Below are 288358 nucleotides of genomic sequence, written 5' to 3' on the forward strand. Positions count from 1 at the left end.
CAGATTTCGGTCACCAGTTTCTCTGCAGCCCCTTTGGCTTCTTCCCTTTGGTAAATCTCCGGCAATTCTCCCGCAACATCCTCGCTCCTCCTTAAAATGGGAGAAGGGAGGCTCCCACCCTCAGCCTAGACAGGGGCCCAAATCATTTGCCCGGGTCCCCGCCATCTCCTTGCGTCCCCGCAATTTGCTTTCCCCACCCCGCGGCATCCTGCCCCCGCCCGCCCTCCCCCAACCCCCAACCTCCGCCCTCAGCGCCGAGCTCGGAGGCTCCGGAGTAGGTGCTTGAGGGCATCCATCAGGGTGCCCCGTCCCTCGCCACCCGTTCGCCCACAGCACTTCGCCAGGGTCCCCCTCCCCAGATCAAACGCCCCCAGGTGCCCGAGGCTGAAGCCGACTCTTCTTGTTTGGCCTGGGATGCCTACCACCGGGGAGGGCCGTTGCCGCTGAGTCCGGAGCCCGGCTGCATCCACGTGTCCCAGAACGGGGCGCCGGGCCAGTGAAAACCTCTTCAAGGCCAGCAACTCCTCATCTCGGAAGCTCATTGCACACGAGACCCGCACCGGCCCGGGAGCGGCGCGCGAATCACGAGCAGCACGTGCGGGTCCTCGGCGCCTCTCCGCAGGGTGCGGGTGCCCGCAGAGCCAGCGAGCGAGCGAGAGCGGGAGGGCAGACAGGGTGGACGCTCGGGCTGCTGGGAGGAGGACACCCAGGGGGAGCAAGAGCCAGGTGGCGGTGCAAGCGGCGGGACTGCAGTGCCACCTCTCCGGAGAAAGCCCACAAGCGCACACGCCCACGCGCGCAAGCACGTGCACATCGTGGGCTGCGAGAACCCGAGCCAGCAAGAGCCTTTTGAGTGCCGTACGCGTTTCAGCGATGGCTTCTGCCCTGAACAGCAAAATTCACGCTCCCGGGAATTGCCCGGGCTCCAAAGCCGATGCCCGCGGTGGCGCCGGCTGGAGAATGGACTGTGATCCTGAGATGCACGTGAAAATGTGCAAGAAGATCGCCCAGCTCACCAAGGTAAGGTGAGGCGCTGCGGGCTGGCGAGATATGCGCCCGGGGCAGGGAAGGGAGTGCGGACGCACCCAAGGGAGGCCCAGGCAAAATCGCAGCTGAAACTTTGTCTCGGAGGCCCAGCGGAAGGGAAGCGGCCTTAAATCTTGGTGACCTTCTGGAGGCACCGTCCTAGAGCAGTTGAAAGGATCCTTGCCAAAAAAACTCCTACAGCTTGCACGCCGAGCAGGTGGTCAGTGCTCCCAGGGTGGGAATGTGAATAGAGTTGAATCAGTGCTGGGGTGTATATGTGTGTTTCTTTGCAGGCTCTGCTCAAATGATCGTGTCTGTAATGTTGTGATTTCATTCATCACAGTACTTTACCGGCGGGGAGGAGGTCATGTGGGCTACTTAAATATTTGATTCATTTATTCCTTCATTCAGCAAATATTCGAGTCATTTGTTGAGTGCCAGCAGCTTGCGTGGCACCGTGCTAAACCTGGAAGGCTGCCCAGGGGACTTACTATCAAACTGGCTGCAGACGTGTGCAGAGCGTAAATGGGGAAGTGAACGATTCACCATTTAATTATGGGATTACAAAAGACCTTGGGAGGTCAGCCAGCCCATTCTCCTACCTCATCCCAAGGCCCTGATTGAACCTCTAGGGACCGTGCTGCCTTCCTTATAAAGACCAGCAAAAGATGTCACCCTGTCCTTTGTTAGCTCCCTGCAGCTTCGCAATTAGGAGTTCCTTGTGACAGGCACCCCTCCTGTGCCTGGCGTGTAGATGGAAAACATCCCTCTCTGTCTTTTATACAAGGTCCCCCAGTGCCTGAATTTAGCTGTTTGCCTTGGAGTTTCCTTTTGATCTCATAATTATTCCTGATAACATGCTTGCTAGTAGAACATCTGGTCCAGGTTCTGTGTATGGGACGTGCTTTCTTCCCCAACTGTCTCCCTCCCGCTTCCAACACCCACTTTTTTTGTGGGATCACAGGCATTTTCCTCCCTATCTCACCAGAAGAAAGAGAGCACAGAGATCTGAAATTGGGCACTAGCTGCCTTCTTAGGCCCTTCCCTTAACTTCTCCACATTTTTTGCAAATGAGCCTATATCCAAACAGTGATCTCTTGAGTCAAGGGTGGAAAAGGGGAAATGGAGATACTCCTCGGAGGCCTTGGGACATGCTGCTTGGCACCGCTGGTCTAATTGGCAGTCTCCCAAATAGTAACGTCGACCCAAAAAGTATTGATTTGAGGTGTTAGGCACAGAATAAGGCATCTGTCTTCAAAGAAACTAAAATATTTTTGGAGAAACAATTTTGGAGAGAAAACGAAAAGACACTACACTGTAATCAGTTGCTAAATTGGATATTTCAAGTTGTGAGTGCTCTAGAGGTAGAAACAAAGGTTAAGTCATTCTAGGCAAGAACAGTTAGAAGTTTTATGGAAGAGATGAACCTTGAACTCAGTTTGAATTTATGGGGTGCCTACTGAGTTGGACCATCAAGAAGGCTGAGCACTGAAAAATTGATGCTTTTGAATTGTGGTGCTGGAGAAGATTCTTCAGAGTCCCTTGGACAGCAAGGAGATCAAACCAGTCAATCCTAAAGGAAATCAGCCCTGAATATTCATTGGAAGGACTGATGCTGAAACTCAAAAACTCAAATACGGCCACCTGATGTGAAGGGCCTATTAACTGGAAAAGACCCTGATGCTGGGAAAAATTGAGGGCAAAAGAAGGGGGCAGCAGAGGATGAGATAGATAGCATCACTGACTCAGTGGACATGAATTTGAGCAAGTCCAGGAGATAGTGGAGGCCAGAGAAGCCTGATGTGCTGCAGAATGTGACGTGTCCAAAGAGTTGGACACGGCTTAGTGACTGAGCAACGACTATGTGCCAGGCACTGTGTTCAGTATTAATGGCATACAACTGAAAAAAGATAGGGCCCCTGCCCTTGTGGTGTGACAAATGTATAAACAGATCGTTTGAATATAATGTGGTAATAGTAGTCACTCCACCCATTAATATTTTGGCATGATTATTATTTGCCCAGCACTGTGAAGAAAGCAGTGAAGAAAGCATCCACGATCCTTACGGCATAGTAGGCAGTGTTTCTCAAAGTATATTCTGCATTAGAAATCACAGTTGATTTTTATTATGGTGTGCCCTCTTTATCATTTTCCATGCTAGTTGTTTAAATTAGACCCTTTTAATATTGATATGCTACCTTTCTTTTGGTTGTTTGTATATAGTATTTTCCATCTCTTTATATTTAATGTTTCTATAACTTTTACTTTGTTGTATCTCTGATAGGTGAATTTAATCCATATGCATTTACTGTGATTACTAATATATTGGGGCTTATTCTTCCATCATATTTTGTGCTTTTCATTTACCATCCTTTTTCTCCATCTCTGCTTTCTATGGGATTAGTTAAATGATTTATATTCCCTCATTTTGCACTGTTGGTTTGAGGGCTTTAGGCATTATTCCTATACTTATCAACATTTAGTTTTTCACATGCATATTTAACTATAGTTTTTCTAATATGACCAACCTAGACAGCATATTAAAAAGCAGAGACATTACTTTGCCAACAAAGGTCCATCTAGTCAAGGCTATGGTTTTTCCAGTAGTCATGTATGGATATGAGAGATGGACTGTAAAGAAAGCTGAGCGCCAAAGAACTAATGCTTTTGAACTGAACTATGGTGTTGGAGATGACTCTTGAGAGTCCCTTGGGCTGCAAGGAGATCCAACCAGCCCATCATAAAGGAGATCAGTCCTAAGTGTTCATTGGATGGACTGATGTTGAAGCTGAAACTCCAATACTTTGGCTGCCTCATTCAAATAGCTGACTCATTTGGAAAGACCCTGATGCTGGGAAAGATTGAAGGCAGGAGGAGAAAGAAGTGGACGACAGAGGATGAGATGGTTGAATGGCATCACCGACTCAATAGACATGAGTTTGGGTAAACTCCAGAAGTTAGTGATGGACGGGGAGGCCTGGTGTGCTGCAGTCCATGGGGTCTCAAATAGTCGGACACGACTGAGCAACTAAACTGAACTGAATAAAATTATCATGTAATTCTTTCTTCTTGAAAAAGAGCTTTGCTTACCTCACTCATTTAATAGCCCTTCCCTTTCCCATCTTGTCATTGTTGTCTAGAATTTTTTACCTTTTAAATTTTAAATCATTTTTATAGTTAATTAAATTTACAGATATTTTGCTGATTCTTTTATGCTTTTTTTTTTCTCTTGAATCCATGGCCTTCTTTTTTGGTTCAGTTTTCTTCTATCTGAAGTTCATCTGTTAATGTTCTTTCTATAGGGGTCCTGATGGGCGAAGAAATCCTTTGTGCATTTGAAAATGTCTTTATTTTGTCCTCACTGTTGTTAATTTGCCCATAAAATTCTTCTGAATAGTTATTTTTCCAAGGCACAGTGTTGGTAGTGTTCTATTACTGTCAGGTACTAATTGCTGCTTGTAAAAATCCTACTGCCCATCAAATTTTCACTTATTTGTAGATAATCTGCCTTTTCTCTTGGTGGTATTTGCATGTGTTTATTTTGATGTTTGGCAGTTTCATTGTAACTCTCTAGTTGGTATTGAGTATACTTTCTATTGAAGACTCATATGCTCTCTTTAATTCTGGAAAATTATCAATGATTTTCTGTTCAAATATTGTTTTTCTGCCATTACCTCCTTTCACTTTTCTGGAACTGCTATTAGGTGAATTAAGGAAGCCTCTCCATGTTCTGAAATGTTATTAACATTTTTTTATCTCTGTATCCTGGTGAATTCCTTAATCATGTTTTCTTGTTTGCCAATCCACTAAACAGTTTGTCCAATTCAGAGTTTTTCCCATCTATTAAGTTGTGTAATTATATTTTCATTTCTAAGATTGCTGTTCTTGCTTCCTTTCTGTCTGATTTTGTTAACTTCTTAATTTGTATAGCTTTATTGAAGTATAATTTACATATCATAAAATTCATCTAAGCATACAATTCAACATATTTTAGTAAACTTACAGAGTTGTTGCACCGTAACCATAATCTAGTTTTATGACATTTCTGTCATTGTCCTTTGTATCCATTTGTAGTCAATCCCTGTTCCCACCCCCATGCCAAGCAACCATTAATCTCCTTTCTGTCTCTATAAATTTGTCTTTGTCAGACTTTTCATGTTAGTGAAACAATGCAACATGTATTTCCATCTGGTTTTTTCACTTAGATGCTAAATCTTAGCATCATGTTTTGAGGTTCATCAATTGTTGTAGCATATGTCATTCATTTATTCCCTTTTATTACGCACTAGTATACCATTGTATGGGTACTAGTGATCATATTCACCAATTAATAGGCATTTGGATTGTTTCCACTCTGGGTCTACTATGAATAATACTTCTACAAACATTACATTCCTACACACACATCTTTGTTATTTTATAAATAAGATAGAGAATATAGCAAGAGAACAAATAATAAAACAAATGGGACAAATGGTTAAGAATAAGAGAATCTGAGTAAAAGGTGGGTGTGAAGTTCTTTGTACTGTTCTTTTTTCTGGCAGTTTTCCCCTAATTTTGAAATTCTTTCTAAATAAAAGTTTAAAACAAACAAAAAGCATACAGGATCCCAGACCCCATCTTAGAAAGTAAGATGAGGTGGCAGGCATTGCTGTTCTCTAAAGCCCCTCAAGACCTATAACATTCACACGGGGTTGAGAATCACTGGTTCAGAATAGCCAAAGGTTTAAATAGTAGAGCGGACACAGAGGAGTTAATTGGGAGAGCCGGAGGTTTCATGTCTATTTCCCATAATAGCCTGTGGGATACTTTGGTCTTGAAAGCATCAGGCAGGTTTGCCTAGCCCTGTCCATTCAGCCAGTCTCTACTTTTCACCCGCTCAGAAATCTGCAGCTGATTTTTCCTTTTGTAACTTTCTCCACATCCTCTTACCCAGAAGTGTTGGCATCCTTCATACCCAGAGATTTCCCAATTCCCCCTTTCAAGGTGGGACGGAGTGTCTTGCCCCCAAAACAAGTTTAACAAAGATTGTTTTGTATTAGAACACAAAAATGAGTGGGAAAGCACATGCTTCCTCTCCATCAATCATCCCTCGAACTGAAGGCTGAATCTTAGGAACCCAGCCCATCCCTCATTGAGACAGTCATATTGGATGTTGGGGGAAAATAGTGGATTGTTTAGGGATGGGGTCGGGAGATATTTTTATGGAGAGTAGTTCCTGAGTAAAAAGTCAGAAATATTAAGGAAAAAGAATTATAATTTCTACTCCAGGTTATCTTTTAAATGAATTTAATTGGATTTATTTCTAGATGGGTGCTTCTTACTCTTATTTATATAATAAATATAAATAAAAATTAAATGTGAATAAAAATGAGGACACCCAGAGAGCTAACAATTTGGGGTTTACTCTTAGAATGATCCTTCTGTGGCTGTTACCAGCTAAAATGCTATCTCTTCAGAGATACCTTTTCTGACTTTCCCATCCAAAGGGGCCAACCTATCTGTAAATGAGAAAAGTAGTCCTTTCTTCCTTGGTGACTTGTGAGAGTTCACTAACTTAAGGAATGTAAGGAGAGCATCTCACCCCGGGAGCGGGACTATTATAAGCCTGATGGATGTTGGTTTCCCTTCCCTTCCTGAGCTAGAAGAATTGGCAGAGGGACAGGACCACTGCTCAGTTGTCAAGACCAGCAACTAGGAACAAAGCCAGCCCTTTCCTGGGCTGAGAGGCCACGGCAGTGGCCCCGGCAGTAGGAGCGCTGCCTGCTGCCCCATGAGTCCTCGGAAACAGGTTGCCACTTGAGCCGTGGGTTTCTGTGGCTTGAAGCTGTGGAAGTTTTATTGCACTGCTGACTCCCTTAGCTTCTCTCCAAATACCCTCCTGCCTGCAGGAGCTTGTGTGGGGACAGATGTTTAAACAGTTCCATACCAGTTTGCTTTAGGATTCTAGATTTGAAAACTGCAGATCTGTATTAACAAGCCCTCTCTGTTGGAATCTTTTAATTTAATGAAGTGATTTGTGGTGTACAGATAGCTATCTCACAGAAACCTCTTTGCCAGAAAATAGGATGAAGGGCACTTTAAATTGGGTCTCTTTGAACCCTACTAAGATGCCTCCACTTTTGCATAACATTCGGATCTCTGCACTTCCCACCCCAAACCTTGCTCCAATTCTTTCTCTGCACAGCAGCCAGAGTGATGCTAAAACTGAATAACACCCTCCTACATTGCTGTAGAATGTTGCAGCTGCTTTGGAAAACAGTCTGTCAGTTCCTCAAATAGTTAAGAGATTTATCATAATGAACCAGTAATTCTACACCTATGGATATATCCAAGAGAAACTAACTTGTACATAATATTCAGAGCAACATTATTTGTAGTAGCCAAAGACAGAAATAAACTAAATGTCTATCAACTGGAAAATGGTATGAATAAAATATGGTACAAAGTACAATCAGAGGCAGTGACTGAGGGCTGCAAGGTTTCATTTTGGTGCAATGAGAATATCCTTAGGTTGACTGTAATGATAGTTGTACAATTCTGCACATGTGCCGAAAGCCATTAAATTACACAGTTTAAATGGGTGGATTGTGTGGTCTCAATAATTATATCTCAGTTAACCTGGGAACATTAAAACCAACAAAGAAAAACTGAATTTTCTCCCATTTGAATCCAGTTCTGAAGCAAGTCCTGATGACTTTACCCCATAAATGTAAAAGATCAGTTCTGCATTTTTGCTTCCACCCTAGTCTGAGCCACCTTCACCTCCTTCCCTCAACCCTTCTGGGGCTCCTCATGGTCTACCCTCACCCCCCTCACAGTGGCAATAATCCTACAGTATAAACCAGAGTATGACATTCTTCCATTTAGAACCCATGAATGGCTTCTCATTTCTCTTGGAATAAACTTTCTTCACCTAAATGAATTCTTCAGCATGGTCACCTGAAGTGTCTGCTTTCCACTTCTCAGCGTCATCTCCTCCATCACACTGGCCTTCTTTCAAAGCCTTCAGACGCTAGTGCCACTTGGAGCCTTTGTCCTTGTGGCTTCACTTCTTATGCCTGCTCCTGGCTTGGCTATATGTCTCTTAAGGGACGGCCTCCCTGCTCACCTATACCATGAAATTCCCTCAGCTCCATCTGCTGTTTCCATTTTTCCTGTCCATCTGTTCATCTGTTCATTACCTTCTCTTCCCTGCCAAGGAAGTCATCCCTTGAAGGCAGGAATTTTGGTCTATCCTGTTCTCTCCTATACACCCCAGTGCCTGGAACAGCACCTGATTAGTGATTGGTGCCCATCAAGGGTTTGTTGGTGGGCTAAATGAACAAAACTCTTCATGGACCTCCCATAGCTCTTAGGAAAAAATATCACATTTCAACCATAGCCTACATACAGCCATCTCATGGGACAATGGGGAGATTTCTTTTTCAAGGACAGAACTCAGGAGGTACTAGCATCTAATTTCAAGTTTCCTAAAGGCAATGGAAAACTGGCATATCTGACAAATAAATGGACTTTCCCCATCCCCTCCCAGGTCAATTTCACTCCTAGCCCCTGACCATAGACACAGAATCAGACCAAGCTCTCCATTTGGTCAAGATTACCAGGAGAAATATCAGTAACCTCAGATATACAGACAACACCACCCTTATGACAGAAAGTGAAGAGGAACTAAAAAAACCTCTTGATGAAAGTGAAGGAGGAGAGTGAAAAAGTTGGCTTAAAGCTCAACATTCAGAAAACTAAGATCATGGCATCTGGTCCCATCACTTCATGGGAAATAGATGGGGAAACAGCGGAAACAGTGTCAGACTTTATTTTTGGGGGCTCCAAAATCACTGCAGATGGTGATTGCAGCCATGAAATTAAAAGACGCTTACTCCTTGGAAGGAAAGTTAAAGCCAACCTAGATAGCATATTTAAAAGCAGAGATATTACTTTGCCAATAAAGGTCTGTCTAGTCAAGGCTATGGTTTTTCCAGTAGTCATGTATAGATGTGAGAGTTGGACGGTGAAGAATGCTGAGTGCCAAAGAATTGATGCTTTTGAACTGTGGTGTTGGAGAGGACTCTTGAGAGTCCCTTGGACTGCAAGGAGATCCAACCAGTCCATCCTAAAAGAGATCAGTCCTGAGTGTTCATTGGACGGACTGATGTTGAAGCTGAAACTCCAATACTTTGGCCACCTCATGCGAAGAGCTGACTGTTTTGAAAAGACCCTAATGCTGGGAAGGATTGGGCGTAGGAAGGGAAGGATTGGGGGTAGGAGGAGAAGGGGACAATAGAGGATGAGATGGCTGGATGGCATCACCAACTCGATGGACATGGGTTTGGGTAGACTCCAGGAGTTGGTGATGGACAGGGAGGCCTGGCGTGCTGTGATTCATAGGGTTGCAAAGAGTGGGACATGACTGAGCAACTGAACTGAACTGAACTGATATTCCTTCAGGACACCAGAATTATGGGGCAAAATAAAAAAAGAAATCTCAGTGATCAATCACACATAGAATATCCATTTGAGAAAAATTAAAATTACAGAGAAACAAGAAGAAAAAGATTTTAAAGTATCCCCAAGCTACAGTAACTGCAGTGATACAATAACTAATACCATTTTGTATACCCTATTCTATGATTTCCCATACATATATAGACATGTAATTTTAAAAAACAGAGCTATATCATTCATAATTATTGTGTTACCTGGGGTTTTTCCCTCTTTAGAAGTAAATCTAGAACTGTCCAACATAATTTTAATGGTTGTGTTAAAAATATTCCATTGTATAAATGTTGTATAATTTAACTTCTTTCATTTGAGACACTTTTACTGAGTGTTTTTAAAAGTGCCAGGTAAAATCCCTTATCTCATGGAACTTACAAGCAAGAGAAGTAGAAAGAAACCCTCAAATACAATAGAAGCCCTCATATTCAATGTCATATGAACATTTTGAATAAATCAAAATGAAAACTCTAAAAGAAAAGACTAGCACATACATAACATTTTTTTAAACTTAAAACAGGGGTCAGCAAACTATGTTGCAGGCCAGATCAGCCTGCTGCCCATTTTTGTATGGCTTGTGAGTCAAGGATAGTTTTTACATTTTTAAAAACTTGGAAAAAATACAAAATAAGAACAATATTTGGTGACACATAAAAAGTATATGAAATTCAAATTTAAATGTCCAAAACAAAGTTTTATTGGAACATAGTGATGCACATTCATTTAGAGATGGTCTAGGGTAGCTTTTGTGCTGAAATGGTATATTCGAATCATTGGGACAGAGACTTGCTAAAGCCTAAATAATTACTACCTGGTCCTTTACAGAAAAAAGTTTGAGGACCCCTAATTTAAAACACATAGATGGATACTCATTCACTAATTCTTTCATGTGAGACTCAGTTTCAGTTCTTTGGGATGGCCTGCTGTCTGGCATTTCACCTTACTTGTCTTGTATAAACTATACCCATAGTTTACCATAGTTAGAGTGACATTTTAATTTGTCATACAAACTGGGACACTTCTGAGAATGAAAGGGCCACTAAATCAGATAGGGCACTAAAATTAAAGGTATAAACAGGGACTGTCCTGACCTGACCATAATGCATCAGTATTTTTTTTTTTTTTTATCATTTTGGCATCTTTAAGGTAGAGAAGGAGAATCTAAAACACTTGTGAAACAATATGGATTCAGAATCCTTTTAAACCTTTAAAACTTTTCACTTCTTCATCATACCTAATTGAATACCATTTTTTTCTCTAGCAACTCTCCTTTATCAATAAATGCTTTATCTTTTCAAATTATTCAGCCCAGTTTTCATCAGAACAACAACTTTCTCTTCATATTTAACTGGCTCAGTGTGGTGTTAAATCACGTAATTACAATAGCAAATACAACTGACATAAACAAGTGACTGTGAGAGCAGAAGTCTGGTGGCTTTCCAGAGGAAGAATGAAGAGTATTAAGTTATCCACATGTTGATTGAATGGAGACTGGTTAAAACAGCTTCTTCTGTTTTTATTAAAAAATTGAAATACGGTTTTGATATGCTACCAAGCAAGAAGTATGAAAACACTGAACAATCTGAGGGATCAAGAAAAGTTTCCTGAGGTACATAGGGACTATGATTCATGGATATTTTGGTTGATCCTGGTTTCTCATTGTTAAAATCATTGTGATGTGATTTGTTGTTAAAATATTGTGATGGATATTCTTGAGATTTGATCCCTGCACTTTTACTAGATTATTTCCTTGAGATAGATTTCCATGAGCAGAACTCATGCTTGTTACAGGTAGATTCCTGTAAAAAATATTAGGAAAATTGGAAGAAAGAGACCTGGAGAATATTTATCAATTAGTTAAAAACAACCTAATAAAAAAGATAGATGGAGGTCCTAACTTGTTAACTACAAAGCTTGCCATTTAAAAAGGCATTTACTACAACTGTCTTCTATAATCTGAACACTGGAACAGTTTCAAGTGAGCAACTCTCATAGTTGCAGAGACAATGGCGTAATTACTTTCAAACCATAGTGGCATAATAACAGGCCCAAGCTGTCAGCTCACATTATAACTTTAATGGACCTATTTGAAGTTACTCACTATATTCTGAGCCTCCAGGGTAACAGGATACACCTGGAAAAGGCTCCCAGGTTCCTTGAGGCATTAGAGAAACAAGCAGCTCTCTCACAGCTCATAGGCCAGTAGCACCAATAAGCACGCCAGCAGTTCTCGCTGGTCTGTCCCTGATCTCACTGGAAGCCTTTCTCTTAGTTGTGGAACCTTCAGAACATGAAGCAGAAAGACCTTCTTGTGAGTTTTTGATGTACTCATCAGGAATAATGTTGTTCCAAGTCTTGGCAGGCAGGGTGGCAGAGAAAAATTTCCTGAAAAGCTGCTGAATCCCAACCAGGTAGCACTATAGCTTTACTCCTTAAACTTTATGCTCTTGTTTTGTTAAAAATGCAAGTCCAAGAGATTATTCAGTCTTTTACAGCTTTGTATACTTGTACACTTGGCAGTTGCTGTCTTCTCTTTATAAAAGCCATGGTAGACTAAAAAGAGCCTTCCAATAGGTGTCAGATCTCTGGAACCTGTGATGCTATAATACTTTATTTGGAAAAAAGATCTCTGCAGATTAAGTATATTGAGATGAGATCATCTTAGATTTTCTGGATGGTCCCTAAATCCAATGACAAGTGTCCCTTGGCGAGAAAGGCAGAGCGGGGTTTGAGACAGAAGAGAAGAAGATGCAGAAGAGAGGAAGGTCACGTGAAGATGAAGGAAGGGCTTGGGGTTATGCAGCCACAGGCCAAGAAACACCTGGAGCCACAAAAAGCTAGAAGTGACAGGAGGGAGTATGGCCTTGCAGTTACCTTGATTTTGACTTCTGACCTACTGTGAAAGAAAAAGCTCTGTTTACTTTTTTTAAAATAGATTTCAGATGTACAGCATTATAATTCAACATCTGTGTACACTACCATGTGATCACACCACAAGTAGTTGCCATCTATCACCATACATTTGATGTGTGGTAATAGACGGCGTTCACCCATCTCACTCACCCTCTCCAACCCCTTTCCCCCCGGTAACTACTAATCCATCCTCTGTGCCTATGAGTTTGGTTTGGTTTTATTTTGTTTGTTCATTTGTTTTGTTTTAGATTCCACATGTGAGTGAAATCGTACAGTATTTGTCTTTCTCCATCTTATTTCATCTAGCATAATACCTTCAAGGTCCATTTGTTCTTATTGTTCAGTCACTCAGTCGTGTCTGACTCTTTGCAACCCAGTGGACTGCAGCACACCTTTACCATCTCCTGGAGTTTGCTCAAACTCATGTCCATTGAGTCGGTGATGCCATCCAACCATCTCATCCTCTGTCGCCCCTTCTCTTCCTGCCTTCAATCTTTCCCAGCATCAGGGTCTTTTCTAACGAGTTATCTGTTCGCATGAGGTGGCCAAAGTATTGGAACTTCAGCTTCAGCATCAGTCCTTCCAGTGAATATTCAGGACTGATTTCCTTTAGGATGGACTGGTTTGATCTCCTTGCAGTCCAAGGGCCTCTCAAGAGTCTTCTCCGACACCACAGTTCAAAATCATCAATTCTTTGGTGCTCAGCCTTCTTTATAGTCCAACTCTCATCCATACATGACTAGTGGAAAAACCATAGCTTTGACTCTATGGCCCTTTGTCAGCAAAGTAATGTCTCTGCTAAGGTCTGTTTATGTTGTTCCAGATGGAAGGATTTCATTCTTTCTCATTGGGAAGTAGTATTCCACTCTGTGCATCTTTATTCATTCATTTATGGACACTTAGACTGCTTCTATATCTTGGCTATTGTAAACAATGCTGCAGTGAACATAGGGATGCATATGTCTTTTCAGATTAATGATTTCATATTCTTCAGATAAAAACCCAGAAGTGAAATATCTGAGTCATATGGTAGTTCTATTGTCAATTTTTTGTGGCATCTCATACAGTTTTATGCAGCAGCTATACCAGTTTACAGTTCTACCAACAGTGGGTTCCCTTTTCTCCACATCCTCAACAGTATTTATTTCTTGCCTTTTTAGTAATATCCATTCTAATAGGTGTGAGATGATATCTCATTGTGATTTTTATTTGTATTTCCCTAGTAATTAGTGATGTTGAACATCCTATGTACCTATTGGCCACCTGTATATCTTCTTTGGAAAAACATCTATTCAGTGCCTCTGCTCAATTTTTATATCAGATTGTTTGTCTTTTTGTTGTTGAGTTGTGTGAGATGTTACATATTTTGTATATTAATCCCTTATCAGATGTATGATTTGAAATTATCTTCTCCCATTCATTAGGTTGCCTTTCCACTTTGATGATGGTTCCTTTGCTGGACAGAGTCTTTTAAGTTTGGTGTAGTTCCATTTGCTTATTTTTGCTTCTGTTTCCCTTGCCTTTAGAGTCACATCCACAAAAATATCACTAAGGTCCATGTCACTGAGGTTACCACCCATGTTTTCTTCTAGGAATTTTATGATTTCTGGCCCTACATTCATGACTTTAATCTATTTTGACTTAATTTTTGTGTCTGTTATAAGATAGTGTCTAATTTCAATCTTCTGCATGTGGCTGTCCAGTTTTACCACCACCATTTATTAAAGAAACTGTCATTTGTCAACTATGTCTCAGGACTTCACTTAATCATTTCCAGTGATAAAGACACCACACTCCTAATGCAGGGGGTACAGGTTTGATCTTTGGTCAGGAAACTAGGATCCAGCATGCTGCACAGTGCAGCCATATAAATAAATTTTTTAAAACAAATAAAACTGTGTTCCTTGCTCCTTTGTCATGAATGAATTGTCCATTTATGTGCAGGTTTATTTATGGGCTCTCAATTCTGTTCCAATGATTTGTGCCAGTACCATATCTTTTGATTACTATAGCTTTGAGTATAGTTTGAAATCAGGGAGTGTGATACCTCCAGCTGTGTTCTTATTTCTCAAGGTTGTTTTTCTCTTTGGAATCTTTTGTGTTTCCTACAATTTCTAGAATTATTTTTTATAGTTCTGTGCAATATGTCATTGGAATTTTGACAGGGATTGTGTTGACTCTATAGTTTATTTTGGATACTGTGGACATTTTAACAATGTTAATTCTTCCAAAACATGAACATGCAATATTTTTCCATTTATGTGTTCTTAAGTATCTTTCATCAGTGTCTTACAGTTTTCAGTGTACAAATCTTTCACCTCCATGGATAAATTTATCCTTAGGTACTTTGTTCTTTTTGATGCAATTGTGAATGGGATTGTTTTCTTTATTTCTCTTTTTGTTAGTTCATTATTAGTGTACAGAAAGGCCACAGATTTCTGTATATTGTTTTTGCATCCTCTGATTATACTGAATTCATTTATTAGTCCTAATGGGTTTTGGTGGAGTCTTTAGGCTTTTCTCCATGTAGTATCATGTCATCTGCAAATAATGATAGTTTCCTTTGTGATTTGCCTAATTGCTGATGAGTAGGACTTCCAATATTGTGTTGAATAAAAGTGGCAAGAGTGGGCCTCCTTGTCTTGTTCCTGATCACAGGCAAAAAGCTAAAAGCTTTTCACCATTGATAAAGTTCTGTTGTTTTAAGCTATAAGTTTGTAGTAATTTGTTATAGCTGCCATGAGAGGTGAGGCCCCTGGCTAACTTTCACAATATCCTCTTCATCATCAAAGGCTTCTTCCTTCTCAGACCCCTAATGAGGTTCTTGCCTCTGATAATTGTCAGACTCAACCAGGCAGCATTTTTAACAAAAAATTAGACCAATGAATTAAAACTTTTGGGTGAGGTTCAGGCAATTATGCCTTTTGAAAACTGCCCTGGTGACTATGACTTTAATCTGACTCTGATATCACCACAGTAGGCCTTTGGCCTTTGGTCTATATAGTAGGTCCGTGTCCATTGCCTGGTCCTGGACTTGCTCTGTCTGGTAGCAGAAGATTGAATGAGAGATTCTTATTTCTTTTACTTCTCTAGGAGGTCTTTAGGCCAGTACTGTTCAAATGTTAGTATTAAACGCAAATGGCTAGGCCTACCTACAGCACATCTCGTTCAGATGATCATGACTGAGGCCCAAGAATTTGCAATTTTAACCAAGTTCAGGTGATGCTGCAGACTCCAGTTTGAGATAGCCTTTAGGATTCTCAGGGCTCTCTCTTTTACCTTCCCTCCATTTGAACTTCTAGCATAGTGCAGCTTCTAGCATAGTGCCCTGCTCTCAATATTAATAATATGAATTGAGTTACTTTGAACTGTTAAACCCTTGATGACAAGGACCTCCCCTTATACCTTTTAAATATATCTTTAGCACCTCCATTAATGCCAAGACAGAGGGGGTACCAGTTGGAGACATATTAAAGGCTGGGTGTGCCAGCAAAACTTTCATCCATAAGTGATACAAATGCATCACTGGGTGCCAGCACATCACAGGAAGTGCAGAAGGATGCCAAAATGGTAGAACACCATCACCCCCACCCTTAAGGGTGGTATTGCACAATCCTTACTGGCTGTTTCCAGTTGCAGGTGTGACTTGGAAGGGGTTGTGAAATAGTGAATGAACAATAAACTGCTTTGTGAAGGAGAGCACCGCTGGTTAATGTCAAGGCTTTGGTTTTGCTGAGCAAATACGCAGGTTTAGGGCCAGAGCTGAATTGCTCCAGACAGTAAAAGAAAGATTAATCTTCCCTCAGCAGTTCTGGTCCATCTTTCTCCTCATGTTGCATTCAGTCTCTTAAATAGGCATTGACCAATTACAGGTTTGAAGGAGTAACAGATGTTAACCTGCTAAGTTATCCATGTGTCTTGGTCTAGCTTTGTGGTCTGCTGATGATTTTGTTATGATTAGAATTACAGAAGCATTGGTGGGTAGAGTAAGGATTTATACAAATAGGATATGGGGGGTGGGTAGCATAAGGAGTGATAGCTTTATATTTTGAAGACAAAGTTTATTTAAATCATAGTTTTGGGTAAGTCAAACCAGTTTCAAGGACATGAAAAAGAACCTGTTACTAGTTTTTGTCCATTTTCTTTCCAGGGTGGTCTGCCCTTGAAGCATACCCCTCCCCACCCCCAAACATCTGCTTTTCCCTGCACTTGCAGGCTCATTAATGGGCATTTCCCAGAGAGAGATCCAGAAATAGCAAATTCCATTAAAAGGCTTATCATTAAGTACAATACAGCTCTTTATGTGGGGGAAGGATGGCCTCTGAATAGGAGTCCATCAGGGCTGTGGGCTGGAAAAAATGGGTCAGTTTTCTTTTAAGGGAGAAATTAATACAGCAAGCAAGAGCCAGCAATACTGTGACATTCATCCTGCACAGCTTTTCCTCTTCACACTGCCAAGTGAGTCTGTCCAGACTTGCTATTCCTGTCCTCAGGCCCCTGGGGCAGGGCCCATTTGTCCTGAAGAAGCCTATCAAATTATCTGGCGACAGCCTAAATAAACATGAGCAAGGAGATTAGAACTGAGCAGAGGGTGTGTGTCTGTGTGTGTGTGTGTGTGTGTGTGTGTGCGCGCGCGCGTGTGCACGCATCCTGAATATAATCTAAACCAGGAAAACAAAAGTTAATCAGTAACTCTTTCACTGACCTCTTTCCCCTTTGTTGGGTCCTAATGTCAGTTCCATGGGGGGTAGCTTCTAGCCAAGTCCATGTGGTGCTGTCCCCAAGGAAGAGCTAATAAAAGAATCTTGCTTCAGAAAGTATGAGGGTGAGTGCTTTAAAGGACATCCAGTGTCCAGTCTCCTGGCAAACTGATGCACAGGGCTGGTGGGCTCTTGGTAGCTGAGGCTGACGAGCACTGAGCAAGTGGGAGTTGGGAAATAAGCATCCTATTGAGGATATCTGGGGACACAAAGTCCAGAAAGCTTAGAAAACATAGGTGTGAATCGGTCTCATGTCTGCAGTGGGAGAGCTGGTCAGCTGTGTGGGCCAGGGCAGTGAGGGGTTCCAGAAGGTGAATGGTTCAGAATTCAGGAGAACTGTCAGAAAGAATTGTATGTTCTGCCCAAATTCAGCAGGATGCCCAGCTAGTTGGTGATAGACATGAGGACTTAATTCTCTAGAAGGAAGAAATTGTCAGGGGGCTAGATTCTTGGCAAAAGACAGAGAATTTAAGGAGCTTGTAAGACATTCAAGGTGGAGAGGTCTTGCCCTACAATTGATGTCTAGTTGTGCTGGATTGGATTTTGCATTATTGTTCAGTGAATATTCACTTATCTCTAATGTCTTCCTGTACCCTATAAGCAGAGATTCTGTCCTCTTCCCATTGATGATGCGCTTCTTAGATTTTCTTTGGTCTGTGGAATGTTAGCGGAGAAGGAAACAGCAACCCACTCCGGCATTCTTGCCTGGAGAATTCCATGGACAGGGGAGCCTGGCAGGCTACAGCCCATGGGGTCACAAAGAGTCGAACATGACTGAACGACTAACACACATACACTCACATGGAATGTTAAAGTGTACACACAGGCAGAGGCTTTAAATGTGTTTGTGCATTTAGGTGATCACCTTGAGAAAAGCATGGGCTGACTGGCCTCTGCCCCTACAGCCTAGTGCTAATGAGCAGACCTTAATCCAGCTCCCAACTCAAGCCAAGCCCAGACCATACAGGACCTGAAACGCAGGGTAGATGCACTCAGCCATGCCTGACCACAGTTACCCTACATGAGAACGAATGCTTCTTGGTGTAAGTCATTGAGTTTGCATGGTAGTTTGTTATGCAGTATTATTGTGGGCAGTCCCTGACTGAGACTGTAGGGCTGGAATTCAGAAAAGATATCTCGACTAGAGATTCAGTTTTAGAAATGATCAACTCTTAGAGGATAGTCTGTTTATTTGTTTATTTACTATTTACTCATTCATTCAACAAATATTTAGTAAAGGTTGACTCTAGACTGGGTACTTATTCGTTGGTATGGAGGAGACTGTCCAAGATCCTCATGGAAATAGGTCTCTTGGCAACTTTCCCAGGGAGAATTTGCAGAGCAAGAAAGTGCTGTCAAAAACAGAGCCTTAGGGATTGCTAGCCCATAAAAGAGAGTCTGAGAAATCCTTCTGAGTGTACCAGGAGACACAAGTGAAGGTGGTGTTTCATCTGGGAGAAGAGGCCTTCAAATGGGAATGTTAACTGGTGGTTGGTACAAAGATGGAAGGTGGGTTGTGCTCTAAAAAAGTCATTATAAGTGCTCTTTGATGGCCTGAGGGTCATTAGAATGATGGGCCAGGGTTGGGTTCTGACAGTCATGTGTTGACTTCTGTATTAGTCAACTTGGGCTGACATAACCAAATGCCACAGACGCTGTGGCTTGAACATCAGAAATTTATCTTCTCATAGTTCTGGAGGCTCAGAGTTCAAGATCATGGTGCTGTTAGTGTGGGTTTTTTATGAGGGATCTCTTCCTAGCTTGTCAACAGCACCATCTTATTCTGTCCCCACATGGACTTTCTTCTGCACACACATGGAAAGAAAGACATCTCTGATGTCTCTTCCTGTTTGAGTAAGACACAAGTCCTGTCAGATTAGGACACCACCCAAATGACCTAATTTAACCTTAATTACTCCTAAATGGCCCTCTTTCCAAACATAGTCACACTGGGGGTTCGGGCTTCAACACAGGAATTTTGAAGGGAACCTAATTCAGTCTGTAACAGTGTCAGGAAACTCTGTTCTGGTTCCATCCTTACCACTGCTTAGACCACCGCCTTGAGCTTTCCCCAGGACTCCCTATCCTGATCTAAAAGGCACAGTGCCCACCTCATCTACCTGCCTCAGGATTGCTGCAAGGAGAAAGTAAAATAGAAGGAGATACAATTCCTTGTATCTCTGGGGCACATCAGGGGTACAGTCAAGGTTTCCTTAGTTGTGAAAGGGATCCTGGATAACTACCATTACCAAATTCTGCCCTCTCTTTCCCTGTGGGTCCTAGATGGGCATCTGTTTTCGTGTTGACTTTTCATGCCTCTTCCCTGCTGTTTCTGGTTGCCTTCTCCATGTGTCCTCCTTGGGGAGAGGGGCACCTTAGAATTTTATGTGGATTCTTTATAAACCATGCCTGTCATGATATCTGAGATGTTTACAGGTCAGTGTGATATAGGGAAAGAGCCCTAACTATGCAGTCAGCTAGGCCTGGATTCATATCATGGGTCAACCACAGACTGTCTAGAACCTTAGAAAGTTACCTCACAAATTACTTTATTCCTTACCTGACAAATATTGAAAGCAGTACCACCTAGGTGTGTGGAAAGTGAAGTGAAAGTATTAATCACTCAGTTGTGTCTGACTGTTTGTGACCCCATGGACTTCAGCCCACCAGGCTCCTCTGTCCATGGAGTTCTTCAGGCAAGAATGCTGGAGTGGGTAGCCAATCCTTTCTCCAGGGGATCTTCCCGACCCAGGAACATAACCTAGGTCTCCCGCATTGCGGGAAGGTTCTTTACTGTTCCAGCCACCAGGGAAGCCCAGCCGTGTAGAGATGGCAACTAAAAGACATAGCAAATGGATATAAAACACAACAGTGAATGGCTGAAAATTTCCTTGACTTAACTTTAAGAACCTAGATGCCTGGTATCCATCTTTGAGCTACTTGCTGAGCTGTGATGTTCTGCAGTGTGACACCCCTCCCAACACTGCAGCTGGTCTGCTGCCCCAGCCCCTGTAGAGATGGTCTTCGGGAAAGTAAAGGTGATCTGGCATTGTTCACCACTTAGCAGTGTCTCCAGAGGCAGGAAAGCACATCAGGGCCTTGAGCAGATTCCTTAAGGGAATGAGTCCAGTGGAAGCAGGGATGTGGAGCTCGCGGGGTCTAGGAGAACAGAAGCCAGCCCAAGGTGGATGATGCTGGGATTCCCACTGTATGTTTACTGGAGGTTCAAGTGTCATTTCCTTTGAATCTCAGGGACAGGATAGGATGGAAGCAACCTAAGTGTCTATCAACAGATGAATGGATAAAGAGGTATGTATGTATGTGTGTATATATATAAGTATATATACATACACACACAATGGGAATTTTACTCAACCATAAAAAGAATGAAATTCTGCCATTTGCAACAATATAGATGGACCTAGATGGTATTAAGCTTAGTGAAATAAGACAGAGAGAGAAAAAGGCTTTATATTAATACATATGTGAAATCTGAAAAATAAATAAATGAATATAACAAAACAGAATCTGACTCACAGATATAGAGAACAAACTAGTAGTGCCAGTGGGGAGAGAAAGGGGAGGAGGGGCAAGATAGGGATAGGAGACTGAGAGACAGAGACTACTATATATAAAATAAATAAACTACAAGAATATATTGTGGAGCACAGGGAATATAGTCAATGTCTTATAATAACTTTAAATGGAGTATAATCTATTACAATATACTATTTGTAAACATGAAACTAATGTAATATTGTAAATCAACTATACTTCAATAAAAAAAGGATAGGATAGGATGCCCAAGCTGATAGTGCCCGGGCTTATATTGCCTCTGAGGAAAGATAAACTGAGTTTAGTCACAGCTTCCGAAGTTTGCTCTGTAAATCAGCTGCAGATCTGTGGTGGTTGTGGTATGTACAGTTCATACTGCTGCAGAAGCTTTGTGTCATCTGCACCTTTAAAGTATATTCACCCCAGAAGGCACTAGAATTCAGCAAAATCCATTAATTGCTTCCCATATTCCCAATGTGTCTAAAAATCTCCTCTGTATACTACAGAACAGCATTGACCAGTTTCATGGCAGCATTTTTGAAAACAGAGCTTGGTGTGGAATCTTGGCAGTTTCATGAAATATTTCACATGTAAAAAATTACATTGTACCTATATGCAAAGTACAAAAAATAAGGATAAAATGAGCACATGTATTTACTATTCAGCTAAAACATCAAGACATTATTAATAACTGTGTGTCCCTCCCTAATTGTATTTCTTCCCCTCCTCTCCAGGAGTAACCTCTGATCAAAATTTTTCATTTGCCATTTTCTTTCTTCTCTTTGGGGTTTGCTACATTTCTCTACATGGTAATAAACAATATTTGTTTTTTTAATTTTTATATAAATGGTATGTTCTTCTCAGACTTGTATTACTACTTAATATTGAGAGTTTCATTTTTAAACGTAAAAGTAAAGCGAAGTCGCTCAGTCGTGTCCGACTCTTTGCAACCCCACAGACTCCTACAGTCCGTGGATGGCGCCTCCATCCATGGGATTTTCAAGGCAAGAGTACTGGAGTGGGTTGCCATTTCCTTCTCCAGAGGATCTTCCCGACCCAGGGATTGAACCCAGGTCTCCCACGTTGTAGGCAGACGCTTTACTGTCTGAGCCACTGAATTTAGGGCTTCCCTGGAGTCTCAGTGGTAAAGAATCCACCTGCCAATGCAGGAGATGCAGGTTCAATCCATGGGTCGGGAAGATCCCCTGGGGAAGGAAATGACAACCCACTCCAGTGTTCTTGCCTGGGAAAGCCCATGGATAGAGAAACTTGGCAGGCTACAGTCCATGGGGGTCACAAAAGAGTCGAACACTACTTAGCTACACAATAACAACAAAGCTGAGTTTAAAATGCATTATTGTTACACCTCGGAGAAGGCAATGGCACCCCACTCCAGTACTCTTGCCTGGAAAATCCCATGGACAGAGGAGCCTCGTAGGCTGTAGTCCATGGGGTCCCGAAGAGTTGGACATGACTGAGCGACTTCACTTTCACTTTTCACTTTCATGCATTGGAGAAGGAAATAGCAACCCACTCCAGTGTTCTTGCCTGGAGAATCCCAGGGACAGGAGCCTGGTGGGCTGCCGTCTATGAGGTTGCACAAAGTCAGACACGACTGAAGTGGCTTAGCAGCAGTAGCATTGTTACACCTGGGAGTAGTTCTGAACTGACCAGAAGAGGCTGAACCACTTTTTCTCCACATTTTTCAAATTATCTTTTATTCCTATTTGTATTAAGCTTGCTCGACATTTTGCTCCCTTAAATCAGGCAAGTCATTCCAGTGGAGAGAAAATGAAGTCCAGCAGCAGCACCAGCGTGTAGCGTAGGGAGCCACAGGAAGAGAAGCAAGCTGTTATGATCCCTGCACCATTCGCAGCTGTCACTCAGGCCTCGTCCCACCAAGTGCCGTTTAACAGCCTCCAAGAATCTTATTTATCACCCCCTTCACTTCACTGTGGGAGCACCCTCACTTATGCAATAAAAATGACAACTCACCCTCCTGCAGATGCTTCAACAGGCACCAGAGGTCAAAGCCATCTCTTCCTCTTGCCTTGGAAAAAATTGCACCTGTCACATTTCTGAAACAGATACAAAAAAAAGAAAGAAAAAAAGAAACCCAGCCATCAAAATTATCTTTGCAACAACAGACAACTCCTTAGCTACAGAGAGGCAGCTTTCTGGCTGGGCTGGTTCTAGGACGCATGCACCCATACTGAAAGCAATTATGGGCTGTTTGAAATTTCAGCTAAATATACTGCAGTCACTGATATTGAGCAAATGATTACTGATGGCTAAATTGATGCTAAATTTATCATGAGATAGTGCTGCTTCTAAAAACATATAGGCTAAGTCCCTTTTAAGATGACTTGTTATTTAAATATAGCATAGAGTTAAATTAGTACTGTCTAAAGGGGGTAGGTTTTAGTCCCCTCCATTCCCGGAGCTGTTGATGACCTGAAGATGATTTCGTTGATTTTCCCAGTTCACACACTGGAGAGTTGGGAAACTAAGGGGCTTCTCTGAGGTCACACAGCTAGTAAGTAGCAGGAGAGGGTTAATCTTTAGCTTTGGTTTTGGTGTAGAGTTGGAGGTCCTGTGAGACATCCAAGTCAGGTGTCAAGGAGGCAGTTGAATATTTTTTATGATCCTATAGGAGAGAGGTCAGGGTTTGAGTTACAGATTTGAGGGTGAACAGTGTTGAACATTTCACTCCCACATATTTCAAGCCTGATTCTGCCAAGTGCTGCAGAGGCTGAAAAGCTTAAAGTTATATTTCTCAGGATCCCTTACAGATGGATTTCTTGATGTGATTCTGGTGATACCAATCATGTGCTCCCCAACAAGACATTTATTGTCATTTTTATATAACTTCTACCATGAAAGTTTCAAGTATATTTACAACATTTCAGTACACTGTTTCCCTGTTGCTCAGCTTTAACAATGATTATTAACTTATGCTGTTTGCTTTATTTGAACCCATATCTACTCCCTGCTTCTATATTATTTTAAAGCAATCTGAGAAGTATTTCATCCATTAAAAATTTAGGTATGTATCTTTGGAAGATAAGTATCCCTTTTTGTAGCATATCCTTAATATTCAATACCATTATCACACTGAAAAAATTAAGAGTAAATCCTTCTTGTAGTAGTTGTATTGTTTCATAGTGTTTTCTCATAAAATTCTTACCATTTTCTTTTCAAATCAGGATTCAAATGAGGACTTATATATTGCAACTCAGTTGATAAGTCTTTTAGGTTTCTCTTAATCAATAGTTTCTCTCTCTCTCTCTCTCACACACACACACACACACACAGAAACGTATTCCCCTCCTTTACTTGTAAAAAAACTGGGTTATTCTAGAGTTTCTAAAAGTTTGGATTTTGCCAGTTGCACCCTTGATGCCTTTTCACATGTTTTTACAGAATGTCACTGACATTTCCTTTAAAGTGGTGGTTCCATTTACAAGACTGATTAGATTCAGGTTCAATTTTTTTGGTAAGAAAACTTCATAGAGAGTGCTGTGAAATTCCCAGAAATCCTTTAAAGGGAGGCAGAAGGGTCAGAGGCATGGTAGGAGATGTGGTTATGGAAGTAGAGATTGAGGGGACTTGAGGAAGCAGCTACATACTACAGAAACTTCATAGTGGCCTCTAGAAGCTGGAAAAGGCAAAGAAACAGATTCTTTTCTGGAGCCTCTGGAAGGAAGCAATGCAGTTCTGCTGACACCTTGATTTTAAGTCTTCTGAATCCCAGAGTGTGAGATAATAAATTTGTGTTGTTTTAAGCCACTAAACTTGTGGTAATTTATTACAGCAGCAATAGGAAACTAATAGAGTAGGTAAATAACAGCTTAGCCACTCAGTCGTGTCCAACTCTTTGCAACCCCATAGACTGTAGCCCGCCAGGCTCCTCTATACATGAGATTCTCCAGGCAAGAATACTGGAGTGGATTGCCATGCCCTCCTCCAGGGGATCTTCCCAACCCAGGGATTGAACCCAGGTCTCTTATGTCTCCTGCATTTGCAGGCAGGTTATTTACAGTTAGCACCACCTGGGAAGCCCAGAAAGGCTTTTACCCATCTCCAAAATTATAAATTAATATAATATATGAAATAATTATAACTAAATTAATCCATGGTTTCTTCTAATATTTTTATGGTTTTATTTTTATTTTAAATTGTTACTCTATCTGGGTTTAGTTTTGATATGAAGAGTGAAGTGGGGATCCAGTTTCTTTCTTTCCAAATGGTTAGCCAATTGCTCTGTACATTTATTGAGTAATTCTGCCATTCCCCATGGACTTGAAATGCCATCTTTACCATTAACTTAGCAATCAAGACTCTCCTCTGTTCTAATCATCTGTCTATTTCATAGTTAGGGCTAATCTATTTAATTATTATAATTTTATAATAAGCTTTGGGCTATACTAGAAAAGCTACTCATAGGGCTAGTCCACTCTTGCTACACTTACTTTACAAAATAGTTCCTGGATTTTCACTTTTTAAATTTTTGATGTGGATATTAGAGTGTCTGGCTCTACCCAAAATCCTGTTGATATTTGTGTAGGATTGCTTGTGTAGGACTGCATATGCATTAGAGAGAATTTACATATTATAGGATTAAGTGTTCCTATTCAAAAGCACAGTAGGTCTTCTCATTTACTCTTATGTCTCACAGCTTTCAAGTTTTCTAGATCTAAATTCTATGCATTTCTTCAATTTGTTCCCCTGTGTGTTGTGTATATTTGCTGCTATTGTAAATAGAATTATTTCCTTCCTTAACCTTTCTCAGCTGGCTATTTTTTATAATTGGGAAAACAATTGAATCATATATTTTCATCCTAGTCAATTTTTAAAGGCCTCCAGGGAGTGACAGCCAAAAACTCTTTAGGCAACCAATCCCAGCATTTAATAACCTCTGAATTACATGATCGTAGAAATTATTGACAACAGGAGAGGAGATTTTAGTCAGTGGGAAAATTGCCTTATTTAAAAAATAATGCTGTGTTCCATTTAAATACATTTTAGACATTTTATTTGAATAAAATATACATACAGAGCAGTTTTAAAAGCCTGTTTTAATAAAACTTGGTCTTGAAAAATTCAAGCTGATTCATTTATTCTTAAGACTTTTGTGCTAGGTTAGGAATAACCTGAAAGTGAAAGTTGGTCAGCTGTTTCTGACTCTTTGCGACCCGATGGACTTTATAGTTCATGGAATTCTCCAGGCCAAAATACTGGAGTGGATAGCTTTTCCCTTCTCCAGTGGATCTTCCCGACTCAGGAATCGAATCGGGGTCTCCTGCATTGCAGGCGGATTCTTTACCTGAAGGAACCCCTGATAACAACGAGGAGACAGATTCTAATGAGTGCGGCATAACGGGGGAGGCATTGGAGGCCTGCAAGGGGTGCAGTGGAACCCACAGGAGGGACCTCGGGGGTAGGGGGCACGAAACATCAGGCTAGGAGTCAAACAGATGTGAGAGGGAACTGCACCAAAGCCCAGCTACCAACGTTGAAAGAACATCTTGGTTTTACTAACTGAAGTATGAACAACCAAATTAAAAAAGCCTGCAAGCAAATTACTAGTAGCTGCTCCTTTTAAGGGCAAATCGCTGAGGTTAAGAGAGGAACTCAAGAGTCAGTCACACTGCCTGCCAGTGAAAAAGACGTGCCTTGCTTTCATCTTCACTGTTCTTTTAATTTTAACAAGTGCAGCTATCTCGAATTCAGGATAGGCCAAAGCTTATTTGCAGTGATATTAGATTTATGATTATAGCCCTATATCAGCCTGAAAATTCATTTGCAATTCTCATTTACATGCCTGACTTGTAGAAAGTGTCTTTATTTCTCTTTATTTTTATAACATTTGCAAGTTTTAAATAGTAGACAGTTGGGATAACCTGTCTACACAATGGGCTTCCCTGGTGGCTCAGATGGTAAAGAATCTACCTGCAGTGCAGGAGACCTGGGTTCGATCGCTGGGTCAGGAAGATTCCCTGAAGATGGCTACCCACCCCAGTATTCTTGCCTGGAGATTCCACGGACAGAGGAGCTTGGCAGGCTGTGGTTCATGGTGTCACAAAGAGTCGGACACAACTGAGGGACTAACACTTTCACTTTTTCACTTATGAAGTGGAGCCACACTTAAAATGGGAATGTGGCCTCCTGAGATCCCCAGAAGTTCCTTCCCACCTGAAGAAGGTGGCTGTCTGTGAGCAAAACAAAACCCAAGAGAGTCCTTATTATTTATTTATTCATTGATCTAGTTACCGACTGCCCCTCCATTCACCCGTCCCATTCACTCACTCACGCCACCTCCCATCCATCCTCTTCATCACTTCTTCACCCATGCAGCTTCTGACCAGCCCCTCCTCCACCCACCTGCCCTGCCCCCCACCTTCCTATCCATTTACTCAACCATCCACCCATGTCAGACATGGGTTTGAAATCCCTCTTGAAACTCCAGTTCCCAAACCCTTGTTCTTTCTCTTGTATTATGGTACTCTCCTCCCAGCAGGGTACAGTGGCACTAGTTCCCAGAGGCCCTGCCTCTCCTAGCTCCCTGCAGTTACTGGTACTGGACACCTCCAGGCTCGGTCCTGCCCAATCTGACCCAGTGAACACAGAGCCAGTCACTATGTATCAAGAACTTCCGTTACTTTTTATGGTGGCCTTGGAAGTCATCTGCTTCTCTGAGTTTCTGACTCCCCCAAGGAACAGCTTCTATCCCACTATTCCTCTACCGTTCTGGACCTGCTTCTCTGGATCTGGAGGGTCTGAATCAGCTCTCCAGACTCCCTGATTTCATACATCTCTTCGGGACTGTGTTTGGGGCTCCTGGAAAGCCAGTTGGATGCAATTGTGGAAGACACTACAGTCTTCAACATCTAAAGGCGTGTTATTTCACATAACAAGAAGTCAGGGGGTAGAGCCTCTCTGTAGCTGGTAATTCAGTGTCTCAAGGATGTCACCACAGGTCATGTGCTTGCCATCGTCATCTTATGCATGTCAATGCTTTCTTCCTGCAGAGCTCCACAGTGGCTGTTCCAGGCAACATACAGAGACATGACATCTCCTGAAGAAGGACATTTTCTCCTTTGTGCTTCTTTTTATTTGTAAGGAAATCTTTCCCAGAAGCCCTTCAGATGTCTCCTTGGGTCCTCTTGGCCAGGACCGAGTTCCATGCCCAAACCAAAATGAGTCATTGATAAATGAGACAAAACTGTAAGGCCTGACTTAGACCAGGCATAATTTGCCATAATTCACCCCCTGAATCCATGGGAGGGGACAGCTGAATGAAATTGGGTTTTTGTCAACAAGGAAGGAGGCAGAAAAGGATGTCGTATAGGCATTATCGAAACTTGGACTTACAACTCTGTGTTTTTCATTAGTCAGGGGCTATTTTTTTCCCAGGGGACACTGGGTTCTCAGAGGCCACTCCCTATCCTTTCGGGGCTGCTGGGTGGCGGGGTGGGGAACACTTGGTGATGTCTGAAGCCACTTTTGGTTCTCACAGTAGAGTAGAGAGGAGCTATTGGCATTTGGGATGCTACAGTGTCAAAGTGCCAAGACTGAGAAATCTTCCATCGAAAATATGAGAAGGAAGCATGATGAACTGAAAGAATAAAACTGCTTTTATGAAGGTTAAAATTATTTTTACACATTTTTTTATACATCTGTGATACTTATTTGTAATGTCTTAGTGGCATCTCTGTGAATCAAGGGCCATGGGATTAAAAGACAACCATGGGAAGTAAATCAGCAATTTTTGCCAACAGACTTATAAAGCTAAAGAACAGGAAACACAGTGGTGAAGGTGTGGTGATGGAGACATTTGTTTAGGCTGGTAACAGTGTGAAATGTTCTCACTGTTCTCAAAAGAAGTTTGACAGTGTGTTAATAACTCTTAAAAACTTTCTTATTCTTTCATCCTCAAATTCTTCTTCTGAGAATTCATCCTGAGGGGAAAATCCAAAGTGTGAAAAAAAGCTTTAATGCAATTCTGTATTCTAAGCACCATTATTTATAATGAAACATTGAAAATGACTTTAATTTCCAACAATAGGTGTATATAGCAGTAAAATATGATAGAGGTACATGGTGGAATGTTATGTCTACATTAAGCATGATGTATATGAACAAAAAATCACTCATAATGGTAAATGCAAAAGTGAGGAAATGAAATTGATTGCACACCATGATCATAGTTATGAAAATAAATATCTTAAAACATATACGTATAAAAGCAACCTTAGGACTGCCCTGGCAGTCCGGTGTCTTAGACTCCATGTTCTCCATGTTCAGTCCCTAGTCAGGGAACTAGACCCACAGCTGCAACTAAAGATCCCACATGCTGCAACTAAGACTTGGCACAGGCAAATACATAAAATATTTTTTAAAAAGGCAACCTGACAGGAAGCACATCCAATTGTTAGCCAGGCTATTTCTTTGTACCAGTGAGGATACAGGTGATTTTTATTCTTTGTCTTTCTTGAGGTAATACAACTATGTTTATTAAACTTATTTTGTTCAAGGCAACAAATATTAAATGTATAGATTGTACAACAATTCCATATTTAGATCTGTTTCTGTTCTTTTTTTTTTTTTTTCTGATACCTTCTGTCTTCCTTTTCTCTCATTTCAAAAGTTTTCCTGAACGAGTTACATTGGCAGTAAGAAATTTATAGATGTATTTCAGAGCACCCTTAATCCTCTAAAATTGTAAGATACATGTACTCTTTTTTTTTTGAAAAGTCTTTTAATTAGGAGTAATTTTTTAAAATAATGGTTCTTTTGATTTATTTTTACCTTGATCCTATACTGTTTTGATAACAAGAAAGAAAATCATGAAAAAATTTTTTACAGGGGATTGAAGCGCAAGGGGCTAAGCCATATGTCAAATTCAAGGACAACTATGGATCAGCGTTAGGGACTCTCAGTGGACCAGAGGATCTTGATCCTCACTTCTGAAGTGGGATCAAGGGGCTCAAATGCCCTCACTGATAGACGGGTCCTTTGTATCTGCCTAACCTTCAGAGACAATGGGGGTTCCGGAACCAATTAGATGCTCATTCCTGGGGCTGTGAGAAGCCTCAGAATACAGCATGCACCTCAGGGAGCCAGAGAAGAGATCCCGAGGCATCACAGAGAGTTTCCAATCTAGTGCCATTCTAAATTCAGGCCCCTGTTATGCCACCAAAGAAAAAACAAGTAGCATTTACTACTTCTGACTCTCAACTTTCTGTTGACCTTGTGTTTTCTCAAGATAAGAGGGCTGGTCCCTAAACTTCTGTAGTGATGTTCTCTGTCGATATTGCAGCTATTGAAAGTGAAGTCCAAGGTGGTAACTGAGATAATTCCTTCCCTTGGTCTTCTCTTCCATTGCCAATCAACTCCAGGACTCCTCAGTTTCCCAGTCTAATGTGATCTACATATACTGGGAGTGTCTTCACCATGTTACTGGCTGGGGGACAAATTCCTTCTTATTTTTTATGGCCCACTGCAGGAAATCACCACTTTTGAGAAATCATCATGGCCCACCCTGGCCCCCACCATGCATGCAGAGTTAATGACTCTGTATAGCCTCTCACAGTACACTATAGGTTCTCAGTAAATAATCATTGTAAAATTTAAGAAAGAATGTAGATTTTATTCATCATGAGTTCTCATTTCTCAGTTACTCTGTGAACTAACAGCATCAGTCATAAGGGAGTTTAATGAAAAAGTGATTCCCAGGGTCTCCTACCCTTCTCTTGAGTGAAGCTGTCTTTGGGTTGGGTCCAGGAAGCTGCCTTTTATAAGATACCCCCAGGGGACTTTTCTGCACACTGAAGTATAAGAACCATTGGCTAAGGTAAAATGATGCTTCAGGCCAATTTTCAGGCAGTCTCTGAAATATTTATAGCCATCTGAAACTTTGCTCAGAATTATTTACTTTTCGTGATATTACCAAAAGGCAGGGGGTGGGTAAAAATCAAAAGAAGCAATGAACGTAGGCCTAATAGTTGTGCATTAGAGATGTAAATGCTCAGCCATTTTTCTCTTCTCTCATGAAACAGCTATAAGCTTGTAGAATCCCCCAAACAGAGTTTTAGAGCTGGAAAAAATCCAGTCCACTTCCCTTGATGTTATATTGGGTCCAGTCCAGAAATCCAGTCCAATTCCCTTGATGTTACATTGGATCTTCCAAAAAATGAACACCAAGACAAATTTCGACGTGGAGGAGATTTATTGGGAGAAGTGCCTAAAGTATGGGAGAGGGAACAGGACTAGACAGGGAGAACCTACTGACTGTGCTGCAGGTCTGACACCTGTAAGAGGCAAGAGGGAAGGAAGAATGGGGTAGAAAAATCCACAGACTGCAGTCCAGCTAAGGAAGGGTCTTGGCCAGGCTGATGAGGGGCTCCTGAGCAGACAGGGCACATTAGAGGAGTCTTGTGTTGGTTAGAAATAGCCCAGTCTTGTTCCTCCCTCTGGGCTTGGTTGTTGGTTAGAAGCAGCTTTATGGGGGTGTGGAGTGGGAAGGAATCATTGCCTTGGTGGGACTGTCACAGTGAATCTAAAGGTACCAATTGACTATACTCCACACGTCAAGTTCTTGGAATGAGAGAACTGGACAGTGGACCCCTGCCACATGCTCCGTATCACAGTTAGAAATTCCAGGAGTTGGTGATGGACAGGGAGGCCTGGAGTGCTGCGGTCCATGGGGTCGCAAAGAGTTAGACATGACTGAGCAACTGAACTGAACTGAAGGACTAAACTTTAGTGCAGAATTCTTTTATTCCTCAAAGCATTATTACTTTAATGTCTAACCACATCCCATACCCCCAACTGTCATAGGCTTGAATTGATGTTTTTTTAATTTATTATTTTTTAAAAAAATATTTGTTTGTGTTTATTTATTCGGCTGCTCCAGATCTTAGTTGTGGCACTTAGGATGTTCAGTCTTTAGTTGTGGCATGTGGAATCTAGTTCCCTGACCAGGGATTGAACCTGGACCCACTGCATTGGAAGGAAGCACAGAGTCTTAACCACTGGACCACCAGGGAAGTCCCATGTAGGTTTGAACTTAATCTTGTGGATTCTAGAGCTAGGTCTCATGAGAGGTAATGAAGGCGAGGCTGGCCAAGTACAAAAAGGAAAAGGAGGGATGCAGAGGGTATGGAAGGTCTTTGGGGGAAAGAGTGAGACAGCTGACTAGGGTCACAGCTGGTCTGTTTGTCTTTACAGCAAGCTTTGCATTTCCCTCGTCTGGAGAACCCCTCCCACTCTCCACATGGTTCTCAGAGGGCTCTCAGTCTTGGTGCTCTACTTCCCATCCCAGCCAGGAGCACACGACCTAGGCGGCTGGAATCCTTAGGACTGGTATTCAAACTTTGGGAGAAAGAAATTCTGTTTCTGCTGGAATAACAAAACTCTGATTGCAGGTAATAGGGCAATTGATGATGGTCTTTCTTGTTCTTTGCGGAGAGGAACTCTGGAGAATGGAGACAGGCAGAAGTGAGCAGAGATGAGAGGTGAGTAGAAAGAGAATGTATGTGAGTCATGAGCACATTGAGGTCTTGCCTGGCTTCTGTCCCTCTCCCCTCTATTCTGGGAGGTCCTTCCCAGACATGTGGGTCAGTGTGCTCCCTTTTACCTGACTATACTAGGCAGATTCTAACATGGCCCCAAATTCTCAGCCCCTGGTATATACCCATCTTGTTTTAGTCAATCAAACACCAATCTAGGTTTCTCTGGAAGGGATTTTGCAGTTGTAACTAAGGTTTCAAGTAAATTGACCTTAAGATAGAAAGAGTAGGTGAATCTGACCTAATCACTTGAACCCTGAAAGCCCAGTCTAGAGATTGCAGTTGGAGAAAGCAGAGAGATTTGAAGTATGAGAAAAACTCAGTGAGGGAGATGTACTAAAGAATGCAGGCAGCCTCTTGGAGCTGAGAGCAATCCCAGATAATGGTCGTATAGCCATAAGGAGGTGAATTATGCCAGCAGCCTGAATTAGATGAGAGACGAATTTCTCCCCAGAGCCTCCAGATGAGAATTCAGCAGGCCACACCTCAGTTTCATTCAGCCCTTGAGCAAGAACCTGGCCACATCATACTTGTCAGTTTGTGGTCATTTCTTTGTCAGCAGTAGAAAATGACCACACTTGGATTCACTTTGCTTACAACTGAGGAAGTCCCGACTGAAGAGTGGGGAGAGCATAGACCCCCTTCACTCCATGAGCCCTCTACAAACTGTTGTTCTTCACTCTGCTTTTCTTGGGTGTGAGTCTGCTCAATAATGGCAGCTGCTGTTGACTAGAGTGATGGAAGAATCCAAAAATACATTTTGATAGGGACAAAGGGAACACAAAATGGTCCTGAAGTGGGCTAGGGAGGATTACCGAGGGAATGAAGATGGGGGAAAAGACGGGTGGGACCTGGAAGAGACATGTCTCCTAATGAATCTCCCTGCTTCCACCATTCTCAACAGCAGCCAGAGTGATCTTTATAAAATGTGGATCAGATCACACTCTGAGCTCTCCAAGGCTTCCCATCTCACATGGGGTAAAGCCCAGAGTTCTTCGAGAAGCCATGGGACCTCCACAGCTCAGCCCTTACCTCTCCTGCCTGCCCTTTGCCCTCACTGCTCACTCTGCCCCGGCCACACTGGCCTCCTTGCTACTGCATCAGCCTGACGCACACCCTTGTGCCTCTGAGTCTCTGCCGTTAAACCTCTGCCGGCTGTGCTCTTCCCCAACACCCTTCATTCTTTACTTTTTGTGTCATCTGCTCTCTACTCAAATGTTACTTCCTCAGTAAAGCCTTCCTTCTCTGCTCTGTGTAAAATTTTAACTCCACCCCTCAAGTGTTCCTTCCTTGCTTTATACCTTTCCTTTGCATTTATTATTTCCTACCAGATTGTTTATTCCACGTATTTCACATGTTTGTTGTCTGACTCTCTTACTTGAATGTCAGCTTCAAGCACCCAAGGATTTAGATTTGCTTTGAGCATGCTGTATCCCCCATAATGAAAACTATGACCAAAAAGGGGATGTGTGCATAATGAGAGATATGTTTGGCTTTCTAAGGGTGATTTCTTTCTCTTTAAAAGAAACTGGTGGTAGGTAACGCGATCCAGCAATCCCACACCTAGACATGTATCCAGAAAAGACAAAAACTCTAACTCAAATAGATACATGCATTCCAGTGTTCATAGCAGTACTATTTACAGTAGCCAAGACATGGAAGGAACCTAAATGTCCATCAACAGAGGAATAGATAAAGATGTGGTACATATACCCAGACATAAAAAAGAATGAAATAATGCCATTTGCAGCAACACAGATGGACCTAGAGATGAAGGTGAAGTCAGAAAGAGAAAAAACACCATGTGATATCACTTATATGATATCGTAAGTGATACCCATATGATATGTGAAATCTAAAATATAGATGGACTTACAAAACAAAAACAGAGTCATAGACATAGAAAGCAAACTTATGGTTACTGAAGGGGATAATTTGGAAGTATGAGATTAACAGATGCATACTACTGTAAATAACCAACGAGGACTTACTGTATAGCACAGTGAGTTATATTGAATATCTTGTAATAAAACCGTGAAAGTGAAAGTTGCTCAGTCGTGCCCGACTCTTTGCAACCCCATGGACTGCACAGTCCATGGAATTTTCCAGGCCAGAATACTGAAGTGGGTAAAGCCTTTCCCTTCTCCAGGGTATCTTCCCAACCCAGGGATTAAACCCAGGTCTCCCTCATTGTGGGCGGATTCTTTATCAGCTGAGCCACAAGGGAAGCCCAAGAATACTGGAGTGGGTAGCCTGTCCCTTCTGCAGTGGATCTTCCTGACCCAGGAATTGAACCGGGGTTTCCTGCATTGCAGGCAGATTCTTTACCAACTGAGCTATGAGGGAAGCCCAATAAAACTGTAATGAAAAATAATTTTTAAAAGAATATGGATATATAACCAAATCATTTTACTATATACCTTAAACTAACACAATGTTATAAATCAACTATATTTCAATTTTAAAAATATGAAGAAATTTGTGGAGGATATATTGTTTAAGAAAAATTGTGAGCTGGCCATTTGTTCCCTTTAGCTACAAAAATCCAGGACAATGGACCATATGGCTTTGCAGTTTACTTTGCATGCAGAGCCAACAGTGAAGACAGCTGTGATGGAAAAAGAAATACATGATATAAAACATAAACCCCCCATGAGGCTTTATGATACAAAGCACCTGGGAGCCTGGAGGTTGGCTCCTGGTGACAATTATCATTTATAAATATTAAATAAATATAATCATGAAAACACTCATTGCTCCCAGCCAACTTCTAGCTGGGCAGCTGCCACTATTCCTTGTCTGTTTATTATCACCTGAGTGATGAGGCCAACCTGACATCAGGACTCTCCCAAAAGCAAAATTGTTTGTGTTATTTCAAGAAGTAAGGGGTGTAAACAACAGCCCAACTGGGTCTTAAAAGTTACAGTGGAAAATCCCTAGCTACTCCCAAAATATGCCCTGAACTATAAATAGCTACATATGTTTTATGTATGTATGCATGTTTCTTTTTTTATTGTGTTTGTGATGTGAGCCATTTAATACAAACCCATTTGTTTATGACTTATCAGCCCTTTCTCATGGACACAGACTTTGTGCAAGACACAATGCAAGGTACAGGAAATACAAAAGTGAGCAAGATAAATGGGTTATTTATTAGCTAATTTATTTATTTGGCTACGTCGGGTCTTAGCTGTGGCATGTGGGATCCTCATTGCCTTAAGAAGGATCTTTCGTTGCAGCCAACAGTCTCTAGTTGTGACTTGTGGGAGACAGACTTTTAATTAGTTAGGATTAGGTTCAGTTACATATATAACAGAAAAATCCAAACAAATGAGGAGTTTTCCCTCCCTTACATAAAAGAGAACCAGAGGTACAAAATTACAGGTTGGGATGGAAGAGTCATGCTGTCGCAAGTCAGGTTTTTTTTTTTTCCATTTATTTTTATTAGTTGGAGGCTAATTACTTTACAATATTGTAGTGGTTTTTGCCATACATTGACATGAATCAGCCATGGATTTACATGTGTTCCCCCATCCTGAACCCCTCTCCCACCTCCATCCTTCTGAGTCTTCCCAGTGCACCAGCCCTGAGCACTTGTCTCATGCATCCAACCTGGACTGGCGATCTGTTTCACACTTGGTAATATACATGTTTCAATGCTATTCTCTCAGATCATCCCACCCTTGCTTTCTCCCATAGAGTCCAAAAGTCTGTTCTATATATCTGTGTCGATAACCCTATATGCAAGACAGGCTTTTTAATCTTTCCACTCTGCCTTGCCAGCCACAAAGTTTCTTCCTCAACATCAATTTCTGGTCCAAGATGATTGCTGGAGCTCCAGGCATGACAATCCTTTTCCATGCTGCTGGGAGGAGAAGGACAAAGATATGCACAGCCCCTCACATGTAAGGAGGCTTTCTGGAAAGCTACATAATACTATTTCTAACTTTTCATTAAGTAGCACTTAGCCATGTGGCCACAAACAACTGCACAAGGGTGTGAAAAATAGAGTAAATTAGCAGGATATCAGCTAAAAATTGAGATTCTTGGGATCAACAAATTGTCAAGCAGGATACCACGCACTGGTTATCAATGCTCAGGGAGGACCCTGATTATTACTCCATGGAGGAATAGCAAAGATCATCCCGTGCCAACCACCAGGAGTAGAAGTCCAAATGCTTCTTTCCATAGCATCTTGGTGTCTGAGTTGCCAAGGAAAACACAACATTGTTAAGCGTTGAATGAATCAACCCTTTACTGACAATGAGAAGAAAGAGAAAGATCAGCGCCAGTGGTGCATGCTCATCCCTCTGCTAGCAGATGCCTGTGTGCCGACACAGGGCGATTGTGCTGTAGCAGAAGGACCCCTCCTACCCACTTCAGGAGTCTGAAATACTGAAATCTGAGCACATGCCTCAGGGCCATTGACCTACATGCTTCAGCAGAACAAAGGAGTACACGCTGAGCCTGAGACAGGGCAAGATATTCCTGCACAAGCTGGTAAGCCCATGCAGGCTGTGTGGATTCTTTATCTCTAGGTAAGGAAGGAGTCCAGGCCAAGAGGCCCATTCTTATGTGGCCGAGCAGGGCCTGAAAGACTGCATACAGGAGACTGCCTTTCCCAGCACAAATAGTGGTCTCTGATGCAGAACGTAGTGTGGAGCGCTAAGGTTTAGTCCCCAAAGTCACACAGCTTTTAGGTAGTGGATCCAGGCAATGAACTTGGGTAGTTTGGCCCTGGTGTCCACATACTTAACTCCTGAGCTCTATAAGAAAGGGCTCGATGCTAAGGGATTCCCCAGCCACATGGACAGATCCTATGGGGGAATAGAGAAGGAAGGAAAAAAAGGAATGTAAATTTTAAAATCTATGTCTCTCTTCACTCTTCATACCAGAAGAGAACTATTAGGCGAGGATAACTCACAGCATCATTTTAGTGCCTCGGGACTCAGTACATATTTCTTGAATGAGTGAAGTCCCCACGGTGGCCCTGGAGGAGCTCTTGGAAGGCAGATGATATTGGATCTAGAGCTTCGTGTTGAGGAGAATTTCACCAGGGAGAGCGTGGCAGGAAAGGCATGCCAGATAGATGGAGGAGCTTGAGCAAAACCAGAAAGTTTTGCAAATGTGTGGCTTGTGCAGGAAACAGTGTGTAACCCAGTTGTCACTGGAACTTGTGGTCCTCAGAGGTGGTGGTAGGATTTGATACTGGATTGTTCCGAGCCTTGAATGTCATGCCAAGGAGCATCATTTTATCCAGGGGGCTGTGAGGAGCCCCATCAGGTAGTGTGGGGAGAAGCTGTGTTCAGTTTATTGACTCCTGGAGAGCAGGGAGCTGGGCAGCAGGGAGACAAGGCTGGAATAGTGAGGACCTGGCGGGTGAGAGTAGGAGGAAGCCCAGCACGAAGAGGGATGGACATGAAGACTTCCTGGTGGTCAGGCTGTGCAGTCTTCATGTCCTGGGGGGAAGAGAAAAGGGCCAGAGAGGACTCCTGGGTTCCCACCAGGAGGGGACTGCATTGTGGCATCCAAGGACAGGTCTGGATGGGAGGTAGCAAGGGGAAGGGGATGAGTTCGCTATGAGACACACCAGGTTGAGATGCCTGCATTACCTTCCCCGAGATTATTACCTCCGAATTGTCTCCCTGCTGTCCCCCTGGTCCCCCCATAGTTTATTCACAACCCAGAAGCCAGAATGATCCTCTTTAAGTCAGGCTTCTTTCCTGTTCACACCTACCAGTGGCTCTCATCCCTGGGTAAAAGCCAAAGTCCTTGACTCCACAACCCAGCCTCCCCATGACCTCCCCAGACTAACTTCTGTTACTGTCCCTTGCTCACTCCACTCAACCCTGCTGTCCTCAGGACCCTCGCTGTGGTATAGAACCCTTCACCCAGATGTCTGCCTGGCTAACCTCCCACCTCTTTTTCGTCTTTGCCCAGATGTCACCTTCTCAATGAGGCCAACCTGAACTGTCCTATTTCAAATAATGGTGCCCTCTCTCCCCATACTCCTCATCTTCCTTTTCTGGTCTGCTTTTTCATTTTCCATTGTACTTACAACCTTCTAACTAACCGTGATGAACTCATTTATTATATCTATTGTTTATTGTCAATCTCTCTGCTCCCTCCTCCCTCACCCTGCCACTAAAATCCAACTCATGAAGGCAGCAATCTCTATATGTCGTGTCCCCTGATACATCCCAAGAACCTTGCACATAATGAGATCTCAGTAAGGACAACGTCAGATTTATGAACACTGTGGAAATGTGTTGGTGTCAGAAATGGTGGTTTTCTACTCTAAACAGAGGTGCAGACTGTGGAGACAGAATCTGATATTCACCATGGGGTGCTGGTGGAGAGGCCTTGAGATTTCTCTGTCTGGAAGGAGGACTTCCACTTAAGGTGTCAAGGAAGGGATGTCAATTTGGGGATAGACCCACCAGGAGTCAAGAAGCCATCCCCAGAGTCAGTCCAGCCTGGAGACCAAATGGTGTGAGTACTTGACTATTAGTTCTGCACGGGAAATTCAGGCTCCCTGCCTTCATTCAGAGCACAGTGCTTTTCAGGCTCAGAGCTATATGTTGCTGTGGAAAGAACTAGGATTGAGTCAAACAAATTTGAGTTCATGGCCCACTAGCTGTGGGACAAATTATTTCACCTCTTTGTTTCTCAGTTAACTTTTCTGTAAAAGCGGAATAATAATGCCTTTATAGCCTTATTAATGTTACTATTATTATCATTATTCAAAGAGGTTATCAAGTGCCCACATTTTATATAGGCACCATTCCTGGCATCAAGTAAGCCCTTAAAATGTTAACTCTAAGGATGTTGATGATGATGATTACAATACAAGGACCTAGATATTTGCTGTTGCTAGATGGGTACATTTAACTCTTTCTCCTACTCATATCTCTGCATTTGTCTCTGTGTCTGAATCATTCTTTTCCAGTACTTAACTGGCTTTTTCCATGTGATGGAAAACAAGGGTGTAGGTCACTCAATCAATATCCTTCCAACCCTCAGACCCACAGGCAAGAGAGATTCTCTCCTACCCCAATTGAATAAAACCCTCGGAAGGACCCTGGTTGGCCTGGCTTGGATCCTGTGACCAGCCTGTCCTAATCACTTGGTCAGAAGAATGGGATTCTATCAGTAGCCAGCCAAGGATACCTACTCAGCACTTTGGGTCAGGGGTGAAAGTCTCTCACAGATTGTAGGTCAGATATTACATTTTTCTGGAAACTAAAGTAGTCATATCCTGTCATCATGTCATTTTTCATCACTTCCTGGTTGTTTTTTTATGTACTTGTTGCTAAATTGTGAGTTTCCTGGGGCAGGGACCGTGACTTCAGTATGGTCGCTCTGCTCCTTCATGATGCCTGATGAAGGGAAGGGCTTCTGTAAATGGAAGTTGTTGAATTGAAACTGAAAGTGAGCTATATCAGAGAGTAATAGAGTCTGTAGATAATGCCTGAGCAGACAGAGGTAGAGTTTTCTGGGAGTCTCATGGGTTCCAACTTTAGGGTCTTCTGAGACCCATTATCTTTCTCATGAGGGACTTTGAGATTCAGTGAAAAGAACATTGAAAATCAAGAGATTAAAGCCCACCTGTGACTCTTCTATACAAGCTGTATGACCATGTAGAAATCAGCAGACTCCTGGGGCCAACGTTGTCTTATTTATAAAATGAGAAAGATGGTCTTGGTGGTATCTTGTTTACAGTCTTAAAATTCTGTGAATATACTCATCTTGCTTTTTGACATTTTATTGATTCCTTTGAATCTCTGTTCAACATTTGAGTAGTGTCACCGTCTGGTATCATTTTTAAAGGTCATTGTATTTATCTTGCACCACTTAAAAATTCAACAGTAACCTTTTCAATTTAAACTGAAGGAAGACTCAATTTAGAGAAAAGAAGATTGGACTGAAAATCAGGACACAAGCTCTAGTTTCCCTTCTGCCCTAATGGGATGAAGGATATTGGCAAAACTCCTTAAAGTCTTTGAGCCTTGGCCTCCTCATTTGTATGTAACACAGCCGGTGTAGATTTGGTAAAAGGCAAGGTTGGACTTTTAACTTTCTAAGGTGCTGGCACAGGGGAAACAGCCTGTCTCTCTTTTTTCCTGTTAGTAAGACAACCATCTATGCTTTAGCTAAGCACATGTCAGCCCATCCAGAGACTGCATGTCCCCTCCTTCCTTGTGGCTCTGAGATAAAGAGTAGGCCTATGGGTGCTGAGAAAGGTGGTATATACATCTTCCAGTTTATCCCCAACCTAAGCACAGTTTGCTCACCATGGACCTCTTCTATCTGGGCCCAAAATTGAGCCCAGATAATGGAAGCTGCAGGTTGATGCAGGTGGAGGATGGAAGAGCTGAGAGGTAATAAACCAGACCCTTCCCCCCAGTTCTGACCACCACTGACCTAGGGACTGCTTTGAGAAAGAGAAAAGTAAATTTCTACTTTTATTTAATCCTCTGTATTTTGGGGAGTCTTTTATAATAACTTAGCCTGCACCCTATCAATCACAGAACTATGATTCCCTTTTACTTAGTTGGCACTCTGATTTTCTTTAAATGGCTTACACAGTGGTTGAGAACATAGGCTCTAGAATAAGAATGGAATAGAATCAATCTTGGTTTGGTTGCTCTTCAACCCCAGAACCTCAAGTGTGTTACCTAATATTCCTTGCCTTCGTTTGACAATCCGTATAATCAGGCAACATTGAAACTTACCTGCTGGGATTATTTTGAGGATCAGATGAGAGAAGGTATAGAGAGCTGTGACCTCAGTATTGGCATCTTGTACACCTTTAAAAAATATTCGTTCCTATTAAAATTATCAGTATTATCTGGATCATCCTTACTGTTATCACCATCATCATGTATTTATACGCTTTTAAAACTGGCTCTCTGAACATCCTAGACTTTGGAAACCCAGTAAGAACAGTCACCCAACCTGAACTGAGCACTCTATGACTCTGTATATCTGTTTGACACAGGGTGAATTTAGTACCATGCATGAGTGTGTGTCCTAAAGACACCTGCTGCCTTTGCACTTAGTCTGCTTGTAGTGTCAACTGCAGGGTGAGCGTGGTGTTTGCTGCACCCGTGGTTTTGCACATTCAGCATCCTCTCAGGAGCCAGAGCACCTGAAGTGAGATAAATGAGAGGTTGAGTAGAGGGTGGTTTCTTTTATTTGTCATCCTTACGTGTGTTTTTTGGATTATTAAAAAATGCCAATGACGAGAATCTAAGGAAGAAGCTTTAAACATTACCGTTCATGTGAAAATCTTTTCTTCCTAATCAAATATGATATTGGATGTAGAAAAGCCACGTGGTTAACTGCTTCATATAGTTTGGGGATTTTAAAAAATATTTTAAAATTTTCCTTTTCACTTCAGTTCAGTCACTCAGTCATATCTGACCCTTTGCAACCCCATGGACTGCAGCACACCAGGCTTCCCTGTCCGTCACCATCCCAGAGCTTACTCAAACTCATGTCCATAGAGTCGGTGATGCCATCCAACCATCTCATCCTCTGTTGTCCCCTTCTCCTCCTGCCTTCAATCTCTCCCAGCATCAGGGTCTTTTCCAATGAGTCAGTTCTTCACATCAGGTGGCCAAAGTATTGGAGCTTCAGCTTCAGCATCAGTCTTTCCAATGGACATTCAGGACTGATTTCCTGGGATTGACTTATTTGATCTCTTTGCTGTCCAAGGAAATGTCAAGAGTCTTCTCCAACACCACAGTTCAATAGCATCAATTCTTTGGTGCTCCTTTTCTTTAATCATTTTAATTAACCAAATAAAACAAACTTTGTAGGAAATTAGGAAATGAACTGTGAACTTCCAGATGTTCAGGCTGGTTTTAGAAAAGGCAGAGGAACCAAAGATCAAGTTGCCAACATCCATTGGATCATCGAAAAAGCAAGAGAGTTCCAGAAAAACATCTATTTCTGCTTTATTAACTATGCCAAAGCCTTTGACTGTGTGGATCACAATAAACTGTGGAAAATTCTGAAAGAGATAGGAATACCAGACCACCTGACCTGCCTCTTGAGAAACCTGTATGCAGGTCAGGAAGCAACAGTTAGAACTGGACATGGAACAACAGACTGGTTACAAATAGAAAAAGGAATACGTGAAGGCTGTATATTGTCACCCTGCTTATTTAACTTATATGCAGAGTACATCATGAGAAATGCTGGGCTAGAGGAAGCACAAACTGGAATGAAGATTGGTGGGAGAAATGTCAATAACCTCAGATATGCAGATGACACCACCCTTATGGCAGAAAGTGAAGAACTAAAGAGCCTCTTGATGAAAGTGAAAGAGGAGAGTGAAAAAGTTGGCTTAAAGCTCAACATTCAGAAAACTAAGATCATGGCATCTGGTCCCATCACTTCATGACAAATAGTTGGGGAAACAGTGGAAACAGTGTGTCAGACTTTTATTTTTTGGGGCTCCAAAATCACTGCAAATGGTGATTGCAGCCATGAATTAAAAGAAGCTTACTCCTTGGAAGGAAAGCTAAGACCAACCTAGACAGCATATTAAAAAGTAGAGATATTACTTTGCCAATAAAGGTCCATCTCGTCAAGGCTATGGTTTTTCCAGTAGTCATGTATGGATGTGGGAGTTGGACGGTGAAGAAAGCTGAGTGCCGAAGAATTGATGCTTTTGAACTGTGGTGTTGAAGACTCTTCAGAGTTCCTTGGACTGCAAGGAGATCCAACCAGTCCATCCTAAAGGAGATCAGTCCTGGGTGTTCATTGGAAGGACTGATGCTGAAGTTGAAAGTCCAGTACTTTGGCCACCTGATGCAAAGAACTGACTGTTTTGAAAAGACCCTGATGCTGGGAAAGATTGAGGGCAAGAGAAGAAGGGGACGACAGAAGATGAGATGGTTGGATGGCATCACTGACTCAATGGACGTGAGTTTGGGTAGGCTCCAGGAGTTGGTGATGGACAGGGAGGCCTGGCATGCTGTGGTTCATAGGGTCACAAAGAGTTGGAGATGACTGAGCAACCTAACTGAACTGAGGAAATGAAAATAAGCAAAATTTTTAATAATTAAAATCCCCTATAGTTCTACCACCTAAAAATAACTATACTAGAATGCTGAGATGCCTTCTAGTCATAAATCAGCATTTCCCCCCAGCTATCCAGGACAGCATTCGCCTCCCATGCCTACACATCTGGCCCAAACTCTCTCCCCAGAGTTCTTCCTCACTCTGTCACCATCCCCTGTCCTCCTACCCAGCAAAACCTGTGTGCCCTGACTGTGAGATAAAAGGAGCTCCAAGCCCTGAGCCCTCCAAGCATTTCTTCTCCTGTACTTTTGACACTGAACTCATAGTGTCAAAACCTAAAGAATTCTTGGCCCAGGGACTTCACTGGTAGCCCAGTGGTTGAGAATCCACCTGTCAGGGAATATGGGTTCCATCTCTGGTCTGGGAAGATCCCACCTGCTGCAGGGCAACTGAGCCCATGTGCTGCAACTACTGAGACCGCCCCCCACAACAAAGATTCTGAGTGCCACAGCTAAGACTCAGTGCAGCCAATAATTTATTTATTTATATTTATAAGTAAATTTTTTTAAAGAACCTCCTGGTCCAGCATGTCCCAAAATATATAATGAGGGACATCAACTGGAATTATAATTTTAAAAAAACTTGATGACCAACTTCTGGGGTAAAGACAGGCTAAACATATACCAGAGCTGCACACACTTCAGGCTTATTCAACCTTGGAATCCCTTGTTCACATCCATTCCCTTTAGGAAATATCTGTTTAGTTTGTCTATTTCATTTACTAGGAGAAGAAACAGTTTTCTCAGAGAGATTAAAGGACTTGCCTAATGTTACACTGCTTGAAAGGAACAGAACTCGGCCTTGGAACTCAGATCTATTGGCAGAAGGCCCTGTGCTTCCTCCAAGGTCCCACAGAGTCTTTGTTCTGCACCATCTTTCCATCCAGATGTTTTGCATACACTGGTGTGTGTGTACCTGCCTCTTGTTTCCTCTGTGAGATTAGGGACCAAGTCCTAATGTTTTGTTCTTTCTTCTCCAGTTCTGAAGTTGATGCTCAGTCCATATTGAGTTTCCTTGGAAGAGTCAGAAATATCAGCTATAGTGGATATCTGGTCTTGCTGACACATCATCCATTCTTTTTGGTAACATATTTCCATTTTCCTTGAGATGCTGACCATGTACCCTACTTCAGTCCTCCATCCTTGTGGTTGAGGCAGATAAGCACCATTCTCTGGATCCCATATGACCTGAAATTAGTCAGTTAGTGTATTCTGTTCCTTTGCCCACAGGAATTAGTTTTAGACCCATGACCCTGCCCAGGTGAATAGAGTCAACTTGAGACTCTTGTTGGAACTGTTGACAAAGAGGACTCTCTTTCTGGGAGTGTCCTAAGCAGGCAAAATGTAATCTTGATGCTACCTGTAACTACTTTGCAAAGAACCTGCCAAAGAATAAAGCCAACTCAGAGAAAAGCAAAACTGGGAGATGGAAAAAGATAGCCTCGATGACATTGTTTAAGAGCCTGGAGCTAGCTGTACCTGAAGCTAGCACTAGCTCTGGGTTTTTTCAGATACCTGAGCCAATAAATTGCCTTTTTCCCAGTCTAATGGATCTGGGTTTCTGTTTTTGTATCTAGAAGAGTCCTTATTAGTAAATCAGGACATTTCTATAATTTGGTTGCTAAAACATAAAGATTTTAAAGGGAATTTCACATGTTTTTACTGGACAAGAAGCATCACGCTAGGACATACTGAAGGGGATTATTCCATAACCTCTGGACCTTTCTTTCCTTTTTAAAAGCAAAGGAGTGTTCAGGAGTATGTGTTACATAGAATTTCTACCCCCTAGAACTGGCAGGCTTTATAAGACTGGCTAAGGGAATTCAGCTAAGAGAAACAAGACTGTCACCATTAGTGAAAACAGAGATGATTATATATTTAATTTTATTACCACAACCCAACCTGGCAAATTCTTAGATACCTCCAGAATATGCTAGTAGGAGCTTGTATAACTGCACAGACAGCTATTGGATTTGAACTTAGTGAAAAGAACTCTGGATTCACGGTCTGACACATATTGGGTGCTCACTAAATATGTATTATTTTGCTATTTTCTGACTTTATCACTTAGGGGCAGTAAAAATCACAGAATTGCCTTTTTTGTCAGTTACATGGGAATATTAATTGCTTGCTTTCTTCCAAGACAGCCCTGTTTTAATTTCCGGAGCACATAACACATCTGAATGGTGTACCCACTTTATTGTATGGACTTTTTCATTCATTTTTCCCATCAATTATTCATTCATTTACCCTCTGTTGAACTCTAGACCAGAGATTCAGCAAGGTGGTGAGGATACAATGGTGTATAACAGTCCCTGTTAGTTTATTTCAACAATCTTTCACAGAGGACCCACTGTGTGCCTGCTGGTTGCCTGGTCCAGTGTTTGGCATCTGGACACAAAGATGAGAGTAAGTCATGACTCTGTCCCTACAAAGCCAGCAGGCTCCACAGTGGAGAGTCCCCCACAGCACATGTCCTCCCCTCAAAACAGTGGGGCAGGAAAAGGATGAGAGCTACTGTGGTAGGTGATGAGGAGACCCTGGGGAGTATTAAGCAGGAATGTAGCTAGTTCTTGGACTGGGAAAGAACACTTTAGTGAGGCAAGGGATGAAGGGCCCTAAAGTAGAGTAATCGCGTGAAGGTGATTTGGAGGAAATGCTTCTAGAAGTTTTTAGGCAGTATGGAGAGCAGGCGTGCCTTCAGCTTGACAAAAGGCAAATGCTCTTACTATTGTTGTCACGTGTTTATTTCCAGGAGAGGTTTATTCAAGGCTGAGTTCAAGAGCTCATTTCTGAAAGCAGAGTGGCTGTGCCCAGCATGGCCTGCGGCCTGTCTCCCAGATCGAAGCCTCAGGCAGCACTGGGCTCACTTCATTACACCCACAGCAGCAACAAGACTGACTTAAACTTCCCCCTCACAAAACCAAGGTCCTTAATGGAAAAGACAACACATTTATCACAGCCAAGCTGCTCAGATCAAAATACACCAGCCAGGAGGAGGCAGCGCCACCAAAACTCAGATCCCCAGGAGGGAGGCCTCAGCACTTCCACTTCCTTGTTAGAACGTTTCTCCTCCCAGGGCTGTGTCTCAGTTTTAGACACATGTGGATTAACTAATGAGGAACAGTTTGATGGAATAGCCCTATCCTCCAAAAAAAAAAAAGAGAAAAAGAGTTTTTTCTGATTATGTTAATAATTGAAGTGCACACTCATATAGAAAATTGGGGAATACACAAACCTGAAACTATCACAACATTGTCAATCGGCTATATCCCAATATAAAATAAAAAGTTTTTTAAAAAGTCACTCAAACTACCACAAGGGCACAACTCTTTCTGTCTCAGTCTACCTGTGTGTCTATCCACACACACTGTACTCGTTTCCTTCTAATAAACACTTTACTTGTTTCACTAAAAAAAAGTTTAAAAAAAGGAGAAAGATGGATACCCTTCACTATTACCATTCAGAAATAACCTTGGTCATGTTTTTAATACATTCTTGACGTTCTTCTTTGTTGATGTGTGTGTTTGATTTTGGAACCATGTTGCATCCTCCCTTTTACATCCTTTTAATTTTAATTTAGAGTAATCTACTCCTGACATTGGGGGGCGGGGGGGGGCGGGGGAGGCTGGCAAGGGCTCTGTTCTCCTGTAAATACTCTCCATAGTACAAATCAGAGACAAAAGATGCTCTGGTCTATGAACTTGACCCAAGGTGGCCCTTCCATTTCTGGTGTGCAGTTTAAATATGCAGCATGCACCCATAACGCATAAATTGAGAATAAAACTCCTCATCGTTGTACTCAAAGCCATGTGCTGCTAGAACACAGAAACTCAGCCATGACTACAAGGACAATTTGCAAAGCTGACCCACATGTAATAAATGAATCTGTGGGTTTTAGTATGATATTTGGATAAGACTATGTCACTTGAAACATATTGTTTGTCTGAGGATTATGTAGATGGTACAATAAATGGATTGGGAAATGTTTAAAGAGATTATCCCACACACAAACACAGAGAACAGCAGAGAAAATAAGAATCCCTTTAGAATGCACATTCAATATATTTATCTTTCATTCTGTGGGATTTACCTTGTAAAGATGCTTTGTGAACTGTAAAGTGCTGTGCAAAATAACATTAGCACTCAGTGTGGTATCGTTTGTATGAATCAAATGGAGATGTGTGTCCATATGGATGTGCACAGAAAACCTGCTTTTAGAGTTTATAAATTATTACAATAATTCATAAAGTATTATAAATTTACATTTATAATATGTAATCTAAGGCAGACCAACTTGAAGAGCTGCTTTTTTCTGCTATAAAGTTCACACGATTTTGTTTCTGTGGCTACAGATTTTGATGCTCCTAGTTGCAGTACCTCTCTGTTAAAATATTTCCTGTGAGAGGTATTAAGATTACTTTGCATTGATTTTTAAATATTTTTTGTATTCATTTTGTTCACAGAAGAAGTATTATGACACATATGCACAACTATTGACTAGGTTGACTAACCAAGGGCACTAACCCTAGTCTTTGCCTTCTAAGAAACTGTAAACAAGTCGTTCAAGCTTCAAAAGACGGTCCCTTTCCAGGTCCCTCATCTTTTTGTTTGTTTGTTTGTTTTAAGCTTTTCTTTTAAAAAAATTTTTATTGGAGTATAGTTGATTCACAGTATTGTATTAGTTTCAGGAACACAGCAAAGTGAATTGGTTATACACATATCCACTCTTTTTTTATTCTTTTCCTATGCAGGTCCCTCATCTTATGCAGGTGTTGAAACTCCCTGGAAGGCAGATGGGCCTGTATCTGTGAGTGTTGGCCTCTGTCAATAAGAGCAGGGGCTCTCATTAGGTGAGGGTCTCTCAGTAAGAGCATCCTGGAGAGACTGCCCTTACCTTTCAGCTAAGTCTCAGTCTAAATTAGCTTGGGAGACAGTTTAGCTTCCTTTATTCAGAAGCTTATGCCTCACAGCTCAATGCCATGTGCAGCCAGTTGCCTGCAGCTCTCTGATCGGTAATGTTGAGATTTTAATCAGTGTTTTGGACTCCATCTAGAAATGCATTCCAAGTCCTCCATTTGTCTGTAGGAGCCCAGCCTTGTTTAGGACCTGTTTTAATCCATTTCCATAAAGGAAGAAACATCAACCACTTGACCTCTGCTCCTCTCAGGAGTTTCAACACCCACATGCAAGACTTCCTTCTTAATATTTAGCTAGTCCTCTTCCTGACTTGGTGTCAGGGAAGTTGGTGCTCCTTTGTCTGCAAGGACATGAGTCAAGAGCAATGACCTTGGCCTATCCATATTCTGGCATCCAAGGATGCTGTGCTTCTGAGGTGGGGTGGCGTGGACACACCCCCAGTCATGCCAGCTAGAGAATCCTTTGACTCTTTCCTCTCTCCCATCCCACACCTAGTGAGTCAATGGACCTGCCACTGTTCCTCATTATCAGCTCTTAATCCACATGCCTTTCCCCTGCTCTAATTCCAGCCTTTACCCAACTCATTCCCCTGTTCTCCCTGCCCCCAATCACATCTGGACTCCAAACTGAAGCCAAGGCAGTGGTCCCCAAACATATGAAATAGGGAATGTGTTAGTCAAGCTTCTCCAGAGGGACAAGACCAATGGGATATATACAGAGAAAGAGACTTCTTATGAGAAATTGTCTCATATGATTGTGGAAACTGAAAAGTCCCAAATATACCATCTGCAAGTTGGAGATCCTTGGGCACTTGTGGTGCAAATTCCAGTCTGAATCTAAAGGCCTGAGAACCAGGAAAACCAATGGTGTAAATCCTAATCTGAGGTCAAGAGAAGGCTTGCATTCCATCTCAAGCTGTCAGAGAGTGAATTTTCCCTAACCCAGGCTTTGTTCTATCCAGACCTCCACTGGATATTGAATAAGGCCCACCCACACTGGGGAGGGCAGTCTGCCTTACTCAGTCGACAGATTCAAATGTTAACCTCATCTAGAAACACAGACACACCCAGAATAATATTTAACCAGATATCTCAGCCCCTCATGGCCCAGTCAGGCTGACATGTAAAATTAACCATTACAGAGAGTTTTATTCCCTGTAGTTTCAGAGAGGCAGAATCTTGTAAGAAAAGCTTCCTACATGGCACAGAAGCCACAGTTCCTTCAAATATGCACCCATTTGCTTTTAGAGCCCAAGGCCCTGAGCAACCAGATGTTAAAAATGCAGGTCCTGGCTTCTCCCTGCCCGAGACCTGCCACATCTCTGGGCAAGGTATGGGAGTCTGCATGACCACATGCAGACTACATGCTATGTATTCTATGTACCACATGCTGCATGCTATGTAAACAGGATAAAGTCCAAACTCCTTCACATGGATGGTGGCCTCTTGAGTGTCTGACCTTTGTCCACCTGTCTAGCACTGGGTCATGGTGTTCCCCCTTTCCTGCCAGTGTCCCTCACCAGGCTCTGGCCAGGAGGACTCCCATTGCGTACCTCCTCCCAGTACCCCCTATTTCATGTCTCTGTGGGGGTCCTGACACTTCCCCCACCTGTATGTTCTTCCTCTTTCTCTTCACTTGGCTGATACTTGCTCATATTTTCAAACCCAACTCAAGAATCCTCTGCATCTGATACCTCTGTGCTAGGATAAAGAAATATTTCATTCATTCAACAAAGAGTTACAAAGGCCTTTCCACATGTCAGGCACTATTCTGGGATCTAGTAGTGGACACAACAGACAAAGGAACATACCTGCATGTAACACATATTCTCCAGAGGAAGACCAATAAGAAAATTTTAAAAAATCATGTAAAATATATGATATGTCAGATAAAAGTGACATGAAGAAAAATAAAGCAGGATGAGGTATGGGGAGAGCATCAATTTGGGGAGTAATCAAGGCAGATCTCACTGATGATGTGGCAAATGAGCAGAAACCTAAAGAATGGTTGTCCCAGAAAAAGCAACAATATCCACAGGGATGCAGTGAGTGAGTGTGATTGCATGATTGAGGCAGGGCAAGGATGTCCATGTGGTTGCAGTGAAAGGAATGAGAAAGAGAAGAGGATGACGTGAGCTCAGAAAGGTCATGAGAAGCCAGAACATGTAACCTTCCTTTTGGCTGTTGTAGGCTCTGACTTGTCCTGTGTGGTTAATCATCAGAAGGTTTGGAGCAGTGGGGAAACACGATTTGACTGACTTTTGACAGACCTTAGATGGCAAAGTAGAAACAAGGGTAGATGTCTTTGTAATGGTTCAAGTGAGAGGTATTCGTGACTTAGATTAAGGGTAGGATGGGATGGTAAGAAATAGCAAGATTCAGGATTAGATGTTAGAACGTCAGGGACATATTTGAGACAGATAGCTGTAAACTTTTTTTTATTCTGGTAAAATATAAATAACATAGAATTTACCATTTTTAAGTGTAAAGTTCAGTGATGTTAAATACATTCATATTGTTGTGCAGCCATCACCACCACCTGTCTTGAGAACTTTTTCATCTTCCCAAATGAAAACTCTGCACTCATTAAACACTCTCTCCCTAGTACCCCCTTCTTGCAGCCCCTGGCAAACAGCATTCTACTTTCTATCTCTGTGAATTTTACTACTCTAGGTACCTCCTATAATTGGAATCATATGCCATATTTGTCCATTTGTGACTGGCTTATTTCACTTAGCTTAATGTCTTCAAGGTTCATCCCTGTGGTTGCATGTGTCAGAATATTTTTCTTTTTAAAGCTGAGTAATGACGCTTTAACCTCTGAGGCACCCGGAAAGCCCCAATATATCATTGCAGGTATATATCACATTTTGTTTATCCATTTACCTATCAAAGGACACTTGGGTTGTTTCTGCCTTTTGGCTAGTGTTAGTAATGCTGTGAACGTGGGTGTACAAGTATCTATTCAAGTTTCTGTTTTCAATTATTTTGAAATTGAAATTCCAAAATGGAATAGCTGGATCACATGGTAATTCTGTGTTTAATTTTTTGAGGAACCACCACACCATTTTCCATAGCAGTTGCACCATTTTATGTTCCCACTAGCAATACAGTTGCAATTTTTCCACATCCTCTTCACTTATTTTTTTGTTTTTTGATGATGATCATCCTAATGAGCATGAAGTGGTATTTCATTGCAGTTTTGATTTGTATTTTCCAAATAATTAGTAATGTTCAGCTTCCTTTCATGTGTTTATTAATAGACTCCAAAGTTTGACCTAAGCAACTGAAAGAAGGGAGTTGCCAGATGAATAAGATGAGCAAGATGGGTAATAATGTACAAAGAGCAGGTTTTGAAGGAAAAATCTGCAGAATTAAATTTGAGGTACATATTAGATAATAGGGATATTGATAAGCAACAGGACATGAATCTGACATTCAGGTGACAGGTCCAGCCTAGACATATAAATTTGACAGTCACTAACCAAAAGAGTGTAGATAAAATCATGAGATTGAATGAGATCTCAAGAAAATGTTTGTAGAAAAGAGAAAGTCTGAGGCCTAAGCTCTAGGGCCCTTTTATTTGAAGGGTGGGAGATAAGGAAGAACTTGCCAATCAGATGAGGAGCACCATGCTGAGCATATAATAAATGCTGTAAAAATACTTAATGAAAGAATATCACCAGTTTTTTTCTAAACAAGCTTATTGTTCTGTTTCTTTTAATTTGGGGATCCAAACGGATTTGGGTTTCAATCCTAACATCTGCATTTTTAAGCATTATTTTATTTAATTATTTATTTTTAGCATTGTCTTGGCAACAATAATGGGCTTCCCCAGTGGCTTCAGAGAGTAAAGAATCTGCCTGCAGTGTAGGAGACCTGGGTTTGATCCCTGGGTTGGGAAGATCCTCTGGAGAAGGGAATGACTCCACTCCAGTAGTCTTGCCTAGAGAATTTCAAGGACAGAGGCACTTGGCGGGCTACAGTTCATGGGGTTGCAAAGAGTCAGACATGACTGAGCGAGTACACTTCGCAATAATAGTGAAAAGAATGACAGAATTTCTTGATGTTTACTTTGTGCTAGGAATGCGACTAAGGGTATTAGGTTTGGTGTGTCATTGTAATCTCCAAATAAATCTATGAAATAGGCATTTCTCTCCCCTGTGCTAGATGAAGTGACAGAGAATCAGAGAAGTTCAATAATACCCTCAAGGCCACAGAGAGAGGTAGAGCTACAGGCCCAGCAGAATCCAAAGCCTCCTTTTAAGCACCATGCTTTATAACTGCTAGATGTTAAATTAACCCCACCCAATGTGTTTCTTCACCTATAAAATAAGAAGTATGAGAATGTCCACTTTGTAAAACTGTTAAGTTTATTGACAAATAATGTATCTATTAGCTGACCCAGAGAAGGTTATATTCTGGGGGCATTCGGTAAGTATTATTTCCTGTTTTCCTTTTCCATTTCACTTCTGACTCCTGCTGCCAGACTCAATGGAAACTCTCCTTAGGATCTGATGCTCAGAATTCATTAATTATAGCTTTATTAAACCTACAGTGCATGTGGGCTCAGTCGCTCAGTTATGTCAGACTCTTTGTGACCCCATGAACTGTAACCCACCAGGCTTCTCTGTCCATGGAATTTTCAACCTTTAAGACCTTAACAGGTCCACTGCGGACATTGTCTCTGAAATCAAACCATTAGCAGTGGATTTCTAAAACCCTTGGGAAGACTTTGCAACTTGCTCAATATTGCTCTTGACTGCTGAATTATTCATGTCCCTTGATGGCTTGTGAAGTTGACTTCCTCCTGAGAAGGATTCACAAATGAGACTTGGGCCAGCCACTTGAAGTTTCAGTTGAGTAAGAAGGTGGTGAGTGAAAGAAAGCGAGCAGGTAGCAGAGAAAGTGTTGTCAAGTGGCCTGTGAGGCACCAGGAGAAGAAGGGTGGGTATATTCAAAATCTACTCAATACTTTTAAGTGCTGACAGTGGGGTGGGGTGGAGGGTGGACCAGATTATATTTCCAAAAACAAAGGATGTTTCTTTTTGAGGACATAGTGTGAAAAAAAAGAAGAGAAAAAAAAAAAACAATAAGTACCTATTTTGTGCCAACACATATTTAGATGTAATACTACTTGATCCTCAAAAAAAAAAAAAAAAACCACAAAACTGGGTCTGGGTTGTCTCTGTCTTACAGGTAAGAAACTGAGGCGTCAAGAAGTGAAATAACATAAGCAATTTTAAAAAGAGTTGAGAAATATGTCTACCAAATAGAATTAGTTTGTGAACGACAGAAAATCCAGTGCAATCTGTGTGGAATCACTGCAGGGCTGGCATGGCTTTCCACTGTGTTAGAGACCCTGGCTCCTCTTATTGTCTTGCCAACCTTAGCCTGTGGTGTCCCCTTCAGCATCCAAAATGAACTGCTGGAGATTCACCCCAGAAGAAATAATGACACCTCTGCTTATATTCAACTAGGCAAGGCTTGGTCCCTTAGCTGCTCCAAGTTAGAAGGGAGGCTAAGAAATGTGGCAGTGTGCCATAGGAAAGGTAAGGGTTCTATTTCTAAGTATGAAGGAGAAAAACAGATACAGGATCCACCAGTAATCTGTGCTCCTAGGTAGTTAAATCTAGGTCTCTTTCACGCCAGAGGACCCCCACTCCACCAGTTCTACTATACTGCCTTCCTTAAGAGAAGTGCCATTGCCACAGAGTTTCCATCAGGCTAAAAGTGTCCTGTGGGCAATCGTAATAGGAACAGCCAGGTTGCATAGGTTCTTGTGAGCCAGGCACTATGCAATGTGCAGGGTAGCACTGCCTCATTTAATCCTTCAGTAACCTCAGTAAGGGGTTTCCCAGGTGGTGCAGTGGTAGTGAACCCGCCTGCCAGTGCAGGAGATGCAGGAGACACGGGTTTGATCCCTGGGTCGGGAAGATCCCCTAGAGCAGGACATAGCAACCCACTCCAGTATTCTTGCCTGGGAAAGTCCATGAACAGAGGAGCTTGGCGGGCTACAGTCCATGGTGTCACAAAAAGTCGGACATGACTGAGTGGCTGAGCGACCGACCGACCGACTGAAACTCATAAAACAGGAACTTCATTCTCCCCATTGTACGAATGAGGAAACGGAAGCCAGCGAGATTATATAGCATACCCAAGCTCACACAGAGGGCAGACAGCTTCTGGATCCACACGTTGTATGGCATCCACACAATGGCAAATAGGATCTACATTCAGGCAGCATAGACTCCACAGCCTAGTCTTTTACTTGTGCTTGTCTGTTTCATGTGTATTACCATTCAGCGTGTCTGCTTCTGCAAGTCTCTCTTTGGATTCCTATTCCTCAGTGTAGTCACAATGCCAGATTTCATGGAATAACCTTTTCAGGGATGCTTTGTTCTTCACATGAGAAAACCCCATTTATGTTAAGATTTGACCTGGCACAGCTTGACTCCATTGAAGAGAAAAATCAGTCTTTTTTTTTTAATCAGTTGGAGTATCAAGTGTGCAGAAAAGTTAACATAGCGCATCTGAGACTGCTCCTTAGCTGGCCTGTTTGCAGCCTGTTCTTGGCTGCCATCTGGGAACTTGGATTTCCAGAGGGTTTCCACCACCGACACCAATAAGAATATCTCAGCAGGCCTTAACTTCTGCAAACAATATAACTTCTGTGAGCGCTTACTTTCCTTCTGGGAGTCTGGAATTTTGGTAATGCCCAGGAGAAGTTGTCTACCTGACTGTGCTGTGCTTGGTCGCTCAGCTGTGTCCAGCTCTGTGACCCCATGGATTGTAGCCCGCCAGTCTCCTCTGTCCATGGGATTCTTCAGGCAAAAATACTGGAGTGGGTTGCCATGCCCTCCTCCAGGGGATCTCCCTAACCCAGGGATCGAACCCATATCTCCCACATTGCAGGCAGATTCTTACCGTCTGAGCCACACAGGGAAGCCCATGAATACTGGAGTGGGTAGCCTATCCCTTCTCCAGTGGATCTTCCCCACCCAGGAATCGAACTGGGGTCTCCTGCGTTGCAGGCAGATTCTTTACCAGTTGAGCTACCAGAGAAGCTTGTCTACCTGACTAGCCCTGAATAAAAACCTTGCTAAGTCTTCAGTAAGCTTCTTGGCAGGCAGTATTTCACATGTGTTGTCACAACTCCTTGCCAGGGAAATCCTGTGTGACTCCATTTGGGAGGGATTCTTACACTTTCATCTTGTTTTTCTCCAGACTCCCCACCACCCCCACCACTGCCAAGCTTGTTTTCTACTTGCTGATTTTGCTTTGTATCCTTTCTCTATAATTAATCATAGCCATAAGTATGATTATATGCTGAGTCCTATGAGTTCTCCCACAGTGATCATAGCTGTTGTAACAAATAAATGTCAAGGCTTTAGAGGCTCAACACAGTAGTTTATTTCTTGTTAGTGCAGAAATCAAGACCAGCGCTCCTGGTGAGCCGGTAGCCTTCTGCTCAGTCACCGAGGACCCAGGCACTTTCCATCTTGCACTCCGCATTAAGTTGGCAGATAGAAAGAAAGACTGTGGAAAGGACATGCCTTCTGCTTAACCCTCCTCTTAACCTTAACCCCAACATTGGACCTGAGATGACATCCATCCACCTCAGGCCACATTCCACTTGTAATCACTAGTCATGTGGTCCCATATAGATGCGCAGGGACTAGGAAATGGATCTTGGCTTGGTGGCTGTTTCTCTGCATCAACTCTGTGGAAAGCAAGCGTGAATCTTTGATGACCAGCAACAGTACCATAATAGATACTTATTATGAACCTACCCCGTGCTCAACTTCATACCAAATGCTCTGAGACAACATGAAGAAGTCAATTGTTCATGCCTATACAGACCTTGACATGTTAATGGGAACTGGTCAACCCCAAGGATGAGGAGGGAAGGTTCCCCTTTTCTGGGAAGTCTTTGACTACACCATTCCTCTGTGCTTCCCTAGTAACTGGTGCTGATCACTTTCATAGCACTTAGTGCACTAAAACCAACCATAATCTTATCTGACTCTCCCACTGAATTATATTTTTGAGATCACAACTTCAGTTGCCTTATTCATCAACACGTATTTCTAGTACTCAGCACAGAACATGGCACATCTGAGATATTGAGTAAATGCGTAAATGAATGAAAACTTAAGTAGAATAGTGAAATGCAGTGCAGTACCGTACTGTGAGCACGAGTTAGTCAGATCTTCTTATCCCTTGTGACCTTGCAAAAGTTGCTTAATTTCTCTGAACCTCAGTGGTTCATTCTTAGAATGGAGACAAAGATACAAACTTTCAGGGTTGCCATGAGGATTTTCTGAGATCCTAAATGTGTATTCAGCACCTAGCCCTGTCTCTGTCTTGTTTCTGAAGTTACAGAGAACAGTTTTTCACCAGGGAGTATGATGTTGGCTGTGGGTTTTTCACAGATGCCCTTTATTGGGTTGAGGGAGTTCCCTTCTCTTGTTTGGTCAGTGTTTTTGTCAAGAGGAGGTATTGGATTTTGTCAAATGGTTTTCTTCTGTCTGTTGAGACAATCTTATGGGTTTTACCCTTTATGCTATTCATGTGATATCTCACATTAACTGATTTTCAGATGTTAAATCAATTTTGCACTTCTGGGATAAATCCCACTTGGTCATGGTATATAATCCTTTTTATACATTGCTGAATTCTGTTTTCTAGTGTTTTGTTGTATTTTGTTTTGGTTTGGTTTTCAGGGGTGCTTTCTGTGTCCCAAAGTGTTTCAGACCCTTTGCTTGATTCCCATGTCACTCCCCAGAGGCACCTAGGGAACTCCTTATTGGTTTATCCTGGGGACAATTTCTAATAAATCACTTCCAGTCAAATCCTGTTCTCAGGTGCAGCTCGTGGGGATCAGCCTGAGTCACTGCCCGGGTCAAGGCCCTCTCTGGTCACTGTGGCCCTTCACACACACCCACACCCACATCCCTCGGGCTAACCCAGCTCTGTGACTTTTCCCGCAGGTGATCTACGCCCTGAACACCCGCCAGGACGAGACCGAAGCGGGCATGGAGGCGCTGCGCGAGGCCCACCAGGAGGAGCTGCAGCAGGCGGTGGCGGAGACCGAGGCCAGGCTCCTGCAGGCGCAGGGCCGCGCGGGCGAGGAGGAGGCCCTGCGGCAGCGCATCCAGGCCCTGGAGAGCGCCCTGGAGCTGCAGAAGCGGCTGACAGAGGAGGCGCTGGCCCAGTCGGCCTCGTGCAGGCTGGAGACCCAGGAGAGGGAGCTGAGGGTGGAGGCCGAGCACGCCGAGCGAGTGCTCACCCTCTCCAAGGAGATGCTGGAGCTCAAGGCCAGCTATGAGAAGAGGCTCCGGCACCTGAGTGGCCACGAGGCGCCCCGGTGGGGCCGGCTCGACCAGGAGAGTCCCGAGCCCAAGGCCGAGCCGGGCTGCGGCCCCGAGATGCGGGAGGTCCTGCTGGAAGTGGAGCGGCTGCGAGCGGAGAACCAGCAGCTGAGCAAGGACTACGCACGGAAGGCCGAGGAGCTGCAGGCCACGTACGAGCGGGAGAACGAGGCGGTCCGGCAGGCGATGCAGCAGTCGGTGAGCGAGGCCCTGTGGCAGTGGCAGGAGAAGGAGACCGACCTCCGGAAGAACTTCCAGGCCCAGGAGGCAGCCCTCCAGGCCCAGGTCCGGAAGCTGGAAGGGGATCTGGAGCACAGAGGCCGCAAGATTAGTGACCTGAAAAAGTACGCCCAAAAGCTGAAGGACCGCATTCAGGTAAAGCAGGGGCTCTTCCTACCTCCCAAGCGTGAGTAATGACCGGTAGTAGGGCCGCAGTGTGGCCGCAGTAGGAACACCTACCACGCATCAGGCACTGTGACTTCTGCCAAAGTGAGCATTATTACCTTCATTGAGTTCAACCACATTCATTAAGGAAATATTTATTGAACACTACTATGTGCCAGGCCAGGGCTGTATTCAGGAGACACATGGTAAGCTAGACTTGATCCCTGTCCTTTGAGAGCTGAGAGACTTACAATTTACAGATAAGAAGATAAAACTGAAATTGAGAAGCTTAAGGAGGGGCTAGCTAGGCACACAGCTGAAAAGTGTTTGAACTCAGTTCAGCCTAATTCTAAAGCACTTGCTATCTTCATAACAACTTGCCTGTCCTAACGTCCTTGAGGCTTTATATTTGTGGAAAACTAGACCAGTGACAAGTTAGCTATGTGAGGCCCACAGTCTCACAGAGCCCCATCTCTAAAAGTAACACCAGCTAGTATCTTTCATACTTCCTGAGCATTGTTTTCTGTCCCAATTTATCTCATTTAATCCTCACTACAGAAAGGTTGAGGTTTCCCAGGTGGCACTAGTGGTAAAGAACCCACCTGCTGATGTAGCAGATATAAGAGATAGGAGTTCAATCCCTGGGTCCAGAAGATCCCCTAGAGGCGAGCATGGCAACTCACCCCAGTATTCTTGCCCAGAGAATCCCAAAGACAGAAGAGTCTGGCGGGCTACAATCTATAGGGTGACAAAGAGTCAGACATGACTGAAACAACTTAGCACAGCACAGAAAGATTAAATAATTTGCCGAAGGTCACATAGCCAATCAGAGGATGAATCAGGATTTGATGAACACTGAGCAATTGAATTCCAGAGATTAATGGCACATGCTGTGCATTTACCGCTTTTCAGAGCTGATGTACATAGGCTGTGTCTGCACAGAACTAGAGAAGTGACACCCTGTCTCTCTGTTTAGGACCTGGATGTGCAACTCAAGGAGGCTCGACAGGAGAATTCAGAGTTGAAAAGCACGGCAAAAAAACTTGGGGAGAAGCTGGCCATTGCCAAAGATAAGCTGATGTTGCAGGAGTGTCATGTGACACAGAAAACCGGTGAGATGCCCCAGTTGATTTCCTTACAGAGCAAAGGTTGGCCACCAGGTTGGCTTAGCGCTGCTTGCAGCCTTGAGACTGTTAAGGGAGCAGAATGGAGGGCAGGGCTGTTTGATCTGACCTGCCTGGTGGTGAGTCCCATCATGCAAGACACAAGCAAGCCAATACCCAGAGCTGCCACAGGTCAGGCATGATGCAGAAGGATCTCTGGCTCCCAGATAGTTCTCCATCCAGTCTACCATAGTGCCTGAACTTCTCAGTTCTGGCTTTTCCCTAGACTTAGACAACACTTTATACTCTTAACAGCTTTCACACAGTAATGTTATTGGATGTTCCCAGTAGTTCTGTGAGTTAGGTATTGTCAGTATCCCATGTCACAGATGAAGAAATGAACCAGAGAAAAGTTATGTGGCTAGCTTAAGGCCATCCAGCTGGCTGGTGATAGAGTAAGATACATAGGTTATCTGACTCCAAAGTGCTTTCTTTGAGATAAGGTTAGATAACATCACTGACTCAGTGGACATGAACTTGAGCAAACTCAGGGAGATAGTGGAGGACAGGGAAGCCTGGTGTGCTGCAGTCCGTGGAGTCACAAAGAGTTGAACATGGCTTAGTGACTGAACAACAACAAAAAAGTGCTTTCCACTGAGCTCCCTCATCAGAAAGTTCTTGAATATGTATAGTGTGATCAGCTTGACACTGGGATATATAACAAGGTCACAAAACATAGGCTCTGCCTCCAGGGAGATTATGGGATTGTTACTTTACAGCCCACAGCATGCTTTCATATCATGAGTGCATCCCAGGCAGCAGAGGAACAAGGTGTCTGGGAAAGAAGAAATCACTTTGGGCTGAAAAGCATGAGTTGGAACCAGAGGGTATGGTGGCCTCAGAAGTAAGGCATGAGTACCTTGGGGAATATGGGAAGAAACCGAGCAATCTAATCGTATTTAATTTTTGTCTTATACTTGAAATCTCTTTAAATTTAGATCCTTTGAATGTACATATGTTCAGGAACATCCTCAATTTTTTAACCTATGTAAAAGATGACTAGTTTAAGAAGGGAGAGCAGGGCAACTATGTGAACTCAAGATGCTACTTAGGCAAAGATGACAATCACCATCTTGACCATACTTGAGGCCAGAAGGCCGTGGAGCGGGGATTACGTAGGGGAGTTGAATAGCAGAATGGTAACCTGCAGAGGCCTCAGGCACAAGGCCCAGGCCAAGGGCATTCCCAAAGATGTTGGAACTTGTGCTTGCAGATGACATGAAGACAGAGAGAGTTTCAGAGAATGAAGTCCTAGGGAAAGAGAATGATTTGGAAACCTGCAGTCTCCATCCTCAGCAGGACCAGAACTTTGCCAAGGAGTGTCCCTGCACAAAAGGAGGCACAGATACACAGGTAGTGTATGACCCAGCCCTGGGGATGGAGCAGTCACGGGGGGCTCTGCTAGAACAAGCTTCAGAGGGAGGCCAGCCCCAAACCATGAAACAGGTCCCATAGTGTCAGGGGTGAATGTGTAGGTGTGAAGTTCCAGCCGATGTCCTGCCAACTGCATGTCATTTGAAACTAGGAGACTGAGAATGTAGCGGAATTCTTCCAACTCCTTATCACCAGCTCCTGGGAAACTGGAAACTTGCTTAAGATTCCTGCTATATGTTCACAGTCAAAACAAAGCATTTTTTTGTTTTTGTTTTTTTTTTTTAGAAAGCATTATAGTGTGGGCTGGAATACCTGATCCTATGACAATAGATGCATTACTCCAGAAAGTCCTTTTCTGATGGTGGATAAAGTGAAGTTTCCTACAAATATCAAACACGTCATCTTATAAATTTTACTGTACCTTGTGATACATGCTTTGAAATCAGTAATCAACATTGTAGAAGTTGCGCAAAAGAGAAATGGTCATTTCCTGTTCCCTCCATCCTGGCAGTTTTACAAGCCCTTTTTCTTTTCATAGACCAAGAAAGAAGCATGCATTGAGACAGAATTTATGAAGCAAAAATATGAAGAAGACCTTCGCAAAATCAAACATCAGACAGAAGAGGAGAAGAAACATCTCAAAGACCAGCTAATGAAGCGCCTAGAAGACTTGGTGAAGAAGCACACGGTGGAAATCAAGTCAGTTCGCTCATCGGTGGAAGCTGAAAGGAAGAGACTGCAGAAGGTGAGACTCCATTCCAGAGCTACCATTCCTTTTGTTCTTCCTTGCCTCTACCTTCTTCCTTTCCTGTTTGTTTCTTTTTTCCTTCCTCAAACATTTATTGAGCTCCTGTTGTGTACAGATCTCAGCTAGTTCTCTGACCAAAGGAAGTTCAGTGTCTTCTGGAGGAGACAGGGCATCCCAAGACCATGAGACAGTAGGGCCTAGAGTCATTAGCATGGGGTGGAATTGTGTCACATGAGTGTTTAACTTAGGGAAATTCAAATCCTCTATTCTGCAAAAGCAGAGAGAAATAAAATGAAGCGAACACGTGGACCTGGCAGACTGCCTGGATTCAAATCCCAGCTCTGCCAGCCTCCAGCTGTGGACAGTTGGGTCCCTCATAGAAAATCTCGGTGGGCCCCAGGATCCTCATTTATAAAACAGATGTTGATAATAGCACCTAACAGAGTAGCTGGAAGGAGTACATGAAGTAATCCATGTGAAAAAACAAAGCAGATCGTAGTGCCTGGGGTGTAATAGACACTAGGTGAATGCAGGTAATTGATTAATCAGTGGGTCGGCAGTGGGAGAGAAGTTTCTCAGCCTCTGAGTACTGCTCCAAATTCCCACAAAAGGAGGTGCTTTCTGCTCAGAAGGAACACAAAGCCTCATCCCTCGTGTTTGCTGAGGAAAGAAAATAACATATGTTTTTGACTGTTTTAGGAAAAGAGTGAAGTAAATCAGCATTATTGTAAGCATAGGTGGTGCTTTAATTATTATAAGAAGGCTTCTTTCTAATCTAAGAACTTGCATTATCAGCTCTGAGTTTTCATTGAAAGAGAATCATATATCACTGAGGAATGCAGTGTGTGGTAGTGAAAAGCAGTAGATACTCAATAAATATGTGTTGGATAAATAAATGATCTCATGAAAGACTAGTATTGGGTCCAAGTCCTGACTCTGATTGGCTTTATGACCATGGTCATTTAACCTTTCCAAAAATAAAGATAATTACTTTGGGGGCTTGTTACGTGCATTAAATATGGTTTTGTATATAAACTTTTAGCTCAGTGCATAAACATGTACTCAAAGTTTGATAAACAGTGGTTGTGATTAGTTACCATGTGCATTAGATGATGTCATGTGTGATAATATTATTTAGTGACCACTGTACATTATAAAGTGACTTCCCTGGTGGCTCAGATGGTAAAGCATCTGCCTACTATGTGGGAGACCTGGGTTCGATCCCTGGGTTGAGAAGATCCCCTGGAGAAGGAAACGGCAACCCACTCCAGTACTCTTGCCTGGAAGATCCTATGGACGGAGGAGCCTGGTAGGCTACCGTCCATAGGGTCGCAAAGAGTCAGACACGACTGAGCGACTTCACTTTCATACTTTATAAAGCACTTACTCTTATGAAAACATTTAATCCGCCCAACAGGGATACAAAATGAATGTTCGTATTGCCATTTCAGAGGTGAGAAAACTGAGGCTCAATGATGTTATATAACTGCTCACATGGACAGTGAGTGGTGTAGACACTATTAAAACCCAACAGCCTGACTCCAGAGCCCATAATTTCCCATCCCTGCACAGGGTGGGAAGCAGGTGTATTGAAAGCACTTTCTTCCCGATGAGCAGTAACTGGTTGCACAAATCCAGCGCTCATGTAGCTGAACCCTCTTTCTATCCTGAGCCACAGTCAGTGGGAGGGATGGTTACTCTCCTGGAGCTACAGGTTGCCCTGGTAACCTGTCAGCCAAGCCTGACTCTGAGTGTAGAAATTCCATTTCAGCTCTAATCAGGGGCATGGATCCATTTGGGAAATGAATCATGTAGAAATAAATTGCATTTCCTCCTGCTTTTTTTTTTAAAATTATGATCATTTCTACAAACTGAGGACATAAATTACATAAATTAGGCCATGTAGACTAGAGGAAGGTAAAACCTTGAAGAGGCCCCAAATCAGGTATTCATAGACTAAAAATAGGTACCTGTTTCCCCTGTAGAGTTAAGAGGGCGCTGTTTCTTTGGGCCCTTGAGTATAAGTGTGTTATGTATCCTGAATGCTACCTTAACCTGAAAAAGATGCTACAGGAGAAGGGCTGGAGTTGACCCAGAGGGCCTATCTGCCTTCCCTGTCATGGGATTAGAGGATATTATTACTTAATCTTCAGACAGAGCAGAGTCATGTCCTATAATTAGCATTTGCCCACACATTCTTAGAAGACCGTGGAAAGGTTTATTGAGTCCCTACTGAGCTGTGTTAGGCACTGCTGCATTCTACACCTCATTTGTGTCACTTACGATTCTGGGTGTCAGGCATCACAAACCCACCCTGGGCGCTTTAGGCAAGAAAGGAATATAGTAAAGGGCAATGAGAAGCTTTCTGGAAAACCAGGGAACCGGGCTTGGCAGCTACTCAATAAGTGATGAGGACAGCCTGCCACCACCTCTGAGGCCAGACATGCCATGTACACAGCTGACAACTACCAACAATGGGCCCTGGATGTTGCCTGCAGAACTGCGCTGTCTAATTGGCAGCCTCTTGTAAATTAATCACAACTAAATAATATTTTAAATTCAGTTCCCCAGGTGAGCTAGCCATATTTCAAGTGCTTAATTGCCATATGTGGCTAATGGCTCCGGGAGTGGATAGCACAGTGCTGAAGAACTTCTACACATAAGCCTTAGAATATTTCCATCATCCCGGAAATGTCTGTCAGTCGGAGCTGCTCTAGAATGGGTGGCCCTGATGCCCCTGGGAAATGCAGTTGCCAGATCCTTTTTGTTTCAGTGACTCCAGCTTGTACATATCAATGGCTTCCAATTTGAAATCTGGGGTGAGTGTGTCTGATGGTCACATGCCCTCAGTCCTCTTTGGAAGGGGGTCTGGGAAGGTAAGTCTGACATTTTCTGGTTCTGTGGCGGGAGGATGGCTCTGATGTATCGGATGGAGATACAGATGGAGAATTTCTCAAACATTCCGAGAAGGATCAGATGCTGTGCAGCTAAAAGGAATGACAGCTCTCCAGTCCATGATTTATTTCTTACCTCAGCCCTGTAGCCCTGTAGGCTTTCCCCTTTCACAGATGAATCATGGCTGCATAACCTTTACTCTCTGTCTATGTAGTAAGGAAGAATAAACATTGCCCTGGGTCTTGGAGTGCAGCCTTTAGGTCTTCACCCTGCCAGCATCCCTTTATGGTTTATTTATCATTCATTGAATGCATACTTGGTGTTTTGGATATAGGAATCAGCCATGCCTTCAAAGAGCTCACTGTCTAGTAGGAGAAACAAGACATGCACTCAAACATCAGTCAAGTCAGTGTGTAAGAAGTGCTGTGCCTGGGGAAAGAGCCTCATTGTCAAATCTTGAATAAGTTAACCCAAAACATTCTAGGCCTCTGCTTTCTAATTTCAATAATAAATATGAATGTGAATGATTTTCTCAAATTTTTTTCAACTTTTTATTTCTAACAACTCCCAAAATACTCTTTGTTATTTAAAAATAGGTTACTTAATTTCCAAATATTTAGAACCATACCAGATATCTCCCTCTACATGAATCAGCCATAGGTATACATTTATCTCCTCCCTTTTGAACCTCCCTCCCATCTCCTTCCCCCTCCTACACCTCTAGGTTGACACAGAGCCCCTGTTTGAGTTTCCTGAGCCATACAGCAAATTCCCGTTGGCTATCTGTTGTACTTATGGTAATGTAAGTTTCCATGTTACTCTTTCCATACATCTCACCCTCTCCTCCCCTCTGCCCATGTCCATAAGTCTGTTCTCTATTTCTGTTTCTCCATTGCTGCCCTGTAAATAAATTTTTCAGTACCATTTTTCTAGATTCCGTATATATGTATTAGAATACGATATTTCTCTTTCTCTTTCTGACTTAGTTCTCTGGTGTCTAGGGTCTTGGAGACTGTGCTCCCACTCCAAAGGCTCAGGGCTTGATCTCTGGTTGGAAACAAAGATTCCACAAATGGTTTGTTATGGCATTAAGTGAGATTAAAACAAATACCCAAAAACGAGAAACCAAAGACGAACCCCAGACAAATGGCAGTTACAAAATCAGGCAAATGATAATTAAAATAATGGAATACACACACACACACACACACACACATATATATACACACTGATGAGCAAAGTCAACACAGTCCAACAAATATAAAGTACAGTAGATTGACCCAGCAAACAAAGGAAATAAAATATTTACCAGTTAAGGGCAAAATTAACTAAAACACAAACTGGAAAACAAAACTAAAGCAAGGTGCCAAGTGGGGAATGAAGCAGTGAAAACAAAACTAACAAATATATAGAGAGGAAAGGAAAGAAAGAAAGAATAGATATGCAAAGTTAAATAGAAGTAGATGAAGAAGATTTGTATACCTTAAAGATTAACTGCAAGGGGAAAAGAACAGTTGGAGAGGCAAACAAAGGAATAAATGTAGAAAAAATATAATAGGTTTAAAAAATTAAAAATTAAAATTATAAAAAAGAGAGAGGAACAAAAGGGGGGGATAACTGCAAAAGCCCAAAGTAGAGGCAGAGGTTTATAACAACAATAAATAATGTGATTGAGAAAAAAAAAAGCTCAAAAGCTTAATTAGATTTCATAGTGAAAAAAAAATCGACACCTAAAACAGAGGGGGGATAAAAGAAAAAAAAAATCCAAAAGAATCTATAGAACAAGTCAAAACATAAGAATAACAAATGTTTTTCTGGAGTCACTGCTGTCAGAGTCCTTTCCCTCGCTGGGGTCACAGTCCACCCCCACTCCCTAGGACGCCCTCCAACACTGTGCTGGTCGCTGGACCTGCTGTGGGGGCAGCTCAGATTCTAATCTGGTCCTGCTCCTGTGTGTTCTTGCCCTCAGTGTCCACAGCTATCAGAACTAGTGCGTTTTCTTTCGTGGGAGCTCTCAGGGACCTTTTATGTATTCCATAGACACAGAGTCTGCCTAGTTGATCGTGTGGATTTAATCTGAAGCTTGTACAGCTGGTAGGAAGGTTTTGGGTCTTCCTGCCCTTGGGTTTCAATTGTGGTTTTCTTTCCACCTCTACATATGGATCATCACTGGGGTTTGCTTGGTTTGCCCCTGTGAGGCAGGGGTGTGGAGGTGGGCAGCTGCTTGGGTTTCAGGGGTTCGGGCATCACCAGGTACACAGGGGAGTTGGCAGCTAGGGCAGCAGGAAGTATAGTGCTCCAGAAGGGTATGGCAACAAGTATTGGTCAATACACTTCCATATTCTGCCTGGAAAACCCCCCTCACTGACAGAGAAGCCTGGCAGGCCACAGTCTACAGGGTTGCAAAGAGTCTGGACACAACTGACCCTGTGCACACAGACACAAGACTTCTTTGCCTGTGGCAGCTCTGCCCAGTGAGAGTTGTGCGTGAAGGTGGCACAGTTGCTTGGCTTGCAGGGACCCTGGTGGTGCCGAGGGTGCAGGGACACGGACTGCCTCTGCTGTAGGAGTTAGGGCCCTATCAGAGGCTTTTTTGAGCATCTTGTAGCTGGTGATCAGAGGCCTGTCTGGCCAGTCTTTCTCCGTAGCTCCGCCCATTCAGGCACTTAGAGCGATGCCTTGCCTGGGGTCCTTCTCTGTTCCGTGTGTCAGGCACATGGAGGGGCTCCCCTGGCTGGGGTCCTACTGTATAGATCAGCGCAGTGCCTCAGGCACTTGAAGGGGTCCTACTCTGAGGTTCAGTGTATCAGGTGTTTGATGGGCCAGCCTCTCTATTGTTCAGATACCAATGCTGGCTTGTGGGGAGAGAGGGGCTGTGGTGATGGCTCCACCCCCTACGCGCGACTCAGCAGTATCGCCTTGCTGCCATGGCTGCCCAGCTTTCCTCCACAGGCGTTTCACACCACAGTCTCCTCCCTCACATCCCCTGATCTGTCTCTCCTCAGTCAACAGCAGCCCTTGCCTTGAGATAGCTCCACAATCCCCAAACTCCAGCTCCAAGCTGCTGCACCTTCCGGGGGACCTGCGTCCCTGTCCAGGGTATGTATGGCTGTGGCAAGGACTGTCTGATTCTCACTGCATTTAGGCGGCCACAGATCAGCTGTTTCATTCTCAGCCTTAAATGGTTCTCCTCTGACTCAGACAGTTGCCCCAGTGTGGGGATCAGACCCCACTTCAGTTCCCCCACCCACCGAGGGCAGGTCCAGTCCTACTAACACTCCTGTTTTTCCCCCTATTTCCTTCATCCTACTGAGTTTTGTGTGGTTCTATATATTCTTTTCTGCTGGTCAGGTAGTCCTGTCTGCTCTCAGCTGTTGTTCTGCATGCATTTCTGTGCTGAAGGTGTATTCCTGATGTATCCATAAAGAGAGATGTACTCCACCTCCACCTACTCCTCCACCATCTTATTCTCCTGACTTCACTTTTGAAGGTTATTTTGCTAGATATAGAATTCTAGGTTAACAGTTTTGTTCTTTGAGCACTTTAAAGATGCTGTTCAATTTTGGGGTGGTTTTTTTTTTTTTTTTTTTGGTTTGTATTTTCGTCAAATGAAAAGTTGGTAGCCACTCTCACCTGTTCTCCCCAGTGCATAGTGTGTCTTTTGTTTTGTGACCACTTAGAGGATTTTTTTTCTCTATCATTGGTTTCTACAATTTGATTATAGTATGTCATGGTATGATATACTTTGTGTTTTTCTGTTTGAGGTTCATTGGTATCTTGAATCTATGGGTTATAGTTTCTTCTGTATTCATATTTTTAATTGAAGTATAGTTTATTACAATATTGTCCTGTGGGTTATAGTTTTTATACAGTTTGGAAATTATAAGATCATCATCTCTTCTGCTTCCCCACTCTGAGTGACATTTCAAGCTTTGTACTGGTTTACTCTTTCAGCTGAACTTTACTATAAATACATACCAAACAGTAATTTTTCTTCTTGAAAAAAGTTAACATGTTTTCCTTTAAAATGTGAACTGAAATATCTGCTTAGTGATTTTCTGTGGTTGCATATTTGTTGTTCCCATCACAGTGGCTCCTTTATGTGTCTTTTCTTAAATTGCTAGTAATTGTGGACAATGTAGACAAGAAAGCAGAAGAACATGGAAGTCCTGCTTTTGCCTCCTTTCAGCCACTGGATTTGCTCTGTGTGAAATGGATGCAATAAAGCCATTTTCCATGAGTATTTTGAGAGTTAAATGAGAATAGAACTTATGAACTACTCTGTGAATCCTGTGAGTTAATAGCTCATGGAGTCTTCTTGCTGGGTTGGGATGCAACAATTTATATGTTTGAAATAAACTGTCTCCTTTTCCCTCATGTTCTTGTCTTTGTAGCTGTTTTTTCTCTTTACTTGAGTTAGGAAGAGACTGTTAATGATTCCTGTTAAAGTCCTTAAGGTCACTTTGGAATGAGCTGGACATGGTCATGCTTCCTTTTAATCTGTGTTTTCCATGTGACCAAGAACTCTTTGTTTACTGACAATAAACCACATACTATTCTGCACCTAAAATGTGGCTTACTAATGTCAAAAGTTACTGCAGAAATGAGTTATTTCCATCTGTGGAGAAATTTTTTTCCCTTAGGTCCGTTTGTCAAGGCAACAGCTGAAGCTGTGGTTGATTACATGTACCCCAGAAAATTAAGCTGTATAAAATTAGAAATAGCCACTGCTTTATGCTAAGAGTCTTTCTCTCAGGGGCTTTCACTGTTCTGTTACTGCAGACATGCTTTGGCAGAGTTAGCAAGTGTCTGCACCAATAAACACATTAAATAAAATTTTGTTCAATAAAAGATTCTGTGAATGAGGGCTAAATAATGAAGTAAAAAATCTGAAATTTTGCTGAGAGAATGGCCTTATTTCTGATGGTTGTTTAAGTTATCTCAACTTGTTTCAAACAAAAAGATAATTTATCTATTGTCTTTAGAAAATGAACTTTCTGAAACAGCAAGCCCTGCAAAAGGAGATGATGGGTTTACTGAAGACCCTGTACATGATCTAAATGTCCACATCATGTGACCCTTATAATCTAGTCACATCCCTTTTTTTCTCTCTTATATGACTGACCCCAAGGACAATGCTAAGTGCCACACCAGGGTCACTAGACTGGCCTGTGATTGGTCCCATAGGAAATGTAAATATGTCATGTAGATGATCAGTAGCAGCATCTTTTTTGATGCTCAGGTTAGAAATCCAGGAGTCAGAAATTTAGAAATCCATGACTTCTGTTTCATTATTCATGCTCAACCAGCCATAATGTCCATCCACTCTGTACTTGATCCTTGAAGAATGTGAGAGTAAATCCAAATATGATTTATAGTAGGTTGTTTGTGTCTCCAGTTCCTCCACATCCTCTGACCACAGACTATATAGTGCTGTAGTATTTACTATTGAAAAATGTCCACATATAACTGGACCCACACAGGTAGGGAAGAAGCAAGCCAAGCAATCATCTTTTCCTGAGTTCAGATCTTGACTCTTCCACATACTGGCTGCATGACCCTGGGCAAGTTGTTTTAACTTCTGCAAGCTTTATTTCTTTATTTGTATAATGAGCTTTAACAATACTACCTAGCTCATACGATTTCATAAGGATCAATGAGATGATCTGTGAAAAGCACTCAGAAAATGGTGCACACTCAGTAGATGTCAGTTGCTAATATGTCCGTCTACTCACAATTAGAGCATAAAGGTCTATAATCAGTTGTCACCATCCAACGTGACATCTACTGCATTATAGCTGTTGACTTTGCTGCCTGTCTTTTCCACACAATTGTGAGCTCCTAGTGAGTAGGCATAGTGTCATTTTATCCCCAGCTTCTGAAACAGTGCCAAACACATGGTAGGGTAACAGAATTGAAAGAGACAAGTGTACCCCAGTGTTTATTGCAGCACTGTTTACAATAGCCAGGACATGGAAGCAACCTAGATGTCCATCGGCAGATGAATGGATAAGAAAGCTGTGGTGCATATACACAATGGAATATTACTCAGCTATTAAAAAGAATGCATTTGAATCAGTTCTAATGAGGTGGATGAAACTGGAGCCTATTATACAGAGCAAAGTAAGTCAGAAAGAAAAATACCAATACAGTATATTAACACATATATATGGAATTTAGAAAGATGGTAACAATGACCCTATATGTGAGACAGCAAAAGAGACACAGATGTAAAGAACAGATTGTTAGACTCTGTGGGAGAAGGCGAGGGTGGGATGATTTGAGAGAATAGCATTGAAACATGTATATTAACATACGTGAAATAGATTGCCAGTCCAGGTTCGATACATGAGGCAGGGTGCTCAGGGCTGTTGCACTGGGATGACCCTGAGAGATGGGATGGGGAGGGAGGTAGGAGGGAGGGTCAGGATGGGGAACACATGTACACCCATGGCTGATTCATGTGAATGTATGGCAAAACCACTACAATATTGTAAAGTAATTAGCCTCCAATAAAAATAAATAAGTAAAATTTAAAAATAAATAAATAAATAAATAAAGATGAGTAAGACAATATCCATGTCTCGAGAAATTCATAGTCCAAGACATCAGGAAAACATCATATTATCATTGTAATAAAATTAGTTTTTTAACCTAAGTAAAAAATAAAGAAATATTTGGTGAATGAATAAATGACTTACTGTCTACCTAAAGTTCAGTTGTCTGGCTCTAGGTAAGTGATCGCACCATCATGCTTATCTGAGTCATTAAGATCTTTTTGTATAGTTTTTCCGTGTATCACTCACCTAGAGCCAGACATCCTAGAATGTGAAGTCAAGTGGGCCTTAGGAAGCATCACTGCAAACAAAGCTAGTAGAGGTGATGGAATTCCAGTTGAGCTATTTCAAATCCTAAAAGATGATGCTGTTAAGGTGTTACGCTCAATATGCCAGCAAATTTGGAAAACCCAACAATGGTCACAGGATGGGAAAACATCAGTTTTCATTCCAATCCCAAAGAAAGGCAATGCCAAATAATGTTCAAACTACTGCACAATTGCACTCATCTCACACACTAGCAGAGTAATGCTCAAAATTGTCCAAGTTAGGCTTCAACAGTACATGAATCAAGAAGTTCCAGATGTTCAAGCTGGTTTTAGAAAAGGCAGAGGAACCAGAGATCAAATTGCCAACATCCATTAGATCATAGAAAAAGCAAGAGAGTTCCAGAAAAACATCTACTTCTGCTTTATTGACTACACCAAAGCCTTTGACTGTGTGGATCACAACAAACTGTGGAAAGGTCTTCAAGAGATGGGAATACCAGACCACCTTACCTGCCCCCTGAGAAGTCTGTATGCAGGTCAAGAAGCAACAGTTAGAACTGGACATGGAACAATGGACTGGTTCCAAATTGGTAAAGGAGTATGTCAAGGCTGTATGTTGTCAACCTGCTTATTTAACTTACATAAGAGTATATCATGTGAATGCCAGACTGAATGAAGCTCAAGCTTGAAATCAAGATTGCTGGGAGAAATATCATTAGCCTCAGATATGCAGATAATTCCACCCTTATGGCAGAAAGCAAAGAGGAACTAAAAAGCCTTTTGATGAAAGTGAAAGAGGAGAGTGAAAAAGTTGGCTTAAAGCTCAACATTCAGAAAACTAAGATCATGGCATCCAGTCCCATCACTTCATGACAAATAGATGGGGAAACAATGGAAACAGTGACAGACTTTATTTTCTTGGGCTCCAAAATCACTGCAGATGGTGACTGCAGCCATGAAATTAAAAGACACGTGCTCCTTGGAAGAAAAGCTATGACCAACCTAGACAGCATATTAAAAAGCAGAGACATTACTTTGCTGACAAAGGTCCATCTAGTCAAGGCTATGGTTTTTCCAGTAGTCATGTATGAATGTGAGAATTGGACTATAAAGAAAGCTGAGCACCGAAGAATTGATGCTTTTGAACTGTGGTGTTGGAGAAGACTCCTGAGAGTCCCTTGGGCTGCAAGGAGACCAAGCCAGTCAATCCTAAATGAAATCAGTCCTGAATATTCATTGGAAGGACTGATGCTAAAGCTGAAGCTCAAATACTTTGGCCACCTGATGCAAAGAGCCGACTCATTAGAAGAAACCCTGGTGCTGGGAAAGATTGAAGGCAGGAGGAGAGGGGATGACAGATGATGAGATGGTTGGATGGCATCACCAATTCAATATTCATGAGTTTGAGCAGGCTCCAGTAGTTGGTGATGGACAGGGAAGCCTGGCATGCTGCAGTCCATGGGGTTGCAAAGAGTAGGACACAACTGAGCAACTGAACTGACTGAACTGAAAGTTCAGCTAAGAGGAAAAGAATATTTCATCCACTGCTCTAGACACTTGCAAAATTTCCCCAGATATAAAGCTAGATCAAAAAGGGTAGGAATCTATAAGAATTGCCCTACTTTTAATTCATTTATCTCTTGCTATTAATATGTACCTAGAACTATGCTAAACTTGTATTAATAAGTAATGCATTGAGTCACAGAGAGGTTAGGAAATTTGCTCAAGGTCACAGAGCTGAAATGCAGCTGCACCACTCACATGAGCTCCAGAATGTTCTTTTATCTGGATCTGCTTTCCACTAAGACTATGAGGCTGTGGGGATGGACTGTGGAAACAGTACTCTGTGAATCCCATCGTTTTGACTAAAGTAAGGTTGCTATTGAGAAGACCGAAGAGGAAATTTAATTCTGCTTTTGATATTTCCTTGCATCTGAGGGTGTATTTGGCTTTTTGATTCATGGAACTATGAGAATTTTGCCAATAATGAGCATTCTCTTTTCTTACTTGACACTACAATACTTAAAGCCAGGGGTTTACCATGCTCTCCCCCAATATATGTTAGTCTTTGTGGTGTGAATTTAGCACCTGTTTTGTTTTGTTTTTTTTAACTTTCTCATATATTTCTAATTTATAGTTTTTTATGGAGTTTATGACTCTTGTGCGCTTCTTTGAACCCCTTTGGGAATAAGGCAGGGTGTGTCCTGTTCATGTTTTTATGGCTTGTGTGGTTAACTCTTCTGTTTATCATTTAGGAAGTAGAAGCACAATTGGAAGAAGTGAAGAAGAAATCAGAAAATGAAATAAAGCAGCTGGAAGAAGAGAAAGCGGCCCTAAGTGTGAAGCTCCAGAATTCACTGCTTGAGGTAAGTCCTGAATAAACACTGTGCTTGGGAGTGATGATTCTGGACTCTAGGAGTTTTTTTTTTTTTTTTCTCATTTATTTTTATTATTTGATTAACTAACGTGCCAGGAATCTCAGGAAGTCACCCTGACTTTCTTACATTTAGCATCCTTGCGAGGAAGAAAAAGACTTTAGCCTGACAGGAAGATGATCTCAGGGGCATAAATTCAGCTGCAAGTAACAGAGAGCCTGATTTATAGAGGCTTAACAAAGAGGCACTTAATGTTATACATAAAAGAAGGAGGCAGGAGGCTGCAGGCGTTGATTCTGTGGCTAAATAATATCAGGTCTGGAAAATCTGCAAGCCTCTTGGTCCCGCCATCTCCCCACCTCCTGGCAGTTTTCTGGGCATTAGATACTTCTGCCTTTGTGGACTCTCTTCTTCATCAAAAAGAATTAAAAATTTTAATTTGTAACTGCATTGCCATAAAGGTGAATACAGCAAGGCTGCGTTTTTTCCTTCAAATTTTGAATGAAAACATTTTCATGGTCCCTAAATGTATCACAGGTCCCTGACACTGCATGTGGGAGAAGTTGGCTCAGAGTCCCCTTGGTTGTGAGAATGACTGTCACTGACCAGTTGTCATGTCCAAATTTAAAACAGGAAACGAGTAGGGGCAGGGGTGACCAAGCCTGCCCACTTCTTTAGAAAAACAGAAGAGTGTACTGAAGCCCCTAGCTGACTCCTGCTCCCATTGGTAACATCTGTGCCACGTGGCTAGCCTGGGAAACCAAGGATTTAGCCATCAGGCCTCCATGCTGGAGGCCAGCCAGAAGAGTGGGATATGAAATGGGTGTAAGCCAGCTGAACTGTGGGGTTTTCTTCCTGGGCCCATCTGTCCAAACCACCCAGGGACAAGTTCAAAGTTTAAAAGCACTGTGGACAGTATTACTGGGGAGAAAAACTTGCCACTGGACTCTCTTCATCCTTTAGTGCTATTAACACTGTGCCAGCACTCCTGGGCAGTTTTTTGCTGAAAGTTCTCTGCAGTAGTACCTACCTCATAGTGATTGTTAGGAGAATTAAGACTTAATACTGTAAAATGCTTAGGTCTGTGCCTGACACAGAGCAAGCATGTCATTAATGATGCTCTTTTTATATTTTACATATGTCTACTGAATGTTGTTGTGATTGTAAGTGTGCATCTGTCTCCTCCATTAGATGACAGCTCCTTGAAGGCAGGAACAATATTTTACGTTACCATCTTGCTCTCAGGCTGTTTCTTCTCCTCCCCACCTTATGCCTAGCTTGGTACCTGAGAGCATTAGTTTCAGCAACATCTGAGTTTCCTTTATGGTTATTAGTTCTTCTCAAAGTGTAGAGCTGGGAAACCAATCTGTTTAATTCACACTCTACATTTAGTTGGTTAATAATAATCATCATAATTAAGGCCTTATAATGTAGTAGCATCCTGCAGCCACCCTTCTCTCATATTATCTGTATAATTCTTAAACATTGTTCCTTTTCTTTACCAACTAACTTTGTAAAAATGAAATAGGGTGGCCTTCCAGGAGTGGTTTGAAAACCAGTGGAAACCATGCTACAGCTTTGGTATAGTTATATGGACATGAATAATTTAAAGGGAAGTGTTGGATATTGTAAACATGCCAGGCTCATTGTCTTCTGAAGAAATAAGCAACTAGCTAACTAGATATGGCCCCTCAAGATGCGTGTCTGGGATTTGCCTAGTGAGACCCTGTCCCCAGAAGTGATTGACTCAAAGGAACAGGCTCCCAGATTAATGACCACAGCCAGGTGGTAGAACTTTGCTTCATCGCTGAATATTTCTATTCTTCTATTTTAGGTTTTAAGGCTGGAAGAATTTATCCAACAGAATAAGGCATGTCCCCCAAGAGGCAATGAAAGGCCCCAGGAATTGGACTGCCAGCACTACAACATTTTAGAGACCCAGGTAACCTCTAGCTTTTTCTGCTTTAATTAAGGATATTTTTCTTCTCCTTTTCAGCACTTTGGTGTCCCCAGTGACACATGCTGGCATTAATGGGCCCTTTTATTTCCCCTCTCGGAGCTGCCAAAATGCCTGGGGAAAAAAATCATTATAAAATCAATTTGCAACAACCATGAAGAAAATAGAGTTCTGAGTAATTATCTGCATGGTTTGAAAAAGAACAAGGCTTGTCAGATAAATCTTCCCTCCCTCTCTGAGAGCAACCTGGCTGGCAGACAAAGGGGCACTGGACTAGAGTGGGGTCTTTGGTTCTGCCTGGAGCATGAAGCCTAACAGTAATCACAATGCCCCCTTGCATCCCTCCGCATCCACATCCATATCCGTGATATCTGTTACTCTCACGGTAGCCCTCCCACGTGATGCTGCCCCTTTTTAAGGGATGGTGCTTCAGGATTGAATCTAGTTTCTGTTTGTCTCTGTCAGGCTCATGCTAGGCTGTGTTCTTTCCTAGGGTTGCCACAATGAATTACCAACCCTTGGGGCTTAAACCACAAAAATGTATTGTCTCACAGTTTTGAAGACTGAAAGTCCAAAATCACAGTGTGAGCAGGGTTGGCTCCTTCAGGTGGCTCTGGGTAGAGTCTGTTCCAGCTTCTGGGGGTTGGTGGCACTCCTTGGCATTCCTTGGCTTGTCACCACATCATTAACTTTCTTATAGGGACACTAGTCATTGGATTTAGGGCTCACCCTAATCCAGTATGACCTTATTTTAACTAATTACATCCTCAAGAGCCCAGGTTGCAAGTAAAGTCACTTCTTTAGGTGCTGGAGTTAAGACTTCAATGTCTCTTCTTGGGGGCACAATTTAACCTAAAATATAGGCACTCAGTTAACATTCCTTGCATAATGTCAGAAACATAAATTCTTCCTGTAAGTTCATGTTTGAGTACCCTGGCCTGAAGGACCCTCTTGGTTCCTATTTCAGCTTACCTCTTAATCTTTACAGCTGGCACCATCAAAAATCCATTGCCTAAATTTCGTATATTTTACTGCTGCCTCAAATTTTCAGTCTACTTCAGATTTCAGGTGGGAAAACACTATGTAGGTGAGTCTGAATCTCACTGCTTTGTCCTCTTCCATTAATCCACCCATTTCCCTGTGCCTGTGTGTCTTCAGAAACTATAAGTTTTCCTTGTTGATTCCAGTCCCATTTTGCAAACAGCCCTACTGGGATAACCCATACTTAACCTTAACCACATATTCACCAGGATCGAAATGAGTCAAAAATCTAGTGGCTATGGATTTTAATAACAATATTGGTCAGTTATACAGCACTGTCTCCATTCATGACCTCATTGGAATTTGTGTAACCCTGTAATGTAACCATTTTACAAAAGAGGAAAGTGAAAGACAGAGAAGTTAGATGACTCGCTCATGGTCACAGGCAGATAAGCAGTCGAGATGGGATGGAGCTAGGTCTCTGGCTCTGATCCCCCACTCTTCCTATAAGAGTATCAACACATGTCTAGGATGCCTTCCAGATAAAATAGGCTATAGTTGTATGTCTTGGGATTAAGGAGAGTGGCCAGGACTCCCCACATTTCCTCCTTTGACACCCAGATGTGGGGGAAATTCTTGAGCAGCCCCCATTGCCCCTGCATAAGCTTGGAGGAGAAATAAAGGAGCACAGGTACATTTATCAGCAGGGCTGGCCCTTCCTGACTGAGGCCATCCCATACTTTCTGAAAATGTCTGCTTGTAGAACATTCTCTGTGAGTTTCTCAAGAAATAGCCTCATGAGCTATCATTCAACAAGAACTCCTGGCCCTAGGGACAGCTGAACTTTTCACCAGTACCCTGTGGGACTTCCCAGAAAGGTTCTTCCTCACATATTGGAGAATTTCTCAGGGCCTCAAAGTGACTGTGGTAGGGAGATGGGACAGAGTTGGCTGGGATCTTAAGTGATGAGATTCAAATTAAAGGAAGGTTGATAAGCTAGAAATAAATAATAATGAAGCTCCAGAAGATTACACAGCAGGCTGTATTTTCAGGAGGGAACACACACATACACACAAGTTCTAGGTATGTTCCAGGACTGATGTACAAGGGCCAGAGCTTTCATTGCAGCTCAAGGTCTCTCAGCCTTGGCACTTGACTTTTGGACTGGGTTAAGTTTTGTTGTGGGACTGCCCTGTGCCTTGTAGGATGTTTTGTAGCATCCTTGGCCTCTACTCACCGAAGGCCAGTAGCACTCCCTCTGCAATCAGAATGTCTCAACCAAAAACTTCTCCAGACATTGACAAATGTTTCCTTGGGCCCATAACCATCCAACTGAGAACCACTGCTGTAGCTAAAACGGCAAGTCCTAGAGAAGTTTAAGGGCTACAGTCCATGGGGTCGCAAAGAATCAGACATGACTGAGCAACTATACACAAAGAAGTTTAAATACAAGTGCACATTGAAAACCTTGGGTTGGTTCATCATGAAACTGGGCTCTCATCTGACCCTTATGGGTCTAGACAACGATCCCTCCAAGAGCTCAGTTCTAGACAGAAGTAAAGAAGGAAGAACCTTCATGAGTATCAGTTCTGCTTGATTCAACTCAACGTGTATGCTATTCATTCATTGCACAGTCATCTGTGAAACAATGACAGAAACAGTACATGTAAATGTTTAGTAGGGGCTAACTCTTAGCACTGTAGGATTTGCTAGGTCCAGTGGTATGAGAAGCTTGAACTTGGATAGATTTGCTGCGTTGCACTCCATCAAGGTTGTCAGCAGCAGGCGCAAGTGTCTGTTTCCCCACAACCTTACCAACACAACGGGTTACACAACTTTCTGAACTTGGTCAAGCTATATCAAAGAAAGTTTATAATTTAGTTCAGATATTTTTTTCCAGCAAAATCTATGCCAACCAAGCGAGTCAAAGCTTTGCCGAGGCCCTAGAGGTACAAAGTCCAGGCCTGTGTGGATGGTGCATGAGCAGTGCATTACAGCGCAGTGAACCCAGCCCCCACACGGGACACAACGACGGTTGCTCTTAGCTGTTCTGCCAAACCATTTCAGTGAGTCAAGAGAGATATAAATAATAAGGCCGAGACTTTTCACTCCATTCCCAGAATACACAGAGGGAGGGCTGCCAACCCTGGGTGTGGCTCTGTCCGCACTGTAGACAGCTGAGACTCCATTGAGTCTTTCATCCTGGCCTCTCATGTCTGGTCTCCTTGATTCTCTTAGGTTCACAGTGGTCTTCATTAGTTTTCAGAAAGTCATGTGAGTCTTGGTAATTTTCACAGAAACTTTTCTTGTGGAAGATTCTGGTGTCTGGGTCTCAGTGAGCTGGGGACAGGGAAGGGATGAAGTTTTCATAGATCCTTGCCTGAACCTTCTCCAGAACAAAAAGAAAAGTCATTTGTGGTCATTATTATTCAACTCATTTTGCCTCAACAAGTATTTATGAGTGCTGTCATTAAGAGAGGCCCAGGGCTGGATGAGTGAGGGTGGTCCTCAGAGAGCTCCATTTCAAATGCAGGAAGTAAATATTATATAATTACCTCTCTGGCATCAGTTTCCTCACTGTTCATCATGGCAAACAGATCAAGTACCAAGAACATAGTGTGTACACAGTCCCACACCACAACCCTATGAGGCAAGTGTTATTATCCTCGCTTTACAGATAGGGAAACTGAGGCCCAAACTGAGGAACACTGAGGCACACCAGTGTCCAAATTACAGTTCTGTACTGCTTTTCATTAGTAAAGTGGCAGACATGACTCCTCTCCTCCACCCCAGAGACTTGTAATAAACGGAAGAAAGCACATGAAGTCACTTTTCGAAACTGTTAAAAGAGTCTATAATGTAAGGTGACTTTGGAGTATCTATTACAGTCCCCTGTAATCATTTCAGCAAAACCCCACTGCATTAGGTGTTCTATTTTTAAGATGTACATAATGCTGCCTTTGAAAGATTGTCAAATGAACTTGAGAAAGACTTTCAATATTTCCTTCCTGGAGATTTCCTGGGCGTGGGTGTTCCTTTAAAATAGAAACAACCCAGATGAGGTTCACTGCCTAGAAGATGAAAGATAAAGGCCTAATGTGACTGTGGGTTTAAAATAACCAGCCATTTGCTTGGGAGGAGTTGGGAGGAGGCTTTTGCAGTGGATGGTTAAGGGAGAAGCAGAGCTATTTATTTTCTGTGCATACTTTAGTGATGGAGAGAGTCCTGGACAGAACCTGAGAAATGCCTGATGGGGAGTGCAAAAGTGTGAATTAGGAGCGATTAACTCAGGATACACCCAAAGTGGCTCACTGTTGGTCCTGGGAGGCACTCACTGGGATCCCAAGCCGACAACCACAAAAGGGATGCTGGAGAGTCCGCCCCATTTGACATTCAGAGAAATGAGTATTGGTGAGCTTGAAAGTGCTCCTTCAGCCTACTGTTCATTTCCAAGATCAGATTCCTTTGAGAAATATTCAGATGGCACCCCAGTTCCTTCGGAATGATACACTTTGACCCAAAATACCAGGTACAGAAGGTAGGGTGGTGAAGGTGAATGCTTTCCATTTATATGGTCTGTTGGTCCCCTCTGCTGAACCATTAGTTTGTTGAAATCAAGAATTATTTCTCTTATTAATCTCTGTCCCTCCAGCACCTAACATACCCACATATGGCAGATGTTTGTATCTCCTTGTATATTAACTGATCCATGACATGACAACTGAATGAATGGAGCTGAGAGTACTGTCTCAAGCTAGATTAGGAACACCTTCAAAAATTAGCCTTGGCTAGAGGATGATTTAAAGGAACACTGGGTCCTTTAATTATTTGCAGGGAGGGGGAGGACTCATCTCCTTTTTGTGGGAAGGATATCCTTCTCTTTGGTTTCCAGGGAGCTGGAAGCAAGTGAACAGAAGTAGAAAAGATTGCTGAGTTTATCTCCCTGTTGATTTGGGAAGCAGCCTTCATCTATCAGGTTGATTTTAAGTGTCTGATTTGCAGATACGTTTCAGCAGTACATTCGTATCACAGTTTGAATTCATCCAGTTAGGCCCTGATACTGGCAGCTGGTGATCATGCTCACACAACAGAGGGCCAGTGCAGTCACATGGAATTCTGGACTTCTCCGACCTTAGGTCCACCCCTGCAACACAAGGACGGGGTTGTCTTTCCTGCCCACCTCCCTGAGTTGCAGGCGTCCCTGAGTTACTGCATGGAAATAGATGGACGCTATGCTGTGGGGAGCTGTCGCAGTCATCTGAGTGCATCGTCAGCCTTTTTAAGCATTTTCTATCCTCTCCTATTTCTGGACTCCTGCCCAGGATGCCTTTAAATATATCAGTGGTCGATAAGGTAGCCCAGAAATTACATCCTGCACATTCTCTTTCACAGTCTTCACAGTGACTCAGAGTGCATTTGAAATTCTTTTTCATCTTCATAACTGTCATGAGATCTTTGTCCATTATTCATGTTGCTTTAAGTTCCTTCTCCCTTTTTCCTTGATCAGTCTTAGCAGTAGTTTGATGTGTCTTTTCAAAAAGCTGGCTTTCAGATGTGCTGGTCAGATCTGCCTTTTTCTATGCCATTAATTTTGTCTTTCATACTTCTTTCCTTCTACTTACTTTGGGTTTATTATGTTATCCTTTTTCTAACTTCTTAAATGTTCTATAATAAATACACTTAAGGCTATAAATTTCCCTCTCAGCCTATGCCTTTAGCTGTATCCCAGAGTTTTGAAGTTTATCTCACTTTTTAAACCTACTTTCTTACTGTTTTCTAAATTTTTTGCATTGTCATTAGATAATGTGGTCTATAAAATGTCAACACTCTAGCTATGCTGAAATTTGCTCTGTAGCCTGCTGTGGAGTCAGTTTTTTAAAAATGTTTTCTATGTGATAGCCAAAACGTATACATTCTGTTTGGTTGTTAAAGGTTTGTTGTTGTAATTCAGTCACTAAGTCGTGTGTGACTGTTTGTGACCCCCATGGTTAAAGCTTATATATTTAAACTCTAGTTCTGGTGTTTACTGTATGACCTTGGGCAAGGTTCATCACCTTTAAAATGGTATGATTATCGCCTCATAGAGTTGAGGGTGCACACTAAGCATTATATAAACATTAACAGTGATTATTGTTCTTTTTTAGCTACTAGTTTCAGCTTATTAATCTTGTTCAAATCTTCCATTTCCTAGCTTATTTTGTGTACCTGATATATGAGTCTCTGAGAAGTGTGTATTAAAATCTCCCATTATAAATTTGCCTGTTCCTCCCTATATTTCTGAACATTTGCCTTCTGTTTTCAGGCTCTGTTGCTAGGTCCCTACAAGTTCATTTTTAGAGCCTTGTAGTGATGATTTATTTTACTAGGCTTCCCTGATAGCTCAGTTGGTAAAGAATCAGCCTGCATGCAGGAGACCCGGGTTCGATTCCTGGGTCGGGAAGATCCACTGGAGAAGGGATAGGCTATCCACTCCAGAATTCTTGGGTTTCCCTTGTGGCTCAGCTGGTAAAGAATCTGCCTGCCCAGACATTTGGACTCTATGGGAGAAGGCAAGGGTGGGGTGATCTGAGAGAATAGCATTGAAACATGTATATTATCAAGTATGAAACAGATCACCAGTCCAGGCTGGATGCTTGAGACAAGTGCTTAGGGCTTGTGCACTGGGATGACCCAGAGGGATGGGTTGGGGAGGGAGGTGGGAGGGGGGTTCAGGATGGGGAACACATGTAAATCCATGGCTGATTCATGTCAATGTATGGCAAAAACCACTACAATATTGTAAAGTAATTAGCCTCCAACTAATAAAAATAAAGGAAAAAAAAAACTCAACCTTCAAAAATCTAAGGGGAAAAAAAAAAAGAATCTGCCTGCCATGTGGGAGACTGGGTTCAATTCCTGGGTTGGGAAGATCCCCTGAAGAAGGGAAAGGCTACCCACTCCAGTATTCTGGCCTGGAGAATTCCATCAACTGTATAGAACATGGGGTCACAAAGATTCATTTTACTAGGGTAGAGATACTCATGTTGAACTGAGTCAGTTCTTATTTATTGTGATTACTGGTACCATTAGAATTGATACATCATAAATAAGAAGAAATTGGATTTAAACATAGGCAGTTTTCTGCCAGAGCCCAAGTTTTAAACAAGGGAGGGTCTCTTGGTTGTGATGAGTGAAGTGAGGAAGCTTGACATGTAAATATCATAGGGTAGAGCATTGCAGGCAGCAAGAACAACCAGTGCAAAGGCCCTGAGGAAAGTAGATGCTTGTTGTTTGGAGGAGGTAAGACCAAGTGTTCAGTTCTGGACATGTTACAGTTTGAGAAGCTTATTAAGCATCTGAATGATGTCTGGAGGGCAATTGGATATACAAGTCCAGGGTTTAGGGGGAAACTTGGAAATGGAGGTAAACTGTTTGTCATTAGTATCCATGGACCTAGATGAGACACTAGGGAGTAAGACAGAAAAGAGAAGTCCAAGGACTGAGGTTTAGGGCAGGAACGGAGGAGGCTTTAGCAGAGGAGACAGAGGAGTAGCTGAGAGAGAGGAGGAAACCCAGGAAAGGGGGCTGCGTGGAGGAGGAAGGAACAGATATTCCAGTTCTGCAGAAAAGTTCAATTAGCCGAAGCCCAAGGAGTGACCATTGGATTTGGCAACATGGAGGTCCTCATTGGCCTTGACATTGGTGGCCTTTCATAAACATTAGAGTACATAGAAGGCAACCAGAGCCGTTTTATTCTGTGTCAGGGAGGGAGGGGAGCCCAAGGCCCCATCTTCCAGTCTCAGCTTTGCCTCTGTTATCACCAAGGGCATCTCTCATGGTCCCTGGAGCATGGTTTGAAAACCAGAGATGTAACCAACCACTTTGTTTTACAGCTGATGAAGCTCAGGGCCAGAAAAACACAAGACTGACAGAGACACATAATTAGCAGAAAGCCCAGGTAGCAATTTATTACTATTTAATGAGATTTCTCAACAAAGAGGTCTATCCTAGCCTGCTTACACTGTTTTCTGCGGACAGTGGTTATTGTAACAAGTAGAAGAATCAAAATAAGAAAGTCTTCTTCACCTTTCTTCTCTGCTGAAAGAGGAAATAATAAAATGAACAAATTCTATTGATAGAAAATTCTGAAGCCTCCTTATTAACTCATGGTTTCCATATTGTCCTCCCACCATACCCCACTTCTCAAGGCTTCTGATAAAGTTCCATGTTTTCTGATCCTGTATTATAGGATGTAGCAGACTGCCACCTGTAATATGAGTATAATAATAATACCAGTTGCTCACCCTTATAGACCAGTGGCTGTTGCTGGCACTGTTCTCTGATTCCCACAACAGCCCCAGGGTTGCATTTCATTTCCATTCCTCTCTGATAGGAACCCTGGACAAGCTGCGTGCTTTAGTTTCTCTGTCTGTACTTTAGTTTCATCAGCTGCGTGACATGCTTGCTAGGCTGAAAAGCAGGATACAGGGATCAGGGCTGACACTGCTCCTGAGCCAGGCAGTGGGCTCAGCACTGAATCATCACAGGCCTGAGAGCTGTGAGGATTGCTGGAGGCTCTTTCTCCTCTGCTCTCTGGTTTGGTAAACCACAGGTTGGCTCCAGGAACTTTACTTTAGTCTCATCTTTCAACTGTTTTTCCCTTAGGATCCATGCTTGAGACCGAATGAACCTTCTCAGACTCTGCCCAGAGGAGAGAAATATCAAGATAAGTTAGCAGCTGAAGAAGGAACCAGCAGCGAAGAGGAGGAAAGGTACAGGAGGACAGGCAGGCTTCCGAGGGCTCCAGTGAATGAGGACTCACACTTGAAGGATTCATTCATTCATTCATTCATTCATTCTGTACCTCATATATTTATCACTGCCCCATGCATGAAGCTTAGGGAGGGAACAGAAATGTCTTGTGTGCCTTCAGCACATCTAAGGACTTTACCTGAATTATTTGTCACACCAACTCAGAGAGACCATTTTATAGATTAAGAACCTAACACTCAAAAAGGTTAATAAACTGCCCCCAAATCAGACAGATCTAGACTGGCCCAAACCTCTGCCTCCTGTTCTTCCAAGTGACAAAAACTAATACCCTGAGCAGAAGGTAATATGCTCTCCACAGGTCTTAGTTAGTTTGGGCTGCTATAACAAATTAGCATACAACAGAAGGTTATTCTCACAGTTCTGGATGCTGGGGATCAAGGTGCTGGCCCATTCAGTTCCTGGTGAGGACTCTTTTTGGTTTGCACATGGCCGTCTTCTTGTGTCCTCTCATGGAGAAGAGAGAGGCAGCAGACAGTGTGGGAGGAGGTCTCTCTTGTGTCTTTTCTTACAAAGGCACTCATCTCATCATGAGGGCTACTTTCTCATGACCTAATTACCTCCAGTGGCCTCACTTCCAAATACCATCATATTGGTGATTGAGGTTTCAACATATGAATTTGGGGAGACACAATTCAATCCACAGCATCACACAAGGCAGTTGGTATTTGCTGAGCAATAAAGATCTGTCACACTACCCCACAAGTTTCTGATACAGTAGGTCTGGGTACATCACAACCCTGTGTCTCTTGAGAAAGCTTCCCAGGTGATTCTGAGGCTCCCACGGTTATACGTCACTTCCCCACACTAATGACCAGCTGTGGGGGGTCCTGACAGATGACATGGAGTCCATGCTCCCATCTGATAGCTCTTCAGATAGTCCTGGTGAGGGCTCTCTTCCTGGTTTGCACATGGCCATCTTCTCATGTCCTCTCATGGAGAAGAGAGAGGCAGCAGACAGTGTGGGAGGAGGTCTCTCTGTGTCTCTTCTTATAAAGATACTAATCTCACCATGAGGGAGATTAGTTGTCATAGTCAATTTGGACTGCTTAGCAAAATCCCATAGATGGGGTGCCTTATGAACAACAGAAATTTATTTCTCACAGTTATGGAGGCTATAAGGTCCAAGGTCAAGGTGATGGCAGTTTCTGTGTCTGATGAGGACTCACTTTCTGGCTTATAGAAGGCATCTTTTCATTCTGTCTTCACAAGATGGAAGGGCAAGGGCCTCTTTTATAAAGGCACTAATCCCATTCATGAGGGTCTCACCTTCATGACCTAATCACCTTCCAAAGGCCTCATTTCTTATTGCCATTAGATTGGACAGTAGGCTTCAAAACATGAATTTTGAGGGGACAGAAACATTTATAAGCTAGCATTGAGGAAGCAAAGCCTACACCCCTAAATCATATCGATGGCAGTGTCAGGTACCCTATAGTCCTGTGAATTCTCTAGCTAATAATACTTGTCCAGCTCCCTCCAGATTCTGTCTTGGGATCTATGAGATGTATAACCATAGCGGTTAAAGAGTACAGACTCTGGAGTTGGGCCTCCAGACTAAATGCTGGTGCTGTCACTTACCCCTGGAAGCTACAAATCTTATTCCATTCAAAACTAACAAAGGGAAAGAAATAGTCTTTACTGTGGAAATACTGTCAGGGATTTCAAGAGGTTCCTAAGGGGCCCAGATTGGGTCATTTGTCCATCCCTGAGCCAGTCATTCTGGCCAAGGAGATATCTGGCCAGATATCTGGAGATATCTGGAGATATCTGGCTCTGTGTCAGCCCTTCCCATGGGCCAATTAAGGATGAGGGCAGAGCTAGCTGCATCTGAACCTTGTGGACTAAACAGGATCATTATGGAAAGAGAAAAGGCTTCCCTAAGGAGAAGATGCTGGGCAGACCAACAGTAGGTGGTGATCACAGCAACCTTGTCTTTTCTCCTGTGTAGCTTTGTTGTTAAGGGGGTTACTCAACCCCAAAAGAAAATGAGGAGGTGTGGGGTCTGTAGGCTTCTTTCATGGGGGTTTTAGTGAGAGTGTAAGAACTGAGAAGTAATGAGAAAGGAATAGAAAGATCTATGGTCAGAGGCTGCAGAACAGAACAGACACATTGGTTCTTTAGGGGTGAGGTTGCATATTCAGTAGTTAACCCCTTGAAGGTTGCTTGTCAGAGAACTTTTGGCATGGTGGGTTTTCCGTTGGCTGTTGATTTAAGGTGGGGGTAGCAGGTCAGGTGGGTTTCCCTGATGGCTCAGGGAAAGAATCGGCCTGCAGTGCAGGAGACCTGGGTTCAATCCCTGGGTCAGGAAAACCCTGGAGGAGGGCATGGCAACCCACTCTAGTACTCCTGCTGAGAGAATCCCATGGACAGAGGAGCCTGGCAGGCTACATTCCACAGGGTCACACAGAGTTGGACACGACTGAAGTGATTAAATAGGAGCAACAGCAGCAGGTCAGAATCAACTTCAGTGGGAGCAGGGGGAGTCAGAAGAGTCTACTGTAGCTTGCTTGTGAGAGATGGCAGGATTGGATCTGCTTTTTAGGATATGAGGATACGAGGGAATTTGACACAAGAGAATAGAGTAAGAGAGGGAAATTCTCATTCATGGTGTTCCCAGAAATGATGATGATGATGAATGTAATAATAGTAAATATTTACTGAATGCTGGATTAACCCATTTAATTTTCATTAGATACCGTTGTTGAAGCACTTCATTTTAAAGATGAGGGAAACTGAAGAACAGAGGTTAAGTGACTTCCCTTTCTACTTATTCTGCCAGTAGATGGTAGGATCCAGATGATAGCCTCTCTGGCTCCAGAACTAATGTTCTTAACTACATCTCAACAGATGTTCTTATGCCATATGAAGTTCCACAGTTTTTCTGTTTTTCTAAGGTCACTCTTTACTTTAATACTCAGTAAAATGACTGAACTTGTACTTCTAGCTGTGGCAGGGTAACTGGTACTAGACTTGCCCTCTTTCTGTAGACAACTTTAAAAGTGAGCAAAATAAATGACAACTCTTTTAGTAACAGGACACTATGCAGAGAAGGACCATGTTCTTTAGAAGAGAAACATGAATGAATCCCATAATCTCTCCACATTTTCTCCTGCCTCTCTGTCTGGGGACAGGGCCAACCACAGTGCAGAGAAGTGGAGGTAAGTTGAGCTGAGGAAGCAGACATCAGGGCTCAGGGCTGCTAGAGCAGCTGGCATTTGTAAGGTATGGTGCCAGAAGAGAAGATACTAAGTGGGGACATAAGGGGCAGAAATCTATAAAAATTTTCCATAGGTCCTTGCCGGGAGCTTGAGTTGAGACTCATGAGGCCTAGAGTATGGTGCTGCCATGGTGCTGAGAAAAACGAAGGTACTAGAGATGAGATGCTAGGAGACATTGGATTCCAAGATCAGCCACAATATAAAAAAAAAAAGCCTTTCTGAGGTCCATGAGCATTGAGTTGAGACCTCAGAAACATAACACTTTAGGAGTAAGAAACATGCCCTGTAGGATAAGGGCCACACCCTAGAACAAAGGACAGTGTTGAAATATACATGCTTTAACAAAAGACAAATCCAGGCATAAAAAGATCAGAAAGAGCCTTCAGTAATTTAACTGGCTCTCATAACAAAACTAAACACTTTTGAAAGGATTGAATAATACAGACTCCCAGTATTGTATTATCCACAGTATTGAGCATTTGATGAAAACATTATAAGACATGCAAGGAAGCAGAACAGTATGACTTATAATCAAGAAAAAAATCAGCTAATAAAGCCTAAAATGACCTAGATATTGGAATTAGCAGACAAAGACTTGAAAGCAATTATATGAGCTATGTTCAGGGAAAGGATTGTTATAATGAATGAACAAATAGGGAATTTCTGCAGAGAAATGAAAACCTTGGAGCAAATGGAAATTCTAAAGCTGTAAAGTACAATATCCACAATGAAAACCTCATTAGATGTACTTAACAGCAAATTAAAATCATAGAAGAAAAGTTCGTCGCTTGAAGATAGATCAGTAGAAACTGTACTATCCAAAGAATGAGGGGGGAAATTTTTTTTAAATGAGGAGATTCTTAGTGACTTGTGGGACAATATCAAATAGTCTAACATGCATGTATTTGGAGCCCACATGTAAAAAGGCAAAGAAAATGGAGCAGGAAAAAATATTTGGGAAAAATGACCAAAAATTCCCCCAATTTGATGTGGGACACCAATTTACATATTCAAGAAGTTAGGTGAACTCCCCACAGAATAAATCTGAAGATAACAATGCCTAGACACATCATAGAAAATCTGCTGAAAACAAAATATATCCCCCCAAATCTTACAAGCAGTCAGGTTTTTAAAAAGACAAATTATATACAGGAGACAGTTGGCTTTTCATGAATACTAATGACAACTGAGTTCTCATCAACCTTCTAGGCTCATTTTCTGATGAAAGCCAGAAAACTATGAAGCATTATCATTAAGGTTATAAATGGAAAAGAAAAAAAAACCCTGTAAAATCCTAATTTTAAATCGAGTGAAAATATCCTTCAAAAATGAGAGTGAAATAGAACATTTTCAGGTATATAAAAGCTAAGAGGACTTTTCACCATTTAAGCTGCAGTATGATTAACAGCAATGGAATTTATTGAAGCTGAAAGGAAATTACAGCAAATTTAAAGTTGGATCTACAGGAGAAAACGAAGAACCTCAGAAATGGTAAATGTATGCTGCTGCTGCTGCTGCTAAGTCGCTTCAGTTGTGTCTGACTCCGTGCAACGCCATAGACGGCAGCCCACTAGGCTCTGCCATCCCTGGGATTCTCCAGGCAAGAACACTGGAGTGGGCTGCCATTTCCTTCTCCAATGAAGGAAGGTAAAAACTGAAAGTGAAGTCGCTCAGTCATGTCCAACTCTTCTCGACCCCATGGACTGCAGCCTACCAGGCTCCTCCGTCCACGGGATTTTTCAGGCAAGAGTACTGGAGTGGGGTGCCATTGCCTTCTCCAGGTAAATGTATAGGTAAATATAAAAAACTACAGCTTTTCTTTCTCTTCAGTTTCTTTAAAAGACATATAACTGCTTAATAATTAAGCAGTATATTATGAAGTTCACAATACATATAGTTGAATAATATATGACCACTAGCACAAAGAATAGCAATTAGTGAAATTATAGTATTGTAAGGGACTTATATTTTATATGAAGAGGTACAATGTTAACTCTAAGAAGGTTGTGATAGGTTAAGGATACAAGTTTTAATCCATAGAGCAACATTAAACATTAATACAAAGAAAAGCTTAAAAAATCCAATAAAAGAACTAAAATGGAATCATAAAAAATGTCAGGTAGGAAGATAGAAAAAGAACAGAACAATAAGAAAAGGATTGGGCAGTTAGAAAACAAATAAGATGTGGATTTAAACCCAGTCATTTCAATACTGATATTGTAAATGAAACAGAGACATCATTTAAAAGAAAGAGATTGCCAGAGAGGATAAAAAGGCAGGACATTTACTACATGCTATCTACCAGAGAGAGATTTAAGTATAAAGACACTGTTATGGGCTGAATTGTGCTGCCCCGTGCCCCCCTCAAATTCATATGTTAAGGCCCTAATCCCCAATATGAATGCATTCAGAGATAAAGCTTTAAATAGATGATTGATTTAAATGGGGTTATTAGGGTGGCCCCCACCCAATATTTCCTTGTAAGAAGAGATCAGTGCACTGGTAAAGCAGCCAAAGGGACAATCGTGGGGACAGAGGGTGATGGAAGTTGGCTATCTGCAAGCTTCAGAAGAGAAGCCTTAGAAGAAACCAAACCTGCTGACTCCATGATCGTGGACTTCTAGCTTTCAGAATTATGAGAAAATTAATTTCTGCTTTTTAAGCCCTTCAGTTGGTGGTATTTTGTATAACACATTTTATACAGGCACAGATAGGTTGGGAGGTAAAATGATATAAATAGATATTCCATGCAAATACAAAATGTAAGGAAGCTAATGTGGCTATATTCATATCAATGTAGACTTCAGAACAAGAAGTATTACCAGTGATTAAAAAGGGATGTTTCACAACAGTAAAGTGGTCAATTCATCTGGAAGACATCACAATCCTAAATGTGTATTACCTAATAACAGAGCTTTAAATAATGAAGCAAATACTATGTGAACTAAAGGAAGAAATTTACAATCACAACTGAGATTCTGAGACCCTTTTTTGAATATTTGATTGAATGACTAGACTAATATCAGTAAGGATATAGAAGATTTGGACTACACTATTAACTAAGTCTATTTTATATCTGTAGATAATATGCTAAAAAACTACAAAATAAATTTTTTCAAGGCACTTAAAACATTCATCAATATAGACAAACTAATATTCTTCGTGAATGCAAAATCCTCAACAAAATGTTTGAAAATAAAATCAAGCAGTATATAAAAAGAATAATATATCATGACCAAGTAGAGTTTATCCCAGGAATGTGTGGTTGATTGAACATTTGAATGGCAGTCATGTAATTCATCATATTAAAATATAAAGGGAAAAAATAAATAATCATATCAATAGATGCACAAAAGCATTAGACAAAAGTTAACATTCTTTCATGATAAAACCTCTTCAATCCATGAATAGAATTTCTTCAACCTGAAAAAGATCTTGTATGATAAACATGCTTAATGGTAAAATATTGGACACATTCCTCCAAAAACTCAGAACAAAGCAATAATGCTGCTCTCACTACCTATCATTGTCCTGAAGGTCCTTCCCAGTCCTATAAAGCAAGAAAAAGAGCTACAAATTAAAAAGAAATAGTTAAAGTGTATTTATTTACAGACAGAATGATCATAATTGAAGTACAGCTTTAGATTCAGTTCAATCCCATGTAAAATCCCAGTAGCCCTATTTGTAGGAATAAATAAGCTGTTCTAAATTTGGTTATATTTAGCATAGCTTCCAGAAGTTTGAAAATAACCTAAGAGAATTAGGATGCAAACCTAATGCAAACCTAAAAAGAAACCTTTTTACTTTATTAAACACTTGACTAATTTTTTTATTTGTATATTACAATGTGCCACAGAGTTAAGCATTTTTTAAGATATATACTCTATTAATCTTTAGAACAATCCGTGTGAAAGGTACTGTTATTAACCCCATGTTTTAGAAGAGGGAACAGCTTAAAGAGTTCAGACAAGGTAACATAACCAGTTACCAGTAGTAGAGCTAGAATTTGAATCTGGGCAATCTGGCTCTAGTGTCCATGATCTTAACAACTTTGCTACACTGCTTTTAACATCCTGCCCTTCCTTTCAGGGGTCTCCTCTGTCTATGTTGCTGGGCCTTTTCACCTCTGCCAAGTCAGAGTCCTTATCATGGTCTTTCTTCACAGTCCAGGGCCCTAACTCCCTAACCTCTGGTCCTCTGGCCTGATGTGTTTGCCAGAGAAACAAAATGTCATTGACCTCCCAGCAATCTCTGCAGAGATGCCCACGGTGTGTCATCCTTTTACACTGTTAAACAGGATAAATACTTAACTTTACAATCTCAACCCATCACATTTGAATTTATCAGCTGGTTTACAGGCTCGAAACTGAGTATAGAAAAGTCTCCTCCAAAAATATTTGTCAGCATCTCTTCTAGAATGCAGAAACTACTGCAGCTTTAAACCAGCACTGTCTTGTCCCTGCTATATACACAGAAAGGCTATTTATAATCCTCCTGTGTATACCTGGGAACAGCCAGTTAAAACAATGTGTGCTTTGAAAAGTGTAAATTACTGTATTCAAGTAGAACATAATTTTTTGTTATTTTTTTCTACATTCATGAAAAGTTGTTAAATTAGACTGCAGAGACCCCTTCTTTTGAAGCTACTAGGGACCCCATATAAGTAATCTCTCAGTCATTCTGATAACTGATCATCATTTATTAAGTACCACTGAAACAGATATCCAGTGATTCCAGCTGAATATTGACAGTCTCCCAAGTGCAACAGCAGTTAGAATTGTATGTCAAATGACTTTTTCAAATCCAAGAGAGATGTCTGTCATTCCATTAGTGCCATCGGCGCTCCCTCCTCCCAGCCCATACCCAAGTGGCTGGGATGTTAGCAGGGTGACCATGTCATTTCCAAGCTGGGATCTTCTGTGATTTTAGCCTCTGTATCTTCAAAGGATCGAAGTGCCCATCAAGGAGGGAGGTGACCTGCAGCCTCCATTGGGCTCTTTGCCAAAGGAGAAGGCACCAGAAATCCAGCGTCTGCAGGAGGAGTGGCAGAGCCAGAAGGCCAGATTGCAAGCCCAGGTAGAAGGATGACCTTGGTGGGGATGCACCCTCATGCTGAGTGAGACCCTGCCTCTCCCTTATTCTTGCAGACAGCCTTGGAAATGCATGTGGGGCCCAATTCTTGTCCAAGCTGGGGAGGGCAGTCCAGGTCCAGGGCAAGGTGGGCTTCTTGGTTCTGTTCATGTATTCATTTAACACCTGCTGTGGCTCATGAGACCTGCTATGAGCCAGGAACTCTTCTAGGTGCTTGTATATTATCAGTGAACAAACCAGACAAAGGTCCTGCATTACAGGGCTTGTATTTTAGCAGAGGAGGTGGACACTGACAATAAACACTAGACATAAAAAATAAGCACTTATAATATTAGAAGATGTTAAGGGCGTTAGTAAAACGAAAAGACTGAGCAGGATAAAGAAGATTGAGTGGCTGTCTGGTGATGAGGGGTGGGTATAATACCAATTAGGACTGTCAGGGAAAGCTTCCATAAGAAAGGGAGATTTGGGCATGTGGGGCACGCAAGGGAGGCTGCTGTATAGATCTCTGGAGGGTTTTCTGGTCCCCTCTTGATTTCTCTTGGATGGCACACATCCCAGCCGTCTCTCCGTTCCCTGGTATCCATGGCTCTAGCTGAGGAGCCCCTGGGAGGGCCAGCTGTTCCCAGGTCCTTCAAGCTTGCATCTTCTACCCGCCTCAGCATTCCCGTGCGTAGAGGAGGCTCAGGTGGGCTGAGGAGACATCAGAAAGCTTTGATGTTTAAAGAAAACCCCAGGGAGGGCGAGGGTCCCAGCCTGAGGTTGGATGCCCTGGTGGGCAGGTCTCGCAGATGCAGCAGGCCTTGGAGCAGTGCGCCACAAGCTACAGGGAGGACCTGCAGGAGCTCAAGCAGCTTTCGGACCACGAGCGGGAGCAGCTGCGGCATGAGCTCCAGGAGACCGTCCAGCAGAGTCAGGCAGCCAAAGCCCAGCTTGAGGCTGCCCACAAGCGAGCTCTCTGCATGCTTGAGAAGGCTAAAGACCAGGAAGTCAAGGTAAAGGTGTTAACGATGACGTCCACTAACTACTACTGAGCTCTTGTGTGCGAGCTGCTCAGCACTTTGGGGGGAGCCTGTTGTACAATATCTCCAGTCCCCATATTCATCCTACAAGGTCATTATTATCATATTCCCTTTTTCTGGATGAGGAAAGAGGCTCAGAGAGGTTTGGCATCCTGCTCAGGGTCACGTAGCTAGTAAGAGGCAAGACAAGGATTCAGACAGACTCAGGTCTGTTGAACTTCTGGGCATTTGCACATGACTTTTATATCATAAGACCAACTTCTCTCTCATGACTTGGGCAATATCCTGCAAAAGAAATTCTAAGGGAATTCTGAGAGAAATTCTAAGGGAATTCAAAAGAAATTCTAAGGGGAAAATTGAGACCAGACTCAAAGTACTTGAATTCAAATGTCATCAAACATCTCAGCAGCAACAGGGAAGCTAGAAGATAATGAGGCAATTCTGAGAAATTCGATTAAAACCATTAATAAGGGTGAGAACTGAATAAAAATATCAGACACATGAAATAATAGGAAAATTACCTCTGTTATCAGTTTATGCCTCTCAGTTCTCGGTTTACCCTTCAATACCTGCTTGTGATAATGATCTGTATTCTCTAGGCATTTCTCCTCCTTTGCGAGCACAGTGTTAAGCTTTGTCAGTAGAGGGCGCTGGAGGCACCTTGCAGGAGGAAGGAGGCTTCCCTTCCTGGTTCTGGAAGCTGCATGTTTGCTCTATTTCTGGCTTCCACTGCACACCTGGACAGTGTCCTGGGTGTGTGAGGACGCTGAATGAGTCTCTGCCCCAGTGACCTCACAGTAATCTCACAGCTCTGGTCCAGACCCAGTTGTGATGTGGACACAGACTCCATCCTTGCACTTGCTGACCCTGCCTCTCTCTGAGTTCCTATCCATTGACTGCTGTTGCCTGTACCCCAGAGGTTTGTTTCTTGCAAGCCTCACAGTGCAAACACTCTCTGCTCGGGCAGCCCTCACAGCTGCCCTGACGCCCCATTCCCTCTGGGCCCCTGCCCACCTTGGTTCACCTGCACAGGTGGAGGGTTGCTCCTGCTTGACTCTGGCCTGGGCAATCCAGCCATCGCCATCAGTGAACTACCACCAACCTTCTCCAACACGGTCTGGATCCCAGGCTGGGGAAGGGCTCCCCATTCCAAGCTCTCCCTTTCTCGGACGGTCTCACTCAGCCTCAGAATACCCTTCAGAGTTCTTTTTGCATCTTCCATACACTTTTCCTCAGGAAGTTCCTTGAGGAATATCCCACCAAAACAAAGGAACAAACCAAAAAAAAGAGGGAATAAAAGAGATCTAGCATACAGGGAATCTAGCACAGGAGAAAGGTTTCCGGAGCCGCTGTGCCACTAACAGAGCCTAGACTGGAGTCTAGACTGGAGCACGAGGATGGAGGGCTCCAGAAGAGATGCCTCCGTGGAAAAATAGGCTTGATGGCTTCTCTGATCCATTTGGCCATGTGCAAAATTGTAGTGAATGTATTTTACAAAGCTTTTAGAGATTGTAGGAAGACTTGGCCAAAAAAATCCAAAAAATAATAATAAAATACAGTAGTTATTAATGCAAGGAGAAACAAAACTTTGGATAAGGTAGCTTATTTATTTACGGCTGTGCTGGGTCTTGGTTGGTGCATGTGGGCCTTCTCTAGTTGCAGTGGGGGCTACTCTCTAGTTGTGGTGCACAGACTTCTCATTGCAGTTACTTCTCTTGTTGCCAAGCACAGGCTCTAGAGTACACAGCCTTCAGTAGTTGTGGCACAAGTGATTAGTTGCCCTGAGGGATGTGGAATCCCTTCCCGGACCAGGGATTGAGCCCAGATCCCCTGCATTGGCAGGTAGATTCCCAACCACTGGACCACCAGGGAAATCCAAGGTAGATTTTAATATTTATAATTTATTTAGCTCAGCAGTAAATGGCATTTACTCACAAGAAGGAAATATTGAATATACTTCACTGTATTTAAAAATATATATAACAATATTTAAGGAATGGAAGAGAAAGAATGTATGAGACAAAATCCTCATCTACCATAATAGAAAGAAAATTCATTTCTCAAATAATCAAGTTAAAGCAGAATGGAGATACTGTCTTATTATTGGTGGTAAATATGGGAAGAAAGAACTAAAAAAGTTCCAATGGCTGCCTCCAGTAGATAGGATGCAGAGAGAAGAAGAAAGAGGTGGGAGGCACTAGTTTTCATTTTTAAAAAGAAGTATTTGGCTCTTTATACTGTGTTCATGCATTGCCCAGATAAAAATACAAAATAAGCTTTTAGAAAAAAGTGAAAAGAAATGAAATCATACATGTGGACTGCTTGACACTTAGTAGGTGTCCAGAATTTGTGAATTCCTTTTCTTCTTTTATTCTCTTAAATCTTTTACCAGCTTTGCTTTCAGTCTACAAGAGTTAAGACTGCCAAGTTCCCCAGGTTATTCACTGCTGGGTCATGCTGGCCTTTGTGTTGGCTTGAGCTTTACCCCTCCAGGCTATAGGCCTCAATCCCTTGCAGGAGGTAGAGGAAGCATAGAGGCGGGTGATGGGAGAGGGGGAGTGTGCTTTGCTCATTGGGATGACCTACAGTTCTAAGCCCCAGTCCCTAGCAGCCATGGAACCAGATTCATGGGGTCTTCATTACTGGCTTCTGTCTACTTGGGGTGGTTCCAGAATGAGACCAAAGTGTCTGCAATTCTCATTGGAGATGGTAGAAATATGATCATTCCTAATACAGGACAGTGATTGAGAGTGAGATGCCTGGGTTCAAATCCTAGGTCTGCCACCTACAAGGAAAGGGAGCTTAGGCTTCCTTGTGCCTCATGTTCCCCATTCACAAAGTGAGGCTAGTCATATGTACTGTACAGAACCACTGAGCGCATCAAAAGAGAGAATCCATGAGAAGTGCTTAAATCAATACATGACTAACAGATTGTCTTAGTCCAGTCAGGCTTCTTTAACAGAGTAACATAGGCTGAGTGACTTATTAACAACAGAAATTTATTTCCCACAGTTCTAGAGGCTGGAAGTCCACGTCTAAGACTTGGACAGATTTGGGGTCTGTTGAGGCCACTTCCTGGCTCATAGATGGCCATCTTCTCACTCTAACCTTACATGGCAGAAGAGGAAGGGAGCTCTTTCTGGAGTCTCTTGTATAAGGGCACTAATCCCATTCATGAGGACTCCACCATCACAACTTCAGTGCCTCCCAGGGGCCCCACCTCCTAATTCCATCATATTGGGGAACATGAATTTTGAGAGTGGAGGGATACAAACATTCTGTCCATAGAAGAGCTCAGTTTTAAGAAGACCCACTCTTATCACTCACTCATTGATTCTGCAGGTATTTATTGAGCATTTATCTTGAGCTACCATCGTGCTGAGCTTTGGAGATTCCAAGATGATTAGCACAGTCTACCTTCATGGAGCTCACCTCTAGGGGGAAAGACAGCCACTTGAACAGGTTGCTCTAATTCAGTAAGTTGGAGCCATGAGATAATCACCCACAGTATTTTGGGAGCACAGAGAAAGAAGACTCTATATAGGATGGAGCATGGAGACTTGGGAGGGTGAAGCTGGGTCCCTTAGGAGGCCCCAAACCAGTCACAAGAGCGAGGCAAACAAGAAAAAATGAATGTCTTAGTCACTCAGTCATGTCTGACTCTGCAACCCCATAGACTGTAGCCCACCAGGTTCCTCTGTCCATGGGATTCTCCAGGCAAGAATACTGAAATGGGTAGCCATTCCCTTCTCCAGGGGGTCTTCCTGACACAGGGATTGAACCTGGGTCTCCTGCATTGCAGGCAGATTCTTTACTGTCTGAACCACCAGAGAAGCCCCAAGGCAAACAAAAAGCTAGAGCAATTTGCCAGGGATGAGCGTCTGGCTTGATATAAAATTTGGCCACTAAACCTTGGTGGTCCTCACTGCCAAGGACTTCTGAGCCAGAAGGCAGGCAAGGCTGACCTAAAAAGAGATTGACTCCATCTTTTGCAAACCTTTACTTCAATCTCTCCATTCACATTTCCTTGGGATTAAAATGTCACCAGTTGGAATGCTCTGAGACTTGCAGCAAGTGCAAGAAGAAAGTATCAGAGAGTTTGAAAAGTACAGGACTTTTCCGTCTAGATAAACTCACCAGGGGATGACTGAGTTTCCCATGAGAGCAATAAGACTGTTTCTCCCCATTTGCTGGGGAGTAGCAAAGCAAAGAAGCTGCTGCCTTCTGGTAGCTGCCTCGTCTGCTCTTTCCTAAGGGGAGCCTCATGCATTTGATGCAGTCCAATTTCTCATTGTTCCTGGAGGTTGCTTGAGGGAGTGGGAAGGGCTTGGGCCCTGGATACCATCACCCATGGGTTACAATCCTGCACCCACCATTACTGGTTTTCAGTTAGGGCACTTTACTTTTCTGAGCTTGTTTCCTCCTAGTCCTGTATCTTTTCTGTGTGACCTTGGGAAAGCTAATTCACCTCTCTCAGCCTCAGTTTGCTCACCTGAAATGTGGGATGTGTTAACTGGAACTCTTTGTTGTAAAAGTAATGTAAACTGTTAGTTTCTTATTGCTGTTGTAGCAAAATTACCATAAACTTGGTGGCTGAGCACAACACAGATTTATTATCTGACAGTGCTGGAAGTCAGAAGTCCTAAAATCAAGGTGTTGACAGGTGTCCCTTCTAAAGGCCCTAGAGAAGAACCTGTTTTCTTGCTTTTCCTAGTTAGTGTCTGTCTCTTTCTGCTCTCTCCCCCACCTCCTAACACCAAATTCCCAATGATTGCTCCAGTTTGGAACAGCTTTCCACTCTGGTCCAGTCAGCTGTGAACCAGTTAGGTTCACACAGCACAAAGTGGCTGCTGTTGCCAGGTCATTACTGTCCTTCCAGATGAGTATGGGAACATTCACAGTAGCCTGATAAGCCCTCCACTGGGGGGTGGCAAGTGCTCAGGGAGCCCCCAACAATGAGGAAGAGCTAGGCAAAAGGGACAGTTCTCCCCTCTGTGCCTGCTTTCATGCCTCCTTCCTCCCACTTGTGCCCACAGGCCACAGAAGAACGCTTGAAGAAGGAATCCAGCCACAGCCTCCAGATCCAGCACCAGACGCACCGGCTAGAGATGCAGGCCTTGGAGGAAAAGGCCCGGCAAGAGCTCCAAGGGGAGTTAGAGAGGATGCAGGCTCAGCAGGCACTGCTCTTAGGTATGCAGTCAGCTCTGCACCCATCAGGGCTTGGGGCAGCGGGGTGGGGGGTGGTAAGGACCAGGGCGACTCTCCTGGCTCTGCCACCAACCAGCTGCAAGATGTGCATCAGGTCGCACGCAGCCTCATTTTCCTTTTCTATGAAGTGAAGTTGCACTTGTCTCTCCGTCATAGAAGCGTTGTATGGATTTGATGAGATATTAAATATAAAATGCTTAGCATATAAATGCGCCCAGCTAGTGCAGATAATATTGTCATCATTATTTTCGTCATCATTACTGAGCATTAGCCAGATCTCAGCCTTCGTGAGAGTTTCATGAGATGGCCTCAAACTCATTTCTAAAGATTTCTGTAAATGTGGGGACTTAAGCCCCCAGGATTCTGGCTGTGCCTCTGCTTCTTCCCCTGCCTTCACATTCTCAGCGGGAAGCTCATTTCCTCTTCAGTTTTCACAGAAAAAAAAAGCACAAAGTCACACAAAGCATTCTGGAAGTTTCCAAAGGCAATAAAGATCTCCAAAATCAAATTGCCTGGGCATGAGGCCCAACTCCATTCAATGTGCACTAGCTGTGTGACCTCAGGCGAGTTGCTTGACTGCTCTGTGACTCATTTGCTCATCTGTAAAATAATAATAGTATCCCCTTCATTAGGCTGTTATTACAATTACATGAGTCTATACATGGGACGTGCTTAGCATAGCACCTGGTAAATGCTGTGTAAATGTTCACTGTCATTACTGCTGAATATTCCACCTTTGCATGGCTGACTCTGTCTGTTTTGGTAGATCATCTCTCTCCCTCATTTTCTCCTTTACTCTCATCTTCTTTCTCACTCTTAAGAGCAAGACAAATGCCCTCCTTATTTCATGTCTAGCATTAAAGACCATATAGACCTTTTAAAATATTTCTTCAAACCCAGACAGTGCCCTCCTTAAGAGAATTTTCAGAAGAATATTTTCTTTACCTCCATAAGTGAATAAGATCTACTTGCTGTTTGATTTCATTAGACAGTATGACCTGCTCACTGCATGTCAGCACATCAGCCCTGCATGTTTCCAGATGAAGGAGAGAAACAGTCCCACAGATTTCCCAGTTAGCAGCTACCCTGGAATGGGGGTGGCCACGTGGGAAATGCCAAAGTTTCGGCATCTTAAGAAGACACATTATACAAGTTAAAACCCAGGTTGTACCACACTTCCCAGAAACCAGACTCCCCAGACTGAGATCAGGCTGGACACCCCTGATGAGTCTAAAACCCCACAGCAACCATCCTTGCTGCCCTGTCCCTGACTTCTCTGACCCCACAGCAGCCTGGCCCTTACTTGGATGAAAGATTCCAGAGAGACCCTGAGGATAGACTGGCATGCTCAGCACAAGTCCCAGGAAGAAGGGGTTTTGTGGACTCTGTAATGATGATAGCAAATCATGGGCTTTGTGGGTGGCATTGGGTGGGTGGGAGCACAGACCACCACAGTGTGATCCTAGGACTTCCTGGTCCAAGTTACTCCTTTTCCATCATCTGTGTGAGACAGACCTGACATGCAGCATAGGTCACTGTGTGAGGAGCAGGAAGGGTGAGTGTCCACTAGATTACCTGACATACTGGGGTGGGTACCTGGACATGCTGGATGAATAGGTGGATGGGCAGGTGGATGGATGGGGGTGTGGATGGGTAAATGAATGGATGGTGAGAAAATATGAGGAGAAGAGGGGCAGGTAATGAATGAACTCTCTGTAGTTCATGCTTTGCTAGAGGGTTTTATTATACATATTTTTGTGATAAAGAATTTAAAAAATTGGATTGTGTTTAAGCTATAAAAATCACTCTATTAAAATCCTAGAGGAGATGGAAGATGATGATGAGATAAATTTTTCAACATAATAGCATCAGAATAATTAAACTTTTATATGTGTTTAAATACTGTCCTTTCAGGGAAGCATAGTAAACTTGTGGGAAATCTTTTACAACTGGGACACTTTCACAATATCACTAATTTTCACACTGAACATCTTTCATTTATTTTACAAATATATGTTGAGCACTTGCTCTATACTAAGTCCTGTACTATGTATCTTATGGCCTCTGGGATTATCGGAGCAATGTTTCAAAAGTAATTTGCAATAACTAAAGTATAAAGTCTCAAACGTCCATAAAGGAAAATAAAGTATCAAATTTACTAGCACTTGAAAATCATATTCTCTTTAAAAATTAATAGCTCACTGAATACTGTCTACTCTATCAGAAAATGTTCTTTTTGAAAGGATTATTTTATTTGCCTTTTGATCATGCTGGGAAGTGTCACACTATCAGAAATCACCCACAATCCTCAGAGGAGAAATTATACTTCCTGGTTGTACTGGTCCCTGAGTTAAGGAGGGCATGTACATTTCTCCTGGATGATTCTGGTTTTCACAATGACTCTGTTGGGATGATATGCCATCCCCTCCCTGCTGTCCACAATCCAGCTAGGAACTTATATCCATGAGGAGTAGAACCTGATTGTCTGTCTCCTTGAGAATTAGCATAAATGTATGTCACCATTTCCAATTTGAGACCTGTACTTCAAGAAGAGGCCACTGGGGTCATGTGCTAATTCTCTGTTCTTAATTTTCTGTCTTGTTGCTGAGGCCAAGTGTTGCCTCAGGGTTCAGCTCTGGATTCAGGCTGTCCCACCCCCTATCCTAACCAACCAGCAATGGTTAAGCAGATGATTCTGAGGGAAGAAGAACCATGGAAAGTGTTGAATCCTGACACTATGACTTATTAGCAGAATAGCTCTGGGCTGCCGAGCCTCTCTGAGGCTCTATTCCTTCGTCATAAAGTGGGAGGGATAATACTGGATAGGATGGTTGTAGGGTTTCACTGAAAACACTTTTTAAGGGCTTAACATATTTAGTACTCAATAAATGGTATTATTGTTGCTGTGTTCTCTTGAAATAGGTAAGTTTGGGGAACTTGAACCAACACCTACAGCTGCTCGCCACTCTAGCCCACCCCAGACTTTGGCCTCAGCACGCCCCTGACCTGCCTCTGCTCTTCCTTTTGCAGAGTCCCTGAGGCAGGAGCTGGCAGAGCAGCGAGCTGCCTGCTCTGAGCACCAGAAGGACTTGGAGGTTCTGCAGACCGAGCTGAGGGCCCTGGAGAGCATGGGCAGACGGCAGGCCATCACCCAGTGTCCAGGGGACAGCGAGGACCGTGCTGGGACTTCAGAGGTCAGCACCCCTGCCCTGCCCACACCCTTCTTGGAGCAGCATCAGGGAGAGGTTCCAAGTGCTCTTTTACCCCCAGGCCTGTGGAAGGACAGGATACTTGATGAGCCTGCAGACTCCATCTCTGTAAAGCAAAAGCAAGTTTTAAGTACAGCCTGTTATTTTAAATTCAGATGAAATAGCATCTCAGAGTGTTGGTGACAGACAGGCCCTAGAGACAGCCCATCTGAGTCACTCCATGGACCTGCACAGAATTTCTCAGAACACCTCCCCAAACAGACTCCTGCCTCGATGGCCCTGTTCCCATGAGTGGAGGCTGCCTTCCTGTCACCGAAGCTCTGAACTTTCTGGTCAGACTTGGCCCATCATTTTCCTCCTTGCCCATCCATAATTCCTACCTTGCTGGGTAGCACAGGGACCCCCTCACAAGCCAGACATCTCTCCCCAGCCCACCACAGTGGACCTCAGGTGTCCATCTAAGGCACCTCTGTGTAAAGCCTTCAGGCTCCCTGCTGCTATCAGAATAAGCTCCCAGCGCCCATTCTGGTGTTGAAAAGCCTTCACCCACTGGCTGTGTTTCCCTCTCTGCTCTAAACGTGGCCTCTGCCTCCTGCCTCAGGGCCTCTGCATGTGCCCTGCCCCCTACCTGGGACCCCTCCTCCCTTTTCAGTGCCCAGCTGATCCTTCCAGGCTGGGGGTCTCCCATCCAAACCCATGACTTCTCCGCACCCTCTGAGCGCCTGGAGCACTTCCAGGCTACAGCTCAGCTGGCACCCGCATCTACTGCCTGTCCTGTTAGGGACCCATCACTACATGGATATCCTTGTTTCCTCGACCAGATTACAAGTCCTTTAAGAACAAGCCATGTCTGCTCCATCTCAGTCCACCCAGCCCCAGCACTTGGCACACAGTTCTGCACATAGTAGAGTCTCCACCAGGGTACGCAAATGGCCATAATTAGTTGGTGTCCAAGCCCTGCTGAAGATCGGAGGAACGTGGGGATCATTCATTCCAGATGTTGCTGGTAGTGAGAACCTGTACACAATTTCTGTGTTGAATGAGAATTATCAACAACTGATATATCACAGAGAGTTCAGCTCAGTTGGTAAAGTCTAGCAGAGGGAAAACAACATGATCCGTTAAATGTTCTAGATTGGTGGGAGTCACCTGGACCTATGGTAGGGGACACGGGAAGTGTAGGATGGTGACAGCTGGTGGCTGGAGGGTTCAGTGACAGGCCCACTGCAGTGAATGACAGGCTTTCCTGAGGGCTATGGATAGAGACTCAGGCTGGGTAGATGAGACAGTAGCTGGTCATCAGTGTGCCGGCCTCACCTACATCTCACTGGAGGGAAGCCCTGAACCCTCAGGGAGAAACAGCAGACCCTGGGTGATCTCCCACACAGAGAAGAAGTGTATTCCTAAGAAGGGACAACTTCAGGCAGCAGGAATGAAGGGGCGGCAGTTGGGGGGGCAGGCAGAATATAAGGATGCAGTCTCAAGGTGGCTGCCACTGCAAGTAAGTGGTGTTCCATCCACTGGGGTCTTCTGAGAGCCCAATGAAATAATTCTCAAATCTGTCCCAGCCAAGGACAGAGAGGGATGGACTTACCCGTCAACTTCTCTCTCCCTCTAGTCAAGGGTGGCCCCACAGAACCTTAACTGAGCCCTTCTGGGTCATGCAGATGTGAGTGCCAGGTAGTGCCAATGAGTGTCCCACACCATGTGCACCCCAGGGCTGGAAGCAAGAAGTATGAGGCCTGGGCCACACATACCCCCTCTGCAATGCTGTTCGGTCTTTGTGTGGCAGGAACAGGGGCGCAAACCTTCAGGCATGTTTGCGTGGCCTTGAAAACTGCTACATTCACCAATTGGAGATTAACTGTGCCCCCATTTAATGTTGGACATAGATCCTTATATTTCTGTCTGAACCTTGGCATTTCAAGCATCATTTCACAACAGGGATTCTTTAGGCACCTACTGAATCCCAGATTCTGTGCTAGGTGGTATAGAATTGGGAAGATTGAAGTGGAGATGGCTCCTTCCTTTTCTCCACCTGCTGGTCTGATAGAGAAAAACAGCACTTCAGCAAATCACTGCACTTCTATGTAACCTCTACACAGATGGGATCTGGCTCTCAGAGAAAAGAAAGCATGTTGCCTCTCCCCCAAGGAGATGAGAAGGTATCACCAAGGCAGGAATGATTGGGTGTGGAGGGCACCCTAGGTAAAGAGACGGGCGAGGGCAAGTGTGGGGCAGTGGATTGTAACTGTGGTGGCCTCAGAATCACCTGGGAAGCTTTCTCAGAAGACACAAGGCTGAGATGTATAGACTCACTGTTCCAGAATCTTGGGAGGAGGTGTGATAGATCGTTATTGTTCAGCAAATATTCACTCTCCCCTTCCTCCGCCCTCTGTGGTCTTGCCCAAATTTACATGTTGAAGCCCTAATCACCAGTATGATGGAATTTGGAAATGAAACCTTCGGGGGATAATTAGTGAATTCGTGTCCTTACAAGAAGAGACAGGAGACATCCCCCCCGTGCCCCCCCTCCAACACATAGACGCCATAGAGGTGGAGTGTTGGGCTTGTTTTGATTTAAGCCACATTCTTGGCTCACCAGCATCATTCGACTTTTCGAGAGCCAAATTTGGCCAGCTCTCAAAGCTGAAAACTTCAAGAGGTAAGACATGAGCTCCTGAATCAAGTGCGGAATTTGGGCTCCAGGCTGGGTCTTTGCCGCGGTACATCTGTGGCCCTTGTCTGCCATTGAGCCTCCTGCAATCGGTTCTTCTGGCTGCTTTCTCCCCAGGAGGAGGGCGGCCCGGGCCAGGCGGGCTCCCCCAAAGGCAAGAGCGCAGTGGAGCTGCAGCCCAGCGAGGGATGCGGCCTCCGGGAGGAGAACTCGCAGCTCAAGGAGGCAGTGAGGCGGCTGCAGGCCGAGGTGGAACAGCACCAGCAGGAGGCGCTGCAGCTCCGCGACCAGCGCAGGTCGGTCTGAGGCTCCCCGCTTCCCTCCCTCCCTCTCTCCCTCTGCCCCTTCGCGAGCCTCTGGGATGTGAGATTAGGTTCCGCCTTCGGCATCTTCCCAACGAAAAGACTCCCTAGTACGCCGGGACTTCACTGGTGTTACTCCTTTGACCCCTGGAAGGTATCTGTGGTCTAGGAATTCTAGATCTCAAAACTGCAGAGGATAAGCCCTAAAGTAGACGGAGGGGTCGATGCTGGATTTACCCTATTTCCCTACAAATCAGGAAATTTATGGAGTCAAACTTAATAATACCAAAAATATCCTTAAAACCAGCCTTAGGGAAACGGTGCAGTAGCATAGTTTAAAAGACAGTGCTGTGGTCCTATTAATAGCTGTGTGACCTGGGCAAGTCTGCTAACCTCTCCTACCTGTAAGCTGTAGGACACACTACCTCTCTTGGGCTATTGTAGATGCAGTGAAACATATAGGAAGGTGCTTACCATGGACTGACCCTGGTACTTGGTAAATTGTAGTGATAACTATGATTTTCTTATCTAGGTTGGATAGTCCTTTTTCCATCCTGAATTCACAGCCTTTTTTCACCTTGATGGAGAGTTTATAACTACAACTTTAATTTTGTTAATGGATATGGGACTTTTCAGGTTATCCATTTCTTCCTGAGCAAGCTTTGGTAATTTGTATCTTTGAAGGCACTTATCCATTTCATCCCAGTGTTTGAATGTCCCAGTTCCCAGCATAAAGTGCAAGTGAAAGTAGGCCTGAGCTCGTCTGAGGAACAGCCATGAACCCACCTGGCCAAGGTGGAGCAACTTAAACTCAGTTAGGGACTCACCATGTAACACTGGGATAAGGACCCTGGACCAGAGTAGGGGGTCCTAATCATTTCCGGTTACAGCTTCCTCCAGGTGAGGAAAGCAACAGTCCCTCTCCTGGAGAAGGGTATCATCACACAAAAATATGCATGTACTCTTGGAGGGTGTCAGGCCCTTCAGTCTGGTCTGCGGATCCCTTCATGCCCCATCCCAAGGTTAAGAAAAGTGAAGAAAAGCTGATGGTCGAATATATACTTTGTGCCACGGGCTGTCCTGGACATGGATTAACATGGTTCATCCTTGCAATAGCCCTACAAGGTAGCCCCTATTGTCAATCACGTGGGGAAACTGAGCCAAGCCTAGCTTGCCCAAGGTCACACAACTCGGAAGTGATGGGGGAGGTCATGGATGGACACTGGTAGCCTAAATGCTGTCCTCCTAGCCCCTCTCACACCCTGCCTTTCCAGACTGGACTGCAGGTCTTCCAGCTCTCAGAGTCCCAGCAGTCGACAATTCTGATAAAGAATCTCAGCCTCCAGGCCTCCCCACCTGCTTCAAGTGAAAGGAGTATTTTCTGGGACTCCTTTCCTGAGCTGTCCTCCCACCTTTCCCCTTGAAGGCTGCCCTTTGTGCTCAGGTCCTTCATGGAATGCTGGGGTGGAGGATGCTGAGAAGGTGTCCCATGAGATGGGTTTATCCTGGTCCCAAAACTCAGAGAACCCAGGTCTCCTTCCCACCATGTCCTGACCTCAGATTCTGCAGGCCACCCAGCAGAGTGGGGAGAAACTCCAGTCCCCTAGAAGTTCAGTTGCTAGAGCCTGGGCAAGCCCAGCTGTGCTTCTCCTCCCGCCACCCCCCACCTCTATCCCTCCAGGCTTTTGGAGGAGGATCAGCAAGCCCAGCGGGCCCGGGAGGTGGAGATGCTGCGCCAGGAACACCGGAAGGAGATGCAGGCCATGGTGGCTGATTTCAGCAGTGCTCAAGCCCGGCTCCAGGCCCGGCTGGCTGCCCTGGAAACTGAGTAAGTGAGGCTTTGGCCCCAGGCTGGGAGGGACTTGTAGATGTACCATTTTGTTAGGGGGACCAACTCATCCCAGTGTCCGTGGGACTCTCCTAGTTTTAAAACTAGAAGTCCTGAGTTCCAGAAGCTCCTCAGTTCCAGGCAAACTGGGAAGGTTGGTCACCCATCCTTTTAGGAGAGACAACATTCCTATCTCATGCAGGGCACCATTAATCTGTGAGGAATGAGCACAGTTTAACCCTCACACTTGGAAGAAATCAGAAGGATCAAGGCTGCTTTTTTTATGAGCATTTCCCCCTCTAATATGCATCATCTCATTTAATCCTCACAGAAGTTCTTTTTTTAAATTTATTCATTTATTTTAATTGGAGGCTAATTACTTTACAATATTGTATTGGTTTTGCCACACATTGACATGAATCAGCCATGGGTGTACATGTGTTCCCCATCCTGAACCCCCCTCCCACCTCCCTCCCCATCCCATCCCTCAGGGTCATCCCAGTGCACCAGCCCTGAGCACCCTGTCTCATGCATTGAACCTGGGCTAGTGATCTATTTCACATATGATATATACATGTTTCAATGCTATTCTCTCAAATCATCCCACCCTTGCCTTCTCCCACAGAGTCCAAAAGTCTGTTCTTTACATCTGTGTCTCTTTTGCTGTCACAGCAGTTCTTAAAGGTAGAAGCTTATTCCCATGGACAGATTAAGAAACCAGGAGCCCTTCTTGCAAACATTCATTTATTCATTCAACAAATATTTGTTAAGAGCCTTCTGTGTGCCTTGCACTGTTTTAGGTTCTGGGGTTACAGTGGGAATAAAACAAAAACTGTGCTCTCATAGCACTCGCAAATTCTAGATGGAGATTCTGACAAAGAGTAAGCACACAAATGTTAAACTTCATAACAGATAGTGAAGATGCTATAAGGAAAACAGGATCAATATCTGGAGTGCCAAGGGTGGGCATGGAGGTGACATTTAAGCATAAGGAGGCATGGAAATGAGAGCAACATTTGGACAAAGAGCTTTCCAATCAGACAGAACAGCAAGTGCAAAGGCCCTGGGGCCTGCCTCCCAAGACCAAACAGCCAGAAGGCTTAAGTGGAATGAATGAGAGAGCGATGGTAGGAACTGAGCTTGGCAGAATAGCTGGGAGGGCTAGAGAAGATGCCTCACTGAGAAGGGGTTTGCGTGTATTTGTGTGGAGTGAATGGGGAAGCCCTTGCTTCAGAAGCAAGGGCTTCTGATTCACCTTATAACAGGGTCATTTCTGACTGCTGAGAGGAGAAGAGACTGGGGGATCAGGGTTAGTGACAAAGTGACCAGGTCAAGCAGCACTAAGTAACTTTACATGTCACCTGTCTTACCCTTAACTTGTACTTTTAAAAACTGTCCCCAACTGTCTCCAATATAAAGCAAATCATCCAAAATCTGAAGTAGGTTTTACCGTCTACCATCTAGTGGGTTCTTACCATGTGCCAGGGACATTATCTCATTGAATTCTTACAACCATCCAGTTTCATGCCCATTTTAAAGAAGGAACTGAGGGTTATGGGCAAAATACCCATTACACAGCTAGAAAAAAGCAGAGCTGGGTTAAGAGTCCAGGTCCTCTCACCCCAAAACCCTGGCCTCTTATCAACTAATCAGTGGACCACCTGCAGCCCCCCTCCCTCCACCACCATCCAGAGGTTATGTCTCTCCAGCTTCACATTGAAAGGGCTGTGGGTACCTGCTGCCCCCCATTTTGCAGAACTAGCTCATGCCATGCTCTCTGGCCGCCAGGAGATGGCAATGGAACCACATCTGTATTAGCACAACCTGCTGTCCTTGCTAGCAGTGGGGACATTTGCCAGCCAAGGCCACTTTCCCTAAACTTCCCTGGTTCTTGAAGCCCCAGTGAATGTGGCATCTATGTGCACAGAACTTTGATTCCTGGAATGACACATGTCAGACTGGGAGTGGGGTCCTGAGCTCCATCCACCCAGAGCTCTGCAACCAGTTCACTGGCTGACCCTGGGCCTGTTCCCCCTTTGGTGAACAGAGCGTGGCCAGCCAGGCCAAGCACATGGCATCACCCCATCATGTCCACATCTGCTCCTCGCGGTTCAGTCATTGCAGCACAGGGGCTAACTGCATGCCTGCTTGAAACAGACTGAAAGATTCCGGAGAGAAGCCAGGGAAGGGGGCGTCCAGGCCAGAGGACATTCAGCTCATAGGCCGTCTGCAGACCCGCTTGAAGGAGAGGGAGGAGATCATCAAGCAGCTCACGGTGAGGCTTCAGGGGCGTTTGCTCTAGCCTGGCACTTCCCTGGGGGCCTAAAACTGTATTCCTGATAACCTGAAAACCACCTTACAAAAGGTCCTTGGATATTGTTTCCCTGTTGTATAAAATAATACATGCTCACTAGAAAAAATTAACACAGGAAAGTAGAAGGCAAAAAATAATCACTCCGCTCCCAAGTCCTACACCATCTGCCTGATGTTGGTATTGGTTTGTGTTTTGCTAACCTATAGAATTTGGGAAAATCTAGAATGACCTGGCAGAGAAGGCAATGGCACCCCACGCCAGTACTCTTGCCTGGAAAATCCCATGGACGGAGGAGCCTGGTAGGCTGCAGTCCATGGGGTTGCGAAGAGTCGGACACGACTGAGCGACACTTTCACTTTTCACCTTCATGCACTGGAGAAGGAAATGGCAGCCCACTCCAGTGTTCTTGCCTGGAGAATCCCAGGGACGGGGGAGCCTGGTGGGCCGCCATCTATGGGGTCACGCAGAGTCAGACACGACTGAAGTGACTTAGCATCAGCAGCAGCAGCAGAATGACTTGGGCCTCACATCTGTGCCTCCTCACACTTTGACCATTGCTTTAGGCTTTTGTCCAGGCTTCCTGTGCTCCACACTTTGGTTGAAAGTTCTCTATAAGCCAGCTCCCAGTGGTTTACATTCAGCTCTGGAGACGTTGGGTGATACACACTTCTATCAGCGTGGCCCGTATGGGTCAGCTAGTTAGCCATATGAGAAGTCCAGCCACTTCCCTGGGTCTCTCCCTTCACCACCTTGGTCCAGGCCCCACTGCCTCTTAGGAATGGTGGAGAGTCCTTTGGTCTCCCCACTCACTCCAGCCTCACCATACTCTGTTGACCTCACAGCAACCAGGGTAATCTTATTCAAATGTAAGACAGATCACAGCACAGCTCTATTCAGTACTACCTATGGCTCCCTGTTCTTCTCAGAGTAAAATCCATGGTCTTATAGTGGCTTACACAGCTACACATCCTCCCACAACACACACATACACTTGTATCTCAAATTCATCCTCGCACCCTCTTGCTCCCCAGGCACACTGCTTCATGTCAAGATAATGAGGAAAACTTAACCACTAACTGAAAATTAGATGATACTAATAAGGAATTGGAGAAGGAAATGGTGACCCCCTCCAGTATTCTTGCCTGGAGAATTCCAGGGACAATAGAGCCTGGCAGGCTACAGTCCATGGGGTCGCAAAGAGCCGGACTTGACTAAGTGACTAACACACAATAAGGAATTGCTTGTTTGTTAAGTGTGACAACAGTATTGTGGTTTTGTTTTGTAAAGAGTCCTTATCTCTTAGAAATACTTATCAATGTTTTTATAGATGAAATTATACACCTGGAACTTATTTTAAAAACAAGACATCTGGGAAGAAAAAAAGTGGAAAATAACACAGATAAAGAAGATTGACCATATAGTGATTGCGTTTTTGTTTAGTCACTAAGTCATGTCCAACTCTTTTGGACTGTCCAACCCCATGGACTATAGCTCACCAGGTTCCTCTGTCCGTGGAATTTCCCAGGCAAGAATAATGGAGTTGGTTGCATTTCCTTCTCAGATCTTCCTGACTCAGGGATTGAATCCACATCTTTGGCATTGGTAGGCAGATTCTTTACCACTGAGCCACCAAGAAAACCCATATAGCAATTGTACCTGGGTGTTTTTTATTTTGCCTTAGCTAATAACTTTTTGCAGTAGACTTTTCCCAGATGCTAAGACTACCTGGATCTCTGATTTCCCTAAGGCATGCCAAATAAGCTTGTCCTTTCCTTTACAAGAGGGGCTGGGGACACAAAGGCCCCAGAAATAAAGGTGCTTCCTCAAAGCCTCAGTGGATTGTAATTTGATTCCCACTGACTTCCCCTCTTTTCCCTGGTTTTTCCTCGTCTCTGTAATCTGCCCTCACACAGCCATCTTCCTTCAAATCAAACTCAATGTGCTGTGTAGTTAGTCTCATTTAGACTCAGTCGTATTTTTTCCAGGAGGAGAGAAGATTTCACTATGCAGCGTTCCCCAGCGCAATGTCCCATCGGAATAGATCCTTCTCTTTCAATCCTCACCCAGGGTATTTGACCCCTTCCATGAAGGTAAATTGGTACTACTGGTTTCAATGCATTACATAATTCTGCTGGCTTTATTTTCCCCAAAGATAATGGTAGCTTATTTATCAACAATCTGGCATTCATTTAGATAAATATTCATTGAAAATAAGGCCCCCAGGAAATAGTCCAAATTACTAGCAAATTGTTTATATCTGACTAGGCAGATTTTATATATATTTTTTATTTTTATGAGTTTTTTTAACTTTCCAAACTTTTTATATATGTGTCACTACTGATAGTGGCTATATCTTGGTGATAGGAAGGAGGAGAAGGGCAAGAACCCTTCACTTCACCTTTTTTCTCCTTTTATATTTTTGGAATGTATTACAGTGAAAATATTCACATCCAAATTTCTCATCTGCTGTCACAAAATCCTAAAGCACTAAAAAGTTTATATTTTTTTGGTAATTCATTAACTCCAGCTGAATTCATGTGAGCTCATTTATAATTTTTATATATCCCTCTTCATGTGACAAAATGTAAGTTTCATTCCAGAAATATTAATGTATTGAGGACAGTGTGGGCCAGCTTCTGCTGAGGGTGCCTTTTAAAATCTAAAAACTTTAAATTAAAAAATATATTTGCTGCCAGAAGTTTTGGATAGAGATTGTGAGCCTGTTTTAAAGCACAACTAAATGCTTTAAAAAAGAACATGTAATAGATAAGTAAAAGTATTGTCTCTTGCTCACGTAATTCTGGCATGGCAGGCTCACCTACTTTTACAGTAACGCTGCTTTTAGGTGGCACTAACAGGCCTTTCCTTTAATCCCAACAGAAGAAGAAGGTGGAGGAAGTGCCCAGCCGAGTGGTCAGTGTGCCTAACCTCGCTTCCTACGCCAAGAACTTTCTGAGTGGTGACCTGAGCTCCAGGATCAGTGCCCCTCCGATAACTAAGTCACCCAGCTTGGACCCAGGTCCCAGCTGTGGCCGGCCCTACAAACCCACCCCATCTCTAGATGTGAAAACTGCCACAAGGTAGGGGGCCAAAGCTGGGCTTCCCAGGTGGCGCTAGTGGTAAAGAACCTTCCTGCCAATGCAGGAGATAGAAGAGAGGTGGGGTTGATCCCTGGGTTGGGGAAGATCTGGAGAAGGGCATGGCAACCCACTCCAGCATTCTTGCCTGGAGAATCCAATGGACAGAGGAAGCTGGCGGACTATGATACATAGGGTTGCAAAGAGTCAGACACTACTGAAGCGACTCAGCGTGCATGCAGAGGGCCAAAGCTATGATTCCATTTTTCTGTAGCCAGGAGGGAAATTAGAATTCCTTTCTGGCACCTGTTAAATACCCAGCATTTGGGCCGATACAAAGAATAACAAAACAAGCCTTGCCTTGGACAAACTGCAGCTCAGCCAAAAAGTTTATCTATGAGAAAGGAAATAGGTCATTCTTTAGAAGAGATACTATTCCTGATAAAAAATTCCAGAAAGCCTCTTTTTTTTTTTACTTTTCCATGGATGAGTAGACAGGGGACACTGAATCACTTAGCCGATCACTTCAGAGTGGTTCACGCAAACAATGGGCTGTTGTCATCTGGCCTTGAGTCTGGATTCAAATTCTGGTCCTGCTCATTCTTAGCTTGTGTGGCTTTGGGCAGCTCACTTGACATCTCTGTTTCCTTACCTCTAAAATGAAGATAATATACCACCTACCTCTTCAGACTCATGTGAAACTAAAGGAATTAATCCATAGGACATGCTTAGCACAAGACCTGGCATAGAAGCATTCAGCAATTTTCCACTATTATTAAAAGGTTATTTCTCGATTCATTATATAATCTTGTAATTTTAATCTTAATCTGTGGGTTTGGTTGATCTCATATGGTGCTCTCTGATACTGCTTTGTTTTCCAGAAACTCTTGCAGCATGCTTCTCTTCCAGAAATATGATTTCCCCTGTTGCTGATTTTCCTTCTTGGCCAATTTTTGTTCAGAGCTAAATCTTTAATTATGGACTTTGGAGTTTGATTTTCAGAAGAGGCCTCTTCTGAAATGTTCCTTTTCCAAAGGCCCTGTCTGCCCAAGGCTATTTGGACAAAAATGAATGTGGAGCTGGAAGGACCCCCTGCCAATCATTGAGCAAGTCCAGCCCTTTGTTTCGCAGCTGAGGATACTGAGGCCTAGAATCCCAAGCACATGGTCTATTAACTGCCAGAGCCAGAGCTGGCCTGATCCTGGCCACTGTTCATAACTCATTATCACACACCTTTTTAAAGCTGTGTTCCCACTGTTTTATAAGAAGCTTCACAAGTACAGATAGAGACTGTTCAGATAGGTAAACACTGTACTTACTTATCATCTCTCTTTTTCAGTTTATTAGACTAATTTTACAGCCTCATTTAAAGGCCAGAGCACATTAGGTAACTTTTGAAGAGGCCATAAAGTGTAATTTTATATTCATTAACCATTTCTTCTTTTACTTTTTTTTGAAGGGGGTTTATTGTTTAATTTGTCCCTGAAATAAATATTAAGTGTTGCGGACTTCTCTGGGAGCCAGAGGTTGAGTCCACCTATCAGTGCAGGAGATATGGGTTCAGTTTCTGGTCTGGGAAGATTCCACATGCCATGGGGCAACAAAGCCCGTGCACCACAGCAAGAGAAGCCACTGCAATGAGAAGCCTGCACACTGCAACTAGAGAGTAGCCCCTGCTTGCCACAACTAAAGAAGGCCCCCATTCAGCAAGACCCAGCTCAGCTATATATACATACATATATATATATATATATATATATTTTTTTTTTTTTTTTAAGGACATATATATAGCTTTAGGACATATATATCTCAGCTATATATATATATTTTTTTTCTTTTAAATAGTGAATGTTGCAAACTATGCCTCATTCCTTTTAAGTGAAATAATAGAGAGCACTGTTTCCATTAACAGAATTAGATGCTCTCTCTTCATCCTCATCCTTCACAACTTTTTCTAGCTACTGATCTTTTGAAGAGTAAAGCAGTAGTTATCTTTCACTGAAAAGACGATGGCATATTAAGTTGTTTACTGAATAATTTTCAAAACCATTTAAGAAAACTTGTTTGTTTTTAGGACACAAGATGATGATACAGCCCAACCCAAAGAAGTCCAACAGAAGCAAGGTTCAGCTCACCAGGAATGGTTTACCAAATATTTTTCTTTCTAAACTGATCCTTGGGAAAGCATAAAGAGGATATTTGAAAAACATTTCTTTTGAAACACCTGATTGAAGGAATGAACTAAAGAGTCAACCAATCAAATAACTTGCTTGCAATATGATTTACATATATAGCTAAAACAAATTCTTACATTAACATTTCATACTGTTTCATTGTGATGTTAAGATGAAACAAGCCAGTGTTTTCAGAAAGCACCCATAGGGAAATATTAATGTTACTGATGACCTATACATATTTCTAGTGTCCATAAGATTGCACACCACCTTGTGGAATATCAGACTTTGTGCTTTCCACGGTCTACTTTGAAAGTGGTTTCATTTTTCCTAGGATGCTGATCATCTTTACTTTAAACTGTTTCTATGTAAATAATTTCAAAATGCACACGTAACCTCAATAGGAAGGGAAATAAAGCAAAGCTCAGAATAACCAGGAAAGTCATTTTTAAAAACCAAACCAAACTACTATGAATGGACTATAGCAGAAATTGGCATAGTTGGATCAAATATTTTGACTTCCTAGGTCCAGGACATGAAGATTACAGAGGATGTAACACCTACCTCAAAGGGGCTTTTTGAGGTTTAAATAAAATATGGGTAATAATTCTAATCATGAACTGGAATTAAGCCTTGCCAGGATTTTTCTGTGAATAATGGAGCCTCACCCTGTCATACATCTCGACCTCAATGACTGTAGTATCAGTTTGTTTGTTTGTGATGGTTTCTAGACTATCTGTTCTTTGAAGTCAAAGACCTACTGAACCTCTAGTCTTGCCTCGTGGTGCGTTGCTTCCCCACTGCATGGATGCTCAGTAGATTAAAGGGAAATGGGAATGGCTGTTCAGTGCTGACCTTGCTGTCAGTCCATGATGAGTTGTCTGATCCTCTGATGGAGCACTGCAATTTAACAAACTCAATACAGCTTTCGGTGGGAAAAATATATTCTCAATCCTTTGGTGCTGGCCCAGCAGGTGGCCTATAAACAGTTGTCTATTCCATGCACTGTCAAATCTTTGCTCTCTGAATAAAACTTTAAACAATTGGGCAATAAAAATGGTGTGACTTGTATTGATTTTTCAGAGGTGAAATTATACAAAGGCTGAACTTGGAAACAGGGACTTCACATTAACCTCAGTCAGATCATCTTCAATAAAATGGAGCTACTCATGCACTTGGATCATTTTGAGAGAAATGCAATTACAACTCAGACTCACAATTTGAAAGTAAATTTACTACCTAATTAAAACATGTAGCCCAATAACATACTTTTTTAAAATGCAAATACTTACTACCATCTGTGTAACATGCCCTGTTACTTTTCAGTATCAAGTATTTTTAAATTTTATTTCCTGCTTAAGGTAACATTATAGGATAGTGTTCTGTGTTTTTAAAAATACATACAGGTAGTACATACAGTAGTTCATTTTTTGTTGAAATATTTTCCCACCACTGTGCAACTCCTGATGACTAACAAAGGAGGCTGTTTAACTCGGCATAACACATGCTACAGAGATAGAATTTTATTGAGACCCCACATCAGTTTTAACTCCTTGTTGCATGTGACTAAAAGATCATGCTAAATTTCAAGGTTATACACAAATAATTATCTTTGCTAAATACATCTTGGCATGCATCTATCATTTTTTCTTTAGGACATATTCCTTGAGTATTGAAATAAAGCATCAAAGGATATGCCTAGGCTTTTTGTGTAATACTACCAAATTACCAAAAAGTTTCTAGCAATTTACACCTTCACCAACAGGGAATGAAATTCTCCCTCTCTGTACCCTAAATGATAATGATAAGGAAATTTGAGAGAGAAAACATTCTTGTTTTCTTTTGCATAATCTGGTTCCATTCATCTCTCAAGAGCAGAGTGGTCTAGAGATGATGGGGATGGCTTGGAGGTTAACAGCAGACATTAAGAGAAATGAACTGATTCAGAATTGATTTAGGAGGAAAACAGGGTATCTCTTTAGGCTATATTATAACAGAGAGGAGGAATTAACATATTCCTGGAACAAAACTGGAAAGGAACATTTTCCAGTTGCCAACTGTTTCTTCACTGGGGGAGAAAAGAATGAAGTCGTCCAATTAGCAGTTGCACACTACATACCTGAGCCCTTATTACTGCTCCAGTGTCATTGCAACAGCAGGTGCAACTGAGGCTGTTTGCTATATAATCGGTCTCCAGCCTCTACCTGGACTCTATATGGTCTAGTCTGGGAAAGTAAACGGAGCTATGATTGGGACGAGTTTCCTAGCATCCTTCAGGTTTCTAAGAAAAGCACTGATCTCCACCATCCCCCAGGTGCAGCACTGGTTTTGATCTGCTGCCTCCTACTAGCTTCTCAGCTGTCTGTTCTCCCCCTGCAGGGGATAACCAAAGATGCCCCAGGAACTCAGAGGCCTTTGAGCATTAAAGCTACTCTGTCATTGTCCCCTTTGCTGCGAGTCGAGACAGTGGAGTGTTAACCAGTCAATTCCACCGTTCTTATACGCAACACTGAATCTGTGCATTGACAAAAGTTCCCTTCCACTGGGACACTTGCCCAGGGCAGCACTGGTAAAATCAATAATGAGGCCACCCTCTTGTGCTGGTGACTGGACCTCACATCCCACTCAGGATGTATCTTCCTGCCAGTTGAACAGTGAGTGAGTCAGTCTCCAACCTCACCGTCCTGTCGATTCTCTCAGACCGTGCTCACAGCAGCATGTCAGTCACGCCCTCCATGAGGTATACACTGAGACAGCTGAAGGAGCAAAGACCACCAGACACCTAGCTACAGGTGAATGAGTTGCGTTTATTATTTGTTGGAACAGAGGAAGAATGTCCATCATGAAGAATCCTGGGGCTTTTCAGAGTGTTTTAGAAAGATCCTATTTTAAGATTTTGGCATTGGATACTTTCAAGGAGGTTCTAAAAGAGCAGGGCTTCACTCCAAACTGGATGCTGTCAGAAAGGAGAGGAAACTCTATGGCTGGATCTTATCTTACTCCAGTAGTCATATACAGATGTGAGAGCTGGACCATAAAGAAGGCTGAGTGCCAAAGAATTGATGCTTTCAAATTTTGGTGCTGGAGAAGACTTTTGAGAGTCCCCTTGACAGTAAAGAGATCAAACCAATCAATCCTAAAGGAAATCAACCCTGAATATTCATTGGAAAGACTGACGCTGAAGTTGGAACTCCAATACTTTGGCCCACGTGATGTGAAGACCTGACTCATTGGAAAAGACCCTGATGCTGGGAAAGATTGAAGTCGGGAGAAGGGGATGACAGAGGATGAGATGGTTGGATGGCATCACCAACTCAATGGATAGGAGTTTGAGCAAACTCTGGGAGATAGTGAAGAACAGGCAAGCCTGGTATGCTGCAGTCCATGGGGTCGCAAAGAGTTGGACATGACTGAGCGACTGAACAACAACAACAGAGAGAGCAGACTAGAGAGAAAGCTACAAATGGTTAAAAAAAAGTTGCAGTCACTTATTTTTTAGCCAGGACAATGTCTGGTATTTGAGGGGTGGCAGTGTGACCTTTATTTTTTCCTGTGCTTATACAGTTGTGGTTTGTTTTGCTCTATCATGGTCTCAGAGTAGCTTTGTCTAGGAGGCTGGTATCCTTAGACTGCTTCTGTCTCACAGGAGAATAACACAGCCCAGCAGTGCTGAATCAGTGTCTGATGTCAGGGGCAGGTTTCCCCCCTTCTCAGGAGAAACACTTGTGTTGAATTAAGAGGAGGAGGCAGGAAGAGCCTTCATATTTTGAAACATAGTTGACACCTGTAGCGAGAGCCAAGGAAGATTTGGGCAAGAACCTTAGATAGCAGCAGAGTTAGGAGAAAAAGCCTTGGTCAGGCTGAGGAGCTTCAGAGGAAGGACTGACTGCCCATTAAAGAAGTCCGTGTTGGGCAGAAATAACGCGGCCCCACTAGCCCCACCGTGCCTGTCATATCCAGGAAGGGCAGGGCCTTTGAGAAAACTGAGCAGGGCTCCTTCATGGCCTCCAGAGGCCCGAGGAATGTCAACACTGAGGAATGTCAACATTTATAGGCTGGGCAGAAGACCAAAGAGGAAAGTTAAGATGTGTTAAAGACAATGAGTTCAAAAAAAGATGATAAAATGTCATAGTGAAGCAGGTGAGAGCATGTGGAGGAGTTGGAGACTGAATGAGGGGCCAGGCAACGGAGTGGCGCTCAGGTATCACAACGGGAATGCTGAAGACGGGAGGCCAAGGACACTGAGCTGCAAAGAGTGACCTGCAGACGTGTCCCCAGCGGGTTAAACCCAGCAGAAGGCGACTGGCCTGGCCTCACGTCACTGGAGGAAAGGCTTGTCTTACACAGTGTAATGGATGGAACAGGAAGGGGGGATAAAGATGCGCTCAAAATGTGGGTGGGTCTGTTATCCCTTGAGATAAGGTGAGAGAAATCCCAGCGGATACCTCGTTATTTTCTCGGATACCTCGTTATTTTCTCCTCGAAGGAGGTGGCATCCTAGAGGGTTTTCTGTGTTTATTGACCAGCAAAATACATCACGAAAAATGAAAAAGATATTTAGTGAAATGTTATTTGACAGAGAACTTTTGAATTTAGTAAAGAAATGGTAATAACTGGTACACCATTAATTCAAAATATTTTTAGTAAGCACCAAATAGAACAGTCTCTGAACTTTTCACTAAGAACCTCTTCATTCATACAATGTCTAAAATGTTATCTTATCGGTTGGGTTTTTAATCAAGAAATCTAAAGCTGCCAATCAGTTTCTGATTGGCATAAGATGACCAGGTTAACAACCTTGAAATCAGATAATGTGATTAAAAACAACCTTTAAAAGCTTTATCTATATACTCTGACTGAAGGAATTCATTGGCCTCAGGCTATGTACCATACATGTTAAGCACACAAAAACAAGTACTATGTATAAAAAATAACATATGGTCCCTCTGTATTCAGAGGGGAATAATGCCTACTCTTCATGAGAACAAAGAGACAGATCACTAACCCAGAGGGAGAACCAAGCAACTTCTTCTGCCAAGCTGGCAGAAGGAACAAGAGGTCCTGTGTCCTGGGGATGTGATGGAGGGCCTTCAGAGGCTGTGGAGACCAGGTGACATCCAGGCCAGACGGAAACTTGAGGATGTCAAGGTGGGTGGGGCAGGGCCTTCAAGACCAGAGAAAGCAAAGTCAGCCAAGACCTGAGTCACAGAAGCACTGCCTGTTCAGAAGTGCTGCACTGGTTGAGAGTGATGGGGTGTAATCTAATGAGGAACTGTAAACAGAGAAAGGAAAGCCTTATCTAAGGAGACAGGGCACAATGCTGGTTTATATTTCTCAACAATAGTTCAACAGAGAAACTGAGATGGCCTTTGTGGCCAACAGAGGGTAAGATATCTTCCCCACACCGTCTCTCATGTACCCTGCAGCCCGCCTCCCACTTCAAGGTCCCAGTCCCTTGGAATCAACACCATTAGAAAGAACCTTTGTTACCAGAAAAATCTGCTCCAAAAGAGCAGAACAAACACACAAAACTTAAAACTCAAGAGATGATCACAGCAAGTTCATATTCACCAATGCCTCTGTTGAGAGCAGGGTCCACTGTGTTAAGCTGATTCATTATTGTAGAAGTGAACAACATTAGCATTATCACTGCTCCCACCACTGCACCCCAAAAGTAAATAAACACTACACAAAAGATAAACTTACCCCAAATAAAAGTCAACATTAATTTAAGGATACTACTGGATTTCTAAAGCACTAGGTTACTGAAGTACAGTAACAGTCATTACACTAACCTAGGATATTATAATCCTCTTCCTCTTCCAATCTATTTATAAAATATTCTTACTGTGAGCCTCTGAAAGTTTTACACTGTGCACTAGACTCCTCTTCTTGAGGTAGTTCAAAGTCTTGAAAAACAGAAAAGTTGCATATTTTTATACACTGCCATTGAACAGTAAATTATCATGAAAGCCTACAACCAAAATCCTCATCCTCTGATATGCAGCTCCATCATATAAGCTTTCCCCCTCATGTCATACAAACTAATCTAAAACTGAAAACACAGAGAGATTGAGTCATACAAAAATAAAAACAATATAAAAGCAAGCATAAAAAAAAACATAAAAGGAATCTGTAAATAGCATCACACTACCAGTCTTAAACTTTGCTCAAGACTATACTTGGTTTACCACAGCAGTAAGCATTTTATAAAGTACTCAAGAAATAACACTTACAAAAATAGGGGGAAATTTTTAGATGAGAGCACAAAACTAAAATCATCTCATTCTCTGGCAAAGAGTTCTCCCAAAATGTCAAGTCTACAAGAAGTGATGTTTAGCGAAACAGTGTTCGGGCTGACTCAGGCACCAGCCAGTGTTCGGGTGGCTGTTCCTCAGGTTTGCTTCATCGGTGCAGGGATATTTGCAGACGCCTGCTCAAGGTAGGCCAGGGAGCCCTGAGGGATGTCGGCTGGCTTTTTGTGCTGCATGTTGATGTCCTCCAGCACCTGCTGCCAATGTCTTAGTTTTGTCAAGTGCTTCTGGACCAGAGCATCCTTTCGCTGTAATTCATTCCTCAGTTCTGAGACATCCTACAAATGAAACCAATCAAAGCAATGAAGTCAGAGCAAACTCATGAAAAATGAACATAATTCCTGATTAGTTAAGAGCACTAAGAAGTAAATTCAAAACAGAATCAATTAAGCCATACTAGGCCGATTACTCTGCTTAGCTGCATAATTTGAATAACCCAAAGCAACTCTTTCCATAAAAGATGCCTGCTTAACACTGAGTTATTTTTAATTCATGTCCTTTTGTAAGTAATACAACAAGTCACAAAATTCCAAAGTACCAAAGGGCAGCCAAAAAGAAATCAGTCTCTTTTTTATCCTGGCCTCTGGGCACCCAGCATTTCTATATCCAAAGCCTACTGTGAGAAGAATCTAAACACTTGAGAATCTGAAACACATATTAACTGTTTTAAAAGAATCCACAGCTACCATTCTATCATTTCAGATTATGAAGCAGTAAACCCTCATTTTTAAGTTTTTTTTTTAATGAATGACAGTATTAAAATTCTGCATTAAGACCTGGCCTTGAACATACCTAGACTATCACTCAGGTATTCAAATCAGGAAATGATTTGATATGGTGAATAATAAGAATATCATCTTCTTACCATTCACCTTCTTAATAGCTGGTATCAAAGAATAAAAACATTTTAACTGATTGCTCAGCTGTGGGAGAAGTTACTTTAAAAATTATTTTAAAATATTCCAATTTGGTTTTTCCCATTGAAGGAATTGCTGTGTTTTGGGCAGGAAGATTCTTCTCTCTTCCATATTGCAGGGAGCAGACCCTGGCCCAACCCACAAAATGCCATTAATGACAACCTCAGAATCAGAATGCAGTTTAAGACAACTAGGTTGAGTAGAAGGCATTGGAGAATGCATTAACTTGCTGGAAATAATTGTGATATATGAAGTTCCCAATTGATGGAATTATTTAATAAGACGAAGAAATTTCTTTAAAATCATAAAGCAGTTTAAAAATAAATTGGTAAAAATAACTGTACTATCTAATAGAGAATTATTCAACCAAGAGATGAGTCAAGTGACTGTTATTTGTTTATGGGTTAGTAACAGTTTATTTGTAACCTTGATTATATTGAAAGATAACTTACTGTTAGTATATTCTGTATTAATAAAAATGAAAAAAATTTTTAAAAAAATGACAACCTCAATATATTTCCAAGACTCTGATTTCAAATAACTGAGATAAATGAAATCTTGAGTTTCAAGGAACCTGGAACAGAACACTAACTTTTTGATTCCTTGAAAAAACTGCATAGAATTCTTCCTGTGTGTAAGGCACCAGGGACACACAGGCTAGTTTCTATCCAAAATGAGTTTATCATCTACATTAATAGCTTTTCAATATTTTCAAGCAGTAGAACTTTTTTTTAAAAAAGAAAAATCTTCCACAGAAACTAATGTATGAAACAAGTAAAGGCTGCTCTGTTTGAAGCCCTGCTTTCCACCCCTACTCCTAAGGTGCAGGTTGTCATGAACACTGACAGCCAACACTTTACACTCAAGCTATGAAGCCCCACTATAACTAGTGGGCAAATGGAGCACCTCGGTTAAAGTGTAAATGGTATTTTGACGACATTTGTTCTTGCTTAAACTCGGGAAGAAAGCTGAGCTTGTACCTCTTTGATAACTTGCTCTGGTTTCTGTACAGATAACTGCAATCTTTTTTGTAGGAAAAAACATTCTGTCTGTCTTGCAATATCCAGGAATTTCTGGATACACTGGTCAACACCTTTAAAAAAAAAAAAAAGACCAAAATATTAAATTAAGAAAAACACTAGACACACATATCTCTCTCATAAATGAACAGTCGGAATATCAGATGGGATCAGGCGTTTTAATCCTGCCCACAGCAATAATATTGACCCCTGACCTCCTATGTATTAACCAACATTAAATAGCAGATAATCCATGCATTTATAAAGTGAATAAGAGGCCTACTGACAGTGCAAAGTTCTTCCAAAGAAAGACAATGCAGAGATCCAGCAATTAACAACCCATTGACCAGGGACATATACATGCTTCCGTTACCCAAACATTATTGACCAGAGATGTTTCAGTATTCACTTACATAACAAAATACCAGCCATAGGCATTCATTTCTGTGAAAATCCCCTGGTCAGTAATGTGTTAACATCACGATTTCCAGGTGAAATTAAACATTTAAAACACAGTACAAAGAAATCACAAGTACCTGTCTGGGGACAGAACTTGGATGAGAAGGGAAAAGCACAAAACTTCATTCTTTAAAAAGCAGTACACCCTATTGGCCTTCTCTGTCTTGGTACCAACATGAAAAGCTCATTCATTTTAAGTGGTTCATTATGAGCGACATGAAATGTCAATCAACTGGACAAAAACCAGAGGTATATAGATTGACTACACAAATCTTACTCCTGGAAAAGTTCTCTCAGGATACAGCAGGACTGAAACATACCAAATGTAAAATCAGCAATGACAGAATTCTTACCAGTTCGAATTTCTTCCTGATCTGTACCATTGACATAATCTTGACTCACCAGAGAAGCAAAGCAAGCCTGTGTGATCAAAATATCACAGAAGAAAAAAATGTCATTCACACATCAAGAATCTTAGAGTAAGAAATGACTTCTCCTGATGTCATTCAATTAGTTAACAGCTTCTGGGTTTGCATACCAAATGACAAGACACTGGTAAACTGAGCCCATTAGGCCCACATAGGAAGCTGGTATTTGCAGGCACCCCATCTGGTCTCTCTCCCACTGCTGCTCCTTTTCCAGCTGTCTCATTCCACACAAGGGCCTGGATCCCTATTCCAGTCCCATCTGTAGCCCCTTCCTCTGATGCTTACATGACACGTATCATCACACATTCAGGAATCAGGTCAACTGTCACCTACTCAGAGGCTACCCCTGTCTATTCTTTCAAAATGGTGTCCCTCAGGTTCATGCTCCAACCTCAAGCCCTGCATTATTGTTTTTAACTTGGTTAACTGATCTTGTGCCATTCTCTCAGTTCATTATTAGCTGTGCCTTACTAGCAGCTGGGAATTTTGCCTGTCTTACTGTCTGGCACAATGTGGATGCTCAATAAATACATGTTACTGACTGACTGGACAACCTAAGAGAAAGTGGTGTCATATGAACAAGCAAGTCCCAATGAAGGATTCTCTATAAAGGAACATGGATCTAGAGGCACAGGAGTTCTGTGCAAGGGTAACTCTCAGGAAATGGAGGAAGAAGGGCGATTGCAGAACAGAAAGGCCAAAAAGAGAACCAGATGGGACCCAGGGTGGGGGGGGGGGGGGGGGGGAGGGTGAGGAAGGAAAATCTCAAACCTCAGGAAAGCACTGACCTAGTTTGCTAGTAAGCAAACTACATTAGGTGTGAGGCAGGCAAGTCTAGGTTCAACTTTAGGCCATCAACCAGATGTGAGAGCCTTTCTCCTGCCTGCAGTTACCCTTCAGAAAAATCAAAGATTTCTCCAGGGAAAATCCTGTAACAATTAAGAAATTGGAAAAACAGACTGCCCATTCTGTGTATTACTTTGAAAGGTGACCCTTGCTGGATTTGGGATGTAGGGGGTGTGCACCTGCTTTGTGAAACCTGTGGCTAATGGAAAACATCTCATCCAGGAAGTGAGCCAGTCACAAGCTGGCAAAGAAAGCTGGGGCTGCTCCTTCACCAGCAGAGCCACCAGAGAGGATGGGAGGAAAACTCATCTCAGGAATTTTAGTTTCCTCTTTTCCCTTAAAAAAAATACAAATAAATAAACAGATAAATAATATACAATATACATATGAATATTTAGCTGACGAAAATAAAAACACTTAACTCAAAAAGGTACCTGTACCCCATGTTCATTACAGTATTTATTCACAATAGCCGAGATATATGGAAACAACGTGAGTGTCCACCAATGGATGAATGAGTAAAGAAGTTATGGCATACTCACATACACAACGAAATATTATTCAGTCATAAAAAAGAACAAAAGCTTGCCATTTGTGACATGGATGGACCTTGAGGGTGTAAGTCAGCCAGAGAAAAACAAATACTATATGATCTCACTTATATATGGACCTTAAAAACCCCACCACCACCAATGAAACCAAGTTCACAGATACACAGAACAGATTGGTGCTTGCCAGAGACAGGTGATGAGATGAGTGAAGTGGGTGAAAGCTAAAAGGCAGGAACTTCCAGTTATAAATATAAGTCATGGGAATTTCCCTCCTGGCTCAGTGGTAAAGAATTCACCTGCCAATCTGGGGGACATGGGTCTGAGCTCTGGTCTGGGAAGGTCCCACATGCCATGGAACAACTAAGCCTGTGCACCACAGCTACTGAACCCATGCACCCCAACTACTCAAGCCTGCAGGCCTAGAACTGGTGCTCCACAGTAAGAGAAACCACTTCAATGAGAAGCCTGCACAGCCCAACTCGAGAGCAGCCCCTGCTCCCCACAACTGGAAAAGGCCCGTGCGAAGCAATGAAGACCTGAGGAGACCCTGTGAAGTCATAAACAAACAAATAAATCTTTAAAAATAGATAAACAAGTCATGGGTATGGAATGCACAGAGTAATTAAAAATATTTTTTTGTAACTATGTATGGTGACAGATATTAACTAGACTTATTGTGGTGATCACTGCAATACATACAAATTATCAAATTGTGTTGTACACCTGAAACTAGTATATATCGATTACACTTCAATTTAAAAAAAGAAAAAGAATAATCTCCCAGACTGCTGAGGCACTGATGACCCCAATTATATCCAAGTTGTAGTTGTATATGGATGTGGAAGGGAGGAAATATTACATATTTATATAATTACCATTTGGGGCAATATTTGGATGACACACCATCTATTACTATTCTGACTTAAAACTTGTCATATGCAACCAAAGTGAAATTGAGTTTCAGCAAAACTCAAGGTCTGGGTCACCTCTGCCTCTCTCTTTACCCCCCAGCTTTCCTCCTCCTCCCTCAGTCTTAGTACCAACTTCCCCTACAGTAACTTTTAAATAACTCCATTTCAGCTCCAAGAGACCCACTACGTCAGGACCCTTTAAGGGTGGAGCACAATGGAAAGGATGCAGGACATAATGATGGACACTGCAGTCTAGAGAGGATGAGCACGTAACACGCAGAAACGCAGGAAAGCATACTCAAGGACGGGACCAAGGATGGAGTGAGACAGGAGCAACCTATTGAGAACCAAGAAGGGTCCCCCCATTGAATACGGACAAACTTCCAGTGTGCGTGCCTCCAGAAACGTCAAGGTGACGCATATTCGCCAGCCTGTGCTTGCGTGCTAAGTCGCTTCAGTATTGTCCGACTCTGTGCGACCTATGGACTAGTAACCTGCCAGGTTCCTCTGTCCATGGGATTCTCCAGGCAGCCTACTAGCGGAGAATTTCGGCCACGACTCGATGTGGCGACTAAAGCAAGTGACTTACGCTCTCTGAACCCAGTTTGTAAGCGGGTGGAGATATCGCTGAAAGAGATAACCTGCGCACGCGCAGCATGCCTGGGGTGGGGTGGGGGGGCTGGGAACACAAACGCCCACGTCTCATCTTACCTCGAAAGATGACTCCAACTCGTCCACCAAGGTACTGTTAGAAGTTCTCGGAACGCCTGGCGTGGCCTGAAGAAGCGAAGCTTGGCCCAGGAGCCCCGGCGGAGGTTGAGGAGGTCCAGGTGGCTGTCCAGAGAACATGCCTCCCAGCGGGGCCGCCATTTTGAAAATGGCGGGTGCCTGGAGCTAGGGCCCGCGGGTCACGTGACGTAACCGGTCATGTGACAGCGTCCGGGGCGAGTTGGCGTCTGTTGGATGCCCGGGAAACCGTTCGTTTGGTGCTTTATTTCCAGACTCACAGGCAACGAGGCTTTTACTTTTTTTTTTTTAAACCTTGAGAATTGAAGGCTAGGATTTAACACGGTTGTGTGGAGAGGAGAATGAGTAAGTACAGTGGAGCGAGTCCTCCTGCGGAGTCAGGTATTCCTGTACCAGTCCCGCCTTCGCTCTCAACTCCTGAAATTGCTTTGGACCTGGCGCTCTCTCTGGGCCCAGTTTTACGCTCTGGTAGAAGGGAGGTGCGCGTTCATCCCGCAGACATTTATTGAGAGTTTCACTGTGTGCCACTTATTAATCTAGTCACTGGGGATCTAGCGGAAATAAACTGGGAAAGTGTCCCCCGAATTCCTTCTGGGGAGATCCAGGTAACAAAAACGACTTAATATTGTTGAGACCCCCTGTCTGTGTGCTGGGCGCTATTTGCTTTAGATATTTATGGTTCCGTTAAATAAAGCCACTATGCTAGTTTTTTTATTTGCTTATTCATCTTTTCAGAAGCTAAATACTTTTTCACTATATTTAACTTTATAGTTATCCAGTTCATTTGTTAACTCATCTGTGTCCCAGGTTCTATTTAATGATCTGGGGGTTACAGTAATCACCACAAGTTTCTGCCTTCGGAGAGTTGACCGTTGTTTTGTGGAAGAGACGGATAAGCATGTACATATATAGAGTGATATCATGTAGAGATAACTGTCAAGAAGAAAACTAAAGCCCAGTAAGGGGATGACACCCTGGAGGAGGCATGGCAACCCATTCCAGTATTATTGCCTGGAGAATCCCCATGGATAGACACGCCTGGGGGGCTACAGTCCATGGGGTCGCAAAGAGTCGGACACGACCAAAGCAGCTTGGCATGGCAAGGCACACTCCTAAAACACTTTTGAGGACTCCAGATGTTTATGTGAGGTATGTTGGGCAATATTTACCTATTAAAAAGGTAAGCATTAAAATTGAAACTTTAAAAATATATATTGGAAAAATAAGCCTATTATATGATAACAAATGTTTTAATTAAAAATCTAAATTCTATAAAACCAAAAATACAGTGGAAACATTTTGCATTTTACTCTTGGGTTTCCAATGGCCATAGGGCTACTTGAAGTCTAGATTTCTTAACTTCAGTGATCTGTTAACACTATTGTGTTCTAAACCACTACTCTCTTGGATTTGCTATCTGAAGCCATGCCTTGTCCTTAGTGATTCAGATGCAAATTACACCACCTGTCTCTGGAAGTTTTAAGGATCTGCCAAGGTTTTCTGAATACTTGGTAGCCAGATGCACCAGCACTGAGAACTAAATTTCATTTCAGCCAGATTAGGTAAGCACAGGAATCCGGTCCTTCTGTTTGTATCCCACACACTAGTAAACACAGAGTTTTATTTTTATTTATAAGAAGTTTTATTAACAAAAATTCTATTTTTTTATTTATATTCTTTTATTTATAAAAAGCCTTTTATAGGCTTCTATCAAATCCCAACTTGGCCTTCTGAATCACATAGAAGAAATCTAAATGTTTTTCTTTTCACAAGCCAGTAGTTCCCCCTCATCATTTCAATGTTTCCTGCTGAAGTAGCTTCTGGACATGAATGCCCAGAGAAACCTGTTAACACACTATTCCTAATTTTAATCAAATTTAAATTCATGTTATTTATTAACATGGATATGATATGCATATCCCTTTCTATAAGCCAGTTTAGACACATTATACCCATTTACATAATATAAAGAAGGCAGAGCATTGAAGCATTGGTGCATTTGAACTGTGGTGCTCCCTTGGAGAGCAAGATCAAACCAGTCAATCCTAAAGGAAATTATCCCTGAATATTCACTGGAAGGACTGATGCTGAAGCTCCAATACTTGGCCACCTGATGCGAAGAGCGAACTCATTAGAAGAGACCCTGATGCTGGGGAAGATTGAGGGCAGATGAGGCGTAAAAGAGGATGAGATGGTTGGATGGCATCACTGACTCAACAGACATGAATTTGAGCAAATTCTGACTGAATAACAACTACCACCCATTAACATATTAGGTTTTTAAAATACTCAAAATGACTCTAATTAAAAAATATCTCATTTTCAAAGTCAAAATAAAAAAAGATACTATTTTTGGATAACTTGATTCACTCAATACAAATGTAGAAAAGAGAGCTTTCTTCTAAATCTGCACAAATGGAATTTTGATTGGTTGAAGTTCCAGATGGTGGAAGTAGTTTACCCACTGACAGTCTCTCTTATGGCCCTCTTATTTCAGTTATTTCAAATAAATTCCACATCCATTCAAGTCCCAGAAGTGAAAACAAGCATTACAGTGAAACAATTAAGAATGCCAGCTCTGGAGGCAGACTGGGCTTAAATTTCTGCTGTCCCACTTACTAGCTTGGTGACATCACTGGCATGTTACTAACCCTCTCTTGTGTCTCATTTTCCTCATCTGTAATGTGGGGATAATGGTACCTGCCTCACAAATTCATCACTAAGTGCCCCAAAGTTATTAACATTGAGAAAATACATTTTTCACCATATCCCAGTATAATTACTTAGTTCATGTAACACAGCCGGAAGAGATAAATTATATTAATAGCATCACTGGGTTTTATAGTAGTAAAACTGAATGAGAGCCACACCAGAGAGCACCAAAAGTTGGATTTATTGTTTCTGACAACTGACAATTCCACAGCAACTTTTAGTTTGTTCATATTCTTAGCATCATAAATCCGAAATACAATTTTGCTTCTCAGTTAAAAACATATACTCTGAAAAGTGATTAGATAGCTTTTAAAAATCATTTTATAGAATATCTTAAAAATCTTTGCCAAGTAAGATACTAGCTTTATCTTTATAAATCTCTGCATAAAATGAAAAATCAAGGCATACAAATTTCATTTCGTTCTGTTTTTAATACCATCTTTTGTTTCCCTTAAAAGATTTTTGTCTATTCATTCAAAAGTATTCTGAAGTTCCACTGCCCATTTAAGACAGAATGAAGGCATTTTAGAGCATCTGAACTAAGCACTGTCTTGACTGAACCGAAACAGGAATTCGATCAGGGTCCTCGTGGGCCTCCCAGCCATGCCTTTTCGAAGATAAGGAACCTCATCTTTGTTGGTCATCACACCTGCTATGTCTAAATGTGCCCACTTAGGATGAGTCACAAATTCTTTCAGGAATGCTGCAGCTGTACATGCTCCTGCAGATCTGAAAAGAAAGAAAAAATCAACATTAACCCCATTAAATGTACACTGAATGTTCTATTAAGATCCTCCATTCTTGCTAAGTGGCTTCTATGACTAGAGAGCAAAGTCAAGCCAATGAGACCTTTAAAGAAGTTAACCCAGAAATCGATACCTATCTTTAGACACAGCTTTAAGCATAAATTCTTTTTCCTGTGGTAATGACCATATTGTCCATCTCCTTCCCTTACCATTTGCTTAAAATGACCTTTAGATTTGAAAATGCAAAAACTGAGAACCAGTTGGGAAACACCTTGAAAATAAAAGACGGAAATTAGTGCTTATGAGCACTACACTGAAAAGAAACTGGATACCTAAACGTTTGTGAAGGAGATTAAAACTGAAATGTTCATTTTGGCAAACAATAATTGTAAAAATGTACTTTTACAGCTTATTTTACATACCTATATTTTCCAATGTTATTAACATCAGCAAGTTGGCAATCTATAACCTGTCTTGTGTAATGTTCAAAGAGAGGCATCCTCCAGACACGGTCTCCCGTTTCAATGCTGGCCTAGAGAACAAATAGGTATGATAGTTGGCAGAATAGATGAAGCAGGTTCTGACCTGTTACTCTAAAACATGACAAATACAACAGATTCCAGAATTATTTTAATTAATTAAAAAGCTTAAGAATTATAAAAGAAGCCAAGGAATGCTGTAAAACAGTCCTACAAATTTGTAGGGCATTTGCTGAAATTATCAAACTAATATTATGGGTCTCAGTTTAAATGAATAAACTGATATCCTGTCGTGCAGACAGGCTTTGCTGGATTGATTAGGGTGAACTAGTCTTCATGATGTTTGTGACCTTGGTGTGCCTGGAACTAAACTACTGAAGGCCAGATACTAAGATAAGGTGACCTCATTAACTCATGTCATGATTTACACACTCATTCACCCATCCATCATCTACTGAACTGCTAAATACCAACAGGGGTTGGGGATCTAAAGATACTTAATATCTGAGTCATCAAAGGGCCCACAGGCTAGTAGGAGAAATGGGTAAAGGTTGTTTTGATACACTGTGGTCAAAGGTAAGAACCAAAAGTGAAAAGTCAGGAAGCAGCAATGTAAGCTGCTACTTTAAGACTCCAGAAGAATAACTAACAGAAGAATCCATCAAGGGTTGAAATTGACTACCTCCAGGAAGAGAGGGTGTAGGCTGTATAAATAGTTGACTGTTATTTCTTTGTTCATGATAGATAGGGACAGTTGTGTGCCTGGTACAGAGGAGGGGAGAAGCCCCACATACTACCTGGAAGGAGACAACAGGGCTGAGTTTCTCCCAGAGGCTGGAGACGGTAGAGAGGAGCTTCACAAATGGCGAGGTGACAGAAGTGAAAGGGAAGCAGTTTAGAGTGGAAGAGAAGTTTAGGACCTTAAACCACATCAAGAATGTATTCAGGAACATTTTGTATTTGTCCCTGCTGGTACACGGTAAGCTCCCATTAATTACTTGTTGAAAGAATGAAGTGCCAGATGGAGCTGTTTCATAGCCAAGTGGATGGGCAGGGTCTGGGGCTCAGGATAGACAGAAGCCAGAGAGGTGCCACCTGAAGGCATGGGAATAGATAGACGGGATTCCCAGTGAACACTGTGCAGAATAAGAGCATGAGGTCCAGGACTCAAGTCAACCAAAGGGGGAGACAAAGGAAAAAGCTGGCCAAGGAGGCTGAAACAGAAGCCATCAAGAAAGGAAACCAGAAGAGAAGACTACTGTGGAAGCCAAGAGCAGGGTGTCACCGAGAGGCCCGAGGTCCACGCTGCCTCTGGACAAGCTACGGGAGGCTAACAGTGGCGTCACTGGGGAAACCTGATGGCAGTGAGAGCGTGGGGGCGGTGCTGAAGGGAAACCGCTGTTTGGAAGAGGTGCTGTGACAGGGCTGGGAGGAGGTGCAGGGCACAGCAGTAGAAACTGTCCCCTCACTGTCCGCTAAGGAGCCCGAGCAAGCCCCATTTACATACTCTGCTATTTGACTCATGACGTGTTCATTTAAAGGCCATTCCTTCTTTTACAAAGCTGTCCTCACACCCTTTTCTACATCAGGGATATTTTAAAGTCATTTTCACTTTATTCTGAGAAGGAATGTGGCATCATTTAAAAATTTATCATTTTTAAATATTTATAGAAAAGCACACTGAATCGAGTTTATGGAATCATTTCAAAGACAAGTCTACAACATAAAAGACCCTGTAACTCAGGGTTGAAGAAATACAGCATTCTAAGCCTAAAGGAATGAAATCACCTCCATAATTTAGGTGTTTCTGTGTTATTCTTACCTCAAACAGTTTGTTCCACAGCCAAGAAGAGTTAGTAAAGACCCCAGTGGCTCCAGATCCCAAAGCTATGTCCATAGCACCTGCAAGACAGAGGTGAACCCTTCAGGCCAGCATCCAGTCTCTTCTGGCGAGATGGGCTTCTCCACCTGTGCAGGCCAAAACTTTAGCCTTTAACCCTACTTTAATGTCTCCCTCACTTTCAAAAAAGATGATGTTGGGAAATCCTTACCATATATATTTAATAGCTTTTTAGTTTCTCAAGTTAGAATTCACCCTCAATTATTAAGGAAAATGCAAAAAAGCAAACATCAAATATCACCAATGATCTCATCCCAGGGATAACCATTATATATTTTTATATTTCTTTCCAAATTTTCTAAACTAAAAAGAAAACAAAAAACAAAACCCATAACTAAGACCACATTGGACATGTTCAAGTACATGTTCTTCCTCTTATGCTTTAAATGTTTATTCTTCTTTTATAAACAAATTCATTAGAAGTATTCTTAATGATTTTATAAGTCTACTGGGTAGAGGTACTGGCCACCACCTCATTTTATTACACTTTGTTTTACTGCAATTTGAAGATACTGCATTTTTCACACATTGAAGGTTTGTGGCAATCCTATGTCAAGCCTTTCAGAGCCATTTTCCTAAAGCATTTGTTCACTTTGTGTCTCTGTCACATTTTGGTGATTCTTGCAATATTTGGAACCTTTTCATTTATTTGTTACTGTGATCTGTGATCAGTGTTCTTTGATGTTACCACTGTGACTCACAGAAGGTTTAAAAGATGGTTAATTAGCATTTTTCAGCAATAAAGTATTTTTGAATTAAGATATGTACATTGTATTTTCAGACATAATACAAACGGGTCACTGCAAACGTAACAGTGACCCGTATGTAAAAGCCCGTGATTCTGCATGACATTTGGGCGGCTCTGTTCAGGCCATTTGTTCCTTGGGCTTTTGTTACTCTGCCTCCCGATAATCTCTCACACCTATCCATTTCCCTTCACCATGGCCACCACCATCATCTACCACTGGACTATGGTAACAGTTTAAAAAAAAAACGTAGTCAAAAACTTCAAACATACACAAAGCAAAGGGAATAACATAATGGACATACAAGCACCCATTAAACATCATCAATGATTATCAAGTCGTGGGCAAACTTGTTTCACCTTGCACGCCTAGACCCAACAGATAATACTGAAGTCAAACACACTCACTCTTAACACACACACTTACACATCTAGAGTCAATAACCACACACCGCTCACCAGCCCACCTGGCCTGCTAACCTCTCCTTGGTCCCTCTCCCTTGTGGCTGGCACACTGTTGGCCAAGGACCCTTTCGCAACACCAGCTATCTCACACTCTCCACTTATCGCCTCCTGCTGCACTTGGCTCCTGACTAAATCCTGCAACACGCCAAGGCCAGCGGGGACTGGTGCCTACCAGCACGTGGGTCCCGAGTGTCTTGACCCCACCACACTCTGTTCCTCTGTCCTGTTCATCACTGCCCCACACTCCAACCTTGAGGGGTGCCTTCTGAGGGATGCTCTTCCTTCCTTGCTCCACCCGGTGATGCCTCCTCCTTCAGATTCCAGCTCAAGCAGCACTTCTCACAGTGCCTGACTTCCCGTACCAGTCAAATTGCCAGATACACAGGCTCTCATGAATTCCTTTTAACTAGGTTCCTCTGTGCTGGTCAGTGTGATGACCCACTGACTGCCACTGCCCAAGGGATGCGGGCCTCACCTCTCTGTCCCACCTCCATATTCCCAGCCATTCACAGGAATTAAATAGGGGCCAACTGAGTCAACAACTATTCATTACACCTACTATATCCCAGATACTATGGCGGGTGCTGGTTACTCACTGCCTATAGTCTGTCTATACGGCTGGGTGGGATACATCTTCAGCTACATATACATACTCACGAATGCTTTACTTTTCAAGTTAGTGGCCTCTTCCATATTTATTCACTTGTCCTTAAAACATTCCTGTCAACCACACAAGTACCTTGCATCAGTGTTTGAATTTCTCAGAGAGAAGATAAGCACTGGCCACAAACAAGAATGTGATGTGACATCCTCTCTTAAAGGAAGAGAAAATGGGAGACATAAATATTTAATGTGATCCAACAGGGATCATGGCTCTAGAGATGATTTCATTACATATTTCAGAAAATAATTATTTTCTACACAATTACAGAACTAGTACCACACCAATTTCAGAAGTACCATTATTGGGGGCATACTTCAAAAGTGGGGGCATACTTCAAAAGTGTCTATTGAAGCTGTATTAAACGCTAACTCATCCATGTTACCAGAATTTCTCAGAGTATGGAAGAAACATCAAAGCTGAAGTTACCACTCTCATTCCATCCTAAGCACAGACATTAAGAAAATGAGCGGTATCATGACTGAAAGGCACCCATTGAGCAGTCACTGCTCCTATAGTCTGCTACAGGCCTGCTTTTTAAAGGTCAATAACATCAGTCCAGTGTGTGCCAAGCCAGGCACAACCACCTGTATCATCTCATTTAATTTTCACAGGCAACCGCCCCTGCCCCTGCCAAAGAGGTGCTATTATACCACTTTTACAGATGAGACCACTTAGACACTATCAAAGTCACATGCTCTTAAGAGGCAGCACAAATTTTAAAATGAGGTCTTCTCCCTCTAAAAACTTATATGTTCTTTTTCCTGCTAGGAACTCTGGTTGGAAACGTTCTCATCCTCCCCTTTGAATCCCAGCTCCTGGAACTCAAAAGGGGCTCAGTCAGTATTTAGGGAACTAAAGCAAATCATCAAGAGCCTTCAGTAAGGACAACGGCTGGGGTGACCTGAAGACTCACCTATCAGGCTGCCCTTAGTTAGCTAGATCCAACTTTCAAACCCTCTCATACCTCCAAGTTTGGGGGAAAAAAAAAAAAAAAAAGGATGGGGGTGGTGGGGAGGCACTGTCTCCCCTCATCTACAGAAAGGGAGTCCTACCACCCACCTCAGCATTGCACCTCAAACACCAGCCCTAGAACCTCCGTTGTTCAGCTTAAAGTGTTTGCTAAACTGAACAGAGACAAAAGACCATAAAAATACTATAACACCAGCTTAGAAAAAAGGAGTCTAGCAGATGAATCTATGGACTATTGTTAGAATCACATAAAAAAGAAACATGAACTGATTTTCTGTTAAAGGCTCACATGACCAGAAGAATTAAGAGGAAAATGATCTGAATTTTAATCTTAAAAGAGCTAGAGACACAATGAATCCCTAAAGTGAACTGTTGGATAAAAGATTATGAACATTGAGCTTTTGCAATAAGGTAATGACCACTGTCATCCCTTTAAGCATTTATTACTACCCCACAGAGCCGGTGGTCTAGCCTGTTGCATGCCAGCACTGTATTAAAAGAGGCTTTTCAGAAACTCCTCCCAATCTTCAAAACTCTGCGAGGTAAACAGACTTGTCCCGAGGTAAACAGAGGTACTGATGTTTGAAGGTGTCAGGGAACCAGCCCAAGGCTGGTAGACTAGGAAGTAGCACATCTGGGAGCCACCCCCGTGTTGGCCTTAAGTCAACATTCTCCACACAACAAACCCATTTACACGGCTCCATCTCTGAGACATGACCCTGCCACTCCCAGCCCTCACCCCAGTGTTTTTATTTCTGTAAAAACTCAAATACAAAAGTTCAGAAAATACTCAGGGGGATCAGATACATCTTCTACACCTCATGGCCTGTAGCCTGCCAGGTTCTTTGGTCCATGGCATTTCCCAGGCAAGAATACTAGAGTGGGTTACCATTTCCTTCTCCAGTGGATCTTCCTGACCCAGGGACAGAACCTGAGTCTCCTGCTTTGGCAGGTGATTCTTTACCACTGAGTTACTTGGGTAGCCCATCATGATTAATAAAAGCAACTGCTGATTTGGGAATTTATCACTACTCTTTTCTGAGCAGTATCAAATGGCAACCATAACAGAAAACATTGCTTTGCATCATTTTTAGCTGTCACTGTGGATGGGCTGACTTGATCCACTTGTTATTTCTTTTTTTTGAAGTATAGCCTGGGATGTTTCGAAACCACAAACCTAAGATTCAAAGCAGTTTACAACTGCAGTATAATTCTTTCGGTGAAAGATCTTTAAACACAAATGGAGCTCGCCAGATTTCAGCAAAATAATGCCCTGAGTACAATGTGTGCACTCGATGGCAACAAATGAGACTTTCTTCAAACAAAAGCAGGAAAAGCACACTGTCTGACCTGTCAGGGTGGCGGCATTAATGATGAGCTTTGGGTTAAAAGTGTGAGCGTAGCAGAGCGCATCGGCCAGGATGAGTCTCCCCTCGGCATCAGTGTTATCCACCTGCAAAGAGGAAGGTCAAAAGACTAAAAGGATAAGATGATACAAACAATGAATACAAAATCTAGACACTCAGAGCAGTGTTCAATTTAAAAGTACAAAAAGGCTGCTGTGATGTGTCATCAATTATAAAAAATATACTACCATTAAAATAGGAATATATTTACTCTGAAGAGCAAATATAATTTAATAATCCCTGTATCAGAGCTGATGACCAAATGCTGATGACTTTGGAGGCTGAAATAAAGAGAAGTGTCTAGGTCACATTACCATTAAGTTTATAACAGGAGTGGGGAAAATGTCAAGATTTTCAAAAACAAAAGTGTGAAAGAGTTGAAGAAAGATACACTAAAGCAGCAGCCTGGATCTCCAGACCGGAGAACTCTTGCAACTGCAGCAACTTCAGCTATGTTAGATATAATATATTTCTTCTTTTAAATAGGCTTAGTCCTTATGTGCAGTGTATGTAGGCATGTGCCCAGCGGAGGACTTGCTGCCACATCCCCAGATGCAGCGCCCATGATGCAGGACCTGTTTTCCTCTCAAACACTTTGCTAAATGGAAAAGTTGCCACATCAGAGGTGTATCCAGAAAACAGCCTGTACTTTTCCTGCTTTGCCCTCCTCTACAGGGCTGGCTGCAAAGTCATAAGCTGTGTGTATAGCATACAGAAAGTAGGAGGAACAGTAAGGTAGGGAAAACAATCTTAAAATTCCGATAAAGAAATACCTTTGACTGCACGAAAAGCTACTCATAATAAAGGTACTTCCCTTCCCTAAGCGGGGCCCGCACTCTGCACCCATTCAAGGCAAGGAATAGAAGAACTCAGAGGCTGTGTCTTCCACCTACAAACCTGTATGGTCTTCCCGTTCCTGGCTCTAACAACATCCCCAGGCTTGTTGGCCTTCCCACTGGGCATATTTTCACAAAGAGGAGCCAAACCTGTTTTTTTTTTTAAAAAAAAAAAAAAAAGAATACATGAATGAACATGGAGTGTGCTATGTCCAAATATGCCACCCATGGGACTGAGGTCACAGCGGACCCTCAACAGATGTCAGTCACAGACATCACCTTGACCAAGTATTTGAGTTTAGCATCACCAGTGAACCAAGTGGCATTATATGAACCAGTGACAGGAAGCACACATCACTCTTTCCAAAGAAGTCTAATTCTATCATGAAGAAATAAGCAAAGAAATCCGAATCACGGAACATCACAAGATAAGCTTGAACCTTTAAAAACTTCCAAGAAAGGGCAAAAAAGGGGGTGGGGTGGGAAAAGGTTCTGGAGTAAAGAAAATTAAACGGACATGACGACTGCAAGGGGTGATCCTTGAGTGGCTCCAAAATTTCAAAACCAAATACAAAGAAATAAATGCTTGTGTATATAGACACACACATAAAACTAACATTTTGTGGACAACTGCGCAGTTTGAATTTGGTTACTGTATCAATCCCTGGGAATGACAATGGTATTATCATTACCTAGAATGTCTCTGTTCTTAGGAAATACAAGCAGAAGTATGCAGGGGTGACGCATCCTCATGTCTGTGACTCACTTGTCAGACAGACCTGGACCACAGTCCTACTTACTCGTGCAATGGAGGTGACACTGGGCAAGCCAATTCAATCTTACTCCCAACCTCCAGGTCCCCCTGTGACACATGACAAACCTCCAGCATTGTGTCTGGCATCCTGCACTACAAAAATCGCTGCTGCAAACGGAGGATTTTTTCTGTCCCAAGCGCTTTTTCTGCATGTCAAGGCGTTTATAATCAGCTGCAACTGCATGAGATAATCACTACCCTACTTATCAGGCATTTTCCGTTGGAGTAAACTGCACACTTGACATTATGTGCCCCTGACTGCTAACCACATTTTGCAGAAGTAAAACAATCAATTCTAGTTACTGCCCATAATGCAGAATACATTTAACTCTGCCAGTTAAGACAACACTTAGCTAAACAAAGAGCTTCTGCTTGATGAAAACCACTTGAAAATCATTTCTTGATCTTTTCAGATTAAAGGAAATCTTGTTTGTTGTCTCCATTCTACCACTTGACTGGATTCTAGAAGCTCTCCAAGACAGCCGCCCACACACCTACGATGTTGATGGGCAGGTCGAGCTTGGCAGCAGACACGATGGCTGAACAGATAGTGGCAGCTCCTCCCATGTCGGCTCTCATGAGGTCCATGTTTGCAGCCGCCTTGATGGAGATGCCACCACTGGGGGGAAAGGACAATGTACCATGTTAAGAGCTAGAGGGGGCTAGAAGCACTCTCTTAAAAAGTGTGGGGTGAACTACCACATACAAGCACTAAGAAATTCCAAATTGAGAATCTGAATGTTTTCACCATTTAAAAAGATAATATTGTGGTTGTTATAAAAGACACAAAATAATTCCAGAAGTGCGGGGGGGTGGGGGGTATCTTGGTTCATTTTATTTCTGTCTGAATGAAATGTTAGCATTGCCACTAGAAACATTACTACATCATATAGTCAACGCTGGTTAAATCCCGTCTGAGCTCTGAACACTCATGTAGATTTGTCTTTTCAGCAAATTTTATGAATTGATCAACTTATTGAACCTGAAGGTCACAAGCTGTTGGGGAAAATAGACCAGTTCACAGAAGACTGGGAGGATCCCCTTTCAACTCCTAGGAAGACAGGGGAAAACTCGTTCTGACAGTCCCAAGGTACACCAGATCTTGCAGATAGCAAAATACAACCCACAGGCACAAGGAAGACACTAGCCCAAAGCCTTGAGACAGTGCCCAAACACAAGGGCAGGGAAAGGTTTCAATCCACAAGAAACCCAGGCCACTGCCCCAGCAGACTTCTGGAACTAACAAGTGACTTCTCTGCTCCCGGTTTATAAGAACTTAGTGCGACTTGCTTCATAGGCTAGGCAAGGAGGCAGGGGCTCCAACTTTGAGCTCTAAGTGGATTCTGCTGCTGACTTGCCCTGGTGAGAGAGAATCAACTCCTTGCTCTGACATCAGCTCACCTTAGAAATCAGGCCCTAATTCTCACTTACCTCCAAAGCACTTGCTAGTGAGATGGTTGTCATTTATACACCTAGAATTAAAGATTATCCATTGGCTCAGAATAAGAAAAGGACATTCCTGGTCCAAGAAGTCCAGAGATAACCCCATGGGGGCAAGGGGAGCACACTTGGTCCTTCTATCTATTTTTAGGCTGCTTCCACTCAAGGGGTGCCACTCTTACATAGAGGACTATCGTTTCAAATAACCACCAGTTATCTTTGCTTACTTTTTAGATTCCCCTCCAATCCATCCATTTATTTTCTCCTACATCCATCCTAGCTGAGGCTATCACCATCGATCATTCAGATGTTTGCCTAGCTCCTATATATCCAGATGTCCTATAGCAGTCTTACGCCTTCACTTTGTTACCCATACAACTATGAAATGTTTACAGATAGATGGAAAAAAAAAAGATAAGCAGAAGAACCTCAAATGCTTTTTAGAAGTATATACAAAAATTCAAGATAGATCACAGCCTAAAACCTAAAACCTTAGAACACAAAGACTTGGCAAAGGTAATTTCTTAAACAAGGCAGAAAAAAGGATAAACTATAAAATTAAAAACTGCTAACTATATCTCACTGCAAATAAAAACTGGTCTTAAAAAGACACCATTTTAAAGGATATATATCTGGAATATATTTTTAAAAAACATGTAACTCAGTAAGACAAACACTCCTAGAAGTGTTTTGCCAAGGGCAAAAGGCTTGAAGAGATACTTCACTAAAGAAGATGTACCAATGCCTAATAAGCACATGTTAAAAATGCTAAACATCACTAGTTAGAGAAATGGAAAATAAACCTCAAAGAAATACTACTACGCATTCCCTGAGTGACTAGAACTAGAAAGACAGACACTATGAAGTACTGGGGAGAATGGGGAGCAACTAGAACCCTGTACACTGGTGGTGGGAATGCAAAATGGTATAACCACCTTGGAAAAGTTTGGCAGTTTCTTGTCAAGTTAAATGTGTAGTTATTATACAACTCAGCCCTCCTCTCCTAGGTATTTAACTAAGAGGAAGATAAACATATATCCACACAAAGGCATACAGATGATGCTGGCTTCTATAATTAATAACTCAAAACTGGGACAACCCAAATTTCCCTCAGCAACGATTAGATAAACAAATGCTGGTATTTCCCTACAATGGAATATGACCAACAACATGGTTAAATCTCAAAGATAATACGCTGAGAAAGAGGCTAGACTTTTTATTAAAAGAGTCCATGTAAATGAATTTCTGGAAGAGGCAAAAGTAATCTACAATAACAGAAAGATGACCAGCCATCTGAGGTGGGGATGAAAAAGGGGATGAGTGCAAAAGAGCACTCTCCAAAATTCCCAAGGGAGTTTTTGGGACATTGAGGAAGTTTTATTTTCATGATAGAGGTGGTTGTTGCAGGAGCGTGCACATTTGTTAAGCTCACTGTATTGAACACTAATGTCATTCTTTCCCTCCACTAGACACCCTTCACTTACTTCCAACTGTTCAAAGCCCAAAATCTAATGAGGTCCAGAACAACCCAGTTTCTGCCAACCTCTCCAGCTGTGCCTTGACCCCTGCCCCAGTCATGCACTGTCGTGGCCGCTCTGGCCATTTTTTCAGAACTAGGAATTTCCCCTCTTTCTTCCCATCTACAGCCTTCACCTGGCTCTGTTCCTGACCTACTCCCCACAGAATTAACTCCCTTATCCTTCACATCTTAAGCTAAAAGTGTCACTGCTTCTAGGAAGCTTCCCTAAACCAAAAAGACTAGGTCAAGCGTCCTTGCTAAATATCCCCATAACAAAAGCTGAAATACAGATTTAAACAAACAACTTCACCCTGAGCATAAAAGTTTTGCACTGACACATTACCCCATGATAGTATAAAACCGTCACAATTAGCAAGACATTTAAGAACAACTTTCACTCTCTTGATTTTTATTTACTGTAATGTTTTATTTATTTTTATTTTTGGCTGTGCCATGGGGCTTGTGGGATCTTAGTTCCCTGACCAGGGGCTAAACCTGGGTCCCAGCAGTGAAAGCACTGAGTTCTAACCACTGGACCACCAAGGAATTCTCTGCTGTAGTGTTTTACAAAACACATTTCAATACAACAGTATATGCATATGATATAAATAAATATGCATATTTTTCAATGGTATGACCTCAAATCTTTTACTGATGGGCCACATAATGAAGATCATTTGGAGACCAATGCTTTTTTTTTTTTTTTAATGCTTTAAATAAGAGAAAGTGAACCACTGAAAGGAAAACACAGGAGGCACCGCAGTCTGCTGGTGTGAAGAAGACCACTCTGGCAGTCAGATCCGCCCAGGACAGAGGCATCACAGTACCTAGGAACACTCTTGCAAGGGCGGGATTCATTCACATTTCAGATGGAGTTCTTGAAAGGGTTCAAAAACATACTAGGGGACATCAAAATTTCATAGATCTCTAGCAGCATTTTCCAAAGCAGTTTCTATGGACCATGATTTGCTGAGATACAAGTGCTCTTCAAAAGGAAATTTAGATGTTAATTATATTTCAATTAAAAAGAAAAGAGATTTAGAAAATGCTGTATTCTGTACCTCCAAGAAGTACTATAGTTAAAACAAAATAAAAAACTTAATTCGTTTTATCTAACCTGGACTTTTAATCAAGTAATCTTTTTCAAGATTACTTTCTCACATTTAATTAGCATCCCAGAAACCAGTATTCAGTAGCAAATGCTTTCCATGGGAAATACTGACTCAGACCATCTTTTCCAACTCAGTTTCTCCCTGGTTGAAATAGCCAGAGTGAGCTTCCATTTCTAAGGAACACTTATGGCTTAAGGGAGGGATCCCCAACCTCAGCTGAGGTGGAGCTGGTATAATAATAAAATACTCAATAAATGTAATGCGCTTGAATTATCCCAAAACCATCCCCTACCCTCCAGCCCCCTAATCCGTCTCTTCCATGAAACCAGTCCCTGGTGCTAAAAAGGTTGGGGACCACTGGTTTAAGGAGATTAATGAAAGCTAGACTGGTTAGCAAAAAATGTGAGCTGAAGTAAGCAAAGGGAAGATAGCATAATCCACATAGCTGCCTCAGTTTATCCAGCTGGAAATCTTAACATCCCCATAGGAGAATCAAAGTGTATGGTGGAAATATTTGAAGGCATTTTAAACACACTGCTAAGTTTGATTTCTGACTCTATTAGTTATGGAGCTTTCAAAAAAATTACTTAACCTGAGTCATGACTGCCTCACCTGCAGAACATCCACAACGCCTAGCTCCTAGGGATAAGATCAGGGCTAATATATATAAAATGCCCTAATACAGCCTCTGATACACAGTAGGCATTTTATAAGTGGTGACCTAATACATTTAAAGTAACACATAAGATATGACCAAACAGCATACTTCTGAAGCAAATTACACACCAAATAATATACCTGCATGCAAAGCATTCACCAAAATACAAAGCACAGATACAACAAGTACGTACCTGTCAAAGGTAATCCCCTTCCCAACAAACACCAAGGGAGGTTCACTTGCATTGGGACTGCCTTTGTAGTGAATTTCCAGGAAGACTGGAGGCTCTTCGGACCCTTTGGCCACACTTAGAAATGATCCCATTTCCTGTTCCTCAATCCAAGACTTGGGTCTATACGGCAGGAAAGGGAAAATATAAATACACATTGTTCTATTTCAATAACAGAATAAAGTCATCTGTGTGTAAAAAACAGTATAACATACAAGCTTTTAAAATATATACATGTTATGTTCTGAAAATATATACATGTTAATGCTTTAATTATCACCTATCTGCTTTGTGTATATTCCTGAGTCAGTCACTTGACTCTGAATCTGTTTCCTCGTCTACAAAATAAGATTAACAACACCTCCTTCAAAAGATTAGCTGTAGAATTATAAAAGAATTCATGTACAGTATGTAATATGATGTCAGGTAACCGTGCATAGTCGAAGGCTAGGGGCACAAAAGAGCTTTGCATTGATTTCTGGCCACAGTAAATAAGCCAAGGGAAGGCTTCTACCCTCCTACAGACAGACCAGAAACAACATCATTCAAGGAATGCTCCTCTGGCACCTGCCTAGCCAGAGGAGCTAAGCAGGTGAATGAAATTTGTTGAAACTATTAAACTAGGACTTCATCATAGAGAGATGGCCACCCAACTTCAGAGGGAGAAGAATACAAAAAAGGAAGATATGACAATTCAAAGAAACTCACTTCAAAAGAAGCAAGGCTGTATAATGTGGGCATTTTTAATCACAAACCTAGTACTTGATGTTTTATTAAAGTCTTGCCCTTCTGGAAGTACAGTCTGTACTTCTTTGATTTACACCCACCTAACGCTAGAGTGCAGAGAAGGCAATGGCAACCCACTCCAGTACTCTTGCCTGGAAAATCCCATGGACGGAGGAGCCTGGTAGGCTGCAGTCCATGGGGTCCCGAAGAGTCGGACACGACTGAGTGACTTCCCTTTCACTTTCATGCATTGGAGAAGGAAATGGCAACCCACTCCAGTGTTCTTGCCTGGAGAATCCCAGGGACGGCAGAGCCTGGTGGGCTGCTGTCTATGGGGTCACACAGGGTTGGACATGTCCGAAGCAATTTAGCAGCAGCAGCGCCAGAGTGAGTTTGATGCAGCTGCCTCAACTGAATAGGTCACCTTCCGCCCACCTGACCTGCCCCATCTCTGGCTGAGTTCCCTTTGCTCCACCTCAAGCCTTGTGGTTTCCCAAGGCCACTGCATACATGCTTCCGCCCTGCTCTCTCGTCTGTTCACCTCCCGGACTGCTTAGGCACCCTTTTTGTTGGCAAACCTTTTCAATTCTCCCACAATTCTCCCCAGCTCTCTGCTCTTGCAGCACCCCCATACCATTTCCCTTCCTATTCCTTCCTGCAAAGCCCTCAGTTGTCTGAGAACAAGAACCACCACCACCCATCTTTGTTTGCCAAGGTCCAGGCATACAGGAGGTGCCGTTACTAAGACATGTGGCTACACGGCCACGATCTGCTGACAAAATGTAGCTCTGGTGTCTCCTTAAATAAAACAAGGAACAGTCTTCATCAAGACACCTTTTTAGAGACTAAACATTGCCACAGAATACACAGCAACCATCCCACAAATTTTATCAAGCTCCAATACTGCATTTTCTATAGACGGCACATTTTCTCTATCTAGATCACAGGAGTTTCCCTGAAAAAATGTGAATTCTAATCACAATTAAATAATGAAGAATCCTTTTAAATGGAAGCACCCTTGATTAGCAACTTTGATAGTAAAGGATTCTTTAGGTGAAGCAAATATCTGTCGAGTTACTTTCATCATAAATCCCCAAATACTCAAGACTTGGTTTGCTTAAGATTAGGGGGAGTTCCCAAGGAGGGCAGAAAGCCTAGAGGTGCAGCCTTTTAGGTTCAACAGGACAACAAACCTCAGGACAGCCAGGGAACACCAGCTCTGTTATCTGATCTGGCTAAGAGAATCTACTAGGAGATTCTCATTCCATGCCAAGGAGGGTATGCTATGTTATTCACTTATGTCAAAAAAGAGAAAAGACAGAAAGAATTCACCAAAACAAAACACAATATGTACACTCCTCAAAAAGGTAATAGAGTTACCATTCAATCCAATAATTCAATTCCTAGGTACATGGCCAATAGATACGAAAACACTTGTCCACACAAAACCTTGTACACAAATGCTCACAGCAGCATTATTTGCAGTCCAAAAGTATGTGCTGTGCTTAATCACTCAACTCTTTTGCAACCCCATGGACTGTAGCCTGCCAGGCTCCTCTGTCCATGGGGATTCTCCAGGCAAAAATACTGGAGTGGGTTGCCAGGCCCTCAGGGGATCTTCCCAACTCAGGGATCAAACCCAGGTCTCCCGCGTTGCAGGCAGATTCTTTACTGCCTGGGCCACCAGGGAAGTCCATCCAAAAAGTATAAACAACCCAAATGTCTATGAACTGACGACTGGGGAAAAGGGAAATGAGGAGTGGGTATAAGATTCCTTTTACAGGGTAATGAAAATGTTCTAAAATTGATTGTGGTGACAGCAGCACAACTCTGTAAATATACTAGAAATTACTGAATTGTATATTTTACATGAGTGAATTGCATGTTATATGAATTATATTTCAATAAAGCTGCTACAAAACACATACAAAATGCAGTGTGAAGTCACAACACTGTCAAAAGCAAGGCGAGATATGACAGAAATAAATCTCAAACTGAACCCTTACCCTTAGTTGTGTGTGGATGCCAGAGAGTCACTTTACCTCTCTAGTCTCAAGTTAATTCTCTGAATGGTGAGAGAGCTGGATTTTAGGATCTCTGAAGCTGGCTCTAGCATCATATGAGTCTATGGTATAATCCTGAATTACCTGATGAGGACGTCTGTTTTACTACTAGCACTTTTGAGATTCTCCCCAACAATTTCAGCAAATTTGGTTGGCGTCATCTCGTTGGCAGGTGTCTCCATCAAGCGGCGCGCCAGGTTCTGCCCAGAAGCAAAGAGGACGCCCCTCTGCCAGGCCTCCTGGTCCTCGCTGGCAGAAGAAAGAACAAGGTCACCATCAGACAGCCTCTCCAGACCACTGACCACAGCCCGGCAAGGCGGGCTCTTACTGAAGACAAGTGAAAAGTGATGGACAGAGGGACCCAAATTTATTCTTTGTAATCTGAACCAGGGAGGCAGCTGTTATGGTTTACAAAGAGCTAGAGAGACTTCCCTGGTGGGTCCAGAGGTTGAGACTATGAGTCTCCACTGCAGGGGGTGCAGGTTTGATCCCTGGTCAGGGAACTAAGACGCTGCCTGCTTCGTGGCATGGCCAAAAACAAAAATAAAAGCCAGAAAACATGACCCCCATTGAGCGAAGCAAGAGAAGACCTAGAATCCTCTTCTGTATGAAAAAGGGGTTGGCCTGACGGACCTCTGAAGCCCTGTATCTGGCCCCCAATCTGACAGATGTGCTCGCAGAAAGGCCTGAGCAGCTGCAGAACAGGCTTCCCCTCCCCAGTCCTGCTAGAGAATTGCCAGCTTCCTGCCTTCTCCCTGCCTGGCTCAGGACCCTGAACTCCGACCTGCCAGAAATCAGGGTTGGCTTCAGAAAACAAAGGACTTGGGCCAACTTTCCAGGACCCTGGCTCTTCTTGTGCACCACAGGAATTAACACATGTGGTATGGGGACGGACGAAAAAACACTCATTGTTTACAGAGCTCACCGTGTGCCATACACTTGATGGGTTTTGCCTTTTGATCATAAAAGTCCCATGAGATCTGATTCACAACTCTACTCAACCGAAGAGGAAGATGATTTCTGTTACTTCATTGAGGTCACCCAACCAGAAAGTGAGAGCCAGCTTCAGAGCCAGGCTGATGGGTCACATGGCCCTCATTTTCACCCACTACATCACAGGTGCCAACAAGACCCCCGCTGTCCCCCACGTCTCCTGAGGGTCTCACACTGTCTGCTCCTGAACCCAGCACAGGGCTGGAGTATAAGTGGTGCTCCGAAAATGTGCCCAAAGCTGGTTCTCCCCACCAGACTAGGAGGGTAGGGACCGGATCCCTGCATCTGCTTATCTCTGGTCTTGAGCACAGAGCCCGCAGCTGCTAGGTAGATGGAAATGATCTGCATCAAAACCTTCTGGGACCCTTCTGTCGTCTTGTTCTATCCCTCCTCAGGGGGCCAACCAGGAACAGTTTCCTAGGAACCAGCAAGCAGTGAGAAGGGATCTAGAGAGTCAGAGGGAAACACACACAGGAGCAGCCAGGAGCAGAACAGAGGCAGAGTCATCATACTCCTAACCCGACTCGGGCCAGGAGAGAGCCACAGACAAGCCATGAGGCAGTGCCGGACACTGAAAGGCAGGCAGCTCGTGTCCAGGAGGCCGTGCCATCAGCACACAGGGAGTGGACCTGGTCCTCGTTTCGTGCCATCACCTTCCATGGAGCTTGGCCGACACCACCACCTTCCTTTTCTGCTTTAGATCATCATACTCATAGAGCCCGAGCACCGCTCCTTCCGCAGCCGCCTGGGCATCTCCGCAGGGGTCCACCTCCACGGACGGGATCTCCAGGTCCTGAATCTGTCTGCACCCAGCTTCACAGGGCAGAGGAACCAGAAAACCAGAGTCAGTCAGGGACCCCTCAGAGGGCAGAAGGCAGAGACTTAGGGTGGGGGCCTGAGAAAACATCAAGATTGGGTTCAAATCCCAGCCCTGACATTGGTCTTTCTGAGCTTTCACATCTTCCCTTTCTGTACAGTGAGGACATGCACACGCCTCACATGGTAGTAGGAGGACAGAATGATGGGTAAAATCATTGGTCTCACTCACAAGGAAATGACTGCTATTACTAGTACCACTTCTGAAACACTAGGGTTCCCTGAGGAAATGTCCCAGTCACTAGAGGCTTGCCAGATTAAAAATGAAAGAGCAGTGATGACTCTGAAATTATACCCAAGGAACTGAGCAAAGTCCATTATTAACACAGCGTTTATTAAGATCAGGTCAGCAAAATCTCTCAGATAAAAGTTATGAAATAATCACCGACCATGAACTTTGAAAGTCAATTTAACAAGCACATGTGATATATGTGGGGTCACACCACAATCCAGCTAACAATCCCCGCCTCAGCGATGGTGTTCAAAGCATCTTTAACCACAGTCTCCTCGATGAAGGCCTCATCCTGCCACTCAGCCCTGACAGGACCCAAAGGCACCTACTCCAACTTTTCAAACTGCCCATGTGACAAACTGGGACAGGCACACAGCTCTGGTAACTAGTGATAAATAAGCACCTTGTACTTTGCATCCATTTCTCTGACGTGTAAATAGTTATGACTCCATGTGATTTAAAACTGGGGTAACACCACGGATACATTACAAAAAAAGAAAAAAACAATCTACCCACCAGGACTTTCTGGCAAAAAAGAGTTCGAGGGTCAATTCTGCAAGAGGGAACAAATGGTACTAAAACCCCAGAAACAAGCTGCTGCCACTGCTGCTAAGTTGCTTCCGTCGTGTCCGACTCTGTGTGACCCCACAGACAGCAGCCCGCCAGGCTCTGCTGTCCCTGGGATTCTCCAGGCAAGAACAGTGGAGTGGGTTGCCATTTCCTTCTCCAACAGACACGAGCTAAAGAAATATAAGAAAGAAATTCCATAACCTAACCTTCTATATCTAAAGTAAGGCCAAGCATGCTGGGTAAGGAAAACTGAGTATTTGTTGAGGGTTATTTGTATGAATGTGGGAAGGATAATGATGGTAAGAGGACAAAAAGAGCTAAGATTGATAATCTTGCAGAGTGACCCTTAGGAATCTTTATCAACAGTAAACTTCAAAAGTTAAAGAACCTGCAACAGCGACTCTGATGTTTTCTTTGCCTTCATGCCAGTTCTCCTGTTCATCAACTCCAGCTGTCTTTTTGCCGAGGCCCACCACCACCACACTGGGGAAGTCCTGTTCCAAAAAAATTCAAAAAGTCAGCCACTTTAAAGCATCCATTTCTAGCAGGAAATGGTATATGACCTTTCACACAACCACCTTAACCTCCACACAGGACAAAACTCACCAAGAAATTTGGTTGTTTTAATTTTTTTAAGCCCTGACATCTTGGTAAAATTTTATAACTGTGTGTTGGAAAGGCTGAGTGAGTACAATCCTGCAAATGTCTGTTTCTGTAAGACAGGGCTACTGAACCAAGAAAGCCTGTAGATTGAGGAATATGAGATGCAATACTTTTTGACAGTAATTTGCCTCTTTACAATTTAACTAATGCTTGTGGCTTAATACTGGGATAAAACTAATTCATAATCCCACACACAATTTTCTGTATAATGGTACAGCCAAAGTACTTGGCACATATAGGTGCTCACTGAGGGTTTGCCAAATAAACCTTATCTTCATCTCATACCTCATGCAGACCATAAAAGGTTCGGGTTTTGCCTGCCTTCAGGGGTGGTCCAGATCTGAAACAAAAAGAAATCGTTGTGTTAAAAATTATAGTTTGCTCTGTTCTCTTTAGAGAAGTGACATAAACCAACTGTATTATTACGGTGGTCTGATGCTTCTGCAAATTTGCTACTTGTATTATCAAAAGCAGAACTCTCTCAGAACTCTCTCAGATTTCTCAGATGCAGTACTTCTAATTCTAGCTCAAAAACTCCCAGATTAGATTTAATACACTTGTTTTAAAACAATGATAGAAAGCAGTGCCATGGGTGGGTAATGCAGAGAAGACTGAGCACTGGATGGAGGCTGACCTCAATCTTAAATCTAATAAAAGATGTAAAGACACCAACCTAAGTGGCTGACTTGACTGCTCTGTGTTTAGCTTGGAGGATGTTTGTGATTTAACTACTGATGGGATACGAGACAACTTCCAAACAAAGCAGCTGGCAACACACAATTACAGCCTGAGAACTGGATGCCCTGGTACCATGCAGTCAGGAAGGCCAGGCTGTTCTGTATTCGTACAGGTTAGCTTTGGATTAATGAATTAATCAAAGCACTTCAGGGAGTTGTCGAAGGGTAAAGGACTGGTAATTGACAGGGGATGCAAATTCTGTCATCCAATAGTTAGACAATTACTCTAATTATTAGGCTACATCTATCAGGTACTAATAGGTTATCTGTAATTCAAATAATATGCAGTTGCAGTGGGCTATGTTGACAACTGTTTTTGTTAAATTGCGGCCCATAGCAGAGAAGGACTTGAAATGCAAATCTTTTCCTACCTTTCCCATTCCCTGACTAATCCAAGACTGGTTAGAATCTCAGGCCCCCACTAGATTTACTGAACTGGAATGTGCATTCTAACTACACCCCCAGGCGACTCACATGTCCTTTAAGATCTGAGAAGCCCTTGAAATTCAAAGCTTTTGATGCAGCCTCCTGAGGCTATCTGAACAGACTGTTCCCCCCAAGTGAAGAGGAGTTAAAGAGGCAGAGAGATTGATAGGAAGCAGGTGGGAGGTGGGGTGGGGAGAAATGAACTGAAGCCAGGAGGGCAGTCTGAGGAAATCTGGTACTTTGCAGATCCTTCTGGGTTAGCCTCTCGCAATACCCTGGTGATCTGGTTGAAGCAGCCTGATTTCCCAGAACTGTGACCTCACCCAACAATGGGCTATGCAATCCACAGACACTTACTTTCACTTCCACCAAGAACATCCTGGCCAGTGTATTTCTGTGCATTTTCCTCCCCCAGCACAGAAAAGACTTTCTCTTTCACGCATTTGAAAAACTGAAATCCAAAGATGAATACGTACATGTTCAAAATTTCTCTCAGCTTCCCAGACACCAATTTATTAAAATTCTCTCCTGCACTTGTAAACTGAGGCTCATTTTCTTCTTTTTCTTTGCTATAGATTCCTAAAACAAGGCCCTGAGAAAAAGAAAAAAGGTGTATATGAGTAGAGTAGATCCCAGAGAGGGACTCAAGGGATCCCAAATTCAGAAAAAGCTAATCATTTCAACCGAACAGTGTCCTCCTCAAGGACAAAAGAACAAGGCCAAAAAAACAGCAGGTGCTGGGCAGTCAACTATACTCATATCCTGCCTATATGTTACAAACTCCTGCCAATACAAGAGCCAAATTACTGCCTGTCCTGGTCTTAATGGTCCCTCTCAAGAGCTTTCGCAACACAGAGGGCTTTTCCTTCACTTTCCAATAAAGAAGAGTAGAAAGGTACTTTAAGAAAACAATTCCCTTTTGTAACCAAGTCAGAACTGGAAGGGATTCAGAACATGCCACCCTAAAATATGCCAGTCTGGCATACTGATTACTTGAGGTGCAGGCAGCTAAGAAACAGCAGATGCAGGAACAGCTCTCTGATCTCTCCCCCTTTCTAAACAAAAGCTGGTCATAAAATTTCCCATGAGAAAGTTTCTTTCCTTGTACCAGCAAGAGAACGTCCTTATCATCAGAGACTGACAATAAGATTTGGGAGTCAGTACCAAAATGGACCTGTACAAACAAACCTACTAAAATAACCCTCATCCTCCCTTAGTTTCCCCCACATATTTCCTAGTCCCTGTTTCTCAACTGACTGCCCCTAGGCTCCTTTGCCTTATCATCCCCACAATTTCTCATTCTCTGTTTCAAAAGGTATATAAGCTTTGGGGCCTTATAGGCTTCTTCGGGTCTTCTCCCTTTAGAACACAGGACACATAAAGATATGAAGTATAAACTGTATGCCTTTCTCTTGTTAATATAATCTGATTTATGTCCATTTCATTCTTAGGCTCAGCCCTAGAATCTAGGTGAGTAGAAGCATTCCCTCCCTTACAACCTTCAAATGCAAAAATATGCAATATTCTGGATACCATCTCGATAAAGCCAAGGGCTGCACTTGCTGATACTAACAAGTTCTCTGGCCAACTCATAGTCTGGAAGAGAGGAAAAGGATGCACCTTCCCTGGGAGGGACAGGGACACAGCATTCTGTCAGCACTTAAAAGTGGCTTATCCTTTCATCTCCTTGAGCCCCGGGCTCCAAACACCTGAAACAAGGAAGTAAACCTAGGAATCCCTGCTTACGTCTACATAGCAATTTATGACTTTAAAAATGTGCTCTGACTTAAGGTACTTCTGTAAGGTGGAAAGAACAGTAAGGAAACCGAAACCTGGTCTGACATACTAGCCTGGGGGTAACAGAACTGGGCAAGAATCCAGATGCCTTCCCTCAATGACCTCTGTGCTTTCTACAAAATCACACTGGTACTTACACAAAATCATGTCTTGTCTTTTCTACTTAAAAAAAAAAAAAAAAAAAAGGCTTCCTCTGCATTGGTAACCTGCCCAGATTCTAAGTTTCCTAAGGTTGCCCACTGCCTGGGGTTCCAGTGAACCAAGTAGGGAACTGATCAGAAAGAACACAGATGTTACCTGAGCAGGATGTATTTCCAAAGTACTGGAAAGAACAAGGGACAGACCTCTGGTCCCTCGGCCCCCCTGAGCTCAAGCCCCATCCAGAATACTCCTAGCCAGGGACAGTCCTGCTGACCCTCAAGCCTGACTCCCACGCGTGTGCTCCCCGCACCGAGCCGTTTCTCCTTTCCAGATCCCCCCACGACCAAATTTTAGTGACCTTCACAATGTTTTGGAGCTCAATTACGTGGAAGAGGGGTTTCTTCTACAGGACACTTCTTTTAATCTCACGAACAGATGGCTCTCCCTGTAAAGCCCTTTTCCCTAGGGAGACATTATTTTTCTCTAGAAACCCTTCCAGGTAGTTTACTCCCGGAGGACCTGTGTTTTCCTGGCCTTCAACTTCAGCAGAGGAGGGAGGTCCTGGTATGGAACCCGGGGCCAGTGACTATCCGACTCTAGGACATTCCACCTCACCGATACTTGGGCATCCTCCTAGCTAAGGTGGGAACAATCCTGGGGCCGTCGTTCCCCGGGTTACTGGGAGAACTGAACAAAATAGCAAAATAGGGCACGGTGCAGAGCTGGAGCTCAGGTAACGGTAGTTATCTATCTATGGCGATCAATCTCTCGCGCTCAGAGTTCGGATCCTAGCACTTTCAAGCAAGAGAAGGAAGACAGCATCCTCCACACGAGCCTAGGAGAATACTAGGGGGCGGGGGGGAGGTGGTCTGCAACTCCGCGCAGTCTGCTGCCAAAGCCGAGCTCGGCAAAAGCAAGGTACTTTTCTCTTTAGCCGATGTCGCGACTTGGCTCAGAGGCCTGGGACACCGCGGCCTCGCCCCGCCCCGAAGTCCCCGTCGCCCGTGGGCAGGACTCTCGCGGCGGCCCCGGGGCGAGCCGCGGCCTCTCACCTTCGTCATGTCTGCGGCGGCTGGACCGGGTGCCCACAAACGCTTCACGCTCAGATGCCGGACGGCGACTCGCGCGGCAGCAGGAAGAGGCAGCAAGAACATCTTTTCGGCTCGGCCCCCCGTACCGCCCTCCACCGAGCACGTGGCGCCGGGAAGGCGGGCGCGCGGCTAGAAGCCGGACTTTGGGGGACGGCCTGCGCGCGCCTAGGGGTGGGGCAGGTGCCAAGGGGCGTGGCGTGCGGAAGCCAGGGGCGCGGCGGGAGGGCGTCAGTGGGCGGGGCTGTCGGGTGACGACCAACGCGCTAGCGGACGGACTCGGACCTGGACGAGTGCGCATGCGCCCAAGGGGCGGGGCGGGCCGGGTCGACTGGGTGGTGCTGAGATAGAAGCGAGACGGTAGCGGGCGCCGCGGGCCAGCCCTTGCGGACTGAGGCGAAGAGGCGGCGCTTTTGGCGGAGCGCGCAAGAGAGGGGCGGAGTCGCGGTTGTGCTGTACCGCAGCAGGCGGGGATGGAGGCGGGGCAGCGACGAGAAAGGTTACACGTAGCTTTAGATCAGAATCTAAACTGCTTAGTGAGGGCCTTCCTGCTGAGTTATTTTTATTATTTTGATTTTTTGAACTTTTTTTTTCTAAACTTCCATCTGGTCCAAGGGTTCAACATTGTAAGGCAGTTAGCCCAAATACTGTTTTTTGAAAAAAGAAGCTTTGCGAAAAGCGCTCAGTATTTTAATATATGTTTTTCAAAGAAGTCTTACATTTTTTATTGTATGAATAAAATATGGTTGAATGGAACTAGGAGAACACGACGATGCACAAAGAGGGATACAAAAAAATATCCTTACTGTTACACCAGTTTCTGAACCCAATTTTAGCTGGATCTTTTTACCTCTGGCGCAAGGTGGGCGGGGTCCACGAACTAGACAGGAGTAAAGTCCTGGCCTCAGTGCCGGGACGAGAAAATGTCTATTTTACTGTACAAAGGCCGGACACAACAGAGATTTGACTGTTTTTGAAAAGGTTGGACAAGTTGGGCATAGTAGGTCCTCTTTGACTTTCGCTTCGTTTAGATAGTTAAAGAGTTGCATCACAAACTCAGAAAATTCACCTATGTCCATTTAAATGAGAAATTTTGTATTCACCTTATAGCTGTTTTCTTGTTCCAGTGAACTCAAGCTGCAGTTTCCATAGCCAGAAATTTGCTAAGACCTGCTCCTCAGCTTTGTGTGTGAGTGGAGAGGAGGGTTCTGTGAGCTTCAGAGGTTATGGTGCTGCAGAGCCGTAAGCTACATTTGTGTCTATCCCCTTTCAGCAAATTCCGTCCCTTCGTTTTGTTTGCTGTTCCTCCCAGAGAGAATTTGTTTCCTGGCATAGCCTCACTTACTTTCTTTTTTGCTTGGTCTTTACCATACTGTTTGCGTTTTCGCCTGCCTGATAGAATGAGGGAAAACAAATGTCACAGGCCTCAAATAATTTTTGTCGTTACTGAATAGTATTATTGGACACTTTGGGATGCAACTGGACATGGAACAACAGACTGGTTCCAAATAGGAAAAGGAGTACATCAAGGCTGTATACTGTCACCCTGCTTATTTAACTTATATGCAGAGTACATCATGAGAAACGCTGGGCTGGAAGAAGCACAAACTGGAATCAAGATTGCCGGGAAAAATATCAATAACCTGAGATATGCAGATGACACCACCCTTATGGCAGAAAGTGAAGAGGAACTAAAAAGCCTCTTGATGAAAATGAAAGAGGAGAGTGAAAAAGTTGGCTTAAAGCTTAACATTCAGAAAACTAAGATCATGGCATCTGGTCCCATCACTTCATAGGAAATATATGGGGAGACAGTGGAAACAGTGTCAGACTTTAATTTTGGGGGCTCCAAAATCATTGCAGATGGTGACTGCATGCATGAAATTAGAAGACGCTTACTCCTTGGAAGGAAACTTATGACCAACCTAGATAGCATATTAAAAAGCAGAGACATTACTTTGCCAACAAAGGTTCGTCTGGTCAAGGCTATGGTTTTTCCAGTGGTCATGTATGGATGTGAGAGTTGGACGGTGAAGAAAGCTGAGCGCCAAAGAATTGATGCTTTTAAACTGTGGTGTTGGAGAAGACTCCTGAGAGTCCCTTGGACTGCAAGGAGATCCAACCAGTCCATCCTAAAGGAGATCAGTCCTGGGCGTTAATTGGAAGGACTGATGGTGAAGCTGAAACTCCAGTACTTTGGCCACCTCATGTGAAGAGTTGACTCATTGGAAAAGACCCTGATGCTGGGAGGGATTGGGGGCAGGAGGAGAAGGGGATGACAGAGGATGAGATGGTTGGATGGCATCACCCATCCAACCCAAACCCAATCCAAACCCATCGATGGACATGGGTTTGAGTAAACTCTGGGATCTGGTGATGGACAGGGAGGCCTGGCGTGCTACGATTCATGGGGTTGCAAAGAGTCGGACACGACTGAGCGACTGAACTGAACTGAACTGGGATGCAAGATTTAGTCATCCATCAAACCCTAAGTTCACAAGGTGTTTACTGTGTTTTTCTTTTAGAAACCACGGGGTACAACAGAATGTGAAAGAGTCCCTAGCCTGAAGGACTTTATTACCTAGTAGAGGCAAGATATATCATGACCATAAAGAGATACAAATAGACACTGTTCCATACAGTTTATAAGCATATATACTTCTTTCTGTCCTTTTCTTTGCTTGACCAAGACATTGGTTTGGTGCCATGACTTCCAGTAAACCTTCACTGACGTTCCACACTTGGAACGTCATGTGCTCTCCCTCTGCTTCCAAACGGCCTGTCTCAAAGTATTGATCACCTGTATTCTCCTTGTCTGTTTCCCCTAGGCACCTTGGGAGCCATGGCTTTCACCTGTGAACTTCAAGTGCCTAGATCTAGAATTCAGACTGTGGTTGCCACATATATAAGGTGTTCATAAAATGTTTGAGTGAATGTGTGATCAAGGTCTACTGCGTGCAGCATTGTTTATTAAAGAACAGAACAAGTCCCATTTATGGCCTTCAAATAATAAATGCAAAAACAGAAAATGATTGAAAGGAGCCAGTAGAATGGGAAGGATATAGATGATTGAGGAGGACATTAGGATATGAAGGAGTGTGTGGGAGGTCATTGGCTTGGCTTGGGGTGTAGGGATCAAGCTTGCCTAGAATAAAAGATTATAAAAGAGAGTGATGCTGGATTAAAGAGGATCTTAAAAGGCTAGAAGAGTTTATTATTGATGTGGGAGTCAACATGGACTCAACAAAGTTCTTTGCAGAAGCTGGGGCAGGGGGAAGTTATGAATTAGTACAGTTGATAGAAATTAGAGTCAAGAGTAGAGAAAGAGCAAGTGGTGTAGAAATTGTGCTTTGGTGAAAAACTATGTACTGTCCAGTGAGATTTGAGAAGATTCCTGTGGATTATCTGATTAAGATTCTGCAAAGTTCTTTCACAGCTCTGTAAATTGTTATGCATTGCAATATGAGCCTTGTCTGTAGGTATGGAGATTATGTCCTGTCTAGTAGAAGTTGGGGGAGGGCCTTGGGGGGACGAGTGGTGTGGAAACCAGTCTTGTCTCCATTTGCACATTCATTTCAATATTCCTGATCCATAAATGTTTCTGTCCTCAGAATTTTCACTTGAACCAATTATACCAATTGTTTCCTCCATGAATTAAAGAAAATCTTCAACATGTATTCATTTTTATATCTGTATAAGTCACTATTTTAACTTTTTTGGAAAATTATCTTTTAACAGCAGGTAAATTGGCCAGAGGCATGAATTTTTGATGGAACTTGCCAGATAATTCCGTTTGAAAATGGATCACAGAATCAGCTAGATACAGCTTGTGAAAGTGGCAGAATATACACCACTAGCCTGTTTGGGGCCCCTACACTTCCCACTTGCTTAGGAAGAAAGAGGCTGTGAAAGTGATGGGGAGTTTAATTATAAATGCTGACTCTCAAGTAACAATGGGACAGTGGAGAAGAAAGTAGATGGAAGAAAGTCCAGTGGGATCTTGAGATGACAATGCAGACTCCCACAGCTGAACAGCAGGAGTCTGGAGGTTTCCCTAAAGAAGCTATCACAGAGGGAAACAAGCAGAGGACGACAGAACCTGTGGAAGACATCATCCGTCAGGAGATGCAAGAACCCTAGACAGAGGAAAAGGTAGGAAGTGTTTAGGGAGAGGCAAGAAGAGATTCATCGTATCAACATTCATGAGTAACAGTCATTCAGCACCTCCCCTTCCAGAGTGGAGTCTGAAATACTGAAAGCAGGAAACATGCCTGAGGACCACTGATACACATGCTTCAGCAAAACGAAGGAGCACATACTGAGCCTTTCCACATATGGTAAGAAGTTCAGCACAGACCCGAGTGGAATCTTTTGTCTCTGTAGGAAGGTGTTCTAAGCACATGACCCATTCTTATGAGGTGAAGCTTGGAAAAACTGCATGCTCAAGATTGCGTTTTGCAACATTTAGTGCAGAGTTTTCACCCTCGGGGTCATCTGCTGCTGAAATGTCAGCTATCACCCCTCCCTTCCAGTTAAAAGGAAGGGTAAAGACAAAGGGCAAACCACCCACTTCCAGCTGAGGCATTCTGTTTAAAGAATGCTTGGGAAGCTCCACTCAACAAGTTTTGCTTAATTCCAGTGACCATGCCTATCTATAAGAAGGGCTGCTACCTAGGATAAGATCTGAGTTCTAAAACTAAAAAGGGAGCCTGGACATTGTTTACATAACATCTGCCCACGTAGTAATTGCTGTCCCTCAGATCCCAGTTCAGACTTTCATTTCTCGAGAAGACATTCTTTCTTTCTTTCTTTCTTTATTTTGGGTGAGGCATATAGGATCTTAGTTCCCTGACCAGGAATGGAATCCATGCCCCCTGCAGTGGAAGCATGGAGTCCTAACCACTGGACCATCAACCAAGTCCCAAAAGACAGTCTTTCTTGATGCCCCTACTTAGATCAGGTTCCCTTGGCCTGTGCTCTTTAACACTGTAGAGAAGATACATTTTTTCCTCTATTTTTTAAGGATCTATGTGCTGCTGTTCCGTCACTAAGTCATGTCCAACTCTTTGGGACCCCATGGACTGTGGCACACTAGTCTCCATGGGGTTTTTCAGGCAAGAATACTGGAGTGGGTTGCCGTTGCCTTGTTTAGGGGATCTTCCTAGACCAGGGATTGAACCCACATACCCTGCAAGGCAGGTAGATTCTTTACCACTACACCACAAGGGAAACCATTAGAGTCTCTGGCTAAAGACCTAAAACTTAAGCTGACATGACTAACAGGAGGAAAGCATACAAATTTTATTTTGTCGTTATTTATGTGTGATGGAGCCTTCACAAGAAAAATGAAGAACCAAAGAAGTAATTAGGGCTGAGAGCTTATATACTTGTTTATGTTGTTGAAATCAATGCAATTGCATTGTGTATTATATGTGTTGAGTAAATTCATTGTCATGTACAACTCTAAGTTAAGTGCCCTAAAATCATATATGTGGAATTTATGTTTTAATAAAATAGTCCTACAAGACACATTTCAGTTGGAAGGAATCTCAGGGAAAAATCACTGACAAAGTTATTTTCTGAATAAGATGGTAATAGCTACTACATATTAAGAATCTTCTATGAGCAGAGAGGCTGAATCTATGCTTAATATAGATTTTTTTAACACTGATCTTATTTCCCATCTCCTTGTCTTTTTGTTCTATGAATTTCTTCTTTCAAATATTTTAATATTTGATTTTAAATATTCAAGAGCTCTATCATTTCTCACTCTTGCAGTATTTACTAATATTTTCTTTAAACATTAGCTACACTTTATCTGAGGGCTTCCCTGATAGCTCAATTGGTAAAAAATCCGCCTACAATGCAGAAGACCCTGGTTCAATTCCTGAGTCAGGATGATCCCCGGAGAAGGGATAGGCTACTCACTCCAGTTTTCTTGGGCTTCCCTTGTGGCTCAGCTGGTAAAGAATCTGCCTGCAATGCAGGAGACCTGGGTTCAATCATTTGCTTCTGTTCTCTCAATTGTCTCTATTTCCTCTGAGTTCCTATTTCTTCTTTGTTTTGGTCTTTGACTTTAATGTTGGTGGACTTCCTCAAGAGCATGGTGATCTTTAGCTATCTAATAATACTTGAAACAGAAAACTGAAAGTCTAAATGCAACTTCATGCGAAGACCTTGGCAATTTGCAGCCATCACTTTAGGGTGATTAGGTACCACCCTGTCATTTCATTGTGACATCCCCAAATGTCAAAATCTGTAAGCTTTTCCCCTTGGATCTTTTCTCCCCAAAAAGAATTACTGAATTTTTACATGTGATGGAAGCCTTCACAGGAAAAATGAAGACCCAAAGAAGTAGTTAGGGCTGAAATCTTATATACTTGTTAATGATGTTGAAATCAATGCAATTGCATTGTTTGTCCTTCAATAGCCTGACTGCTAGTCTTTTGGAAGCAAGTCAGAAAGGAATGTCTTGACAAATATAATTCAATTCACAGATTTTGACTGCGTTTATTTTTATTTAGGTACCTCTTTCCCCCAGTTGGACTTGGAACCCCCAAATCTGGAGCATCTCTGACTCAACCCCTTTAAAGAGAAAATCCAGTTTTCTTTTTTTTTTTTAACTTTTTATCTTGTATTGGGATATAATTGATTAACAATGTTGTGATAATTTCAGGTAAACAGTGAAGGGACTCAGCCATACATATACATGGATCCATTCTCCCCCAAACACTGTCCCCATCCAGGCTGCCACGTAACATTGAGCAAAGTTCCATGTGCTATACAGTAGGTCCTTGTTGATTATCCATCTTAAATAGAGCAGTGTGTATATGTCCATCCCAAACTCCCCAACTGTCCCTTCCCCCCAGCAATCATAGTGTAGTTCTCAAAGTCTGTGAGTATTTTTCTGTTTTACAAGTGAGTTCATTTGTATCATTTCCTTTTAGATGCCACATATAAGGGATGTCATATGATTGTTTCTCCTCCTCTGACTTATTTCACTCAATATGACACTCTCTCGGTCTCTCCATGTTGCTACAAATGGCATTATTTCATTCTTTTTAATGGTTGAGTAATATTCCATTCTATATATTTACCACCACATCTTCTTTAGCCATTCCTCTGTCCGTGGAGATTTAGGTTGCTTCATGTCTTGGCTGTTGTAAACAGTGCTGCAATGAACATTAGTGTGCACATATCCTTTCGGATCATGTTTTTCTCCGGATATATGCCCAGGAGTGGGGAAAATTCAATTTTCTTCTCAGTTGGAGAATATGCATTTATGTGGAGGAGGATGAATATAATATGTAAAGATCTGTTGAGATATTATTCAAGACTTCAGATTATATTCTCTTCATTTCTGTGTAATGTGGTCTTATGGTTGCTCTGTCAATTAAGAATTAAGAGGATGTTTCTTGATGTAACTGTATCACAGACTGAATAATTTATTACTCCTCAGGCCACATATACAATCTTGAGAAAATCCAGTGCTTATGAGACAGGTAGAGGAAAAGAGACCGAGAAAGAGTAGCCTGAGAGGAAGGAGATAAAGATACTGATTAAATGTTGAGAGTGATCAGTAGGTCAAATGCTGCTAAAAGGTCACTCAGTAAGAATAAGGACTGAGAAGAGCCTGATGGATCGTGCAAAGTGGAGGTGATGATTTACCCTGGCCAGAGCAGTTTCAAAATTCTTCCATCCTCAGCATATCCTGTGAAAGTGTAGGTTAGATCATATCAGACTGTTCAAAACTCACCAAGGTCTTCACGATCTCTTACCTTGCAGACTACAGTGTTGGACAAGTGGTTGGTCTCTCCACTTCCAGCCAGTTTTCTCCTGGGCCTCATCTCCTTCAACTTTCTCTACTCTATCAGACTTGCCTCCTTGCTCTTTGTTGATAAATCCAGGATCGCTCTTGCTGTTTAGGATAGGCCTTTGCATTAGTTGTTTACTTTTCCAGTAATGATGCTCCCATACTTCTTCCAAACTCACTCCCTTGCTTCCTTCAGGTCTTTGCTCAAATGTTGCCTTTTTTGAGGCCTTACTCAACACTGTATTTAAATTACATTCATTTCCACTCAAGCACTATCCCTCTTCCCAACTTTGTTATTCTTCATAACATTTATCACTATTGAACATACTGTTTTACTCACTTTATTTAGTGTCTGTCTCCCCCACTCTCCCTCAAACATAAACTAGATGAGGGAAGAGATTTTGTTCATTCACATGTCCCAAGAACTTAGAACAGTACATACAACATAATACGCACTTAAATATTTGATGAATAAATTAGTGAATCGAGTAATGGTGTGAAAAAAAGGTAGATATGGAGAATATTAGTTAACGAGAATATCTTCAATAAATTTGGCTGTAAAGAAGTGGAGAAAGATATTGTTGTACTTGAAGGAGAACATGGGGTTTAGGGAAGCTCATGTGTTTTTTATTTGTTTACACTGATTTTTTTCTTTTGAAAAAATACTGATTCATGGAAGATTGGAAGGAAAGTACAGAGAGGTTCCATTTACCCCTTCACCCGGTTTCATCAATGGTTTTACTTCTCCAGCTAGGTAACTGTAGTACAATATCGAAACATGGGAGATGACGTTGGTATATTGTGCATGTAAATCTTTGCTACTTTATCACATGCGTATTTGTGTAACCACTACTGCACACAAGATACAAAACTATTTCAGAACCACAAAGATTTCCCTCATGCCACCCCTCCCACATCCCTAGCTCTTGACAAGCATGACTTTGTTCTCCATCTGTGAAATTTTGTCATTTCTAGGACATTATATAAATGAAATCGTATGGTGTTAATACTTGATTTTTAAAGATTGTTTTCTCTCACTTGTCCTATTCTATTGAGATTCATCCACAGTTTGCTTACCAATAGTTCATTCCTTTTTGTTACTGAATAGTACTCCATGATATGGATGTACCATGGGAGTTTTCAGCCATTCACCTGTTGAAGGATATTTCCAGTTTTTGTCTGTTCCAAATAAAACTGCTATGAACATTGGTGTATGGGTTTTTATGTGAACATAAGTTTCATTTCTCTGGAATAAAGGCCCAAGAGTATGATTGCTGGGTTGTATGACACATTATATGATAACATGAAATTAAAAGATGCTTTCTCCTTGAAAGAAAAGCTATGACAAACCTAGACAGTGTATTAAAAAGCAGACACATCACTTTGTTAACAAAGGTCCATATAGTCAAAGCTATGGTTTTTCTAGCAGTCGTGTATGGGTGTGAGAGTTGGACCATGAAGAAGGCTGAGTGCCAAAGAATTGATGCTTTTGAATTCTGCTGGAGAAGACTCTTGGGAGTCCTGTGGACTGCAAGGAGATCAAACCAGCCAATCCTAAAGGAAATCAACCCTGAATATTCATTGGAAGGACTAATGCTGAAGCTGAAACTCCAATACTTTGGCCACCTGAAGGGATGAGCCAACTCATTGGAAAAGACCCTGATGCTGGGAAAGATTGAGGGCAGGAGGAGAAAGGGGATAAAATGGTTGCGTGGCATTATTGACTCAATGGACATGAGTCTGAGCAAACTCTGGGAGATAGTGAGGGACAGGATGCCTGATGTGCTGCAGTCCCTGGAGTCACAAAGAGTCAGACATGACTTAGTCATTAACAACAACAATGATACATGTATATTTTGTTTTTTAATAAATGTCAAACTATTTTCCAGAGAAGTTGTACTGTTTTAAATTCCTCATGGTCTTTTTTTAAAGGGTGGGGCAATGTAAAGTCTGTTTAGGTTTTTTTGGGGAGGAACCAGCCACCAGGAAGGGGAAGGAAGCGGAGGACTGAGCCGAGTCCAGAAGAAGCAAATGAAAATGTAACAAGGTAAAGAGATGCTCCTTCCACTGGAGGGTGTGTCCTAGTTACCTGAAGAAGGTGTGAGGTCGGATGCAAGTGGCTTTATGGGTTTGTTGCCTGGAACTTAATGGTTTTTCTTCCTCCTGACTAAACAGTGAATGAAGGCTGGGCTGAGAGTGAAGTGCTTTGACATCAAAGGGCTTTGTGATCACATAAGGCTGGGAAATGCTTATTAATGTGTCACACCCTAGTTATTAGCACACCGAAAGTTTAGAAAAATCCTAGGGTAGAAAAGAGACCAGTCACACTCTGTAGCGTGAACATATGAATTTATGTGGTAAAGGATTGATTTTCTTTCCACATATATTTCTAAACCCTCCTCTCATTTTGCCCATCCTGAACCCCAAAGAACAACTCTCTTCACACAATTTTGGAAAAGTCCAGAATAGAATATAGCTACAATGGGATATTGCATGTATCCCACACAATACATGGAGTTTCATCCTCTACACTAGAGGAATACATCCAAATTTAAATATTGTGGGATCAGAATATCATGATCAGAGTTTTAGTAAAGTCTTCTAATGTGTAAACAGTATTCCAGTATAATTTAGTTTATGCACTAATAATGCCAATCTGATATTTTTAAATGAGTTAACATTCTTAGATGAACACTTGATTTATTATAAAAGTAGAACTGTGAAACAATGGAGACAGTATAGTCTTTTTAATAAACAAAGTCCTTTGATTTTAGTAAACTGGATATCTGTATGGGAAAAAGTGAGTTTTGACATATACCTTATGTCAAACACAAAAATCATTTCTAAGTAAATTTGAAAGGTAAAACAATAGATCTTTAAGATAACATAGACTATTTCATGAATTTGATGGTAGGCAAAGATTTCTTAGAGTACAAAAGAGCTCTAACAATAAAGGAAATGGTAGATGAATTCAATTACAATAAAATTAAGAAATCCTGTTCAACAAAAGGACATTAAGAGAATGAAAAGGCAAACCATAGTATAGGAAAAGGCATTTCCTATCCATGTAATCAGCAAAGGATTTGTATCTAGACTAAATACTGTTTTATAAGCCAGTTGTAGTCAGTGCAAAATGAAAACGACTCTAGAACCAGACTGCCTATAGCTACTTCTGGTGTGACTTCATACATGTCATTCCATGCTTTTCTGCCTTATTTCCTCACTAAATGGGAGTAAGAGTATACCCATCTACAGTTGTTTTGAGAGTTAAATTAATCGTTATAGATAAAACACTTTGAGAAAAGTTTTGCACATTAAAAGAGCCCAACTGAAGTTAGCAATTATCATGTGTCCTCTGTGTTTTCAAATAAAGGTGAAAGCTTGATGCAGAGAATTTAGAATTTAATGTGCTTTCATTATTGGAGTGTCATTGATGTCCCTGACATGCTGAGCCATCACATTTCTTATTACACAGCAGCAGTGTGTGTGTGCGTGTGCACACAAGTGAGGTGTAATAGCATTAAATGTCACCCAGCCCTTCCATAATAAGTGGGAGGCATTCTGGCTTAACCACCAAGCACCTGCAGTGAACTTGGTTGTGTTCTCCTTCACCTAATAATTCTGACAGCTTTATAATATCCTTAAATAAAATCACAGCATCAACTGCATACTTGTGCGACTTACTGCTTCTATCAGTGTTACATTTGGACAGTTTTCTTACATATTCATACATAATTACTGGAGAATATAAAATCTCTTACATTTCAGGCCTGACCTTACCTTGTTAAGAGTTTACATTTGTATGGATGTTTCTCTGTCTTAAATAAAATGCTTTCCTCAATTTTATCATTTCCAAATGGGTGGTTCTGTGAGTCACTGTTCTCCTCTCTGGGTGGTAGGGACCCAATTTCATGACACCTCCTGCCAGAGAAGCATCTTTGTTGGCTCTGATTCACTAGGCAATTTTCTCTAAGTTGTGCCCTACCTCACCTGGGTTTCATTGGCATCAGAAGCGCTTATAAAGCCAGCACATCTCTGGAACTGTTCTAATTAACCCATCATCACTCCTTGGAAGGTAGCCTTGATACTGACCAGGGTTCTTGGCCTTCCCCAATCAATAGAAAGAGATGGACAGAGGAGCCTGGCGGGCTGCTGTCCATGGGGTCACACAGAGTCAGATACGACTGAGTAACTGACACTTTCACTTCAAAAAAAGAAATTGACTAAAGGCCAGAAAAGAAATTCAGTAAAGGCTTTATGGGGGGCCCTGATGCCCCAGGAGGGAACAAAAAGAAGTAACAAAGGACATGCTCATTCCCTGGGGGCCAGGGTGGGGGCAAGCTTCTTCTTTATATGGGGTGAGGGTAGGGGTATGTCCAGGAGTTGGGCCGGAGGGATGGCTTAAGTGGGTTGCCACCCCTTAGACGGTGTCGTGTGCAGGGAGCATGTGCAGTACTCTGTTTTTGCTCCTGGCTCTTCAGAAGTGGTGGTTGGGTATTTTGGTCGTTTGTATCTTTCTGTCCATAATTTGCCCCAACTGTTAGGCACACAATTATTTTAGTCCTTATAGTTTCTCTGCATTTTGTTGCTGGAGGAGAGATTTGTCCGGGTGCAAGCATTGGAGCAAAGGGTCCCGGGCCGCAGACCGTCTCAGTCTGTGTGTGAATATGAAGTGATCAGTAACAACCAGGCCCACCATTCTCAAAGGGTGATTGTGGGTCACGTTTGGAAAACTCACCTGGGGTACTTGTTAAAAACATAGATTTCCAAGTCCCATCCCAGACCCTCAGAATCAGAGCCTCTGGGAATATCAATCAAAAGTTTACGTTTAAAAAAAAAAAACAAACTTTCCAAGTGAGTCTAAAATTTGAGAACTACAAAATATATTTCACTGAGTCCCATAGAATCTGGTTATAAAATTAGAAAATTAACACCCAACAGCTTGAGTAGGATACAGCAAATACAAGTTATGAAAATGGAGGCTGGTTGAATCCAGGTAAGGATTAAATTCAAGGAAGAAAGAATGTGTGAAGAGGGTGGAGGGATGCCCAGAACACTCTGAGCCCTGTACTTGTAGTCATGATTTTCTTAGAGCTGAGTATTTTACCTTTTTTCTGAGAAGTGAGTTGGTAAAAAAAATGGATTTATTTCATTGTTAGCAATTCAAACAAAGAATAAAAATATAACTTTCTGTATCTCAAGCATTTAAGATCTGGGTACTCTTCTTATCTTTTGGCAATGTTTGATAAATCTATAGATTCAGGTAATTCTGTGCTTACATCTGAAGCCCCAGGCTGAAGGTCCTTCTAAGCTGATTAGTTAACAAGTCTATCTTTGTCATGGACTTCCCTGATACCTCAGTTGGTAAAGAACCCACCTGCAATGCGGGAGACCTGGGTTCGATTCCTGGATCGGGAAGATCCCCTGGAGAAGGGAAAGGCTGCCCATTCCAGTATTCTGGCCTGGAGAATTCCATGGACTGTATAGTCCATGGGGTCGCAAAGAGTTGGACACAACTGAACGACTTTCACTTCACTTCATCTTGGTAATGCTTTTTGCCATTCACTCACCACTCACTCATCTAATTATGGGTTAGGTGCTCTAGAAAATCTAACTTCAAATACATAGAATTGCCAGGGCTGGGGAGGTGTCTTGTAAAATGTAGCATGTGATTCAATGGTTCTTGGGTGAGACCCAAAATTCTGCATTTCTAACACGTTTTAGTTTTCTGAATGTTGAGTTTTAAGCCAACTTTTTGACTCTCCTCTTTCACTTTCATCAAGAGGCTCTTTAGTTCTTCTTTGCTTTCTGCCGTAAGGGTGGTGTCATTGCATATCTGAGGTTATTGATATTTCTCCCACTAATCTTCATTCCAATTTGTGCTTCCTCCAGCCCAGCGTTTCTCATGATGTACTCTGCATATAAGTTAAATAAGCAGGGTGACAATACACAGCCTTGACATACTCTTTTCCCTATTTGGAACCAGTCTGTTGTTCCATGTCCAGTTCTAACTCTTGCTTCCTGACCTGCATACAGGTTTCTCAAGGGGGAGGTCAGGTGGTCTGGTATTCCCATCTCTTGAAGAATTGTCCACAGTTTATTGTGATCCACACAGTCAAAGGCTTTGGCATAGTCAATAAAGCAGAAATAGATGTTTTTCTGGAACTCTCTTGTTTTTTCGATGATCTAACGGATGTTGGCAATTTGATCTCTGGTTCCTCTGCCATTTCTAAATCCAGCTTGAGCATCTGGAAGTTCACGGTTCATGTATAGCTGAAGCCTGGTTTGGAGAATTTTGAGCATTACTTTACTAGCATGTGAGATGAGTGCACTTGTGCGGTAGTTTGAGCATTCTTTGGCATTGCCTTTCTTTGGGATTGGAATGAAAACTGACCCTTTCCAGTCCTTTGGCCACTGCTGAGTTTTCCAAATTTGCTGGCATATTGAGTGCGGCACTTTCACAGCATCATCTTTCAAGATTTGAAATAGCTCAACTGGTATTCCATCACCTCCACTAGCTTTGTTCGTAGTGATGCTTCCTAAGGCCCACTTGACTTCATATTCCAGGATGTCTGGCTCTAGGTGATTGATCACACCATAGTGATTATCTGGGTCGTGAAGATCTTTTTGTACAGTTCTTCTGTGTATTCTTGCCACCTCTTCTTAATATCTTCTGCTTCTATTAGGTCCCTATCATTTCTGTCCTTTACTGTGCCCATTTTTGCATGAAATGTTCCCTTGGTATGTCTAATTTTCTTGAAGAGATCTCTAGTCTTTCCCATTCTGTTATTTTCCTCTATTTCTTTGCATTGATTGCTGAGGAAGGCTTTCTTATCTTTCCTTGCAAATAGATGGGGAAACAGTGCAAACAGTGGCTGATTTTATTTTTCTGGGCCCCAAAATCACTGCAGATTGTGACTGCAGCCATGAAATTAAAAGACGCTTACTCCTTGGAAGGAAAGTTATGACCAACCTAGACAGTATATTAAAAAGCAGAGACATTACTTTGCCAACAAAGTTCCACCTAGTCAAGGCTATGGTTTTTCCAGCAGTCATGTATGGATGTGAGAGTTGGATGATGAAGAAAGCTGAGTGCCAAAGAATTGATGCTTTTGAACTGTGGTGTTGGAGAAGACTCTTGGAAGTCCCTTGGACTGCAAGGAGATCCAACCAGTCCATTCTAAAGGAGATCAGTCCTAGGTGTTCATTGGAAGGACTGATGTTGAAGCTGAAACTCCAGTACTTTGGCCACCTGATGTGAAGAGCTGACTCATTTGAAAAGACCCTGACGCTGGGAAAGATTGAGGGCAGGAGGAGAAGGGGACGACAGAGGATGAGATGGTTGGATGGCATCACGGACTCGATGGACATAGGTTTGGGTGAACTCTGGGAGTTGATGATGGACAGGGGGGCCTGGTGTGCTGCGGTTCATGGGGTCGCAAAGAGTCGGACGTGACTGAGCAACTGAACTGAACTGAACTGCACACGTTCTTAGTGATGCCAATGATGCTGGTCCGCTGATAACATTGATAACATCATTGCTTGCTTAAGAAGCCCTGATTTCTTTTTGGCCTCCAGAAAGAGTTTTCTAGACTCTCTGGTCCCTGGTTGTATCTGACCTGCACTACTGGTAGAGGCAGGTGAAGATTCCATACTGGCAATGCAGTATTGGACTTTGTTCTCAGAAGTTCCTGACATGAATGCTGTGTTGGCTGCTTGTGAATGATAAAGACCCTCTCCCCTTTCATACTTAATCCAGGTCTCAACTATGAATCTCTTCAACAAGATAGTTCTTTCTCTGGGAGAATAAATTTGGAATTCTGGCCTGTCTGCCCCTACACCTCCTGAACCATTAGTAACAGCCATGACTACCTTTAAACATCTTTTAAATCTTCAGTGGCTCAGTGGTGTCTGAATCCCACAGTAGTTGCTTTTCTTTATTTTCCACTAAAAAAATTAAAGTATAATTGACTGACAATATCATAGTGGGCCTTCTCTTTCCTCAGTGAATCTGGCTAAAGGTTTATCAGTTTTGTCAATCTTTTCAAAGAACCAATTCTTAGATTCATTGCTTTTTTAAAAAAATGTTTTTAAAGTTTCAATTTTATCTTCTTGGAGAATAATCTTCCTTTGTAATATAAGTGACAGGCCTGAGAAATGCTGTGAGGTGCATTTTTTTTTTTTGCTTGTTTTTATTGTGAGGGTCTTTAGTGAATAAGTACTCTCATTTCTTTGTTCAACAGTCTGTTCATCTTTACATACTTCCAGAGACAAATTGTTCTCAGTCATTGAGTAGTTTCAAATAAAGTTTTTTCTCTAATAAAATATCACAGACCTAAGTGTATTATTAAAGTTGTCATTGTGTCAACTGTATACCTTTCACAATTTTTCCAATTGCAAAATGATTTTTTTGAAAAGCAGTTTAATTCCAATTTGGTTTCCACAATATGTATTAATTTAAAGTTCTTTATCATTCAGACACTCTATGTTTTCTGTGGGCTCCACAAGTTGATTCTAAACTATCAAGTAGGAAACTGAGACCAAACATGGACATGTGTGCATGCGCGTGCACACACACACACACACACACACACTCAGGAATCCATGTTCCTCTTCTTCTCTTCCTCTGTCAATAAATTATGATTTGGTAATATTAACTATCAGCCAGCTTTGGAAACTATTGAGATGGTTTCTTGTCCATCTATATACCTAACTTATCTGTCCATTATCCTCTTTTCCTTACTCTAAAAAAGATTTAAGGTATTGTCTTAATTAAACATAGTCACTTAGGAAAGTAACCATTTAAGAAAATAGATAAAAAGATCAATAATGTAATAGTTAATCTTTATCTTCTTTCTCATAGTTTTATGTTTTCCACATTTTCTTGCCATGTATTAGTATAATTATAATTTTTTAAAAGACTGAATTTTTTATGGATTAAAAAATTTGATGTAGTTACTTATGAGGGTTGCCCTGCTTATGTACTATTTCATACTTAGTGAGTTATCAATTAATCAAGTATTTTTATTTTTAGGACTGTCTGTTCCCCCAGAGGACTAGAAAGGAAAACTTTCACACCTATTACTTTACAGATTCCTGGTAAGATGGAAGACCTCTGAAATTCTATCAGTTTCTGTTCTTTGGGGTTCTGCAACAGCCTCTGGAGGAATGATGCATATTATCTTTATAGCCAACAACGTTATATAAAACATAAAAAGGGCTTTTCTTCTTTGATTGGAATTTGAAATTGTAATCTAGTATGTTAGAATCTGTGTTAGAAGAATCATTTAATGCTCCCTGCCCAATCAGCAGTAACACACCAAGTATGTTAGTCACTCAGTAGAGTCCAACTCTTTGTGACCCCATGGACTGTAGCCCCCCATGCGCCCCTGTCCATGGAATTCTCCAGGCAAGAATATTAGAGCGTGTAGCCATTTCCCACTTCAGGGGATCTTCCAGACACAGGGATTGAACCCAGGTCTCCTGCATTGCAGGCAGATTCTTTACCGTCTGAGGCACCTGGGAAGCCCAAGGGTACAATTTATTTATTGCAGTGGATTGCTTCCCTCTAATGGTGGAAAGTAGTCATACCACTTCATTTTTAGTGTTCAGGTTTTTAGTCTCAAATAATTTACAAATTATTTCACACCATGGATTTCTTTGATTATGATTATTACAATCTATGCTTTTATGATAATATCACATGATATTGATGCCAAAACCATTAGCTCATGATTTTAACAATCAAAGCAATAACATCTAAGAAATCATAGCTCATTACTTCTCTGATTTCTCTCTGACTCACTAAATGTTTCAAATGAAACAACTTATTTCTGATTTGTAATACTTCCACTATTAAAATCTTGCAGAAATGCATGTAATTGTTACATCATCCCTTATCCCGAAATAGCATTATATATCAGTATGATTAAGTTTTTAGAAACATAAATTGCCATCATGTGGTTATAGCCTTTGGTGATAAACAGAACAAAACAAAAGAAGGATTTGGACAGTTTACCCCCAGATCCAGGATTTGATCAATAATTCATGCCTACAAAACACTTTGTCATTTTGAGGCAGATTGCTCTTAGGAAACTCAGTAAGTTTTGCTAAGTGAATTCAGTAAAGTTTCTAAACCATCCTTTGATATTCCTTTCATTTGAACTCTCAACAATTTTCCGAGGTCGAAGGGAAAGCATTATTATCCCCTCTTTTCTTATTTTTTTTTCTTTAAAGTTTGAGGAAACAAGGTCCAAGAGCCACAGATGTCAGTCTCAGACAGGGGTCAAGAATCACGGTTCCCGCTCTGTGAAGTGTTTCAGACTCAGTATTCAGCTGTGCATTTTCCTCCGATGGGCTCTCAGATGTAACTCAGTCTGAATGGCTCCTTCTTCAGGATCCCTGTCACATTTGAGTGCCCTTGCCCCCACTAAAGGGGACGACAGAGGGTGAGATGGTTGGATGACATCACCGATGTGATGGACATGAGTTTGAGTAGGTTCTGGGAGTTGGTGATGGACAGGGAAGCCTGGTGTGCTGCAGTCCATGGGGTCGCAAAGAGTCGGACATGACTGAGCGACTGAACTGAACTGTCCCCATTAATCTCATCAAATGAGAAATCTAGCAGGCCTTCTAGCCTTCTTCCTGCTCTGTCCCCACTTCATCAACAAGTCTTGCTGAGTTTTCTGACCGTTGTCCACCTATTACCCCTTTGTATTACTGTCCTAGAATTGCCATAGCAAAGTTCCACAGGCTGCTTGGCTTAGACACCAGAAATCTATTTCTCACAGTTCTAGAGGCTAGAAGTCTGAGATCAGTGCTGTCAGCAGGGTTAGTTTCTTCTCCTTGGCTCATGGACCACTATCTTCTTTCTGTTTCTCCACTTGGTCTTCCCTCCGTGTGTTTGTGTCCTAATCTCTTCTTCTTTTAAGGACATCAGGTATACTGGCTTAGTGCATGTGTGTGTGCTAAGTAAGTCATTTCAGCCGTGTCAGACTCTTTGTGACTCTTTGGACTGTAGCCTGCCAGTTTCCTCTGGCCATGAGGTTCTCTAGGCAAGAATACTGGAGTGCCAGGCCCTCCTCCGAGGGATCTTTCCGACCCAGGGATCAAACCGTCTCCTGCATTGCAGGCACCTGGGAAGCCCAGTGAAGCTTAGGGGCCACCCTAATGACCTCATTTTAACTTAATCACCTCCTTAAAGACCTGTTTCCATGTGCAGTCACATTCTGAGACCTTGAGGGTCAGGACTTCAACCTAAGAAATTTGGGAGGGGGCGCAATTCAGCCGCTAACAACCCTGTTACTGTTCTGAACTGGCTGAGGGATGCCTCCCTCAGCCCTACACTGTACAACACATTCCCACCTGGATGCTCTGCTCCATTCACCATCCACAGAGATCAATCCAATATAGAAGCCTGATTGTGTAAGTTGCTTTGCTTCTAATCTTTCACCCGAGCCCCCATTCCTTGAGAAGACAAGGGGAGACCTGGCCCTGCCTTTCTCACCTGCCTCTTCTTTCCACATCTCTTGTCTGGCACTCAACCTCCACTGATGCTAAAATGTTTCATGACCAGGCCATGTTGCTTCATGCCTCAATGCCTTGGCTTATATTTATGCCCCCACCCAAGACCTTTCTCTTCATCTGCCTGCCTCTTCCTCATTCTTCAAAATGTACAGAAAATGGGAGCCTCTCCTGGTTCCTGCCAGCTGATCAAAGCTCTGGCCTTCCGAGTGACCTGCAGGCATGAGCACATCTTGGTGCCTTATGAATGACTGAGGAGGGGAAGATCCCTGTCATTCACTGTGGGGACAGTTTGTTCAGGAAATGATGATCCAGGTCTGATACCTGGAACTCGCCTCTCCAAGGAGCTCTCCCTGGAACAGTGGGCCCTGGACCAGGTGGCTAGTATCAGCCCCTGGGCAAGTGAAGCTTCTTCATGGTTTTACACAGACACCCCAGGTTCTTCCCAATTTATGGTTGGTTACATATGTATTTCTATTTCACATACGTTTTAACTTAGACTCATACCTGTGAGGTTGGTACTCATTTGTGAAGATGTCAGTTTTTATTACCAGGGGATGTAGCTCAGTGGTAGAGCGCATGCTTCGCATGTATGAGGCCCCGGGTTCAATCCCCGGCATCTCCATGTGGTTCTGTTTGGGCTTGCCTGGTGGCTCAGACGGCAGGAGACCTGGGTCTCCTAATTTATATTTCCTTTTCCCAAACCCTTTCTCTTTGCCCATCCCGGCTGATCTCAGGCTCCACATCTCAAGGCTTCAGTGGGGGATCGGGACAACGTGGAACACCAGGGGGCTCTCACGCTGGCTTTATTGTCCGGTGATTTTCCAGGCTGTGAATCACGCCCAATATGCCTGATCAATCAGAGAAATGGCTCTGCCTTCACATTTTAACCAATTCCCGCCTTATTGTAGCAGCTTATTTAACCCCATCTAACCTTTTAAAAATAATACCATGTAAGCACTTCCACGTCAGCAACTTTATTGGAAATGTTACGCCCACACTGGCATGTGATTGCTAGTAATGATTTTATTTACAAACCCCACCTCCACCCGCCTGAAGCTGTGTCAGGAACCAAATTTGCCCATCCCCCAGCCTCCTATTATAATCAAATGGAATATTTGTGTTTCATGTTCCTGGTGTGTAAACTGCCCAGACAATGTCCTATTCATCTTTGTATCCTCAGGACCCAGTGCTGGACACAGAGTAACGTGATCTATTCTCCCCAGACATCTACTGCAAATAAAGTTAAAATAACCAGCTCGATAGGACAACAGGAAAGGAGTGTCCAAGTAAATATTTGGCAAGAGTTTTAGGGAGAAGCCTCTGATAAAGGAGGTATGGACTGGAGATGAAGGTCAGATGGAACAAGATTAGCCAGGGGTTGATCGTCACTGAAACTAGGTAATGGGACTGCATTATAGTAGTCTCTCTCTGCTTTTGAATATGTTTGAAATTTTCCCTAAAAAAAAAGAAACAAAAAAACAACCCACCAAGAAAAAGACCCATTTGTTTATAAATAAGCACAAGAAAGACAGCATTTTTTTTTTTTTTGGATTTGTCGCAATGGCCCTTAGTTGAGGAACGAGGCAGTGACTGCCATCTCTCCTGGGAGAAGCCCAGATGAGGGCATCACTGGTGTGGCTAGTCAGTCCCTGAGGTGGCGTCACTGTTTCCGGAGAATAAAACCTTCATTTGCTTGTAGGAGGGAAGGGTTGAGTAATAAAGTAATTGTTGTTACTGGCTCAGCCTTTGTAAACAGTTTCATTTTTAATGATGGTGTGAGTGGAGGATTACAGGAACTGGTGGGATTGTCTGAAATGTCAGGACTGGGGGGGCGGCGATGCAGGGGGATGCCATGAGATTCGACACTGGTATATTCATTAGAAGTTACAAAGAAGACAGTGAGCTAGAAATAAAAGAATGGATTTGGTATTTTATGTGAAGAGAGGGGGTTGAAAATCAGTAAATGATGTATACTACTTGGGACATGAAGATGGCATCCAAAAATTACAAGGTTGGACATTATGCTACAACATCGATGAATATGAAAGTATTGGGATAAGTGAAAGAAACCAGTCACAAAACCCACAAATAGTATAATTCCATTTATACAAAATGTGCAGAATAGGCAAATCCATAAGATAGAAAGTAGATTAATTGTTGCCTAGGGTTAGGCTGGGAAGAGACTGCTAACAGGTATGAAGCTTCCTTTCGGGGTAATGAACTTGTTCTAAAATTGTGGTGATATTTGCACAATTATGTAAATTAACTAAAAACCATTGAGTCATACACTTTAAATGACTGAAGTTGATGGCATGTAAATAATTCTCAATAAAGTTGTGAAAAAACGTTGGGGTTCGGGGACAAGAGAATTTTAAAAAATCGTCTTATCGTGTCATCATGTACTTGCATTATCTTTTCCAGAGATAATACACAATGTATTGTGACTGAAAGTTAAAATCCAGCAAGGATATATCACATTCACCAATGACAACACATTTTTACTAAAAGAAAATCCCAGAGAATGTGTTTCTGATACTCCCAAATTGAAGACTCTTGAAATTAAGTTCAATCAGTTTTTCATTAAGTGCCTTATGATTAAGCACCTAATGGTGTGGGGTGTGTTTGGTTTTCTAGCAGATGCTTCATGGTCTGCTGCCACCTTCTTTTTCCTCCGTTGCTTCATCAGGGAAGAGGTTGACAAGTAGAGTTCTCAAGCTAGCCAGTCCTCCAGGGTGGGGGATCAGTCCCTCATCCCAAATAGGCATTGTCATTCTCCCCAAATCACCATGACAGCCCAGTCATTATTGTAATTGCTGTTCCGTTGTAGTTTAGAAGATAGAATGGTGTCAATTTCTTGATTTGATCATTGAATTGTAGTTATATAAGAGAAAGCCTGGTGGCTCAGTCGGTAAAGAATCTGCCTGCAATTCAGAAAACATGGGTTTGATCCTTGGGTCAGGAAGATCCCCTGGAGAAGGGAATGGCAGCCCACTCCAGTATTCTTGCCTGGAAAATCCCATGGACAGGGGAGCATGGCAGGCTTTATATAGTCCATGGGTCACAAAGATCAGACACAACTTAGTCAGACACAACCAACAAGAGAATGCCTTAACATTTTTTTTTTTTAAAAGAGGTAAAGAGATAAGATGTCTGCAACACACTCCCAGTTGATTCAGCAAAAATTTATGCTCTCACATAATGGACACACATGTCTCTAAGGAGTATGGTACCCTTCCCTGGCTGTACCTCTTGTGATAAAAGGTGCTGATTGAATTACTGGGAATCACCTGATTTATGGGAACTGATTTAATAATAGGAGTCATATTACCCAAGGTACTGATTGAATCAGTGCCAGCACCTCCCCTGCAACAGAGACAGTATGTATGCAACTGTATATAGAACATGGGTACACAGTCCTGTGTACATAATAACAATTGTATATGTAATGTGTGCCCACAGAGGTACTTTGGGTACTCAATCATATATACAACAGTGTATATATAGTGTCCACAAAGAAACTTTGTGTACACAATGTGTATACACAACTGTGGACACATAATATTATGTGTCCACATAATATTTTGCAACTTTGTGCACACAATGCATATACACAACTAAGTACCACAGGCTGGTGCCCAGGCCTCCCCTTGGGCATTCTCCCATGTCTCTGTCTCTTCTTCTAAGGATACTAATCAGATTTAGGCCTGTTCTAATGACCTCATCTTAATTTCATTACATATGCAATCAATAATTTACAAATAAGTTCATATTCACAGGTACTGGGGAGTAGGACTTCAATATATCTTTTCAAATTAATTAATTAATTACTTGGTCCTGCTGCATGGTTTGTAGATCTTAGTTCCCACACCAAGGACTGAACCCACAACCTCAACAGTGACAGTGCAGACTCCTAACCACTGGACTGCCAGGGAATTCCCAATATATCTTTTTAGAGGGCATGATTCAGCCATAATATCACTCAAGGCAGGGAAAAGGAGATAAAGACTTAAGCCAGTTCAGGATAGGGAGTTAGAACCGAATGTCTTGCAAAACCTGAAAACCCAAGGGGTGCAGGAATCCTAGGCATTCTGGCAACTCTGCTGCCTGGAACAGTCTTAGCCCAGAGTATACATGTGCCCATTTGTTTAACTGGATAGAGAAATAAATGGACACAGAGTGAAAAGAGGAGACCAACAGACTGAGATAAGGTTGGAGAGAAGACTTAAGACATTCACTCCCTAGGTCTTCAGATACCACACCAACTCTCCTGTTTCAGAAGGGGGTGGGGGATGGTTCTCATATTTAAATTTCCTCCTTGACCCCAAATCCTCTTAAATTTGTGACTTTAACTCCTAAAAGTCAGGGAGAGTTTGAATGGGTCTCCCAGAACTCAATAGGTCATCTTTTGCCTATAAGCCATCTTTGAGCTTTGTTTTCATTGCGTTTTAAATAAACGCAGGATGAGGTATTCCTTCTGCTCCAGCACTCCCAGTTCAGAGTGCTCTAGTTTACACCATGATGCTGTTAGTAAGTTTTAAAATTTTATTTATCTTTTGTAATCAAATCATAGTCTGTTCACTCAAAATTTGTAGCAAGGACATAAGTTGGTCACAATATTGGGCACTGTGGCAGGAACAAAGAGAAACTGAGCGTGGTATCTGCCCAAAGGAGCCCAGTTAGGGAGGCAAGTATGTTGCAAGGAGTGTGAGTACCCTGAGGGCAATGGTCAGTTACAATCTTGCTACTCAGTGTGGTCCCTACCCCCTCACCCCACACCCCTCCACCTCACCTGCACCATTAGCACTGTCTGGGAGCCTGTTAGAAATGCAGAACCTCAATCCAGCTCAAGACCTACATCAGAAACTTCGTTTTAACAAGATTGCTAGCAGGTGACATATATGCACACAGGAACTTCTGTCCAGGAGATATAAATGACTTCCCAGTAGTGTCCAAAGATAATATCAATTCAACCATCATCACCAGAACAAGTGGAGAAGGCAATGGCAACCCACTCCAGCACTCTTGCCTGGAAATCCCATGGTCGGAGGAGCCTGGTGGGCTACAGTCCTTGGGGTCTCGAAGAGTCGGACTCGACTGAGCGACTTCACTTTCACTTTTCACTTTCATGCATTGGAGAAGGAAATGGCAACCCACTCCAGTGTTCTTGCCTGCAGAATCCCAGGGACAGAGAGAGGCCTAGTGGGCTGCCGTCTGTGGGGTCGCACAGAGTCGGACACGACTGAAGTGATTTAGCGGCAGCAGCAACAGCAGAACAAGGCCCTGTGCTGGGCACTGGGGACCTAGAGAAGAGAGAAATGTGTCCTTGCTCTCAAGGAGTTTGCAGTCTATGTGGGAAATAGACACCTATCTATAGGACTGGAGCAAAGACAGGGAGTAGCCGAGTCTGCTTTACAGACAAAGTGGCTCTGAGATGCTCAAATCGAGCACTAGTAGAGGCATCATTTGTTCTAAGAAAACTCCCTGGAAAGCATACAGAGTTGATTCAGTGCAACACCATTCAATTTCCTGTAGGTTCCAAGTAACATAAGGGCTTTCTAAGGGGATAATCTTTGAGGTGGGGTTTACAAAAAAACAAACAAACAAAAAAAGGCAGTAAAAACACCTTAAAACATATCGCACAGACTTGTTTAAAAAAATTACTTTCGATGTTTACCACACTGACCTACCTGTGCTTTGAATATGCCAGGTGCTCATGCTTTAAGGCCTTTGCATGGCCTAGATGGTCTCAAGGCTAACTCTCTCACCTCCATTTAGTCATGATTCAAATGGCATGCTCTCACTGAGGTCTGCCAAGTCTATCTTATTTAAACTTACAACTCATTCTGTCCCTTACCTTGTCTATACTCATAGCTCATATATATGGCCTTATGTATAGAAGTATATACAGAGTATATAATTGTACACAGTGTAATTGACTTGTTTGTTATTTTTATTTTTCTATTGTCTTCCTCCCTCTCCAACCTTCCTCAAAGACTATAAACTTCCACAGAAATTTTTAAATTAATTTTATTTACTGATGAATCTTCAGTTCAGTCGCACAGTCGTGTCTGATTCTTTGCGACCCCATGAATCACAGCACGCCAGGCCTCCCTGTCCATCACCAACTCCCGGAGTTTACCCAAACTCATGTTCATCGAGTCGGTGACACCATCCAACCATCTCATCCTCTGTCATCCCCTTCTCCTCCTGCCCCCAATCCCTCCCAGCATCAGGGTCTTTTCCAAAGAGTCAACTCTTCACATGAGGTGGCCGAAGTACTGGAGTTTCAGCTTCAGCATCAGTCCTTCCAATGAACACCCAGGACTGATCTCCTTTAGGATGGACTGGTTGGATCTCCTTGCAGTCCAAGGGACTCTCAAGAGTCTTCTCCAACACCACAGTTCAAAAGCATCAATTCTTTGGAGCTCAGCTTTCTTCACCGTCCAACTCTCACATCCATACATGACCACTGGAAAAACCATAGCCTTGACTAGACGGAGCTTTGTTGGCAAAGTAATGTCTCTGCTTTTTAATATGCTATCTAGGTTGGTCATAACTTTCCTTCCAAGGAGTAAGCATCTTTTAATTTCATGGCTGCAATCACCATCTGCAGTGATTTTGGAGCCCCAAAAAATCAAGTCTGACACTGTTTCCATTGTTTCCCCATCTATTTCCCATGAAGTGATGGGACCAGATGCCATGATCTTATTTCTGAGTGTTGAGCTTTAAGCCAACTTTTTCACTCTCCTACAATTCTTATTAATACAATAGGGCCTAGCAGTCTGCAGAAGTTCATGATATTGTGCTAAGAATACACCTTAACCCTTTCTTCGTTTAGTTTCCAACAAACCTCTATTGGTCTCATTATCCATAACTTCTGTAAAATATTTATTTGAAATATAAGTATTCCACCAGATAACCCTACAATTGATTGAGCTTCAAAAAATAAACAGTAAGTCTTTACAGGAGGAATCATTAAAGTGATCATTGAAATGATAGAATCCTGGTACTAGCAATATTACCAATACTTTTTAAATCTTGTAAACTGCAAGGCCTTTTTAAAACAGCAACATAAAAATACATGTAAGATGCAATGAGCTTCTTAAAACCATCATCGTTTTCTTTCTGTGTTGAACAGTTAGATGATAATTCTTCTGTGCTAAGTGTGTGTTCATCTCTTTACATAGTAAGAGGTCCTGAACACAGGAGCTTTCATTCATCAACAACTTGCATTATTCCAAGTGCTGTTCTAGGCCTTGAGCACATGAGAGTAAATCACATGCATGTCATGCCACCCAAGAGCTACTGGGAAGAAGGGACACAAAAGAAGTACTACATTCTGAAGGAAATAAGAAAAGTCAGAGGGGCTGCAGCAGAGAACGTGAGGGTGAGGGAGAGAAGAGCAAACTGAGGTCAGTCCAGGGTCTCCGAGTGATGTTAAGGATTTCACGGGGAATGGTTCTAAGTGGGGGAATTATGGCTGTGATGCGGAAAATAGAATCCGGGAAGGGCCGAGTCTGTATAAAGAGACCACCTGGACAATGTCACAGGGGTGCAGATGAGACTGGTTGACTAGGAGGTTCACTGGGAACTGAAAGGAAAATTGTTGGATTTTTTTTTTTTTAAGTTTAGATAGTGGAATAAACAGGATCTGTGATTGCTAACATGTGGAGTAACCTGGTTGTTGTTTAGTTGCTAAGTCGTGTCGGACTCTCTTTCTACTCCATGGGCTGTAGCCCACCAGGCCCCTCTGGAGTGGGCTGCCATTCCTTCTCTAGGGGATCTTCCTGATCCCGGGGTCAAACCCATGTCTCCTGCATTAACAGGTGTATTCTTTCCACTGAGCCACCTGGGAAGCCCAGAGTACCTTTAGGAGAGGGAATGCAATCTTCCCAAGTACTCGGGTAAGGAGATGAACAGTTGTAAAGCCTTCATAAGATGACTTAAAGAGGTCATGGGAGGAGCCTAAAAATAATGTGCATATGCTAAGTTGTGACTGACTCTGCAACACTATGGGCTATGGGATTCTCCAGGCAAGAATATTGGAGTGGGTTTTGCCAAACCCTCCTCCAGGGGATCTTCCACTAAAAGTTATGCAAAGTGGATTTTATTATCTCCACTTTGCAAAAACAGTGCTTAAGAGGAGAATAAACTCCTTGAAGATCACAACAGCCAGAAGAGGGAAAGCTGGATTTCAAATGTAAACCTATCCTATTATAAAGCTTTCTTTTTGACACATTAAGAAAGTGTGAACAGGTAGACAGGGGCCTGCCACCAAAGTGAGGGTAGAAGTAACCCCAGGAGTAATTATACCCAGCCCATGTTCAAGAGATGAGCTGGTGGCTCAGATGGTAAAGCATCGGCCTGTAATGCAGGAGACCTGGGTTCTATCCCTGGGTCAGGAAGATCTCCTGGAGAAGGGAATGGCTACACACTCTATTATTCTTGTCTGGAGAATCCCACTGGACAGAGGGGCCCAGCGGATACAGTCCATGGGGTCACTAAGAGTCGACACAACTGAGTGACTAACACTTTCATCTCTTCAATCACCATAGAAGAACATTTTCCTCTTGTCATTTACTTTTTCTGTCTATGATTAGAAATAGTGTCCATCAAGTGGCCTTTGGTAAAGTCCAATATTCCTGAATTAAAAAAAAGAAAAAGAAAACTTAAGGTGTATTGAGGATGGACAAGCGCAGCTGCCAGGCTGGGGCAAGGGAGGGAGGCCGGAGCAAGGGATGAGAGTTGACGTTAGAGCCGGCAGCCGCTAGGGGGCGGCAGAGCCCTGGCGGAGCTCACCTGAGGCTCCGGAGCTGTTACACCTCCAGGCTCTGAGATGGGGTTGGTGAAACCCAAGGAAGAGCCCAAAGAGGAGGGTTGGTTATGCGGAGCCACTAACTCTGGCTCAAACTGCCTCGACTCACAGAGCGGGCAGAAATCTGCCTTCGGCATGTGATGGGGACACTTCCAGCTTCATCGGGGTGCCCAGTTGCCTTAGAGGCTGGCGGACTGCGAACTGGTGCCCTTTGTTTCTCTAGAGGAAGGATTCGGGACCCACAAACCCCTGGCTTGACTCTGGCTTGCCTGAGTGTTGGTGTCTGAAAAACAAACGTGTTGGTATTTGTGAATGTGGAGTTTGTAAAAACCTTGGTATTTTGACGGGCGGGCTGTGCTCCTCTTTGCCCTTTCTTTCTATGGAGAGTTTCCCCCAAATTTCCTTCTTCCTTTTCCATCCGAGCCTCTTCCTCCTGTCCCCACACCACCCCTACCTGGTGGATCTTAGCAACACTCAAATACAATCCATGTATAATTTACTGTTTCAGCAGGTTGTACTTAGATCTCCACAGTTCATCCATTTTGCATAACCTAATTTTTGTAACTTGTGTCCAGCATCTCCCATTTCCCAGGCAAATTCCCATCTATGAATATTTTCTTGTGTTTTGTGAGTTGGACTTTAGTAGATTCCACACATAATTGTGTGAGCTCCCCTGGTAGCTCAGCTGGTAAAGAATCCGCCTGCAATGCAGGAGACCCAGGTTTGATTCCTGGGTCAGGATGATCCCCTGGAGAAGGGATGGGCTACCTACTCCAGTATTCTTGGGGTTCCCTGGCGACTCAGCTGGTAAAGAGTCCACCCCTAATGCGGGAGACCTGGGTTCAATCCTCAGGTTGGGAAGATCCCCTGAAGAAAGATTAAGGCTACCCACTCCAGTATTCTAGCCTAGGGAATTCCCTGGGGTCACAAAATATTGAACACAACTGAACGAATTTCACTTTCACTTTTCACACATAATTGAGATAATATATTATTTTCTTTTCGGTGTTGACTTTTTCCAGTTAGTATGCCTTTCCAGTTCACTCATGTTGTCCCAAATGGAAGAATGTTCTTTTTTGTTGTTTTGTTTTTTCTTTTTCTAAAAAAATATTTATTTTTACTTGAAGGATGATTGCTTTACAATATTCTTGATTTTTGCCATACATCAACATGCATCAGCCATAAGTAAACATATGTTCCCTTTCTCTTGACCCTCCCTCTCACCTCCCACTCCTTGTTTTTTTAAGGCTGAAGAATATTTATTCTTATACATCACATTTATTTATTTTTTTATGCTAGACACCAGGGAAACCATAATAGGATGTCACATCAAATTTCTAGATGCTTAAATAAAAAGTAAAACAAAAATTGATAACATCAAATTTTAGTGACAATGGAGAGGAATAAAAATTACCCTGTATAGCTTATGGGAGTATAAAAAAATACATCCAAAAAAAAAATACATTCAGTTAGGGAAACTGGCTTTTACTTATAAACTTAAATCTTTATGTTATTGTTTACGTGCTAAGTCATGTCTGACTCTTTTCGATCCTGTGGACTGTAGCCTGACAGGCTCTTCCGTCTATAAGATTTCCCAGGCAAGAATACTGGAGTGGGTTGCCATTCCCTTTTGCAGGGTATCTTTCCCACCCAGGGATTGAACTCGGGTCTCCTGCATTGCAGGCAGATTCTTTACCGACCGAACCACCTGGGAAGCACCACATCTTTATGTACCGTATTAGAAAAAGTAAAAGTAAACGCAAAGCAATTAACCTCTAGAAACAACTCTCTGAACTTCTAGGATAGTCTTTTACTTTCCATATTCCTCCAGCTGTCTATGGGTAGCTTCTATTGTATGCAAACAGTAAAAAACAAAAATCAATGATAGAGAAACAGAAGAGAAAGGTGAGTCCCAGTATCTACATCCTCTTGGTTATTATGAAACTCTTAGTGCCCAAATCCCAAGGTGTTGTGAAGATTAACTTCAATAACAGTTGTGAAGTTTCCAAAACAGTGCACTGTAACCTACTTGTAAACACTTGTAATCACATAGTAGATGCTCAGTAGTCATTGCACTAATGACTATATTATATTAATACATATCATATTATAATATTATACAATTATGTATAATATAATTATAACATATCATATAAATAATAGAATTATGACATTATAATATAATATACATATTATATTGTTGTTGTCCAGTCACTCAGTTGTGTCTAACTCTTTGCAACCCCATGGATTGCAGCACACCAGGCTTCCCTGTCCATCACCAACTTCCAGAACTTGCTTAAATTCATGTCCATTGAGTCAGTGATGCCATCCAACCATCTCGTCCTCTGTCATCCCCTTCTCCTCCTGCCTTCAATCTTTCCCAGCATCAGGGTCTTTTCCAAAAAGTTGGCTCTTTGCATCAGATGACCAAAGTGTTGGAGCTTCAGCTTCAGCATCTGTCCTTCCAATGAATATTCGGGGTTGATTTTCTTTAGGATTGACTGGTTTGATCTCCTTGCAGTCCAAGGGACTCTCAAGAGTCTTCTCCAGTATGTTGTTTTCCAAAGAGACTTACTCAGATGTTGCAGCCTTTATTAGCCTGCTGTAAACTTTAAAGTACCAGCCAAACATGTGATTCTTCAAGGCCGAGATGGTGGTCTTTAGTGGAACCAAAGTAGTTTTGAGATAAGGTGGTTTGTGTAAGGGGCTGAGGTGAGGTGTGCCTTCTTTCTCTAGTGCTGCAAAAAAATGGGTCTGGGCAGCAGTATAGACACAGGAAGAAACTTGATAAAGATGCCAATTTATGGGCTCCATTCCAACCTGCAGAATCACGGTTTCTTTCATGGGTACTGGAATGCTTTGTATGCCTGCTAAAGTTTGAGAGGCAAGATACTTTTCACTCTAGGCTTACAATAAAGATGGCATGGCAAGTTTTAATTACTGCTATCACCTGTGCCCTCCTTTACAGATTCTATTGGTCTGAGAGAGTGCATTTTTAAAAGATGAAGTGTAGTTGACACACAATATTATATTTGATTCAAGTGTAACAGTTTCAGGTGAACAAAATAATTTAATTTATAGAGATTACAAATAAATTTGTTTTAATTACATTCTTTTGGCAATTCCAAGGTGAATACAGGGTTATGCAAGAGGGCTCGCAGATATTTTTGTGCTATGAGACTTGAGTCCAGCTTTTGGTTCGAGGAAAGGTAACAGAGTCTGTGCAGTGGGTCAGGTCAATGCAAACCACACGGCCCATTGCTGTCACTGCGTTAGTGGCTAACTGGGAGACAGAAGGGTGTATGAAAACAGAGAAGGAGAATATCATGTTTTGGCCTCCAGGTGGGAGCTTATTTTTTTCAGAATCTGTCAGGTGACAAAGGATAGGGGAGTGTGGACTTTCTGCATTTTAAGGGCCTCCTGCCGCTGAGCGTGCAGGTAGCAGGTGAAAGTTCTGCACTGATGCCTTCAAAGATGTACAGGTGTGATTTCTCTCCATACTATCGCCTGAGAAAGAAACCTAGAAATGGAGGAGGAAGAGGAAGAAATGGCAGGTTCTCAGGTAAAATTTGTGATCTGGATCCGCGGCTGTGTCCTTTATCTTGCTGAAATCCCATGTATTTAGAACTTCCTCACATTTACTTCTATACCTCTGGTGGGCCTCCCTAATACATTTGTTTTTAATACTTTTCCTTTTCTCCTAATTGTAGCTAAAATTAGATCTCTAGGATATTCCTCTTTTATATCCCATTACTTTCTCTCCAATTTCTCCATCCAGGCTTCCTTTACAGCAGGGGTCCCCAACCTCCAGGATCTAATACCTGATGATCTGAGGTGGAGCTGATGTAATAATAATAGAAATCAAGTACACAATAAATGTAATATGCTTGAATTATCCCAAAACCATTCCCCCCGTGACTTGGTCCGTGAAAAAAATTTTCCATGAAACTGGTCCCTTGTACCAAAAATGTTGAGGACCACTGCTTTACAGCATAAAGAATTCCCACCATGAATTACTGATGTACAAATGTTGAAAATGTTCCCTTTTTGTCTTATTGATTTGGGGATATGTTGATAACACAAGATTCCCACTGAATGTGAGGTTGGGTCCTGGGATAGCAGTGAAGAAGGAGAATAAGTAATATTTAGGTCCTATCTGGGTGCAGTATCAGTCTGCTTAGACAAGGATAATGAAAATGAACCAATAGAGCTGATTGCTATATGGATAGAATAACCCAAAGTTCTGAATAAGAAAGAGAGCTCCTAGTTGCATCAAGGAAAGACTTCCTATTTAAAATACACAAGACTACACGACATGACAGTTATATGTGGTTTAAATGTGTTTAACCCTGTTCTCATGATTAGATGAATATTTTTCGGTTGCCCTTTTTTGTTTTGCAAAACTATCCCAGCAATGATGATGTGCACATTGGTCAGCAGATATCAATCTGTCCCATTACAGCTAATGTTAATTTTGTTCACCTGATTCAAGGGTTCTGCCAGATTTCTCAACTGAAAAGCTGGTGTTGAATCCCTAGGATAAGTAACATGTTCCTTTTTGTTTTTAATAAGAGACAGATTTTGCTGTCTCTAAGCAGAACCCGGTCACCTTTTTTTTTTTAGGCAAAGGAAAGAGCCCTTGGAGGTAAAGAAAGGGAGACAACAGTCATTCACCAAGGTAGGCGGGAATGAATAAAGCAGATAGCACAGGGGTGATGTCTAAAGGTGAAGGAGAGCTAGGATATAAAATGTTAGGGAAGTTCTGATTCAGTGGAAATTATGTTAAGAAGCCTAGATTTATGTCTGTTGCTGTCACAGAGGCACATCTGCTGCTCCACTCATATCATGCTCCTAAATTATCTAAGGGGAATTTTCCTTCTGCTCCAGTGATCGTCTATGGCAATCAGAGTGAGAGCCAAAGGCTTCCCCTTGTTTCATGTGGGCCTGCATGTTCTGACTCTTTTTCTACTGCTTTTGGGGGCCTGAAAAACTCTGTATATATGCAAAGTTCTTTTATGAAGTTTATGTTAGGTTTCTCCGCCCTTATCTTTGGAGGCATTTGTCTCCTAGAGGCACCTACATTCTATTACAACACTAGAACGTGAGACAGACTATTCCCCATTCAAGTCTATGTAGAGCAGGCTTCCCTATGGAACAGACCCTGTATTAAGTCCAAAAATGAACCTGGGAAGCCAGGTTTATTTACCCTGGCCTCACAATAGAATACCCTGGGCCACTTTGTTAAGATATCATTGATCCTGGGCCCTGCCAAAGACTAACAGAGTATGTAGGGGAGGGACACGGGGTATGGCAGTTCTAAAAAATACACCAATGTTCCCCATGGGGAGTCAAGCCTGAAAATGACTTTGGTGACCTTTGCTCACCAGAACTTCATGTCTGTACAAATCACTTATGAATCCCATTAAAAACTGATAGGGGGTCTCACACACAGGTGTTATGACCCTCCAAGTCTGGAATGAAGGTCTTTAATTTACACTTTGAGCAGCCACTGAAGTTGCTTCCCAACTTCAGACCTCATTTCCTGCAGCATTAATCTAGGGAAATCAAGAACCGTGTCCGAGTGCCTGACACACAACCATCCTATCCGAACACAAATCACAAAAAAACACAGTGAAGATCACTAACAACGTCTGAAAAGATGACATTCTTGGTTCATCACTTTTGAATTCAGTGGGGACTAGAGAAAGCAGTGAGGTCTGAGCAAGACCATTATGGGGAAACATTTAATCATTCATGAAAGGAGTGTTTCACGAGGATCTACTGCATGCTCCCAGGTAGGTGAGGATGCACTGTGCTAAGATCCTCAGAGTTGATTGTCCTAATCTGCTGGGTATTCTGTGTTGGGAATTGGGTGTTTTTATGTTTATCTTTCCCAGAGGGATTTAGATGTCTGGTTTACCTTCCTGGGAGTAGAGATTATCTTTGTCCCTTCTCTTTGCTTATCATTGATACTAAAGATAAAATCCACGCACAAATTTCATATCCTTTGCTCTCCTTTGCCTGAGTCAGAGCATCAGAAACTGTGACTGCCAGATCCATTCACAAAGGTGGCAGCATTTGCAGGCACTCTGGTCTCTGATCTACTCTGAGAACAATGACCTCCAAGTAGGAGCAGAGCTATGGTAAGGCTTCTTTTTATTTATTTATTTTTTTGGTTGTGTAAGTGGTCATTTTAAAAATAATCTGAATTGACATTGCCAGTTAGACTCTGCAAGTCTGATTTTGGAAGAGGGACTATATTCTGGGTGGAAATTCTAGAGCAGCAGAGCTGTGCCTGCAATGTTAATCCTGAAGTATGAAACAGGAATCTGTGGCATCTGATGGACTGCACTAGAGGTGGGATTGACCAGCGCCTTATGCATTTATATTATTCAGGGTGATTCTGGATGGCTAGTCCCTGATTCCATGTTCTTGGCTTGTGTGCATTGTTCAGTTCAGTTCAGTTGCTCAGTTGTGTCCAACTCTTTGCAACGCTGTGAACCACAGCATGCCAGGCCTCCTTGCCCGTCACCAACTCCTGGAGTTTACCCAAGCTCATATCCATTGAGTCGGTGATGCCATCCAACCATCTCATCCTCTGTCGTCCCCTTCTCTTCCTGCCCTGAATCTTTCCCAACATCAGGGTCTTTTCAAATGAGTCAGATCTTCGCATCACATAGTCAAAGTATTGGAGTTTCAGCTTCAACATCAGTCCTTCCAATGAAAACCCAGGACTGATCTCCTTTAGGATGGATTGGTTGGATCTCCTTGCAGTCCAAGGGACTCTCAAGAATCTTCTCCAACACCACAGTTCAAAAGCATCAATTCTTCGTTGCTCAGCTTTCTTTATAGTCCAACTCTCACACCCATACATGACTACTGGAAAAACCATACCATTGACTAGACAGACCTTTATTGACCAAGTAATGTCTCTGCTTTTTAATATGCTGTCTAGGTTGGTCATAACTTTCCTTCCAAGGAGTAAGTGTCTTTTAATTTCATGGCTGCAGTCACCATCTGCAGTGATTTTGGAGCTCCCAAAACTAAAGTCAGCCACTGTTTCCACTGTTTCCCCATCTATTTGTCATGAAGTGATGGGATTGGATGCCATGATCTTAGTTTTCTGAATGTTGAGCTTTAAGCTGTTTCACTCTCCTCTTTCACTTTCATCAAGAGGATCTTTAGTTCTTCTTCGCTTTCTACCATAAGGGTAGTGTCATCTGCATATCTGAGGTTATTGATATTTCTCTCAGCAATCTTGATTCCAGCTTGTGCTTCCTCCAGACCAGCGTTTCTCATGATGTACTCTGCATATAAGTTAAATAAGAAGGTGGCAATATACAGCCTTGATGTGCTCCTTTTCCTATTTGGAACCAGTCTGTTCCATGTCCAGTTCCAGCTGTTGCTTCCTGACCTGCATACAGGTTTCTCAAGAGGCAGGTCAGGTGGTCTGGTATTCCCATCTCTTTCAGAATTTTCCACAGTTTATTGTGATCCACACAGTCAAAGGCTTTGGTATAGTCCATAAAGCAGAAATAGATGTTTTTCTGGAACTCTCTTGCTTTTTCGATGATCCAACAGATGTTGGCAATTTGATCTCTGGTTCCTCTGCCATTTCTAAATCCAGCTTGAACATCTGGAAGTTCATGGTTCATCTATTGCTGAAGCCTGGTTTGGAGAATTTTGAGCATTACTTTACTAGCATGTGAGATGAGTGCAATTGTGCGGTAGTTTGAGCATTCTTTGGCATTGCCTTTCTTAGGGATTGGAATGAAAACTGACCTTTTCCAGTCCTGTGGCCACTGCTGAATTTTCCAAATTTGCTGGCATATTGATTGCAGCACTTTCACAGCATCATCTTTTAGTAATTGAAATAGCTCAGCTGGAATTCCATCACCTCCACTAGCTTTGTTCATAGTGATGCTTCCTAAGGTCCACTTGACTTCACATTCCTGGATGTCTGGCTCTAGGTGAGTGATCACACCATAGTGATTATCTGGGTCGTGACGATCTTTTCTGTATAGTTCTTCTGTGTATTCTTGCCACCTCTTCTTAATATGTTCTGCTTCTGTTAGTGGTATGCACTGTTAGTGGTACTAGATTCAAGTCCTCATGAGTTTCACCCGCAATCCCTGTGTGTGTCTGTGTTAAGCTCTGGGCTAAAGAAAAGGCAAAAAATGGAAAAATTGTCAAAACCCCTAGGAATAACAACACAGGTTAGAGGGAGAACTGGTCTGTGCTATAGATTGTGGTACCAACTTGCTTGAGCTGTGAATTCAGGTGTGTGGGCTTCATTAAAATGAGATTTAAGACTGGTGATCTTGAGTCCCAGGCTGGTGAAGGGAGAAGCATTTGACTGGATGTTTGGGCCCTGGGAGTGACTGGTGTGTTCCAGAATTTCTCTGTGCATTGCTCAGCATGTGGTGGGAGACTCTGAAGTGTGGGCAGTATGGTGTTACCATCAAGGGATTCTAGTCAACTGAGGGTATAGTTATGCTGGTGTATTGTTGGCATGAGTGAATGGGGGCAGGGAGATGTGGGGAGAGTCTGCAGCTGGATGGGGTCATGAGAGACCAGATGAGGAGAGTGCTCAAAATGAAATATGGCAGTGTGTGTCAAAATATCGATTTATGCATATTCAAATTTTAAAGACTTAATTTGAGCCTACCTGAATTCCTTTCTAACAGCCTCAAAGCAAAGATGGTTAGGAGCATTTTATCTGCAGGAACTAGGGAAATGTTTTTGTAGAGAAGACACCAAATCAAAGTAAGGGTAATATTTGACTGTTATCTTAGCCAGTCACCTTGGTCTTGGAAAACCTAGTTGGCTATGTGTGATTGGTTATGTTTAATTTATCTTCTCAGATTTAAAGTGCCTTGACTCTGCATTAAGTTTTTTTGCTTAAGAATGAGAGTCACCTCAACCTAATGGTCCCCTTGTTTAATTACTTCAACACTGGAAACACCATAAGTGAGATATTATACTTTCTGTTTTGCTCACGCAGCTTGCTGGATCTTAGTTACCTGATCAGGATTCAAACTGAGGCCCTCAGCATTGAGATGGCAGAGTCCTAACCACTTAACCAGCAAGGAGTTCCCTTACTCGGATTTATTGTTTAAATATTTTATAATCTCATATTTTACAATTGAATTTGTTCCTATACTTCATAGTTTTTTTTTTTTTAATCACTGCCACAATGTATGACCTCACATTTAGCAGTTTAAAAAACATTCTACAGTTCATAAGTTAGAAAGCCAGTGGCCTTGGCCGGGCTTTCTGGTTAGGGTCTTACAAGGTCAGAAATCAGGGTGTCATGAGGCATAGGTTCTTATTTGCAGCTTCCCTGGGAGAATCTACTTTAGGACAATTCAGGTGCTAGGCAGAATCTATTTCATTCTGGTGGTTTCCATGATCACACCTTGCACCCAGTGACCCTAAAGAAGAGAAGAATTATTGTGTCATTGTTTACTCATTTGTTTCTCTAGACTTTTACTGTGTGTTCAGTTGAAGGGATCATCACAAGTATTTTATGTAAGTGAGGTTATTACCTCAAGGTCTCAAATCAGAAACTATTGACAGTTAGCTTATGATTTGAATGCAAGTCATGGAATTAGTGAGTAGGAGGAAAAATTAGTGACCCTCAATCCACCTGCTGCATCTAGCATCACCCCTCCTCCATCCCTCTACTCCTTCATTCTGTCGCTCTTTGTGACCTCAATATCTCTGCCCCAGTGACCTCTGGATATCTCCAGAACTAATTTTTCCCCTTCTAGACTTTATTGCTCTCCCACTTCCATCCTGTGCATTTTAAGATGTCCATCCCCATGGGCCCTCTAGCCCCTGGATTCCAGAGCTCTCAAACCAACCCTCCCCCCCTTCTATTGCTTCCAAACCTGTGATCATTCATATCCTCATTCTCCCTGCCCTTTATCCTCCCTCTCTTTCCAATGACTTCCCATTCCTTTGGGTGTAAGGTTTGGTTGTACATTTAAGATATTTCTTGTTTTCTATGAGCTTGGTCTTCCCAGGTGGCTCAGTGGATAAAGAATCTGCCTGTAACGCAGGTGATGCAGGCAGTGCAGGTTCAATCCCTGGGTCGGGAAGATATTACTGTAAACTTTGCTTTTAGAATTGCTTTTGCTGTGTTCCATAGATTTGGACTTTTTTTTTGGTTTGTTTTATTTTCATTTGTTTCTAGATTTTTTAAAAATTTCCTCTTTGATTTCTTCAGTGATCCATTGGCTGTTTAGTAGCATATTGTTTAACCTCTACATGTTTGTGTTTTTTGCAATTATTTTCTTGCATTGTGCATTTCATAGCATTGTGTTTGGAAAATTATTATGTATTTTCATGAATTTATGAAATTCATGAATATGTGAAATTATTATGTAATTTCAATTTTAAATTTACTGATTGTCATTTTGAGGCCCTGCATGTGATCTACCCTGAAGAAAGTTCCATATGCACCTGAAAAGGAAGTGTATTCTGTTGCTTTTGGATGGATGTGCTATGCATGTGTATATATATATTTATATATGTATCCATCTGGTTTAATGTATCATTTAAGGTCAGTGTTTCCTTATTGATTTTCTGCCTGGATGACCTGTCCATTGTCTTAAGTGGGGTTTTAAGTTTCCCTGCTTTCACTGTTACTGTCAATTTCTCCCTTTAAGTCAGTTGTATTTGCTTTATGTATTTAGGTGCTCCTTATTGGGTGCATTAATACTTAAGTTTGTTAGTTCTTCTTGGATTAATCCCTTGATCATGGTGTATTGCCCTTCTTTTTCTCTTTTAACAGTCCTTAAAGTCTAATTTGTCTGGGAGTTCCCTGGCAATCCAGTGGCTAGGATTTGGTGCTTTCACTGCCATGACCTGGGTTCGATCCCTGGTTGTGGGGAACTAAAATCCCACAAGCTTCTCAGCAAAGAAAAAAAAAAAGGCTGTTTTTAAAAATCACTTAAAATTTTAAATACACTAGTATGTGGAGCATGAAACACTTATTGGGATATACTGAAAGATTCAAAAAGATACATGCACCCTAATATTCTTAGCAGCATTGTTGACAATTGTCAAAATACAGGAGCAACCTAAATGTCCATCCACAGATAAATGGATAAGGAAGATGTAGTGCATATATACAATACATATATACTACTGTTTGCAAATTTGCCATTTGCACCAACATGGACATATTTGGAAGGCATTATGCAAAATGGAATGTCACACAGAGAAAGGCAAATACTGTATGATATCACTTATATGTGGAATCTAAAAACTATAAGAAATGAGTGAATATAACAAAAAAGAAACAAACTGACAGATTCAGGGAACAAATTAATGGTTACCAGTGGGGAGGTGGGAGAGGCAATACGGGGGCTGGGGAGTGGGAGGCACAAACAATTGGGCATCATATAGACTCAAGGATATATTGTATAACATGAGGAAAATAGCCAATATTTTATGATACTTGTAAATGGAAAGTAATCTTTAAAAATTGCATTAAAAATTGAAATAAAAATATAAAAGATACTAGATTTTCAAAGAATATTTGAAAAAGTGGATATGCTTTTCTCTAATTTTTACCTTAACTAATGCACTTTAAAGATGTGAAGTACTTAAGTACTTCTTAAGTACTTAAGAAGATGTAAGTATAAGTACTTAATGGGGGTGGGGAGGACAAACTGTGGCATCACAATTTATAACACAAACACATAGACAAACAATAAACAAAAATTCTGACCTGTTGGTTCAGTTGTAATGTGCTTTATTAACATAGATCACAATTTCCTTTGTGAATCACCAAATATGCATTCATGGCATCATTTTCAAAGACTTCTGACCATTCCCAGCACAAAATGTTAATCCTCCGTTAATGCCTTTGGTTTATTTTCAAACAAATCTGTGATGTAAACAACTTCATGCTCTGGATCTTTGGGGTTATGGAATCTCAGCTCACCTGAGGACAGGTGGTCACCCCTCACTCCCCAGTGTTCTTTGGGCCAGGTGGGCCCTGAGAGGAGAGGGGGCTAAAGGATATAAAGACTAAGAGTGCCTTTGAGTAGATTTCTACAGGCACCCCCTCACATACCCTAAACCCATCATGTTATTTCCACCAACCTGGGAGCATCCCCCGCCCCAATCCAGGCAACAACCAGGCCACGCTTATTCCAGGAGGGGCTCAGCCCCTAGGAATCGGGCTCAGGGATCCTGCACTTCTGGAAGTTCTTACCCCAAACCTTCACGCTACTCACTGGTCTCAGGTGTGCTATGCCTGATATCCCTAGCTCAGCGCTGCTGAGTACGGGTCTGAGGGAATCACATCAGCACCAACAAAAAAACTTGTTAAAAGATGCCATTTCATGAACCCCACAGGAGAATCATAGTTAGAGTGGGGCCCTCATTCCCCCCAAATTGGTGTGCCCTTTAAAGCTTTGGAAGAAATGTTTGCTGTGTGGTTCCCATGCAGTTTCCCATTAGCATTCCATGATGAGGGTTTAATGATAACACCTGTGCCCTTCCTATAGCGTCTATTGATCATGGTGGGAGCATCTGCATTGTTTCAATACCAGGTGATTCTAAGTTAGGCTCGGTTTAAGCACAAGGGCTGCAGGGTACATGGGTGAGAGTTGCTTCCAGTCTTGAATCCTTTTGCATTTGGGGAGGCCTTGGTGGCTGCTCTGCATGGGATGAGACGGGCAGGGTGGTGTAGCCCGCTTACTCTATGCTGTAGCAGAGTCTGGGAGTGTCTGTGTGAGGGGAGAGCACGTGCAGACAGGAAAGAAAAACCTCACAGTTTTTCTGTGAGAAAAAAACCTCCAGAAATGAGCTCCGTGCAGGAGCTCATTGTTCCCGAATCTCTCTTAAAAAGGTCGGCGTTTCTGGGTTCTTCGCCTTTGGGTGCGGTAGGAACAGATAGATGCAGGAGCTGTGTGGATGCCTTTGAAGTCATTTTCAAGATACTGATGTGGTTCTCAGCCTGACATCGATGAGAAAACAATGCAGAACAGGAAGAAGAGGAGAAAATGGCAGCTTCTCAGGTAAATGTCCTGTCCTGGGTCTGGGGCTGTGTCTGCTTTTCCTCCTGAAATGTCATGCATTGAGAACTTGTAAGTCTTTCATTTTCTACTTCTGATGTTCCTGACTAGTGAGGCTGTTATCCACTGCTTTTTTTTCCTTCCTAGATAGTCAGTCAGCTCTTCTCCTCTGTGTTCCAGTCTTTGCCCATTGTCGGCATCCAGGCTCCCCACAGAGCATGGAAAACTCTCAGCACGAATTAATGACCTTCAGTTATTAAAATTATCCCTTTTGTGAAAGAGCAACACGGGAAGGCATTAATACCCAAAATTCCCTATGGGATAATTTCAGATATTGAGATATTAGTGAAGGGGAAAGTGGGATGATTACGCCTGAATGCAACATCAACTTATCACAACAGGATTAAGAAAACACACTTTTAATTGGGATGGCATTAGTGGTCCATTTAAATAAAAGTTCTGGGGAAGAAAAGTAATTAGGAGGGATTAGATCTGTATATTGATAAGAAGGACTATTTAAATACAGATTTCAAGTCAGAGAACATGGGAGATATATGTGGACTGAAATTTGCATAAAACTGGCATTTTTTTCATGGTAGTTTTTCTTATGTATTCAACCCAGAACACCGCATCAGTGATTATCTGTCTTGTGTCTTTCAGTCCTGTGATTATCATTTGTCCCATTACATCTGAGGTTCACTGGTTCTGGTACTTTCTGCAAGATTTCTCTGCTATGCAGTTCATATAGTTTACCTTTACTAAGAGTTTGGTGTGATTAGCTGAGAAATGTGCATAAACCATTATGGTAAATCTGGAAACTCCAATCTTAGTTTTTCCTTTGCTTGTAGTTTGCTTTGGAAAATGAACATGGTCACCTTTGTTTATTAAAGATACTAGCTTTTCAAATGGAGATTGTAATCAGCTGAGGCTTGCTCTTGTAAGTTTCCATCATACTCCACACTCATGCAATAGACATACTCTCCTTTATCATTTCTTTGTAAAAAAAAAAAGTTTATAAGAATCATATTAATGTATACTTAGTTGTGTTAAGTTTTTGAAATATAGCTCAACTCAAATGATAAACACTTTCAAAGACATCAAAGATTCAGAACTGATAGCTCTAATTTATTTTATATAATTGTGTGTATGTCTCCCCAAGTGTATTTCTAAAATGTAAATCCCCGGTAATGAATAGAACACCTTTTTAGGTGTTAGTTCTAGGAGGTCTTCTAGGTCTTCAATAGAACTGATCAACTTCCCCATCTTCAGCATTGGTGGTAGCGGCATACACTTGGATTCTGTGATGTTGAATGTCCTTCTTTGGAGATGAACTGAGATCATTCTGTCATTTTTGAGGTTGTACCCAAGTACTGTATTTGGGACTCTCTTGTTGATTATGAGGGCTACTCCATTTCTTCCATGGGATTCTTGCCCACAGTAATAGATATAATGTTTTTCTGAATTAAATTTGCCCATTCCCGTCCATTTTAGTTCATTGATTCCTAAGATGTCAGTGTTTATTCTTACCATCTCCTGCTTGACCACATCCAATTTTCCTTGATTCATGGACCTAACATTCCAGGTTCCTATTCAATACTGTTCTTTGCACATCGGATTTTACTTTCATCACCAGACACATCCACAACTGAGCGTCATATATGCTTTGGCCTAGCTGCTTTATTCATTCTCGGTCTATTGGTAGTTCTCCTCCGCTCTTCCTCAGTAACATATTGAACACCTTCAGACCTGGAGGACTCATCTTTTGGTGCCAGATCTTTTTGGCCTTTTATACAGTTCATGAGGTTCTCATGGCAAGTATTCCGGGGTGGTTTGCCATTCCGTCCTCCAGTGGATCACATTTTGTCAGAAGTCTCTACTATGACCTGTCTGTCTTGGATAGCTCTGCATGGCATGATTCATAGCTTCATTGAGTTACACAAGCCCCTTTGCCATGACAAGGCAGTGATCCTCGAAGGGGGTATATATCAATAGATATAGCTCAATGTATAGATGCAGATATCACATTTTCTTATCCATTCATTTGTTGAAAAAAAGTTAGGTTGAGTCCGTATCTTGGTTATTGTGGATAATGCTGAGGTAAATATAGGGGTGCATATACCTTTTCAAGTTAGTGCTTTTGTTTGCTTTGAATAAATACTCAAAAGTGGAATTGATGAATCATACAATGGATTTATTTTTACTTTTTGAGTGTTGTTTTCCATAGTGGCTGCAAAAATTGTATCCCCACTAACAGTTCACATGTTCTCTTTTGTCTACATCCTCAATAAGACAGTAAGTTGAAAATATCCTTTTTTTGATGATAGCCATTCTAAGAGGCATGAGTTAGTATCTGATTGTGGTTTTGATTTGGATCACACTGATGATGAGTCACGTCGAGCACATTTTCATATGCCGATTGGCCACCTGTATGTTTTTTTGGGGAAAAAAAATCTATTTCCTTTACCTCTCCATTGGCAAAGGGCATGGCAACCCACTCCAGTATTCTTGCCTGGAGAATTCCATGGACAGAGGAGCCTGGCAGGCTACAGTCCACGGGGTCGCAAAGAGTTAGACACGACAGAGTGACTATCACTCACTCACTTACGTATCCATACTGGATTGTTTGGTTTCTTGTGGCATTTTACGAGTTTTTAAAAGATGTATTTTGATTGTATACCCTTTATTGAATGTACGTTTGCATTTTTTCCTCATTTGGTATGTTGACTTTTCATTTTGTTGTAGAGAAGCTTAATTTTGATATAATTTTGGTTGTTAATTTTTGCTTTTGTTTTTGTGTTTTTAGTCTTTTTTAAATTTTTTTATTAGTTGGAGGCTAATTACTTTAAAATATTGTAGTGGTTTTTGTCATACATTGACAAGAATCAGCCATGGTTTTACATGTATTCCCAATCCCAATCCCCCCTCCCACCTCTCTCTCTGCCCGATCTCTCTGGGTCTTCCCAGTGTACCAGGTCCGAGCACTTGTCTCATGCATCCAACCTGGGCTGGTGATCTGTTTCACCCTAGATAATATACATGCTTCGATGCTGTTCTCTTGAAACATCCCACCCTCGCCTTCTCCCACAGAGTCCAAAAGTCTGTTCTATACATCTGTGTCTCTTTTTCTGTTTTGCATATAGGGTTATCATTACCATCTTTCTAAATTCCATATATATGTGTTAGTATACTGTAATGGTCTTTATCTTTCTGGCTTACTTCGCTCTGTATAATGGGCTCCAGTTTCATCCATCTCATTAGAACTGATTCAAATGAATTCTTTTTAATGGCTGAGTAATATTCCATGGTGTATATGTACCACAGCTTCCTTATCCATTCGTCTGCTGATGGGCATCTAGGTTGCTTCCATGTCCTGGCTATCATAAACAGTGCTGCGATGAACATTGGGGTGCACGTGTCTCTTTCAGATCTGGTTTCCTCGGTGTGTATGCCCAGGAGTGGGATTGCTGGGTCATATGGCAGTTCTATTTCCAGTTTTTTAAGAAATCTCCACACTGTTTTCAATAGCGGCTGTACTAGTTTGAATTCCCACCAACAGTGTAAGAGGGTTCCCTTTTCTCCACACCCTCTCCAGCATTTATTGCTTGTAAACTTGTGGATAGCAGCCATCCTGACTGGCGTGTAATGGTACCTCATTGTGGTTTTGATTTGCATTTCTCTGATAATGAGTGATGTTGAGCATCTTTTCATGTGTTTGTTAGCCATCTGTATGTCTTCCTTGGAGAAATGTCTGTTTAGTTCTTTGGCCCATTTTTTGATTGGGTCATTTATTTTCCTGGAGTTGAGCTGGAGGAGTTGCTTGTATATTTTTGAGATTAAATCCTTTGTCTGCTGCTTCGTTTGCTATTATTTTCTCCCAATCTGAGGGCTGTCTTTTCACCTTGCTTATAGTTTCCTTTGTTGTGCAAAAGCTTTTAAGTTTCATTAGGTCCCATTTGTTTATTTTTGCTTTTGTTTCTAATATTCTGGGATGTGGGTCATAGAGGATCCTGCTGTGATTTATGTCGGAGAGTGTTTTGCCTATGTTCTCCTCTAGGAGTTTTATAGTTTCTGGTCTTACATTTAGATCTTTAATCCATTTTGAGTTTATTTTTGTGTATGGTATTAGAAAGTGTTCTAGTTTCATTCTTTTACAAGTGGTTGACCAGTTTTCCCAGCACCACTTGTTAAAGAGGTTGTCTTTTTTCCATTGTATATCCTTGCCTCCTTTGTCGAAGATAAGGTGACCATAGGTTTGTGGATTTATCTCTGGGCTTTCTATTCAGTTCCATTGACCTATATTTCTGTCTTTGTGCCAGTACCATACTGTCTTGATGACTGTGGCTTTGTAGTATAGTCTGAAGTCAGGCAGGTTGATTCCTCCAGTTCCATTCTTCTTTCTCAAGATTACTTTGGCTATTCGAGGTTTTTTGTATTTCCATACAAATTGTGAAATTATTTGTTCTAGTTCTGTGAAAAATACCGTTGGTAGTTTGATAGTACTGTTTATAATAGCCAGGACATGGAAGCAACCTAGATGCCCATCAGCAGACGAATGGATGAGGAAGCTGTGGTACATATACACTATGGAATATTACTCAGCCATTAAAAAGAATTCATTTGAATCCATTCTAATGAGATGGATGAAACTGGAGCCCATTATACAGAGTGAAGTAAGCCAGAAAGATAAAGACCATTACAGTATACTAACACATATATATGGAATTTAGAAAGATGGTAACGATAACCCTATATGCAAAACAGAAAAAGAGACTCAGATGTATAGAGCAGACTTGTGGACTCTGGGAGAAGGCGAGGGTGGGATGTTTCAAGAGAACAGCATCGAAACATGTATATTATCTAGGGTGAAACAGATCACCAGCCCAGGTTGGGTGCATGAGACAAGTGCTCGGGCCTGGTGCACTGGGAAGACCCAGAGGGATCAGGTGGAGAGGGAGGTGGGAGGGGGGACCGGGATGGGGAATACATGTAAATCCATGGCTAATTCATTTCAGTGTATGACAAAAACCACTGCAATGATGTAAAGTAATTAGCCTCCAACTAATAAAAATAAATGGAAAAAAAAGAAACCGGAGGCCTGTTTGCAGTGTGGGAGGGGGTGGCTTCTCTGGGGCTGAGTTTGCCCTTTTCCCCTCCCCCCTGCCTCCTACCTCCAGCGGGGATGGGCCAGCTCTTCTCTGGTGTTTCTCAGTCCCTTTGTTTTGCAAACCACCGGCAGTGTGTTCGGGCCGGTTAATTTTGTCCCTTGCTATCCCACAGTTTAAAAGATCTCCCTCCGATTGCTCTCAGGGCCTTCGGGCCGGTCCTTACCCTAAGCAATGCCGCCTGCTCCTCTCCGTCCCGCCCCTACTTGTTGGTGGCGGGTGCGGGCGTCTGGGGTACTTTTCTTCTGGGAGTTGCTTTTAGGCACGTAATCTGTGGGCCTTATTTAATTTTTCCTCCCAGTTAGGTTGCCCTCCGAGATTTGAAAACTTCCCCCAGACCCGCCAGTGCGAGGGTTTCCTGGTGATTGGAAACTTCCTCTATTAAGGCTCCCTTCCCGGGACGGGTCTCCATCCCTAGCTATTTTGTCTCTCTCTTTATCTTTTACATTTTGTCCTACCTCCCTTCGAAGACAATGGGTTGCTTTTCTGGGCGCCTGATATCCTCTGCTAGCGATCAGAAGTTGTTTTGTGAAATTTGTTCAGCATTCAATTGTTCTTTCGATGAATTTGTAGTAGAGAAAGAGGTCTCCCCGTCATAGTCCTCCGCCATCTTGGCTCTTCCCCCCTGTTTTTAGTCTTGTATCCAGAAAAATAACCATCAGAACCAATGTGGAGGAGTTTCTTACATTTTCTTTGAAAACTTTTATGGTATCAAATCTTAAGTTCTGTCTTTCACATTCTTGTTAACTGTATTACTAAGTATTTTCTTTTTGGTGCTATTGTAAATAAGACCTTTTAAACTTTTTCTGATCATTTCTGTTGTTACTATGTAAAATCACAAATGATTTTTGTATGCTGGTTTCGTATCCTGCAGCTTACTCTATTTATTAGGTTGAACAGTGTTTGAGAGGTGGTATGTTTAGGGTTTTGTTAGATATAGAAAAATGTCATCTGCAGAGAAAATCTAGCTTTATCTTTATGATTTGGATTTATTTTTCTTGCTTACTTGCTCTGGTTAGGAGTTTCAGTACTCTGTTGCATCCAGTGGCAAGAATAGGTGACCTTGTCTTGGTCCAAACCTCAGGAGAAATGTTCTGTGGATTCATAATTCAATATACTTTTAGCTTTGGGCTTGTTGTATGACTTTTAATGTGTTGGGGTATATCCCTTCTATAATTTTCTTGAGGCTTTATCATGAAAGGAAGTTGAAAGATGTCAAATTTTGTCAGATTTTTTTGTATCTATTAGTTAATGATTAGTAGATCATTATTACTACTAGTAGATTAATGATTAGTAGATCATGTTTTCCCTTTATTCTCAATGTAATGTATCACATTTATTGATTTGCATATGTTGAGCCGTCCTTGCATCCAGGCATAAATCCCACGTGATCATGGTGAATGATCTCTTTAATATGCTGTTGAGTTTGGTTTGCCAGTATTTTGAGTGTATGTCATCTATGTTTTTTAGGGATACTGATCTGTACTTTTCTCACAGTGCCCGTGTCTGATTTTGATATTGGAGTAATGAACACCTCAGAAGGTGGTTTGAAAGTGTTCACTCCTCTTTTTGGAATTATTTGAGAACTCTTGGCTTTAATTTCTCTTTAAACTTTTGTTATAATTTGTTATAAAAACTTAAACCATTTGAATTTTATTTATTGCAATTTTATTTATTGAGAGATTTTTCAATACTGTTTTATTCTCTCTACTCGTTACTGGTCTGTTCAGGTATTCTATTAACTATTTAGTCTTGGTAGTTTGTATGTTTCTAGGAGTTTGTCTGTTTTTTCCTAAATAATTCAACTTGTTTGCATCTGATTATTAATAATCTCTGATTTCCTCTGTACTTTTGTAATTTGTATCATTGTAATGCCTTTATATGTATGTGTGTGTATATGTGTATATATATACACATATACACATTCTCTTTTTCTTAGTTATACTAGTTGAGTTTGTTGATTATGTTTCTTTGCAAGTCAAACTCCTCAATATTATTTCTCTTTCTACTATTTTTGTAATCTCTATTACTTTGCTTTTATTGGAGTATAGTTGATTGATAATGTTGTTAGTTTCATGTGTACAGTAAAGTGAATCTGTTATACATATATCTGCTGTTTTTTAGATTGTTTTCCCATATAGATCATCACAGAATATTGAGAAGAGTTCCCTGCGCTTTAGTGCAGGTCCTTCTATTACTTTTATAACTGCTCTAATCCTTGTTATTCATTTCATTCTGCAAACTTTGGACTAAGTCTGTTCTTTTTCTAGTTCCTTTAGTTGTGAAATTAGGTTCTTTAATTCGTTTTTTTTTTTTCAGAGATAAAAGATTTTTATTACTTACAGCACAACAAGCATGAGCATAGTATTGTGTTGATATTCCCTTCCCATTAGTTCCCACTGGGATGACACAGAGGGATCCAATCGGGTGCTATGCATGTACTCAGTTATGTTATGTAGAGGAACTCTGGGTTTGAGGACCCCACTACCTTTAAAATGAGAGGTTAGCAAGCTTCCTGTTTGAGGGAAAGATATTACCTCATTTCTCAAGGCTGTTCATCAAAAACACACCCCTAAGAAATGGCTCAGGTGAAATGCTGTCAGGGCATGCATTCTTTTCCTTTTTTTTAAATTGAATAATAGTTGACATACAGTCTTACGTTCATTTCAGATGTACAACATAATCATCCAGCATTCAGGAACATCCCCTGGAGGAGCAAATGGCAACCCACTCCAGTATTTTTACCTGGAGAATCCCATGGACAGAGGAGCCTGGTGGTCTGTGGTCCCTAGGGTCTCAAAGAGTCAGGCACAACTGAAGCAACTTAGCACACACACACATATTACAAAATGATCACCATAAGTCTAGTAACCATTTGTTCCCATCCACAGTTATTTCAATATCATGAACCATATTCTTTATATTAAATTCTTGTCAATTTTTATTTTATAACTAGAATTTTGTAATTCTTATGCCCCTTCAGCTATCTTGTTCAGCACCCACTCACCTTCTCTCTTGCAATCACCAATTTGTTCACTGTGTCTGTAAGACTGTTTTTGTTGTATTTATTTTGTTTTTAGATTACACATATAAGTGAGATCATGTAGTATTTATCTTTTTCTATGACTTACTTCACTTAACATCATACTCTGTAGGTCCATCCAAGTCATCAAAAATGACAAGAGTTCATCATTTTATGGCTGAGTAATATTTATAACTATGTATATATAAACATCTATATATATTTATGTATCTATTTGCATGTATATATGTGTCTATGGTATATATTTATGTGTATCTATATATGTGTATATGTATGTATGTATAATGTGTTTTATGTGTATTTTCATATGTATTTTTGTATATATATGTGTGTATGTATATATATATATATATAAAATCAGTTTTTATCCATTTACCTATTGTGAACATTTAGCTTCCTACCATATGTTTGGTATTGTAAGTTATGTTGCAATGAACATAAGGGATGTGCATATATCTCTTTGGATAAATAACCAAAACTAGAATTGCTAAATCATACATTTTTATTTTTGTATGTTTTCAGAACCCTCTGTAATGTTTCCAGTAGTGGCTGCACTGAATTACGTTCTTAGCAACAGCACAGGTGAGTTCTCTTTTCTCTACATCCTGCTGCTGCTGCTGCTAAGTCACATCAGTCGTGTCCGACTCTGTGTGACCCCACAGACAGCAGCCCACCAGGCTCCTGTCCCTGGGATTCTCCAGGCAAGGACACTGGAGTGGGCTGCCATTTCCTTCTCCAGTGCATGAAAGTGAAAAGTGAAAGTGAAGTCGCTCAGTCGTGTCCGACTCTTTGCGACCCCATGGACTGTAGCCCACCAGGCTCCTCCATCCATGGGATTTCCCAGGCAAGAGGACTGGAGTGGGGTGCCATTGCCTTCTCCCCTCTACATCCTAGGCAACCCTTTTTAAGTGTTGTCATTTTGATGATAGCCATTCTGACAACTGTAAGGTGATATCTTTGTGTTGTGTTTTGATTTACATTTCTCTGATGATTATTGATGTTGAGCAGGTTTCCATGGTCCTTTTAGCCATGTGTATTTTTTTCTTTTTTGGCAAAATGTTTATTGGACTCCTCTACCCAATTATTATTTATTTTATTTTTTAAAAAATTATAGTTTATTTACAATATTAGTTTCATATGTACAACATAGTGATCCAGTATTTTTTACAGGTTATACTTGATTAAAAGTTATAAGATAATGGCTATAATTCCCTGTCTTATACAGTATTTCTTTGTTGCTTATCTATTAATATTTTATAGATAGTAGTTTGTACCTCTTAATCCTATTACCCCAACTTACCCTTCCCCACTTACCTACCCATTGGTCACCACTAGTTTGTTTATATACATGTGAGTCTGTTTCTCTTTGCATATACATTTCTATTATTTTTAGATTCCACATATAAATGATGTCACACTGTTTTTGTCTTTCTCTGACCTGCTTCATTAAGAATAAAAGTCTCGAGGCCCATCCACATTTCTGCAAATGGGAGAATGTTACTCTTTCCGTGGTTGTGTAATATTCCACTGGACATACATGCCATATCTTTGTCCATTTGTCAGTTCATGGGCATTTGGATTGCTTTTATATCTTGGCCATTTTCAATAGTACTGCTGTGAATATTGAGGTTTATGCAACTTTTTGAATGAATGTTTTTTATTTTTTCCTAGATGTGTACCCAGGAGAATTATTGATGGATCATATGGTAGTTCCATTTTTAGTTTTTTGAGGCACTTTCATCCCATTTCCCATAGTGCCTGCAATAATTTTAAATCCTACCAACAGTGTACAAGGGTTCGCTTTTCTCCGCATCCTAAAATTTGTTATTTGTAGACATTTTGATGATTATTTTGACAAGTGTGAGGTTGACATCTCATTGTTGTTTTGAATTGAACTTCTCTAATAGCTAGTGATGTTAATTAAGCAACTGTTCATGAGCCTTTTAGCCATCTGTGTGTCTTTATTAAAAAAATGTCTATTCCTGTCTTCTGACCATTATTGATTGTGTTGTTCTTTTTTTGTGTGTGTATGACATTGACCTGTATGAGCTGCTTATATATCTTGGATATTAACCCTTTATCAGTCATATCATTTGCAAATATGTTCTTCCATTTTGCACTTTGAATTTTTATTTTGTTGATGGTTTTCATTGCTGTGCAAAAGTTCTTAAGTTTATTTAGGTCCCATTTGTTTATTTTTATTTCTTTTGCCTTAGAGACCAGATCAAAAAAAAATTGCTACAATTTATGTCAGGGTTTTCTATGTTCCCTTCTAGGAATTTTCTGGTTTGGTGTGTGACATTTAGGTCCTTAATCCATGTTGAATTTATACTTGTGTATGGTGTGAGGAAATGCTCTAATTTCATTATTTTACATGTAGTTCTCCAGTTTTCCCAGTACCACTTATTAAAGAGAGTGTCTTTTCTCCTTTGTATATTCTTGCCTCCTTTGTAGTAGATTTATTCACCATAACTATGTGCATTATTTTTGGGCTCTATATTCCATTGATCTATATGTCTGCTTTTGTGATTATTATAGCTTTGTAGTCAGGGAACATGCTATCTCCAGCTTTGGTCTATTTTTCTTAGAATTGCTTTGCAATGTGGGTGTTCTGTGGTTCTATGTTTATTTTAGAATTGTTCTAGTTCTGTGAAAAATGTTATGGGTATTTTGATAAGGATTGCTTTAAATCTGTATGTTTCTTCAAGTAAAATGGCTGTTTTAAAAAGATTAATTCATCCCTAGCAAAGAGCGCAGAATATCTTTTTACTTGTGTCAGCTTCAATTTCCTTCACCAATGTCTTATACTTTTCAGTACATAAATCTTTCACCTCTGTGGTTAAATTTATTCCTAGGCATTTTATTAATTTTGGTACAATCCTAAATATTTTATTTCTTAATTTCTCTGATAGTTTGTTATTTGTGCAGAGAAAAATAACAAATTTCTGTATACTGTATATACTTCAAGTTTACTGAATTTATTTATGATAATTTGTTGGTGAAATCTTCAGGGTTTTTCTATATCTTATCATGTCATTTGCAAATGGTGACAGTTTTACTTCCTTCACAAATCCCATTTTTTTACTTCTGTTCTTATCTTTTTGCTGTAGCTAAAATAATTAACACTGTGTTGAATAAAAGTGGTGACAGTTGCTCCTGTTCCTAGAGGAAATGCTTTCAGCTTTTCACCATTAAGTATGATGTTAACTCTGATTTTTGTTATATATGCCCTTCTATTTATTTATCTATTTATTGCCTCACTACACAGCATGCAGGGTCCTAGTTATCAGACCAGGGATCGAAACCACACCCCCTGCAGTGGAATCAGTTTCCCAACCACTTAACCATCTGGGGAGTTCATTCCCTTTATTATTAAAAAAAAAAGGTATGTTGTCTCTATATTAATTTTGTTGAGAGTTTTTGTAATAAATCAAATTTAGAATTTTGTTGAATCTTGCCAAATGCTTTTGCTTGAGATATGAAAATGATCATATGATTTTATCCTTTGTTGTGCTAATCTGGTATGTCATTTAATTGATTTGCATATATGGAATCATTCCTGCATTGCTGAGATAAATCCCATTTGATCATGGTGTATGATTCTTTTAATGTATCGTTGAATTCAGTTTAGTAATACCTGGCTGAGGATTTTTGCATCAGAAATATTGGCCTGTAATCTACCTTTTTTGCTAATGTCTTTACCTAGTTTTCATATATAGGTGATGCTGGCCTCAGAATAAGTTTGGAACAGTCTTTCTTCAATATTTTAGTATAGTTTGAAAAGGATAAATGTTATTAATAACTTCCCTCTAAATGGTAGAATTTATCAATGAAGCCATCTGTCCCTGGACTTTTATTTATTGGAAATTTTCTTTATTATTACTGATTCAATTTCATTTCTAGTAATCTGCTTAGATTTTTAAATTTATTCCTAATTCAGTCTTGGAAGATTTATATTTCTAGAAATTTATCTACTTTTAAATAATCTAATTTGTTGGCATATAATTAATTCTATTAATAGTGAACTCTTATGATACTTTGTATTTCCGTGGTGTCTAATTCCACCTCTTTCATTTCTGATTTATTTGGGCTCTCTCTTTTTACTTCTTCTTCTTTTTTTCATAAGGCCGTGTGAGATCTTAGTTCCCAAATCAGGGATCGATCCCCTGCCCCCTTCATTGTGAGCACAAAGTCTTTTTTTTTTTTTTCATTGTGAGCACAAAGTCTTAACCACTGGACCACCTGGGAAGTCCCAGGCCCTCTCTTTCTAACCTCAGTTATTGTATACTGTATTTTTCAGCTGTTTGGCTCTTTTTTTTAACATATTTTTTCCTCTTTGTTGACATTCTCACTATGTCTGTCTATTCTTCACCTGACGTGGGTGAGCATCCTTATAATCATTACTTTGAATGCTTTTTTTTCCCCAGGTAGAATGCTTATTTCTATTTTATCTAGTTCTTTTTCTGATGTGTCTTGTTACCTCATTTGTAACATATTCATCTGTTTGCTTGTGTTTCCTATTTCTCTGTGCTTTTCTATTCACTAGGTTCAGTTCGTTACCTTTCCTGACCTTAGACACATGGCTTTATACAGGAGATGGCCTATAGGGGCCCAGCACACCTCCCCTCTGGCCTGCGGAGCAAGATGCTCCAGGAATGTCCCCTCTATGGGCTGCATGCACCTTTCTGTTATGACAGGGCCAACTCCTGTAGACTAGTTAAAAGGCTGTGTTGGATGCTGGCCTAAATTGACGTGAGGCCCTGCGTTATGTGATTGTGATGGGTGTGCTGGTCGGCAAGGCAGCCCTCTATTATGGGCGGCTGTGAGGAGCTCCAGGTGGACAGGCTAGGCCCCCAGGGTGTCTGGTTGCGGGGCCTCGTGGTGCAGGAGTGCTGGAGGCATGGTTGTCAATGGGGCAGGCCCTTGGCACTAATCAGCTACAGGGAAGACTCTAAATGTGGCCTGCCAGTGTCCACCCCTAGCTGGAGTCCCAGCTGCCTCTTGCTTTTCTAAGAAGCTCTCTGAGATGCACAAGCAGCTCTGACCCAGGTGTCTTTCAAACTACTGACTCTGCACAGGGACTGAGAATATGAGAGATTTTGTGTGTGTCCTAGGAGGGCAGGGTCTGTTTCTTGCAGCCTCCAGATCTCCTAAAAGTAAGCCTGGTGGGTTTTCAAAGCCAGACCTGCTGTGTTCTTTTCTTCCAGCACAGGCACCCTGGCTGAGCAGCCTGACCGAGGGCCCAGACCTTGCCCTCCTTGTGGAGGACCTATGCAGCTGTGATATCTTCCAGCTGTGAGGCACTGTTCTGGAGCTGTAGGTTCTAACTAGACTGTTTCCAGTCCTCCTACTCACCTTGTGGTTCCTCCTTCATATCTTTAGTTGTGGAAAATTTTCTCTGTTAATCTTCAGGTTATTCCCAGAGATAATTTCTCTGTAAGTTGTAACTTGTGTGTGTCCATGGGAGGATGTGAGGTCTATCATCTTGATCCCCTTTAAGAACTTTTTAAAAAATATATGCATTTATTATTGTAAACATAAGTCTTCAAATTGAATTTTTTTGTAGTACTCCATAAGTTTAGGTACTTCAGGTTTCCAATTTTGTTTCCTTCAAGATTTTTTAAATTTCCCTTTTGATTTATTTTTGTATGCATTGGTTGTTCAGGAGCTTGTTGTTCAATTTCTAAGTATTCTTCAATTTTCCATTATTCCTCTCAATACTGAATTTCATTTTCATACCATTGTGGTTGGAAAAGATATTTTATACGATTTCAATCTTCTTGGGTTTCTGAAGACTTGTTTTGTGGCTAGGCATTTGATCTATCCTAGGAAATATTCTATTAATATGTATACTTCAAAAGAATGGAAATTTTGCTGCTCTTGCTATCAAGTGTGCATTCAAATTCAGTGTTTCCTTTTTGATATTCTGTCTGGATGATCTACACAGTGGTGACAGCTGCGTGTTGGTATTTCTTACCATTATTTTATTTCTGCACATTTCCCCTTCATGGGTGTTAACATTTTATTTATATAATATGTTTAGCGGCGCCAATGCTGAATACACACATATTTATAATTGTCATAATTTCTTAATGAATTAATCCCTTTATCATTATACAGCCTTTGTTTCTTTGAGAGGTTTGACTTAAAATCTTTTTTGCCTGATAGTAGACAAGTCAGGTAAATATCATTTGCATGGAATATCTTTTTTTTCAATTTTTCAACTTTATCCTATATATGGCCTTAAGATTCACAAAGTCTTTTGTATACAGCATATAATTTTTTAATCCATTCAGTCACACTATGGATTTTTAAAATTGAAGTACAGTTGATTTACAATTTTACATTAGTCTCAGTGGTACAACATATATAGATTATGCTCTACTTAAAGTTATTACAAAATAATGGCTATATTTCCCTGTTTTGTACAATATATCCCTATTTATTTTCTACATAGGAGTATTGAACTAAGACAAACGACTGTCTTTCCCTCCCTTCTTCACAGTTCCAACCAGTAACCACTAATTTGTTCTCTATAACTCTATTAGTATTTTGTTATTAATATATACATTCCTTTCTTGCATTTTTTAGACTCCACGTATAATTAAGAACATAGAGCTTTCACTAGCTTATTTCAGCAGATATAGTACACTCTAGGCCCAGTCATGTTGTTGCAAGTGGCAGAATTTGCAATGACTGAGTAATAGGCTACACACCACATCTTCTTTATCCATTGATCTGTTGATGGACACTTCCATACTGTTTTCTATAGTAGCTGTTAACAGTTTACATCCCACCAGTTGCATAGCAGGCCTCCTTTTTCTCCTCATCCTCTCCAGCATTTGTTGTTGGTAGACTTTTTAATAACAACCATTCTGACAGGTGCAAGGCGATACCTCATTGTAGTTTCGATTTGCTTGTCTCTATATGTATATTAGTTGCTCAGTCACATTGGACTCTTTGCAACCCCATGGACTGTAGCCCTCCAGGCTCCTCTGTCCATGGAATTCTCCAGGCAAGAATACTGGATCGAGTAGCCATTCCTTTCTCCAGGGGATCTTCCTAACCCAAGGATTGAACCTGGGTCTTCTGTGTTGCAGGCAGATTCTTTACCATCTGAGCCACTGGGGAAGCCCCTTGCATGTCTCTTATAAGCACTTAATATTCACAAGCTTGCAAGGCTATAAATGACATTTGCCCTCAAGAAATGCCCTGGGGTAAATAATCAAAGAATTCAAAACAGGGCAGACTTTCAAGATGCCAATTTCAAGAGGTAAATTTTACTCACATGGCTTAAAAAAAAAGGATACTTGAAAAGATGCAAAACATTGCTAATTATTAGATACGTGCATGCCTGAGAGACAAGTCCCCCTGTAGCCTGCCAGGCTCCTTTGTTCATGGAATTCCCAAGGCAAGAATACTAGAGTGGGTTGTCATTCACTTCTCCAGGGGATCTTCCTGACTCAGGGATTGAACCCAGGTGTCCCACATTGCAGGCAGATTCTTTAACATCTGGCCACCAGGGAAGCCCTTCTTAGATTCTGTCCTCATATATGTTATTACAGAGTGTTGGGTAGAGTTCCATATGCTGTATCATAGGTCCTTGTGGACTATATAAGTACCAGTGTGTACCTGTTAATCCCAACTTCTTAATTCATCCCTTCCACCCACCTTTCTGCTGTGGTAACCATAAGTTTGTTTTCTAAGTATGTGAGAATGTTTCACTCTGTACATTAGTTCAGGGGTATCAGTCTTTAGATTCCACTAATAAATGATACCATATGCTACTGGTCTTTCTTTATCTGATTACTTCTCTGAGCATGATCATCTCTGGGTTTACCCATGTTGCTGCAAATGGCATTATTTCATTCTTTTTTATGGCTGAGTAAAATTTCATTCTCTACATATACCATTTCTTTATCTGTTCATCTGTTGATGAACATTTTGATTGCTTCCATGTCTTGGTTATTGTAAATAGAACTGCAGTGAGAGTTGGGTTGTTTTTTTTAGAATATGATTTTCTCCAGACACACAACCAGGAGTGGGACTGTTGAATCATTCAATAGCTCTAATTTTAGCTTCTTAAAGAACTTCCATACTGTTCTCCATAGTGGCTGTTATCAGTTTACATTCCCACCAACAATAAAGGAAGGTTCGCTTTTCTCCATGCCCTCTCCAGCATTAATTGTTTGTAGGTTTTTTAATGATGATCATTCTGACTGTGGCAAGGTGATACTTCATTGTAGTCTTGATTTGAATATCTCTAATAATTAGCGATATTGATCAACATTTTCTATGTGTGTGTTTTAACAGAGTGAGTAAAATTTGCCTCTTGTAACTGGCTTATTGAAAGTCTCCCTGTTTGGCTTTCTCTTGCTAATATCTATTGCTGGATATTTCTGGATGGCAGGTATTATTTACAGCTCTGAAGTCCTTGTGACTAGTAAATGTCCCAAAGCATGGATGTTAAACTTGCTGTTACAGAAACTCTGAGAAGGCAGCAGGATTTCTTCCTGCCCAACTTGATGCTCGGGCCAAAAGAGTCATAGTGGAAGTCATGTTCTGGGTTATAGAGTAGAGTGGAATGTGCCAGAACAAATAAGCAAAAGCTTGTGTCTCATTACTTCTGTTTATTTTTTATTTGAGTTAATTTTTAGCATTTATTGGTGTGAAATTGACTTACAATGCTTTGTTGTAGGTATACAGGAACTTGTTCAGTTGTGCTTCTACATATGTGTATTCTCTTTCAGGTTATGTTCCCATATAGATTATCACAGAGAGTTGAGTGGAGTTCCATGAGCTATGCAGAAGATCCTTGTTGATTATCTATTTTAAATGTGTTAGTGTGTATCTGTTAATCCCCACCTCTTGTTTTATCATTCCTCTTCACCTTTCCCCTTGGTAACCAGTGGTTTGTCTTCTAAGTCTGTGAGTATGTTTCTCTTTTGTACATTAGTTCAGGGGTATCAATTTATAGATTCTAACTATAAGTGATATCATATGATATGGGTCTTTATCTTCATTAAGCATGATCAACTTATAGTTCCATCCATTGTGCTGCAAAAGGCATTCTTTCATATTTTTATGGCTGAGTAATATTCCATTTTTTATATGTACAACTTCTTTAACCATTCATCTGTCAATGGACATTTTGTTTCCATGTTTTGGCTATTGTAAATAGACCTGCACATGTCTTTTCCAATTCTAGATTTCACTGGGTACAGGCCCAGGAGTGGGACTGCCAGATCATATGGTGGCTCTAGTTTTAGTTTTTTTAAAAAAGATTTCCATATTGTTCACCACGGCCTATCATAGTGGCTAATACCAGTTTATATTCCCACCAAGAGCATAGCAGGATTCCCTTTTTTCTTCACCTTCTTCAGCATTTATTGTTTATAGACATTTTAACCATACTATTCTATCCAGTGTGAGGTGATATCTTGTTTTAGTTTTGATTTGCATGTCTCTAATAATTAGTGATATTGAGCGTCTTTTCAGGTGTTTTTTTATTTCATTCACTGTAAATAAAATTTACCTCTTGAAGCTGGCTTTTTTAAAATCTGCTGTTTTGAACTTTTTTTCAAATTACCAACCCTAGGATATTACCTGAGGGTAGGTGTCATTTACAGCCTTGTGTGCCTTGTGAATATGAAGTGCCCGAAAGAACTGATTTTAAATCTGCTGTTTCATAAACAGCAGGATTTACAGGGCAGCAGGATTTCTTCATGCCTACCTGTGCTTATTGGAAAAACATAGCTATAGTGGAAATCACATTCCTGGGTTTAAATTAGAGGACAATGTGTGTCTCATAACATCTTGCTTTCTTTTCAGTTTAATTTTTAGTTTTTATTGTAATAAACTTTAAAAAAAATTTTAATTGAAGGATAATTGCTTTACAGAATTTTGTGGTTCTCTGTCATACATCAACAAGAATCAGCCATAGGTACACCCACGTCCCCTCCCTCCCAGACCTCCCTCCGATCTCTATCCCCATCCCCCCTTTCAGCTTGTCATAGCAACCCTGTTTGAGTTCCCTGAGTCATCCAGCAAATTCCCATTGGCTATCTATTTTACATATGGTATTGTAAATTTCTATGTTACTCTCTCCATACATCTCCCCATTGTAGTAAATTTGATTTACAGTTAATTTTGTTGTAGGTATATAGCAAGCTATTCAGGAACATATACGTATTCTAGTCTAGATTTTGTTCTCATATAGCAAAGAGTGCTGAGTATTGTTTCCTGTGCTAAATAAATAGTAGGTCCTTGTTGATCATGGATTTTATATGTGCTAGTGTGTATCTATAAATACCCACCTCTTTGTTTCCCCTTACTTTTCCCCTCAGTAACCACCAGTTAGTTTCTTAGTGTTTGAGTCTATTTATCCCTTATACATGAGTTCAGGGGTATCAATGTTTAGATTCCACCTGTAAGCAATATTGTATATGTGTCTTTATCTTCTTCCATTAAGTATAATCATTTCTAGTTCCATCCGTGTTCCTGCAAAAGGCATTATTTCGTATTTTTATGGCTGAGTAATATTCCATTGTCTGTATATACAGCTTCTTCATCCCTTCATCTGCTGATGGATATTTTTGCTGTCTTCATGTTTTAGATACTGTAAATAAAACTGCACCGAACGTTGAGTGAGCATGTGTTTTCAAATTCTGGCTTTCACCAGCTATATGCCCAAAGGTGGGACTGCCAGATAATTTGGTAGATCTAGTGTTGGTTTCTTTAGAAACCTCTATATGGCTCATCATAGTAAACCAAGGTGGTCATTACCAGTTTACATTCACAACAACAGAAAAGGAGGGTTCTCTTTTATCTTTGCTTTCTCCCGCCTTTACTGTTTGTATACTTTTTAGTCATGGTTATTCTGACTGATGAGAGGTGATACCCGCTTGTACTTTTGATTTGCCTGTCTCTAATAATTAGTGGTGTTGAGCATCTCTTGAGGTGGTTTTCTAAATCTCAACCCTGTTACTTAAATTTACCCTTTGAAATTAACCTCTGGAATGTTGTCCTGATGAATTCTTTTTCCATACCTCACCCAGGATATTTCATAAGGGACAATGTCATTTATAGCCATGTGGGACTTCTGACTATTCTGGGCTCGGAAGCAGCGGTTTTAGAGTTGCTGTTATGGGAAGCATCGACAAGGAGGCAGCACTTTTTCATGCCCAACTTTGGTTAACGGGACAACCAGAGACTTCCTGGGTTTTCATTTGGAATGTCTTTCACTAGAAAAAGGCTCAAGGGCTTTTGTCTTTTTATTTCTTCCCCCTTACCCTTTACCTCTGGGACAAATCTGAACACCTGGATAATTGCTGGCTTGAGATTACTGTCTTAAATGGTGATAGTGCTTTAGTTGCTAGGTTGTGTCAGACTCATTGCAACTGCATAGACTGTAGCCCGCCAGGATCCGCTATGCATGAGATTTCCCAGGCAAAAACCAGAGTGGGTAGCCATTCCCTTCTCCAGGGGATCTTCCCAACCCAGGGATCAAAACTGCATCTTGTTTGGCAGGTGGCTTCTTTTCCACTGAGCCACCTGGAAAGCCCACTGTCCTAAATCGAAGAGGCTTTTAAAAGAGGGAATCTGTAGTGGGGATCTACACTTCTGGGAGACCTGGAGAACAGCTAGCTTTTCAAAGCTCTTAGAGCCCAGGGGCTCCACCCTGGATGCGTAAGCTTGGTTTGTCTCTTGGAAGGCCCAGTTGCATCTGAGATTGTGTTCCCACACAGAAGGGAAAAGCATTACAGGCCTGAAAGGGGTCTCATATGCTGGGACATCCTCCTCTCCTCCCTGAAGCCCAGGACATTGCAGCCTTGGGATCCAAACTGGCTCAGGCTGCAGGAATGTGACACCAGTGAGGGAAGGCAAGGTTAGAGAGGAGTAGAGAGTGCAGTTGTCTTTTCTGTTACTTTTGATTTTTTTATAGTAGTATCCTTGATTCATGTTTTGTTTGTTTTAGGTCTACAGTAAAGGGATTCATTGATACATCTACACATGGAATTTTTTAGAGCTTCTGACCCATACAGGTTATTAAAGCATGTTGAGAAGAATTCATCACTTATAGATTAGGATTTTGTTGATGATTCATTTTATGTATATATTGAGTATAAGTTTCCTACCACCTGCAAATTAATTTTTTCCTCAAACCATTTCCCTTTGGTAAGTGTAAGTTTCTGTTTTAAGTTTCTGAATCTCTTTGTTAAAGTAGCTCATTGCTATGAGTGTTTCGATTGCACCTGTAAATGATATCACATGATGTTTGTCTTTCTCTGTTTTAGTTAGTATGATCATTTCTGGGGAAATTGCTGTTGCTGAGGACAATATTTCATTTCTCTTTAGGGCTGAACAAGTTTCATTTCTCCCTGTACCACTTCCTCATATTCCTTTCATCTTCCCAAGGACATTTTGATGACTTCGATGCCTTGGCTACTGTAAATAGTGAGTGCTTTGTTGAATGCTGGTGTACCTGCATCTTTTGGAATAAAAGTTTTATTCAGCTGTATTCCAAGCTTAGAAATACCTGATCAACTGACAGCTATATTTCTAGTCTCCTAAGGAACGTCCATAGTGTTCCTGTTTCATTCAGCTCTATACACTTTGGATTTTATCTGAGAGTGTAGGTGTACTGTTCCCCAACAATTTTTTGACCATTTGTTGTTTGTAAATGTTAAAATGATGATTTCTCTGACTGGAAGGAAATGATATCCTGCTGTACTATTCAATTACTTCTCCTTAACCTTTATCAAAGGAGATAATTTTATTCAAGTCTATTTTTCCTTAAATTTCTGTTACTTTTAAATACTGTGAGTTATATTTACCTGTTGAGATTGGCTTCAGGAAGGCTGTCCTGATTTGCATTTTTTTCCCCCATTGTTGTCACCCGTTGAATATCTTTCGAGGGCCAGTGACTTTGCCACCAAGCTGGCTTGTGAATATTCAGACGCCAGGAGCAGGAGACTGACACTAGCAGTTAAAAAAATATCCACAAGGCGGCAGCACTTTTTCACGCCCAAATCTGGTTGCTGGGAAAGCCGAAGTCTAGTGTATCTGGGCTTCCAGGGTTGTCACTGTGAGTGTTCTGGGCTAGAAAAATGCCCGAGGGCTTCTGTCTTCCTAGGGCGTCCCTCTCAGCCCTCGCCGCGGGAACAAGGCTGAAGGTCTGCATCAAGACCCCCTGGAGGGTGTGGTCCAGCCTAGGAGAGGCCCTTGAAACAAGGAAGCTGCTTTAAGGATCTCTATCGCCTGGAGAGGAGCAGAGCAGCTGGGTTTTCAAACTCCTGCCCAAGGGCTCCGTCATTATTTGGGTGCACCAAGATTGGGTTGGGTCCTGGCTGGTCTGTCTGCATCGGGAAATTTGTGCTCCCATGCAGAGAGGAGCAAGGAATACAGGTCTGCACTGGCTTAAAAAATCAATTTATTAATAATTTTTATTAATAATAATAATAAACTAGTACCAGATGTATATCCCAGGTAAAGGACTTAGGTTGTAATGAACATTATCAAGACATCTGGAGCTTGCCTATTTTCGTATGCTAATTTTACCTAAAGAGATTTCCAATTTGGGGCAGATATCAGAACTGGCATTTCTATACATAAATGTATATCCTATTCTCCAATAAAAATTGTAATGTACATAAAAAAAAGAGAGGCTCAAATGCTAGCACATCCTCTTTTCCTCCCTGAATCCCACCATATTTCCGCCTTGGGATTCCAGCCTGCTGAGGCCACAGGGACATGTCTGGGACTAAGGACACTAACTGGGCTAAAGGCCTTTAGAGAGGAGTAGAGAGTGCAGTTCTTTTATTTTTTCTTGTCTCTTTGTTCTATTTTAAAAGTTGTAGAAATATCATTGATGGTACAGTGTGTTGTTTGTTGTATGTGTGCAGACAGGCAATTTGTTGATATATCTCCAATTGCCATCTTTTTGGAGCTCTCGTTCTGATGCAGGTTAGGAAAGCATTATGATCAGCCTTCCCTTTACTCTCAGTTATATTTAGTTGATGTTGTCTTTTTTTATGTGCATTAGTGTGTAGATTATTCACGCCTTCAAATTTCTAATTTTCCCCCCACCTTTTCTCTTTGTTGAGCTGTAAGTTAATGTAAATAAGTCAATTTCTCTTTTGTACTCTAGTTCATTTAGCTGAGTTTTGCATTTGACCACAAAGCAATAAAACAGGATATCTGTCTTTGTCTCATTTATTTTGTAGTTTCATATATGGGTCAATCCCTGTTGCTGAGGCGGCTATTAGTTTACTCTTCCTTATGGGCCAGGAAGATTGCATTGTCTCTCTGGACAAGTTTTTCACATAGTTTTGTCTCTCCCCGGATCTGTTCCCCACTTCCTTGACTTGTGTCTTTGAATAGTGAGTGCTGTAGTTAAGGTTGCAGTGCCTGCCTCTTTTGGGATTAAGATTTGCTCTGCCTATCCAGGCACAGAATTGCCTGATCCTCTGATATCTTGATTTTTTAGTGTCGGCCTTCCTAGGGTAGGCCTTTGACCCAAGAAGTTGGACTAAAGGATGGGCATCACCTGCAGACCTGGAAAGCAGCTGGGTTTTCAAAGTTCATGTGTCCATGGGTACCACCATGATGTGGGTCCACTAAAATTGGGTTGGCTCCTGGCTGGCCCATCTGCATAGGGAAATGTGTTCCCACCCAGAGGGGAGCAAGAAATATAGGCCCAAAAGAGGGCTCAAATGCTAGAACCACCTCTATTTCTCCCTAAATCCCACCTTACTTCAGCCTTGGGATCCAAGCCTGGTCCGGCTGCAGGACTGGACTCCCAACGGGTTTTAAAGTTGTTGTTACAGGAATTAGCCACAAGGTGGCAGGTTTTCATCATGCCCCAATCTGGTTACTCTGGCAACTAGAGCCTCGCTTAGGCAATGGTGGTGTTGCTGGTTTGTAAATTGGAGTTGAATGTCTCAGAACAAACACCTAAGGGCTTCTTTGCCATTATTTCTTCCTTCTTACCCATCACCTCCTCCCCCTGTCCCGACAAATGCCTGTCTCTGCAAAACTGTTGTGCTGAGGATGCTGTATTCTGTAGGTGAGGCAACTTAAAGAAAGGAGGCTGGAGGTGGGAACTCCACAACTAGGACATTTGGAGACCAGGCAACTTTTCAAAGCTTTTACAGCCCAGAGTATCCACCATCCTTTGGGTGCACTCGACTTGGTTTAGATGTAAAATCTAAAACCAAAATCTGTGAAAGTTCTTCATAGATTGCTGAGGACTCCTTGAAAGAAAGGTAGTATTCCCTGGGCATGTGGTCACTGTCAAGGGGAAACTTGCTTTTCAGGGAGGATGGAGGACTTGCCTGAAGTCTCAGCTATGAGTGGCAGACCTGGGTCCACTTAAAGCTGCCTCACATTGCCTCTCTCACTGGGTATACTTTGACTTTACACTCAAAGTCAAAATGATGAAAGACAGTAGCCCGTGGCTCAGTGTTGGGGTGTTGGTGGAAGGGTCTGATGCTTCTTGAGCCATCCTTTCTGCTGGTCTTTCACATGTGGTGATTACAGTACTCCATGCAGAGGCTGTGGGTTCTGATACTTACACAGTGTTTTCATGAAGAACATTTAATTTGTTCTTCTAAGAGCTCTGGGAGGTCAGGACATTCCAGGGACCTAGAAGATAGATGGTGGTTGGTCAGGGATAAAGGTTTCTTGTTGTTTAGTTGCATCTCACAAAAGAGGGATTGTGCAGTTCATGATGTTAGGACAATTGGCTAGTATTTAGAGAAAAAATAAAGCTCGATTGCAACCTTGTGACTTACACCACAGTAAATTCCAGAAATGTCAAAAATGAGGCAGTAAAAGAATTAGAAAATGAAGGTAATACGAAAAATTATCTTGGAGTGAGGATGTTTCACAGGAAATAGCAAATGTCAAAAAAGAAAGGAAAAGATAAATAAAACTGACTACATAGAAGATTGAAGGCAGGAGGAGAAGGGAATGGCATCACCGACTCAACAGACATGAGTTGAGCAAGCTCCAGGAGATGATGAAGGACAGGGAAGCCTGGCGTGCTATAGTCCATGGGATCACAACGAGTAGGGATCACAATGACTGAAAAACTGGACAACAACAACATAGAAGTTGAAATGTACATGTGGCATAGCTTACAGAGTCAGAGTCAGAAGGTAATGCAACTGGGAAAAGTACTGTCAGTCCTTGCAATGAGCAAAAGCTATTCTGTAGTATAAAAAGAGCTCTTATAGATCTATTTTTAAAATGACCAACATTTCAAAAGTTAAATGACCAACATTTCAAAGAAAAATACTAGATACTTCAAAGTATCATATAAAAAAGTACGCAACCAGACTAGTAATGAGGGTAGTCAACAAAATATTAATAAATTGAAACAGCAATGAGATTCTTTTGTTTTTTCACCCTTCAAATTGGCCAAGATTAAAAGGTTAGTAGAAAACATTAGAGTTTTTTAAGGCATCTTGCCGTCTTTTTATGGGAGTGTCACAGATGCAGTCTCTGGAAGGCTTTTTGGCAACATTTACTGAAATGCACATGTCCCAGGACACAGCTATTCCACTTTGGAAGATTTGTTAGAAATATTGTTACACATAAGTATAAAGACACATTCCAAGGAAGTTATAGCATACATGAAAAGTTGAAACCATCTAAATGTCCACCCAGAAGCAATAGTAGCTGCCAAAAAGAATGAGATCTACTAAGGTGGCTGGGAAATAAATTCCAAGATAGATTTTAGAGAAAAAATAAAAAGCAAGATACAGAAAGGTATGTTGAGAAAGCTCACACTTGAGTAAATAAGTATTTTTTTATGGCAGAGAAAGCTGGAAAGATACTCAGACACTTCATAGCGATTGCTTATGGAGACAGGATCTGGAGGTTTGGGAGGCGACAGATATTTTACTTTTGCAGTGAGCATTTCTCACCTTCTGTCCTGTTTGGGATTCTTTATGGTTCCTAAATAAGAAGGTTCAGTGTCTGTCTTCTAGTCAGGAAATTCTCAGCCATTACTGCTTTGCAGCTGCTCCCCCACCCTTAATCCACTCCTTATAGAACTCTTCTTTGTTTACTTGACTGCGTCAGGTTTAAGCTGTGGCATGTGGGATCTTTGCTGGGTGATCACATGGGATCTTTCATTGTCATGCGTGGGCTCTCTAGTTGTGACACAGGTTCTGGAATGCTCCACAGCATGGGGGATCTTTGGGCCCGACAGGGGGCCAAACCTCAGTCCCCTGCATTGCAAGGTGGAGTCTTAACCACTGGACCATCAGGGAATTCCATTTATTGAACTCTTATCCTGTGTATTTTGGGCTTTCTCATCCCAGCCTCCATATCTCTCAACTGCTCTTTCATATATTTAACTTCCTATTTCTCTAGACTACATTATCATTACTTGCTTCCAATCTTCACTAATTCTCTTTCAATTATGTTTGTATGCTACTTAACCTGTTCATTGAGTTTCTTGAATTTCAAGAACCATATTTTATTTCTGCAGTTATTTAAAAACTATCTATCTACTTTAACAGTTTTTTATTCCTTTTCCAGCTGTTCAATTTCTTCTCTTTTGTTACTAGCCTTTTCTGATTTGGCTGTTTCATGGTCTTGGGGACAAAAATGTAGCCTGACATAGCAGTAAACCAAGGATGTAGTGGCCATCAAACCATCAGCTTCTGCGGCCTTCCCTCTCCTGGTGCACCCTGAGGGGAATTCAGGTTGAAGAAAAACAAGCGGTTGACCCTAGATAGGTAAGGTGCATATCAACGGAATAATTTCAGTAAGGCCAGACTCTTTCATAGTCCTATACATAGAAAAGCACTGACTTACTAGCGTGAGAGGCTTGTCTTTATGATTAGCAATCATCTTTTTTTGTTCCACCACATGGTGCTGGCGGTGGTTGTTTGTGCTGTTTTCCAGCAAAAGTCCTGTATATCCTGACTCCTCCCTTACCTCTTAGGAGCAGTTCCTCAGAGCTGCCTGAGAGGCTGGTTCCTGGACTATAGTCCTCAATAATGCCCTGAATAAAACATAATTCTCAACTTTCAGGTTGTGCATTTTTTCAGTTGAGAGTCTATATATTATATTTTATAGTCAATATATTATTTTAGAGTCTGTGTATTGTATTATCTGATTTCTTGGAGAATGTTTATAGTTTCTGCTGAAATAGTGCAGTGTTTTCTTGTGTTTTAAAATTTTGACCTGTTAGCTCGAGCTCCCTGGTGGATCATGTGGTATAGAATCTGCCTGCAATTCAGGAGACCTGGGTTTAATCCCAGGGTTGGGAAGATCCCCTGGAGAAGGGAATGGCTACCCGATCCAGCATTCTTGCCTGGAGGATTCCATGGACAGAGGAGCCTGGTTTGTTACAGTCCATGGGATCACAAAGAGTCAGGCACAGCTGAGCAACTAACACACATGGGAATCCTATAAAACCTTGGCTGAGCATGAACCTCTTCATAGAGGACTGGCATTTGTGCCCAAAACTTGTTATGAGTCAAGGACAACAGTTTGTTTATTTTAAAAAGTATTATTTATTTATTGGGCTGCACCCAGTCTTCGTTGTGGCATATGGATATTTTTTTAAATTGAGGCACATGGGATCTAGTTCCCTGACCAGGGATCGAACCCAGGCCTCCTATATTAGGAGAATGGAGTGTAAACCATGGGACCACTATGGAAGTCCCAGGACGACTGTTTATTTTACTTCTCAGTTTGATGGGGTCCCAGATCTCTCTAGAATGGGTGCTGTCCAAAATCCTTACCAACTAGTATGTGTTCTGCTGAGGCTCCAGCTCCCGTGAGGGGAACTGTGAGCTGAGTCTCCAGGAGGGCCTGCTGGCACCGGTAGTGGCAGCCTTGAGTGGCTACAGGGACACCAGAGGGGATATGCTTGTTCTCGAGGCTGCGATTTACTGTGATGAAAGGATGCAAAGAAAAGCCAGCCAAGGGGAAAGCACATGGAGTGAAGTCCCTGGGAACTCAGGCACCAACTCCAAGGACCTCTTCCTGGGGAGTCAGGCAGAAGTGCTCAACTCCTCCAGCCCTTAGTTGTGACAACGCATGTGAAGCATCACCTGTCAGGAAGCTTGTTAGTGACTTTGTGCCCAGAGATTTTATTGGGGGCTGCTCGTAAAGTAGCTCCTGTGCCTGGAACAGACCAAAATTCCAGACTCCTGGAAGGAAAGCAGGTGTTTAGCATAAACTATATTTGTACACACAATTTAAGCACTCTTATCAGTTAGAGTGGTGGGAATCCTCCCAAATTCCAGGTTCACAGATGGCAGCCAAGGATCACAGTCTGAGACCTACTATTTTCAATCTTTTCTGCATAGTTTGCCCCCTTGGCCCTGGGCCAGAGTATCTTGATAGCAAAGTTATCATCAGTAGGACCCTATGCACGGGATGAGAACAACCTTAGGTGTTGATCTCGGTGATGCCCTTTAGGGGTTAACATGATCAGTCCTTGGGCTCCAGGAGGCCTGGGGGCTGTGTGCTCATGGTCATCAAGTAGTTAATATCTCCCACTTGGTGAGGGGTTTTCACATCTGGAAAACAACTCAGGAAATGTGCGTCAGGTACTGTTACCTAGGTACTTCAGAGAGGAGCTAAAACAGAGAGATGGGGGAAGGCCCCATAAGCTCCTGCTCAGTTACAATATAATGTCTTTTACTTGGTGATTCTTGTATTCCACTGGGGCTTCCCAGGTGGCACTAGTGGTAAAGAATGCGCCTGCCAATGCAGGAGACAAAAGAGGCAGGGGTTCGATCCCTGGGCTGGGAAAATCCCCAGAAGGGGAGTGCACGGCAACCCACTCCAGTATTCTTGCCTGGAGAATCCCATGGATGGAGGGCCCGGCAGGTCACAGTCCATGGAGTCGCACAGAGTCAGACACGACTGAAGCGACTAAGCACGCTTGTATTCCACAACATAATGTTTTCAAGGTTTATTCCTTATGTGCCATGTGACAAGATTCAGCATTCTCAAAGCTAAATAATAATCCCTCATATGTATATACTACATTTTCTTTATGCCTTTGTTTTTGTTCAATTGCTAAGTCATGACCGACTCTTTGCCAGCCCATGGGCTGCGGCACAGCAGGCTTCCCTGTCCTTCACTATCTCCCTGAGTTTGCTCAGACTCATGTCCAGTGAGTCGGTGATGCCATCCATCCGTCTCATTCTCTGTCATCCCCCTCCTCCTGCCTTCAATCTTTCCCAGCATCAGGGTCTTTGTCTACATGTGATGTTTCTGCTTTTTAATACACTATCTAGGTTTGTCATAGTTTTTCTTCCAAGGAGTAAATTTCTTTTAATTGTGTGGCTGAAGTTACCATCCACAGAGATTTTGGAGCCCAAGAAAATAAAGTCTGTCCTGTTATCACATTTTTCCCATCTATTTCCCATGAAGTAATGGGACTGGATATCATGATCTTAGTTTTTTGAATGTTGGGTTTTAGGGCCAGTTTTTTCACTCTCCTCTTTCACCTTCATCGAGAGGCCCTTTAGTTCCTGGTCACTCTACTATTAGAGTGGTATCATCGCATACTTGAGGTTGTTGATATTTCTCCCAGAAATCTTGATTCCAGATTATGGGTCATTCAGCCCTGCATTTTGCATGATGTACTCTGCATGGAAGTTAAATAAGCAGGGTTACAGCTTTGACGTACTCCTTTCCCAGTTTGGAACCAGTCTGTTGATCCCTGTCCAGTTCTAACTGTTGCTTCTTGACCTGCAAACAGGTTTCTCAGGAGGCAGGTAAGGTGGTCAGGTATTCCCATCTCCTTAAGAATTTTCCGCACTTTGTTGTGATCCACACAGTCAAAGGTTTTAGCACAGTCAATGAAACAGAAGTAGATGTTTTCCTGGAATTCCCTTGTTTGTTCAATGATCCAACAGATGTTGGCAATTTGATCTCTGGTTCCTCTGCCTTTCCTAAAACCAGCTTGAACATCTGGAAGTTATCAGTTCTTGTACTGTTGAAGCCTAGCTTGAAGGATTTTGAGCACTGCCTTGCTAGCATGTGAAATGAGCACAATTGTGCACTAATTTGAACGTTCTTTGGCATTGCCCTTCTTTAGGATTGGAATGAAAACTGACCTTTTCCAGTCCTATGGCCATGGCTGAGTTTTCCAAATTTGCTGGCATATTGAGTGTAGCACTTTAATAGCATCACTTTTAGAATTTAAAATTGTTCATCTGGAGGTCCAATACCTTCACCAGCTTTGTTCATAGTAAAGCTTCCTAAGGCCTACTTGACTTTACACTCCTGGATTTCTGGCTCTAGGTGAGTGACCGCACCATTGTGGCTATCTGGATCATTAAGACCTTTTTTGTACAGTTCTTCTGTGTATTCTTGCCACCTCTTCTTAATCTCTTCTGCTTCTGTTAGGTCCTTGCTGTTTCTTTCCTTTAATTATGCTGAACTTCGCATGAACATTTCCCTTGGTATCTCTCCAATTTTCTTGAGGCCATCTCTAGTCTTTCCTGTTCTGTTGTTTTCTGTTTCCTTGCATTGTTCACTTAAGAAGGCTTTCTCATCTCTCCTTGCTATTCTCTGGAATTCTGCATTCAGTTGGATGTCTCTTTCCCTTTCTCCTTTGCCTTTTGCTTCTCTTCTTTTCTCAGCTATTTGTAAGGCCTCCTCAGACAACCATTTTGCCTTGTTGCATTTCTTTTTCTTGGGGATCGTTTTGGTTATTTCCTTCTGTACAGTTATGATCCTTTGTCCATAGTTCTTCAGGTACTCTATCTACCAGATCTAATCCCTTGAATCTATTTTCACCTCCAATATATAATCAAGGGATTTGATTTAGGTCATATTTGAATGGTCTAGTGCCTTTCCCTACTTTCTTCAATTTAAGCCTGAATTTTTCAATCAGGAGCTGATTATCTGAACCACAGTTAGCTCCAGGTCTTGTTTTTGCTGACTTTCTAGAGTTTCTCCATCTTTGGCTGCAAAGAATGTAATCAGTTTAATTTCAGTATTGACCATCTGGTGATATCCAGGTGTAGAGCCACCTATTGTGTTGCTGGAAGAGGGTGTTTGCTATGACCAGTGCATTCTCTTAGAAAATTGTTGGCCTTTGCCCTGTTTCATATTGTACCCCAAGGCCAAATTTGCCTGTTACTCCAGGTGTCACTTGACTTCCTACTTTTGTATTCTGATCCCCTATGATGAAAAGGACAACTTTTTTGGGTGTTAGTTCTAGAAGGTCTTGTAGGCCTTCATAGACAACCATTCAGCTTCTGCTTCTTCCGGGTCAGTGGTTGGGGCATAGACTTTGAACTACTGTGATACTGAATGGTTTGCATTGGAAACAAACAGAGGTCATTCTGTCATTTTTGAAATTGCACCTGTGTATTGCATTTTGGACTCTTGTTAACTATGAGGGCTACCCCATTTCTTCTAAGGGATTCTTGCCCACAGTAATAGATATAATGGTCATCTACCATTAAATTTGCCCATTCCCATCAATTTTAGTTCACTGATTCCTAAAATGGCAGTATTCACTCTTGCCACCTCCTGCTTGACCACATTCAATTTACCCTGATTCGTGGACCTAATGTTTCAGGTTCCTATGCAGTATTGTTCTTTACTTTCGGACTTTAATATTGGACTTTACTTTCACCACCAGACACATCCATAACTGAGTGTCATTTCTACTTTGGTCCAGCGTCTTCATTCTTTCTGGAGCCATTTCTTGGCTCTTCCCCGGTAGCATATTGGACCCCTACTGACCTGGGGGCCTCATTTTCCCATGTCATGTGTTTTTGCCTTTTCCTACTGTTCTTTATGGCTTCATGTATTCATAAACAATGGGCTGCTTCCATCTGTTGGTGGTGGTATAAATAATTCTACCATGTACCTCGGTGTATAAATATCTCCTGCAGATCCTCCTTTGAAGTCTTTTATATACATACCCAGATATGGGATGGTAGGATCATGTGTTATCACCAAATCTTGGCTCTCTCTGCCCAATGAAGCTGAATTTAAAAAATTAGAGAATTTGGAGGAAATAGAAAATGGCTTTAATTTTTAACCAGTCAAGGGGGAAACGGAGCAGGGTAGTGCCTCAAGAACTGTGCCCAGATCCTAGGGGAACCGAGACACTTTATGTGGCCTGGTCTCAGAGTCTTAGGGTAAATGATAAGACTCAAATTAAGGAAGGTCTTGCATCTTCTTCTTGCTTTGTTTCAAAAGTCATAGCTGGAGTCAAGTATACGGGCATTTGAGTCTGTTTGTCTCTTCTGGTTCATTGTAATGCGGCCTTCTTTCTGAAATAGTATATCCAACCAGTACATCTTAAAGGAAATCAGTCCTGAATATTCATTGGAAGGACCGATGCTGAAGTTGAAACTAATACTTTGCTCACCTGATACGAAGAACTGACTCATTTGAAAAGACCCTGATGCTGGGAAAGATGAAGGCAGGAAAAGGGGACGACAGAGGATGAGATGGTTGGATGGCATCTCTGACTCAATGGACATGAGTTTGAGTAAACTCCAGAAGTTGGTGATGGACAGGGCAGCCTGGTGTGCTGCAGTCCATGGGGTCACAAAGAGTCTGACACAACGAAGTGACTTAACTGACCTGAACTTCTTTCTGAAATGTAAAAAGAAAGAAAACTACAAGGGGTGGTCTGCAGTAAAGGCAAGCACCAAGTACAGGATGTAATTAACAGAGTTAAAGGATAATAGGTGCAAAATGTAGCTTATGCAGAATTAGGGGGCAGTAGGTACAGGATTTAAATTACATGGTGCCTGGTTAGTTAGAAAAGCAACCTTAATTACAGACTTCAGATTAGGAACAGTTAAAGTAAAATCTAGAAATGATCAGGCCTGCTCACTCTCCTCTTTATCTTCTTTGTTCTCAGTAAAGGGAAAGAAAAACTCATTCCTGTTTCTTCCTTTTCACTGCAACTGTATCGTAATTTTATTTTTAATTTTTGAGAAACCTCCATAGTGGTTGCACCACTGTATATTTCCTTTAACACCACATAAAGATTCCAATTTCTCTACATCCTTAGCAACATTTGAGATCTATCTATCTCTAGTGGCCATCTGAATGAATGTGAAATGATACCTCACTATGTGGTTTTTGAATTGGTTTTTGGTTTTTGAATCATTACTGATTTTGAGTACCTTTCACATTTTGTGTCCATTTGTTTATCTTACATGGATTAATATTTATGAATTCCTCATACACTGTGCTATTGTTTTATGATGTTGCTTTGTTGTACGAGCTCTTTATTTACGCTTGACCTTAGCTCCCTATCAGATACATGCTTTGCAAAAATTTCCTTTCATCGCACAGGTAGCCTTTGCACCTCATTGTTTCCTCTAAGGTGACACTTTTCTTTTTTTTTTTACACATGATATAATCCTATTTGACTTCATTTGCTTTTGTTGACTGAGCTTTTGGTTTCACATCCAAGGAGTCATTGTTACATGAAATGTCATAAAAGTTCCTTCCTGTCTTCTCTTCCAGGAGATTTTTATTTATAGGTTTATCTATCAAATCTTCTATCCCTTTTGAGTTAAAATTTGTATGTAATGTTATGTAAGGGTCCACCTTCATTCTTTGACATGTAAACATCCACTGTTTTTGGATGCATAAATTCTGCATGAGAGAATACCTGTTCTCTGGTTGCACAACTGACATACTGAATTTAGGAGAAAAATCTACTTCTTTCATTCCTAACTATTTCCAGTTCTTTTATGTGACCTCATTGTCATCTCTGCTACCTATGAATCACAGCCATTTTCTTACTTTGACTTTGTTATGCTAAAGATGTTGACTGAGAAAAAATTCACAAGCTGTTAAGTTTTATTTGGGGCAATATGAGGATTGTAGCCCAGGAGACATCAGCTCATATAGCTTTGAGAAACTGTTACGAAGAAGTAAGGGTGAAGGATAGTATATATATGATTTTGGTAAAGCGGGGGGAATACGTGCAATCAAGCACTATTTTTTGTAGAAAGTTTCTGCTGGTCTTCTGAAACTTCCACTAGTCTCAAGAAACAATCGTCACCATGAAGGATTTTAGTGCTTTTCTCGATATGAGGAGGTATAAGAATTGGGCTCATAAAATTAGCTCCTGATAATTTTTAACTATCTGAGAACCTGTGCTGCAAGTTTTCCCAGAGCACAGAGTGCCTCATTCCTGCTCTCCGCCCTGAACTCCTTCAGGGGGTGTTGAAAGTCAGCAGCTGCCGCAGCTCATGATTTAACCCTTGTAGGGGAGATGGTAAGTGCCAGTTTGCAGTTGATGTAGGGTTCTCACTGCTCTCTTCGCCCCCAGTCATCCATGCAGGCCCTGGTAGTTTCTGACATGTCAGTTCAGTTGCTCAGTCGTGTCCGACTCTTTGCAACCCCATGGACTGCAGCACTCCAGGCCTCCCTGTCCATCACCAACTCTCAGAGTTGACTCAAACTCATGTCCATTGAGTCAATGATACAATCAAACCATCTCATCCTCTGTCATCCCCTTTTCCTCCTGCCTTCAATCTTTCCCAGTATCAGGGTCTCTTCCATTGAGTCAGTTCTTCACATCAGGTGGTCAAAGTATTGGAGCTTTAGCTTCAGTATCAGTCCTTCCAATGAATATTTAGGACTGATTTCCTTTAGGATTGACTGGTTTGATCTCCATGCCATCCAAGGGACTCTCAAGAGTCTTCTCCAACACCACATTCAAAAACATGAGTGCTTCAGCACTCAGCCTTCTTTATGGAACAACTCTCATATCCATAGATGACTATTGGAAAAATTTTAGCTTTGACTGTATGAACTTTTGTCAGTAAAGTAATGTCTCTGCTTTTTAATATGTTGTCTAGGTTTGTCATAGCTATTTGTAAGGCCTCCTCAGACAACCATTTTGCCTTTCATGGTTTTCCCAGTAGTTATGTATGGATGTGAGAGTTGGACTATAAAGAAAGCTGAGCACCAAAGAATTGATGCTTTTGAACTGTGGTGTTGGAGAAGACTCTTGAGAGTCCCTTGGACAGCAAGGAGATCAAACCAGTCCATCGTAAAGGAAATCAGTCCTGAATATTCATTGGAAGGACTGATGTTGAAGCTGAAACTCCAATACTTTGGCCACCTGATGCGAAGAGCTGACTCATTTGAAAAGACCCTGATGCTGGGAAAGATTGAGGCAGGAGGAGAAGGGGACAACAGAGGATGAGATGGTTGGATGGCATCACCGACTCGATGGACATAGGTTTGGGTGAACTCCAGGAGTTGGTGATGGACAGGGAGGCCTGGAGTGCTGCAGTCCATGGGGTCGCAAAGAGTCGGACATGACAGAGCAACTGAACTGAAGACTTATTGAACGTAAATATGGAGAGTTCTTTGGAAATGGAGGGAGAAAACTGCAAGGAAGCTCCCTTTAATCACTCCAAGGTCCTAGTCACCTAGTGGTGACTAGGTGTATAAATGATACTGGGGACTGGGCAAATGTACTGGGGTTCTGAGAATCTGGGACATCAGATTCTGTCCTTGTGATGTAAACAAATTTCTGGGAAGTACTGAAGACTTGATGCTGTTAGTATACAGAGATGTTTACATTTTCCCAGATTTAGATCAGTGGCAGTTTGATGGACAGTTGGTGTTGATTGAAACAATTTGTGAATATAGCTTTAAAATATTACATGCTGAACTAGCTGTTGGAGATGGAAAAGCATTTTGGACATGAAAGTAGGCAGGTCAGCAAGGCACGTGCTGTGGTTTCACAGAAAACAGGATGCTGGATATAAAGCTGTAACATGAGTTACATATCCTTTCGGGACTTCACTGGTGGCCCAGGGGGTAAGACTGTGTGCCCAGTGTGGTGGGGGGTGTTCAGATTCAATCCCTCATCAGGGATCTCGATCCCGCCAGCCACAGCTAAGACCCAGTGCAGCCTATATAAATAAATAAATAGTTTTTAAAAATACCTCCTGTAAATGAGTGACCTTCCAGGAAAGATGACCCACAAGTGGCAGGAACCTTTCTCACATTCTCTTAAAAGAGTGACAGTCTTGTCAGAAGTTCTGGGTTCCAGAGCACGTGTCACTTAGTTGTGTGAGAAATCCACCAGTGAGAGGCAGTGAGCATTTCTTTTTTAAACAGATTATTTTGTTTCTGGGCTAGAAGTTCTCACATTTTTCACAGCCCATGTTGTCATTTTATCCATCTAGACTGGAGTGGAAGAAGAGTTTTTGTTTCAGTTGTGGTCATTGATACAATGGAATTGGGTAGCAGGTTCTGCTCACATTTAGCATTGGTATGAATGAGACATAATGTCATTTTCTATAGCTGGTAGTTTGTTTTCGGCCCGTACTGAGAATGATTAATGCATCTGCATAGAAAAGAAGATTTATGTCTGATGCTGTGTGCACAGGGAACAGGCAGATGCTCAGGCTGAGAAACTGGATATGAAGACTCATAAAGTACTTTCTTTTTTTAACTTCTCTCTGGCATTGTCTACATGCAGTCATTGTGCACATGTTTTTACTCTCTCATAATTTCAGTTGGTCACCCCACTGTCAAGCATCAAGCCAGGTTCCATGCAGCGAGGAGGAGGATGTGTGAGTCTGACAGGACTTAGCGGTTTTGATTTGCAGCCCCTCCTTCTTCACTTGGGGAATGTTATCCTCACTTGCCCTTCTCTCTCCAGGTCACTGGCCATATCACACGGCCACTGTAAGGAAACACACGTTCTGTGTAGCGCAGGCAAACATGTGAGAAGGTTTCTGTGAATGGCTGAAGTCACCTGAACTCTTTCACAGAGCCTGACCCAAAGAATATTACAAATAGTTAAATGTTTGAGTTGAGGATCGTGTGGCTGGTGCACGAAGGAGTGCTTTGTTGAGGACCTCACTGCATTGGGGCCAGTTCCCTTTCTCTGTTGTGTGAGACCACTGGTGTCACCCCTTGAAGGGTCCTCAAGTGACTGGAGTGGTCATGATGACATTGATGACGACAGTGACTTGCATTTCTTTGAAATTATAAAGAATAAAAGAGTTTCTAGTATAATTGTCCCAGAAAATTGTGCTCATGTTATAGTACTTTTATTTTATTTTTTAAACTAGTCAGGGAAGTGACTGAGTTAAAATAATGAGAACTGTTGGGCAGGCTCAGGAGAGACAGTGAGGGGAGTACCCTGGAGCCGGGGGCGCAGGGCAGAGCGGCTCCTCCCAGCCCTGCCTGGACCCCTCACCGGGCGTGTGCGGGTCTGTCCCCTCCCCGGGCCCTCCGCTCGCTGCACAGGCACAGTGCTTCGTTGACTGTTCCCCCACATCGCAGTGGCGGGTGCTCACAGTTGGCTGAAACTAAAAGCAGACTTGTGGAAACAAAGACCTATATGTTTTGGAGACCTTTTTACTGAATGTAATTGATTTTACAGTGTCCTGTTCATTTCTGCTTGGAGTCTCAAGTCCTGCACTTCATGAGCCATTCCATCCAGTACCCTGCTTTCCACTCCCACAGATCCAGTATCTGTTCAAATTCAAAAGTAAATAAAGGTGAAATGATAGACCACATTCAAGGTACTTAACATGTCTGTCGTCTGACTTCTTTGCATTTTTTTCTGATGAGAACACTTCAAATTCATTCTTAGGAAATCTCAAGTATAATATGCCTTATATTATCTGTTTACCAGGCTGTGCTTAGATTTCTAGAATTCATTCATCCTGTATGACTGAATTTTTATACCATCTGACTAACATCTATTGTCCCCACAGCAAGTTCCAGACAATGATATTCTGATCTGTTTTATGAGTTAGGCTTTAGCAGATTCCACATACAACTGAGTTAATGTAGTATTTTCCTTTCTGTGTTGGCTTATTCCACTCAGCATGATGTCTTTCAGGTTCATTCATGTTATCCCACATGGAAGGATTTCCTTTTTTGAAGGCTGAATAATATTCATTCATATATGTCACATTTTCTTTATGTATGGCATATCCAAGACATAAGAGTGAGATGCCACTTCAAATTTCTAGCTTCAAAAGTGAAAAAGACAAAATACAGCAAATATTGGTAATACTACATTTTAGTGAGGATAGGGAGGAATTAGAAGTACCATGTAGTACTGATGGGAGTATACAAATACATCTAGTTAGGAGAATTGATTGGCCTTTACTTACAAATTTAAAACTTTATTTAACATATTAGAAAAAAAGTGAAAGTATACATAAACATTGAAAACTCTCTGAACTTATCTGAACTTCTAAGATACCCTTGCTTTCTGTATTCCTCCACACTAGATGTATAGTTAGCTTCTACTGTATACAAACATTTCTTCAAAAATCAATGACAGGGAAATAGAAGAAGAGAGAGAAAGGAAGGTCCCAGTATCTGCATCCTCTTGATTATTATGAAACTCTTAGTGCCAAAATCCCAGGGTATTATGAATATTAACTTCAATAACAGCTGTGAGGTTTCCAAAACAGTGTACTCTAACCTACTTGTAAATAGTAGGTGCTCAGTAGTCATTGCACTAATGACTATATACTTGTCATTTTCCAAAGAGACTTAACTCAGATGTTACAACATTTATTAGCCTCTGTAAACTTTAAAGTCGCAGCCAAACATGTGATCCTTTAAGACCACAATGGAAGGGGAAATCTACTTACAGGACCATTCAGGTACTAGGCAGAATCCATTTCATTCCGGTGGTTTGTTTCCATATGAACCCTTCCTGGTCACACCTGGCATCTGATGTCCCTAAAGGAGAGAAAAAATATGGATCATGGCTTATTCATTCATTTCTCTAATTCTTTACTGTGTATTCGGTTGAAAGGATCATCACAAGTATTTTATATAAGTGAAGTTATTACCTTGAAGTCTCAAACTAGAAGCTTTTCACAGTTAGGCTAAGATTTGAATACATGTCATGGAATTAGCAAGGAAAAGGAAACATTAGTGACCCCTCAATCTACCCACTGCATCTATCTTCACCCCTCCACCATCCCTCTACTCCATCATCTCTATTGTTCTTTGTGACCTCAATATCTCTGCCCCTGTGACCTCTGGATATCTCCAGAACTGATTCTTCCCCTTCTAGGCTCCTTTATTGCTCTCCCACCATCCTGTGCATTTTAGACATCCGTCCCCATGGACCCTCTAGCCCCTTGATTCCTGAGTTCTCAACCCAGCCCTCCTCTCCTTTTATTGCTCCCAAAGCTTTGATGCTTCATATCCTCCTTCTCCCGCCCTTTATCCTCCTCTCATTCTAATGACTGTCCCATTTCCCATATCCTGTTATGACTAATGCCCTCAAATATTCAGTCATCAGTTATCAAGTGTCCTTAGTTTTTCCTAATCTTATACTCTTTTCCCCCAACCCCATAATTCCTGACTCTGCAATTTTTTGAAACAGTTTGAGAAGAATAGGTGTTAACTCTTCTTTAAATGTTTGGTAGAATTCACTTGTGAAGCCATCTGCTCCCGGACTTTTGTTTGCTGGAAGTTTTTCTTTAATAACTGATTCAATTTTATTACAGGTGATTCATTTAATAATATTTCCCGTTTCTTCCTCGTTCAGTCTTGGGTGATTGTACGTTTCTAGAAATTTGTCCATTTCTTTTAGATTGATTGTCCAATTCATTAGCATATGATTCTTCATAGTAGTCTCATGTTTGTTAGTATTTCTGTTGTGTCAGTTGTACTTGCCCATTTTTCATATCTGATTTTATTGATTTTGGCCTGCTCTTTTTCTTTTTTTTTCTTCATCAGTCTGGCTGAATTTTGTTTAAGTTTTCAAAGAACCAGCTCTCAGTTTCATTGATCTTGTCTATTGACTTTCACTCTTTACTTATTTCTGCTCTAATCTCTTAGGTTTTCAAAAATTGTACTAACTTTGAATTTTGTTCTTATTCTTACTCCTTGGAGTATAAGGTTAGGTTGCACATTTGAAATATTTCTTGTTTGCTATGGTAAGCATGTATAACACTGTAAACTTCCCTTTTAGAACTGGTTTTGCTGTGTCTCAGAGGTTTGAATTTTTATTTTCATTTGTCTCTAGGTATCTATTTCCTCTTTGATTACTTCAGTGATCCATTGGTTGTTTAGTAACATGTTGTTAGACTCCTCATGTTTGTGTTTTTTGCAGTTATATTCTTTTATTCAATTTGTACTCTCAGAGCGTTGCATTTGGAAAACAAATACTAGATATGATTTCAATTTTCTTAAATTTACTGAGGGTTCTTTTGACACCTCTCATGTGATCTATCCTGGAGAAATTTCCATGTGCACTTAAAAAGGGAGTGTATTCTGTTTGTATATTCTGATATATATCACCTCCCTTTATCCATTGCTTGACTGATGGTCACTTGCATTGCCCTGTGGTTGTGGGCTCACAGGGTCTTAAGGCAGTTTTTCTGCCAGTGGATGAGCTGTGTCCTTGTGGTATTAACCTGTCCAGAAATGTCCCAGCACAGGCACTTGTAGGCCCTTTGTTCTGGGCAATGCTGGGTATTGGTGTATAACCTGGAAGGAGGATTCCAAAATAGCATTTGCCAGCACTGGTTCTGTGTGTTAGAAAGAACATCTAAAAATGGCTGCCACTAGTGTCGACGTCCCCAGGGTGAGCTGCAGCTGCCTCCTGCCTCTCCAGGAGACTCTCCCAGGTCATCAGGTGGGTCTGACCAGGCTCCTATCATATATATACTACTTCTTCCCTGGGTCCCAGAGTATGTAAGACTTCTGTGTGTGCCCATTAAGAGTGAAGTTTCTATTTCCCCCTACCCCCTGGGACTCCGGAAATAGTCTCACTGGCCTTCAAAGCCAAGTTCTCTGGGGGCTTGTTTTCCCAGTGCAGGACCCCCAGGCTGGGGAGGCCAACATGGGGCTTGAATCTCTCTCTCCATTGAGAGAACCTCTGCAGTTTTAATTACTTCTACATTTGGGAGTTCTCAGTGTAGCGGTATGGACCTGACTATATCACAACTCCATCCCTACCACACATCTCATCAATCCTTCTTTATATCTTTAGTTTTAGAAGGCCTTTTATGATAGGTTCCAGGTCTTTTTATGGATGATTATTCTTCAAATATTTGTACTTTTTGTTTGCCTATGAGCAGAGGTGAGCTCTGGGTCTTCCAGTCTCACCATATTCTCCCAGCTCTCCAATGCATTGGTAGTTTTGATTTTTTTTTTTTCCTGCAACTTAATCTTTGAACATTTGACTTTTCTCTGTAATTACTTAACAGAGGTAGTTTATATCTAATTGTGTGGCATTACTGTTTTGGCATGTTACAGAGTTTTTTATTGAAAATTAATATATAAAGTCATGTTAATTACAGGGCTACAACACAATGATTCAACATCTGTATACATTGCAAAATGATCAACATAATTAGTCTAGTTACTATCTATCATCATAACAAGTTACAAAATTAACTTTTTTCCATTGAGAACTGAACAGTTAGTTACTTTCTTAGTCAAAATTATTGTACTACCAATTTGGAAGTACCTGAGTCACCATGCTATACATTTTATGTACATTTTTACATAACTGGAATTTGTAGCTCTTGACCCCCTTCACCCATTTGTGCAAACCTCTATCGCACTTCCCTTCTGGCACCATCAGTCTATGTATTTATGGGTTTTGTGTTTTAGGTTCCATATAATAGTGATCACACAGTAATTGTGTTTATCTGATATATTTCACTGAAACTGATAATCCCAAGATTTATGCAGGTTGTCACAAATGGCAATATTTCATTCTTTTTTCTGGCTGAATAATATTCTAATGTATGTGTAGACATATTCAGACATATGCATATATATGTGTGTATATATATATACACACATACACACATATATCACATCTACATATTCATTTATAGCTATGTATCCAATCTATGTATATATATGTGTGTACAGAAATAATCACACATGCACATGTATATATTCTCATATATATGTGTATATATATGTGTGTGTGTGTATTTGTGTATATGTGTGTGTATTTGTGTCTATATATGTGTGTGTATATATATGTATGTGTATATATATGTGTGGTTTTGTGTGTATATATATGTGTGTATATGTTTTTTGTGTGTGTTTATTTGTGTATATACATGTGTGTGTATTTGTGTACATGTATATATATGTGTGTACATGTACATGTACACATGTACACACATACACACATCACATCTTTTTCAGTTCACCTGTCAGTGGTTCTCAGGTTGTTTCCATATCTTGACTACAGGAAATAATGCTGTAATGAACATGGGAGTACATATGTATTTTCCAATTAGTTTTTCCTTTTTTTCCAGATAAATATCCAAAAGTGGCACTGCATTATTGTATAGTATATTTTTAATTTTTTGAGGAATTCCCATACTGTTTTCCATAGTGACTGAACCTATTAACATTCCCACCAACAGTATGCTAAATTCTCTTTTATCCACATTCTCATCACCACTTTTATTTTTTGTCTTTTTGATAATAGCCAGGTGTGAGGTTATATGTCATTGTGATTTTGATTTGCATTTTCCCAATTTAAGTGATGTTGAGCATTTTTCATGTGTCTGTTGGACATCTATATAGATATCTACTTCGGAAAAAAATGTATACTTAAATTTTCTGGCCAGTCCAGTTTTTAGCAGGATTTTTTTTTTTTTTTGCTGTTTTTCTTTTTTCGTTATACAGCTGTATGAATTTTAATATTGTGGATATAAGCCCCTCATTGTATATGATCTGCAAATATCTTCTGTCATTCAGTAGGTTCTGCTTTTATTTTGTTGATGGTTCCTTTGTACATAAACTTTTTCACTTGATGTCCTACCATTTGCTTTTATTGCTTTCACTTTTTTTGGTCAGATTCAAAAAATCATCTCCAAGACCTATGTCAAGGAACTTACCACATTTACATTTTCTTCTATGAGTTTTATGGTTTTTCATCTTCTATTCAAGTCTTTAACCCATTTTTTTGTGTGTGTGTGGTGTTAGATAGTGGTCCAGTTTCATTTTTTTGCATGTGGCTGCCAGTTTTCCCAGCAATGTTTATTAAAGAGATCATTGTATTTCTTCATTGTGTATTCTTTGCTTGTCACATGTTGATTGACCATATATGCTTAGGTTTATTTCTTTTCTATGTTTGTTATGCCAATACTATACTGTCTTTATTGCCATAGCTTTGTAATAGAATTTCATGTTGAAGCTCACAGCCTCTAGTGTGTTTTTTCTCGTGATTGCTTTCCCTGTTTGAATTCAAATTTTATAATTTTTTGTTCTATTTCTGTGAAAAATGCTACTGACATTTTGATAGGGATTGCACTGAACTTACATATTGCTTTGGGAAGCGTGATCATTTTAACAATATAAATTTTTTAAATTCATGGGCAAAGACTATCTTAGCATTTATTTGTGTTGTCTTTAATTTCTTTCCTTCACATCTTGTAGTTTTTAGTACAGAGGTCTTTCACTCTCTTGAGTAAATTTATTCTTAGGTATTTTTCTCATGTAATTATAAATGGAATTATTTTCTTTATGTCTTTCAGATATGTTGTTGTTAGTGTATAGATTTACAACTGATTTTATATGTTGATTCTGTATCCTGCAACTTGATTAAATTTATTAGTTCTACCATTTGGGGGGGAGTCATATACAAGATCATCTATTTTGGGGGGAGTCCTATACAAGATCATGTTTTCTGAAAATAGAGAAAGCTTTGCTTCTTCCTCTCCATTTTGGAGGCCTTTTCATTTCATATTTTTGTGTCAGATTGCTCTTGGAATTCTCCAGGCCAGAATCCTGGAGTGGGTTGCCATTCCCTTCTCCAGGGGATCTTCCCAACCCAGGGATCGAACCTAGGTCTCCCGCATTGCAGGCTCGTTCTTTACCAGGGAAGCCCTGTTAGGATTGGAATACTGTCTTTAATAACAGTAGTGAATGTGGATAGGCTTTTTCCTGATTTTTAAAGAAAAGCTTTCAGTTTTTCACCATTAGGTATAAGGTTAGTTGTGGGTCTATACTGTATGGCCTTGTTTTGAGGTATGCTCCTTCTGTTCCCAGTTTGAGAGCTTTTGTCAAAAAGGGCATTGAATTTTGTCAAATGGTTTTCCTGAATCTACTGAAAGGATCATATATCAATACTTATTCTTCATTATATTAACATTGCATATCTCCCTTATTTATTTATATATATATATAATTTGTATATATCTTATACATGTTATATATAACAATAAGGTTGTGCCAACCTTCCATGCCAGGAGTAGATTCCACATGTTAATGGTGTATAGCCTTTTAAATTTGCTGTAGAATTTGGTTATACTTTTGCTGAGAATTTTTGCATTTGTATCTTAATGGATGCATTAGAAGCTTTGGGCAAAATTCAGTATCCATTTATGATTAAAAAAAACTCTAAACCAATTTGATATAGAAGGAAATGTATCTCAACATAAAAATGGCCACATAACAAACCCATGATCAACATAATACTCATTATGGTATTATGGGGAAAAGCTGAAAGCTTTTGTTCTATGATCAGAACAAGACAATGATATTGACTTTATAACATTTATTTAACACAGCACTAGATGTCCTGGCAAAAACAATTAGGCAAGAAAAGAAGTAAAAAGTATCCAAGAAGGAAAGTGAGAAGGAAAACTGTCTTCATTTTCAGTGGGATATTATATCAGAAACCCCTAAAGAACCCACCCCCTTCCAATTTTGCTAGAACTACTAAACAAATTTAGGAAATGTGCAGGATACAAAATCAATATAAAAAAGCAGTTGTTTTTCTACATAGGGATAATATACTATCAGAAATATAATTGGAAAGAATTCCATTTTCAATTATATGGAAAACAAATACACAGGAATAAATTTGAAAAAGGAGGTAAAACATCTATATACTAAAAACTATAAAACATTAATGAAAGAAATTAAAGACATATAATGGAAATATGTTCCATGCTCATGGATTGGAAGAATTTATATTGATTAATTATTCAAACTACCCCCGAAGATCTATAGATTCAATGCCATTTATATCAAAATGATAATGGCAATTTTCAGAAAAACAGAAAACAAATCCTCAAATTGTATGAAACTACAAAAAATCTTACATAGCTAAAGCAATCTTGGCAAGATAAAGCTGGAGCATCACATGTTTTCATTTTATTATTTATTTTTGTCCACACCATGCAGCATGTGGGGCCTCAGTTCCCTGACCAGGGATTAAAACCCATGCCCTCTGAAGTGGAAGCATGAAGTCTTAACCACTGGACCAATACGGAACTCCCTCCCTCACCTAATTTTCAATTAATTTTCAATTTTCATAGGTTTGTTACATGGCCATATTTATGTTGAGGTACATTTCCTTCATATCCAATTGGTTTAGAATTTTTATCATGAATGGGTATTGAATTTTGCCGAAAGCTTCTAACGCACCCATTAAGATACAAACGCAAAAATTCTCAGCAAAAGTCTAACCAAATTTAACAGCAAATTTAAAAGGTTATATACCATTAGCAAGTGGAATCTACCCCTGGCATGGGTGGTTGGCACAATCTTATTGTTAAAGATTTAATAAATCAGTAAGGTATTGTTATAGAAACCGACACATTCATCAGTGGAAAAGAAAAGAAACTCAGACATGTATGTTTAATTAATTTATGACAGAGGACCAAGGAGGATGCAATGGTGAAGAGATCGTCTCTTCAGCACCTCGTCTTCTGAAAACAATAGTAATATGCAGATAAAACCCCCCAAACAAAAACTGGACCCTTCTTATACCATACATAAAAGCCAACTATTAATAAAAATGGATTAAAGATCTAAATTTAAGACCTGAAATGAAACTCAGGGAAGCCTCCTTAACATTGGTCTTGGCAATGACTTTCTGCTGTTGTCGAATTTGACACCAAAAGCAAAAATACACAGAGAGACTATTTCAATTTATAATTTTCTTTGCTACAAAGGAAACCATAAAAGGAAATTAAAAGGCAACCTTTAGATTTGGGAAAAAAAGAACTTGGCTATTAACCCCTTATTGACATAATTTATAGAACACACAAAGAAAACTTAGGGATTTCCTGGCAGTCTAGTGTTTAGTTCAGTTCAGTCACTCAGTCGTGTCCAACTCTTCCAACCCCATGGACTATAGCATGCAAGTGTCTTTTAATTTCATGGCTGCAGTCACCATCTGCAGTGATTTTGGAGCCCAAGAACATAAAGTCTGTCCTGTTACCCTTGTTTTCCCATCTATTTGCCATCAAGTGATGGGACCAGATGCCATGGTCTTAGTTTCTTGAATGCTGAGTTTTAAGCCAGCATTTTCACTCTCTCCTTTCACTTTCATCAAGAGGCTCTTTGGTTTTTCTTCACTTTCTGCCATAAGGGTGGTGTCATCTGCATATCTGAGGTTATTGATAGTTCTCTCTGGAATTTTGATTTCAGCTTGTGCTTCACCCAGCCCGGCATTTCTCGTGATGTACTATGCATGTAAGTTAAATAAGCAGGGTGACAATATACAGCCTTGACGTACTGCTTTCCCAATTTGGAACCAGTCCACTGTTCCATGTCTGGTTCTAACTGTTGCTTCTTGACCTGCAAACAGACTTCTCAAGAGGCAGATCAGGTGGTCAGTTATTCCCAACTCTTTAATCATTTTCCACAGTTTTTTGTGATGCACACAGTCAAAAGGTTTAGCATAGTCAAATGAAAGAGAAGTAGATGTTTTTCTGGAATTCTCTTGCTTTTTCTATTTTTCAACAGTGTTGGCAATTTGACCTCTGGTTCCCCTGCCTTTTTAAAATTCAGCTTGAACACCTGAAAGTTCTCGGTTCATGTACTGTTGAACCTAGGCTTCAACAGAGAATTTTGTTGCATTACTGTGCTAGTGTGAGATGAGTGCAATTGTGCAGTGCTTTAAACATTCTTTGGCATTGCATCCTTTGGGATTAGAATCAAAACTGACTTTTTCCAGCCCTGTGGCCACTGTTGAGTTTTTCAAATTTGCTGGCATATTGAGTGCAACACTTTCACAGCATCATCTTTTAGGATTTGAATCAGCTGGAATTCCATCACCTCCACTAGCTTTGTTTGTAGTGATGCTTCCTAAAGCCCACTTGACTTCGCATTCCAGGATGTCTGGGTCTAGGTGAGTGTTCACACCACCGTGGTTATCTGGGTCATTAAGATCTTTTTTGTATAGTTCTGCTATGTATTCTTGCCACCTCTTCTTAATATCTTCTGTTTCTATTGGTTTCAGATGAATTCAGTTATGCATCTACACATACACATTATTTTCAGCTTCGGTTTTCACAGACTTTATGGAAATGAGTACAATTTCCTATGATACAGAGTCAGGCTAAGTTGGAGACCTGTTCTATTTATGTGTGTGTGTGTGTGTGTGTATAAGTTTCAGCCAATCAGAATTTATCTTCTCCCAACTTTCCTCTTTAATAAGACTGAGTATGTCTTCTGAAGTCTGTTTCTCATTTGTGAATTGCTACATAAAATCCACCCCCAAGTGTTATCACATGACACTTGCCTTTCTCCGCCATACATGCTTTCCCTCCTTCCTTCCATTCATGTTGCTGACAAACGTTTTTTAGTTATGCTTCTTTATGGCTAAATTTACCTTGTCTCTCTGGAGTAGGTCTTCCTTATCCATTCATTGGTCCACGGACATTTTGGCCTCTTAGTTGTCTTGACTGTTGTCAGTATCGGGTGATGTGGGGAATGTTGGGGTGCCTGTGTCTTCTCCAACAGAGGTTTCCTCTGCATAGAGGGCCTGGCATGGGTGTGCCTGATGATATAGATGCTTTATTTTTTTTTCATAGTTTCCCAAGGAACCTCGGCACATTTGTCCAGGTAGCTCTTTACATTTTTCATTCCCAGGGACAGCTTAGGAACTTTCCCTTTACCCGGCACCCACTCCAGCAGTTACGGTTCATCACAGTGAGATTGATAACCCCTCCCTCTGACTGCTTTGAGTTGATACCTCCTTGCCATTTCAGTCCCTTGTCTCTGATCATGAATGATGTAGACTAGGCTCTGGGGGGGGGTGTCTTTCTTTCCTGTTTGATTGTAAATGGTGTGTGGCATGTTTCCCTCTTGAAATTGGCCTCTGAAAACTCGTTTGGGTTTCAGTTTTTGCAGAACCTTTCCCAGCCTATTTCCTGAATGCTGGTGTCATGGACAGCCCCAGGCCTTCTGAATATTCCTTGCCCGCAGCAGAGGTTTCACTGTTGCTGTTATGAGATGTGTCCACAAGGGGGCAGCACCTCCGCATTCCCCACTCTCTCTAACGGAGCCGAAGGCGAGTTAGTGACCCTGGCCTTCCTGAGTTGTCATTTGGAATGCCATGTGCCAGAGGAAAGCCCGTTTGACTTCTTACACCCCAAAACTTGACTCGCGAAAACTTGACCGCTGTGTTTGAGGCGGCGGTCAATTTTAGGGGATGACTTTGAAAATAGCAACTGGCCTAGGGATCCTCATCAGCTGGAGACCTGGAGACCAGCTGTTTTTTCAAAGCTTTTCAGCACAGAGGCTTGACCATACCTGGGATGCTCCAGGTGTGAATTTGCTCTTGGGGAATGGCCTGCGTGTGGAGACTGTGGTCCCAGGCAGATTGGACTGGGCAGCACAGGTGCAAAAGGGGCTCGTGTTCTGGGGACACCTCCGAGTCCCAGGACATTCAGGCTGAGACCACGCCTGGTCAGCCTGCAGAGATGAGACGTTAGCCCAGGAAATGGTGGCTAGAAAGAAGTAGGGTAGGCAGTGGTTCTTGTCTTTTTTTTTTTATTCCGGTCAGCTCTACGTTTAATCTTTCTAGGAATATCCTTGGTTTACAATGCTTGTTTCTTCCAGATGTATAGCAAGGAGTTTCATTATGTCTTTAAACATACTCATTATTTTCAGTTTCTGTACCCTTCGATGTTACTAAAGCCAGCTGAGTTGAATTCCCGGTGATAATTCAGAAGATTTTCTGATGATCTATTTTATACACACACACAGATATCTATTAGTGTGTATAGGTATCAACCACCTTCTAATTTTTCTTTTCTTAACACTTTTCCTGTTCAGAAACTCTGGCACCATTTTCTAACATCTCTGCATAGATCTCTCTGTTCTAAATTCATTCATAGATGGATTTTTTGATTGTACCTTGAAGTGATATCACAGGCTGATTGCCATTCTTTGTCTCATTTACGTTACTGACTTCCTTCCATGGCGCTGCTGCTGCTAAGTTGCTTCAGTTGTGTCCGACTCTGTGCGACCCCATAGACAGCAGCCCACCAGGCTCCCCCGTCCCTGGGATTCTCCTGGCAAGAACACTGGAGTGGGTTGCCATTGCCTTCTCCAATGCATGAAAGTGAAAAGTGAAGGTGAAGTCGCTCAGTCATGTCCGACTCTTCGCGACCCCATGGACTGCAGCCTACCAGGCTCCTCTGTCCATGGGATTTTCCAGGCAAGAGTACTGGAGTGGGGTGCTGTTGCCTTCTCCGTCATGGTGCTGAGAAAGGCCTTATTCTTCTTCAGGCCTGAGATCCAGTTGTCTCTCTGTGGCACTTCTTCCTTATCCATTTGTCTGTCCCTGGAACTTTGGGCCACTTACGTATCGCAGCTGTTGTCAATACCAAGTGCTGCACGAAATGTTCAGGTCCCTGTGTCCTTTCCAGCGAAGGATGTTTCAGGATAGGGGTCCAGATGTGCAGATGTCTGAAGATGTGATTGCTGTATATTTTTTTTCCTAAGGCTCTTCTGCACTCTTGTGCATGCGGTCCTTTACAATTTGCATTTCCATTTTTGATAGCTTAGGAGGCTTCTTTTTTCCCCAATGCTCACCCTGGCATTTGTTGTTCATAAATATTTAAAGGAGAACCACTTTGTGTGGTGTGTGGGGATACTTCCTTGTCATTTTAAGTGTCTTGGCTGCCACGTGTCCTAGGTTTACCTTGCCAATGTTTTATAATTTGCTACACTGTGAGTGATATTTACCTCTTGAAATTGGCCCCCAAACCTCATCCTGATTTCAATTATTTTCGGTTGTTCCACTGGGACGTTTTTGAATGGCAAGAGTCAGTTCCATCCCATAGGGCTTGGGAAGATTGTGTGCTCAGATGCTGAGATGTCAGTGTTTCTGTTACCCATAGCATCTGAAGGAGACATGGCTGCTTCCTTCAGAACTCTGGTTGAGGGGCCAACCATAGCCTCAGTGAAACTGGGCCTCCTGGGTTGTGATGCCACATAAAACCAAAAGGCCCCAGGGCTTCTGTTTTCATCCTTCTTGGCCCTGTCCCTTCACACGGGACTGATCTCAACTGTTGCAAAATTGCTTTCTTGAGGGTTCTGTCGTTTTTGGGCGAGGACTTTTAGAGGAGGAGGCTGGAGCAGGAATCTGCATCATTTGGAAACCAGGAGAAGAGCTGGCTCTGTGAGCTCTTGCAGCGCAGAGCTTTTTCTATACTTGGAATGACTAGGCTGTGATGCTTTAGACTGAATCTTCTCACAACATACCGAGTTATGAGAGACCGCGCAGGGGGAGCTCACAGAGACGCAACTCCCCGAGAACACGCTGAGCGCCTATTTTATTGGCAACTTATCTTTAATCAGTAAAGCATGGCAGAGACCAGAACTCAGGGATTAAGGAGACCTCCTCCTGGAGGCCCGGAGGTAACCACAGGAGAGTTGTAAAGAAAGGTCTTTGAAGATAAAGGCAGAACAGCATCTAACGAATGCTGACGTGTCAGCTGGAACGTCTAACATAAGGGTAGGGGTGAGCAAGCAAGAAACAGGGAATGAGTAAGGTTAAATTCCAGGATGCATTTCTGAGAAAGCGGTAAACCATGGTTCCCACAGCTCCCCTCTTGTTTTCTGTAGTGAATGTTTCTTATCTTCTTGTCAGAGGACCAGCATTAGGATCATCTCACTGCGGATGAGCCAAGAAAATGAAGCAATCAATGGTCTAACAAGAAATAAAACACAAAGCAAATTATGAGTAAGAAGAAACGGGAAAAACCAAGATTTTAGATTTAGGGAGGAGAACCAGTACTTTGGGTTGAGCCATGTAGCTATATTTGAGAGGTTTTGAATAGTAACATCTGAAGAGTGTTGTTTTTGAAGGCATTGAATCTGTTGAAGGATGTGTTATAAATGGAGGACACAGTCATTAAATATAGCATCTGATTTTGGATCTAGTTCTTGATGCAAATTGTTCCAGGTTTCAGAATAAGTATGAGCACAATAAGGTGTTACACACACATGAGAAAACATGCTGTCACAGTCTAACTGTGATGGAGTCCAAAGGGCACGCTGATGCTCACCGAGCCATAAAACTACAGCTACCAAAGCTGCAAGTCGAGATAAAATCATTTGTTCAGTTTCTACTTGCTTTGTAAAGTCAGAAGTTATATTAGTCATAAGAGTCCGTACTTGGTTGGCAGTTTTTAAGGAAATAGGGCAGTGGCAGCAGTTGCCGCAATAACACCTGCTGTGGTAACTACTTTAGAGCACCTAAAAAATGGTTTTTACACCATATACTAAATTGGAAAGAGTTGAACAATTTGAGCTGGGGGAGAATCACCACACCAGGGTCGATCTAAAGTAATAGGTATCCAAGTTTGGGCTTGTGTTTCAGAATAAAAATATATGAGTGATTAACTAAGAGGGAATAGTTATAACATGGAGTGAGAATGGTTCCAGAAGGTGGAGTTAAGGAAAAATTAGAAAGGGTAAAGTTATGAGCAAGTGCAAAGATGTATGGTCTCTGGTGGTGCAGATATTAACATGGGCATTTATGTCTGTAAAGTGCCAAAAGAAATGGCTATTGTTAAAGGTTGCAGGGCCTTGTAAAACCCATGAGAAAAAAGGAAATGTAAGAAGCCACATGAGGATCTTAATAGGAGAGTACTGTAATTGTGCATTTTTTTTAATGGTGCATGTTTTAATCAAACTACACGTCCTGCAAATCTGGGATTCCATAAAGGATCAGATTTGTTATAGTACGAGGAAAGAGACCAATCCCAAATCATGCCAAGTTTTGTTACAGTCTTGAACTAATAATCCTTGCGGACCCCAATCTTCTACAGTTTAATCATCAATCAGGAGGAGCTGTATGGAAAAACTGCTAGATCGGCAGACATGCCAATTAAATCCGTCAAACTGTCCCGTATCAATCCAGGCTTGAGTACATAGTGGGACTGACGCTTTGGGATGAGACAGCCCAGATGTTAAGCTTCCTGGGAAACCAGCAGGTCTGATGGTCAATGTAATGGTAAGGATTTGAGATCCTGTTTTGGGGGGTATATTATTCATATACCACTGAGCGCTGGTGTAAGCACATAGATGTGCATTTGTTGAGTTAGTTATGCAGAAGGGTAGATGTGGACCATCAATGGTCCAAGGAGAATCTAACGTATGCATAGGTAAAAGAGAAGGAGGAGAAAGCCATTCTCCCCCAGTAATGGTGGAGTCATTGTTAGAAATAGGAATCTCTGGATCTTCCCACGTGACAACAGAGAACAAAGCGGGGTTCATGAACTGAGCCCAGCATGTATAGCTATTGTTAGGTAGTGTATGAGCTGGAGTCCTAGTGAAAAACGGAAGTAAAAAACTAACCCGAAACAGCCATGCCTTGTGGGCAGGGTTAGCAGTTATAGTGGCTAGAAGGGAAAGCAAATTATTTTCAGGAGTAATAGGTGTGCCAGTATTAACAAGAACTATTTCAGCTCTTGAAGTAAGACATTTAACATCACCCCGTGTAATGTCAGCGGCTGGTGGATGATTACTCCCTGTCTTTTGGAAGAGGCAAGCCAGGAGGTGTCATCTGGGTGATCAACAGACGAAACTCCGGTAATGGATCCTGGAGTCCCTGGCGCCAACTCATGATGAGGTTTCGCACGACGGGCAGGGATCCAGAGTGGACCTGATGGTGAGAGAACAGCAGCATATCCCCTTCCCCATGTTAGTGATTTCGCGGGTCCTTGCCAAATAGGAGAGGGTGGTTGTTTAGAAAGTACCAGAGGGTATTCTTGTGAATGTGGAGGAGCGAAATGTCCAGCAGCGGCTGCTTGTGAAGAACTATTGGAAATTGACAAGTGATTAAGAGTGAATAAGCAATGTATAATCGTTCCCTAGGAGGGGTTAATTCTTTCCTTTTCTGTTACTTTAAAAATAATTTCAGTAGCCCATTTGCATGTTCAATAATGGCTTGTCCTGTAGGGTTGTGAGGAATACCTATGATGTGTTTCATATCCCATAGACAAAGAAATCACAAAGTTTGTGAGATGCATATGCTGGAGCATTATCAGTTTTAATGTGTATACGCTGGAGCATTACCAGTTTTAATGGTTTAATGGACATCTAGGAGGATGTCCTAGAATAGCAAAACATTCAAGAAGGTAAGCTCACACAGGACGTGCTTGTTCTGCTTGTGTGGTAGCCCATAAAACGGCTGAAAAAGTATCAGTAGTTACATGTACAAAGTGAAATGGTTTAAATGGAGGATAATGAGTCACATCCATTTACCATAACTCATTAGAAGAAAGACCTCGAGGGTTCACGCCAGCTGCAGCGAGAGAAGGAGTTAATAATTGACATGTGGGTCAGGTACAAACAATCTCTTTGGCTTCCTGCAGGATTAGAGCAGCTTGTTAACGGAGTGCCTTGGCACCCTGGTGGAAGAATTGGTGTGATTGAAAGGCTTCAGTAAATAATGATCCTATAAAGCAAACAGATGAATCAGCTTGTTGATTCCCAAAAGTAAGAGCTCTGGGAAACTGTGGATATCCTCGAACATGAGCTATAAAAAAAGGATGTTGTTGTTTAGTTAAAAGAGTTTGAGCAGAAACAAAGAGGGAAAGTAATGGTTTATCTATTGAAGCATTTAAAATAGAATCGGGCAATTGTTGAACGATATTAACAACATAAAAGGAAACTGTTGAGATTAAAGGAAGTTTGCAAGAAGGTTTGTAAAGCAAGCAAGACAGCAGCTAATTCAGAACCTTGTGGGGAAGTGTGGGGGCTGGTAAAGATCTTCTTCCATCCTGAGGTTTCCTTCCAGGTTGCTATTCCTTGAGTTTGATTGCTGTCTGCATAGAGGGTAAGCACATTAGGAATAGGATGTCTAGATATAACAGGATGTAAAGAAAAGGGCACTAATTGTAAAATAGAAATTCTTTTATCCATCAGTAAGTTGTAAATAAATTCCCCTGTAAAATGTGATATGGCAATTTGAACTTGTTCATTAGTTTGATATTCCACATTTTCTTTAGATAATCCTATATAAATTGTTTGTGGATCCTAGCCAGTAAAGCAATGGAGACGTAAGCGTCCTTGCTGTAACAGATGTAGTCTCACCTGCAGAGAAGGAAGAATACGGTATTTTGGTTGATTAGAATAATGTTGCCATTCAATGATTTTTATCTCTTTAGGTAAGATTTGGGCAAGTATTGCTGAAGGTGTATGTTCTGTAGAAAGAAGGATCAGTGAAAAAGAATGTGAAGGAACACGCCTGTCAAGAAAATGTTTAGCATAAGCAGAGCTGATTTGTTGTAATAAAGCATAATGTTGAGGAGAAAAACAGCAGGGAGGGTTTTATTACAGGGTTTCATTTCCCTGTAATAATTGAAAAAAAGGAAGCATTGCATATGTTGGGATGTCTAAACTAGGTCATATCCAATTTAAGTGACCCAAGAATTGCTGTAAAGAATGAAGTGTTAATGGATTTTCTCTGCAGTTATTATTCACCCCTGTGAATTCAAATATGTCTGTAATGAAGAGAGAATTTCTGTTAATTTTTGTGGCTAAGAGTGAGCCAAAAGAATGTCACCCATAAGATAATATAGGCATCAGGAAATTGTTGTCATAATGGCTACAGAGTTTGATCTACAAATCTTTGACACATGGTGGGGCTATTGATACCTTGAGGCAAGTATTTCCATTGATATTGTTGTAAAGGATGATAATTGCATTTTCAGTTCCTGATATAAACAAATTTCTGTTTATCTTCAGGATGTAAGGGTATGGTAAAAAAGCAATCCTTAAGATTTATGATTATTAAAGTGTGTCGTCTGGAATTAGAGAGGAGCTTGGAATACCTGGTCGTGATGAACTCATCGGTTGCATCCGAACATTACAGTTAGTTTAGTTCAGTCACTCAGTTGTGTCCAACTCTTTGTGACCCCATGGACTGCAGCACTCCAGGCTTCCCTGTCCATCACTGACTTCCAGAACTTACTCAAACTCATGTCCATTGAGTTGGTGATGCCATCCAATCATCTCATCCTCTGTCATCCCCTTCTTCTTCTGCCTTCAATCTTTCCCAGCATCAGGGTCTTTTCCAAAGGGTCAGTTCTTTGCATCAGGTGGCCAAAGTATTGGAGCTTCAGCATCAGTCCTTCCAATGAATATTCAGAACTGATTTCCTTTACAATGGACTAGTTTGATCTCCTTGCTGTCCAAGGGACTCTCAAGAGTCTTCTCCAAAACCACAGTTCAAAAGCATTAATTCTTTGAAGCTCAGCTTTCTTTATGGTCCAACTCTCACATTTATACATGACTACTAGAAAAACCATAGCTTTGACAAGACAGACCTTTGTTGGCAAAGTGATGTCTCTGCTTTTTAATATTCTATCTAGGTGTGTCATAGCTTTTCCTCCAAGGAGCAAGCATCTTTTAATTTCATGGCTGCAGTTACCATCTGCAGTGATTTTGGAGCCCAAGAAAATAAAGTCTCTCACTGTTTGCATTGTTTCCCCATCTATTTGCCATGAATTGATGGGACCAGATGCCATGATCTTAGTTTTTTGAATGCTGAGTTTTAAGCCAGGTTTTTCACTCTGCCTCTTTCACCTTCATCAAGAGGTTCTTTAGTTCCTCTTTGCTTTCTGCCATAAGGATGGTGTCACCTGCACATCTGAGGTTATTGCTATTTCTCCCTGGAATCTTGATTCCAGCTTGTGCTTCACCCAGTCCTGCATTTTGCATGATGTGCTCTGCATATAAGTTAAATAAGCAGGGTGACAATATACATCCTTGACATACTCCTTTTCCAATTTGGAACCAGTCTGTTGTTCCATGTCCAGTTCTAACTATTGCTTCCTGACCTGCATACAGATTTCTCAGGAGGCAGGTCAGGTGGTCTGGTATTCCCATCTCTTGAAGAATTTTCCACAGTTTGTTGTGATGCACACAGTCAAAGGCTTTGGCATAGTCAGTAAAGCAGAAGTAGATGTTTTTCTGGAACTCTCTTGCTCTTTTGATGATCCAGCAGATGTTGGCAATTTGATCTCTGGTTCTTCTGCCTCTTCTAAATTCAGCGTAAACATCTGGAAGTTCACAGTTAACGTACTGTTGTTGAAGCCTGGCTTGGAGAATTTTGAGCATTACTTTGCTAGTGTGTGAGATGAGTGCCATTGTGCGGTATTTTGAGCATTCTTTGGTGTTGTCTTTCTTTGGGATTGGAATGAAAACTGACCTTATCCAGTCCTATGGCCACTGCTGAGTTTTCCAAATTTGCTGGCATATGGAGTGCAGCACTTTCACAGTATCATCTTTTAGGATTTGAAAGTCAAAGATGGAGAGGCTCTATACAGTCAGCAAAAACAAGACCGGGAGCTGACTGTGGCTCAGATCATGAACTCCTTATTGCCAAATTCAGACTTAAATTGAAGAAACTATGGAAAACCACTAGACCATTCAGGTCTTACAAACAGCTATGAAAAGAAGAGAAATGAAAGGCAAAGGAGAAAAGGAAAGATGCACCCATGTGATTGCAAAGTTCCAAAGAATAGCAAGGAGAGATAAGAAAGCCTTCCTCAGCAATCAATGCAAAGAAATAGAGGAAAACAAAAGAATGGGAAAGACTAGAGATCTCTTCAATAAAATTAGAAATACCAAGGGAACTTTTCATGCAAAGATGGGCTCAATAAAGGACAGAAATGGTATGGACCTAACAGAAGCAGAAGATATTAAGAAGAGGTGGCAAGAATACACAGAAGAACTATACAAAAAATATCTTCACGACCCAGATAATCACGATGGTGTGCTCACTCACTTAGAGCCAGACATCCTGGAATCCAAAGTTAGGTGGGCATTAGGAAGCATCACTAGGAACAAAGCTTTCTCTACACCTTCTCTAACCATGCTTTTTACCTTAGAACATTGAAAATGTTAGGAAGTGAGTGAGCAAGTCCTGGAGCAAATTCATGAGCTGGTAAAGTAATCTCTTGATTTTATACTGCTGAGTTTAGACATGACAGGAGGAGGCCGGGGAGGTGCTTCTGGTGGAGGACTAAGATCAGCCCATGGAGTTTCTCACTCTTAGCAGAAACGGCAATATAACATAAATTCCAAGTATTTAGATGCCATACATTAACAATACCTACACCATTTCTTAACCAACGACTTACTCGTTACCAATCAGATACTTTCAAAGACCCTTCTCATGGATACCAAGGACAGTGAGTATAAATCACGGTAAGAAGTAAAGCCCGAATTGGAAACCTTAGACTCAGCGGGGCAAGCAGAAAAGAAAGCTGACCCTTAGGCGCAAGCTGTTGAGGAGAAAGAGAAAGCGAAAGCACTGCGTGTCTGGAAGACCTCTGTCCATCACTAGCCTTAACGGCCACAGTTCCTACCCGGAGGAGCGGACGTCCTTTCCCTTGTCGGGCTTGAGTCAGGGATGTGGAGCAAACTCCCAGGAGGTCCCTGTTCTGATGCTAGTTGCGGCAGTTTCGCACTGAATAATTCTCGAAACACACAGGAGTATGAGAGACAGCACAGGGCGAGCTCCCGGAGACGCAACTCCCCGAGAACACGCTCAGCGCATATTTTATTGGTAACTTATCTTGTAATCTTTAAGAGCAGTAAAGCATGACAGAGACCAGAACTCAGGGATGAAGGAGGCTTCCTTCTGGAGGTCCGGAGGTAACCACAGGAGAGTTGTAAAGAAAGGTCTTTGACGAAAAAGAGGTTTGTTCTGCGTGCAGAACAGCATCTAATGCTGACGTGTCAGCCAGAACATCTAACGAATGGGTAGGGGAGAGCAAGCAAGAAGATGGAATGAGTAAGGTTAAATTCCAGGAGTTGTTTCTGAGAAAGCAGTAAAACATGGTTCCCACGCTAGGCTTCTTTTCGCTCCTTTGGGCCAGCCTGGTTCTGGAGACTGTGGTTCCACACTGGCAGACGAGGCACCACTGTTGCAAATGGAGCTGGTGTGCCTGAGCACCCTCCGGGGCCTCCTGAGCCCCAGGATATCCCAGCCCCGAGGCTCAAGCGTGCTAAGGCTGCAGGGACGGGACACTAGGCCAGGGAAAGGAAGCCAGAGAAGAATACAATGGGCAATTCTCCCCTCTATATTTTACTGTCTCTTTCTCTAGGAGGGTTGCTGACTTCCAATGTTTTGTTGTTTCCGATGATCTCAAAAGTGATTCAGTTATACATATACACATACCATTATTTTCAGCTTTGGTTTTCATAGGCTTTATGGAAGCAAGTTGAGTATAATTTCTTCTGATACAGAGTAGGGTTATGTTAGTGACCTATTCTATGTGTGTGTGTGTGTGTAGGTTTCAGCCACTCAGAATTTATCTTCTCCTCCCTCCTTTTTTTTTTAATAACACTTAAGTATGCCTTCTAAAGTCTCAGTATTTCTGATTTGTGAATTGCTACATAAAATCTACCTCCAAGTGATATCACATGACACTTGCCTTTATCTGATGTATGTACTTCCCTTACTTCCGTCCATGTTGCTGAGAAAGGTTTTTTCATTATCCTCTCTGGAGCAGGTCTTCCTTATCCTTTCATCTGTCCATGGACAATTTGGCCTCTTCATTGTCTTGACTTTTGCCAGTATTGGGTGCTCTGGGGAATGTCGAGGTGCCTGTATCTTCTCCAATGGAGGAGGTTTCCTCTGCATATAGGGCCTGGCATGGGTGTGCCTGATTGCTTTATTTTTCTTCAGTTTCCCAAGTAACCTTGGCACCTTTGTCCAGGCAGGACATTTTTCATTGCCACGAACACCTCAGGAACTTTTCCTTTACCCGGCACCACTCCAGCAGTTACGGATCATAAAAGTAATATCGATAACCCCTCCCTCCCTCTGGCGTGAGGTGATGCCTCCTTGCCGTTTGAGTCCCTTGTCTCAATCATAAACGATGTAGACCAGGCTCTGGGGCTGTTTTTCTTTCCTGCTTGATTGTAAACGGTGTGACTCAGATTTCCCTCTTGAAATTGGCCTAAACTGGTATCTGAAAACTCGAATCGATTTCACTTCTCTTTGGAGTACCTTCCCCAGCCTATTTCCTGAGGGCTGGTGTCATGGACAGCCCCCAGGCCCTCTGAACATTCCTTGCCCCGCAGCGGAGGTTTCAGTGTTGCAGTTATGAGGTGTGTCCACAAGGCGGCAGCACTTCCACATTCCCCACTCCCTTTAATGGAACCGAAGGAGCCTTGGTGAAACCTGCCTTCCTGAGTTGTCCTTTGGAATGCCATGTGCCAGAGGAAAGGCCAAGGGCTTCTGTCATCTGACTTCTTCCCCCTGAAACTTCACTCGCGACAAATGTCGACCCCTGCCAGATTGCTGTGTTTGAGGCAGCGGTCATTTTTAGGGTGGGGCTTCGAGCCTGGAAAATCCCATGGACAGAGAGGAGCCTGGCAGGCTACAGTCCACGGGGTTGCAAAGAATCGGACACGACTTAGCGATTTCACTTTCACTTTGAGAAAGGCAGGGCTTTGAGAAGGTAACTGCAGTAGAGATCCACATTAGCTGGAGACCAGCTGGCATTTCAAAGCTCTTCCAGCCCAGGGGCTTGTCCAAACTTGGGATGCACTGGGCTGGAATTCGGAGAAGGCAATGGCAACCCACTCCAGTACTCTTGCCTGGAAAATCCCATGGATGGAGGAGCCTGGTAGGCTGCAGTCCATGGGGTCACCAAGAGTCGGGTACGACTGAGCGACTTCACTTTCACTTTTCACTTTCATGCACTGGAGAAGGAAATGGCAACCTACTCCAGTATTCTTGCCTGGAGAATCCCAGGGACAGGGGAGCCTGGTGGGCTGCCATCTCTGGGGTCACACAGAGTCGGACACGACTAAAGCAACTTAGCAGCAGCAGCAGCAGGCTGGAATTTTTTGGGGGATGGCCTGCATTGTGGAGACTGTGGTCCCAGACAGATTGGACTGGGCAGAACAGGTGCAAAGGGGGCTCATGTTCTGGGGACACCTCCCTGGCTCCCTGAGCCCCTGGGCATCCCAGCCTTGAAACCAAGCCTAGTCAGCCTGTAGAGATTATATATTAGCCCTGGAAAAGGCAGCTAGAAAGATGGTAGGGTAGGCAGTGGTGGTTTCCTTTTTTTTTTTTTTCCCTTGTTAACTTTACATTTAATTTTTCAAGGAATATCCTTGGTTTACAATGCTTGTTTCTTTCAGATGTACAGTAAGGAGTTTCATATCATGCCTCTAAACATTTTTTTTTTCAGCTTCTGTACCCATATATGTTATTAAAGCCAGCTGAGTTGAATTTCTTCTTGATCTATTTTACACACACACACAGGTGTCTATTAGTGTACAGGTTTCAACCACCTTCTAATTTATCTTTCCTTCACTCCTTTCTTCTTGGGAAAACCTGGCTTCATTTTCTCACCTCTCTGCATTGGTTTCTGTGTTCTAAATTCATTGATAGGTTTTCTGATTTCTACTTTTAAGTGATATCACAGACTGATTGCTATTCTCTGTCTCATTTACTTTACTGATTACCATCCACGGTGCTGAGAAGGGCCTTTTTTAGTTCTTCTTCATGGCTAAGATTTGGTTGTCTTTCTGTGGCACATCTTATACATTCGTCCATGAATATTTGGGCCACATCTGTATCACGGCTGTTAACAGTAAGTGCTGTTTGTAGTGTACTCATCAGCTCTGGAATTAAAGGGGAAAAAATGTGATTTCATGTGAGTAAGATGAAGGAATATAGAAAAAAAGTTTGTCCTTTTCTCCTTCTTGACAGCCCCACACCCCTTTCTCCTCCTTGGGGACCCTATACTACTTATCAGCCTACCCAAGAATTGACTCTCTCACTATCTTTCCTGTTTGATTGTAAACGGTTTGTGTCATGTTTCCCTCTTGAAATTGGCCTCTGAATCTCGTTGGAGTTCAGTTCTCTTTGCAGTACCTTCCCCAGCCTGTATCCTGAGGGCTGGTGTCATGGACAGCCCCCAAGGCCTTCTGAACATTCCTTGCTCCGCAGCAGAGGTTTCACTGTTGCTGTTATGAGGTGTGTCCACAAGGCGGCAGCACTTCCGCATTCCCCACTCTCTCTAATGGAGCCAAAGGAGCCTCGATGAAACCTGCCTTCCTGAGTTGTCATTTGGAATGCCTTGCGCCAGAGGAACGCCCCAGGGCTTCTGTCATCTGACTTATTCCCCCCGACACTTCACTCGCGACAAATGTTGACCCCTGAAAAACCACTGTCTTTGAGGCAGCTGTCGTTTTTAGGGGAGGACTTTGAAACAGACAACTGGCATAGGGATCCGCATCAGCTGGAGACCTGGAGACCAGCTGGATTTTCAAAGCTCTTCCTGCACACAGGCTTAACAACACTTGAGATGCTCTAGGCTTGAATTTGCTCTTGGGGGATGGCATCCAGGTGGATACTGTGGTCCCAGGCAGATTGGACTGGGCAACACAGGTACAAAAGTGGCTCGTGTTCTGGGGACACCTTCCTGAACCCCAGAACATCCCAGCCTTGAGACCAAAACTGGTCAGCCAGCAGAGATATGATATTAGCCCAGGAAAAGGAGGCTAGAAAGCAGTAGAGAAGGCAGTGGTTGTTTTGTTTTCATTAAACGTTGATTTAAATTTTTAGGAATACCCTTCATTTATGTTGCTTGTTTCTTTCAGATATACAGTAATGACTTTGATTATGCCTCTAAATGTACCCATTATTTTCAGCTTCTGTACCTATAGACATTATAAAAGCTGGCTGATCAAATTCCCCATGATAATTCAGTGGGTCTTCTCATTGATCTATTTTATACACACAGATTATCTATTAGTGTGTATAGGTTTCAACCACTTTCTAATTTACCTTCCCTTCATACCTTTCTTTTATGGAAACCCTGGCTTCTTTTTTTTAAATGTCTCTGGGTTGATTTCTCTGTTTTAAATTCATTCATCAGATGAGTTTTCTGATTCCACCTGTAAGTGATGTCACAGGCTGATTCCCATTCTCTGTCTCATTTACTTTACTGACTTCCATCCATAGTGCTGGGAAAGGCCTTATTATCTCCTATTTCAGGGCTAAGATTCAGTAGTTTCTCTGTGGCACTTCTTCCTTATCTGTCTGTCTGTCCATGGAAACCTGGGCCACGTCCGTGTCCTGGCTGTTGTCAGTGGTAAATGCTGTGGCAAACGTTCGGGTGTCTGTATCCTTTCCAGTGATGGATGTTTCAGGATAGGGGTTAAGATGTGATTGCTGTATATTTTGTTTTCTAAGGATCTTCCATACTCTTCTCATACGGTCCTTTACACTTTGCATTTCCATGTATGACAGATTCGGAGGCTTTTTTCCCCTCTGGTGCTCACTTTGGCATTTATTGTTCATAAATATTTAAGGACAAAAACTTTGTGTGGTGTGAGGGGATACCCCCTTGCCATTTTAAGTGTCTTTCCTCTAATCATTAGCAATGTAGGCCACCATGTCCTGGGTTTATCTTGTCAATGTTTGATAATGTGTTACACTGTGAGTGATATCTGCCTCTAGAAATTGGTCCCCAAAACTCATCCTGATTTAAAATGTTATTGATGGCTCTCCCAGGACCTTTTTGGATGTGAAGTGTTGATTGCATCCCCTAGGCATGGGGCTGTTTTGTGCCCAGATGCTGGGATGTCGGTGTTTCTGTGACCCAGGCATCTCCAGGCCTATGGCTGCTTCCTTCGGAACTCTGGTTGGGGGGCTACCACAGCCTCAGTGAAACTGGGCCTCCTGGATTGTGATTTGGAATGCCACCCATCACCAAAAGGCCCTAGGGCTTCTGTCTTCATCCTTTTTGGCTGTGACTCTTCACGCAAGACAGATTTAACGGTTGCAAAATCGCTTTCACGAGGGTTCTGTCGTTTTTAGGTGAGGCATTTTAAAGAGGATGCTGGAGCAGGAATCCGCATCACTTGGAAACCGGGACAACAGCTGGTTCTCTAAGCTCTCCCAGCACAGAGTTGGGACCATACTTGGTATGCACTAGGTTTGCTTTTGCCTCTGGTGGGCTGTCCTGCCTTTGGATGCTGTGGTTCCACCCTGGGGAACCAGGCAATACCATCGCAAATGGGGCTCATATGCCTGGACCCCTCCATACCCCTCATATCCCATACCCCTCCCTCCTGAGCCCCAACATATTCCAGCGTTGAGACTAAAAACATCTCAGGCTGCATGGATATAACCCCAGCCTGGGGAAAGGAAACCTGAGAAGACTATAGTAGGCAATTTTTCCTCTCTGCATTTCACTGTCTCTCTAGGAGTATCGCTGATTTCCAAGGTTTTGTTGGTTTCAGATGATCTCAAAAGTGATTCAGTTATTCATCTACACATACCCATTACTTTCAGCTTCAGTTTTTAGAGACTTTATCAAGCAAGTTGAGTATAATTTCCTGTGATACAGAGTCTGGCTGTGTTGGTGACCTAGTCTGCTTATATATGTGTGTGTAGACAAGTTTCAGCCACTCAGAATTTACCTTCTCCTCCCACCTTTCCTCTTCAATAAGACTGAGTATGTCTTCTAAAGTCTGAGTCCATTTCTCAGTTGTGAATTGCTACATAAAATCCACCTCCAAGTGATACCACATGTCACTTGCCCTTATCCATCCATCGAACGTGCGTTCCTTCCTTCCGTCCATGTTGCTGAGAAAGGTTTCTTGGTTATGCTTCTTTACTCTGGAGCAGGTCTTCCTTAGCCTTTCATTGGTCCATGGACATTTTGGCCTCTTCGTTGCCTTGACTTTGTCAATATTGGGTGATGTGGAGAATGTTGAGGTGCCTGTGTTTTCTCCAATGGAGGAGGTTTCCTTTGCAAAGAGGGCCTGCCATAGGTGGGCCTGATGATACGAACGCTTTATTTTTCTTCCTAGTTTCCCAAGGAACCTTGGCACATTTGTCCAGGTAGTTCTTTACATTTTTCATTGCCATGGACAGCTTAGGAACTTTTCTTTCACCCGGCACCACTCTGGCAGTTATGGTTCATAAAAGTGGTATCGATAACTCCTCCCTCTGGTGTGAGGTGACACCTCCTCATCGTTTCAGTCCCTTGTCTCTGATCATTAACAATGGAGACTAGGCCCTGGGGGGGTGTCTTTTTTCGTTTTGCCTGTTTGATTGTTAATGGCGTGTGTCATGTTTCCCTCTTGAAACTGGCCTTTGAAAACTCGTTTGGATTTTAGATCTCTTTGCAGAAACTTTCCCAGCCTATTTCCTGAGTGTTGTCATGGGCAGCCCCCGGGCCTTCTGAATATTCCTTGCCCTGCAGCAGAGGTTTGAGTTGCAGTTATGAGGTGTGTCCACAAGGCGGCAGCACTTCCGCCTTCCCCACTCTAATGGGGCCAAAGGAGCCTTAGTGAAACTTGCCTGCCTGAGTTGCAATTCAGAATGCCATTGGCCAGAAAAAGCCCAAGGGCTTTTCTGTTGTCTGACTTCATCCCCCTGATACTTCACTCACAACAAATATTGGCCCCTGCAAAAATCTCTGTGTTTGAGGCAGCTGTCGTTTTTTTAAGGGAGGGCAAACAGACAGCTAGTGTGGGGATCCGCATCAGCTGGAGACCCGCTGGCTTTTTAAAGCTCTTCAACCGCAGGGTCTTGACCATACCTTGGATGTACTAGGCTTGAATTGCATTTGGGGGATGGTCTGCATGTGGAGGGAGAAGGCAATGGCACCCCACGCCAGTACTCTTGCCTGGAAAATCCCATGGACAGAGGAGCCTGGTAGGCTGCAGTCCATGGGGTTGCGAAGAGTCGGACACGACTGAGCGACTTCACTTTCACTTTTCACTTTCATGCACTGGAGAAGGCAATGGCAACCCACTCCAGTGTTCTTGCCTGGAGGATCCCAGGGATGGCAGAGCCTGGTGGGCTGCCGTCTATGGGGTCGCACAGAGTCGGACACGACTGAAGTGACTTAGCAGCAGCAGCATGTGGAGACTGTGGTCCCAGGCAGATTGGACTGGGCAGAACAGGTCCAAAGTGAGCTCGTGTTCTGGGGACACCTGCCTGGCTCCCTGAGCCCCAGGACATTCCAGTCTAGAGACCAAGCCTGGAAAATGGTGGCTAGAAAGAAGCAGCGATTATCCCCCCCGCCCCAGTAGCTTTACATTTAATTTTTCTAGAAATATCCTTTTTTTACAATGCTTGTTTCTTTCAGATGTACAAACCCATTATTTTCAGTTTCAGTACCCGTAGATGTTATTAAAGCCGGCTGAGTCAAATTCCCCATAATTCAGTAGGTCTTCTTGATATGATCTATTTTATATACACACACACATATATAGGTATCTATTAGTGTGCATAGGTTTCAACCACCTTCTGATTTTTCTTTCCTTCAACCTTTCTCCTTTGGAAACCCTGGCTTCATTTTCTAATGTCTCTGAGTTGATTTCTCTGTTCTAAATTCATTCATAAGATGAAGTTTTCCAATTTCACCTCTAAGTGATATCACAGGTGATTGCCATTCTGTCTCATTTACTTTCCTGACTTCCGTCCATGGTGCTGAGAAAGGCCTTATTTTAATTCTTTATTGCTAAGTTTCGGTTGTCTCTCTATAGCAGGTCTTCCTTATCCTTTCATCTGTCCGTGGACAATTTGGCCTCCTCATTGTCTGGACTATTGGCCAATATTGGGTGCTCTGGGGAATGTTGGGGTGCCTGTGTCTTTTCAAATGGAGGTTTCCTCTGCCTTGAGGGCCTGGCATGGGTGGCCTGATGATCTGAATGCTGTATCTTTGTTCATAGTTTCCCAAGGAGCCTTGGTACCTTTGTCCAGATAGTTCTTTACCTTTTTCATCGCCGTGGACAGCTTAGGGACTTGCCCCTTACCGCACCCACTCTGGCAGTTATGGTTCGTCAAAGTGATGCCGATAACCCCTCCCTCTGACTGGCGTGAGGTGAGACCCCGCTTGCCGTTTCAGCCCCTTGCGTCTCTCTAGTCATTAACGCTGTAGACCAGGATCTGGGGATAGGGGTTGTTTTTCTTTCCTGTTTGATTGTAAGTGATGTGAGTCATTGACCTCTGGAAATTTGTCTTGATGTTGGCTCTCTTGGCATTAGGTTTCCAGGCCTGTTCCTGGAGGGCTGGTGTCCCTGACAGCCCCAGGCCTTCTGAATACTCCTTGCCCTGCGGCAGACGTTTCAGTGTTGCTGTTCTGAGACGTGTCCACAAGGCGGCAGCACTGCTGCGTTCTCCGCCACCACCCGCGCCCGCCCCGCCACTCCTTCAAGGGGCCAAAGGAGCCCGAGTGAAGCCTGCCTTTCTGAGATCTAATGTGGAATACCATGTGTCAGAAAAAAGCCCAGGGGTCCTGTAGTCTGACTTCTTCCCCCTGACGCTTCACTAGTGACAAATGTTTGGGCCACTTCAGTGTCCTGTCTGTCGTAAATAGTAAGTGCCGGGGAAAACTCTCAGGTGCTCGTGTCCTCCCCAGTGAAGGGTTTTTCCCTGATAGCGGTCTGGCCGTGTGAAGATGTGATTGCCCTATGGGTTGTTCCCGATGGATCCGTCATAATGCTCCCTGACAGCTGGACTGGGCGGTACAGGTCCGAAGGGGGTCGTGTTCCGGGGACACGGCCTGGCGCCTGAGTCCCGGGGCAATCCCGCCTTAGTCCAAGCTGGGTCTGCCTGCAGGTGTGTGAAGCTAGCCTGGGAAAAGAAGTCGCTCGCGGGTAGTGTAGGTACTGTTTTTTATTGTTCTCCGTGTTCCTTCCTTTTTCTCGCTGTATTATTTATGTTTTTTTCCATTCTTTAGTATTTTTTGGTTCTGCTATATACCTACACATAATTTTTTTTCACATAATTGTTTTTCATCTTTTGTTCTCTTTAAGATTATTAAAGCCTGTTTGCAAAATTCCCCGTGCTACACATTGCATCTTCATTGATGATCTATTTTACAAAAAAGTGGTCCCCACCTTCTAATTTTTCCTCTTTCCACATTTTTTTCTGTTTGGCCTTTTTGTGTTCATCCTTTGAATTTACTTCTTTTAGACATTCATTAAGCTGCATGAGTTTTTCAATTCCACCTCTCAGTGGTATCACATGATGGTTTTCTCTGTATAACTTAGTTGGTAATTCCTGGTTCTTCCTTTTTGCTTTGATATTCACTATTGCATTCTTTTTGGCTGGGTAAGATTTCAGTTCTCCATCACTTTCTCTTCATATGTTCATCTCTCTATGGATATTTTGTGTTTCCATGTCTTGAATATTATAAATATTGTGTTCTTGGTGATTGTAGGAGTCCATGTGCCTTTCAAATTAAAATTTTCTCTGGATATATGGTGAGCAGTATATTGCCTGATCTGCAAACTTCATTTTTTAGTTAAGGGATATCTGTAACATCCTTTGTAGTGGCTCTATTATTTTTTTCCCATGGATAACATAGGAGGCTTTCATTTTCTCCACACCTTCCAACATTCATTTGTTATATACATAGTTTTCCTCCATGGAAGTTCTACGTCCTCTATGGTTTATTGACAATCTTTCATTCATATAGCTTCCTTGAGGAAATTCTGGTCTTTCATCAACTGTAGTTTTTCAATCCAATATTGCCTTTTTCAGTTCACTTGTTTGGTTTTTCAGTGCCAGTATCTTTTTTCTTTTCATCTTCTTTTTGAACTTCTCATTTTGTTTGTATGCTGTCTTTTTTATTTTGCTTTTTGCTCTGTTTATACTTGATGCCACATAGGTTCTGAAACTGTTGTGCCCAGAAATATTAAATTTTTTTAATAGAGGAGTCAAGGATATCCAGGGAATGGAGGAGATAGTCTCTTTTGCAGTTGCTGGTGAAACTGGATAGTCACTTGTAAAGAATTAAAGTGGGCCCTTAATTTCTACCATATACAAAAATCAACTGAAAAATGTTAAAAATTGAAGTCTTAAGACTTCAATATTTTTGCTTTTGGTGTCAAATTCAACAACAACAAAAAGTCATTGCCAAGACCAATGTTAAGGAGTCTTCCCTTTCTGAGTTTTATTTCAGGTCTTAAGTTTAGGCCTTTAATCTGTTTTTATTGATAGTTGCCTTTTATGTATGGTATTAGAAGGGTCCAGTTTCTTTTTTTGCATATTGCTATTGTTTTCCAAACAGCAAGTGTTGAAGAGCCTCTCTCTTCACTACTGTATCCTCCTTAGTCCTCTGTCATAAATTAAACAAACATACATGTCTGAGCTTCTTTTCTTTCCCACTGATGAATGTGTCTGTTTTATAACAATACCATACTGATTTATCAAATTTTTGTAGTTTAGTTGAAAATTAGGGTGAGGAGGGAGTTCCCTGTTGGTCCAGCGGTTAAGACTTCATGCTTCCACTTCAGAGGGCATGGGTTTTATCCCCGGTCAGGGAACTGAGACCCCACATGCTGCACGGTGTGGACAAAAAAAGTAAAAGTGAAAACATGTCATGATCCAGCTTTGTTTATCTTGCCAGGATTGCTTTAGCTATGTAAGATCTTTTGTAGATTCATACAATTTTAGGATTCGTTTTCTGTTTTTTTTTTTAATTGCCATTATAATTTTGATATAAATGGCATTGAATTTATAGATCTTTTGAGGTAGTATGAATAATTTATCAATAATAATTCTTTCAGTCCATGAGCATGTAACATTTCCATTATAGGTCTTTAATTTCTTTCATTAATACTTTTCTTTAAAGGTTTCCAATATAATATGCCACTAAAATGAAGATAATTTTCATTCTCACTTTCTTTCTTGGATGCCCTTTACTTCTTTTCTTGCCTAATTGTTTTGACCAGTACATCTTGTGCTATGTTAAACTAATGTTATAGAGTGTGTATCATGGTTTTGTTCTGATCACAGAACAAAAGTTTTCAGCTTTTTCCCATAATACCATAATGAGTATTATGTTGATCATGGGTTATGTGGCCATTTATACGTCGAGGTACATTTCCTTCTATATGCAATTGATTTAGAGTTTTTTTTTAATCATGAATAGGTATTGAATTTTGCTCAAAGCTTCTAATGCACCCATTGATACACATTAATACACAATTGCAAACTTAAATATATAAGCAGATCATGCAGCTCAATTCCAGGAAAATAAACAACCCAATCAAAAATGGGCCAAAGAACTAAACAGACATTTCTCCAAAGAAGACATACAGATGGCTAACAAACACATGAGAAGTTGCTCAACATCACTCATTATCAGAGAAATGCAAATCAAAACCACAATGAGATACCATCTCATGCTGGTCAGAATGGCTGCAATCAAAGAGTCTACAAGCAATAAATGCTGGAGAAGGTGTGGAGAAAAGGGAACCCTCTTACATTGTTGGGGGGAATGCAAACTAGTACAGCCACTGTGGAGATTCCTTAAAAAACTGGAAATAGAACTGCCATATGACCCAGCCATCCCACTCCTGGGCATACACACCGAGGAAACCAGATCTGAAAGAGACACATATACTCCAATGTTCATCACAGCACTGTTTACAATAGCTAGGACATGGAAGCAACCTAGATGTCCATAGGCAGGTGAGTGGATAAGAAAGTTGTGGTTCATATATACAATGCGATATTACTCAGGTATTAAAAAGAACACATTTCACACCAATGGACAGATCACCACAACAGAAAATTAATACAGAAACACAAGTCTTAAATGAAACATTAGATGAGATGCAGCTCATTGATATCTTCAGGACATTCCCTCCAAATGCACAAGAATACACCTTCTTCTCAAGTGGACATGGAACATTCTCTGGGATAGATCACATCTTGGGTCAAAAATCAAACCTCAGTAAATTTAAGAAAATTGAAATCATATCAGGCATCTTCTCTGACCACAGTGCTATGAGACTAGATATCAAATACAAGAAAAAAAAACTGTAAGAAACACAAACACATGGAGATTAAATGACATGTTTCTAAATAACCAACAGGTCACTGAAGAAATCAAAAGGGAAATAAAAAAATTTCTAGAAACAAATGATAATGAAAACACAACAACTCAAAACCTATGGGATGAAGCAAAAGCAGTCCTAAGAGGAAAGTTTATAGCAATACAATCCTACCTCAAAAAACAAGAAAAAAATCAAATAGACTAACTTTACACCTAAAATAACTGGAAAAACAAGAACAAAAAGCCCCCAAAATTAGTAGAAGGAAAGAAATCATAAAGATCTGAGCAGAAATAAATGAAAAAGAAATGAAAGAAACAAAAGTAAAGGTTAATAAAACTAAAAGCTGGTTGTTTGAGAAGATAAACAAAATTGACAAGCCCTTAGCCAGACTCATCAAGAAAAAGAGAGAAGAATCAAATTAACAAAATTAGAAATGAAAAAGGAGAGGTTACAACAGACAATGCAGAAATACAAAGGATTATAAGAGACTATTATAAACAACTATATGGCAATAAAATAGATAACCTGGAAGAAATGGACAGATTCTTAGAAAAGTTCAATTTTCCAATACTGAACCAGGAATAAATAGAAATTATGAACCACCCAACTACAAGCACTGAAATTGAAGCTGTGATCAAAATCTCCCCATTAACAAAAGCCCAGGACCAAATGACTTCACGATAATTCTATCAAACATTTAGAGAAGAGCTAATGCCTATCCTTCTAAAACTCTTTCAAAAAATTGCAGAGGAAGGAACACTTCCAAACTCATTCTACAAGGCCACCATAACCCTGATATCAGACAAAGACAACACAAAAAAAGAAAACTTCAGGCCAGTATCACTGATGAACATATATTCAAAAATCCTTAACAAAATTTTAGAAAACAGAATTCAGCAACACATCAAAAAGCTCATACAGCATGATCAAGTTGGGTTTATTCCAGGAATGCAAGGATTCTTCAATATATGCAAATCAATCAGTGTGATATCCTATATTACAAATTGAAAGATTAAAACCATATGATCATTTCAATAGATGTAGAAAAAGCCTCTGACAAAATTCAACACCCATTTATGATGAAAACTCTTCAAAAAATGGGCATAGAAGGAACCTACCTCAACATAGTAAAGGCCATATATGATAAGCCTATAGCAGACATTATTCTCAATGTTGAAAAACTGAAAGTATTGCCCCTAAGATCAAGAATAAGACAAGGGTGTCCACTTTCACCACTATTATTCAACATAGTTCTGGAAGTCCTAGGTACAGCAGTCAGAGAAGAAAAGGAAATACAAGAACTCCAGATCAGAGAAGAAGTAAAGGTCTGTTTGCAGATGACATGATATTGTACATAGACAACCCCAAAGATAGTGTCAGAAAATTACTAGAGCTAATCAGTGAATTTAGCAAAGTTGCAGGATACAAAATCAATACACAGAAATCACTTGCATTTCTATATACTAACAATGAAAAAGCAGAAAGGGAAATTAAAGAATCAATTCCATTCACCATTGCAAGAAAAAGGACTAAATATCTAGGAATAAGCTTACCTATGGAGACAAAATAACTGTACACAGAAAATTATAAGACACTAATGAAAGAAATAAATGACAAACAGATGGAGAGATACTCCATGTTCCTGGGTAGGAAGAATCAATACTGTGAAAATGACTATACTACCAAATGCAATCTACAGATTCAATGTGAGCCCTATCAAATTACCAATGGCATTTTTCACAGAAGTAGAACAAAAAATTTCACAATTCATGTGGAAACACAAAAGACTCCAAATAGCCAAAGCAGTCCTGAGAAAGAAGAATGGGACTGGAAGAATCAACCTTCATGACTTCAGATTATAATACAAAGCTACAGTCATCAAGACAGTATGGTACTGGCACAAAAACAGAAATATAGACCAATGGAACAAGATAGCCCAGAAATAAACCTATGCACATATGGGTACCTTATTTTTGATGAGGCAAGAATATACAATGGGGCAAAGACAGCCTCTTCAATAAATGGTGCTGGGAAAACTGGTCAGCTACATGTAAAAGAATGAAATTAGAACACTTCCTAACACCATACACAAAGATTACTCAAAATGGATTTAAGACCTAAATGTAAGACCAGAAACTATAAAATTCTTAGAGGAGAATATAGGCAGAACACTCAATGACATAAATCAAAGCAAGATCCTCTATGACCCACCTCCTGCTGCTGCTAAGTCACTTCAGTCGTGTTCAACTCTGTGCAACCTCATAGAGGGCAGCCCACCAGGCTCTGCCATCTCTGGGATTCTCCAAGCAAGAACACTGGAGTGGGTTGCCATTTCCTTCTCTAATGTGTGAAAGTGAAGTCACTCTGTCATGTCCAACTCTTCATGACCCCATGGACTGCAGTCTACCAGGCTCCTCTGTCCATGGGATTTTCCAGGCAAGAGTATTGGAGTGGGTTGCCATTGCCTTCTCCGGACCCACCTCCTAGAGTAACAAAAATAAAAGCAAAAGTAAACAAGTGGGACCTGATTAAACTTAAAAGCTTTTGCACAGAAAAGGAAACTATTAGCAAGGTGAAAAGACAATCCTCAAAATGGGAGAAAATAATTGCAAATGCAACAACTGACAAAGGAATAATTTCCAAAATATATAAGCAGCTCATACAACTCAATGCCAGAAAAACAACCCAATCAAAAAGTGGGAAAGAGACTTAAACAGACATTTCTCCAGAGTAGACATACAGATGGATAACAATCACATGAAAAGATGCTCAACATCACTCATTATTAGAGAAATACAAATCAAGATTACAATGAGATATCACCTTACACCAGTCGGAATGGCCATCCTCAAAAAGTCTACAAACAATAAATGCTGGAGAGTGTGTGGAGAAAAGGCAATGTTCTTCCACTGTTGGTGGAAATAAAGATTGATACAGCCACTATAGAAGACAGTATGGAGATTCCTTAAAAAACAGAAATAAAACCACCATGTGACCCAACTATCCCACTCCTAGGCATATTCCCTGAGGAAACCAAAATTGAAAAAGATACATGTATCCCATTGTTCATTGAAGCACTATTTACAATAGCTAGAACATGGAAGCAATCTAGATGTCCATTGACAGATGAATGGATAAAGAAGTTGTTGTACATATACACAATAGAATATTACTCAGCCTTAAAAAGGAATGCATTTGAGTCAGTTCTGATGAGGTAGATGAACCTAGAACCTATTATACAGAGTGAAGTAAGTCAGAAAGAGAAAGATAAACGTCATATTCTAATGCATATATACAGACTCTAGAAAAATGGTACTGAAGAGTTTATTTATGGGCAGCAATGGAGAAACATAGAGAACAGACTTATGGACATCGGAGGGGGAGGGGGGTGAGATGTATGGAAAAAGTAACATGGAAACTTACATTACCATATGTAAAATAGACAGCCAAGGGGAATTTGCCGTATGGCTCAGGAAACAAACAGGGGCTCTGTGTCAACCTAGAGGGGTGGGATGGGGAGGGAGATGGCAGGGAGCTTCAAAAGGGAGGAGATATATGTATACCTATGGCTGATTTCTGTTGAGGTTGGACATAAAACAGCAAAATTCTGTAAAGCAATTATCCTTCAATTAAAAAAAAAACACATTTGAGTCAGTTCTAATGAGGTGGATGAAACTGGAGCCTATTATACGGAGTGAAGTCAGTCAAAGAAACACACCAATATAGTAACTTGGTGCATATATATGGAATTTAGAAAGATGGTAATGATGACCCGATATGCGAGATAACAAAAGAGACACAGAGATAAAGAACAGACTTTTGGATTCTGTGGGAGAAGGCGAGGGTGGGATGATTTGAGAGAATAGGAATGAGCATTTATATTACTATGTGTGAAATAGATGACCTGTCCACATTTAATGCGTGAAACAAGAGCACCCAAAGCTGCTGTGCTGAGACGACAACCCAGAGGGATGGGGTGGGGAGCGAGGTGGGAGTGGGTTTCAGGACGGGGGGGACACATGTGCACCCGTGGCTGATTCATGTCAGTGCATGGCAGAAACCACCACAATATTGTAAAGTAATTAGCCTCCAATTAAAATAATTTTTAAGAGATACAAATGCAAAAATTTTCAGCAAAAGTATAACCAAATTCAACAGCAAATTTAAAAGGTTATATGCTATTATCAAGTGGAATCTACCCCCTGGCATGGAAGGTTGGCACAACCTTATTGTTACATGTAAGATACTGATTTATATATAAATATATAATTTATATATAAGGGTGATATGCAATGTTAATATAATGAATAACTATTGATATATGATCTTTTCAGTAGATTCAGGAAAACTATTTGACAAAATTCAATGTCCTTTTTTGACAAAATCTCTCAAACTGGGAACAGAAGGAGCATATCTCAATACAAGGCCTTATAGTATAGACCCACAACTATACCTTGAACCTAATGGTGAAAAACTGAAAGCTTTCCTTTAAAAATCAGGAACAAGCATATCCACAGTCACTACTCTTATTAAAGATAGTACTGTAGTCCTAACAAAAGCAATCTGACAGAAAAATAATATAAAGGCCTCCAAAATGGAGAGGAAGAAACAAAGCTTTCTCTATTTTTACAGAAAACATGATTTTGTATATGACTCCCCCCCAAATGGTAGAACTAATAAATTCAATCAAGTTGCAAGATACAGAATCAACATATAAAATCAGTTGTAAATCTATACACTAACAGCAAAATATCTGAAAGACATAAAACAATTCCATTTATAGTTACATGAGAAAAATCCATAAGAATAAATTTACTCGAGTTTTGAAACACTTATGTACTGAAAACTATAAGACATGAAGGAAAGAAATTGAAGAAAACACAAATAAATGTTAAGATAATCTTTGCCCATGAATTAAAAGAATATTGTTAAAATGATCATGCTTCCCAAAGCAATATGCAAGTTCAGTGCAATCCCTATCAAAATTCAATAGCATTTTTTACAGAAATAGATCAAAAAATTCTAAAATTTGCATGGAGCTACAAAAGAATTCAAACAGTGAAAACAATCATGATAAAGGGGAAAAAAAAAACCCCTAAAAACTGTGTGTTTCAAGATTTGAAATTCTATTACAAAGCTATGATAATAAAGACAGTTTAGTATTGGCATAATGACAAACACAGAGCAAAGACATAAACCTAAGCATATATGGTCAATTAATATATGACAAAGAAGCCAAGAACACACAATGAAGAAATACAATAATCTCTTTAATAAACACTGTTGGGAAAACTGGCAGCCACATGCAAAAAATGAAACTGGACCACTATCTTATACCATACACAAAAAATAAAATGGGTTAAAGACTTGAATGGGAGATGTGAAACCATAAAACTCATAGAAGAAAATGTAAATGCGGTAAGTTCCTTGACATAGGTCTTGGAGATGATTTTTTGAACCTGACAAAAAAAAGTGAAAGCAATAAAAGCAAATGGTAGGACATCAAGTGAAAAAGTTTATGTACAAAGGAACCATCAAAAAATAAGGCAACCTACTTAATGACAGGATATATTTGCAGATCATATACAAATGAGGTGCTTATATCCACAATATTAAAATTCATACAGCTGTATAATGAAAAACAGCAACAAAAAAACTCCAAAAAAACCCCCACAATCCTGCTAAAAACTGGACTGGCCAGAAAATGTAAATATACATTTTTTCCCAAAGTAGATAGCCATATAGATGGCCAACAGACACATGAAAGGATGCTCAACATCATCTAAATTGGGGAAATGCAAATCAAAACCATAATGATATATAACCTCACACCTGACTATTATAAAAAAGACAAAAAAATAACAAGTGGTGATGAGAATGTGGGTAAAAGGGAATTCTAGCATACTGTTGGTGGGAATGTAAGTAGGTTCAGTTACTATGGAAAACAGTATGGAAAGTCCTCAAAAAATTAAAAATATACTATACAATAATGCAGTGTCACTTTTGAATATTTATCTGGAAAAAAAGGAAACACTAATTGGAAAATATATATGTACCACTATGTTCATTATGGCATTATTTCCTATAGTCAAGATATGGAAACAACCTGAGAACCACTGACAGGTGAATTAAAAAAGATGTGATATATGTGTGTACATGTACACAAATACACACACACATATACACACACACACATATATACATGTACACACACATACACACACAAATACACACATACATATATATACAGACACATATATATGAGAATATATACATGTGCATGTGTGTCTGAATATTTGTACACATTTACATACATAGATTGGATACATAAATATCTATATATAAATGAATATATAGATGTGATATATATATGTGTACATACAGACATATACACATATGTATAATATATGTGCATATGCCTGTATATTTCTGTACATACATTGGAATATTATTCAGCCATAACAGGATGAAATATTGCCATTTGTGACAACCTGGATAGATCTTGGGATTATTAGTTTAAGTGAAGTACATCAGAAAAAGACAAATACTGTCTAATTTCACATTTATATGGAACCAAAACCACAAAACTCATAAATACATAGATTGATGGTGCTAGAAGGGAAGTGCAATAGAGGGTTGCACAAATGGGTGAAGGGGGTCAAGAGCTACAAATTTCCAGTTATGTAATAATGAACATATAATGAATAGCATGGTGACTTTAGCTACTTTCAAATCGGTAGTACAATAATTTTGACTAAGAAAGTAACTGTTCAGTTCTCAATGGAAAAAAAGTTAATTTTGTAACTTGTTATGATGATAAGTAGTAACGAGACTATGTTGATCATTTTGCAATGTATACAGATGTTGAATCATTGCATTGTATCCCTATAATTAACGTGATTTTATATGTCAATTAAATTTCAATAAATAAAACTCTATAACATGCCAAAACAATGATGCCACACAATTAGATATAAATTACCTTCTGTTAAGTAATTACAGAGAAAAGTCAAACGTACAAAGATTAAATATGCAGGGGAAAAAAATTAAAACTACAACACATTGGAGAGCTAGGAGAAGAAGGTGGAATTGGAAGACCCAGAGCTCACCTCTTCTCACAGGCAAACCGAGAGCACAACTTTTTGCAGAGTGATCATCCATGAAAAAGACCTGGAACCTATCAGAAAAGGCCTTCTACAACTAAAGATATAAAGAAGGATTGATGCGATGTGTGGTAGGGATGGAGTTGTGATATAGTCAGGTCCCATACCCCTAGACTGACAACTCCCAAATGGGAAATAATTAAAATTGCAGAGGTTCTCTCAATGGAGAGAGAGATTCAAGCCCCATGTTGGCCTCCCCAGCCCAGGGATCCTGCACTGGGAAAACAAGCCCCCAGAGAACTTGGCTTTGAAGGCCAGTGAGACTATTTCAGGAGTCCCAGAGGGGAGGGAGAAATAGACTCCACTCTTAATGGGCACACACAAAAGTCTTACATACTCCGGGACCCAGGGAAGAAGTAGTATATATATGATAGGAGCCTGGTCAGACCCACCTGATGACCTGGGAGAGTCTCCTGGAAAGGCAGGAGGCAGCCGCAGCTCCCCCTGGGGACGTCGACACTAGTGGCAGCCATGTTTAGATGTTCTTTCTAACACACAGAACCAGTGCCGGCAAACGCTATTTTGGAATCCTCCTTCTAGCTTATATACCCAGTAGCCATCCTTACCCAGAACAAAGGTACCAGTGCTGGGACACTTCTGGACAAGCTAACACAGCGTGAACATAGCTCATCCACTGGCAGAACGACTGACTTTAGACCCTGTGAGCTGACCACCACAGGGCAAGGCAAGTAACCATCAATCAATTAATGGATAAAGGGAAGTGATATATATCAGAATATGCAAACAGAATACACTCCTTTCTCAAGTGCACATGGAAATTCCTCCAGGATAACTCACATAAGAGGCTTCAAAAGAACCCTCACTAAATTTAAGAAAACTGAAATAATATTGAGTATTTGTTTTCCAAATGCAAGGCTCTGAGACTACAAATTGACTACAAGAATATAATTGCAAAAACCACAAACACGAGAAGTCTAAACAACACGTTACTAAACAACCAATGGATCACTGAAGCAATCAAAGAGGAAATCGATACCTAGAGACAAATGAAAAAGAAAACAACAATTCAAACCTATGGGACACAACAAAATTAGTTCTAAAAGGGAAGTTTACAGTGATACATGCTGACCATAGCAAACAAGAAATATCTCAAATGTACAACCTAACCTTATACTCAAAGGAGCAAGAATAAGAACAAAATTCAAAGTTAGTAAAAATTTTTAAAAACCAAAGAGATTAGGGCAGAAATAGAGACCACAAATCAATAGGTAAGATCAATGAAACTAAGAGCTGGTTCTTTGAAAAGTTAAACAAAATTTAGCCATATTCATGAATGAAAAAAAGGGGGGGCCCAAATCAATAAAATCAGATAGGAAAAGGGGGAAGGTACAACTGACACAACAGAAATACCAACGAGCATGAGACTGCTATGAAGAATCATATGCTAGTGAATTGGACAATCAATCTAGAAGACATGGACAAATTCCTAGAAACGTACAATCACTTAAGACTGAACGAGAAATAGGATATTTTATCAAATGAATTATCAGTAATAAAACTGAATCATTATTTTAAAAAAAAACTTCCAACAAACGAAAGTCCAGGAGCAGATGGCTTCACAAGTGAATTCTACTAAACATTTAGAGAAAAGTTAACACCTATTCGTCTCAAACTATTCCAAAAAATTGCAGAGTCAGGAATTATGGTGTTGGGGAAGATGGGTGCAAGATCATGAGCAAACTAAGGACACTTGATAACTGATGACTGAATATTTGAGGGCATTAGTCATAACAGGATATGGGAAATGGCTGAAGTCATTAGAATGAGAGGAGGATAAAGGGCAGGGAGATGGAGGATATGAAGCGTCAAAGGTTTGGAAGCAGTAGAAGGGGAAGAGGGCTGGGTTGAGAGCTCAGGAATCCGGTGGCTAGAGGGTCCGTGGGGACGGATGTCTAAAATGCACAGGATGGAAGTGGGAGAGCAATAAAGGAGCCTGGAAGAGGAAGAATTAGTTCTGGAGATATCCAGAGGTCACAGGGGCAGAGATATTGAGGTCACAAAGAACAATAGAGAATGATAGAGTGGAGGGATGGAGGAGGGGTGATGCTAGATGCAGTGGGTGGATTAAGGGTCACTACTTGTTCCTTCTCCTAAATCCATGACTTGCATTCAAATCATAACCTAATTGTGAATAGTTTCTAGTTTGAGACCTTGAGGAAATAACCTCATTTATATAAAATACTTGTGATGATCCTTTCAACTGAATACACAGTAAACAATTAGAGAAATGAATGAATAAGCCATGACCCATATTTCTTCTCTCCTTTAGGGACACCAGATGCCAGGTATGACCAGGGAGGGTTCACATGGAAACAAACCATCAGAATGAAATGGATTCTGCCTAGTACCTGAATGGTCCTGGAAGTAGATTTCCCCTTCCTTTGTGCTCTTAAAGGCTCACATGTTTGGCTGGGACTTTAAAGTTTACAGAGGCTAATAAAGGTTGTAACATCTGAGTAAGTCTCTCTGGCAAATGACAAGTATATAGTCATTAGTGCAATGACTACTGAGCATCTACTATTTACAAGTAGGTTAGAGTACACTGTTTTGGAAACCTCACAGCTGTTATTGAAGTTAATATTCATAATTCCCTGGGATTTTGGCACTAGAAGTTTCATAATAACTAAGAGGACGCAGAAACTGGGACCTAGCTTTGTCTCTGTTCCTCTGTTTCCCTGTCACTGATTTTTAAAGAAATGTTTGCATACAGTAGGAACTAACTGCATGAGGAATACAGAAAGCAAAGCTATCTTACAAGTTCAGATAAGTTCAGAGAGTTTTCAATGTTTATGTATACTTTCACTTTTTTTCTAATATGTTAGATAAACTTTTAAGTTTATAAGTAAAAGCCAGTCAGTTCTCCTAACTAGATGTATTTTTTATACTCCCATCAGTAGTACATGGTACTTTTAATTCATCCCCTTTCTCAATAAAACTTAGTGTTACCAATTTTTGCTGTATTTTGACTCTAATTTATGCAGCTAGAAATTTGAAGTGGCATCTCACTCTTATTTCTCTAATGCGAACCATAATAAAGAAAATGTGACATATATGAAAGAATATTATTCATCCTTCAAAAAAGGACATCCTTCCATATAAGATAACATGAATGAACATGAAGGACATCATGAAGTGGAATAAGGCAACACAGAAAGGAAAACACTGTATTGTCTCAATTGTATGTGGAATCTGCTAAAGCCCAACTCATAAAACAGCAGAATATCAGTCGTCTGGAACTTGCTGTGGGGACAACAGATGTTGGTCAGATGGTACAAAAATTCAGTTATACAAGATGAATGAGTTCTGGAAATCTAAGCACAGCCTGATGAAACAGATAATATAGAGCATATTATACTTGAGATTTGCTAAGAATGTATTTGAAGTGTTCTCACCAGAAAAAAATGCAAAGAAGTCAGATGACAAATATATTAAGTAGCTTGAATGTGGTCTATCGTTTCACATCATGCATATTTATTTACAGTTTTGAATTTGAACAAAAACTGGATCTGTGGGAGTGGAAAGCAAGGTACTGGATGGGATGGCTCATGAAGTGCAGGACTTAATGAGACTCCAAGCAGAAATGAACAGGACACTGTCAAATCAATTACATTCAGTAAAAAGGTCTCCAAAACATATAGGTCTTTGTTTCCACAAGTCTGCTTTTAGTTTCAGCCAACTGTGAGCACCCGCCACTGCGATGTAGGGGAACAGTCAACGAAGCACTGTAGCCTGTGCAGCGAGTGGAGGGCCCAGGGAGGGGACAGACCCGCACACGCCCGGTGAGGGGTCCGGGCAGGGCTGGGAGGAGCCGCTCTGCCCTGCGCCCCGTCTCCAGGGTACTCCCCTCACTGTCTCTCCTGAGCCTGCCCAACAGTTCTCATTATTTTAACTCAGTCACCTCCCTGACTAGTTTAAAAAATAAAATAAAAGTACTATAACATGAGCACAATTTTCTGGGACAATTATACTAGAAACTCTTTTATTCTTTATAATTTCAAAGAAATGCAAGTCACTGTCGTCATCAATGTCATCATGACCACTCCAGTCACTTGAGGACCCTTCAAGGGGTGACACCAATGGTCTCACACAACAGAGAAAGGGAACTGGCCCCAATGCAGCCGAGGTCCTCGACAAAGCACTCCTTCGTGCACCAGCCACACGATCCTCAACTCAAACATTTAACTATTTGTAATATTCTTTGGGTCAGGCTCTGTGAAAGAGTTCAGGTAACTTCAGCCATTCACAGAAACCTTCTCACATGTTTGCCTGCGCTACACAGAACGTGTGTTTCCTTACAGTGGCCGTGTGATATGGCCAGTGACCTGGAGAGAGAAGGGCAAGTGAGGATAACATTCCCCAAGTGAAGAAGGAGGGGCTGCAAATCAAAACCGCTAAGTCCTGTCAGACTCACACGTCCTCCTCCTCGCTGCATGGAACCTGGCTTGATGCTTGACAGTGGGGTGACCAACTGAAATTATGAGAGTGTAAAAACATGTGCACAATGACTGCATGTAGACAATGCCAGAGAGAAGTTAAAAAAAGAAAGTACTTTATGAGTCTTCATATCCAGTTTCTCAGCCTGAGCATCTGCCTGTTCCCTGTGCACACAGCATCAGACATAAATCTTTTCTATGCAGATGCATTAGTCATTCTCAGTAGGGTCGAAAACAAACTACCAGCTATAGAAAATGACATTATGTCTCATTCATACCAATGTTAAATGTGAGCAGAACCTGCTACCCAATTCCATTGTATCAATGACCACAACTGAAACAAAAACCCTCCTTCCACTCCAGTCTAGATGGATAAAATGACAACATGGGCTGTGAAAAATGTGAGAACTTCTAGCCTAGAAACAAAATAATCTGTTTAAAAAAGAAATGCTCACTGCCTCTCACTGGTGGATTTCTCACACAATGAAGTGACACGTGCTCTGGAACCCAGAACCTTTGACAAGACTGTTACTCTTTTAAGAGAATGTGAGAAAGGTTCCTGCCACTGGTGGGTCATCTTTCCTGGAAGGTCACTCACTTACAGGAGGTATTTTTAAAAACTATTTATTTATTTATATAGGCTGCACTGGGTCTCAGCTGTGGCTGGCGGGATCGAGATCCCTGATGAGGGATTGAATCCGAGCACCCCCCGCCACACTGGGCGCACAGTCCTACCTGCTGGATCACCAGTGAAGTCCCGAAAGGATATGTAATTCATGTTACAGCTGTATTTCCAGCATCCTGTTTTCTGTGAAACCACAGCACATGCCTTGCTGACCTGCCTACTTTCATGTCCAAAATGCTTTTCCATCTCCAACAGCTAGTTCAGCATGTAATATTTTAAAGCTACATTCACAAATTGTTTCAATCAACACCAACTGTCCATCAAACTGCCACTGATCTAAATCTGGGAAAATGTAAACATCTCTGTATACTAACAGCATCAAGTCTTCAGTACTTCCCAGAAATTTGTTTACATCACAAGGACAGAATCTGATGTCCCAGATTCTCAGAACCCCAATACATGTGCCCAGTCCCCAGTATCATTGGTACATCAGAATACACGACCACTAGGTGACTAGGACCTGGGAGTGATTAAAGGGAGCTTCCTTGCAGTTTTCTCCCTCCATTTCCAAAGAACTCTCTACATTTACTTTCAATAAGTCTTACATGTGTTAAAACAAAAAAACACCATTATCCTATTTTGTCAGTTTTCACACATCTCCTAGTGCTAACTACCTACCTGTCTTAAAACTCTAGCCCACTGAAGCTGTGCCATTCTTACCACAATTAAGTGATCACAGTGCTGACTTGAATCACTTGAATTTAAGTTAAATTCATCACTTAAATTTCTCATTGTTTCAGAAAAAACTTTAAGTACACATCAGATTATACAGTGGAAGTGACAAATAGATTCAAGGGATTAGATCTGATAGAGTGCCTGAAGAAGTATGGACGGAGATGGTTGATATTGTACAAGAGGCAGTGATCAAGACCATCCCCAAGATAAAGAAATGCAGAAAGGCCAAATGCTTGTCTGAAGAGGGCTTACAAATAGCTGAGAAAACAAGAGAAGCTAAAGGAAAAGGAGAAAAGGAAAGATATTTGAATGCAGAGTTCCAAAGAATAGCAAGGAGAGATAAGAAAGCCTTCCTCACTGATCAAAGATGAAAAGAATAGAATGGGAAAGATAGAGATCTCTTTAAGAAAATTAGTGTTACCAAGGGAACATTTCATGCAAAGATAGGCACAATAAAGGACAGAAATGATATGGACCTAACAAAAGCAGAAGATATTAAGGAGAGATGGCAAGAATACACAGAAGACCTATACAAAAAAAGATCTTCATGACCCAGATAAGCACGATGGTGTGATCACTCACCTAGAGCCAGACATCCTGGAAAGCGAAGTTAAGTGGGCCTTAGGAAGCATCACTACAAACAAAGCTAATGGAGGTGATTTAAATCCAGTTGAGCTATCTCAAATCCTAAAAGATGGTGCTGTAAAAGTACTGCCATCAATATGCCAGCAAATTGGGAAAACTCAGCAGTGGCCACAGGACTGGTAAAGGTCAGTTTTCATTCCAATCCCAAAGAAAGGCAATGCCAAAGAATGCTCAAACTACCACACAATTGCTCTCACACGCTAGCAAAGTAACGCTCAAAATCCTCTAAGCCAGGCTTCAACGGTACATGAACCGTGAACTTCCAGATGTTCAAGCTGGATTTAGAAAAGCCAGAGGAACCAGAGATCAAATTGCCAACATCCATTGGATTGTCAAAAAACAAGAGAGTTAAAAAAAAATCTACTGGTGCTTTATTGACTATGCCAAAATCTTTGACTGTGTGGATCACAACAAACTGTGGAAAATTCTTCAAGAAATGGGAATAGCAGACCACCTGATGTGCCTACTGAGAAATCTGTATGCAGGTCAAGAGGCAACAATTAGAATCTGACATGGAACAACAGACTGGTTCCAAATAGGCAAAGGAGTACATCAAGGCTGTATATTGTCACCCTGCTTATTTTACTTATATGTAGAGTCCATCATGCGAAATACCAGGCTGGTTGAAGCACAAGCTGGAATCAAGATCTCTGGGAGAAATATCAATAACCTCAGATATACAGATGACACCACCCTTAAAGCAGAAAGTGAAAAAAACTAAAGAGCCTCTTGATGAAAGGGAAAAAGGAGAGTGAAAAAGTTGGTTTAAAACTCAACATTCAGAAAACTAAGATCATGGCATCTGGTCCATCACTTCATGGCAAATAGATGGGGAAACAATGGAAATAGTGTTTTCTTGGTCTGCATAATCACTGCAATTGGTGACTATAGCCATGAAATTAAAAGACACTTGCTCCTTGAAAGAAAAGCTATGACCTAGATAGCATTTTAAAAAGTAGAGACATTAGTTTACCAACAAAAGTCCATCTAATCAAAGCTATGGTTTTTCTAGTAGTCATGTATGGATGTGAGAGTTGGACTATAAAGAAAACTGAGCCTGGAATAATCGATGCTTTTGAATTGTGATGTTGGAGAAGACTCTTGAAAGTCTCTTGCACTGCAAGGAGATCCAACCAGTCTATCCTAAAGGAAATCAGTCCTGAATATTCATTGGAAGGACTGATGTTGAAGCTGAAACTCCAATACTTTGGCTACATGATGTGAATAACTGACTTACGGAGAAGACCCTGATGCTGAGAAAGATTGAAGGTGGGAGGAGAATGGGACGACAGAGGATGAGATGGTTGGATGGCATCAGCAACTCAATGGACATGAATTTGAGCAAGCTCTGGTAGTTGGTGATGGACAGGGAAAGCCTGGCATGCTGCAGTCCATGGGGTCACAGAGAGTCAAACACAACTAGGGGACTAAACTGACTGACATGTCAGAAGCTACCAGGGCCTGCATGGATGACTGGGGCTGAAGAGAGCAGTGAGAACCTAACTGCAAATTGGCACTTGCTGTCTACGTTCTACAAGGAGTAAATCATGAGCTGCTGCAGCTGCTGACTTTCAACACCCCCTGAAAGAGTTCAGGGTGGAGAGCAGGAATGAGGCACTCTGTGCTCTGGGAAAACTGGCGTGACAGGTTCTCAGAAATTATCAGGAGCTGACTTTATGAGCCTATTCTTATACATCCTCATATCTTAAAAAAGCACTAAAATCCTTCATGGTGATGATTGTTTCTTGTGACTAGCAGAAGTTTCATGAGACCAGCAGAAGCTTTCTACAAAAAATAGTGCTTGATTGCACGTACACCCTCTTTACCAAAATCATATATATACTACCCTTCCCCTTACTTCTTCAGAACAGTTTCTCAAAGCTATATGAACTGATGTCTCCTGGGCTGCGATCCTCATTGCCCCAGACTAAACACTTGTGAATTTTTTTTCAGTGGACACCTTTGTGCATAACAAAGTCAAAGTAAGAAAATGGCTGTGATTCATAGGTAGCAGATATGACTATGAGGTCACATGAAAGAACTGGAAATAATTAGGAAATAAAGCAAGTAGATTTTTCTCCTAAGTTCAGGGTGTCAGTTTTGCAACCAGAGAACAGGTATCCTCTCATGCAGAATTTATGTGTCCGAAAACAGTGGATATTTACCTGTCAAAATGAAGTTGGACCCTTACATAACACCACATAGAAATTTTAACTCAAAAGGGATAGAAGATTTAATGCATAAACCTATAAATATAAATCTTCTGGAAGAAAAGATAGAGAGGAAGTTTCATGACATTTGATCTACCAATGATTTCTTGGATCTGAAATTAAAAGCTCAGTCAACAAAAGCAAATGAAGTCAAATAGGATTACATCATATGTAAAAAATTGTCACCTTAGAGGAAACAATCAATGAGGTGAAAAGGCTACCTGTGGGATGAGAGGAAATTTTTGCAAAGCACATATCTAATAGGGAGCAAAGGTCCACGGTAAATAAAGAGCTCATACAATAAAGCAACATCATAAAACAATAGCACAGTGTATGAGCAAAGGAATTCATAGACGTTAATCCATGTAAGATATACAAATGGACAAAAAATGTGAAAGGTTCTCAAAATCAGTAATAATTAAAAAACCATGGTGAGGTATCACTTCACATCCATTCAGATGGCCACTAGAGATAGATCTCAAATGCTGGCAAGGATGTAGACCAATTGGAATCTTTATGTGGTGTTAAGGGAAGTACATATTGGTGCAACCACTACGGAGGTTTCTCAAAAATTAAAAATAAAATTATGATACTGTTGCAGTGAAAAGGAAGAAAGAAGAATGAGATGTTCTTTTCCTTTCCTAAGAACAAAGAAGATAAAGAGAAGAATGAGTAGACCTGATAATTCATAGATTTTACTTTAGATTTTCCTAGTCTGTAAGTTGCTTTTGTCAAAACTAACCATCACTTCATGGCAAATAGATGGGGAAACAGTGGCTGACTTTATTTTTCTGGGCTCCAAAATCACTGCAGATGGTAATTGCAGCCATGAAATTAAAAGATGCTTACTCCTTGGAAGGAAAGTTATGACTAACCTAGACAGCATACTAAAAAGCAGACATTATTTTGTCAACAAAGGTCTGTCTAGTCAAGGCTATGGTTTTTCCAGTGGTCATGTATGGATGTGAGAGTTGGACTATAAAGAAAGCTGAGCATTGAAGAATTGATGCTTTTGAACTGTGGTGTTGGAGAAGACTCTTGAGAGTCCCTTGGACTGCAAGGAGATCCATCCAGCCCATCCTAAAGGAGATCAGTCCTGGGCATTCATTGATGTTGAAGCTGAAACTCCAATACTTTGGCCACCTGATGCGAATAGCTGATTCATTTGAAAAGACCCTGATGCTGGGAAAGATTGAAGGCAGGAGGAGAAGGACACGATGGAGGATGAGATGGTTGGATGGCATCACTGACAAAATGGACATGGGTTTGGGTAAACTCTGGGAATTGGTGATGGCCTGGTGTGCTGTGGTTCATGGGGTCACAAAGAGTTGGACACAACTGAGCGACTGAACTGAACCTGACACCATGTAATCTAAATCCTGTAATATGGTCCCCTAACTCTGCATAAGCTATATTCTGCACCTTTAACTCTATGCTAATTACATCCTGTACCTGGTAGTTGCCTTTACTGCAGACCACCCCTTTTAGTTTTCTTTCTTTTTACATTTCAGAAAGAAGGCCGCATTACAGTAAACCAGGAGAGACAAACAGACTCAAATACCTGTATGCTTGACTCCAGCTATGACTTTTGAAACAAAGCAAGAAGGAGGAGATGCAAGGCCTTCATTACTTTGAGCCTTATCATTTACCCTAAGACTCTGAGACCAGGCCACATAAAGTGTCTTGGTTCCCCTAGGATCTGGGCACAGTTCTTGAGGCATACCCTGCTCCATCTCCCCCTTGACTGGCTAAAGATTAACGCCGTCTTTCTATTTCCTCCATATTCTGTCTCTAATTTTTTAAATTTGGCTTCGGTGGACAGAGAAAGCCAAGATTTGGTGATAACACATGATCTTACCATCCCATATCTGGGTATGAATATAAAAGACTTCAAAGGAGGATCTGCAGGAGATATTTGTACACAGAGGTGCATGGTAGCATTATTTATAGCATCACCAACAGAAGCAGCCCAATATTTATGAATACATAAAGGCATAAAGAACAGTATGAAAAGGCAAAAAGACATGACATGGGAAGATGAGCCCCCAGGTCAGCAGGTGTCTAATATGCTACCGGGGAAGAGCCAAGAAATGGCTCCAGAAAGAAAGAAGAGGCTGGGCCAAAGTAGAAATGACACTCAGTTATGGATGTGTCTGATGGTGAATGTAAAAGTCCAATGCTATAAAGAATAATATTGCATAGGAACCTGGAACATTCGGTCCATGAATCAAGGTAAATTGGACAAGGTCAAGCCGGAGATGGCAAGGTGAAAATCTGAGGAATCAGTGAACTAAAATGGACGGGAGTGGGCAAATTTAATTCAGATGACCATTGTATCTACTATTTTGGGCAAGACTCCCTTGGAAGAAATGGAGTTGCTCTCATAGTTAACCAGAGTCCAAAATGCAGTATTTGGGTTCAATCTCAAAAATGACAGAATGACCTCTGTTTGTTTCCAAGGCAAACCATTCAGTATCACAGTAATTCAAGTCTATGCCCAACCACTGACATGGAAGAAGCTGAAGCTGAATGGTTGTCTATGAAGGCCTACAAGACCTTCTAGAACTAACACCCAAAGAAAGAAAGAAAAGAAATATAGCACTAAGTCGTGTCCGACTCTTGAGATCCATGAACTGTAGCCTGCCAGGCTCCTCTGTTTGTGGGATTCTCTAGGCAAGAATACTGGAGTGGGTTGCCATTTCCTTCTCCAGGGGATCTTCCTGACCTAGGAATTGAACCCAGGCCTCCTGCATTGCAGACAGATGTTTTACTGACTGAGCTACTCAGGAAGCCCTGACACCCAAAAAAAGATATTATTTTCATCATAGGGGACTGGAATGCAAAAGTAGGAATTCAAGAGATACCTGGAGTAACAGGCAAATTTGGCCTTGGAGTACAGAATGAAGCAGGGCAAAGGCTAACAGTTTTGCTAAGAGAAGGCACTGGTCATAGCAAACACCCTCTTCCAACAACACAAGAGGTGACTCTACACCTGGACATCACCAGATGGTCAATACTGAAATTAAACTGATTATGTTTTTTGTAGCCAAAGATGGAGAACACTCTAGAAAGTCAGCAAAAACAAGACCTGGAGCTAACTGTGGCTCAGATAATCAGCTCCTGATTGGCGAATTCAGGCTTAAATTGAAGAAAGTAGGGAAAACCACTAGACCATTCAGGTATGACCCTAGTCAAATCCCTTCTGATTATACAGTGGAAGTGAAAATAGATTCAAGGGATTAGATCTGGTAGACAGAGTACCTGAAAAACTATGGACAGAAGATAATAACACTCTACAGGAGGAAATAACCAAAATGATCCCAAGAAAAAGAAATGCAACAAGGCAAAATGGTTGTCTGAGGAGGCCTTACAAATAGCTGAGAAAAGAAGAGAAGCAAAAGGCAAAGGAGAAAAGGAAAGAGACATCCAACTGAATGCAGAATTCCAGAGAATAGCAAGGAGAGATGAGAAAGCCTTCTTAAGTGATCTATGCAAGGAAATAGAGGAAAACAACAGAATGGGAAAGACTAGAGATCTCCTCAAGAAAACTGGAGATACCAAGGGAACATTTCATGCGAAGTTCAGCACAATAAAGAACATAAACAGAAAGGACCTAACAGGAGCAGAAGAGATTATGAAGAGGTGGCAAGAATACACAGAAGAACTATACAAAAAAGTCTTAATGATCCAGATGGCCATGATGGTGTGGTCACTCACCTAGAGCCAGACATCTTGGAGTGTAAATTCAACTGGGCCTTAGGAAGCTTTACTATGAACAAAGCTAGTGGAGGTATTTTACCTCCAGATGAGCAATTTTAAATTCTAAAACATGATGCTGTTAACATGCTACACTCAATATGTCAGCCAATTTGGAAAACTCAGCCGTGGCCACAGGACTGGAAAATGTCAGTTTTCATTCCAATCCTAAAGAAGGGCAATGCCAAAGAACGTTCAAATTAGTGCACAATTGTGCTCATTTCACATGCTAGCAAGGCAATGCTCAAAATCCTTCAAACTAGGCTTCAACAGTACATGAACTGAGAAATTCCAGATGTTCACGTTGGATTTAGGAAAGGCAGAGGAACCAGAGATCAAATTGCCAACATCTGTTGGATCATAGAACAAACAAGGGAATTCCAGGAAAATATCTACTTCTGTTTCATTGACTGTGCTAAAACCTTTGACTGTGTGGATCATGACAAAGTGTGGAAAATTCTTAAAGAGATGTGAATACCTGACCACCTTATCTGCCTCCTGAGAAACATGTATGCAGGTCAGAAGCAACAGTTAGAACTGGACATGGAACAACAGACTGGTTCCAAATTGGGAAAGGAGTAAGTCAAAGCTGTAACCCTGCTTATTTAACTTCCATGCAGAGTACATCATGCAAAATGCAGGGCTGAGTGACTCATAATCTGGAATCAAGATTTCTGGGAGAAATATCAACAACCTCAGATATGCAGATGATACCACTCTAATAGCAGAAAGTGACCAGGAACTAAAGGGCCTCTCAGTGAAGAGTGAGTGAAAAAGCTGGCCCTAAAATCCAACATTCAAAAAACTAAGATCATGACATCCGGTCCCATCACTTCATGGCAAATAGATGGAAAAAAAGTGGAAACCATGACAGATTTTATTTTCTTGCACTTCAAAATCCCTGCAGATGGTGACTGCAGCCACAAAATTAAAAGACGCTTGTTTCTTGGAAGAAAAGCTATGACAAACTTAGTGTATTAAAAAGCAGACACATCACATGTAGACAAAGACCCTGATGCTGGGAAAGATTGAAGGCAGGAGAAGAAGGGGTGAGAGAGGATGAGATGGCTGGATGGCATCACTGACTCACTGGACATGAGTCTGAGCAAACTCAGGGAGATAGTGAAGGACAGGGAAGCCTGCTGGGCCGCAGCCCATGGGCTGGCAAAGAGTCAGTCATGACTTAGCAATTGAACAAAAACAAAGGCATAAAGAAAATGAAGTATATACATATGAGGGATTATTATTTAGCTTTGAGAATGCTGAATCTTGTCACATGGCACATAAGGAATAAACCTTGAAAACATTATGTTGTGGAATACAAGCGTGCTTAGTCGCTTTGGTCGTGTCTGACTCTGTGCGACTCCATGTACTATGAGCTGCCGGGCGCTCCATCCGTGGGATTCTCTAGGCAAGAATACTGGAGTGGGTTGCCGTGCACTCCTTCTGGGGATATTCCCAGCCCAGGGATCGAACCCCTGCCTCTTCTGTCTCCTGCATTGGCAGGCGCGTTCTTTACCACTAGCGCCACCTGGGAAGCCCCAGTGGAATACAAGAATCACCAAGTAAAAGACATTATATTGTAACTGAGCAGGAGCTTATGGGGCCTTCCCCCATCTCTCTGTTTTAGCTCCTCTCTGAAGTACCTAGATAACAGTACCTGACGCACATTTCCTGAGTTGTTTTCCAGATGTGAAAACCCCTCACCAAGTGGGAGATGTTAACTACTTGATGACCATGAGCACACAGCCCCCAGGCCTCCTGGAGCCCAAGGACTGATCATGTTAACCCCTAAAGGGCATCACCGAGATCAACACCTAAGGTTGTTCTCATCCCGTGCGTAGGGTCCTACTGATGATAACTTTGCTATCAAGATGCCCTGGCCCAGGGCCAAGGGGCAAACTATGCAGAAAAGATTGAAAATAGTAGGTCTCAGACTGCGATCCTTGGCTGCCATCTGTGAACCTGGAATTTGGGAGGATTCCCACCACTCTAACTGATAAGAGTGCTTAAATTGTGTGTACAAATATAGTTTATGCTAAACACCTGCTTTCCTTCCAGGAGTCTGGAATTTTGGTCTGTTCCAGGCACAGGAGCTACTTTACGAGCAGCCCCCAATAAAATCTCTGGGCACAAAGTCACTAACAAGCTTCCTGACAGGTGATGCTTCACATGCGTGGTCACAACTAAGGGCTGGAGGAGTTGAGCACTTCTGCCTGACTCCCCAGGAAGAGGTCCTTGGAGTTGGTGCCCGAGTTCCCAGGGACTTCACTCCATGTGCTTTCCCCTTGGCTGGCTTTTCTTTGCATCCTTTCATCACAGTAAATCGCAGCCACGAGAACAAGCATATCCCCTCTGGTGTCCCTGTAGCCACCCAAGGCTGCCACTACCGGTGCCAGCAGGCCCTCCTGGAGACTCAGCTCACAGTTCCCCTCACGGGAGCTGGAGCCTCAACAGAACACATACTAGTTGGTAAGGATTTTGGGCAGCACCCTTATAGAGATACAGGACCGCATCAGATTGAGAAAGTAAGATAAACTGTTGTCCTGGAACTTCCCTTGTGGTCCTGTGGTTTAGACCCTGTGCTCCCAATGCAGGGGGCCTGGGTTCGATCCCTGGTCAGGGAACTACATCCCACGTGCTTCAATTTTTAAAAAGATCCATATGCCACAACTAAGACTGGGTGCAGCCCAATAAATAAATAATATTTTTTAAAAATAAACAGTTGTCCTTGACTCATAACAAGTTTTGGGCACAAATGCCAATCCTCTTTGAAGAAGTTTACTCTCAGCCAAGGTTTTATAGGATTCCCATGTATGTTAGTTGCTCAGCTGTGCTGGACTCTTTGCAAGTCCATGGGCTTTAACACACCAGGCTTCCCTGTCCTTCACTATCTCCCAGAGTTTGCGAAAACTCATGTCCATGGAGTCGGTGATGTCATCCAACCATGTCATCCTCTATTGGCCTGTTCTCCTGCTCTTAATCTTTTCCAGTGTCAGGGTCTTTTCCAATGAGTCGGCTCTTCCCATCAGGTGGCCAAAAAAGAAACAGACTCAGAGACTTAGAAGTGAAATACTGCTTACCAAAGGGAAAGATTGGAGGTAAAGAGAAATTAGGAGATGGGAAAAACCTATACAAACTAATATATAAAACAGATCATCAATAAAAAACCTAACCTACAGCACAAAGAATTCTACTCAATATGCTTTAATCAACTATATGGGAGCAGAAGGTCAAAACAATTGGCATGTGTAGATGTGTCACTGAATACCTTTACTACACACCTAAAAAAAAAAGTGGAAATCAATGATAGTTCAATAAAAATTGAAAAGTAAATTAACCAAAGTAGCAGGGTAGGGGGGGAAATCACACAAGGATTTCCTACACTATCCCTCTTCAGCTGCGATTTCCTTGGCTGATGTCACGTTCCTGAGGCCTAGCAGGCTTGGATCCCAAGGCTAAAAAGTTGTGGGCTTCAGAAAGGAAGAATTTGCCTGCAGTGCAGCAGACCTGGGTTCGATTACTGGGTTGGGAAGATCCTCTGGAGAAGGGAATGGCAACCCACTACTCCGGTATTCCTGCCTGGAAAATCCCATGGACAGAGGAGCCTGGTGGGCTATAGTCCGTGGGGTCGCAAAGAGTCGGGCACAACTGAGCAAGTAACACTTCACTTCACAATTCAGAAAGGAAATGAGGATGTCCCAGCAGGAGGCACCTTTCTGATATACTACATGTTCCACTCTGAATAGGAACACACTTTTCTGTTCCAAAGGGTCATTTCAAGGACCAAACCAGTTCTAGTGCACACAGAATAGTAGAGTCTCAGAGGAGAAAAAGCATGGAAAAGCAAACTGCTCTCTAAAATTTCTGATGACGCACATCCTTATTTGATCCTCTTTGTTTAAAAGGCTTCCCAAATGAAGGACAACAACCTGAATCAAATGACTTCGTGGGAGTCCATATTCGTCCATTTATGGGAGGGTAAGGGAGGAAGAACTAGAAGGACAGAAGCCCTCAGGTGATTTTCTGGAACAGGACATTCCAATGACAACCCTGGAAGCTCAGATTCCCCAGGGCTCTGGTTTCCCAAGCAACCAGAAACGGGCATGAAAAAGTACTGCCACCTTGTGGATGATTTTTGTAACTACAACAGTCAAATCTGCTTCTGGGCACTGAATATTCATAAAGCCTGAAGGACATCCAAGGACACTGGTCCTCAAGAACTGATCAGGAGGAAGGAGGCCAGAAAACAAAATGCAAATAGGATGACTTTCCAGAGGCCAATCTCAGCAGGTAGATATGCCTCACACCATTTGAAAAAAAGAAGAGAAGAAAATTTACAAGTGCCCAGGAAAAGAATGTCCACATTGACATCCTGGCAGCATGACTAGGCCTGGGTGCCAAGGCTGAAATACAGTGGGGTTCCAGGGTGAGGGGAGGCTGTCCCAGCATTTGAGCCCTCTTTCGGGCCTGTACTGTCTGTTCGGCACTGCATGGGACACAATTTCCTGATGCAGACGTGCCAGCTTAGAGCCAAATCCACCTTTGTGTACTCAAATAGTGGTGGCGCCCATGGACACAAAAATTTGGAAAACCCAAATGCTGTCCAGGTATGCAGCCAATGCTGATCCTTACTCTAACCCTTTTTAAAAAGGCCTACTTTAGGAAGGACAACACTAAAAATCGAATATCAGATGATGAGGCAATTCTCTGACTGGGTATATAGGCGGGGCAAGTCTTAATTCCAAAAGAGGCAGGCAATGTAACCTTCAGTAA

The 288358-nt window shown here is 41.8% G+C and overlaps 3 protein-coding genes and 2 non-coding genes across 5 annotated transcripts; 2 read left to right on the forward strand and 3 right to left on the reverse strand.

Annotated features, from left to right (window-relative positions):
* The first annotated feature begins 246 nt into the window (after positions 1-246).
* On the forward strand, positions 247-115401 carry FAM184B (family with sequence similarity 184 member B). The gene is made up of 18 exons (XM_070452116.1): positions 247-1020; positions 57329-58084; positions 59070-59205; positions 60470-60609; positions 61169-61375; positions 73355-73465; positions 75309-75416; positions 84057-84163; positions 92389-92518; positions 93316-93528; positions 98592-98745; positions 101794-101957; positions 104767-104945; positions 106633-106779; positions 108937-109054; positions 111079-111183; positions 111974-112173; positions 114245-115401. The coding sequence occupies exons 1-18, from the start codon at positions 874-876 to the stop codon at positions 114336-114338; spliced, it is 3216 nt and encodes a 1071-aa protein (XP_070308217.1). The 5' UTR covers positions 247-873; the 3' UTR covers positions 114339-115401.
* On the reverse strand, positions 31725-31801 carry TRNAG-UCC (transfer RNA glycine (anticodon UCC)). The gene is given in 2 exon segments: positions 31725-31760; positions 31765-31801. It is a non-coding gene; the product is annotated as a tRNA-Gly (tRNA).
* On the reverse strand, positions 115388-126682 carry MED28 (mediator complex subunit 28). The gene is made up of 4 exons (XM_020907204.2): positions 126501-126682; positions 123407-123473; positions 122556-122668; positions 115388-120936 (listed from the first exon to the last, which is right to left on the reverse strand). The coding sequence occupies exons 1-4, from the start codon at positions 126657-126659 to the stop codon at positions 120739-120741; spliced, it is 537 nt and encodes a 178-aa protein (XP_020762863.1). The 5' UTR covers positions 126660-126682; the 3' UTR covers positions 115388-120738.
* A 2728-nt stretch (positions 126683-129410) lies between these two features.
* Positions 129411-153691, reverse strand: LAP3 (leucine aminopeptidase 3). Its single transcript, XM_020907202.2, has 13 exons — positions 153507-153691; positions 150993-151108; positions 149639-149693; positions 149079-149184; positions 147666-147825; positions 146104-146268; positions 143195-143353; positions 138767-138891; positions 137520-137608; positions 136567-136669; positions 132296-132375; positions 130417-130526; positions 129411-129977 (listed from the first exon to the last, which is right to left on the reverse strand). The coding sequence occupies exons 1-13, from the start codon at positions 153606-153608 to the stop codon at positions 129788-129790; spliced, it is 1560 nt and encodes a 519-aa protein (XP_020762861.1). The 5' UTR covers positions 153609-153691; the 3' UTR covers positions 129411-129787.
* Positions 153692-173431: 19740 nt separating this feature from the next.
* On the forward strand, positions 173432-173503 carry TRNAA-CGC (transfer RNA alanine (anticodon CGC)). Its single transcript has one exon. It is a non-coding gene; the product is annotated as a tRNA-Ala (tRNA).
* The last annotated feature ends 114855 nt before the right edge of the window (positions 173504-288358 follow it).

Source organism: Odocoileus virginianus, chromosome 21 (assembly GCF_023699985.2).
Source record: "Odocoileus virginianus isolate 20LAN1187 ecotype Illinois chromosome 21, Ovbor_1.2, whole genome shotgun sequence".
Classification (NCBI taxonomy): Eukaryota; Metazoa; Chordata; class Mammalia; order Artiodactyla; family Cervidae; genus Odocoileus; species Odocoileus virginianus.

What these genes read in the sequence shown, in the direction of transcription:
- MED28 (XM_020907204.2), bottom strand. Translation starts at nt 126,659, where the DNA reads ATGGCGGCCCCGCTGGGAGGCATGTTCTCTGGACAGCCACCTGGACCT. An exon ending in TCAGGAAGAAATTCGAACTG is followed by an intron (nt 122,669 to 123,406) that starts GTAAGAATTCTG and finishes TTTTTTTTAAAG; the next exon opens with GTGTTGACCAGTGTATCCAG. An exon ending in CAGAGCAAGTTATCAAAGAG is followed by an intron (nt 120,937 to 122,555) that starts GTACAAGCTCAG and finishes TTTCATTTGTAG; the next exon opens with GATGTCTCAGAACTGAGGAA.
- LAP3 (XM_020907202.2), bottom strand. Translation starts at nt 153,608, where the DNA reads ATGTTCTTGCTGCCTCTTCCTGCTGCCGCGCGAGTCGCCGTCCGGCAT. An exon ending in CCGCCGCAGACATGACGAAG is followed by an intron (nt 151,109 to 153,506) that starts GTGAGAGGCCGC and finishes TCTTTTTCTCAG; the next exon opens with GGCCTTGTTTTAGGAATCTA. An exon ending in TCGGCCAAGCTCCATGGAAG is followed by an intron (nt 146,269 to 147,665) that starts GTGATGGCACGA and finishes TTCTTCTGCCAG; the next exon opens with CGAGGACCAGGAGGCCTGGC.
- FAM184B (XM_070452116.1), top strand. Translation starts at nt 874, where the DNA reads ATGGCTTCTGCCCTGAACAGCAAAATTCACGCTCCCGGGAATTGCCCG. An exon ending in AGCTGAAGGACCGCATTCAG is followed by an intron (nt 58,085 to 59,069) that starts GTAAAGCAGGGG and finishes CTCTCTGTTTAG; the next exon opens with GACCTGGATGTGCAACTCAA. An exon ending in TCAGCAGGCACTGCTCTTAG is followed by an intron (nt 98,746 to 101,793) that starts GTATGCAGTCAG and finishes TTCCTTTTGCAG; the next exon opens with AGTCCCTGAGGCAGGAGCTG.